Source organism: Panicum virgatum, chromosome 9K (genome assembly GCF_016808335.1).
Source record: "Panicum virgatum strain AP13 chromosome 9K, P.virgatum_v5, whole genome shotgun sequence".
In the NCBI taxonomy this organism is placed as follows: domain Eukaryota; kingdom Viridiplantae; phylum Streptophyta; class Magnoliopsida; order Poales; family Poaceae; genus Panicum; species Panicum virgatum.
The window spans coordinates 6,273,860-6,537,215 of record NC_053144.1 but is presented as its reverse complement, the minus strand read 5'-3'; the positions used below and the strand labels follow the sequence as shown (position 1 = coordinate 6,537,215).

The 263,356-nt window shown below is 48.5% G+C and overlaps 26 protein-coding genes, 1 long non-coding RNA gene, 1 other non-coding gene and 3 pseudogenes across 43 annotated transcripts; 18 read left to right on the top strand and 13 right to left on the bottom strand.

The window, feature by feature from the left end:
* The first annotated feature begins 16,465 nt into the window (after positions 1–16,465).
* LOC120649697 lies at positions 16,466–22,757 on the top strand. Of its 6 annotated transcripts, none has more exons than XM_039926566.1 (5): positions 16,466–17,087; positions 17,632–17,875; positions 18,507–18,737; positions 18,842–19,607; positions 20,421–22,750. In XM_039926566.1, the coding sequence occupies exons 3-5, from the start codon at positions 18,519–18,521 to the stop codon at positions 22,382–22,384; spliced, it is 2,949 nt and encodes a 982-aa protein (XP_039782500.1). In that variant the 5' UTR covers positions 16,466–17,087; positions 17,632–17,875; positions 18,507–18,518; the 3' UTR covers positions 22,385–22,750. The 6 variants fall into 6 exon arrangements, with proteins under 6 accessions (XP_039782500.1, XP_039782498.1, XP_039782499.1 ...); XM_039926564.1 differs by having other exon boundaries at positions 16,500–16,747; positions 18,818–19,607; positions 20,421–22,757; XM_039926565.1 differs by having other exon boundaries at positions 16,500–17,087; positions 17,658–17,875; positions 18,818–19,607; positions 20,421–22,757.
* A 561-nt stretch (positions 22,758–23,318) lies between these two features.
* Positions 23,319–27,924, top strand: LOC120649698 (mitotic checkpoint protein BUB3.3-like). 3 transcript variants are annotated; one of them, XM_039926569.1, is made up of 9 exons: positions 23,319–23,507; positions 23,777–23,907; positions 24,789–24,871; positions 24,962–25,210; positions 25,609–25,681; positions 26,060–26,140; positions 26,212–26,290; positions 26,794–26,924; positions 27,502–27,924. In XM_039926569.1, exons 1-9 carry the CDS (start codon positions 23,406–23,408, stop codon positions 27,587–27,589), a joined length of 1,017 nt encoding a protein of 338 aa, XP_039782503.1. In that variant the 5' UTR covers positions 23,319–23,405; the 3' UTR covers positions 27,590–27,924. The 3 variants fall into 3 exon arrangements, 2 of the variants coding, with proteins under 2 accessions (XP_039782503.1, XP_039782504.1); XR_005665338.1 differs by having other exon boundaries at positions 23,320–23,507; positions 26,811–26,924; positions 27,502–27,543; XM_039926570.1 differs by having other exon boundaries at positions 23,321–23,507; positions 26,827–26,924.
* A 606-nt stretch (positions 27,925–28,530) lies between these two features.
* On the top strand, positions 28,531–30,697 carry LOC120649699 (eukaryotic translation initiation factor 5A-4). Its single transcript, XM_039926571.1, has 6 exons — positions 28,531–28,690; positions 28,797–28,944; positions 29,826–29,948; positions 30,044–30,100; positions 30,195–30,269; positions 30,365–30,697. The coding sequence occupies exons 2-6, from the start codon at positions 28,819–28,821 to the stop codon at positions 30,464–30,466; spliced, it is 483 nt and encodes a 160-aa protein (XP_039782505.1). The 5' UTR covers positions 28,531–28,690; positions 28,797–28,818; the 3' UTR covers positions 30,467–30,697.
* Positions 30,698–56,389: 25,692 nt separating this feature from the next.
* LOC120649696 lies at positions 56,390–59,185 on the top strand. The gene is made up of 8 exons (XM_039926562.1): positions 56,390–56,883; positions 57,005–57,099; positions 57,309–57,429; positions 57,503–57,621; positions 57,705–57,897; positions 57,996–58,142; positions 58,459–58,788; positions 58,918–59,185. Exons 1-7 carry the CDS (start codon positions 56,644–56,646, stop codon positions 58,747–58,749), a joined length of 1,206 nt encoding a protein of 401 aa, XP_039782496.1. The 5' UTR covers positions 56,390–56,643; the 3' UTR covers positions 58,750–58,788; positions 58,918–59,185.
* A 1,150-nt stretch (positions 59,186–60,335) lies between these two features.
* Positions 60,336–62,254, top strand: LOC120647663 (probable WRKY transcription factor 4). Its single transcript, XM_039924535.1, has 3 exons — positions 60,336–60,596; positions 61,125–61,924; positions 62,002–62,254. Exons 1-3 carry the CDS (start codon positions 60,336–60,338, stop codon positions 62,252–62,254), a joined length of 1,314 nt encoding a protein of 437 aa, XP_039780469.1.
* A 2,134-nt stretch (positions 62,255–64,388) lies between these two features.
* Positions 64,389–68,884, bottom strand: LOC120649695. 3 transcript variants are annotated; one of them, XM_039926560.1, is made up of 11 exons: positions 67,962–68,119; positions 67,205–67,884; positions 66,830–67,124; positions 66,639–66,722; positions 66,086–66,499; positions 65,844–65,979; positions 65,579–65,741; positions 65,337–65,462; positions 65,065–65,259; positions 64,830–64,952; positions 64,389–64,741 (listed from the first exon to the last, which is right to left on the bottom strand). In XM_039926560.1, exons 3-11 carry the CDS (start codon positions 67,071–67,073, stop codon positions 64,628–64,630), a joined length of 1,599 nt encoding a protein of 532 aa, XP_039782494.1. In that variant the 5' UTR covers positions 67,074–67,124; positions 67,205–67,884; positions 67,962–68,119; the 3' UTR covers positions 64,389–64,627. The 3 variants fall into 3 exon arrangements, with proteins under 3 accessions (XP_039782494.1, XP_039782495.1, XP_039782492.1); XM_039926561.1 differs by lacking the exons at positions 67,205–67,884; positions 67,962–68,119 and adding an exon at positions 68,726–68,884; XM_039926558.1 differs by having other exon boundaries at positions 67,205–68,116.
* Positions 68,885–71,431: 2,547 nt separating this feature from the next.
* On the top strand, positions 71,432–73,958 carry LOC120649693 (origin of replication complex subunit 5-like). Of its 2 annotated transcripts, XM_039926556.1 has the most exons (5): positions 71,432–72,348; positions 72,518–72,943; positions 73,026–73,338; positions 73,421–73,504; positions 73,648–73,958. In XM_039926556.1, exons 1-4 carry the CDS (start codon positions 71,567–71,569, stop codon positions 73,469–73,471), a joined length of 1,572 nt encoding a protein of 523 aa, XP_039782490.1. In that variant the 5' UTR covers positions 71,432–71,566; the 3' UTR covers positions 73,472–73,504; positions 73,648–73,958. The 2 variants fall into 2 exon arrangements, with proteins under 2 accessions (XP_039782490.1, XP_039782489.1); XM_039926555.1 differs by having other exon boundaries at positions 73,421–73,908.
* Positions 73,959–74,882: 924 nt separating this feature from the next.
* LOC120649692 (probable receptor-like protein kinase At5g61350) lies at positions 74,883–77,651 on the bottom strand. Its single transcript, XM_039926554.1, has one exon. The coding sequence runs from the start codon at positions 77,598–77,600 to the stop codon at positions 75,036–75,038; it is 2,565 nt and encodes an 854-aa protein (XP_039782488.1). The 5' UTR covers positions 77,601–77,651; the 3' UTR covers positions 74,883–75,035.
* A 148-nt stretch (positions 77,652–77,799) lies between these two features.
* On the top strand, positions 77,800–91,405 carry LOC120649694 (transcription factor bHLH113-like). The gene is made up of 13 exons (XM_039926557.1): positions 77,800–77,931; positions 78,036–78,260; positions 78,336–78,441; positions 84,797–84,838; positions 84,999–85,253; positions 85,348–85,441; positions 87,748–87,831; positions 87,928–88,377; positions 88,569–88,670; positions 88,897–88,962; positions 90,107–90,172; positions 90,392–90,442; positions 90,577–91,405. The coding sequence occupies exons 8-13, from the start codon at positions 87,952–87,954 to the stop codon at positions 90,817–90,819; spliced, it is 954 nt and encodes a 317-aa protein (XP_039782491.1). The 5' UTR covers positions 77,800–77,931; positions 78,036–78,260; positions 78,336–78,441; positions 84,797–84,838; positions 84,999–85,253; positions 85,348–85,441; positions 87,748–87,831; positions 87,928–87,951; the 3' UTR covers positions 90,820–91,405.
* On the top strand, positions 83,772–85,698 carry LOC120649832 (spidroin-1-like). The gene is made up of 2 exons (XM_039926732.1): positions 83,772–84,152; positions 85,630–85,698. The coding sequence occupies exons 1-2, from the start codon at positions 83,772–83,774 to the stop codon at positions 85,696–85,698; spliced, it is 450 nt and encodes a 149-aa protein (XP_039782666.1).
* A 916-nt stretch (positions 91,406–92,321) lies between the features above and the next one.
* On the bottom strand, positions 92,322–95,520 carry LOC120649691 (annotated as a pseudogene).
* A 2,688-nt stretch (positions 95,521–98,208) lies between these two features.
* On the top strand, positions 98,209–100,352 carry LOC120649690 (cytochrome P450 81Q32-like). Its single transcript, XM_039926553.1, has 2 exons — positions 98,209–99,248; positions 99,421–100,352. The coding sequence occupies exons 1-2, from the start codon at positions 98,286–98,288 to the stop codon at positions 100,036–100,038; spliced, it is 1,581 nt and encodes a 526-aa protein (XP_039782487.1). The 5' UTR covers positions 98,209–98,285; the 3' UTR covers positions 100,039–100,352.
* A 9,197-nt stretch (positions 100,353–109,549) lies between these two features.
* LOC120653077 lies at positions 109,550–109,682 on the bottom strand. The gene has a single exon (XR_005666765.1). It is a non-coding gene; the product is annotated as a small nucleolar RNA Z247 (small nucleolar RNA).
* Positions 109,683–111,779: 2,097 nt separating this feature from the next.
* Positions 111,780–114,027, top strand: LOC120649689 (cytochrome P450 81Q32-like). Its single transcript, XM_039926551.1, has 2 exons — positions 111,780–112,927; positions 113,232–114,027. Exons 1-2 carry the CDS (start codon positions 111,986–111,988, stop codon positions 113,844–113,846), a joined length of 1,557 nt encoding a protein of 518 aa, XP_039782485.1. The 5' UTR covers positions 111,780–111,985; the 3' UTR covers positions 113,847–114,027.
* A 9,526-nt stretch (positions 114,028–123,553) lies between these two features.
* Positions 123,554–125,343, top strand: LOC120649687 (annotated as a pseudogene).
* A 1,098-nt stretch (positions 125,344–126,441) lies between these two features.
* LOC120649688 (TIP41-like protein) lies at positions 126,442–141,712 on the bottom strand. Of its 2 annotated transcripts, XM_039926549.1 has the most exons (8): positions 141,480–141,712; positions 128,286–128,471; positions 127,868–127,958; positions 127,646–127,753; positions 127,517–127,576; positions 127,358–127,399; positions 126,818–126,952; positions 126,442–126,730 (listed from the first exon to the last, which is right to left on the bottom strand). In XM_039926549.1, exons 1-8 carry the CDS (start codon positions 141,623–141,625, stop codon positions 126,626–126,628), a joined length of 873 nt encoding a protein of 290 aa, XP_039782483.1. In that variant the 5' UTR covers positions 141,626–141,712; the 3' UTR covers positions 126,442–126,625. The 2 variants fall into 2 exon arrangements, with proteins under 2 accessions (XP_039782483.1, XP_039782484.1); XM_039926550.1 differs by lacking the exon at positions 128,286–128,471 and having other exon boundaries at positions 141,480–141,709.
* A 466-nt stretch (positions 141,713–142,178) lies between these two features.
* On the bottom strand, positions 142,179–147,164 carry LOC120649686 (zinc finger protein zpr1-like). The gene is made up of 16 exons (XM_039926547.1): positions 146,812–147,164; positions 146,658–146,702; positions 146,519–146,559; positions 146,323–146,404; positions 146,149–146,193; positions 146,005–146,061; positions 145,617–145,676; positions 145,404–145,531; positions 144,833–145,094; positions 144,689–144,755; positions 143,983–144,053; positions 143,773–143,862; positions 143,195–143,303; positions 142,967–143,058; positions 142,783–142,888; positions 142,179–142,546 (listed from the first exon to the last, which is right to left on the bottom strand). Exons 1-16 carry the CDS (start codon positions 146,950–146,952, stop codon positions 142,446–142,448), a joined length of 1,497 nt encoding a protein of 498 aa, XP_039782481.1. The 5' UTR covers positions 146,953–147,164; the 3' UTR covers positions 142,179–142,445.
* Positions 147,165–148,571: 1,407 nt separating this feature from the next.
* On the top strand, positions 148,572–151,491 carry LOC120649685 (aspartate-semialdehyde dehydrogenase-like). Its single transcript, XM_039926546.1, has 8 exons — positions 148,572–149,186; positions 149,812–149,898; positions 149,982–150,026; positions 150,119–150,214; positions 150,343–150,444; positions 150,700–150,786; positions 150,967–151,034; positions 151,156–151,491. Exons 1-8 carry the CDS (start codon positions 148,638–148,640, stop codon positions 151,238–151,240), a joined length of 1,119 nt encoding a protein of 372 aa, XP_039782480.1. The 5' UTR covers positions 148,572–148,637; the 3' UTR covers positions 151,241–151,491.
* A 1,222-nt stretch (positions 151,492–152,713) lies between these two features.
* Positions 152,714–153,562, bottom strand: LOC120649684 (peamaclein-like). The gene is made up of 2 exons (XM_039926545.1): positions 153,357–153,562; positions 152,714–153,224 (listed from the first exon to the last, which is right to left on the bottom strand). The coding sequence occupies exons 1-2, from the start codon at positions 153,445–153,447 to the stop codon at positions 153,031–153,033; spliced, it is 285 nt and encodes a 94-aa protein (XP_039782479.1). The 5' UTR covers positions 153,448–153,562; the 3' UTR covers positions 152,714–153,030.
* A 2,492-nt stretch (positions 153,563–156,054) lies between these two features.
* Positions 156,055–157,960, bottom strand: LOC120649683 (upstream activation factor subunit UAF30-like). The gene is made up of 2 exons (XM_039926543.1): positions 157,542–157,960; positions 156,055–156,457 (listed from the first exon to the last, which is right to left on the bottom strand). Exons 1-2 carry the CDS (start codon positions 157,839–157,841, stop codon positions 156,338–156,340), a joined length of 420 nt encoding a protein of 139 aa, XP_039782477.1. The 5' UTR covers positions 157,842–157,960; the 3' UTR covers positions 156,055–156,337.
* A 472-nt stretch (positions 157,961–158,432) lies between these two features.
* Positions 158,433–161,214, bottom strand: LOC120649682 (probable protein phosphatase 2C 34). Its single transcript, XM_039926542.1, has 4 exons — positions 160,703–161,214; positions 160,243–160,610; positions 159,196–159,432; positions 158,433–159,100 (listed from the first exon to the last, which is right to left on the bottom strand). The coding sequence occupies exons 1-4, from the start codon at positions 160,959–160,961 to the stop codon at positions 158,852–158,854; spliced, it is 1,113 nt and encodes a 370-aa protein (XP_039782476.1). The 5' UTR covers positions 160,962–161,214; the 3' UTR covers positions 158,433–158,851.
* A 7,387-nt stretch (positions 161,215–168,601) lies between these two features.
* Positions 168,602–179,934, bottom strand: LOC120649680 (annotated as a pseudogene).
* Positions 168,783–175,986, top strand: LOC120649681. The gene is made up of 3 exons (XR_005665337.1): positions 168,783–169,316; positions 170,549–170,728; positions 175,944–175,986. It is a non-coding gene; the product is annotated as an uncharacterized LOC120649681 (long non-coding RNA).
* Positions 179,935–179,984: 50 nt separating the features above from the next.
* LOC120649679 (pentatricopeptide repeat-containing protein At1g77360, mitochondrial-like) lies at positions 179,985–182,919 on the top strand. Of its 2 annotated transcripts, XR_005665336.1 has the most exons (3): positions 179,985–181,682; positions 181,830–182,410; positions 182,521–182,919. XR_005665336.1 is itself a non-coding variant. In XM_039926541.1 (2 exons), the coding sequence occupies exon 1, from the start codon at positions 180,201–180,203 to the stop codon at positions 181,662–181,664; it is 1,464 nt and encodes a 487-aa protein (XP_039782475.1). In that variant the 5' UTR covers positions 179,985–180,200; the 3' UTR covers positions 181,665–181,682; positions 181,830–182,896. The 2 variants fall into 2 exon arrangements, 1 of the variants encoding a protein (XP_039782475.1); XM_039926541.1 differs by having other exon boundaries at positions 181,830–182,896.
* A 4,814-nt stretch (positions 182,920–187,733) lies between these two features.
* On the bottom strand, positions 187,734–190,613 carry LOC120649678 (subtilisin-like protease SBT1.7). Its single transcript, XM_039926540.1, has one exon. The coding sequence runs from the start codon at positions 190,345–190,347 to the stop codon at positions 188,059–188,061; it is 2,289 nt and encodes a 762-aa protein (XP_039782474.1). The 5' UTR covers positions 190,348–190,613; the 3' UTR covers positions 187,734–188,058.
* A 4,883-nt stretch (positions 190,614–195,496) lies between these two features.
* On the top strand, positions 195,497–203,984 carry LOC120649676 (probable prolyl 4-hydroxylase 9). Of its 2 annotated transcripts, XM_039926537.1 has the most exons (14): positions 195,526–195,868; positions 196,116–196,967; positions 197,172–197,257; positions 197,782–197,916; positions 198,043–198,495; positions 198,716–198,798; positions 199,131–199,987; positions 200,079–200,192; positions 201,117–201,274; positions 201,585–201,687; positions 202,807–202,902; positions 203,238–203,303; positions 203,373–203,492; positions 203,736–203,984. In XM_039926537.1, exons 7-14 carry the CDS (start codon positions 199,178–199,180, stop codon positions 203,814–203,816), a joined length of 1,548 nt encoding a protein of 515 aa, XP_039782471.1. In that variant the 5' UTR covers positions 195,526–195,868; positions 196,116–196,967; positions 197,172–197,257; positions 197,782–197,916; positions 198,043–198,495; positions 198,716–198,798; positions 199,131–199,177; the 3' UTR covers positions 203,817–203,984. The 2 variants fall into 2 exon arrangements, with proteins under 2 accessions (XP_039782470.1, XP_039782471.1); XM_039926536.1 differs by lacking the exons at positions 200,079–200,192; positions 201,117–201,274; positions 201,585–201,687; ... (2 more) ...; positions 203,373–203,492; positions 203,736–203,984 and having other exon boundaries at positions 195,497–195,868; positions 198,421–198,495; positions 199,131–199,496.
* Positions 203,985–204,283: 299 nt separating this feature from the next.
* LOC120649677 (casein kinase II subunit alpha-2) lies at positions 204,284–210,310 on the bottom strand. The gene is made up of 10 exons (XM_039926539.1): positions 209,935–210,310; positions 208,357–208,486; positions 208,014–208,208; positions 207,370–207,527; positions 206,856–206,946; positions 206,668–206,733; positions 205,739–205,821; positions 205,534–205,597; positions 205,392–205,460; positions 204,284–204,722 (listed from the first exon to the last, which is right to left on the bottom strand). The coding sequence occupies exons 1-10, from the start codon at positions 210,168–210,170 to the stop codon at positions 204,663–204,665; spliced, it is 1,152 nt and encodes a 383-aa protein (XP_039782473.1). The 5' UTR covers positions 210,171–210,310; the 3' UTR covers positions 204,284–204,662.
* A 2,110-nt stretch (positions 210,311–212,420) lies between these two features.
* Positions 212,421–214,085, bottom strand: LOC120649674. Of its 3 annotated transcripts, none has more exons than XM_039926534.1 (3): positions 213,825–214,085; positions 213,328–213,512; positions 212,421–213,238 (listed from the first exon to the last, which is right to left on the bottom strand). In XM_039926534.1, the coding sequence occupies exons 2-3, from the start codon at positions 213,412–213,414 to the stop codon at positions 212,657–212,659; spliced, it is 669 nt and encodes a 222-aa protein (XP_039782468.1). In that variant the 5' UTR covers positions 213,415–213,512; positions 213,825–214,085; the 3' UTR covers positions 212,421–212,656. The 3 variants fall into 3 exon arrangements, with proteins under 3 accessions (XP_039782468.1, XP_039782467.1, XP_039782469.1); XM_039926533.1 differs by having other exon boundaries at positions 213,328–213,489; XM_039926535.1 differs by having other exon boundaries at positions 213,328–213,452.
* A 14,539-nt stretch (positions 214,086–228,624) lies between these two features.
* LOC120649672 (peroxidase 51-like) lies at positions 228,625–230,269 on the top strand. The gene is made up of 3 exons (XM_039926531.1): positions 228,625–229,002; positions 229,090–229,284; positions 229,377–230,269. The coding sequence occupies exons 1-3, from the start codon at positions 228,775–228,777 to the stop codon at positions 229,944–229,946; spliced, it is 993 nt and encodes a 330-aa protein (XP_039782465.1). The 5' UTR covers positions 228,625–228,774; the 3' UTR covers positions 229,947–230,269.
* A 3,977-nt stretch (positions 230,270–234,246) lies between these two features.
* LOC120649673 (peroxidase 51-like) lies at positions 234,247–237,530 on the top strand. The gene is made up of 4 exons (XM_039926532.1): positions 234,247–234,765; positions 234,931–235,131; positions 235,302–235,467; positions 236,767–237,530. The coding sequence occupies exons 1-4, from the start codon at positions 234,556–234,558 to the stop codon at positions 237,165–237,167; spliced, it is 978 nt and encodes a 325-aa protein (XP_039782466.1). The 5' UTR covers positions 234,247–234,555; the 3' UTR covers positions 237,168–237,530.
* Positions 237,531–241,015: 3,485 nt separating this feature from the next.
* LOC120649671 lies at positions 241,016–242,026 on the top strand. The gene is made up of 2 exons (XM_039926530.1): positions 241,016–241,330; positions 241,484–242,026. Exons 1-2 carry the CDS (start codon positions 241,249–241,251, stop codon positions 241,684–241,686), a joined length of 285 nt encoding a protein of 94 aa, XP_039782464.1. The 5' UTR covers positions 241,016–241,248; the 3' UTR covers positions 241,687–242,026.
* The last annotated feature ends 21,330 nt before the right edge of the window (positions 242,027–263,356 follow it).

Here is a 263,356-nt window from a genome sequence, read left to right as displayed (position 1 = left end):
ATTTTGCCAGCTCGCCCATGAAACTTGTCTGGCCTTGAGATTTCATCATGGGCCTTCCCATCCACATAACCAACGGCCTTCTCATCGACCCTGGCCCAACTCTCCGCGGATCCAAGCCCACGACGAGGCAGAGTGAATAAATGCTGCGCGATCTGTCCTTGCGATTCCATCCCGTACCAATTACCAACATCATCAGCGCCGGGTCAGAACTCAGCCGGCCTCAGCCGGTAAACAGTTGCCTTCCACAGTGACCCGGGGAAAAAGGTTGCAGGCACAAAGTGTTATAAATCTAGGCAATTTTCGGTATATTTTAATTCCAAAATTAGATGTATAAACTAGCAATATTTCTATGACTTTAAGGAGTAAAAGAAAACATGTGAACATGTTTATACTTATCACACATATAAGCATAAACAATATAAATAACCAAAGTTTTAGGGAGTACCCTAAAGCGGGGCCGTTGCCGGAGGCATTGGCTGCGCTGTTACCAACTGGAGTAGACATCTACTCGGTTGGCCTCAGTCGAAGTAGTCGAACTAAATCGGTGCAGGAAGATGTTCGCAGTGCAGTCCCACGAACGGTCACCAAGATGTAGTCGACGTAGTCGTTCGGCCACCAGAATGTAGTCGACGTAGTTGTTCGGCTCGTCCACCAGGAAGTAGTCGTACAATCGGGCAAAGCCTTAGTATTTTTGAGCAGTCACGCTAAAGCGTTACCCAAAAACCTGATTGCCCGCCTATCCCGTGCAGGATCTCAAGGCGAGCAAGGTTTCGGAGGCCTGCTCACGCTAATTCTGTGCGCGCAGAGATTAGCGTTGGGGAACTCAGTTGTTGCAACTGGAGAGGGAGAAGAGAGGAGCCGAGTTGCCTCAGTGCTCTGGTGCAGGATGGATGAGGGGCATGGCACTCCTTATATAGTGACTCAGGTGCTCAGGTTCGTTGAACCTGGACACCATCAGAGTCATTTAGGTGATGCGGTTATGGCCATTAATTACAGATTTAATTGCACGTTTAATCGCACGATTAATTGCTGTCAACGGCAAAATAGCCATCACATCACACCGCGCCACGCCACGCCGCGCCGCGCCGCGCCGCGCCGCCCGTCCGGCCGGCCGTGCCGTGCCGCGCCGCGCCGCGCCTCGCCTCGGCCTCGGCCTCGGCCACGGCCACGGCCACGGCCACGGCCACGGCCACGGCCCGGCTCGGCGAGGCGAGCGAGCGCGCGCGCGCGTGTGGTTCACCGTCCTCCTCTTACCGGCTTCACAAGTGGTGTACAAGAAGTCCACCTTTTAAGTCGGTTGAGATCCTCCTCAATTCCCGGTACGAAATTAAACATTGGTTCCCTAGCATTAATAGTGGGCTTTAAATTCTTTTATTGCTTTAGAATAAATGGGCCAAGCCCATTACTCCAACAATCCCCTCCAAGAAATTCAAGCCACACTAGAAATACCCTCATTCTCTCTTTGATATACCAGTATTCGACAGAGACTGTTAAGTTGAACTTCCATCTAGGACAAAGGCTACACTTATTCACAACTGTGCAATGGACTATGCCTTGAATTGTCAGTTTTGTGCAAACAAGTTTGACCAGAGCCCTACACTGGTACTAGGCTGCAAAAGCATCCCCGCGGTTTGGAGCTTATGAGTCATACTCCAGGCCCTTCATGAGTTTCTAGAGAATACCCAATTCTCATAGACCATGACCAGTGGTCAAACTCATATAGGTGTGTTCCTTTCAGATGTTCTGTAGGACAACATCTTTGTTTCAAGAAAACAACTCATTTGTTTAAAAGAAACCACCTGGCACACATTAAGGTATAGACCAACCTGCCATACAGATTAGAAGAGAAATGCACCTTATACACGGAATGAGCCCTTTTCACAAAGGTTCTCTTCTCACAGTCAGACTTTAGTTTGTTTCACCATCCTAATTCACGGGATCTCCGATCACATAGGACAGGTTTCCACTATAGAATGACTCACGTGGGTCTCAAGCCCAATTCCATAGATGCATTGTCTATCACATTTCGTGAAAGACCCTTTGTAAACTGATCTGCCAGATTTTTAGCCGTCTGAACATAGTCCAGGGCTATAACTCCGGAGTTTCTCAATTTTCTGACAGATTTCAACCGCTTTTTCACATGTCTAGATGACTTCATGTTATCCTTTGAACTATTCACCTTGACAATTACCGTTTGATTGTCACAGTTCATTAGGATTGCCGGTAACGGTTTTTCAACTATCGGCAAGTCCATAAGGAGCTCACGAAGCCACTCAGCCTCAACAGTGGCGGTATCTAATGCTGTGAGTTCTGCTTCCATAGTTGACCTCGTTAAGATGGTCTGCTTGCAAGACTTCCAGGAAACAGCTCCACCACCAAGTGTAAACACATATCCACTTGTGGCCTTTATCTCATCAGCATCAGAAATCCAATTTGAATCACTATACCCTTCTAGTACCCTTGGGTACCCGGTGTAGTGAATTCCATAGTTCATTGTCCCCTTCAGATAGCGCATTACTCTTTCAAGACCCTTCCAATGATCATCTCCCGGGTTTGAAACAAACCGGCTCAGTTTGCTTACAGCAAACGAGATATCAGGTCTTGTAGCGCTCGCTAAATACATTAATGAACCAATGATCTGAGAATATCTCAGCTGATCTCGCATTATCCTTTTGTTCTTTCTAAGAATTAAACTGGCATCATATGGTGTTGAGACAGGTTTATAGTCACTATAACCAAAGCGACTTAACACCTTCTCCACATAGTGAGACTGTGTAAGAATCACCCCACCATTGATCTCTTTTACCAGCTTTATATTAAGGATAACATCAGCTTCTCCCAGATCCTTCATCTCAAAATTTTGAGATAAAAACTCTTTGACTTCCTTAATCACATTAAGGCTAGTGCCAAAGATCAGTATGTCGTCCACATACAAGCACAAAATCACTCCTTCAGCCCCACCATAGCGATAGTACACACATCTGTCAGCTTCGTTCACAACAAAGCCGGCAGAGGTCAAAGTTCTATCAAACTTTTCATGCCACTGCTTAGGCGCTTGCTTGAGACCATATAAAGATTTTAACAACTTACAAACCATTCCTTCTTGACCCTTTGATACAAACCCATCCGGCTGATCCATATAGATCTCCTCTTCTAACTATCCATTGAGGAAAGCCGTCTTAACGTCCATCTGATGAACGAGAAGACCATAAGAGGCTGCCAAGGAAAGTAACACTCGAATTGTGGTCAATCGGGCAACTGGTGAATAAGTGTCAAAGAAATCTTCTCCTTCTTTTTGTGTATAACCCTTGGCCACAAGCCTAGCCTTGTACTTTTCAATAGTACCATCTGGCCTAAGCTTTTTCTTGAACACCCACTTGCATCCAACCGGTTTACATCCATAAGGACGTTAAACGACCTCCCAGGTTCCATTAGACATAATAGAATCCATCTCACTCCTTACTGCTTCCTTCCAATAGTCAGCATCAGTAGATGAATATGCCTCTTCAATGGTTCTGGGTGTATCATCTATGAGGTATACAATGAAATCATCACCAAAAGACTTTACAGTCCTTTGTCTCTTGCTCTTTCTCGGAGCATCATTGTTATCCTCCTCAGAATTTTCTACAAGTGTATGTTCATTGTGTTCTATCGGCTCAGCAGAGCCATCATCCTTGATGAACTCTTGCCTAGATGAACTTGTTTCATCTCTCATGGGAAAAATGTTTTCAAAAAATGTAGCATCTCTGGACTCCACTATAGTACCAACATGCATGTCAGGTACTCCAGATTTCACTATTAAAAATCTATATCCAACGCTGTGAATAGCATAACCTAGAAAGATACAATCCACAGTTTTAGGTCCAAGCTTACGTTTCTTGGTTATTGGCACACTCACTTTTGCCAAACAACCCCATGTACGTAAGTATGACAGTGTTGGCCTTTTCTTCTCCCATTCCTCGAAAGAAGTTATCTCTTTATTCTTTGTAGGAACACGGTTTAGGACATGACATGCAGTCAATATAGCCTCACCCCACCATTCCTTGGAAAGTCCCGCTGTATCTAACATGGCGTTAACCAAATCCGTTAGAGTGCGGTTCTTTCTTTCGGCAACCCCATTTGACTGAGGTGAATAGGGAGGCGTCCTCTCATGAATAATACCATGTTCCTCGCAAAATAAAGTGAATAAATTTGAGAAATACTCGCCACCACGATCTGACCTAACTCTTTTGATCTTTCTCTCAAGTTGGTTTTCTACTTCAGCTTTATAGATTTTAAAGTAGTGTAAAGCTTCATCTTTTGACTTCAACAAATAGATGTAACAAAATCTAGTACTATCATCAATCAAAGTCATGAAATATTTTTTACCACCTTTTGTCAACACTCCATTCATTTCGCACAAATCGGAATGAATTAATTCTAAGGGTGCCAAGCTCCTTGCCTCCGCGGTCTTATGAGGCTTACGAGTTTGTTTTGATTCAACACATACATGACACTTAGAATTTTTGACAAAAGTGAACTTTGGAATTAAGCTCAAATTAGCTAAGCGCATCATACAACCAAAATTAACGTGACAAAGCCTCGAATGCCAAACATTTGTTTCATCAACGTTAATAACATTGTATGCAATTTTATTACAAACATCTGACAAAGAAAGACGGAACAAACCTCCGCTTTCATAACCTTTTCCAACAAAAGTACCAAACTTAGACAAGATACATTTATTGGACTCAAAGACTAATTTGAAACCATCTCTACACAGTAGAGAGCCGCTGACTAAATTCTTCTTGATGGTGGGGACATGCTGCACGTTCTTCAGCTGCACGGTCTTCCCCGAAGTAAACTTCAGATTTACCGTACCAACACCAAGAACACGCGCATGTGATCCGTTCCCCATCAGCAAGGAGGAAGTCCCGCCGGTCTGGTAAGAAGAGAACAAAGAAGCATCAGCACAAACATGAATATTAGCACCAGTGTCAACCCACCACTCGGGTGAACCAAAGACTGAAAGAACAGTAGGTAATAAATTACCGTACCCCGAAGTTCCTCCAGGCTCGCTAATAACCATGTTAGCGGAGTTGTTGCCTTTGCGGTTCGGACACTTTGCAGCAAAGTGATCCGTACTAGCGCACACATAGCAAGCTCCCGTCTTCTTCTTCTTCTTAAAAGTGGTTGTCTTCTTAGTCTTTGGTTGGTTCTGCGGTGGCTTTTTCTTGTTCTTGTTGGAGTTGTTCTTCTGAACAAGATTGGCACTTGAAGCACCAACAACTCCTTTCCCACGTATGTCCTTTGCTCTCGCCTTCTCCTCAACATCAAGAGTCCCTATGAGTCCATCTATTGTGAACTCCTGTCTCTTATGTTTTAGAGAAGTAGCAAAGTCCCTCCAAGAAGGTGGCAGCTTAGAGATTATACCTCCAGCCACAAACTTATTGGGTAACACACATGGGGACTCTTTGCTGCAATTTTTGAGATCTTTTGCCAGAGTATGTATTTCATGAGCCTGTTCCACTACAGAACGGTCTTCGACCATCCTGTACTCAAGGAACTGCTCCATGATATACAACTCACTCCCGGCGTCAGATACTCCATATTGAGCCTCAAGAGCATCCCACAAAGCTTTGCCAGTTGGCAGCCGGATATAAGAATCCACCAGGTTATCACCGAGAACACTAATGATCAAGCCTCGAAAGAGGATATCAGCCTCATCGAACGCACTCCCTTCCTCTGGAGAGAATTGTTCAGGCTTACCCTCTTTCACATGGATCACTCTCGATAGTGTTAACCACAGTATAAGCCGCTCTTGCCAACGTTTGTAATTTGAACCATCAAAAGGTGATGGTTTGATTGATGCAGCAAAGCTAGATACCGAAAGCCTATTAACACAATCAGGTTTTTGGATTGTTATAAATCTAGGCAATTTTCGGTATATTTTAATTCCAAAATTAGATGTATAAACTAGCAATATTTCTATGACTTTAAGGAGTAAAAGAAAACATGTGAACATGTTTATACTTATCACACATATAAGCATAAACAATATAAATAACCAAAGTTTTAGGGAGTACCCTAAAGCGGGGCCGTTGCCGGAGGCATTGGCTGCGCTGTTACCAACTGGAGTAGACATCTACTCGGTTGGCCTTACCAACTGGAGTAGACATCTACTCGGTTGGCCTCAGTCGAAGTAGTCGAACTAAATCGGTGCAGGAAGATGTTCGCAGTGCAGTCCCACGAACGGTCACCAAGATGTAGTCGACGTAGTCGTTCGGCCACCAGAATGTAGTCGACGTAGTTGTTCGGCTCGTCCACCAGGAAGTAGTCGTACAATCGGGCAAAGCCTTAGTATTTTTGAGCAGTCACGCTAAAGCGTTACCCAAAAACCTGATTGCCCGCCTATCCCGTGCAGGATCTCAAGGCGAGCAAGGTTTCGGAGGCCTGCTCACGCTAATTCTGTGCGCGCAGAGATTAGCGTTGGGGAACTCAGTTGTTGCAACTGGAGAGGGAGAAGAGAGGAGCCGAGTTGCCTCAGTGCTCTGGTGCAGGATGGATGAGGGGCATGGCACTCCTTATATAGTGACTCAGGTGCTCAGGTTCGTTGAACCTGGACACCATCAGAGTCATTTAGGTGATGCGGTTATGGCCATTAATTACAGATTTAATTGCACGTTTAATCGCACGATTAATTGCTGTCAACGGCAAAATAGCCATCACACCGCGCCGCCCGGCCGGCCGGCCGTGCCGCGCCTCGGCCACGGCCACGGCCACGGCCACGGGCCGGCCCGGCGCGCCGCGCCGCGCCGCGCCTCGCCTCGCCACGGCCCGGCCCGGCCCGGCCCGGCCCGGCGAGCGAGCGCGCGCGCGTGTGGTTCACCGTCCTCCTCTTACCGGCTTCACAAGTGGTGTACAAGAAGTCCACCTTTTAAGTCGGTTGAGATCCTCCTCAATTCCCGGTACGGAATTAAACATTGATTCCCTAGCATTAATAGTGGGCTTTAAATTCTTTTATTGCTTTAGAATAAATGGGCCAAGCCCATTACTCCAACACAAAGTACGATCGCCATCACGCAGCGAAATGAAAGGAAAAAAATAGTAGCCGCGCCGTGCGCCCGGATCAAAGATCAGGAACCTCGAAAGCAGCTGTGGCCACGAGCTCGCAACCTCTCCTCTCATCTTCGTTGGGGAGAAAGGCCGAAAGGGAGAGGAGTCACCTCGCAGATGCCAAAGGGGGCGGAGCGCCAAGGCTTTCGATCCTCGCTTGTTCTGGCGCGACGCGGCTGGTCCATCCCGGGAAAGCCCTCCCGCGGTGCTTATCTTAAGGCGCAAGGCTCATTACGTTTCTCCTTGCATGGAATTGAGCTCACACTTCTTCTTTTTTGCCGTCAGAAAAATGCTGAAACTTTACCACTGTCGTTGAGAATTTTGAGCTGAATGGATTCATCCTGCGAGTAATCAGATCCTCTCTCCAAGACTCTCTCACTCACTCTCTCTCTCTTATCAATCATGTTCCCAGCTGGTTTTTTATCTATGAAAGAAGTGGGGATTGCCGAGCTGCGTACCACCAAAACTGCAAAAATATTTGGTGCGATCGGCCGGTCAGGACTCGTGTCAGGATGCTGTGCGCGCGCGGCAGCTTTGCCCAGGCCGCCTCTGCCTGGCAGAGTGGCAGGCGGCAGGGCGCAGCCGCGCACGGCACAGGACTCGACTGTCCGTCCGAGACAGCGAGCCCATGTCAGCCTCAGGCTCTCAGCCCTTGCCCCCGAATCAATCAGTTGTTCTTTGACCCGAGCTCGAGCTCGACGGCTCGCCACCGGCCAGGTCCGGGGGCCCGGCGGCCGGGACGGCCCGGACAGGGACAGCAACAGAGGGGCGTAAATACGTAACCTAAATTTGCCAGTTCTAATCAGGCAGGTGGCCCCCCGGGGAGCTACGTGAAGCCTACTTTTTTTTCTCTCAGATCTCGTGATCCATAGCGTCAGCAGATTAGATTAGATAGGTACACTTCATCGTGGGCGTGGCCTACTTGCAGCAGTTGATAAGTGTAAAGTGTGTGTGCGACCCATCTGTTTTATACTAGTACTAGTAGTAGTTTATATGCAAATCATTCTGGTGATCTGGTCTCGTAGGTTTGTTTGCTTCTTTGTGTCGAGTTGATTGGTAGTTGGGTGAATCTTGCGACTGGTGTTCTCTTTTACTCGACCAATAGTAGCAGGATTTTACTAAGGACGGAATAATTCTCCGATGAAATTAAACATTTAAACTGTGTCCCGTGACCTGGACGAGATGGATGAAGGTTACAGCGGGCTGATCAGTTCTGATGAGGCACTTTTCAGGGCTAATACCCATGACAAAGTGTGAAGAAATGAATCCTTCTCCCAATCAGGAGGCGCGTGCTGGCGACATGTGCTGCCCGGACGCGTCCTTGGAAAGGAAAAGCACTGCACCTGAGGGCTGAGGAACTCAACCAAATGCTCTCCTATAGAGTCCTATCCCTCCACCAGAGCCAGCATCCACATGATGACAAGAACCCTAGATCTGCCGGAGCCTTTTAACCCGGCCAACCAGCCAGCAGCAATGACGAGCTCGTGTCTTCCTCCGTGCTGCCGCGCCACTGTTACCGGGGGTAGTAAAGTAAAGTAAAGCCGGGGGCAGCGAGGGAAAGTGTGGATCGAGCTCACCTCACCCCGGCTGCTCGCGCCGCTTTCCTTGCGATCGATGGCGAGCCTTTTTGGTTGGGTCGTCGCCTCGCTTTCTAGGCTTCCACATCCGTGCCCCGCAGGTGATAGGGTTTAGCGCGCCACCAAATCTTCGATTCTCTTAATTAATCCTCTTTGGAGGCTGTTACCCTCGAGAGAGTGAAAAGAAGCACAATCAGTGATGCTAGATACTACACTGCGATTACTTTCAGTTCAGATTTTTTTTCAGGAACATTCAGTTCAGAATTAGCATCGTGCATTGAGGACAGAAATTGGGTTTATGATGACCACTGGTTTTGCAGTGCTATTCCTTTCTGTCCATTCAAGTAGCACGGTTCGGGAGTAAACGGTAAGCCTCCGGGACAGCCCGCGCGATCTCGGGTTACCACAGTGTCAACTTTTCTCTCCAGCACCGACCGACAGACCTAACGGGTGCATTGTACTGGTACGCTGCAGATTTTTCTTCTTTTTCTTTTTTTGAGCTGGTAGTACGCTACAGATTTGGTGTCACCTGACGCGTCCTGATCGACGCTGCCACCCGGCGAGGCGGCGCCGGCTCGTATCCGGACACACGGGAACTCGTTGGATGGGCATTGGATTCCACTTCCGCACCGGTAGAGGAGGAGAAGGGAAGAGCAGCCACCGCCGGCGGGCGCCGGCCGGCGCGACGTCGCGTCCCCAGGGGCGCCCAGTACGGGGACGCTCCGCAGAAGATCCGGGACCGAGACAGTATCGCCGTCCCAACGGCCGCCACAGCTGGCGCGACGTCGCGTCCCCAGGGGCGCCCAGTACGGGGACGCTCCGCAGAAGATCCGGGACCGAGACAGTATCGCCGTCCCAACGGCCGCCACAGCTTCCCGAGATCGAACTGATCATATTTTTTATTATTTTCTGCGTGCTGGATTCCACGTCCGCTGGGATTCGCAGCAGCAGCGAAAGAAAAGACGAGACATCGAACGCGCGTCACGTGAGCGGCGTCGACGCGCTGAGCCGCTGACTGAGCCAGCCGCGGCCGGCCAGGCGGACGAAGAAAGAGCGGAGAAGCGGCCGGCCAAACCCCGCCAACGGCCAGCGCACGCCGTCGCTCACCGGCGTCTTGGGGAACGGCGGCGGGGAGGGCGCAGCCGTGCAGGGGCTGTCGTTTGTTTGTGCGCAGACGCAGCGCAGGCCGAGGAACCGTCGGGCCGAGCCAGATCCAGGGCGCGCCGACTGACCGAAATGCCCTCGTACAAACGAACGCACCTTTCCTTTATTTTTCCCCCCTTTTTTTTGAGACGATACGAGTTTCATTACCTCCTCCGCGTCGTCAAGCAATGAGCGTCCCTCGCAGCCGCAAAGCACACATCAGTGCATCACATGGTCGGAGGCTCGGAGCTGAGGAGCTAGCCAACGATGCTGATGACCAGGACTGGGGAAAGAAAAACAAAATCGGTCTTGTTGAGCTGTCTATACCACGTTTCAAGATTACTGCATTGCACTTATTTTTTTATAAGATCAAAATTTGCTTGTTTTGAATAAATTTCAAGGTTTGACTCGTTAGGTTCAGTGAAGTTTATCTCAAATAGATTGAATCCGTAACAGGTAAGACCTGAAAAAGAAAATGAAATGGCTTGTTAATGACCCTACTAATCACGACGCCAACTAGTAAGCTCCGATTGCTTAGCACCGCCAGTATGAAGCGACGTTGGATTGCTACGAGTTTCTTTTTTTTTTTGAAAGATTATTGCCATGAGTTTCCAAAAGTAGAAAAAAGGAAACAAGTACCAATATTCGCCCGTCATGAAGCAATGGTAGGCCATCCTGGTAGAGGTGGCGTGCAACAAGTTAACGGATGGGTGGCAAAGGGTGGTGGGTAGAGACGTTACTTTCAAAAAAAAATTGTGGCAGAACATGCGCTAAAACATGAAGGGCGAGGAGCTACAATTTGACGAAATAAACTTTTCAAAAAATAATTTGATGAAATAGTCGCGAGAATCAAGGTGGGACGGATACAAGAGGAATCGAGGTGGTGTCTTGCCACATGCGCTCGTTGGAGATGGGCACGGCACGGAGTGGCGGCGGCGCTCGAGATATGAGGCTGGGAGGCCTATGCCTTTTTATTGGATTTTTTATATTCAATTAAAATATTTATTTGATATTCTTTTTTATTGGATGCATAGACATATTAATAAGTTTAAGAAGAAGAAGAAGAAGCAGTGTTATCACACGACCTAGAAGTAGAACAGGAAAAAAGATTATTGTGAGTTCGTATCACCAAGAAATCGCAGTACTTGTGTAGCAATTGTGTTTAGAGGTCACACCTCGGGCGAAGGATGCGGACAAGAGCACGATCTACGCACACAGCTTGGGGGGCGCCCATCCCATGCTGCGCGCGCGCGCAGGAGATCTGATGTCCACCCCAGGAACAAGTGGGCAGCATCTGGGCGGGCCAGCTCCGAGCCCAGGCTCCAGACGAGTCGGTTGCTTTCACAGGGACAGGCAGAGAGCAGGAAGGAAGCGCGCCGCGCCGCTGCCCGGCAGACAGACCCAGACGCGAGACGCCAGCGGCAGACGCGGACGTGTCCTGCGACACGCGCGCAGGTAGATGCATTATGCATACACGGACGCACGAGACGCTGCCCGTGGGCCCCGCGCCCAGGGACCGTGTGGGTTGTGGGTGGCTGGAGGAGCCGAGAGGGCGGGCCGAGGCTTTCCTGTGGCGACTGGCGAGTGGCGAGTCTGGCGACCATGCTGGGCACTGGGCCACTGGTGGCCTCAAGGGAAGGAGGGCGATCCTGCCATCCTGGGCATCATCAATGCGTGCGTGAGCTGCTCGTCCTCTTGGCGCCAGGCGACCTTGGGTTGCTGTTGCTGCGTGTACGAGCAAGACGGGACGAGCACAGTGCAGGAGAGCCTACAGGGCAGGGCAGGGCAGGGCAGGGCATGGACGCATGGTCGCTTCCACAGTGAGACGGTGCACCGGCTGGAGACTCCTCCGCGCGGCAGTGAAAATCTGGGGATGGTTTCTTGCCGTTCCCTTGCTTTTCCGTTGTTAATGTCCCTGCTGGCTGCTCTCTGCTTATACGCGCATGTGCAATGTTCTCTGCCGGCAGGCCGGGCTCTGCGCGTGCAAGGCTGATCGACAGTTTGATGCAATGTTTATTGAAGCAGAAAATAAATGGCGTGGAAGGCAACCCCACTTCACCCCGTAACCGTATTTTAGAGGATAATACCATGTGAGTACGTGACCGGGTCGAGTCCTTTTCACTTTTTTAAAAAAATGTCGTTTTTTTGCCGGCAAAGATTTCGGGATCGCCGGGAAATATTTCGGGAGATTAGGGGTTTAGAAAAGATTTGAGCTCAACGATGCAAAATAAAATTTGAAAATTATTTTTAGCGCGTGATTTAACTTGGTGAATTTTTGGGATGCTACATATAGGTCCGGATGCAAGTGGGGCGGCGCACGGGTACCCACTACCCGTCCGCATAAGCCGCTAGCTTTCTGCGGGCTTATGCGGCTGCCCGCGACACACCGCATGCTGCTGCGGGTTCATGCGGCAGCCCGCATGCATGCTGTATGCATGTTACAGTGCATCCGCTTAACAGCTTAAGCATGCTGGTTGCTGGCCTCATGGCCTCGCGCAAACCCCGCCACGTATATAGCGGCAGACGACGACGTGCCAGCACCACCCCCGGCGAGCCCATCGAGCTACCAGCTCTCCCAGTCTCCCTCGCCCGCTCCCATGGCGCTGGCGCCCGCACTGCATGCTCTCGCGCTCGCCCTCCACCTCGCGACGGCCTGCTCGCTCCAGGCCCCGCCGTCACTGGCCACACCGCAGACGGCGACGGACCCTTAGTGAAGCAGTTCTACTATTACTACTCCTCACTGCCACCATCCACGCGCCCCCGGCGATGGGGCTGGCTACGCCTACTCCTCCCGTCCGCGACGACTGCGACGAACGGGGGCTGCGATCTTTTTTTTTTTTTTGACGGAGGCGGGAGCTGGGACCTGGGAGGGTAAGGCGGGATACACGGGCTGTGCGGGTTACCCACACATGACCCGTTTGCCGAAGTGGGCTGGGATGCAGGAGTATGTGGGTTCACGGCGCTGCCCGACCCAGCGGGTTAGCCAAGTGGCCCACGCCGTTTGCATCTTGACATATAGGTCATCCAACTGTTAAAACCAGGCAAATTTGACCTCTTAAATGGTTTCGAAGATGATTTTTTATTTTTTGAGAATTAAAAATATTCAAATTTGAACTAAAAAGTTCATAAGTAATTAATTTTAAATAAAAAATACGAAATGGGTATCAAAAATTTTCTAAAAATGTAACCTATCTATTGGCATGATTCTTTTCAGTTATTTAGATCCAATTTTTTATTTTGAGAATATTTGATTGCTTATAGTTATGTCTATTATTTTTGAATAACTAATATTCAAATAGAACAATAATAAATAGGTTACATTTCTTTAAAAAAAATTGGTACTAGTTTCATTTTTTTATTTAAAATAAATTATTTTTGATTTTTTAGATCTAATTAGCATTTTTGATTTTCTAAAAATATAGAACCACCTTGGAAACCACCCCCAAGGGCTACATTTGTCCGGTTTTGACAGTTGGATGATTTATATTATTTGGTTTTGTAGTTGAAGGTTGAAAATTGAACTTCTAGGATAGTTTGAACGTGTAATTCGGACTTCTCCCTTTCCCAAAAAGAAAAAAAAAAGAGTTTGCCGCTGGAAGTGGCGGAGGTGCATGCAGTTTGGTTGCCTCGTCTGGTGCGCGATATCAAATTCAAACCGCGTGCATTATCTTCAATTCTCCCTAGATTTTCAGGGGCTTTCGAGCTGTGCTAGTCAAGACCGATATGGCTCGCCACCCGCTGGGCTTCCGAGGCATCCAGGCCATGCCACGGCGGCGGCTGCACATCACTTGGAAAACCGAAGTCCAGAGACTACTGATCTCGCAGAAGAAGAAGACTCCCTCCCGTGTGGTCGGCTGGTCCTGGTCGCACGTTCCGATCATCCAGGTTGATCTCTAACGATCTAGTATAATAATTAAGATCTAAAAACAACGTACTAGTGCGTGTGGCCGTTCGCCAGCCTTAACTTCTCCTCGCGGTTTCCTGGTGAAGCCTATGAATGCGAGTGACGTCCCTTGGGCTCGAAGCATACGTACCGCTGTCCGCCGGGGACCGGCGGGGAGCGCGCTCGGTCGCGCCATTAGTGCGACGCAGCCAAGCCGAGCGACGCCATCGCCATCGCCATCCAGTCCAGCTAACCGATTCCCTTGGGGATTGGGACGGGGCTTCGGATTAGGATTGCGATTACCGCCGCCGCGCGCATGGCCGCGTCGCTCCGGCCTCCGGGCGGGATGGGAATGAGGAAGGTGACTCGCGAACGTGGCGGCGGCGGCGGAGTTTGATTCCGTTCCTCGCCTGCTCGCGGAATCCGAGGTTGAGATGAGATGAAACCCAATCCCCCACGCGGCCCGACCACGCCCAAAGCCGGCACGCCGTCACCTGATGGACGGCCCGGATTGCGCGGGGAAGTATCTTGATTAGAGTAGTGAATAGTACGAGTACTCGTCGGGATTTTGTCTGTCAGACTGTCAGTTGAGTAGTAGCATTACGGAAGACACGCTGTCATCAGCCGCTCCTCGTGATCCCTGGGGCGAAGGGTGCGCGCGTGGGGCCCACATGGCAGACCCAGGTAGGTATCGGGATACGGTGGCCGTCGCGTCTACAGTAATAAACTCGGCGGTCGACACACTCGAGCCGAGCGGCGGTACTTTCCCCGGGCCTCACTCTCAGGGCCGGGGTGGGCCCCGCGCGTCCAGGCCTTTGGGGGCATCTGCGGCTGCAGCCATTGGATCGAGCAAAAAGAGGAGGGAGGGGGGAACAGCGAATGGGAGTACAGCTGATTGATTGTTTTCTCCTCCCCCACTTTCCCACTCCATAAACCCATAAACACAAAAAAAACATCACATCAAATATTTTGACACATGCATAAAATACTAAATAAAATATATTTACAAAACATTTTACATGAATGGGCTGTAAATCGCGAGACGAATCTAATGAGCCTACTTAATCCATGATTTGCAACAGTGATGCTACATTAACCATCCGCTAATTATAAATTAATCATGGATTAGTTAGTATCATTAAATTCGTCTCGCGATTTACAACCCATCTGTGCAAAAAGTTTTGTAAATAAACTTCATTTAGTACTTCAAATTAACAAGATTTCATCGAATTTTTTTTTTACAAAACATCTAAACACGGCCTGTACTGAACTGCTGATGCGCATCGTTCATTTATCAACCCAACCTCCAACAAGGGCCGTGTTTGGTTTTGTCTGGAAAAAAACGCGAAATTTTTTTACATCTTTGACCACTAATTTAGAATATTAAATAAAATCTAATTACAAAACTACCTCCACACCCCACGTGTAAATCGCGAGACGAATCTAATGAGGTCTTTGACCGCGTGATTAGAGAATAATTACTGTAGCATCACTGTAGCAAATCATCAATTAATTACCGTCATTAAATTCGTCGCGAAAAGTTACACCCATCCCTGAAAAAGTTTTACAAATACACTTCATTTAGTACTCTATATAGACATTTATCTTGTTGTGTAATTTTGCAAACCAAACACGGCCAAGATCTTTTCCGCCAGGTGTACTCACGTAGATAACCTTGGTGACCTCACATTAGCAACTCAGTTAATCCGGGATGTCGTCTTGTGCTAAAATTTGTAGCGACCATATACTATGTACGTGCTGGGTGCTGGCTAGAACGCGGATGTTCTTTCTTTTTTTCAGTTTTTTCTTTACCACAACAATGCGCAAGTGTTGTGTTGGATCCTACAGGCCCTGATGCTATCTTTGCCTTGCCTGCCATCATTTTCGTTCGTTGTGGGATTCGCATCCTCCATCCCAACAACCCATCATTTTATTTGGGAGTCTTAAAACAGGAGCTCCGGATCTCCCTGATTCGCAATCGCAACGGAGAGGAGTTGGTTGTGTGCTCAGGTATCCATTGATTATGATGCCGACTAAACATGTGCTTACCAAGATTACCAAGAAAGCGAGGGCTTGTGAATTCTGTGACCCAACTCGCTTTGAATTGGCCGATTTTCCCCCATCGAATCGTCAGTGGAGGGATTAGAATCACAGACAAAGAAAGCATCTGAATTCACGTTACAATAAAATATTGAAGAGATAATCTAACACTGGCAATAAACTGAAAGGTGCAGCGACAACAGTAACCTAGCCGCCGGGAGAACGGGGTACGGATGCTGCGGGATGGCATGTGAGCCGAGGGAAAAAAAATAAAAGTATCACGAGGAGTAAAGATGGCTGGTTTTGTAAGATTTGGAAAGGAAGTTTGGTGCTGTCCTCTGAAGTAGCATGGATTTTTATACCGAGCTGTGCCTTTCTCTCTCCCCCACAAGCAAGCAAAGGGGGCGCACAGATTCTCTCAGTCTCAGCCCAGCCCCCCCCCAAACTCTTTCTACAGCCACCCAAGGGAACAAGGAAATGTTATACAAATCATCACAGGGAAGGGAGATCAGCTGATGCCCTGTTTCAATAATAAAACGGCCGATGATTATTGCGACTGATAATATAGTTAGTTCCGGAGAAAAAATTCTGATGGAGATAGCAGCTGGTGGGGTGGGAAAACAAGTGTCTGTTTAAATTATTTTATTTTGTTTATTCTGATGAGAGAGAGTAGAGAGAGAGAGAAAGGGAGAGATGGGGATAAAAGTGGGTGAGGACTGAGGAGGAAGGATCAGCAGCAGGAGAGAGAATAAAAAGACCAGATGTCAACAAATCTGCCTGTCCTTGCTCCTAGTTTAGAAGAAGGTCGTTCCATTCCCTTCCTCAGAGGAGAGAGAAAGTGAGCAGGGGGGAGGCAGCAGAGCAACACCCCGCAGAGGAGAGAGAAAGAAGAGAGAGGGCAGAGCACATAACCAAACAACACCCATCCAAAAACCCCAAAAGGAGGAAAAAAGGAGAGAGAAAACCACGCAGTCGTGTGTTCAGACAAAACAAGAACAAGAACCCACCAGTACGCACTTCCTCCTCTCCTCTCTCTCTCTCTCTCTCTCTCCGCCAGTCCGCCCCCTGGCCCATCAGATCCAATTCTTTCCCCGACCACCATCCCGGATCCGCCGCAATTCCTTCGCGTCTCGAGCTCGATTGCTCCGTGCCCGTGGAATTTGCTCCCTTTTTCCGCTAGAATCCTGCCTTGGCCGGCGACTCGAAGGGGGCGCTTCCGAAGGTGAGGGGCGCTTCTGTTGGGCGTCTCGGGGCCATGGGCGTTGTGGCGCCCGCTAGGCTATTCGTCCGCCGTATACTCAGGGTCGTCAGGCTCAATCCGCTTCAGCGCAGCGCTAAGAGTCGTTGAGGTGAAATTTTACTCCGCTGGTTTGTTCTGCCTAGCGTTCTAGCTCGGTTGTTGTGAAAAAGATGCAGCTTTTCTGCCTTTTCTCTTCTTCTTTGAGCCGTCCAAGGTTCTGATTTTTTTTCCCTTCTGGAAATTGGGTTTCTGTTGCAATTAGTTCCCGTGTCAAATTTCGGTTGGATTGACGGCAAGAAGCTGATAATTGCATCTAGTCTTTGCAGCCTTTTGGTTTCCAGGTTTGGTAATGATAGGTCGCTTGAGGGAACTGGTTCGTAGGATTTATCAAGTGAGTTGAAACGTCGGGGGTTGACTTGTCTTCTCTCCTTTAGTTCCTTCCTGTCTCGCGAGTTGACGTCGAAAGAGCTGTACATGTATATTCTTTTTCATTGTTTGGGCCTCCGGTGATGTTTCTTTTGATCCTGTGTATGTTTGCTTGATTATTGGTAGGGATAGTGAGTTTCGATCTTGCATTGTGTGTGCGATACAACACATTGAGCATCTTGTTAAGTAGATCTTTTACGTTGCTCACTGCAGTGTTTGATGGGCAGGTTTTTTTTCTCGTGAAAACATTTAGCTTAGGAAGATACTGTTAGCTGCTCATTCAGCTGAGCAGGTTGAGCTATCCATTTGGCTCGACAGAGTGAAGAGACACATTGCGCATACGTGTGCTGCGTTGGCTCTGGATCATCCTTTTTGTGTGCTGTGCCGTGAAGTGTGAAGGTTACAAAATCCACTTGGCTTCTGGGATGGTGGTGGGCATTGGAGCATGACAAATGCAGGCTTCTTAACTTGGTAATTAGTCAATGGAACCCTATCTCTTTAATAGCTTATTTTGACAACTGTTAGTCTCAGTTTAATATAATGTAGTTGCCCATTTGTGCTCGTTTTGGGTTTCCCCCCTCGCTTGCTAGCATTTCGTATTTCATTGCTTAGTACAGTATCCTTTTAAATGACAATGTCTGGCTGAGCATCTTAAAACTGCTTACATAATTTCTCTGCATTGTTTTGTTGGTTTGCTGATGCCAGTAGAACTAACAATTAACATGTAGTATTTGTTCATTACTTGAGTTCATGCTTTTCACCCCTTTAAATTGGCATTGGTTTTGCAGTTAGAATTAGACATCATTCTTGTAATTGAAGTGTACAAGCTGCCACAATAAAGTTGTGACATCCGTTGTCACTGAAAGTTTATCTTTTCCTATATATACTCTCGATAATTATCTTAAATTTATAAGGGGTAGTGTTCTCTTGTAAGTAGCCAATTTCTTATGCTTGTTTCTTATTCCAACCAATGAATAATGCATGCTTTTTCCCACATTTCAGGCCCATATTGTAGGCACATTTTAAATTTGGTTGTTATTAAAGTTAAAGTGTTGTAGAATTTTTACCAACAGAGCGTTTGATTGACTGGTCTCTTGCACAGATTGCAACAAGAATGGGGGCAAAAGTAGAAGGGGAAAGCTATATGCCTGGATATTATGCCACGGAGGATCTCAACATGGAACCAAATTGTACGTGGTCTCCATACTATGAGGAAAGGACATCAAATGGCCAGTTATGCAATGGCTTCAAACCAACAAATGGTTATTCGGAATTGGACAAAGAAATGGTCAAGCGCCAAATGCTTGAACATGAAGCTGTATTTAGACAACAGGTGAGTTTACTCCAAATTCTAAGCAACACAACACAGCATATCAAATTATTTTTCTTATCAATTGTTTTTTTTCTGTCAAGCCTCACAACCCACTCACTATCCAGGTGTATGAACTGCACCGGGTTTACAAAATACAGAGAGATATGCTGAAACAGCATCAAAGCAAAGAAATATTTTCATACCCAATGCTTGCGGTCGCATCACATACAAATTCAGCATCACAAGTGCCGCAAAATGGTGCAAAGATGATGTGGCAGATGCCGGTTCCTCCTGTGTCCACAACATACAGAAAAGCTCCTGTCGGCGAGCATAATGATACAAACCCGTCCTCCATGAAATTCCTTAGAGAAGGCAGCGTGCAGTCCTCTCCAAATGGATTTCTGTCAAGTGATGCTGCTCCAAGAAGCAGACAAGGCACTTTTGACCTTCAGCTTCCTGCTGATCATTATATAGATGATGACAACACGTCAAACAGCAAGCCCATAGATTTCCTTGGTTTGGCATCAGATACAAAACCACGGAATGATGCTGACCTTACACTAGTTAGCGCAGAAGGTTTTGGGAGGTTCAGTGATAATAGTTCAACCTCAGGTTTGCGCACTACAAATAATCTTGGAAGCCAGCAAGTTACTGACCTGAATGAGTCAAATACTGGCATCTATATGGGTAGAGCAAATGGATCAGTTTCCAGAGGCCTCTCAAATACCCTGGAGGGCTCGTGGCACCAATCAATATTGAGACCAAACACAACCAACTTCAGTTTCAATAAAGAATACTCCAAAGACAAGCACACTGACGAAGGAACAAGCTCAAACTTCTTTGATGCAAATGCGAAAATAAGACATGAGGACAAACCATCAATCAGTAAAGGTAAGAATAAGGTTCAATTACAACACCTTTGGTTATTTTAGAAATAATTCCTGGCCATAGAGTACTTTTTATGTTGGTCCGGTATATCTTTCAATACTGCAGTTACCATATTTGTCAAATACAAGTTAATTTTGGTAAAGCGTATATGTTTGCTGTGGATTTGGGAGGAAAAGTAGTTCATGCTTGTGGTAATATGGTTAACAAATGGCACAACATGCAAACCGTCTTAGCCATGCCTGTTCTGTATTTGGTTCTGGCCTTCTGGGCGCCTTTTTTATTCTTATTGTAACTACTGGATTGCAGCATGGAGACCTTCGTGGGGGCCTTACCTTTTCAGTGTCAATGGTGGCCTTTGAGATGTGTATTGTATATTCTAGAGTCTGTTATGTCACAAGCTGTTCTTGAGTCCTTATATGGCTCCAATCTATACTAGAACACATGCTGAGTTCTTTTGTTTACTGCTTTCCCAAATCATATTGCAGAGTAGTTCTGTGTATTTTGTGTTTTAGTACTTTTTTCATTGAAACCTCTGGTTCCAATTTTCTTTCTGATACATTAACTTGCATTTCCCTTCAAGGAGGGGTAAAAAGAAGGCATAGGGTAATTTGCTCTTGCTGGACCACAGCTAGTGGCTTTCCTTTCTGCATGCCATACTGTTTGTCATCTGGCAATGATGCTTGGTAATGTCATGCCGAGAACTTAGATAGCTCTTTTGGATGCTTTTTTATAGCTTGCACATTCTTTTACCGAACTTTATTTATTGCTGATTTGGTCCTGTCTTATAATTGTTCTGTCTCTTGCTTCAACCTTCAGGTAAACAAGTCAGCAGTATAACTTTTTTAGCACCCAGATATAGTGATGCTGATCCCCCCAAATACTTCAAAGCTGCTGACGGGAGGCCTGCCAATTATAACCAATTTGTTTACCAAGGTCAAAATAGTTCAGTTGGATGGTGTGCACGAAGTCCTCTGGAACCTTCTGCTATCAATAATTTCGCTACGCTTGACCGTCCATATCATTCAAGTGTGGGTACATTTACTGCCCCTATCTCTATTCCTCAAATAGACCATCCTTCCATTGTTTCCCCAATGGGTTCTTGCACAGTTGACCCTAGGAGCAGCATTATCAATAATCCTGCTTTGGTTCCAAGATTCAATGGATCATCAGCTGTGAATTCGTACACGAGTCTTAGTGCTGTGACACAGAGCATTGGAACTTCGACTCCAAAGCTGAAAAGTGTGGATAAGTTAGATGGCCGCTATCCTGGTTTTCCCCTTGATTCATTTTCTGTGTCCCACTCACGACATCAGGTAGCAATTTCAAGTGACCTCGAGCAAAAGAACTCCCAGAAGTTTGAACATTCAGATCGACAGTCTCATGGAAAGGGCATGAAGAACTTTAATTTGAACGAGACACTGTCAGATTGCCAAGAAGATGGTCTTGTAGAACAAGATGGGAGATGTGCTGGCAGTTTTCAGCATGGTAAAGATGGGGGATCAGTATTCGGGATCTCTTGGCTCAAAAATAAAGCTGCGTGTGCTGATCTGACAGCTTTGCAGAAGCCAGGGAAGTTGTTTGGCCATTCATTTGGAACTGCAATGGAGCTGAAAAATACTAAAGACCAGAACGAACCTGCCCAAACTATTCGAAATTTATCAGATTCTGCCTCAACATCCCTAGGTTGTGGAATTAAGAAGGATGGGCCTTCGGAAGACATTATCGCTAGAACTCTGCTTGTTTGTAATAAGGCCCAAAAGAGCGCTGCACATTCACCTCTTTCATGCCAGAAACATGTGTCTAAAGATGGACAGGCTGCTGAAGGAGTCATAAAGAAAAGTGGTTCCCCTGTCAGGAATTTCATCGATCTGAATGATGATGTACCAAACGAAGACAATTCTGAGGAATCTGTTGTGTCACATGAATGTCAGCCGGCCCCTTTGCAGAACAACCAGCCGAAACGTGCATTTGTGATTGACTTAGAGGTGCCAGCTTGTGAAGACGGTGCTGCATGGAATTTTGATCAAGAATGCACACATCCTGGTAAACCTGATGCATACCAGGAAATTGACAACACATCTGTTACAGCCGCTATTGCGGCAGCTGAGAACATTGTTGTGCTGTCAATGAATATACCAACAGCTGTCGAGGCATGTGATGATATGTTGCAGTGGTTTGCAGATCTCGCTGTATCAAACATCAATGACCATGCCGAACAAGTGGAACTCCAAGCTTGCACCAATCATTCCAGTGATGATGAATTGGATTCATTTGAGTCCTTGACACTGAAGCTGGAAGAGACAAAGATTGATGAGTGCTGGAGCAGGCCACTGGAACCTGCAATCACAACTGATGGACAAGCAGTTTCAACTGCGCACCTCCTCACCAAGCCTAGAAGGGGCCAGCAGAGGAGGCGACGACAAAAGCGGGACTTTCAGAAAGATATCTTGCCTGGCCTTTCGTCACTTTCCCGGCCTGAAATCATAGAGGATGTTCAGTTGCTTGAGGGGTTAGTCCAGGCTTCTGGTGGATCCTGGGAGTCGAGTTTAACTAGGCGAGGACGTTATGGTGGGCGGACAAGAGGTAGGAAACCTCGGAAAACTGTAGTAACTATAACTGTAGAAGAAGAGGAGGTTGAGGTTAGCCCGCCACCGCCTAAACCTGCTGGTACTGGAGACTTAGAAGCCGGCGAGAGGGGTATGATCGGATGGGGAAGAACAACAAGGCGGTGTCGCAGAACCAGATGCCCATCAGGCAACAACATCGCTGCTGCTTCTTGAGAGAGGTCTTGCCAGCAAACATTGGACACCATTCTCAGGTATTGGGCGGCACCCGTTTGTTATAGAGACTCTGATGGATGATGGACTGGTATAAGGTGATCACAGTCATGAGTGTACATACTTTGCCGGCCTATTGGCCTCACCCCCAACTTTCATGCTTTTGGGGTCCAAACATATGGTGTACGTTCGTATAATAAATCCCGTAAATTAGTTGATAAGACATTTCTGAGACAGCATTGTATTAAGCTGTTCCAGGTTATGAGGTCCGGTATATTTCATTGTGAGAAAACTGCAGTGCCTGTAAACCACCTTGATCTCTGAAGAATAGCTCGTCGCATGTGCAACGAAGGGTATGGTTGGGGGTCAGAGTCTATTCGCTTTGTAGCTTACGCTCTGCTTAATCGGCCAGCATTCATCAACATCCGACTTGCTATATGAATTTGATTCGATCATCTGGATATATTGGATTATGGCAAAGTTGCGTCGCAAATGTTTTTTTTCTCATTTAATGAAACATATTAACGTAGCCAATGTTTACCACAAACTTCTGCCAGAATCATCTTGAGATTATCAATCAGATTCAGAGGCCAGAGCCATACCCATACTTTCACTAGGCGAAGGCGATCATGTCGCACTTTTCAAGGTCCTGACACGTGGGACCCAGCTGTTGTGATGCATCTGACTTATTTTAGAAGAATTTTTTTGCGAGGATTATTTTATTTTAGAAGATTTGATCACGTTGACCTAGTATATTCTATTCTGCATCAATCAACGTTAATCTGTTTCAGCAATTCGTTGACTCCTGCGAGAAATAATGCACTTTACACCTCCTCCTCCGGTCCACAGAAGCATAGAATTCTGGACCGGAGCCTAGAGCCCAATACAATTGGGTCCAAGCTTAAATCTACCATGACACGTCGGCCCACGACGCAGCAGCCAGCACGAGCTCAGTTTTCCGTTCGAATTTCGGAGCGCTCCGCTCCCCAGTTCACCACACTCCACTAGCGCCTGAGACCTGTCGATGGCGAGGCGGAGCCTGGCTGGCGGCGCCACCGCGGGCGCCGCATCCCGGGTTCGGTTTGCGCCCACCTCCAACAACCTGCTCGTCTCTTCGTGGGATTCGGTGAGAGCTCTCTCTCCCCCGACTCGCGGTTCGTTGGGTCATAGGCCTTTCCTTCGCACTCCTGGTTCCGCTGAGTTCGATAGAGATGCGAACAATTCTGGTTTATTTTGGGGGGATATGATGGTATTTTGGGGTAAGTTTTCAGCAATTCAGCTCATATCGGAGTCGAATTTGGGCGCGCTCAAGTCGATTTGAAATTTGGGGGAGATCGTTTCCGTGGAGGTTGGGAGCAGTGTCTGATCGGGTTTTGCGCCGGATTTGTTCCGCAGGGGCTGCGGCTGTACGACGCCGACAGGAACACGCTGCGGTTCAAGGCGGAGTCGGAGCCGGCGCTTCTCGACTGTTGCTTCGAAGATGAGTCGGCAGCGTTCGCTTGCTGCTCTGATGGATCTGTGAGGAGGTAAAGTTAAAAATGGACGCAATCCCTTCCTGTATTCAATGAATGTCTTGTGCCAGCGGATCATGTCGCATTAGTAAGGTAGCATGTGTTATCGTTGTGCTTCCTGTACTGACATCCAAATTACACACCTTAATTCTGTGCACGGTTCTCAGTGCAAGTTCTTTATGTATTTTGATGAAGTAGTAAGAATTAAACAAAAGTCTGCGTACCAATACCAATGAAGGGCTCTAGTATACAAATTCCATGTGCAAATTTGACCTTCGGTTGGACCATTGCAACAATTTTTTACATTTGCTGCTAATGCATGACAGAGCAAATAAGGTATTATGATTCCATTTAGCGCTGTTTGTTTGCATCTTGGCATTCGTTACGAGCGCCATCTATAGGACAAACCATAATAGTCCTTACTTCATTAGCATTAGATTTGCAAGTGTTGGCTGTAATACTAGTCACGTTAGGTGTGTTAGTTGAGTCAGTGGAGTCTGTTAGAGTTTTTTCAGTCGGTGTCGTCCGAGTCCATTGCTTTCAGCCGAGCCATGTCCCAACTGGAGTCAGATGCTTATCATGGACTAGTTTTCAGGCACCTCTGTAGCCACCTTAATCATGTACTTTGATTATAGGTAAAAGCAACTTAAACCTGGAAAAGCTGCATCTTTATTGTGGCAAATTCCAGTTGTCTTAACTGTGTTCAATCCACGTGTTGATTGCATTGAGTAGAGCAGATCAGACTTACATGACAATAATTGCAACTATATTGGGTAGAGAAGATTGCTCACTGCTGCTGTTGGTTTACACCATCAAGGAAGTCACTTTCTTCATGTTAATTAGTTTAATTTGAAAATTTTGTATCATTGCATTCACGTTATGGGCATTATTCTTAGGTATGACTTCCGCTCAGTTTCTCAGGATACAATGGGGCTCCATGACGATGCGGTTTCTTGCATCGAATATAGTCAGACCACTGGTATGGAAGACATTAAATAGTCTATAGCTTGGTAATTTTATGGTTGGTTCACTAGATGTTTTTTCTCTAATCTCTAGAGTTATTTTTCAGGTCAGATTGTGACCGGGAGCCTTGACAAAAAACTTCAGTTGTGGGATACAAAAACAAAAAACTTCAGTTGTGGGATAACCTTTGATTCAGATGTGTCATCACTTTCAGTTTGTGGCATGTATATATCAGTCGCAGTTGCAAGAAATGTTTATTTTTATGACATGAGGAATCTAACTGGGCCAGTCAAAGCTAAATTTTCTCCTCTAGAATATCATATTCGGTGCCTTCAATCTTCTTTGCAGTGGAATGGTACGCCTTTTTTAACTTTTATTATGAATTTCCATACTTCTGATTAGTAGGATTTTAAGTTTATCGTAATGATAATTTTCATAACTGCGAATGTATGTTTATCAACATGAAGTAAATCTTTAGTATTGCTTTGCAAAACCTTTTCTATAGTTATTATTTCAATAAAAGAGTTGATTTTTTTTAAAAAAAATTGAAAGCTAATTTTTTTATTTTTTTAAAAAATGAAAGTTCATTGTAAGATTGGACCTTGTAAAAATAAAACATTGAAATTAATTTCTTCGGTTTATGATGAAATGATGTCCATTCAACTGCTCTCAAGTATACTTTGTTTTTCATTCAGCCATAGACTTTGGATCAGATATTGTTTTTCAGCCTTCATGATGGTTCTTTTTGCTTAGGTTATGTTGCTGGCTCTGTCGATGGTGTTGTTGCGTTGAACTATCTTGATGATGTAATAGATGGGAATATGGGGTTAGTATCGGTACTTTCTTTGTGCTCTTTACATTTCAAGTTTGCTATTTACTTCCCCCACCATTAAAAATAAGGCTTGTAACTTTGTAAGGCTGGGTGATTTCTCATCTAAATGCAGACAATGTATATATTGCAAATTTGCAATCAACATTTTAGGAATAAGTCCTCATAATATCCTATCATCTCTTATTAACTCGTGGAATTTCCTTTTTTACATTAATCTAAATCTCGAATCAGATCCCTATTTAGTTCTAATATTTCTTACAAAAGAGCCAATCAGAACTAAAATAGTTCACTTTTGACGTAGCGGTGCGGGGCCAATATAAGCCATTTGAGAAATACGAACTATGCACTGTAACTCTCCTTATGTTTTTGCAGATATGCTTTCCGATGTCATCCAAATTCCAGAAGTGGAAGATCCAACCTGGTGCCAATAAATTGCATCGCAATTCATCCCTGGTATGTTTTGCGTATAGAAGGTCTATAATTTTCTCAAGATGGAGCTAAATGCCTATGCTTATGATCCGCAGCAAGAAAATTTTTGTTACTGGAGATGATGGAGGATATGCTATCGCCTGGGATGCTCAATCAAAAAAGAAGCTGCTTGAGGTAATACCAAGCTATTCCCAAAAAAGGTTACATTGATATTTGATTGCTTGGTCTCAAAGAAAGTTTGTTTGTGATAACACCACTTAGAGTGAGATGTCTTCCCATATTTGATCCTGCTACATCTCGTGTCACCCTCCCCTTTCCCATACTGATTGATTTATTCCTTCTCCAAATACTATTATCATTTGGTCTGCAGATCCAGTTACCAAATAACAAAAGTTATTTGTTAGTAAGAGATGAATGCAGTGCTATATCGATTTAAAAAGATACTCAGTTTGTTGCATATTTTGTGCAAATTTCCAGGTGGAAAAGTCCATTCATTACTTCTTGAAAGATTCCTAAATAGTTTAACCCTTGCAATTCGCTGTATAACATGATTGATGCTGCCTTGAATCACAAAGCATACATCATTTTGTCCATATGCCTACCTTTTTGCTCCTGCCTATCAGCCTATGGCAGTTCTTCCACTCTAATATCTAATCGATTTCTTTGTTCTGGTTCAGTGCCATAAAAGCAACAGTATTTTACTATTGCAGTTTCCTAGCTATTCGAGCAGTGTGGCATCAATGGCGTACAACCATAGTGGCCAACTTTTGGCAGTTGCTCCAAACTATTATCATGAAGTGGATACAATGTGAGTGGCTTCCAAACTACAAGCTCCAACTGAATCCATGATTAGTAATTTGAAATTCATCTTGAGTGTTGTAACATACAAAAAGAACTAGTAGTACAAATCTATAATTGCTTGTGTTGAATTTCTGCAAAGCAAAATGTATCTGTAACTACTGAAACAGACAGAAATACTATGGAAGCAGATCATTTAGTTTTGCCAGCTCACACTTGTAATGTAGGCATCTCCATCACCTGTGCAACTAACTGCATGAAAATACAAAAATGTGTTTATTACTTGAGAACCACGTTTTCTGGCCATGTGGGATACATTAAGTGCTGCTTTCTCTGTCCCTAATCTTTAAAGTATCTGGTTATCTCCATTGGGTTAGAGGGTACTGGAGGGTGAAATGGTAAAAGTAATTATAACTGTTTCCAAAATTATTGGTATCTCTTCCATTTTTTAGCATGATCTTGGAGGGGTTTCACTTGCTTCTGCGGCAATTTCCACATCGTACCTTTAGCTTTACATCTCTACATCACAAAGAAAACGCTGAACGTGTTTGGTAATCACTCCGCTTGCTTATATTTATATTGGCCAGGATGGAGGAGCACCAGATATTCATTGAAGCAGCGGACGACTTCAAAAGGAAGCCTCATGTGGTGAAAGACCCTTCTAACCAAACCTAGAGCTGCCTACCCTATTGTTGTACAAAAAATCAAGCTAAAGTGCTCCCATTGTATTGATTGTAGTGTCGCATGTCCAAGCTCACCAAGATCTAGCAGCATGTTGTAATATGTTGTAGGGCTAAGCATTATTTGTGTAAATGTGCGCCTGTTCCCATTTCCCTGCCCCAGCTGTTTACACTAGAGAAAACTTGCTATAGATTCATGCTAGAGAACATGGTGGTTCTGCCGGAAAAAAGGGTCGAAGCGAAGTCGTGTTTTTCTTTTTCTGCTGAAGTCTAAATATGATCGGGAGTAGGGGACCATCATGTCGTGAAATGGAATATTTGTTTTTTTCATGTGGAGCAAATTGAAGAGTCTGTGGCTTTGGCGGTGCCGTCGTCTGGAGTCTTTGTCGCATACCGGATGGGAATTCCAGGCCACAGGTCTTCCCGCTTTTACGGAAAGGATTGGCTGAGCTCTGTTGCTCTCCGTTGTGCTGAAGCTGTAGATGTTCAAGTTCTTCGTGCTGATCTGAGCCGTCTATTATTCATCTGCAGAGTCCCTCTGATAGCTCCTCAACAATGATATTTACCTTGGAAATTTGTGATTAGTTGCTGCTTACTTTGTGGCTGACAGGTACTGTCACTACTCACAAGTCAGCTCCAAATCAGATGAATTCGAACGCCTCGTCTCCTGCTCACTGAAGATGTTGTGGGTCTGGGACTCTGGGCACGCAATCTCTCTGAAGATTTCGTGCGGCTTCTCCGTGCCGCGAAAAGCCGTCGCGCCGAACTCCCAGAAGCGTCCAAGTCAAGAAACGTGCCGCCAGATGCCACGGGCAGGTAGATCCGACGGCTATGCGCCGATGCATGCCCCCCCCCCCCCCCCCCCCCCCCGTTCACGTCGCGACGGAAGAGAGGTCTGGACGGGCCGCACTGGGCCGCGGCGAGAAGCCCACGGCCCGCCCGCGCAGCCACACAGCCACACGCGATCGATCCCCGGGCACAAGCCACAGCGGCGCCGCATAAAGGAGGCGCGTGCTGCGCCCGTGCGGAACCCTAGTCAGCCGGATCGCTGCGTCGCTCCGCCTCGGCCTTCCGCCCTCGCGCGGCGCCTTCCTCGGTGAGCGCCCCCCCTCGCTCCTTCGCTCTCAAACCCCTCCGATCTGCTCCGACCAGCTGGGAACCAGGGGGAATTCTGATCTGTGGGAGTCTGCTTGTGGCGGCAGGTTCGTCGGTCCAGCTTGGGAGATGTCGGACTCTGAGGAGCACCATTTCGAGTCGAAGGCCGACGCCGGAGCCTCCAAGACTTACCCGCAGCAGGCCGGCACCATCCGCAAGAACGGATACATCGTCATCAAGGGCCGCCCGTGCAAGGTACAGATCCCTGCTTCTCGCCTCAGTCTATTTCCGTTAGATTTAGTGGATTTTGGCGATGGCCCATACAAGAGGTGTGCTGTGTCGACTAGCCTTGCTAGGCCGTAAGCCCGTAACGCGAAAAGTTGCTGTTTTACCTTTGCTGTGCTGATTAGTCTCTGGGATGTGCTGTTGTGGGGGCGGCATCTGGTTGGTGGTAGCGATTGTGTGTGCTCATGCTTTTTCATGCCTTTTAATTGTGGCGATAGCAGGTCAGTTGATTTCAACTACCAAACTGTGGCGGTTCATAAATTGTTTCCTGACCCTTGTTTACTCTGCACCATGTTATGAGATCCCAGCCTTCTATTGTTACGTTCTTTTGTCTCGGCTCTACATAGAATATCTTTTGGTATACTATTCTAATATCTGCTTACCAATTGCTTGTATTTGTGTGAAGTTCCTGTATATCATATTATTACGTTTGATTATATTCTATGGTACTATGTCTTGGATGATTATGCTGTCCCTTGCGCCTTTCTATTGTTGCAAAATGTATAAATGCCATTTTACTCCCATCGTTTCTTGCACTATAGTTTGTATCTGTTAGTACCATACTACCATGCTTTATGTGTTCCATTGAAGCCATTCACGTGCTAATTTAGGTGGAAGTAAAATTGTAATTCTTGCTATCTTCACACTTAATCATTGGGTGGTGTTGACTGGTCTCATTATAAAAGTCTCTTAATCATGAATCAAAGTTGTTGAATGAAATCCCATTTGCATTCGTTGAATGATCCTTAGGATGGAATGCATTCTTTAAACTGTGCGACATTTTGATGGCTTGATGGCTGTGTGGACAAATGGCCGTGTTTACTATGATAGTTTTTCCCTCTTTAATGCAGGTTGTTGAGGTCTCCACTTCAAAGACAGGGAAGCACGGTCATGCGAAATGCCACTTCGTGGCCATTGACATTTTCAATGGAAAGAAGCTTGAGGATATTGTGCCATCTTCCCATAACTGTGATGTGAGTGTCAAATATAAACCATCTTCTGTCTTGTTTCTTTGGTTCTTGTCTTGATATGCAATGTGTTTTATGGTTCTTTTATTTATACCCTGTAGGTGCCCCATGTCAACCGTACTGACTATCAGCTGATTGACATATCTGAAGATGGATTTGTATGCTTCTTCGACTCTTCTAGATTCCTGAAAATCTGTATTTTGTTCATTAATGATTTCTCAAGTATCTGTATGCGTTCCACACATAATGCAGGTAAGCCTTCTGACTGAAAATGGAGGCACCAAGGATGATCTGAGGCTCCCTACTGATGAAACTCTGCTTTCCCAGGTTAGAGAGAGCTCAGTCATATTTTGTGGTCTGCTTGAGCTTTGTGCCAAACCACTCTTCAGATCTCTAACTCCTTTCTTCTTTACTAAGCAAAGATTAAAGCTGGATTCGATGATGGGAAGGACCTGATTGTTAGTGTGATGTCTGCCATGGGTGAGGAGCAGATCTGCGGTCTGAAGGATATCGGCAAGAACTAGAGCTGCATTGCCACTGTTGGTTGTTTGTCCGGTCGCTATCTGGGAGGTGGTGTGTTGATGATATAAGCGTGTTTGGTTACGAGTAACATGCTTGTGGACTGCCGTTGTCTTGTCGTTTATGCAGAGTGATTTGGATGTACCTTTGCTATCTGTAATGTTCTTTTGAACCTAGTAGCTTGGCTACACCTCAATCGAAATCATATGCATCAGATGAGAAGTGGGCTTTCAGAAGTTTGTATTGGCATTTTCCCAGTTAATTTGTTGAGGCGCCTCAGCTTAAAAAGGTAGGTGGTCGCAGCTGGGGAGTTGTGACAGTTCGGGTGCTCGTCGGGGCTACGAGTGCAGCGACCCACTCGGCTAAACAGATATTTTTACTCTGTTTTCCGTTTAAGCCGAATGGCCAATCGGTTTCATTTCTGTCAAATGGAGTTCGACTAATTCATACAAATACCGATCAGGGATGCTCCGAGTGCCCCCTGGTTCAGGTCGGATCGGCTCGTCCCGTTCCGGCGATGCCCGCCGCCGCCATCCTCGCTGCTGGAGATCGCATGCCCCGTTTGACCCCTCTGTCCCGCCGCCGCCATCCTCGCTGCTGGAGATCGCATGCCCCGTTTGACCCCTGTTTGGTTCAGCTATCCGCTCCCCTGCTTAGTGCAGCAAGTGCAGGACAGGAAAGGACATGAGCTGCGCGGTTCGTCGCCCTCCGAGCGGGTTAGGAGCGAGCAGCGGCGAGCTTGACTTCACGCCGGGAGCCCGGCAATGGCGGCTCGCCCCGTAGCCTGTTTGGCACAGGATATGACCTGACGCGCTTGCCTTCATTCCTCAATGCTTAAGCTATTCAAATTTGTTTTCGTTTAATTTCTTTTCGTTGCTGGAGTTTCATCCGGAGCAGCAAATCATGGCTGATCGATACAATAGAAGAAATTCTTACGATTTTGCATCATCTTGAACTCTTGGCATGCTTGAGCACTGAATCATTGAGCTCTGAATTCCTGCCTCTCGGCATCTGCCTGTGACAGAACCGCCAAATTAAAACTCAAATTAAGCTAAATGGCCATCATTTGAACACATCAGGCGCATTTGGCTTAACGGTTTAACTTGACAGTCCTTTCGAAAACCGACATTCCGATCGAAACAAACACCAGTAGTCCCACGCGAAGGTGAGCGCAGGCAGTACAAACATGACGAGTACATAAAAATACGATTACAATACCGAGTAGCGTACATTAAGTTCTACAACCTGGTTTAATTACATAATTAAAATACAGGAGCAACATTACTTTAAAACAAAGTCCGATATAGTAAACTTGACGTCTATAATACATGATACGCAGTATCGAATCACACACTCAGCCCACGGGTGTGTGATTTGGTAACTAGCAAGGCTAAACATCTGGTCCGGCCACCTCCCAACCATCCGCTCCAAACTGGATAAACTTAGCACAACAAGGACAGAAGTTGATCTCATCCGGACCTGAAATAGTTTGAGCCACAACCCTGAGTATACTAATACTCCGCAAGGCTTACCCGACCAGTGGATATAACTTAGCCCACGTAACTAGACATGCAAGGCTTTTGGCTGTTGGTTACTTTTGCAGAAAAAGTTCTAGAAATGAGTCCTTATTTTCCCTCTTTTAGCTCCAAATTATATATTCATAAATCATTAACTATTATTTGCACCTGCTAAGCAATCATAACAACATGGAGTAATAATTTCTGGTAGACTCTACTAATCATCACTTAAAATCCATATAGCATCACTACGATGTGGTGCCGTGATCAAGGTGCTCATATCCGAGATGCGACGTACGGCGGATCGATCCGATTTAACCTTGCAAGGTGGACCTAACCAACACGGCACGTATTTGCCCCGTCGGACTATACATGCCAACCATTCCCCTCCCCGCCTCGAACTACAGGAACCAGCCCAACGACATATGGTCAGCCGAGCTCAACGTGAGACCACCAAAAGTAAACATCTGCATCCCAATTCTCCGCGACTACTCGACTCGCCCCAGGAGTTGGGTGCGGGTTCCTGTACTTTCGAAGCAAGGCAGTACTCGGCTTACCGGTTTCGACTACCTCCTACTCCCGGCATGCAGTTAGTACAATTCAAACTCGATCACAGGGCCAGGCAACGAACGGTCCTTAACCGTCACAGGCGGGCTAGCCTTTTCCCGCCCGGTCTCCATTTTCTTTTCCTTATCCAACCTATTCCAATATTCCATATACTCAAAATAACGAGATATCCTATACCTCGCGAGTGACCCGAAATCACTCGTCTTCTACCGAGTTGTATTAAGCATAGCATTTCTATCGTCCTCTACATATTAGTATAACTCGAGGAGACCTAGGGATCATGCAACTAGGGTTTCAAATAATTCCTGAACCTAATGCACAAGTAATAGAAACATAATATAGGTGTCATAGTTTGAATTAAAAGGATGTGCACCGGGGCTTGCCTGCGGGCTGCTGCTCAGAGTTAGTGTCCACTGGGCCTTGGGCCGGGTCGTCACGAAACTCCTGCGGAACTGGCTCCGTCTGCTCCTGCGGCTCCGCGATCACCTCGTATACGACTTCCTCGGTCGCGGATTCTATATGTATGCATATGAAACAATGAGTAACTGTCATGCATATGATACAACGAGTAAATGCCAACATGACTCTGCCATTAGATGATAAGCATTAAACAATTTAACAATTTTACTCAAAAGGATGCAAGTATGGTGATAACTAACTTTAACCCTAGTGCTAGAAATAATTAAAGGCCAAATTATCAATTAGAACATGATTCACTATAAAATAAAATATGACTAGCAAAGACAATATTATTTGCCTCTTATAATTTGTATAAAAATTTGCATGTGAAATAAATACTATTATACCTATACACATATTTAAGTTTGGTTGCATATTATATTCATATACTAAATTAGGTCCTATGAGTATGAAAATTTTATGGTGGATCACCCATGCTTAAAGTAAGCTACTGCAAAATTTTCATAATTTTTAGATTAACAGATCTATAGAAATTAATTAAGCAAGACTAAACACAATCTAAATTATTGCAGGGGTAAAAAGGTCATTTTGCCACTGTGGATATTTTTCCTCTATAGATCTTACTCTAACAAATCCAACAAAATTTATTTCATACTTTTCGCATTTTTCCTTGAATTTATATGGAATTTACAATTTACAGTCGAAATAAACACAAGATAAATAAAATCCCCCCCTTACCCCACTGACCAGCGGGTCCCACTGGTCAGTGGGAGGGGTTTCTTCCCCACTCAGCCACGCGAACCGCAGCGCGTGGCGGCGCCCAGGCGCAGGGCCAAGCGGCCTGCGGCGGCGGCGACCGGCGGCGGCCCGCGCGGCGGCGCAGCAGCAACGCGGGGTGGGGCCCGCGCGCGCGACCCAGGGCGGCGGGGTGGCCAGCGGCTCCAGTGCCCTAGCGGCGGCGCGAGGCAGAGGAGACGGCGGCGCGGCTCGGGCCGGCGGCGGCGAGGCCAGGCGGCGGCGGAGCGGCGCGGTGAGAGCGTTAGCGGGGTTGGGCGGCCTCGGTGCGCGCGCATGCTGGGCGTGGGGCGGCCTGAGCGCAGCCCGCGCCGTGCGGCGGCGGTAGGCGGGTCGGCCGGCGGCGGCATGGCCGCGTTCCGGCGTCGGTGAAGCAAGAAACGAAGGAAAAAGAGGCGCACGAGCAAGAGCACCTCACCTAGGTTCGATTTGAGCTACTGGACGAAGAAAACCACGGCCGGAGGTGGGTGGTCGGCGTTGAGGTGGATCTCGGGCTCACTGGTGACCGACGGCCGCGAAACCAAGGATTCCCGGTGCTCTGGTCGAGGGGGCTCGCGAAGGAGAGGTCGAGGAGGAGGCTAGGAAGATAGACGAGCTTCGGTTCAAGTGGATTTGGGATTCATGGAGGGAAACTCGCGATTCGGGCTGGCGAGCGCGAGGAGCTTCATGCGTCACCCATGGCGAAACTGAGGAAGGAGAAGGTGAGGAGAGCGAGACGCAGGAGGGAGCGGGGCAGGTGGCGAGCTCAGGAGATGAGCGCGGTCGACTTGGAGTCGCTCGACGGCCGGAAAACCGGGATCGGCCTCCACGACGGCAACGACACAGCGACGGAGGCGTCGGCGCCATTACTGCGACGTGCAGCACAGGAAGATGGGAGGTGGGTGTATGACAGGTGGGGTCCACGTGTAAGGAAATTTCTTAATTTGAATCCAAATTTTTGGATTGTTACAATCCTTCCCCCTAAAAGAAATCTCGTCCCGAGATTTAGGAGAAAAGTGCCGAATCGAAAGGAAGTCGGAAAATCATATACCTTGGTATAATTGGAGCAATTCAGGACATTTGGACTGAACAAATTCCTCTGTTTCCCAGGTAGCTTCTCGCTCTGAGTGATTACTCCATTGTACCTTATAGAAATTGCTGGTTTGATTTCGAGTGACCCGAGTCTTGTGATCAACAATTTTCACTGGATGCTCTGGATAGACAAGATCAGGCTCCACTTGTAACTTCTCTATGTCCATTATTTTGTTTGGAACACGGAGGCATTTTCTGAGCTGGGAGACATGGAATATGTTATGAACTGCGGATAATTGGGCAGGAAGTTCCAAGCGATATGCTACTGGTCCACATTGTTCGATGATAGGAAAAGGCCCAACATAACGAGGGGCGAGCTTTCCCTTCACACCGAACCGTTGGACTCCTCTCATTGGAGATACCCGTAAATAAACATGATCTCCCACTTGGAACGAGATCGCTTGACGTTTCTTGTCTGCATAGCTTTTCTGCCGGGATTGTGCTATTTTCAAGTTCTCCTGTATAACCCGGACTTGTTCTTCCGCCTCACTGACCATATCAGGGCCGAATACATTTCTTTCACCGGCTTCTGACCAATTCAATGGAGTTCTACACCTTCGTCCATATAATGCCTCAAAAGGAGCCATTTTAATGCTTTCCTGATAGCTGTTGTTATAGGAGAATTCAGCTAAAGGTAGACACTCATCCCATTTATGACTATAGGTGAGTGCACAGGCTCTAAGCATATCTTCAAGAATCTGATTTATTCTCTCTGTCTGACCATCGGTCTGAGGATGATAAGCTGAACTGCGAATGAGTTGAGTACCAAGGGCTGCATGGAAATGCTCCCAAAAACGTGCAACGAATTGGGTACCACGGTCAGAAATGATAGTCCTGGGTACTCCATGCAAACTCAGGATACGGCTGATATACAGCTCAGCATAATGTTGTGCCCTATAGATGGTTTTTACGGGAAGGAAATGAGCTGACTTCGTGAGACGGTCCACAATAACCCAAATAGAATCATATCCTTTAGAAGTCTTGGGAAGTCCAACAATGAAATCCATACTAATATCTTCCCATTTTCCTGATGGAATAGTCAGCGGTTGAAGAAGACCAGCTGATCTCAAGTGGCTCGCTTTAACTCTTTTACAAATGTCACACTCAGACACATATTTGGCAATTTCCCGCTTCATTCTTGTCCACCAAAATCGCTGCTTCAAATCTTGATACATTTTATTGCTGCCCGGGTGGATAGAATACCTAGAGAGATGAGCTTCATCAAGGATTTGTTTTCGGAGCTCTAAATCTTTAGGTACCACAAAACGATCCTTAAACCATAGAATTCCAGCCTCATCTAAATGAAAACACTTCACCCCCGGGTCATTTTCCGCAAGTCTTTGGCGAATCTTTTCCATCCCGACATTATGTTGTTGGGCAGAAATAATCCGATCTCGAAGAGTAGATGAAAGGACCAAATTATCAAGACTGCCTTGTGTGATGATCCCCAAGTTTAATTTTTCTAGTTCATAACAAAGGGTCTCATTGAAAGGCACAATAGACAGGCAGTTGCACTGAGTCTTGCGGCTTAAAGCATCTGCAACAACATTGGCCTTACCCGGGTGATAGTGAATCTCCAAATCATAATCCTTAATCAATTCCAACCATCGCCTTTGGCGTAGGTTTAGTTCATTCTGGGTGAAAATATACTTGAGACTTTTATGGTCCGTATATATATGAACAGGATTGCCCAGAAGATAATGACGCCAGATCTTCAAAGCATGAACCACTGCTGCTAGTTCTAAATCATGAGTGGCATAATTTTCCTCATGACGCCGGAGTGCTCTGGAAGCATAAGCAATTACTCGACGGTCTTGCATGAGGACACAACCTAAACCCGTACCTGATGCATCACAATATACATCAAAGGGTCGAGTAATATCAGGTTGGGCTAAGATAGGGGCAGATGTCAAAAGTTTCCTCAGGGTCAGAAAAGCCTGATCACATTTATCGTTCCAATTAAATTTCACCCCTTTCTTGAGCAACTCAGTCATGGGCTTAGCAATTTTTGAAAAATCCGGAACAAACCGCCGGTAATATCCTGCTAGCCCAAGAAAACTCCGAATTTCCGGAACAGATGTAGGTGCTTCCCAATTCAAAACATCTTGGATTTTACTGGGGTCAACAGAAATTCCATCTTCTGATATGACATGACCTAGGAATGGAACCTCCTTTAGCCAAAACTCACACTTGGTGAATTTGGCATACAACTTGTGTTCCCGAAGACGCTGGAGAACAATGCGAAGATGCTCCGCATGTTCTTCTTCATTCTTGGAATATATAAGAATGTCGTCAATGAAAACCACGACAAACTTATCTAACTCGGGCATAAACACCGAGTTCATGAGATACATGAAATGAGCCGGGGCATTTGTTAACCCAAATGACATAACGAGATATTCATAAAGCCCATATCGTGTGGAGAAAGCCGTCTTTGAAATATCTTCGAGCCTAATTTTTATTTGATGATAGCCCGATCGAAGATCAATTTTGGAGAATACCTTGGCCCCGACTAACTGATCAAACAGAATATCAATTCGGGGAAGTGGATATTTGTTTTTGATAGTGACAGCATTCAAAGGCCGATAGTCCACGCACAACCTGAGGCTTTGATCTTTCTTTTTAACAAAGAGCGCTGGACAGCCCCAAGGTGAAGTGCTAGGACGGATATAACCCTTATCAAGTAACTCCTGCAATTGCTTCTTTAATTCTGCTAACTCATTGGGTGGCATACGATAAGGTCTTCTGGAAATTGGTGCCGTTCCCGGTTGCAATTCAATGGCAAACTCTATCTTACGGTCAGGTGGCATGCCTGGTAAGTCATCCGGAAAAACATCCGGATATTCACACACCACTGGTATTTTAGCCAGACTTTTGGCCTCAACCTGATTCACTGTGGATGCCGAAGGTATATGGTCCACCAGATTCAAAGTCATAAAACCATGAATGGAAGAGTTAATATGCACAGATCATGAGGTAGTGTCTAGAAGAACTCCTCGACCATCCATCCAGTTCATGCCCAATATAATATCTACACTCTGAGTTGGTAGAATTATAAGGGCCGTAGGAAAAACTTTCCCTTGTAACTGTAGGGGCACTTGCTTAACAAATTGATTGGTGATTAATTTTCCCCCAGGTGAGTGAATATGGTACGGCTTGGACATGCTCTCTATTTTCAGTCCCAGTCTAATGACACACTCCTTGCTAATAAACGTGTGAGATGCACCCGAATCAAATAATACGGTAACAGGTTGATTATGAACTGAAAACATACCCGCCATTACTTGAACTCCCTCAGGTACATCTTCTAGTGTGGTATAATGCACGCGTCCAGGCTTGAAATGAGCCACTTTCGGCTTCTGATTGTGCTGATTAGAACCCTGAACTTGTTTAGGTGGCATAGGGCATTCACGTGCAAAATGACCAACTTGACCACAGTTGAAACAGGGAGGAAGATTAGGGCGTACACCCTGTGGCTGCAACCCCGTCTTCTGCACATTCTGCTGAGGCACCGGAGATCTGGTTACCCCCAGAGGCTGTGGGTACTGAGGTGGTCTATATCCCGACTGATACTGTGTTGGCCGATAACCCGACTGCTGTTGTGGAGGCCGATATGTGGCCTGATACTGTACTGGTCGGTACACCGGCCGATGCTGATAAGGTGCACGAGGGGGTCCGGCCTGAATCAGACGAAACCTCTGATTAGCCTGACTGGAAGACCCACCCATTGGTGCCTTCCTCTTTTTCTCTGCCTGGTGAGCTATACGGGCGTCCTCTTGAGTGATAGCCCCATTGACCAGCTCACTAAAGGTGTTGAATTTGAACATAATCAAGCGTTCCTGGAGCTTGCTGCTAAGCCCCTGCCTGAAGCACGCTTGTTTCTTTTCATCTGTTTCCACATGATACCCAGCATATTGAGACAAGGTGTTAAAAGCTTGAGCATATTGTGTCACATTATTATTGCCTTGTTTCAGCGCTAAGAACTCATTGAGCTTCCTGCGTATCACCCCTGCAGGGATATGATGTGCCCTGAAAGCTTCCTTGAACTCATCCCAAGAAAACCGAGTGCCAGCAGGGAACATAGCTACGTGATTATCCCACCACGTACGTGCAGGACCTCTGAGTTGTTGAGCTGCAAATGATGCCTTGTCATTGTCATTATACTGGTATAGAGTGAACTTGGACTCAATGGTCCGGAGCCAACTGTCAGCTTCCAGTGGCTCATCCGCCTTATGGAAAAGCGGTGGCTGAGTACCCAAGAACTCCTGATACCCAGGGACAGGCGGCTGGTGATGATTATGATTTCCATGCCGCGGTGCAGCACCCTGATGAACGAGCTGACGGAGTAGTTCCGTCTGTTCATCGCGCCCAGTCAACATGGCCGCGATTGCCTCAACCAAATTGGGAGGCGGTGGCAGCGCATTAGCGCTATTGGGCGCAGAGGAGTCATTATCGGTGTTCGGCATTCTGCAATTAATCATGAATTGATTAGTCCCAATATCTGATTAAATTAAATAATCATGATAGCAACTAATATTCAATTCATGAAAAATGCTGAATTTAGAACACTGATTAAATAACTCAATAATTGTATCACCACTTTTATGCCCCATAATTGCAACAAGAATGACTGGATCATGTATGAGGGAGGTACAACCGTTTTTGCATCAACTAGTGAAGACAACATAGGCCCCAACTAAATCTCAATATCACCAATCTTCGCGGTATAGATTTGACAGTACCTCCCAAACTATACGTCCAAAAATTCATAACTTTTGCTAGTGAGTGGTTATCGAAATACTCTACAACTTTTGTATAACGCGCGTTTGCCGCATGGACTGTCTTCACGAATTGTTACGTACTAAACTTCGATGCTACGAAAACTTTTACCGCATAGATCATACTTCACGAATTTTTACGTACTAAACCTCGGAATTACCATAAGTCGAACACTAAGATGATATTTTACAAAGGGGATTACACACCTACAAACTCAGTCCAAACATATACAAACCACAGTCCTTATCTTACATCAGAGTTATTCTAGTCATACTACCAAATCTAGTTGTCTCTCATACATTTACCAAACTACAACACTATGTTAACCCTAACTACATCCAAAGTCCAACTACTCAACGCGGCGGCTGGTACTCGAAGACACGCTCAACCTCGATCCCACGCGCGCGTAGCTCCTCCTGCAGGCGTCCCACGTTCTGCTCGTTCACTAAGATGGCTGTGGACCCTGCCTGAGGTGGAACGTCGTTCTGACCGACGGAACTCGCTGCATCGGACATCTCCTGAGGCCCAACTCCTGACTCAACACCTGACACCTGAGGTGGTGGCTCAGGTGGGGCTGCGGCCTGCTGCTGCTGAAGCTGCAACTGGTGCACGTTCCCTAGTGCAACCTGAAGCGCGTCCTGTAAGTGGTCAGCTAGAGCCTCCTGGTCGTCCACCTGCTCAGTCAACTCCTCAATCTGCTGAGCCTGCTCCGCTAGCTGCTCTGTCTGCTCCGCTAGCTGCTGTGATTGCTCCTCTAGCTGCTGTGACTGCTCCAAAATCTGCTGAGCCTGCTCAACTATCCTCTGCTCCTGCTCCCAGAACTGCTGTGCCAACCCCACTACCTGCTGACTCTGCTCTGCGAGCTGCTGGCTCTGTCCTAAGATCTGCTGAGTCTGCTCCTGTGCTGTGGCGTGAGCTGTCCGAAGTCCCTGCCGGTAGAGTGTGTTCTCACTCCTAAACTGATCACACACACCCAACATACCGGCAGCGTAGTGGGCGATCCTAGCCAAAGCTGGGACGTGGCCTGGAAGAGTAGGGTCCAACAGAAGAGAAAACCGCTGCCTCGAGTACTCCGAAGTCACTCTGACAGGAAAACCAACCGTCGAAGCAGAGTAACTCGCAAAAATGGGCTCCTGCTCACAAAACTGGGTAATAGCCATCGCAGCTGCACGATCCCAGACGCTCAAAATCTCAGCACCCTCAGTGTGCACCTCCCAAGGGTCTGACTGAAAGAGACCGAGGCGTGCTGGAACTCGCAGGCGAGCCTCCCAACCAGAGATGCCCCCCTCGAAGGACACGCGACCGTAGTACTGGGGAGGCTCAGTGTGGCCAAACTCCTGGAGCACCTCCCACAGCAACACGGGAAGACCCTCACGGTGAAGACAAGTGGAACGCACCCACCCGTCCTCGTCAAAGTGGAAGTCCGACAAGGCCGCCATCTGCGAAAAACGCCGACAGCGGTAAGGAACATTCCCAAAAGAAAATACGAACTCACAACTAATAAAATGGTAAACACTTACAGCACTCTAGAAAAACAATACTCTTTTAATTTCAAACTTCCAACAAAAAATCACAACACAATTCACTCGCTAACCCACTCTTACCATGCAATGAATGGTATTATGCATGATCGTCCTACGTCACCCTTCCAACAAAATTTGCCGACAATAATAGGGCAATATACGTGGTCTTTTGGTGGCACATACGCTCTCAATTATATAATCGATTTCTACACGCCTTAACTTACGCGTTCGTTTGTTAGTGTACCTGCAGAAATCACATGATATACAGATATATGCATATATCCACGACTGGACCCTTCGTGCCAGCACACACGAACGGCCCCCATGTGTCCTACGCCACATAGGTAACGCATATGCAGTTGCCCACATATTCACACATACATCACCATCTACTATAGAGATGGCGCCCATGCGTTTAACGCTGCATGGACAGCGCTGCATACGTTACCGAGGCAACGTATTCACTTCCCGTACAAATCACCTTACGGGACACCCAAGGGTACACGTGTCCCAAGGTACACGGTCATAACCAATCGCATGACAGATTTACATCTCGTAACATTGCCTTACGAGATGGCCGTGCTCACAATCACACGGTGGGAAGTCCGCGCTCCATATCAGGCGGCAGATAGCGACAGGCTCATTTGAATGGAGCCTTATCACCTCCTCGTATGCTCATCATACGGGACCCGCGCACGTATGAAACACGTGGGCTATTCTAAAGACTACCAAGAATTGCTCACCTTGCTTACCTCAGCGTAGGTGCGTCGTTACAATATTAAGTAAGGGTTGTGCAAGAAATTAAGGTTTAACCGAAAGAAATGTGCTGGAAGTCAGTGAATATAAATATTGCCACCAATTTATAAATAACCAAATACTATGTAGGGCTTAATACGGATTTAATCGTAAAGCGCGACTGAAACTATTTTTCTTTATACCCTAGAAATTCATTTTTAATCTTGAAAATCTAGAAAATAGTCACATCCATACTACCCCTGGTGTATTTCGGCTCTGATACCAGCTGTGACAGAACCGCCAAATTAAAACTCAAATTAAGCTAAATGGCCATCATTTGAACACATCAGGCGCATTTGGCTTAACGGTTTAACTTGACAGTCCTTTCGAAAACCGACATTCCGATCGAAACAAACACCAGTAGTCCCACGCGAAGGTGAGCGCAGGCAGTACAAACATGACGAGTACATAAAAATACGATTACAATACCGAGTAGCGTACATTAAGTTCTACAACCTGGTTTAATTACATAATTAAAATACAGGAGCAACATTACTTTAAAACAAAGTCCGATATAGTAAACTTGACGTCTATAATACATGATACGCAGTATCGAATCACACACTCAGCCCACGGGTGTGTGATTTGGTAACTAGCAAGGCTAAACATCTGGTCCGGCCACCTCCCAACCATCCGCTCCAAACTGGATAAACTTAGCACAACAAGGACAGAAGTTGATCTCATCCGGACCTGAAATAGTTTGAGCCACAACCCTGAGTATACTAATACTCCGCAAGGCTTACCCGACCAGTGGATATAACTTAGCCCACGTAACTAGACATGCAAGGCTTTTGGCTGTTGGTTACTTTTGCAGAAAAAGTTCTAGAAATGAGTCCTTATTTTCCCTCTTTTAGCTCCAAATTATATATTCATAAATCATTAACTATTATTTGCACCTGCTAAGCAATCATAACAACATGGAGTAATAATTTCTGGTAGACTCTACTAATCATCACTTAAAATCCATATAGCATCACTACGATGTGGTGCCGTGATCAAGGTGCTCATATCCGAGATGCGACGTACGGCGGATCGATCCGATTTAACCTTGCAAGGTGGACCTAACCAACACGGCACGTATTTGCCCCGTCGGACTATACATGCCAACCATTCCCCTCCCCGCCTCGAACTACAGGAACCAGCCCAACGACATATGGTCAGCCGAGCTCAACGTGAGACCACCAAAAGTAAACATCTGCATCCCAATTCTCCGCGACTACTCGACTCGCCCCAGGAGTTGGGTGCGGGTTCCTGTACTTTCGAAGCAAGGCAGTACTCGGCTTACCGGTTTCGACTACCTCCTACTCCCGGCATGCAGTTAGTACAATTCAAACTCGATCACAGGGCCAGGCAACGAACGGTCCTTAACCGACACAGGCGGGCTAGCCTTTTCCCGCCCGGTCTCCATTTTCTTTTCCTTATCCAACCTATTCCAATATTCCATATACTCAAAATAACGAGATATCCTATACCTCGCGAGTGACCCGAAATCACTCGTCTTCTACCGAGTTGTATTAAGCATAGCATTTCTATCGTCCTCTACATATTAGTATAACTCGAGGAGACCTAGGGATCATGCAACTAGGGTTTCAAATAATTCCTGAACCTAATGCACAAGTAATAGAAACATAATATAGGTGTCATAGTTTGAATTAAAAGGATGTGCACCGGGGCTTGCCTGCGGGCTGCTGCTCAGAGTTAGTGTCCACTGGGCCTTGGGCCGGGTCGTCACGAAACTCCTGCGGAACTGGCTCCGTCTGCTCCTGCGGCTCCGCGATCACCTCGTATACGACTTCCTCGGTCGCGGATTCTATATGTATGCATATGAAACAATGAGTAACTGTCATGCATATGATACAACGAGTAAATGCCAACATGACTCTGCCATTAGATGATAAGCATTAAACAATTTAACAATTTTACTCAAAAGGATGCAAGTATGGTGATAACTAACTTTAACCCTAGTGCTAGAAATAATTAAAGGCCAAATTATCAATTAGAACATGATTCACTATAAAATAAAATATGACTAGCAAAGACAATATTATTTGCCTCTTATAATTTGTATAAAAATTTGCATGTGAAATAAATACTATTATACCTATACACATATTTAAGTTTGGTTGCATATTATATTCATATACTAAATTAGGTCCTATGAGTATGAAAATTTTATGGTGGATCACCCATGCTTAAAGTAAGCTACTGCAAAATTTTCATAATTTTTAGATTAACAGATCTATAGAAATTAATTAAGCAAGACTAAACACAATCTAAATTATTGCAGGGGTAAAAAGGTCATTTTGCCACTGTGGATATTTTTCCTCTATAGATCTTACTCTAACAAATCCAACAAAATTTATTTCATACTTTTCGCATTTTTCCTTGAATTTATATGGAATTTACAATTTACAGTCGAAATAAACACAAGATAAATAAAATCCCCCCCTTACCCCACTGACCAGCGGGTCCCACTGGTCAGTGGGAGGGGTTTCTTCCCCACTCAGCCACGCGAACCGCAGCGCGTGGCGACGCCCAGGCGCAGGGCCAAGCGGCCTGCGGCGGCGGCGACCGGCGGCGGCCCGCGCGGCGGCGCAGCAGCAACGCGGGGTGGGGCCCGCGCGCGCGACCCAGGGCGGCGGGGTGGCCAGCGGCTCCAGTGCCCTAGCGGCGGCGCGAGGCAGAGGAGACGGCGGCGCGGCTCGGGCCGGCGGCGGCGAGGCCAGGCGGCGGCGGAGCGGCGCGGTGAGAGCGTTAGCGGGGTTGGGCGGCCTCGGTGCGCGCGCATGCTGGGCGTGAGGCGGCCTGAGCGCAGCCCGCGCCGTGCGGCGGCGGTAGGCGGGTCGGCCGGCGGCGGCATGGCCGCGTTCCGGCGTCGGTGAAGCAAGAAACGAAGGAAAAAGAGGCGCACGAGCAAGAGCACCTCACCTAGGTTCGATTTGAGCTACTGGACGAAGAAAACCACGGCCGGAGGTGGGTGGTCGGCGTTGAGGTGGATCTCGGGCTCACTGGTGACCGACGGCCGCGAAACCAAGGATTCCCGGTGCTCTGGTCGAGGGGGCTCGCGAAGGAGAGGTCGAGGAGGAGGCTAGGAAGATAGACGAGCTTCGGTTCAAGTGGATTTGGGATTCATGGAGGGAAACTCGCGATTCGGGCTGGCGAGCGCGAGGAGCTTCATGCGTCACCCATGGCGAAACTGAGGAAGGAGAAGGTGAGGAGAGCGAGACGCAGGAGGGAGCGGGGCAGGTGGCGAGCTCAGGAGATGAGCGCGGTCGACTTGGAGTCGCTCGACGGCCGGAAAACCGGGATCGGCCTCCACGACGGCAACGACACAGTGACGGAGGCGTCGGCGCCATTACTGCGACGTGCAGCACAGGAAGATGGGAGGTGGGTGTATGACAGGTGGGGTCCACGTGTAAGGAAATTTCTTAATTTGAATCCAAATTTTTGGATTGTTACACTGCCCGTGCTTTATTTTGTGGGTCGTCGGACACCGGAGCCCGCTGTCGCCGGACGGTGGCGAAGCAGAGCGGCAGGATGACGACAGCTAGCACTGAACTTAATCTAGGGCGGGATGCCGGGATCGGAGCTCGCCGGATGCGGTGGAGAGGCCGGCGAAGCAGCGGGGCAGGACGACGAGATGGCGTCCGAGCGCTCGGTGCCTCGGTCCAGTCGATCAACGTCCCGTTTATAATGGGGTCTCCTTTGCTCAGTCTCGGCCATCGGTTGAGAATCGAATGGCTCACAGTAAGTCAGGGTGGGAGACTGGGAGGTAAATGAAATGCCGTCCCCCCGGGTTGGTGGATGAAACACTGTCCACCCTTGGTCGCGCCGTCGCGGCGAGGCGAGGCCAGCTCCGTCCGCCAGCCACCTGCGAGGCGCCGAGGGAAGCCATGGCGGGGAGCCGAGAGAGTCTCTCCACCCCAGCCAGTAGCGGCGCAGGTGACAGGCACCTCGCAGCTCGTAAGGAGCGTCGCCGCGTGGGAAGAGCCAAGCTCGCCGCGAGTGGGGCGCGCGGGGTGATCGACCGTGGCTACTCTGAGCAGCGCATGCGGCGCGGTGGCAGGCGTTGCCGCCGGTTCTACTGCCGCGCGTAGATCGAGGTACGTGGCGGTGCAACGTACGGCGTCGGCATGGCGGCAGCGCACGGCCGAGATTCAGAGGTGAGCCGCATGGACTCGGGCTCGTGTGCATGCCGGCCAGCGACCAGTGCATGCAAGGGATGCCATTGGGCCATGGCGATAGCAGTTTCAGGAATTAAAAGTTGGGCGTCAACGTGATAGAAAAGCAGAGTTTAGGATAACATAGGGGCCGTTTAGTTCCCTGTGTGAAAATTTTTGGATGTCAAATCGACTGTTTGACCAGATGTCGGGAGGGTTTTTCGGACACTAATTAAAAAACTAATTTCAGAACTCACTTGGGAACCGCGAGACGAATCTTTTGAGGCCTTTGACCGAATCATTAGAACATGGGGGTACTGTAGCACTTATGGCTAATCATGCAATAATTAGGCTTAAAAGATTCGTCTCATCGTGTACATCCAAACTATGTAATTAGTTTTGTTATTTAATTACATTTAGTGCTTCATACATTTGTTTAAAGGGGAGGTGAAAATTTTTGGGAACTAAACGGCCCCATAGTTGCTGCTGGCCGGATCTCAGAGATTTAGATTGCTGCAACTGAGTGAGAGACATCTGAAAAATGAGCACACCAACTGACTTGCTGAACAATTCCTGAAAAATGCTTGCTCCTACAGATTCAGACAACGCTGAGGAGTTCACCAACAAGCAAAGCAAAGTTATTTCTATGAGCTCTTTAAAAAAAAAACAGAATCGGCAAATGATTGTGGGAAATTAACTCATGTCTGGAATGGAGCACTGCAAATCAGAGTGAAAAGGAAATTAACTCATGTCTATATATTATTAGAAAAAAGAAATTCAACAGACGAGTACAAAAGGAAACAGAGAAAGCTAAAAGAGTAGAAAAAGAAGAAGAGCGAAGAAACAAGAGTGACTCCATCTAAACAAATTACAACACTGAGGAGCTAGCCACACTTCCATAGCTGTAATATTGCTTTGCTTTGCCTTAAACAGAATAAGCTTAACCTTCATGCAGAACTTGGCTTCCGTAGCGGCAAAACTGAACTATTTTGACACTGAACTTTGCAGCAACAGGAACAAGTATACTGAAGAAGAGTCAGAGTACATGGAATCCGTAGAAGAAATAATTATTCCAGGAGCGTCATCAGGATCCATTAGAACCAAGCAACGTTGAACAACATGCACATTCTGAATAACTGTCGGAGTAACTGTTCAAGTCAGAGTGAGTTATGCCTGTATATGTTCAGAACTCTGACGGTTACTCTTCGCATGCTTGAGGACTGAATCATTGAGAAAATTCTGAATAACTCTTTTGCACTTGAGCTCTGAATTCCTGCCTCTGCATCTGCCCGTGCTTTTGTGGTACAGCAACAGGGTGGGTGCTCATGAATTACGACACGTAACTGTAACCGGATTAGCATCTGATTCAAGTGTCCAAGTTATTACTAGGAAGAAAAAAAACACCCATCTACTTCATTAAGAAGTGAGCATTGGTGCCGCTGCCTCCGCAGTTGCTAGTTGCATGTATTTCAAGCTTTTGCCACATATGCTGGCGATTGTCACCGCCACACTAGCTGTTATCATGACCAAGACATGCAGATGTGATGGAAGCAGCCATATGTAAGCCTGGAACCTCTAGTCTACAGAGATAAAAAGACATGCTCACTGTAGGACAAAGATTGCGATGGTCACCATTTGGACTAGTCAATACTACTGAAGTACTAGTTTGACACTGGACTTTGCAGCGACAGGCACAAGTAGAGCGAAGAAGAGTCGGTGCACATGAGCACATCAAATTCATAGAAGAGAAGAATTTGCAGGAGCACAATCAAGATCTGACGGAACCAAAAAAAAAAAACGTTGAATAACGTGCATTGGGAAATGGGAGCTGTGCAGACAGCAATCAAGCACAATCAATGCCTGTATATGTTCAGACTCTGATAGATGCTTCCGTTCCATGACTTGTTCAGAGCAAGTGGCCATCGGCACCGTAGTAGAGATGCATCATACGGACACGCGACGCCATGGTTTGGATTCCCAAGTTCAGTTCCCTTGAGATGCTGTCCATAAACCCGCCGACGTTAAGCCGGGCGGCGGCGGTGAATCCGCTTGAGAGTCGAGAGCTATTTAATTAGTAATCGGGCAGTAGCAACGATCACGCGCGCCGTGCAAACCTCGCTCGGCCCTCGGGAGCTCGCCGTCGCCGGACAGCGGCGACAAGGGCGGCAGCTAGCACTGAACTCAATCTAGGGCGGGATCGGAGCTCGCCGGAGGTGGCGTAGAGGCCGGCGGAGCAGCGGGCCAGGACGACGAGAGGGCGTCTGGGCGCTCGGTGCAGTGCAGTCAACGTCCCGTTTGTACTGGGTCTACCTTCTTAATCTCGGCCATCGGTTGAGAATCGAACGGTTCAAAACCACACAGGGTGGACGGTAAATGAAAAAGCGTCCACCTGGTCGGTGGATGAAACACCGTCCAGCCTGGGTCGCGGCGAGAAGAGACCAGTGCCGCCCGCCAGCGGCGAGGAAAGCCATGGGCCATGGCGAGGAGCCGAGAGAGCCTCCCCACCCCTGCCAGTAGCGGCGCCGGTGACAAGGCACCTCGCAGCTTGAAAGCAGCGTCGCCGCGGTATAGGCCAGGCTCGCCACGGGCCGGGCGTGCGTGATCGTTGCTACTGCCGCATCCACGCCGCCGTCGGCCAGCCGGACCCGCCGTGGAGAGGTAGGTTGCCGTGAGGTCAGATGAACGGAGTGAAAAGTGGGTGTCCGTTGTGGTGCATGGGAGGATGGTCTTCAGTCTTGATCGAGGTGGTGTGACGCTGCCGGGGTGCGCGCCGCGGCGAGCGAGGTAGGTAGGAGGCGGTGCGGCCAACGGTGTTGTCAGTGTGGCGCCGGCGCATGGCTGGGATCCTTGTGCGCGACATGCAAACCACGGTCGGCCCTTCGGAGCTCGCCGGCGGTGGACAGCGGCATCAATGGTGGCGGGCAGAGAGGAAGGACGACGAGAGGGAGGGTGTCTATGCGCTCAGTCCAGTCAACGTCCCGTGGGTCTTAATCTCAGCCGTTGGTCAAAGATCGAACAGGTTACGAGTACCCGGGGTGGACGGTAAATGAAATACCGTCCACCCCCGGTGGGTAGGCGAGCGAGACACCGTCCACCCCTGCCCGTGCCGCCGTGGCGAGGGGCGGCCGGCGCCGCCTGCCGGCCAGCAGCGAGGCACCTCCCAGCTTGGAAGTCAAGCGCGCCGCGGTGACCGATCAGGGCTTCTCCGAGTGCCCCCTAGTTCGGATCGGATTGGCTCGTCCCGTTCCAGCGGTGCCCGCCGCCGCCGTCGCCATCCTCGCTGCTGGATCGGCTCTTCCAGCGGCGGCGAGCTTGACTTCACACTGGGAGCCCGGCAATGGCGGCTCGGCCCGCAGCATGTTTGGCACAGGATTCATATCTGACATGATGCGCTTGCCTTCATACCTCAATCCTCCATGCTTAGCCTGGAAGCTGGAGTAATTCACATTTATTTTTGTTTTCTTTTCGTTGCTGGAGTTTCATCCGGAGTAGCAAAATCAACGCTGATTGGTAGTGCTGGAACTGAAGAAGCACTCTTGGCATGCTTGAGCACTGAATCATTGAGGAATCTCAGAAGACCTATTTTGCACTTGAGCTCTGAATTTCTGCCTCGGCATCTGCCCGTGCTTTATTTTGTGGCGTTGTCGGACTCCGGAGCTCGCCGTCGCCGGACGACGGCGAAGCAGAGCGGCAGGATGACAGCAGCTAGCAATGAACATAATCTAGTGCGGGATCGGAGCTCGCAGGAGACGGCGGAGAGGCCGGCGAAGCGGCGGGGCAGGACGACGGAGCAGATGGCGTCTGAGCGCTCGGTCCAGTCAACGTCCCGTTTGTGCTGGGTCTCCCTTGCTCAATCTCGACCATCGGTTGACAATCCAACGGCTCCCAGCCACCCAGGGTGGACGGTAAATGAAATACCGTCCACCCCGGTCGGGGGAGGAAACACCGTCCAGCTTTGGTTGCGGCGAGGCGAGGCCAGCTCCGCCCCCCTGGCAAGCTGCGAGACGCCGAGGCGGCAAGGAAAGCCATGGCGGGGAGCCGAGAGCCTCCCCCCACACCTGCCAGTAGCGGCGCCAGCGACAGGCACGTCGCAGCTCGGAAGCAGCGTCGCCGCGGTATAGGTCTTCAGTCTTGGCCGAGGTGGTGCGACGCTGCCGGGGTGCGCGCAGCGGCGAGCGAGGTAGGAGGCGGTGCGGCGAACAGCATCGTCGGCGTGGCGGGCCGGCATCCTCGTGCAAGCTGTGGGCCTGTGGCGGCCTCGGGTGAGCCGCATGGATTGAAGCTGGTGTGTCGCCGGCGGCCAGCGAAGGGGAACCCATGAGCCCATTGCCAATTGCGAAGTTCTTGTGCAATCTGTGGTGGACTGGTACTGGTAGATTAGAAGTTGGGCATCAACGTGACAGTAAAGCGGAGTTTCAGATAACATAGTTGATGTTGGCCTGGGATTCGTGAAAAATGAGTCCCCGTACAAGCACACTAACTAAACAATTCTTGAAAACTGCCTGCTCTAACTGATTCAGACAACGCAACTGCAGAGTTTACGAAGAAGCAAAGTTGTTTGCAAGAGCTCTTTTCTAAAACAAGAATTTGCAAATGTTTGTGGAAAACTAAATCCTGTATTGATCACTATAGATTTTTTTTTTGAAGTAAATGTATTGATCGCTAGAAACATGCCAACTGCGATCCATGGTCTTATTAAGCGGTGAACATGTGTGCGACGACTACCGACTAGAAATAAGCCTGGAACCTTTAGTCAGTAGAGATTGAAAGACATGTTCACTATAGAGCAAAGAATGTGATTGTCACCTTGTGGACTGGATAGAACTGAACAAGTTTGACACTGAACTTTTGTAGCGACAGGCGCCAGTAGAATGTAGAAGAGCCAGTGCCCATCTAATTCATAGAAGAGAAGAATTTGCAGGAGCACAATCAGGGCCTGACGGAACCAGAAAACGCTGAATGACGTGCGTTGGGAGCAGTGCAGACAGCAAACAAGCACAGTTGAGTTCGAGTCAGGGTGTGAGAGATGTCTGTATATATGTTGAGACTTTGATGCCTCCGTTCCATGGCTTTGTTCAGACTTCAGAGCAAGTGGCCATCGGCATCGCAGTAGAGATGCGTGACGACGAAACACCCGAAGATTAAATTCGTGCCCATCAAGGAGACAGGGACACGGACACGCGCCGCCATGGTTTGGTTTCCCGAGTTACAGCTTCCTTGAGCTCCTGTCCGTAGACCTGCCGACGTTAAGCCGGACGGCGGCCGGAGCGAAGCTGCTTGAGAGCTACTCAATTGGTAATCGAGCGTGCGCGTACATGCAAACCTCGCTCGGCCCTCCGGAGCTCGCCGGCGGCGGATGGAGACGCTGGCGAAGCAGCGCGGGCGCGCGGCGGGACGACGAGAGGGCGTCTAAGCGCTCGGTCCAGTCAACGTCCCGCTTGTACTCGGCCTCCCTTGCTTAATCTCGGCCGTTGGATGGAGATCGAACGGCTTACGGGTACCCGGGGTGGACGGTAAATGAAATACCGTCCACCCCGGTCCGTGGGCGCGCGAGACACCGTCCACCCCTGGCCGTGCCGCCGTGGCGAGGGGACGCCAGCGCTGCCTGCCGGCCAGCTTCGAGGCGGCGAGGGAAGCCATGGAGAGGGCTCGAGAGCCTCCCCACCCGTACCAGCAGCTGCGGCTCCAGGGGCAGCAGGCACATGCGCCTCCCAGCTCGAAAGCATCGCCGCCGCGGCATGGCAGGCGCGCCGTGAGCCCGGCACGGCGGCGCTGCCGTTGCTACTGCCGCGCCGCCGTGGGCATGGACATCGCATGGATTGGAGCCGGTGTGGACGCTGACGCCGGCCAGTGAAGTGGAAGCCATTAGCGCCATGGCCACTGCGATGGCCTTGTGTGCAAGCCGTGTGGCTAGTTTTTTCTCTCCTGAATTACATGTGATTTTGGACACATAGCCGTCTGCGATGGCCACTGCGATGGCCTTGTGTGCAAGCCGTCCGAGATTCATATTGCTGCAACTGACTGACAGGCATCTGAAAGATGATTCTGAACAATTCTTGAAAACTGCCTGCTCTACAGATTAAGAGTTTAAGACAACACAAGAACAGAGTTTATGAAGAAGCAAAGTTGTTCCAAGAGGCTTTTTTTCATTTCAACCAGGATCTGTAAATTTGTGTGGGAAATTATCTCTTGTCTGGAATTCTGTATGACTGCAAATCAGAAACATCTATTGCTGTGATGCGATGCATTTGTTATCTTTTTTTCGTCAGTTGCACTCTAGGTAATTTGACTCAAAACAAACCTGAAGACTAATGCATGTTATTTGCATATGAGAATTCTTTAGGGAATCCAGCGCCTCTAATCCAAACTAGAACTAGTTGGATTTTGATCACACACATCAAAATTTTTTACTGCTCTCACATAGCCTCGTATCCTCAACTCTGAACATTTGAGAAACTTCTTCTGAACCTGGTCTCTGGAGTCTGAAGCCCAATCCAATGTTCGTGGACCTGCCTGGCACTCGGCGAGTAGTTCATAGGACAAACATTTCATTCGAGTATCCAGCAAATACTAGCACCTCATCCAAGGATACAACATGAGAAACCAACCTGCTGCACAGTTGCGGTAGGGGGTTGTGAATTGCTTTCACTGATCAGGAGGTTCAGAATAACTCAGTTTGGGATTTCAGCAGCTTGGTCCTTGTGCAAGCTGTGGTGGTTTCTTTTTCAGGGATTACATGTCGGGCATCAACGTGACTGGACAGTAAAGCAGAGTTTCAGGTAACATAGTCGATACTGTCCTGGTCTCTGAGATTAAGATTGCAGCAACTGATTGAGAGACATCTGCAAAATGAGTCTCAGCACAAGCACACCAACTGGGCATACCTGCTCTAACAGATTCAGACAACGCTACTGCGGAGTTCATTCAGAAGCAAAGCTGTTTCCAGGAGCTCTTTCTTAAAACCAGAATCTGCAAATGTTTGTGGAAAACTAAATCATGTCTTGATCACTAGAAACATGCCAACTGCGATCCATAGTCTTATTAAGAAGCAGTGAGCACATGCGACTACCTCCCGCCGCCTCCTCGCCGGTTGTGGCCGCCAGGAAGACGGTGAGGGTGTCCGACGCTCGCGACTTCATCACCCCCTCTGTCACGCGTACATCTACGGAAGTGTGAAGATGGACGTGAGGACATACGTATCTACCTAATATTTTTGTACAACTTATATGTAAGCGTGCGTGGGGCCAAATCAAATTAGAACTCGTCGGAGTTTGGGGTTTCTCCCTCCCCAAGTTATCTTCTCTGTTCTGATAAAAAAAAAGTTTCTCCCTCCGCGGATCTCAATGTGCTTGAGGCTGGTTTTCGTTGCGGCGGCATTGGAGGGCTCGGCCACGGGCTTGTCGGTCCCCGCGGCGGCACGGGCTCCGGATCACCACGCCGGCGGCGTGGGATCGCCGTCACCGCCCGGCGCCGTCCCGTGCGAGGGGGCGTTGCGGGGCATGCCAGACTACATCCGGAATTTGCATTGATAATTCTGCAAATAGGCATAATTCCAGTTCACTAAGTTTGAATCACACAAAGATCATGCGAGTGGTTTAGGATTTCTGTCCTATCAGGAGCGCTTTCTTAAATTTTCTGTGGATTCTGCAGCCTCTGCAGTTGAAGGGCAAGTGAAGGATAAGAGTTGACTGTGTCAATTTGTCAACGAATTGGATGAAAAATTCAAGGTAGTCTGTTAAAAGAACACACTGCTTGCATACTATAGACAACCACCAGTGCTGTGGCTGGAACTTTATGTCATAAATGGTATGATATTTATTACAATCATCTGCAGGTCTTGAAGTTGGAGCACCAAAATTTACGACAAGAGTCACTAGAATACAAAAATTGTCTGTTGGATGCTACAGAAAAGTCCAAAACAATCCAGCAATATGGTATGTTAGTCCTATCTACATTCTTCAGTTTTCTTATTTGTTTCCACCTACTAGAAATGATTGTAACATAATATATTGTTTCAAACAGTGCATAAATATGAAACTCTGGAATGTGAGTTTAGTGAGGAGTCAAAGAAACGCAGGAATTTGCACAACAAACTTATAGAGTTGAAGGGTTAGTTAGTTGTTTATTCTTTTATCCGTACACATTTTCACGGCAAGATATGGTGAGGACAAAACTAACAGCAAATTACATATTGCTTAGGTAATATAAGAGTGTTTTGCCGGTGCCGGCCACTGAATGCAGAAGAAATAGCTGAAGGAGCTTTGACGGCCATTGATTTTGAGTCAGCAAAATATGGAGAACTCATTGTTAAAGGCACGTATCTTCCAAAAAAGTATTCAAATTTGATTCCGTCTTCAGCCCTGAAGTCTGAAGATGACCAAGGTAGCTCATTTTATAAGGCAATTATTCACTTTGCATGCATTGTATCAATGTATCCCATACTTCTAACAATGTATCTTATTCAACCTATGTGCAGAAAAGGTGTTTGAGAAAACTGCACCATTTGCAACCTCGGTGCTAGATGGATTCAATGTTTGCATCTTTGCTTATGGACAGACAGGCACTGGTAAAACATTTACCATGGAAGGAATTGAAGGTGCTCGGGGGGGGTCAACTACAGAATATTAGAGGAACTCTTCCGGACAATAAAAGAAAGAGAGGTCATTTTCTTGTACGAGGTTACTGTAAGTGTTTTGGAGGTGTACAATGAGCAGATCCATGACTTGCTCCTGGCAGGCTCTCAACCAGGCGCAACAACCAAAAGGTAAATGATACTCGTGATTTATATTTTTTGTATCGACAATCTAAAATCCTAGTAAGAAATGGTAAATGGTACAATGATACTCGTGAACACGAACCGTATTAGTGTATAAACAAATATCCTAGTATGACATGAAACCTTATTTTGTAGACTAGAAGTAAGACAAGTTGCAGAAGAGGTTCACCATGTACCTGGGTTTGTTGAAGTACGGGTGACTAACATGAATGAGGCTTGGGAGGTCCTGAAAACAGGAAGCAAAGCAAGAGTTGTTGGTTCGACAAAGAGTTGTTGGTTCGACAAATGCTAATGAACATAGCAGTCGATCACACTGGTTCACGACTAAAAAATTTCACCCACTTCTGTTATTTTGTAGATTGTAGATTACAGATTCTACCCTAAATTCTTAACTGATTTTGCATTTCAGCATATGCTATAATGGTCAAAGGAGAAAAATTGATCCATGGAGAATGCACAAAGAGCAAATTATGGCTAATTGATGTCGCCGGAAGTGAGCGGGTAGCAAAGACAGATGTGCAAGGAGAAAGGTTGCAAGAAGCGCAGAACATTAATAAATCACTCTTTGCACTTGGTGATGTAATATCTTCCCTTGCAACAAAGACCATGCATATCCCTTTTAGGTATTTAAATTTTAGCGCTTTTTTAAAATTAGTCTTCAACTGCAGTTTTCATTGTTGGTTATATGATTGTTTTTTTTTCAAATTTCAGGAATTCGAAGCTGATACACTTGCTTCAAGACTCACTAAGTACGTAAGCTATTTCTTTACTAGGATGGTGGAATCATTTGCTCTTTTTTAGTTTTATAATTCAGCTTTAGCAATACAGGTGGAGATTCCAAGAGAGCGCTAGACATTGCCTGTCCGGGATGGCTCTGCGCCTCTGCCACCGCCGGTCGCCGAAGCCTCCCGCTGCCGCGGTCCGCGCATCGGTGATGCAGGAGACGACAGAATAGAGAGGCACATGGGCCGTCCCGACCGTTGCAGCGGGGAATCCTATATACTCCACCTTCCAATATTTGATATTCGTGCAACCATCTATAATCATTGGATCAGCACATCCAAACTCTATCCCCCACCCTCTCTCACCCGCGCCTCCCTCTCGTGCCCCAGCCGCCACCCACGCAGGCCCTCCCCTGCCCCGACGCCGCGCCTCCTCGGATCCCGCGAATAGAGTATTTTCATATTTGTTGTCATGTTCTTTTTGTCGTTGAATTTGAAATCTGCATTATATGAACGGTTTGATGGACAATAGTGACAACAAAACAACCAAAGACCACCCACTTAAAAAAACAAATAAAATTGGGAAAGGACACTAATAGATAAATCAACAAACGCTAACCACAAGCATAGAAAAATCTATGACAACAATGATTGCACATTGAAAAACTTTTCCTTAGGGAACTTTCGTTTAATAATAACAACAAAAATCTTCCAGAACATATATAAGGATAATACTGCGACATAACCACATGAACAAAATTTCAAAATTAGCTTTCGATACAGGATCTAAAGGGAGAAAAAAGTGCTTGCAAAAAATGAGCACCAGTTTGAGTGTGAGATTTGAAGGCTCACCACAAGTTCACAACTAGTCAGCTTTTTTTTCTCTCGAAAGATTCAACTAGTCAGCTTACATTTGGCAGTTGAAGCTATGCAAAATACGTTTTGCTGAAGAAATGGAGTAAACACAGAAATACGGGAGCAAAAAGATATCTTCATAGCCAGTTAGCCACCTCCGGTTCTCCCGCTTCTCTGATTCCCCTCACCCACTCAACTCGGCATGGCGGAAGCTCTCGTGGGCCTCCGCTTCGCCGCCCCCGCCTTCCCGCAGCCTCAGAGGCGCCGCCGCGCATGCCTTCTCCCCGCCGCGCGCTTTGCTCCGTTCTGGCGCGGTCGGCTGCTCACCGCCCGCGCGGCAGTCGCGGGGCCGCCGGAGGTGGACGAGGACGAGGCCATGAGCATCGACAACCTGCATCGCTTCTTCGACCTTAACATCGGAAAGTGGGACGGCTCGTTCTACGTACGCCCCGGCCCCGCCTCTCTTCTTCGCATCTGATCTTCGAGCCTTTCTGCAGTTTCCCGATTCGTGATTTGGCTGAGTTTTGTGCGCGCCCGTGATTGTGTTCTGTGAATCTGTGCAGCAATTCGACGCACACGGGCGGGTTCTGCAGGGGATTAGCACGCGGCTGTCCGTGAGCACGTACGGGGAGGGCAACCTTATCAGCCTCCTTCAATCGTAATGCTTCCTCCCAGTGTATATGTTTTCAGCTGTCATACTACTTTTAGATTAGGAAAATGTACTCACATATTTAGTCAGGTTTTAAGCTTCTTTGTGTGTATTTCTAGTCAGTTCATGTTAGCCCTGTGACAAAAAAAAAGTCACAAGGCTTTGCCTTTTTGCTTCTACCCTGAGCTAATCAATATATTTACATATTGAGATTTTAGGCTGTATATTAAGCAAGCATCCTCTGCAATATCAATTGTGGACGAAGATGATTCTGAACCTGAATGGGTGGAGTACAAAATCAAAGAGACGAATATGTTCACTGTGGACAAATATCAGCAGGTGCACTGAAATTATATTTGTAGTCTTTCACTCTTTCTGAACTAGTTAATGAGTGGTATTGTTTAGTGTACAGATAGGATTCTTTCCTGAAGAGAAGGCATTTGCTCTGAGGTACCAGACTGCTGGAATGCTGGAGACTGTCCTTCGGGTTGGTGTGCTTGGAGAAGATGATACCGGCGAAGAATCCCCCAAGTAAAGAATACTAGCCACAAATGTGCTTGTTGTCATGTGAAGCTCTTGTATGAGGTGTAACATAGTTATTTTGTCTTCACCAGAAACTTGAAGATACCTTCTCGTAAGCCATCTATTGTATGTGAAAATTGTCTTTACTCCCTTGAAGGCAATGGTCGAGTGAGGGCTTTCCACATAATGGACCCAAAGGGAGTGCTTGACACACTTCTCATTTTTCATGAGAGGCAGGGATCTGCAGTGCCACAGCCACTTATACATTCTCCAGTTGGTACAGAGGTGAGTTCAGTGACTGGAATACTGAAACCTTCATGTCGAATTGTCATATGACAGTATCCTTCTGAGTTAACCCCAACTTCTAATTCCTTTCCCACTAGAATGCCAGCAGGGATAGGATAAATGCACTACTTGGAAGATGGGAGGGGCATTCTGTGACTAAGAGGAGTGGGGTCTATGGAGCAACGCTCGCTGAGGCTGATACAGCTGTTGTTCTCAAAATGGACAGCAGTGGCCAACTAATTCAGGTATTCAGAGTTTTTTATTGCAACTTGAACATACTTTCTCTTCTTGAATATAAACTTGCATATAATATTTTGGCACAATGGACCTAATCAACTATTGCGTTAGAGTTTTTTGTTGCATCAGCGTGCTTTTGTTCTTGCTTTATCTTAGTCCAAATTTGTGGTTTACAAGAGCTACAAAACAAAGTGTTCAAAGCTTATGATGCATGCCCTTTTTTCTGCATCAAAACATATTTATAGGAATTAGGAAAAATGACCATCTAGTGGTATATCTTCTTCAAAATAATGTAAATTAAAATTACACTATTTCTGTTTGTAGGATACTTTATCAACTAAAGTCGGAACTGGTACAACCACAACAGTCAACTGGACAGGATCAGCAAATAACAACTTGCTTCAATTTGATGGAGGATATGAAATAACATTGCTACCTGGTGGGATGTACATGGGATATCCGTCAGACATTAGCAAATCTGTCGCCCAATTAGATTCTTTTCATTTGGAGTTTTGTTGGATGGAATCACCAGAAAAGAGGCAGCGGCTTGTGCGAACTTACGACTCAGCCGGTTTGGCTGTTTCGTCAACCTATTTTCTTGAGACCAAAGTATGAGTTACAGCTTCCACGGCCAAAATGTATTGCAACAATTTTGTAAGTTCTCCATTGTATGGTGCATAATACTTGAGTATATATTCTCAGGCATATTCAAAAGACTGAAATTTATGTGGTATTCTTATTTTGCTCTAATTCTGCTGTTGTGGTGTGTTCATCCTTTTCCAGTTGCACTCCTCTCACTTTATGTTGTTCCAAGGCTTAGGGAGTCAAAATATTGACTAGATTCTGGGACTCCAGTGAAGCATATATCTAGAGACTGGATGCTAACACTACACGAGATTAGATATGGACCTAGTAAAAAAAAAGTGGAACCGTCCATTCAGTGTTTTATAGTGTTGAACATTTGTCAATTATGTAGCTGTACTTTTAATGTTACTATCTCAACTTATTCAAAGGTTGACGCTCAAAAAAAAACTTATTCAAAGGTTTGTGAGCTATGAGCCTATCGATGAAATAAACTTCTTGGAAAGCACTTTATTTCAATGGAGGAAAACCTAATTTTTTTAATAAATCCAAGACATTTTGCTTTGCATTTCTATCATCTTGGTTTTCTTTTTTTTTTTCCTGAACTGTAGCCAACAGGGATGGACTACAGAATACTATTAAAAAAATTAGAATTGGAGGTCTAAATAATTCATTTAGATGTAAGTCTTGTTGTCCACCTGTTGCAGCAACAGTCGTGTGAAAAGAGCTTACTGGGAACTAATGAGCTGGAGAAAGCTACTGTTTGTCAAAGAATATATATTATCCGATAATAATGGTTTTAAATACACTTCGATAACAGTTTGAAAAGTCTGAAACGCTATAAAAAAACAAGCGATCGGGATCACGATGAGTTTTATGAAATGGCGAAGGATTTCATAGGTAAAAGACGAGGTGATGATGACACTGCCTCGCGCGTGAAGACAGAGAATGTGGAATCCTCTTTCGCTACACAAGCTAAGGTGATGCTCGGATGAAGGGACTGGTATCAGAAAGCTTTAAGTTCAGTTCAAATCTTCCTGAATTTTTAAAGGTTTTTGTTCAAATTCAAACATATTTTGATCCCAAGCCCCTATAGCTATAACGAGTCCGAAAAGTCTATGCTTGGAACCAATGGGGAGCCCTGGTCAACGTTGTGTTGAGGCCGTGTGTGCAACGATGCCACTGGTAATGCTCCTCCACAATTAGCGCTATGAGCCCCCGATGAGTCTCGCTTGTAATAATGCAGCTTAGTTGTAGACAGCATGCAGCTATCTAACCAGCTAAAACCGGAAGCTAGCCTGGCGATCCATTTGGCAAATTTTGAGATAATGTTAACCCTGGCATTGTCTAGCCGTTCGGAGACTTTTGAAACGAGCCCCATTGGTAGGCAATCGAAATCGAATCCAGTTTAGAATTCAGGCGCGGTTCAGACAGGCCGTCGCTTCTGCTGCAGGGCCTTTTGGCCTTTGCACTAGGCGCAGCGCGCCCTGCAACAACGCGTAGGCGATAGGCGTAGCCTCGCTATTTCTCTGTGGCGTCGCTGGTCGGCGGCCGTCCCTGTCACTGCCATCCCGCGGTCTTCCGTCGCTTGTCGGGAGAAGCAAGAAAGGTCGACGGCAATGGACGACCGGCGCGGGCGCGGCGACGCCATGCGCCAGCGGCCGTTCGCGCACGCTGCCGATCAGGGACAGGAGAGGGTGTTCGACGGCGGAGGCGGCGGGCCGGCGTTTGGCAGTGACTTCGATCAGAGGTCGTCGTCCCTCATGGCGCTTCTTGGCGCCGGCGGCGTCAGCTCGTCCCAGCCACCGATGCCGGCATGGGGCGTCGAGGAGGTGACCTCGGCGCCTGCCATTAACCTGGTGCCTCAGTCGTTCGCCATGGTAAATTCTCTGCCTTTCTTCTCAGTTTGATGTGCTCATTGCACGCCAGTCGGACGGATCCTCTTGGATATCAGCTCGTTTTGTTGTGCTATGTGTTCATTGATTAGCATGTTGTTTCTTGTTGTAGCATGTTCCAAGGATTATACCCTTCAAAAAAAAATTTCCAAGGATTATATTGTCAGAACCATGCATGTCTTTTCCTCATGTACACTTGATTCATACGCCCTGCCTTTGATCTATGCTTGCATGTTTAATCATTCTAGTTTCTAGCTAGAAATCACAATGCTTTAGCGTTCCATTCTAGCTGATTGATTTTTTTTCTAAATAATCAGCCGGCGATACAGCAGGCTGCAGTTGTCAAAAAATTATTGGCCAGGAGAGCTATCAGCTTTGCACGTTCTGGCATTGGATTCTTAATAGAAATGCAAACAAATTTCAGTGCTAAGCAAGAATTTTATCATCCTGGCCCCTGGGGACTAATGACACAGCGTAACCATGCGATTATCCCATGTACTGCAATGTAATTAGCAATACCTCAAGTTCACAAAAAAGATTGCGTCTTCCTACTGGATGCAGACGAGCTACGCGCCGCCTGCGCCGTCGTACCAGCAGCCCACCACGTTCGCCCCATCGCCGCTCGGCGGCAGAATGGATCCCTACCCGCCGCCGTACCTGCTCGCGGACCCGCCGCCGCAGTGGCCCCCTCCGCGATCGACGGCGGCGGCTGCGTCGTCCTCCTTTCCGCCGCAAAATTTCGCCGTCCTCCTCCCCAGATACGACCAGGACATGCAGCTCTTCGGCGTCGGCAGCTCGCAGCAGCACGGGCTGCCGCTTCCGCCGCCGCCGCCGCCGGCCATCGAGCAGCCGGCGAAGGACGGGTACAGCTGGCGCAAGTACGGGCAGAAGCAGCTCAAGGACGCCGAGTCGCCGCGGAGCTACTACAAGTGCACCCGCGACGGGTGCCCCGTGAAGAAGGTCGTGGAGCGCTCCTTCGACGGCTTCATCACGGAGATCACCTACAAGGGCCGCCACAACCACCCGCGCCCCCAGGAGCGTGGCCACGCCGGCGCCGGGAACGACGCCCTCGCCGCCGCCGAGGCCGCGGAGGACATGGAAGGCCCGAGCGACGACGACGACGACGACGCGTTGCTCGAGGATGACGTCGACGGGGCTCCTGACATCAGGGGCGCCGGCGGTGAGGCCGGGCAGAGGGTGGTGAAGAAGCCCAAGATCATTATCCAGACCCCGAGCGAGGTGGATCTCCTCGACGACGGCTACCGGTGGCGCAAGTACGGCCAGAAGGTGGTCAAGGGCAACCCCCGGCCGAGGTAAAAATTTTGCACTTGGATTAACCTTCACCCTGAGCATGGTGGTGGTTCTTAATGACCTGCGTGCACGAACGCAGGAGCTACTACAAGTGCACGGCGGACAACTGCAACGTGCGGAAGCAGATCGAGAGGGCGTCCACCGACCCCAGGTGCGTCCTCACGACGTACACCGGCCGCCACAACCACGACCCGCCGGGCCGGGGCAACGAGGCCCCGGCGGCGGCGGCGGCGGCGGGTGGCTCTCCCGCTGGCCAACCGACGCCGCCGGCCGGGGGGAGTGGATCGTTTCAGCAGACCGGCGGCGCTCGGCAGCTGAAGGAGGAGAGATAGCTTGCTTGGCCGAGGTCGGCTGACCGTTGGATCGTTTGAAGCTGGGGGGTTTTGTTGGAGTGTGGTTTTCCCTGGGTGTGAATAACAGAGGCTGGATGATCGTGATTCTTTCGGGCAGGTGTTTCTGCTGCCGGCTAATTATATTGTTGATTGGATTTGGTTAGGTTTTCAGCTGTTTTAGTGGAGCTGACATGTTGATTTTTCAGCTGAACATGTGGTTGTGCTGCGTGATTCGTACAATTTGTTGTTTCTTGGTTTATTTCCTTTTTTTCATGTACAATCAGGATTTCATTTTTTTGTTTTTTTCTTGCGTAGCAAATTTAGATGAAAAATGGAAGGAAATAGCTCATTTGTACTGATGTGGCTGAACCATTAGTAGGCATCAACTGAAAAAACAGATATGTATGGTATACATAATAGTACATCTTCAGACAGACTGCAGATTGCTCCAAATGTTTTTTTCCTTTTTTTTCTTTTGGGGCAGTGTCACATCCGGTTTTAAGGACAAAACCGAATGCATAGCTATATGTATGCCAAGATCAAGTTTCATACATATAGAGACATTATAAGTGAATAATCAGTAACAGTATCACGTAAAAACAACAATTAAAAGATTATCAGAGTTATACAGCTTATCCTGGAAATGAATGCTTCAGGGATGAACGATGCTTCAGGGATCTAGTCGCGATTAACTAAAGGGTTAAGGACTAATGGAAAAGATTTGTAAGACACAACAAAGTGTGCTCACAGAGGATGACAAGGTGATAAGACTACTGCACACATCACAAGGATCACGTGAGCGCAAGAATCGATGAAAACAGAGCTAAAACGAAGAAGTTATAGCCAAAACAGGGTTCTAAGGGCTCATTTGTAAAGAAACAGAGCTTCCAGGGGCTAGATTTGAAGAAACCAGGGGCCTAAAAATAATTAAACCTAAACTTTAGGGGCTAGAATGCAAATCTTCAGGCTAAGGACGGCGGATTCGATTTTAGAAAAGCTCAGGGGCTAAAACAGAAAATAAAGGACTGAACTGTAAATATTTTTGAACTAGGGTGGACCGCGGGTTGATTTCCTAGAAACTGGGGGGCTTTTCTGCAAAACTCCCTAGGGTTGACCGGTATATGGCTGGTTTGACTCGGGCTAGATCTAATCTGATCCACCCGATCTAGATCGGACGGCTGGGAGCGTCTCAGAGGTTTGGGCGGCGGAGCTGGCTGCCGGCGGCGAAGCAAAATGGCGGCGCGCGGTGGCGGGGTCGCCGGCATAGACCGTAAACGGCCGTCCAGGGCTCGTTTTGAGCATGGCTTCCACGGGAAGAACGAGTACGACTCCGCGAACTCGTCTGGGTGCTCGGGAAGGCGATAAGCGGACTGGAACAGGACTCTCGGCGGCGGATGGCATAGCAAAAGCTCTGGCGAGCTGTTACGGGCGGAGCAGAGCGAGAGCGGAAACGAAAACGTGCTTGTGGCGGGCCTCACCTCGACGCGAAGCTCCGAGGCGGCTTGAACTCAGCGGGGAAACAGAGGAACGGCGGCGCGGCGCAGAGCTCCGAGCTCCCGAGCTCAACAATGGCGCAGCGGCGGCGGCTAGGGTTTGTGAAGCGAAAACGGCGGCTGCGGTCGATGCGGGGCAAGGCAAGAGGGCGGCACTATATATAGGGGTGGCCAAGGGCCTCGGCGTGCGGGCCTAGGCGCGCGAGGAGGCGTGCCCCGGCCGGACTCGGGCTTGAGTCCGCGCCATCCACGGGAAGGAGACGCCCCCGACTGGTGGGGTCCACCTGGCGGTGACCGCGAGAGAGGGGAGGCGCTGAGCTGGGCCGGGGAGAAAGGGTAATTGGGCCGGCGGTGGGGTTTAGGCCCGCGGGGAAGAGAGGAAAAAAGAAAAGAGGGATTGGGTTGGGCTGGAAAGGGATAGGGAAAAGGGAGAGGTTTTCCATTTTCAAAAATGAAACAAACACATTCATTTGAATTTAAATTTGGAGATTTAAATTCAACTGAACTCAATCAATAAAACAATGCATTACGGCATGAATGCAAAACAAATCAAACAACCTCATTTAATTTAGAAGACAAATAATTATTTTCTTTATACTAAATTCCCTGTAACGATAATAAATGTTGGAAAAATTTTAAAATTATGAGAAAAACATTGATTTATTTTTAATTTTAATCACATCCTGAAATCCAAAAATTTCAGAGTGTGACAGGCAGTGATCAACAAGTATTTACACAAATCTGCGTGCACTTTACTGCACGGAGTTAGTTCCTACAACTATCTCCGATCTATACAACAGCGTCTCAAAGAACATCCACGAACGACGACATTCTCTTTTGCTTTTTCTGAAAGTTAGTGCCTTGCAGCGACATGACAAATTCACTCATCAGCTGCCGTTATCAGCGTCGGTATCTGCCCGTTGTCGGCGAAGTCAATCTTGTTCAGCCTCATGCAGCACAAGACGTGCTCCGGCAGCTCCTCAGCCTTCTGTGCCTGTAATAACCAGGATCATTCCACGGTTAAATTTCAGACAAGCAGTCAAGGGCTTGCTTTCAGCCTGGAGCTGGAGAAAACTAAGTACCTGAATGGTTAGGCCAAGATCAAGAACACCATGCTTGAGCCGCTCCCGGAAGGTCTCGAGCCCTTTCCTCGATATGAAGCTGAACCGATGCACATCGAGATCGATCTCGAAGTAATTTGGACCCTAAATTATCAGTGAAAACACACATATTATTTTCCAAGCAACATTTGGTGATTTAGTCAGATTAGGAGGACATAGAGTTCAGCACAAGTTTGCTGATAAACTAGTTCAGCACCTTGTAGAATTTGTGTTGTGGGCGAGAAAGCACAGGCTTTTGGTTGTAGGTCTGCACAAGCTTCCTTTCAGCTGTGCTGAGCTGCAAGTCTTCAGGGTTTGCCAAACCAGCCAGAATTTTCAGCCTCTCCGTGTAGGGAACCGTGCTGTCTACTGGGAAACCCTTCACCTTTTCCATTTCATCATTCATAAGCCTCTGCATAACCAAGTAGTCAGTCAGAAACTCTGCCAAGGTAACTAAAGGTAGCTTCTTGTCAATGCAAGTAAATCTACCTTGATGCTGTCCTGCAATTGAAGAGAGATCTCCTTGTCGAAGCTGTCAGATAGCTTGAAATACAGAACTAGGCTTATCCCGTCGCCATCGTTATCACCGAACACACTAGCAGGATAGGTAGGCAACTGCACCAAACAAGTAAACTTGTCAGTCTCAGAAGTCAGAACTAACCGATTAACAGGCAGTAGTTAGAAAGTGGTAATTAAGTCGTCTGATACCACTTGGTTTCCTACTGAATTACCTGAATATTGACAATGAGGAGGGAAGGAAAGGTCTCATGAGTCTTCAGAGACGGAAGCGAGAGGTGCTGCGCAATGTGGTGAATCTTCCTTGTGCAGGCAAACATGTCTACTCCAATTGGGGTGTAAGGGGAGCAGTCCGGAGCCGGGGACTTCCTCTTGTCTCTGCAGGAATTTCACAGATTCAGTCAGGCATAAGCAAGTAGTATGATATTGTCAGAATTGTGTTTACAGTTTACAGCATTGCCACTGCTGACTGCTCCTTACTTGAAGAAACTCTCCCCTCGGACTCTGAACGTCGACGGCTCAAGAACTGACCAGCAGCCGTCTGACATTTTCTCGCATGTCGAGCAGGGCACCGTGAAACCCGCCCTCGGACGGTACAGATAATTTGCAGAGCCACCTGGATTTGCAAAATTCTGTCAGAAAAGTAATAGCTCGGCTATCGAACGAAAGGACCAAGAAGGCATTGCAATGGCGTAGCTAAGTGTTAACGTCGAGCAACTCACACATTTCAGTCATTTCGTCACCCTCGTATGACCTTCTCCTGAATGAAAGCCTGACCATGGCTGTTTTCTTCTTCTGCTGCTGGTGCGGGCCGACACCGACGATGGGCATCGGCTGGACCTTGTTGCTCGGAATCGATGTCGGAAAAGGCCGGTGCGAGCATGGCACGGAGCCCTGAAATTCTCTCGCTGCACTGCCGCAACTCTCCTCGGCTTCGGCTCTGCAGCAGCTGCCATTAGTGGCGGTGGTAGCAGCAGCACTCGAGTCATCGCTCTTCTCCGGGGGTTCGCCCTCGCATGCTTCTGCGTTTGCGATGCTCCTGAGGAGCTGCACGGTGCCCAACAAGCACGCCGCGTCCTTGCAGCACGGCGACGCCTGCTGGGCGTTTGCGCCGCCGGTGACATCAGGGAGAGGATCTGGATTGCAAGAAAAAACATGAGTACTGAAAAGTCTGAAACCACACTGCGCATTTCCAGTTTTCAACTCTGAACAACAAATATCTGTGCACTGCAGAGTGAGTGGCTCCTGACTCGCGAATCCTGATCGCTCCATTACCTCCGCTGACGCTGTCGAAATCGTCGTCGGAGTCCGTTGATTCCAGGATGCTGACAGAATCGTACCATGCTTCCTCACAAATCACTGCGCAGAATTTGCACAGTTTTGAGCAATCTATTCTGATGCCATCGATCGTAGGACAAGCGGATGAATGAAACAGAAGGGGAGGCAGCTCCTAGACTCTTTCTTACCGCTCCCAGCGTCCATCTGGCTGTGCTGCCACTGCAGCTTGGTGAGGTGCAGCGTGACGTTGGAGTCCGGCGCCTCGACGTGGACGACCCCGTGCCGGGCGAAGCAGCCGGCCGCGTCGCCGGCGCCGCGGATGATCGGCGCGTCGGCGATCGCCGCGGAGACCTTCCGCCGGAACTTCCTCGCCGCCACCGACAGCTTCCTCGACCGCCGCCGCTGCCTCGTCGACGACACGCAAGAACCCATGGCCTAGCTTAGGCTGCGCGCCTGGATCGACCACCAAGAAAGGCAAGCAAGCTGCAAGCCGCACCTCGCAGAGTTAGCAACTTCCGAGAACTGATCAGAGAGCAAAAACTGAATCAAAAGGCATTAATTACCCTTATCAATCGATCTAGCAAGTAGCAGTAATGGCCCTTCTATCTCTCTCAGTCCCTAACCTCTAATCTCTATCTCTATCTCTCTCCCGGCGGATAATGCTAGAAGAAATATCCCTCTTTAACAAGGGTCACGGGCGGCAATCCTGAAGCGGCCAGGCGTTCGGGCACCCAAAAGCAACCTGGAATCAATCCTCAGCTGCTTCCTCCCTCCTCTCCACTCGCGCCCCGCAATGGCAAATGCGACGCATCGCCGGCGAGAACGTGATGTGCATGCGGCCGGATAAATATAAACGGCAGCGGGAGGACCCCCGTGGGTGTCCCCTGCCGGAGGCGTGTTGATCCCTCTGCTTTTCTGCTCAGCAAAGGCACGGCATATAATTCAGAGAGAGGGAGGGAGGAGGGGGGGATAAAGAAAGAAACGGCCGGGCCCGAGGGGGAGGAGATGGTACGGGTCGCTGTCACGCGTGTTTGAAGAATGGGTGGAAGAACAAGAACCCTAGCCGCCCCGCCCCGCCCCAGCCGCAGTAGCGGAGAGGGACTTGGCTAAACAATTCCGGCCATGGATGGTCTAGTTGCAGCCTCGCCTTGTATTTTTCTGGTAGGTTTCCTGCCTGCGTGTTCCGGGTAGGTGACTCAGGACTCAGCAACTGCTCTACTCTGCTCCATGCTCAAGGTTTCGTCTGCCCAGGTTTGGAAATGGTCAGACTCAGACAGTGGTGTGCGTGCATGAACTTGAAAACTTGGTCATGGAGGGAACCTGATGGATGATGGACTGAAGCAAGAAACTGATTCCGGGAGAAAAATACTCCTATCATGCAGCTGATTGATGGTTCTGCCTGGCTTGCAAATCTCGGCAAACTAATATGTTCCAAAGGAAGGGGAATAAATGAAACAAAATCCTTGGATTCGCCGTGTGGCATCTCCAAAGCTCCGAGACTGGGACGCCTAAGCAAAATATTGCCTATAATTGGTGCTGCAATATGGTTACCAGCATGATGCTACTCTACTAGTATAGTTCCATTTTTTAAAGAATAAAAAGTTTTAAAAAGCGCCTTTCTCTGAAGCCGGACAGCTGCATGCCAATGCAACCGAAGAGGGGATTTTTCATGTCAGCAAATGATTTGCAGGCCAGCTGCTGAAAAGGGCCTCCCAACGGAGAAATAAACGCTAAAGAATCATGCAGTGCAGTGCGACGCAACCGGTCAAGCCGAGGGCCTTTTTTTCCCCTTCAAATGGGAGCGAGGGCGCATCATGATAATCCGACGCCCCCCTTTCGTTTTCCTGCCCGGCCTGCCTGTCTGCTGGTGGCGTGCTCGCCATGTAGGGCCACGCCACACACTACGTACTGAACCCACGAATTGTCAAGTCCGACTCCAGGAAAAAGAATGGGAGATGGAAATAGCTGTCTGTTCTGGTACATCTGATCCACTAGCAGCAAACGGACGTGCGATCTCTGAAGTTGAAAGTTCCAAGCTACAGCAGAAAACAAACATGGCAGAGCAGCTTGTAAAGTCTACTAACCTTGCAGAGAAGTGAGCAGGAGAAGCTGAGCTCCAATGCGGCCCGGCCGATGAATTGGCGAATTGGGAGGAAGGATGGGTATATTTATAAGTGGACTCGATCCTGGGAAGAAGACGACGACCTGGAGCAGTCAGTAGTAATGGGGGTTCAGTGCAGATGCTGCTCCGATGCGAGGAGGGAGGGAGCTCGAGAGGCTTTTCAGACGGAGACGTTGCGCATCCGCGGCCGCGGAACGCCGTGGCGCGTGGTGCCGGTGGGCACCGGCATCGCGGCTGCTCGAGGTCGAGACTTGACCGCGTGCCGCCGCAGCTGCACGCGGTTGCTGGAAGCGAACGCTTCAGAGCTCGCGCAGACGTCGTCGCTGTCCTGATCTGCATATGGAATTTAATCTTTTTTTTTGCTCTCCTTTTTTTCTGATTTTTTTTTTGGAGAACAACGTAGCCCGCGGCAAGTCCTCTCGTCAATTCTCATGGCTGCTTCTTTTCAGACACGGCTGGCCGACCGAATAAAGGGCATTCATCCGCGTGCTTCTTTGACAGCCGTCCGATCGGGAACGGACGTGGTAGAACTCTGCGCGTAGCGAGCCGTTTAGGAAGCTGGAGAAATCAGCAAATATTTTTAGAGCCTAGTGCTTCCATGAATGAATCTGCTTAGTCCAGGCTTTTTTCCCGCCACAAAAAAAAGAGGCCAGACTTGGTAGAAGCTTTTCAAGTAAAGGCGAGTAGAGTGATTGCAAGTCGCCCCTCTCGTCGTCGTCGTCCACTCGTCCTGATTTTGGGAGCAATTTTCATATTGCTTTTGTTTCCTGAGCGAGCGAATTTTGACGGTAGTTACCATTCGTGGAACCTTGGGGCGTGCTGAACGGAGATGATCACATGCCAATTGGTGACTACGCATGAGGGGAATGGGCGAATGGCCATCTCTTCCTCTTTTTTTTTTTTTACCATCCTTCTTTTGAAAATCGGAGGCAGTGGCGGAGCATATTCTGCGGCTGATATCAACCGCCACTGACGCTATCCACCGTTCTTTTTCGCGGTAAATAAGTTCGTCGGTTTTGACGAGGAACAGGAGCATGTTGCTGCGTGGTCTGGTCTACAGCACCTGTCACAAGTCACAACCAAACAATTAGAAAAAAAAGAATTGCGTTGCTTTTAAAAACTGCAGTGCCTAGCAGTGTTCGCGTCAACAAAATGTGATTGGTCCCATACAAAATTCCCACCGGCGTTTTTTTTCAGGGGAATAACATGCCGCGTCTCATCAGGTAGGGGTTTGTGAGGTTAGTACTAGCAGTAGTACTTTCTATTCTTGTTTTCTTTATTGTTGATTAAAAAAAAGAGAGGGAAACTGTTGCTGTTGCTTTGGGCACTTTGTCGCCCTGTCGCCTTGTAATCATGTTGATGTGGAAAGACGGCGCAGCATGATGCCAAGGCGAGTCCCTGTCAGCACGCCGTGACTCGCCCTCTCCGGCGCACACAACTTACATATGCGTGTGCGACCGAGCGACCGAGCGGGTGTGTCCAAATCCGCCGCGAGAACAAGAGGAGTTTGTTTGTTAATAACGGTAGCAAATCCTTACAGGGGAAGGCATGCACATCGGACGCGAGAGGAAGAAGACGACGCCCCGTGCTGTGGTGGGGAGTGTGCGACGATAATCTTCTTTCTCAACCGTTTTGGAACCGTGCACGGCAGCTTTGCGCGCGTGCTTTTTACGGTTGCGTGGTGACCGGTCATGCGACCGGTTATATTAAACGGCACATGCTGCCAGATAAAACAAAGATGCTCCGCCGCATGATATGATCTCTCTCTCTCTCTGTGTGTGTGTGTGGCACTGTCTGTCATTTTTTCTACGTGAAATTAGCTAAAAGATGACCATTTGCTCTTGTTCTGAACGGATGGATTTTGCGAGGGATACAATGGAGATAATTGATTAGGAATGGAGGATTGCTTCAAAGAGTTTTACAGAACAATTATGTGTAGACTCGGTCGGCTACTCGGCTGGAACGTACTTTATCCACCACGTGGGACATGACCAGCTGTCGATGGCCGGTATTCATTGTTTGCTAGTACCAGTGAAACAATCAACTGCTATGGGATATGAGCAGAATATTATTTTGAATACTATGCTTGATGCTTTCCAATATGTTTTACAAGTATATCCTAACAAAAAAATAGTAGTGAAAAATGGATTTGGATTTTATGTCGATGTCCAAAACATATTTTTAGCCGTGGTTCGATTCAACAGTCATTTTTTCATTATTATGGGGGAGTGCATTGGAGATATGACATAGCGACAAGATCAGGATCAGCTGATCAAGTAGCAAGGACCGGTGCTTTTAATAGGTCTACGGTAGCTTCAACCAATACGCCCGACTCTTTTTTGGAACAGTAACTTATCGCTGAAGCTAGAAACTGCCAAACTACTTTTCTTTTTTTTTTAAAAAAAAATTAGAAGAACTGACCTCCATTATTTAAGCTTTGGGCTTAAGGCTACACCTCTTCTCTTTGCCGAAGAAAAAAAAAAGAAGGAAAGGCCTTGCCATCCATTTCTCCGGACCATGCAGTTCTAATTTGGGCCATTCTTCCGCCCACATCGCATGTATTTTCTGGGCTCTCACTCAGATTTGGGCCCAGTTCTGTTCTAAACCGGACCGGCCTGGCCACGCGACGGTGGCCCACAAATGCCGCGCCGTCCCGCCCGGCCACGCTGCGGCGCGCGCCCAAAAATTCCCCCCCACTCCTGCTTGCCGCTCCCCTGAACTCCTCCCACCCGCCCGATCTCCGCCGCTCGCCGCCTAGGGTTCCCGGCGACATCCGCGCCGACGGCCGCCTCCCCCCTCCGCGATGTCGCAGCCCGTCACTCCGCGCCGCACCACCCGCTCCTCCGCAGGCTCCGCGTCCGATCCCGCCTCCCCGACCTCCCCGTCCAAATCCAGGCCCAGGCGCCAGCTCGTTCCTGCCGCCGCGAAGGAGGAGGAGGAGGGGGAGGATGAGCGGAGCACCATCAACGCGCTCCTCAAGGCGCTTCCCGGCCGCCGCGAGCAGGCTTCGGACCTCCTCCGGCTCCTGGCGCCCGCGCCGGCGCTCCCTTTGCTCCTCTACGGGGGCGCGGCCACGGGGAAGACGCGCGCGCTCCTCCTCGCGCTCCGCCACATCCGCCCCCGTCCGCGGCGCGTCGCATACGCCGCGCTGCGCTCCCTCCCGTCCCCTCGTGCGCTCTTCGCCTCCCTCCTCTCCCAGCTCAGCCCGCCGTCGTCGTCCTCCGCCTCCTCCCGCCAGCGCGTCCCCGACAAGCCATCGGACTTTGTCGCCGCCCTCCGCGATGCCCTTGCTACCCTCTGTGCCCAGGGAGAGTCCGTGTATCTGGTGTTCGATAACCTGGAGGTTGTTAGGAGCTGGGACAAGGGCGGCCAGCTTCTCGCTCTCATCCTCCGCCTCCACGATCTCCTCCGCCTGCCTCAGGTCGTTCTTGTCTATGTAAGCAGTGCAACGCCTGATGCCTACTACTCCATGACTGGCTCTGTTGAGCCGAATCACATTTACTTCCCGGACTACACAGTGGACGAGGTCCGCGACATTCTGATGCGAGGTCATCCCAATCCGAAGCTGTACACATCCTTCCTTAGGTAAGGGATGCATCAGTGATTCTGGCTTTGTGTTAGTTTGATTCTGGGTCAAATCAAATAGTAACAGTATATTTTGCATTGTATGGTGATGCCTCAGCAGCACGGTTGGACTGTGATTACTAATTACTAAATCATGTTTTTTTTTCTCTTTCCTCTTTTTGCTTGGCAGTGTGGCACTGAAGCCATTGTTCCGGGTAACAAGGAGGGTTGACGAATTGGGGGCCGCACTGGAGCCACTTTTCAGGAGGTACTGTGAGCCACTAGGTGATTTGAAGGCAGTCCCGGATGAGAGCACTAAGAGGAGGTTGTTTGAACATATTCAGCCACATTTGGCTGTTGCTTTCAACGAGACATTCAGTGTTCCCATGAGGGCTTCTGTGGATCAATGCAAGGATGGCAATTCTGGTGTTAAGGCCAGTACTAAAAGGCAGTTCAGCAGTAGAGATAGTTTGTCGACTGAATTGGAGTTTCACATGTCCGTGTCTGCGAAATACTTACTATTGTCAGCTTTCCTGGCTTCAAGGAACCCGGCTACTCTTGATGCAGCTTTGTTTGATTCAACTGGAGGGTCAGATAACCATAAGCGCAAGAGAAAGTATGCTACCAGATGTCTTCTCTTTACTTGCCAACAATTTAATTACCTTATTAGATGCTTACATCATTGTTCTTTGCTGTAGGAGCTCTCAGGCCTCTATAAATATGAAGGACTCGATGGCTGAAGAGATGCTTATGAAAGGCCCTGGTACATTTCCTCTTGAGAGACTCCTGGCTATATTTCAGTGCATTACATCAGTGTCAGAAGATGCTCTGAACGATGTTGAATGTCCTGATAGTATGATGAATGGAAGTGGGATGACTGGTTTGATGACAGACGTTCTTTTGCAATTGTCAACACTGTGCAATTCCAATTTTCTCTCCAAAAGCCGGAGCTGCCCTCTAGAAGGCTCAGCTAGATACCGATCAAACATTGATGAAGATTTAGCTCTCAAGGTGAGCACCTTGTAAGATTCATCTGCAAGACACTTGTTGTATTATGATCATTTTGTGATTTCTTTTGTTATTCTTTTTACAGGTCGCAAGGAGTGTTAGTTTCCCCCTCTCGAAGTATATCTACAGAAGATAGCCTTTGCATCCTTAGTCTAGGCTGTAACAACTGGTATTGCTGGCTTTAGACTCTATTGTAATAGCTTCCTGAGATCTGTCTAGTTTCCTTGATGGTAGAGCATCAATGTACAAAGAAATTGCTTGATGCCTCATGTTCTTCAGTTTCTTGACTTTCTCTTATCTCATTTCTCTCAGGCACTGAGTATGTACCCAGTCCTGGATCTAATGGCAGCTAAACATTTCTGAGCTTCATTGAAATGCCTCAGAAGTAATATTTTGACAACTACTTGTGCTTCAGAAAGAAATGAAAGAACCACTATCCAGTATAGGCTGCAACATTTGGTTATATTGCTAGATTTTCTTTTCTTCAATACCCAAATGTAATGGTGTCAGATCGACCACTAATTTTGTGTGGCACCATAATTTTATCTGAAAGATCAGTACCATTTTGTACAATGTTCCTGTATTATCTGTATGTAAGTCGGTAATTATTCCATTGACGACCACCTTCTGCCTGATCTCACCATTTTAACATCCAATGGAATCTTACAGAACTTCTAACATCACGTTGAGCTATTGAGGTACTACCTTTACCAGCTTATTAAACATTATTAGTACATTTTTAGTCTTTGGGTCTATGTCCTTGTTTTTTATTTTTGGAAATTATGCCTTCCCTAGTCAAAAATCCACATCATTGTAAAAAAAAAATTGTCATGTTTGTCACACTTTGCACCAATCTTAGGCAATCAGCTGAGCTGTTCTGGCTGTATGTATGATTCGCTATGAATACTTAAGCTATTTATCAAACAACAGTAATCCCAAACTATCATTTTTTTGGGTAGCTCATTGTGTTATTTGCAGGCCGATTGATTTCACTAGTATGACATTCAAAATAACTATGAAAATCAGCTTATATCCCCAATGCCCCTTGGTATCGCTCTCCTTGATGTACTGATTCATGGTGTCCATGCTGTTCAAGTTAACTGGTACAGACAAGGTAGGATCCTTTCCTTGGAAGTCATTTACTCTAATGAAATATTATTTGAAATGTATATCCTATACATATTTTTCACATTAATGTGAAAATCCATAGTAAGTGCCATCCATTTCCTACCTAATAGTTAAAAAATAATATTTTTCAGCTGCGGCAACCTGACTGGGCTGCATGATGCAAACATATCACCATGCTTTTGAATCACTTACTAGCTAAGAGATTGTTGCCCATTAGGATGCGCCTTTTGGTCCAACATTTGTATGTGGCACAGTAGGGTATCTTTGATACAGGGAATTGAGTTCAGTAGACAAAATAATTACTTTACCTCCAAGAATAATTAAAATTAAGAATAATGTTACAGTTTAATTTACAAACAGCTTTCACAATGCTCTCTAGTTCATATGATATAACCTTAATTTACAAACAGCTTCACAATGCTCTCTAGTACAACTACTAAATATTCAAAGTAGAAACAAAAAAAAAATAACGTATGACTTTATGTCAGGAGCCTGCTTCATTTTTCCTGAATGGACAATAAAAATGCAATGCTGCATTATGACAGTTGGATTTTGGTGACACGATGATACTGTTATCTTCCTTGAACAGGTGGCATTGCACTGCTAGGTTTCTCCATGTCATCAAAGCCTGAAGCATTGAAGCTCTTCATTGGGATCCCGTTGCTGGTTCCATCAACAACATCACCCTTTTCTTGAAGTTGCAGGGCAAATTCAAGTTTCCACAAAACGTCTCCCATTGATGGACGGTCAACTCCATAGTCAGCAAGGCATTTCTCAGCAGCCTCGGCAAACATTTCAAGTGAATCAGGCCTGATTTGTCCAACAATGTGAGAATCAATTATTTTATTAAGCTCTCCCTTGCGGTACCATGTAAGGGCCCATTCTGCAAGGTTCACTTGGTCTCTTGGAAGTGCTGGATTGATGGCTGGCCTTGCACACAGTACCTCAAAGAGTACCACACCAAAAGAGTACACATCCGATTTCTCCGTTAGCTGTTGACGCCTGAAGTACTCTGGATCAAGGTAGCCAAAGCTTCCTTTGACTGCTGTGCTGACATGGGTTTGCTCAAGGGATGGAGCAGCTTTTGATAGGCCAAAGTCAGCAACCTTGGCCACAAAATTTTCATCAAGGAGAATGTTAGTAGTCTTGACATCACGGTGAATTATGCCCTGAGCTGCACCTGTATGAAGATAATGCAGGCCCTTTGCCGCCCCAATGCTAATTTCTAAGCGTTTCTTCCAAGAGAGAGGCTTCAGATTCATACCACCATAGAGATGATCCCTCAATGGACCATTTGACATGAATTCATAAACCAAGATCATCTCATTGTTCTCATCGCAGCAACCAATGAGTGAAACCAGGTGTCGGTGACGTAGCTTTGACAACATTTGAATTTCAGTCAGGAATTCATTCATACCTTGATCAGAAGATGGGTTGCCTCGCTTGATAGCCAGCTTTGTGCCATCCTCAAGAACACCAAGATAGACTTTTCCAAAACCACCGACACCAATGACATCCTTTTCGTCAAAGTTTTTTGTGGCTTTCTGAATTTCAGCCAAGGTGAAATAGCGGCCCAGTCCATAAGCACTAGATGCAAATATGCTCGAAAAACCACTCTTGGTCCTTGTGGAGCCAAAGCGATTTCTGGAGAGCCTGCTGCAGCTGCTCATGAAGCTCGATTGGCTGGAGTTGAGTGGAAGGAACCAAGAATGGAAGCTGTTTGTCTTCTGCCATTCTGGCCTTCGGTTTCGCCTGCAGCATATAACCATGGCCAATGCAGCTGCAATCACTGCCAAAGCAAGACCTGCACCGGTTAGTGTCCTCTTACCAAGTTGTGAGCTTGTTTTTGGTGAAAAGAGGCCATCTAAGCTGTTTGCTTGGTTGCTTATCTTCATGACTTCAAGTCCATTAAGGATGGCATCAGTGTTGCTGGAGTCGGTTGTGCTCGGGCCAACCTGCACTAGAAGGGTGGAGTTGATGATGTTGGATGAGTCCACGGTAAAGTCCAGGTAGTAGGCTACTGCAAGCCCTGTTGTCAAGCTTGAGAGGTCTAGGTTGGATACAGCCATCAAGCCATTTATATAGACATTGAAGTAGAGGCTATTGAGTGCCTTGCTTATAATATCACTGAAATGTAGGCGGATGAGGTACTTGAATCCTAGCTCTGCTTCCATTTCCCAAGTTATGTTGAATCTTGCTTGCGAGGTATTTGTTGAGGCTGTCTGCTGTGCTGTTGAGTAGATGAATGCTGGAGCAATGAGCGGTGTGATGGTCTCGTCATCAGGATACTTGATGGTTCTAGGAGGAACCCAAGCTGCTTTTGCTGCTGCCTCAAGCTTCAAAAAAGGTGCATCTGGTAACCAGGTTCTGCCCAGTGTGTCATTGAAGGCGGTCACAAGTGCACCTCCCATGTTCAGCCGGTAGACTACCTGCAATGCGTTGTTGGAGATGTCAAATTGTTCCTGGGGAGGCAGGCTGTTGGTGGTATTTGGAATTAGGCTGGGTGGTGCCGAGACAACCTCAATAGCATTGATGAATGCTATTGAGTCCTTCTTTGGGGTAAAAATGATCTTCAAGTTGTCTTCTTGAGTTACGACAATGTACTCCCTAAGGACAGGTTTAGGGGGGGTGGCAATGAAGGAGAAGTCATGGAGAAGAACCATATTGTCAGTGAACACAGAAAATGTAGCTGTGGTGAGGTTGTATTGTTTGTCAGGGATAGGTAAGAAGTAGAGACGGACCCAATGGCGACCAGGCTGTGAGATGAAGAAGCTATAAATTGAGACATCGGAGAAAACTCTTGCGGACAGGTAGAGTGGGGATAATGAAGCAGCAGTTGGAAAATTGTTAACAGTGATCTTGATGTCCACTGGGGTGGACAGAAAAGATGCTGACTCTGGATCAGAACGGAATGTCCTGCCATCATCAAGCTTCACAGAACCAGATGCTCCACAGCTAATGAGGTAGTTGTCTTGAGGCACAAATGAATCCTTTGGCGATGCAATTGCATGGGTGCTGGCGATACTAGTGATTGCAAGAATGGAAAGGATGATGAACATCGGTACTCTCTTCCACTCAAGCATGCTTCTGTTGCTTCTGGCCATCTTTGTTGATGTTGGCATCAGATGCATTAGCATGTAGCAAACACGTTGTGGTGGCTTCTCATGAGGGAGGAAAGTGGTCTCTGGATTGAAGAAGAGGGAAATGATTCAGGGATGAATGAGGTCTTTGGTTGGCTTTTGGAGGGAATGGACTGATTGATTACTGAGATATATGGTATTGGTTGAGAGCACGTCCAGATGCATCAGGTTGCTACCAAACTATCATGTTGAATTAGTAACTGCAATATTCTTTTTGAAGCTCATGTACAGATGGCATGTGGATGTTTAAATATGCTTTGAAAAGGGAGCCTACAGGCCATTTGCTGCAATATACTCAGGCTGGAATAATTCAAGTAGAGCTGTCTAGGTATTGCACTCATTATTTTTCTTAAAAAAATAGCTGTGTCATGGAGGTTTATTAAGTAGGTTAAAATTTGGAATCTGAGAGCTCTTTTCTTGCTATGTTTGTAGGATATTAATGGAAGAACTAATCAATCTAATCACCAGTTGGTTCTTGGCTGTTACCCCCAGCTAATGGCTTAAGTAATCACAACTCAAATTGACGCTTTGGAAAATGAGGTTAATTTGTCAAACTCAGAAGGGTTGGCTATTATCATCCTAGAATGTAGTGCCCCATTATTTCTGTAATCGACGTTGCTAACCCAGCACAAAGTATCTTCGTTTCTGTATCTTTCGGTAATCACAATCTTAAGCTTCCTGTGCAATGCCTCGAATGGTATCATCTTTTTCATTTTGTTCCTTGTCATGCAGACATATTATTCCAGCAAATCATGCAATCCAAGTCATTGGCCGTCTGCTTACATGATCATATTATCTTTGTTCAAATTCGTATCGGACAGCTGCAGCTGTAGATCACGTAAGTGGCTCTCCATTTCTCTGGTCACGCATCTTTGTTTGACAAGCTTATTAGTGGGACACCAATAACTTTAGCTGCTACAATCCATTTATTATTACTTCTTTGAAAAGGAATATGAACCATTCAATTGGCTAGTCAAATCCTTCCTTTCATACTTTTTTATCATGTTTTAAAGAAAGAAAATGAGTGTGATCTAGTATCCTGGACATGGGGTGCACGTCTGTAGTAGTGTAGTTTGACCACATTATGGTACCTGGGATGGCTACTTTGTACGGCAATGGAGATTTTGGCAGGCTCAGTGTAGGCCCATTGTTTGTCTGATTAGGGCCTTCCAGAGTTCCTGGATCACAAACCAAAGCCCAGTTATGGTTTTGCCATGGGTGTTTCTCTTTATTGTTAAGGTTCACAAAAGCTAGCCTGCGTAGCTCTTCTCCAATATGATACATATTTAGGAAAATAAGAGATTTTGACAAGAAATGACCTATAAAAAATAAAATTACAAAGAGATCCATTGAGGTTGCCTTCTTCCTTTGAAACTGAGAGCATGATGTCTCAAATCCATGAGTTTCTCGATATTTGTGATGTCCCTTGAGATGTTGTACTACACCTTCATTGAAGTTTGCTGTTTCTATGGGTGTGGATGGATATGGATACATGGATCCGCTGTAGTAGAACAGTTTGTCTAGCTTGAACTGTAAAGTTAGTTAACAATCGAACTGAAGTGTTCCGTGCCACATACCTGTTCCAATCCGGCGATAGTTATATGCAGTGAAATCTGAATTTGTGAATTGGACTGCAGAGCACATCCTCACTCTGTAACTAACAAAGCTGGGTTGACTTTTCAATATAATTAGAAAAAGGCTAAGAAAACGGCAGCTGTTATTTATTCTTTGCCCAATCCCTAGCCAGGTAGGCAAGAAAGGAATGGGGAACCCGTGATCTGTTGGGCCATGTAGGAGAGAATAATATGATATATTTCTCCAAACTCTAGAAGGGTGGGATATATAGATCATATACATGGCCTTCTAGGTGTGCCTCTATATATGAGCTCACATATACACCAACACTCCCCCGCAGTCTGAACTACCGGCGCAGCGGTACAAGAAAGCCAACACCCCCGCAGTCTGAAGTACTGGCGCAGCGGTGTTCAAAATTGGACAAAAAGAGAGTACACAGAGAGTACAAATGGCAAATACACTCCCGCAACCACAACTAGCCACCTGTTACGTTAAGGCTGGAGCGAAACTCTGAGAAGGTCGAGGAGGGTAGTCCCTTGGTGAAGATGTCGTCAAACTGGGAGGTAGACGGCACATGGAGTACCCGAACATCGCCGATGGCGACCCTGTCGCGCACGAAGTGTAGGTCGATCTCCACATGCTTCGTCCGCTAATGCTGGACGGGGTTGGTGGAGAGATACACGGCGCTGACGTTGTCGCAGTAAACGAGCGTGCTCTTGGTGAGCGGGCTGTGGAGCTCTGCCAAGAGCTGTCGGAGCCAGGACGCCTCCGCCACGCTGTTAGCGACAGCACGGTACTCCGCCTCGGCACTGGAGCGGGAGACAACCAGCTGCCGCGTGGACGACCAGGAGACTAGGTTGCCGCCCAGGAAGACGGCGTAGCCGGAAGTGGAGCGGCGAGTATTCGGACAGCCAGCCCAGTCAGCGTCGGTGTAGACAACCAGCTCAGCAGAGGACGAGCGGTGAAGCACCAGGCCGAGATCCACAGTGCCACGGACGTAGCGGAGGAGACGCTTCAGCGCAGCAAGGTGTGACTCCCGAGGATCATGCATATGAAGACAGACCTGCTGAACAACGTAGGTGAGGTCTGGCCTGGTGAAGGTGAGGTACTGCAAAGCGCCAGCCAGACTCCGGTAGGCAGTAGAATCAGCCATCGGATCACCCAGATCAGTAGACAACTTCGCCTGAATGTCGACAGGAGTGGAGCAGGGCTTGCAATCAGTCATCCCAGCCCGCTCCAGAATATCAAGTGTGTACTGCCGCTGGTGAATGAGAAGACCAGACGGGCGAGGCTCAACAGGGACGCCCAAGAAGTGGTGGATCTGACCAAGATCCTTCATAGCAAACTCCTGCTGCAGAGAGGAAATGACATTCTGAATCAACTGCTGACTGGAGGCTGTGAGCTTGTCATCGACATAGAGCAGCAGATAGCCAGTCTCATCCCCACGGCGGTAGATGAAGAGAGACGTGTCAGATTTGGTCTCGGTGAACCCCAATGTCAGCAAGAACGTGGCGAACCGAGAGTACCAAGCCCGAGGAGTCTGCTTCAGACCATAGAGTGACTTGTTGAGCCGGCAGACCATATCCGGACGACTCGAGTCCACAAATCTCGCTGGCTGAGAGTAGTAGACAGTCTCTGACAGAGTGTCGTAAAGAAACGCATTCTTCACGCCCAGCTGGTGCACAGGCCAAGAGCGCGAGAGCGCAAGCAAGAGGACCGTGCGCACAGTAGCAGACTTCACCACAGGACTGAGTGTCTCATCATAGTCCACACCAGGCCGCTGAGTGAACCCCCGGAGAACCGAGCGAGCCTTGTAGCGCTCCAGCGTGCCATCAGCCCGACGCTTATGCGTCCAGATCCACTTGCCAGTCACCACATTGCAACCAGACGGACGCGGCACGAGGTCTCACGTCTGGTTGGCAAGAAGAGCCGCGTACTCCTCTTCCATCGCTTGACGCCAGTGAGGATCCGCCAAGGCGTCGCGGACAGAGGAGGGTACCGGAGAGACCCGCGGCTCCCCCTCGGTGGCGGAGAGAGTCGCGGCCTGAGACGCCATCCGCCGAGTCACCATGGGATGGATATGCCGAGGATCCCGATGGATGACTGGCGGGTGGTACACCGCCGGCTCGACTCGAGAGCGAGTCGGCGGAGACGGTGGCGGGGGCGGCGGCTCCGGTGTAGGCGCCGCAGGGGCCTCCGGGGCCGGAGGCAGTGCCGGTGTCGGCGCCGAACGACGCTGGTGCTCCTATACCGGCTGAGCGTACCGCGGCGGCGCCGGTGTTGGCGCCGAGCGGCGCCGGTACACCTGCACCGACTGAGCGAACCGCGCAGGTGCAGGGAGAGGCATCGGGGACGTGCGTGGCGCAGCAGGAGACACCGGGTCCGCGCGCGGCACGACCGGAGGTCCGGGGGCCGCGCGTGGCTCGCCCGCTGGCACCGGGACGCGCTCGGCGCAGCAGGGATCACCGGAAGCGGCGTCGGTGTGCCGGGAAAACCTGCAGAGAGAGGACAGACAGGAAAAGGTGGCTGAACCACCGGGTCAGTCAGAAACAGAGACTCCAGCTCGGGGTCAGGAGAAGGTGTGGAGGAGGTGGAGTAGAGGAAATCCGACTCGTCAAAGATGACGTGTCGGGAGATCAGGATGCGGCGAGAGGTGAGGTCAAAGTATCGGTACACCTTGTGATCAGGAGAGTAACCAAGGAACACACAACGAGTCGAGCGGGACGCCAGCTTGTGAGAAGCAGTGGCGGAGGTGTTAGGGTAACACGCACATCCGAAGACCCGAAAGTGGTCGTAGAGAGGAGGGGTACCTAAAAGAGCGTGGTGTGGAGTGGGAGCAGGAAAAGCAGTGGACGGAAGACGGTTGAGCAAGTAGGTGGTAGTGTGGAGGCTCGCCGCCCAGAAGCGCGGGGGCAGCGAGGCCTGGATCAGAAGGGTGCGCACGACGTCGTTCGTCGTGCGAATCATCCGCTCAGCCATGCCATTCTGAGGAGAGGTATACGGACAAGACATACGCAGCTGAACACCTCGAGAGAGGAAGAATAAACGGGAGGTGGAGTTATCGAACTCACGCCCGTTGTCGCACTGGACGGCCTTAATGGTGAGGCCGAACTGAGTGGACACCCAGGCAAAGAAGTGGAGGAGGGTGGGGAAGGTCTCAGACTTGGCGCGCAAAGAAAAAGTCCAAGAGTAGTGTGAGAAATCATCGACCACCACCAGATAGTATTTGTAGCCAGAGAGGCTGAGAACAGGAGAGATCCACAGATCACAGTGAACAAGATCAAAGGCATGCGCAGCATGCGAAGAAGAAGAAAAGGAAAGTCGAACATGACGATCAAGCTGGCACGCATGACAGAGGTGCTCAGCAGGAGCCCTAGTACACGGAACATCGGTACTTTGACTGAGCTGAGCCAGAACGTCGCGGCTAGGGTGACCAAGACGGCGGTACCAGGTGGTGGAAGACGGTGTCACGGCAAAAACGGCAGACGAAGAAGAAGGCGAAAGTGGTGCAGCGGAAGACGGAAGACGGAGGGTGTAAAGGGGCCCGTGCTGTCACACCGGAGTAGCGGACGCCGGGAGGCCGAATCCTTTACAGTAAGGCCAGAAGGGTCAAATTCGATGGAACATGAATTGTCAGCTGTAAACTGACGAATGGAAAGAAGGTTGTGAACCATCCGAGGAGCAACAAGGACATTGGGAAGAAGAAAAGAACCAGGAGCAGAACCCACGGCGGTGACAGGAATGCAAGACCTATCACCAACCATGATGGAAGAAGGACAAGAGGGATGTGGGGGTCGGACAGAAGAGAGGATACCGGCATCTGGGGTGGTGTGGAATGAGGCACCCGAGTCGGCGATCCACTCGGTGCTGACCGGCGGCGTCAGCCCCATGGCGCTGAAGGACTGCGCCAGTGTGGCCTGGTCCCACCCCCAGGCCAGGTCGGCTGCTGGCTGGGCTGAGCGGGCGGGATCCAGAATGGCGCGAACAGGGGAGCAGCAGCGGCGAGCATGGCCGCCGGCTGAAGCTGAGGACGAGAGGCCCCTCTGACCCTGAAACGGCCACATCGAGATGCGCCCTGCCCATGGGCGCTGAAGGATGGCCAGGGCGTACCTCCAGGACCATGAGCAGGAGTGGGAGCCGGAGTCGGCTCCGGAATGCCTCGAGCACCACCACCACGTCCCCTCCGCCGCCGACGCCCGCGGCCTTCTCCACCCCCGGTTTGGCCGGTGAGAGGAGCACCAAGGAGGGGGTCGATCTAGGGTCCAGATCCGGAGGGCGGAGCTTGGTGGGAGGACGAAGCGCCGTGCTCGGTGAAGGGGCCGACGGGCGGGACCAGGAAGTGGTGCTTCTCCGTGGCGACCCAAGGCATCGCAGGCAGAGGCACCGTGGGCGCGGCCACGGGCGTCATGGGCGCGTGTAGGAGCGCGGCCGCGGCCACGGGCGGCACAGGCGCTGCCATGGGCGGCGCGGGCGCAGGAAGAGGCACCGCGAGCGCGGCCATGGGCAGCAGCGGCGGCGGCCAGGGCGGCCGCGAGGCGGGCGGTGGCGGCGGCTGGCATCCCCGCGCCGTAGGCGGCGGCGACGGCAGCGGCCATGGGTGGCATGGGCACAGCGCCATGGGCGGCAGCGACGGCGGCGTCCGCGGCGCGCGGCGGCCACGGCGTGCGCGGCGCTCACGGTGCGAGCAGGAGAGGCAGAGGAGGCAGCGCCCACTGCTCCCATGGCGGCGGCGCCCGCCGCTGTGGGTGTCGCGGCCTCCGCGGCGGCGGCAGCAAGGACGGGTCGAGGACGACCAGGGCCGGCGCGGCGGGCCTCCACGTAGGTGGCACGGCGGATCTGGGCGACAACAGAGTAGAGGAAGAGGGGGCGGTGGCCGGCAACCACGCGCCCGGCGTAGCGGATCTGGGCGCGCCAGAGGAGGCCCCGGCGACGCCCGACGCCGCGCAAGGCGCAGGCGCAGTAGGGCAGCGGCAGGTAGAGGAGGGAAAGAGGAGAAGGGAAGGGCCGGCGGCCGGCCGGCCATGGGCCCAGCGGCGGCGGCGGGAAAGGGAACAGCAGCAGCAAAGAGAGGAAGAGAAGGAGGCGCCGGTGGCCAGCCAGCCATGGCGGCGGCGGCTAGAGGAAGGAGAAGCTAGCTGATACCATGTAGGAGAGAATAATATGATGTATTTCTCCAAACCTTAGAAGGGTGGGATATATATATATATATATATATATATATATATATATATATATATATATATATATATATATATATATATATATATATGCCTCTAGATGAGCCTCTATACATAGGCTCATATATACACCAACAGGCCATACATGCACAAAAGGAGACAAGTTTGGCTTTAGAAAATCAAATGAACGTAGGCCAACTTCTTCGACCTTAACACAGGCACGGACAAGTCCATAGTCTTGTTATTTTGATTGTGATGTCAACGTACGTGTACTTTATCCGTTCGACCTCGCTCTCATTCCACAAGCACCTTCACGAGCAGCTAAGTTATGTAGGTGTGCCTGAAATGAACACCTACCAATTGTCCTTTTGTTTTTTGTTATTATTATCTTATGATTCGTCTGCCTGGGTTGTGATGTATTTGGTGTCTTCTATGTCGCAGCCACTCCAAACCGTTCGTGTCCTAACAAATGATGACTAAAAGGTACGGACAAATTATGATTGATTGCAGACTTATTCAGGACTTCAAATACAGTATTCTTTTGCTGTTTGTGTCGTAAGAAACAAATCTGATTTTGTACTGTATGTTTTCCGCCAACTGATTAGTGGGCCCTTGTTTGACTGTCATGACGTTAACTGCTCAGCCTGCAGAAGCATCTTGCGGTAAGGATGCTGCAAAGTACTATTTGCCTTCTACGGTGATTGGTGAACAGGCGTTTGGAGTTAACAAATCTTGTAAATCACCAACCTGCATATGCGAGTCAGTCATGACGAATGCAAAGGCATCCGGCTGCAAAAGATGAAGTGTTTGACTCAAATCTCAACTGGTTTTCTTCCATCGCTTGAAATACTCATGCGCTGAGTAGGCTCACATTAGGACATGAAGTCATCCTCTGAAAGTTTGTTAACTTTGGATTTTGTTTGCTTTTTTCCATGGTTCTGATGCACTGCATTTCCTCAAGGCTAAGGCCCCGTAGAATTTGGATTTTGCAGGCTCAGTTAGGCGAACAGGTAGGAGGAGCTACGGAGCAAGGACCCAAATGACCCGTGCTTGACCTGGCCAAGATTTGACTACGCGCTCATCTTGGTACGCATGTCTTTCTCATCATCCGTCAGTCTAGCAGTATATTTCAAGTTCCTGCTTATATTTTCTCACATGCTGCAGTGATCTTTTTTTTTTCGTTTGGTACTATCTGGTCTGACGGATCACGGATGGCCTCCGACTCCGTTCCAACCATCCATTTGATTCTTGCACCGTTTCTTTACTCAATGTAGTTAGCATTAGATGCCTACACAGAACAGAAGGTCCTGAGCCGTTCATCCTACACTAGAAAGCAGGTGTAGATCAGTATCAAAAAAAAAAAGCAGGTGTAGATGCCTCCTGTTCCTTTCCCCCATCCTAGCTGTCAAGTCCGGCTCTTGGTATGGCCATCTAGAGCATCCAAAACCATCTCTTCTTTTAGACCGTTTTTCTAGTAGATATCACTGCGCTGATTGAACTACTATACACCATCACGTAGTACGATTGTATTTAGAGGCTCGCGACAAGTCGACGCACGCGAACTTGGACGTACTCAGGCTACAGGACACGCGACAGGCCAGGCAAGGCCACGCCTTCTTCTAGGGCTTCTCGGGCTCGGCATGTCGGATTTGACCCCACAGTATCCGAGGCCCGAATAAACAAACCAGCCACCAGCCCTGTGGGTAGTGATACACGTGAGGAAGGACGAACAGAGAGAGAAGAAAGAAGCCCATGGAGTAGTTCGAGCCCACCTGGGGTTCGGCCCGCCCGAGAAGCACAGGCAAGGAGGAGAGAGAAGGGCGAGAGCGAAATCCCAGTAAACATATCCCCCCATGTGGGCCCGCTGCGCATCGCGGTCGTTGGTCTGTCGCGTAGGCGGCGATGCGGGGACAAGGCTAGGGTTAAACGACCGACCAGAGCCCAGACATATCTGTGCACCTAATCGCCTCGTCTACGCGCAGGCAACAGCACAAACTCGTGAATAAAACCACGGGGGCTAGCTATAAACTAGGTTTTGCCTTGCCTAGGGCCTGTTTGGGACCGTGACCCACAAAATCGCGAGGCTTATAAGCCATAAGCGAGCCAGAGCACGCTTCTTGTTCAATGTTCCGCGTTTTGCTACGGTGGCGGCGGGCAGAAGCGCGTTAGACGCAACCCGTTCCGCGGGATTGTTCTGCTTCTTCTGCTCAAAAGCATCGCCGACGCCGAACCAAACAAGCGCCTAGAGGGATCGAGCTGCTAGCTTCATCTAGCGTTTCGTTTCACGAATGTCACCGTAAGATCGTGCAGCAATTTTTGGTGCCAATTAGGAGATAGTTAGAGTAGTTAAGTAACATTGTTCTGCCGTGATGCTGTGTGCATTGATCAGAAGTACAGTTTCGCAGCAATCTTTCTACTGTTAAAACAACAATGCACTGCTTGAAGTTTTTTTCCCCAAGTTTTCTAGCTTTTTATTTCCACGAGTGATTATTTGCTAATAACTGTATCGTGATGCTATTGGGTATTCAATCTCATATTATATTAGTATGCTCTATAACTGCAGCCGTATTTCTATAATATATTGATGCTTGGATCTAGAAAAATCTATCATTTTGCTGCTTTTAGCCAAACAAAAACGGAAAGTCAGAATCAGCCCAACTTTTGACTTCTTTCATGTCATTTTACCCACATGTCGTCACAAAGGGAAGTAAATACATAAGTATGGTCCATGAGTTGAAGTAGTACATTAACAATATATCAAGTGCGCTAATTCAATTCATGTTTTTCCAATAATTATTCAATTTGTGCTTCGGTATGTTTTCTCGAAAACATTTATGCTCCAAAAGAAAACTTTTAGTTTTATAGGTTGGTATGAGCCACTGACAATATAGTCCCACATCAGACTTCCTTTATTCCAACCTTGTGCTAGTGCTACTCTCTTGTACACAGTGGTCAATAGATAGAAAACGAGCAAGCATAGACGAAGCATGGTCCCCTTCCATCTGACCTGAGCTCGACCCGTCTCTCTCCAATCTTGCGCAGCTCTTCCAAAACCCCTCAAAAGCGGAGGAGTGTTTAAGTGTGGCTGTGTTTAGACGGAGGGAAAAGGGAATGCGAAAAATCACATCGGACACTATAGTACATTGTAGTATTTTTCGTTTGTTTGTGGTAAATATTGTTCTACCATGACCTAATTAGGCTCAAAAGATTCGTTTCGCAACATACATCAAAACTATACAATTAGTTTTTTTATTTATCTACATTTAGTACTCCATGCATGAATTATTTGCTATATTTAATGTTTCGATACGATTTTGATGCGATGGAAAGTTTGGATGCGGAGGGGGGGTTGTGGGATCTAAACACAACTGTGTGTATGAATCTGAACACAGAGCGACCGAGTTCAGAGACACTGAGCTGCGGCAGAAGGCTACGAGGCGCGAAACTTCTTTGACCGGAACAGAGAGCCCCGGCTGGTACCAATCTTCTCTTCCCCTCCTTGCATCCAAAATCGCCATCCTCTTGTTGCCACATCCCACATCCTTGTTCGTGACTCGTCATCTCCCCTGCAGTGCTGGTGCCTGCTACCAGTGATCATGGTGAAGGAAGAGGAGATCGTCGCAAAGGCAGGAGGGCGAGGCTACATCGACTTGCTTGGTCTGGGGGAAGAGGACTACTTGCTGTGCATGTCCCCTTCCTCCTCTTCCAGTGTCGTCTCCGCCATGAACACTAGTGCCACTCCTGCTGCGGCGTCGTCTCCTACCTGCGCCTCCTACCTGAACCCAGCTCCCGCCTATCACCACATGTTGAGCTTCGCCGGCCAAGAGCAGCACCACCACCATGGTGGTGAAGGCGTCTTTGGCTTCCAGTACCACGGCGGTGATCAGGCAGCGATTCCGGTGGCTGTCCCGCAGAAGTCCAGCCCAACCACCGAGTGCTCCTCCTCCATCTCCTCCATGTCGTCCTCGCCGCCCGCAACAACAATCTCGGCCATCTCCAGCCCAAAGCCACAGGGTTTCAAGGTGCGTCTTCAGTATTGAGGCAATCGTTGCTACTGCAAACCTGATCGTCGTTTTATGTCTGAGGAAAAGACCTGATGGTTTCTTGCATTGTCAAGTGATGAACCAACAATCATTCTCGCTGCAAGTTCTCTATTATACTCCTAGAAAATTTCCTGGTCGGTTAATTCTTGGTTGGGTTGGTTCTTGTGCAGAAGAAGGGATCAAGAAGCAGTGATCAAAGAAAGGCTGCGCCTGCTGCTGTTGCTACCGCTGCTACTGCTACTACTGCTGCAGCTACGAACAAGAGGCCCAAGGTTTGTGCTTTCTTCAATTCTTCTGCTTTAGAATGCCAGTAGTAAGGTTTGCTTATATTTCTTAAAAAAAAAAGGTTTGCTAATCAATTGTGGACCAATCTGGCACTTCGATCAGTAGATCAAACTAGTGTCCTGTTCTTCCTTAATTCAGAAAACTAGCAAGCTGTTCTTGTTTAGCCGATTAGCCAGTACGAAATCGGTCAACAAAAAACTTAACTTTTGTTAGGTGAGGAAGGAGAAGCTCGGGGAGAGGATCATAGCTCTGCAGCAGCTGGTTTCTCCATTCGGAAAGGTCAGAAAGTGTGAATGGCGATACGCTCTTTACTCGCTCCCTGTACTTGCCTTTCCGCGTTTCCATGCTAGTGCAAGCCGTAACAACTGCGCGCCCGTAGAAGTAGAAAGCTGTTTACTTCACCGCACCCTTTATTATCCTGCTGTAAATAAAAACTGAGCCACCAGCAAAAGCAAGCAGGCTGCTCAGGGTAGTCACAGAGTCATAGTCTTTAAAGATTCTATCACAAGAAACTATACTTTTCAATGTAAAATATGTAATAGTAGTTTCTATATATAAAATTATTTATTATTTTTCTTCCATCACAAGATTCATGTACTCCATGTCCCTTCTACAACACTCCACGTCCCTTCTACAATGCAAGTCTTTTTGGTTTTTTGGCATCGAAGAGCACGTAGACTTAAGTCTTATCTAGAAATCAAGTCTTGTTTTTTTCTTCTCTCTTCAATAATTAGGATGTTATATCAGAAAAAAAATTATAAATAGAGGAGTATAAATATAATTAGACTCCATATAGAGTTTGGGCTGTGTTTAGTTACAAAAATCAAAATTCCAAATTTTTTTTCCGGCACCTGCATGGAGACTTAAATCTAGACGAAATAAAAAACACATTGCGACTGCTGTCTGTAAATGGCGAGACGAATCTAATGAACCTAATTAGGCTGTAATTAGATGCTAAATTACTACATTAATGCTACAGTAAATAACCTCTAATGACAGATTAATTAGGCTCGCTAGATTCGTCTCGCGATTTACAGACGAGTTCTGTAATTATTTTTATAATTAGTCTATGTTTAGTACTTCGAAAGATGTTTTTTCAAAAATTTTACAACGCGCAACTAAACACGGCGGGACTGCTCTCCGCGCAACACAGATCGCCAGCGTTCCTGCCATATCTACTCTGAACCGGCCAGAGGAAGTGGTCAGTGATACCAGTGATATGCTTGAGCAGTCACCAATGCGTAGACGCAGAGACCTCACGGTCCTCTTGTAGTCTTGTTTGCATGCATGCTAGTAGGAGTATTTACAGCAGCACTTAATTAAGTCCAGTCGATTAACACTGTCGCCCTGCCTCTTTTTTGACCTTTGACTGACGGTTTGGTTGATGTAAACTGCATGGACCGACCTGCTTTGGCGCTGCCAGTCTGATACGGCTTCCGTTCTGCACGAGGCGCTGGGATACATACGCTTCCTGCACGACCAGGTTCAGGTGCGCTGATTTACTTCCCTCTCTCTCCAATGTTCTCTGGGCGCGGTACACAATACTTCGTACAGTCTTCCTGCCATGTCTATGCATCCCAGTGATGTCTGTATCTTTTGCGTGTACGCGCCGGCGTGCACTGTGACGGCCGCGCACTGTGACGGCCGCTGCTGGCCTGGTACACGTTACTGTTGGGGACTTACTGGCTCCGGTCGCTTTTCGTGTCAGGCCCTGAGCTCGCCGTACATGCAGCGACTGCCGGCCTCGGCGCACGCCCCGGTAAGCCGCGCCGGACGCCAAGCCAAACTTCATTAGTGTTTCTTTCGTTCTGATGAAAGCTCGATTGGCGATGACCTCCGGTGATTACGGACTCTAACTGCTGTGCTCGTGCTACTCCGCTGCATTGTTCGCAGGCGCAGCAGGGCGCGGCCGGGACGGTGGTGGAGCCGCCGCGGGCGAGCGACCTGAGGAGCCGGGGGCTGTGCCTGGTGCCCATCTCGTGCACGGAGCACGTCGCTGGCGGCGGGCACGGCCACGGCAACGGCGCCGACCTCTGGTCCGTGGCGGCGGGGGTGGCGAAGGCGGCCGCGGAGAACAAGGGGGCGGCTGCCGGAACGCTGCCTGGCGCTCGTGGCCACCCCGGTTACCTGGCCTAGCTGACTGCGGCAGACTTGCTAGCTTTGCAGATTATGTGCGGGGTTATGGATCTAATCGGGCTATTTCGGGGGGTTCATTAATCAGCTCCCGTACTCCCATCACCTTTTGCTTAAAGTAAAACTTTTTGGGAGGTGGCAGCAGCTGCTTTTGCTGGAAAAGGGCGCAGGGATCCATATGAACCCTATTTCCGCAGATGCCACAGCGCAGCAGGCAGGGGTGTGTATATTTTGGAGGAGGTTTTCTTTAGCTTCTTCATTAGGAGTAGTACTAAGCTTAGAACTACTCCATCCTCTTGTACTGAGCGTCCGAGCTTAGTAGAGAGAAGACAGCGATGCGACGATGCCGAGATCTTTGGCACGAATGTCTCCGTGGTGTCCCGCCTCACGACAGGCATTGAATGAAAGTTGCTGCCGCCGATGATGCTTGCTTGGGAGCAGTGCTGCGGTGACGGCTTCGGTATCTGTTGCTTGCATGGGGGATATCCGGTTTCATCTGTGCTTGATCTTGGTAATCGGTTTGCCGTCCTTGGAAGTTGGAACTGCACGGTGCTTAATGCCTCAATCAACTTCTGTATTATCTCTGCCATTTCTTGCTCTCTTTTTCCCCCCGTCTCGACTCGTGGTGATGCATATTGGAAACTCGAGTTGCTGGCGAGATCAAGAGCGAAACCACCCCCATTTCATGACCCATTGGAGACTTGAGTGACTGTGAGATTGCAGTGTTCATCCCGACCAAGTATGCACTATGCAGTACTATGATCAGCTTCCATAGCTTTTGGGCGAAGCAGCTTGACAGGACCAGTCGCCAGTCGGTCAGTGGTTCCAAAAGGCTAGGCAAGGAACCAGTGACTCCGAAAGGACCATGGAAAAGTCGGCCTCGTACAAAAGGACCTTCTCTGTTTATTTTTCAAACTCGGTTTTTACTCTGCTTCAAAACCGAAGAGGGTGTAAAAGTGTAAAATGGCAACCTAACTATCACAGGCCTCACATTTGTTTTGGGCCAAGAAAGCCCAAAATGTAATGCTCGCTACGTTGTTTTGGTGAGCCAAATAATTAGTTCTTTTCGGGCCTGATTTTGCTGATTAGGCCCAATCTAACGAAGAATAAAAGAAACATTTATCGGGCTATCCGGAGGCTAGAAACCAAATATGTTGCGTTGGAGTCCGGGCGCACACGTTTCGGCCGACTTTTTTTAAAAAAAGAAAAGTTTCAGCTCACTTTGATCCTGTTTGGAAGATTAGCCCAGAGCTAATTTTGAGAGCTACTGTTTAGTTTTAAATTGGTAAGCTAAAAATTAGCTCAAAGTAAATTGTTTAGATTCATGGGCGAATTTAGATCCATGGCTAATGTTCACTTTCTCTCTCTCATTCTCATATCTAGATGTGTGTGCATCACTTTCTCTCTCTCATTCTCATATCTAGATGTGTGTGCATACTCACATTTTTTATGGAAACCATACGACACTCATTGGATGGGCTAAAAATTTTGGGATGAATGAGTAATAATTTAAAGCTAAATCCCTATGTATCCAAAACAGTCCCTTTGCTTTGCGAGTTGCGACTTGCTTTATTACAAAGCCCACGGTATGGTATCCATGATTCGTCGTCCTCGTCCATTACAAAGTACCATTCACTGGAAGCTCACATCACAGCTCCCGCAGGACATCAACCATACACTGGCGCGGCTTGCACATTGCCTCCAGGGGGACAGCCCTCGGGAGCGTGATCCCGACCCCTTCGGCCATGTCGACCTCGCCGGCGCCGGCGACCGCGGCCCAGTCGAAGCACTGGATCAGCGTCCCCAGCACCAGCCCCAGCGTCTGCAGCGCGAGCGCCTCCCCGGGGCACTTGCGCCGCCCCATCCCGAACGGCATCATGAACAGCCCGTCGGCGCCGGCGCTCTCGAACCGCTCCGGCCTGAACGCCGCCGGGTCCCTGTGGATGGCGTACACGTTGACGAGCAGCATCGTGCCGCCGGGCACGCGGTGGTCGCCGACGGCGCAGTCCACGGTGGACTCGTGCGGGATCAGCGTCGGCACGACCGGGTACAGCCGGAGGGTCTCGCTGAGGACGCACCGGAGGTAGCCGAGGCGCGGCACGTCAGCGGCGCCGACCAGGCGGGAGGTCCCCACGGAGGCGTCGATCTCCGCCTGCGCTTTCTTGAGCGCCTCCTGGTGGTTGAGCAGCAGGGACATCGCCCATTCCGCCGTCGTCGCCGTCGTCTCAGCTCCCGCGCTGAACATGCTCTGTAAGTTACCGAGACAGAATTGCACGGGCGTGCGATTAGTCAGCCTTGTTGCTGTACTATCATCTATCAGGCGCGGCGCTGCGTTCTTCACATAGATAGGGAGTCTGATTGGTGTGATGCTAATTTGTACGGAACCAAAATCATGTCAACTCAAAATATTGGCTTATCAAAATCATAGAATACCAAAATGTTGGAAGGAAAGTTAGATATTCATTTGGCTGGGTGTCAAAATATTGGCAACCAATACTTTTCACCTTGTAAGGTTTAAGAAAATTTCTAGTACCTTGCCATTATTTTGGTCACAGACATCGAAGTATCAATTTTTAGACATTAAACAATTGGTAGCCAAATTTTATTGGCATGCTCTAATTTTGGCTTAGCAAAAATTGACACCAAACCAATTAGGCTCATGATGGCATGCTGGGCTCTCCCAACAAGTGATAAGCTCGAATATACTGTTTGGATCAAGTGACTAAAACAAAGTGACTAAAAGCAGTGATTAGATTTTAGTCACCCCTGTTGGACCAAGTGATTAAAAGGGACTAAAGTTCTAAACAAAGTGACTAAAAATGAGAGGCAGGCCTACTCAACTCCTCCTTTTAGTTACTTTTTAGGGGATAATGGGACTAAAATATTTTTAGTCACTTTGTTTGGAATTTTAGTCCCTAAAGTGACTAAAGTTTAGTCACATTGCTTTAGAAGATGGGATCTAAACAAAAACCTTAGTAAAAATATGATGTGGCATACAAATCTAATCTAGTAATAAACGTGAGAAAAGCAACTTTGCTAGTGATTGCTGATTTTGGATAAACGTTCTACAAGCTAGTTGATCTAAGTGTGGCTACTACTCCATGCCAACGTTTATCTCCTCCAATATGATGATTGACCAAGAACCAACCAATTCATCAATCATTGTGGCAACTAAAACTGTAGTGACGGGAGAGCCACTGCACCTTGGCCCTGTTTGGTTCCCCGTACTAGTGTGTATTAGGAAACTTTGACCGCTAATTATAGTGTTAAACAAAGCCAGTTTATAAAACCAGCTCTAGAACCCTGAAGAATCTAATGAGGCCTTTGACCGTGTGATTAGAGGATAGTTACTGTAGCATCACTGTAGCCAATCATCGATTAATTACCATCATTACATTCACCACGAAAAATTATACCCATCTCTAAAAAGGTTTTGCAAATAAACTTCATTTAGCACTCCATGCATACAAGATTCTTTTCTTAGATTGTGTGCACTAGGAACCGTAGTGTGAACCAAACAGGGCCCTTAAGACCTTGTTGGTTAATCCCCTCTAAATGGATTGAGGGGTATTGGAGGGATTTTGACTTGTCAGGAATTTAATCCCTTCTCTCTTTTTTTTGAAACAATGGAATTTAATCCCTTCTCTAAACCAGACTCATATAAATGAGTAGTGCAAGAATAACAAGGGATGAAGAAGCACTCACCGCGCACAGAGCCATGATGGTGGGGTATGACTGGTATCAGTGTAGACCTCCGGCTCTGACTTTTGCAACGAGAGAAGCACGGCAATCATGCTCTTCTTGTCGCTCTCCCCGCTGCTGCCGCCGCCACCGCCGTCCAGCCTCCGCCGCTCCGCGTCGATGAGCCGCCGTAGGAACGCGTCCCTCGCGCTCACCGCGGCCAGGATCTTCCTCCTCACGTCGAACACGTCGAACCACCGCAGCACCGGCAGGTAGTCCCACACGTTGGCCGCGCCGAGGAGCGGGAGGAACACGTCAAGCGCCTTCATGAACTCCTGGGCCTCCGGGGACATGTCCGTGTCGGCGTCGCCGTCCGCCTCGGCGCGGGACGTCGAACAGCCGCCGCTTCAGCTCGACCCTCGCGGCCGCGGGGCGGCCGCGGCGGACCGGAACATCCTCCGCGCCATGGCGCGCACCTCGCCGGATATGACGGGGAGCATGCAGCTCACGCGGTGCGCGGACAGGAGCTGCACCGTGGCCACGCGGCGGATGTTGCGCCAGTAGGGCCCGTAGCCGCACATCGGGAGGGTGGCGCCGCCGAAGGAGACGAGCAGCTGCGAGGGGGAAGCGCGGGCGGTTCGCGAAGCAAACGTCGTGCTCGGTGAAACACTCCCTGGCGCAGGCGGCGGAGGACACCACCACGGCCTCCCGCGAGCCGAGCCGGAGGGAGAACACCGACCCGTAGCGCACGGCGAGGCGCGCGAGCGCGGCGTGGATCGGCTTCCCAAGGAGGTGGAGGTGGCCGAGGACCGGGATGGTGGGCGGGCTCGGTGGCAGCCGCGGCATTCTCTTGCTCTCGCCATTGATCTTGCGGCGGCGGTGGCCCAGGAGCGAGAATAGGAAGAGGAACGAGAGGAATAGGATGGCCACATAGGCTGCTGCCGGCGCCATGGATGTCCTTCCGAGAGTTGGGCAGTGGCGAGTGGCGAGTGGCGAGTGGCAAGCTTGTTTTCTCCGGGAATCGATTTGTTGCGGTGCTGTGGATGTGATGGAGCACGGTACCATTTGGCATTTAGTTTTGCATACGCAACCCATGACGTAAGCGAAAGTGCCACGTGTCATAGTCTTCTAGAAACCACTATCTGCGCATTGCGCAGATACCGTCATACACTCAGGATACTTGTATCATGATGTAAAAGTCATGGGAATGCATAGAACCTCACCAAAAAAACGCTTTATTTATTGTCATTTAACGTGAGTTAGATATCTTAGAGATAGTGACTAAAAATGAGCAGAGTCCGGCTAAAAAAAACGCATGCCATATGACATGACCTATGCATGTTGATTGAAGTGTGCCAAACAATACTATTTTAGTTTTGTTCTAAATTAAGTCAGTTCTAGTTTTAAGCAAGTTTATATAAAAAGAAAAGTACCAATGCTCATGATATCAAATAAGTATCATTAGATGCATCACGAAATATATTTTTTTGTAGTATATTATTTCTATCTTATAAAGCTTCATACCGTTCTTTTGACAGATGGTTTGCCTCGTACAAAACTAGAATGGTTTTTTGCAAGAGTATATATGATGGGGTTGAATTGTACTTTCTATCTTATAATTTTTCTGATAGCGAGAGAGGGGAGGAGTGGGAGCGGGAGTCAGATCCAACGGCTGCGAAGACGGGAGCCGCAAAACATGAGCTCCGCAGTTGATTTGCGTTTGTGCAGCATGTGTAGCCGACTTCATGTCGTGACCGGTTCAGGTACAGTGATGACCCGCGGCACTCCAGGACGCCCGACTTGTTTACAGCGGTTTTCTCTCCTCCTCTCCAGATGATATGCGCGGTGTCTAGACAGTAAACGCTCATCGGCCTATCAAGTATTAACTGTACATGTTTGCGACTTCCTCACCGGCTCAGGTACACTGATGACGACCGCGCCACACTCCAGGACACCGGACTTAGTGGCCTCTCCGCCTCTGCCCGCCAATACGTACGCACGGTGCACCGACTCTGCTCACCTTGAATTTGTATCCACCTTACTAGCATACTGTTCGGTTTGTTGGTTTCCCGTGCTGGCTGGTTTCCATCCGCGCAAGGCGGAAGACGACACGGCGGCGGCACGGTCCCGCCAGGCGAAAGCCCTGGTTCCTGAAAGACTGGACGAGGGATCCTCTGCTCCATCAGATTCTGTAGGAGCTCGAAAGTACACGCATACCTGAACGCACCGAGTGACATGTGAAAGCGATAGTCCGTAGATAATCCAGGCTCCGCCATGTTTTCGGTTGCCGCGGCTGGTGCTGCGCCGGCTGGGCTGGCTGATCAGCCCAGCCCAGCCAGCGATTTTCAGGCCATCCGAACGGGGCCATTACTTGCGGAAGAATTGGGTGGTCAGGATCAGGGTTTTAAAATCCGACCGCTAACCGGTAACTGCCGGCCTCCGGTTCCGGTATACCGGTCCGGTTTGGCCGGTTACCGGTCGGAACCGGACAAATTCAAATTTAAATTCAAACTTCCCAGTTCAACCGGTTCGTACCGGTATACCGACCGGTTAGACCGGTATACCGGTCGGTTTGACCGGTTTACCGGCCGGTTTGCATTCAAATCCAAATTTAAAATCGCATGTGTAACCGGTATACCGGCCGGTTAGACCGGTTTACCAAGTGGGCCTTAATGGGCCGTCTCATTTTTTTTCTTTTTTTGTTTTAATTTTAAATGCCCGAAAAGTATGTTAAACGAATGAATTTTTGAGAAAATTTGACATCATTAGATTCGTCGCAACTTGAAGTATTTTTAGGAATTTTTTGAGTTTTTTTTTTCATTTTTTGAATTCAAATTTAAATTTTGAATTTGAACCGTTTTCATACCGGACCAAACCGGAACCGGGCCGGGCCGGTTTGACCGGTAACCGGTCAAACCGGACCGGTTACCGACGGTTCGGTTAACCCTGGGACTCAGGATCGCTTTTGCACGAGTCATCGTAAGGGCGTCCGCAACGGCGGGTGATTCGGGCCAACGATTTCATTTTTTAATCGATGAACAGTAGACGCACAGCCCTCGCGACGGGAGATCACGCGCGGACCCGGAGAGTAAATGCAGCCGGCGACGTCGCTAGTAGCTCAAACAGTGTATTTGCTCCCTCCACTGTGGACGGTCTAAGGGAAAAATCCCCAGGCACGCGCGGACCCGGAGAGTAAATTCATCGGAATGGAAATCCCCAGATGAATTAACCAATCATAGTTTCTTGCTCCCAAAGCAGTCAGCCATCAGTCACACCGAGATCTCGCAGTGCGAGTTGGCCACTGCGACCACCACAGGGAGAAGATGCCGAGGGGCGCCGTCCTGGAAAGCGCGAGCCATCCATTGCTCCTCTCACATGTCCTCGCACCTCGCTGTCTCTACCCAGTCTCCCTGGGATTGAGATCCGCTGCAGTTGCGGTGGCTGACTTTGAGCCACTGCATGTGGGGCCCACTAGCGCTGGGGCCCGCTGACAGTGACCCAATGTCAGCAGCCCCAACGTCAGCTGATCCGGTTCCGTCTCCCTGGCAGGATCGCTCGTATCCGGAGCTACATGAATCAATCATCCTCCCCAGACGTCAGCCATTGCGTCTGCGAAATTTAGAAAGACAATCTTAGCCTCCAAGCTCCTGTGGATCGGATCGGACGGACGATTTGAATCTTGGCGTATAAATGTGGAGCCATGTAGGGTGGCGCCACATACAAACACCAAGTAGCGATCAATCATTCAGGAGCTCGTCAGTCACCACCGCTTCTCCTGCTCCACGGCCATGGATAAGGCCTACGTGGCCGTCCTCACCTTCGCCTTCCTCTTCGTGCTCCACTACCTCGTGGGCCGTGTTGGAGGGGGCGGCGGCGGCAAGGGACATGGCAACGGGAAGGGCAGTAAAGGTGGGCAGCGGCTGCCGCCGAGCCCTCCGGCCGTCCCTTTCCTCGGCCACCTCCACCTCGTCAAGACGCCGTTCCACGCGGCGCTGGCGCGGCTCGCCGCGCGCCACGGCCCGGTGTTGCTCCTGCGCATGGGCTCCCGCCGCGCCGTGGTGGTGTCCTCGCCGGACGCCGCCAGGGAGTGCTTCACGGAGCACGACGTCGCCTTCGCCAACCGCCCGCTGTTCCCCTCGCAGAAGCTCGCGTCCTTCGGCGGCGCCTCGCTCTCCATGGCCAGCTACGGGCCCTACTGGCGCAACCTCCGCCGCGTCGCCGCCGTGCAGCTCCTCTCCGCGCACCGCGTCGCCTGCATGTCCCCCGCCATCTCCGCCGAGGTGCGCGCCATGGTGCGCCGCATGAGCCGCCCCGCCGCGGCCGCGCCGGGAGGCGCCGCGCGCGTCCAGCTGAAGCGGAGGCTGTTCGAGCTCTCCCTCAGCGTCCTCATGGAGACCATCGCGCGCACCAAGACGTCCCGCACCGAGGCTAACGCCGACATGGACATGTCGCCGGAGGCGCACGAGTTCAAGCAGATCGTCGACGACGTCGTGCCGCACCTTGGCACGGCCAACATGTGGGACTACCTGCCGGTGCTGCGGTGGCTCGACGTGTTCGGCGTCAGGAACAAGCTCGTCGCCGCGGTGAACCGGAGGAATGCGTTCTTGGGGCGGCTCATCGACGCGGAACGGCGGAGAGTGAGCGGCGGCGGCGACGACAGTGAGAAGAGGAGCGTGATCGCCGTGCTGCTCTCTCTGCAGAAGTCGGAGCCGGAGGTCTACACGGACACCATGATCATGTCGCTGTGCGCGGTGAGTGTTCCTTAACCTCATTTAATTTTGAACAAACTCATGTCAAGTCAATGTGATCTCTGTCGTCCCATACACCCATGTGACACAAATCACCAGCATACGTCGCTGTCCTCTCTTCCTGAAGTGAATGATTGAACCAGCAATTCCATCTTACTGCATGTCGTTTTCTCAGAATTTGTTTGGCGCCGGGACGGAGACCACGTCGACCACGACGGAATGGGCCATGGCGCTCCTGCTCAACCACCCGGAGAAGCTCAAGAAGGCGCAGGCCGAGATCGACGCGGCCGTGGGCACCTCCCGCCTCATCGCCCCGGACGACCTGCCGCGCCTCGGCTACCTCCAGAGCATCATCAACGAGACGCTCCGGCTCTACCCGGCGGCGCCGCTGCTCCTGCCGCACCAGTCGTCGGCGGACTGCAAGGTGGGCGGCTACGACGTGCCCCGCGGCACGATGCTGCTGGTGAACGTGTACGCCATCCACAGGGACCCGGCGGTGTGGGAGGACCCGGCCGAGTTCAGGCCGGAGCGCTTCGAGGACGGCAAGGCCGAGGGCCGGCTGCTGATGCCGTTCGGGATGGGGCGGCGCAAGTGCCCTGGCGAGACGCTCGCGCTGCGGACGGTCGGGCTGGTGCTCGGCACGCTGATCCAGTGCTTCGACTGGGACACAGTCGACGGCGCCGAGGTCGTTGACATGACGGAGAGCGGCGGGCTGACCATCCCCATGGCCATTCCGTTGGAGGCCATGTGCAGGCCTCGGGGAGCCATGCGGGATGTCCTTGAGGAGCTCTGAAATCGCCATGCTGGAATAAGCTTTCTTCTATAGGGAGTTGCACTTGCAGTGCGCATACTCCTAGATGACAGTGTGTCTACGGCACTAAATAAGCTTATTATGAGCAGTTATCTTCCTTCAATTACGTGTGTAGAGGGGTTTTTATGAACAACTAGGGGTTGTTTGAATGTAGATGGGTTAGCAATTTGTGTGATCTTCCGCAGATTGCTTTTGTATAATTTTTTTATCGGTCTTTTGTGTAACTATTATTAGGGCAATACAATGCAAAGTGATTTGGCATATGGGAGTTCTAAGAAGTGAACATTCAGACTTTATTAAGAACTTGTACAAAAAAAATTCTTATTGATGCCATCACATTTGATCGATGTGGCAAAAACTTGCTACTCCCTCTGTTCCAAATTTTAGGGCATCTGACTTTTTTTACCCTAAGTTTGGTCACTCATCTTATTTAAAAATTTGGTCAAATTTAAGCCATTATTGAAGAACTTGTATTGATAAAATAAGCTACAACAAAAAAAGTAATATTTTGCACAAATTTTTAAATAAAACGAGTGGTAAAATTTGAGGTTGGAAAAATCAAATGGCCTACAATTTGGAACGGAGAGAGTAGTTGGGACGTGATGAACCGAGGAGGATGTCATTTACCTTCTCAGAGGTGTTCATCCATTGGACTCCATTCCCTAATGCTGTCAATTCGTCCTCAGTGAGTATCCTAATCAGCGTGTTTAGACGACCTCTTTGTTTCTTCACGCATTTTACCGCTTGCCCTTGACCTCTCGCGAAAGAAAGGAGCCGAGGGGCGCCGCCGCCGCCGCCGCTTGCGGCCCCCGTTCCCTCGCCTCCGGCCTCGCTGCCGGTGGTGACGAGGAGCGGGGTCCGTCTCTTCAACAGATCGCCTGTTTTCGTAGGGTTTTAGTCGAGTCCACCTAGATCTAGGGTTTGCTCGCCGTCGATGTTCGGCGGTGGAGTTAGGTTTTGCCGGAGGAGTGTGGCTCCTCTGCGGCTTGCTTTTCCTGGTGACGCCGGCGATGCGGAAGCAACGGCGGCGCAGCGGAATAATTTCTCCCAGCCTCTTCTGTTCTCCGATGGCAATCTACTCCGACGTCAACGGAGAGGCTGGGGAGACATATCCAGGAGTCGAGGGCCGGCGCATCGTCGTCTTCTTCAGGTGATGATGTTGTTGACCCTATTAATCTCGAGGAAGATGATCTTTGGTGAAAATTTGAGTTTTGCTCGGGTTGCCGGCGGTGGAATCGAAGGATGCGTCATGGGTACGAGAGTTGGCCGATGCGTCTGGGAGGCAGTGTACTCGGCTGATTCGCCTAGAAGTAAGCCCTCCTCTGCGGCCTCCACCTTGTGGAGTTTGGCTCTGGTGTCCGACGACGATTGGGAAGCGGCTTCGGCGGCGGTGACGAACGGATCTTTGAAGGCTTCGAGGAAGATGAACAGGAGTTTTGGACTTCTTTGTAATTTTCCTTTTCTTTGGGGTCCTATTTGTGAATGCGCTAAGATCAATATATTTTCCTTCTAAAAAAACAGCGTGTTTAGACGATCGTGTAGTTTTGTCGCCTCTCCTCGACTACTGCCTATGGAAGAATCAGCTGGAAAGTTAGAAGAAAGGGAAAAGATTGGTAAAAGGGCTTGGCTATCCATGTTAGGCCCAATGGTCCGTTTTGGTGTTTGGGTTTTTGATCTGGGACCAGGGTGCTACGGCCAAGCCCTCCCCCCCCCACCCCCCCCCCCCCCCCAAAAAAAAAGTCCCCCAAGGATGGATGGTGTCGAGATGCAACGAGGTAGTGGTGCTGCAGGCTATTGGTTTATGGAAGTAGGGTTTGGGTTGATTGGCTTGTGATGTCCAATCTCACCTGCTGGATTTGTCTGATTAAATGAGTTGAATTCGCCGTGTGCTGATATTCTAGTCCAACCGGCCGAAGTCCCTTGCTTGACCTGAATTGAGTTGAGTGGTGCAGTGGCATTGTGTGGCCTATTTCCTTTTTTTTTCTTAAGGCGTGCAGTTCTATTTCTTACTTGATCAATATATCAGACTTTCAATAATTTAAAGCACTAGGATGGCATTGTCCCTTTCAACCCTGGTCCATATGCTGCAGTTTCTTTAAATCATTTTTTAATGGTCGCAGAAGGGTAAAGCATCCCCGCCTGAATAGTATTCAAGTGGTGTGGCAAACCACCTATCAAAGCCTTATTTTTTAGGGAAAATAAAACAAAACTCTTCAATGCTCGGTTAATTTTTGGAAAACTGGTTAAAACCCCGATAACCTACCTAGCTAAACTAGGTGTCAAACAACACACCATAGCACAAGGAAAAATTGTGGTATAAGTATAACCACAGATAACAACACCATATCCTAGCACAAGGATGAAAATGAGGCTTAACAGCGAATAGCACAACCACACGAAGAACAAGCTTCAAATTTTAGCAGCAACCACAACACCTCACCATGAAGTTTGGGATGCCCATCTTCGCGAGACAATGCCTCCAACGAGGACTTGACGTCAAGACGCCAACATTGCTTGATGAGGCAGAGCGGATCATTGGTTTTCACCAGGAGAAAGTAAGGCTACCGAGAGAATCCATGGAAAAGGTAGATTGCGGGTTCTTCGATGATCAACGAGAGGTGTGACATCTAAGGACGCCACCATCACCGGCCTAAGCTGGAGGCAGAGCTTTTGCTCGGAACCGCCGCCGCATACATCCATACCATGGCTGCCAACGAGCTCGAACGAGGAAGACCACACCTCCATGAGGTAGTTGCTGCTTGTAGATCCATGAGGAGTAGCGGGATCGGTGGGGAGCGCAGATCCATGGCCGATTCAGCCCCACGCGGTCCATGAAGACAGGCATCGACCTGTCAGCTACATGCAGCAACCACACAGCTGCGTCGGCTGCCACCTGTCTTGACCAAGTTTCATGAAGCCGACCTGTCAGCTACATGCAGCAACCGCACAGCTGCGTCGGCCGCCACCCTGTCTTGACCTGCGCGCCACTCTGCTGCACGTCGGCCTCATGAGCTACTAGCTTGTGTTTTTTTTAGGGGGGGGGTGTAAAGCGGATCCGGTTCCTCTGAAGTTGGCACAGCTACCTCAGCGTGATGTAAATGGCTGCTGGCTATTCGTTCAGCATCTGACGGCATCTATGGGAATCAAGGGACTTGGTCCAAGCACTGAGCCCATGTTAGTTATCGGCCCATAAAGAAATAGCCAAGACTACAATTCCGCGATGATGATGCTGGGTGTTTTCTCGCCGCCGCCACAATGCCGGTGTCGCAGCTCTCTTGCCGCCGTGCACCGTTGTGGAGTGACGCCACCGTCGCACCCTGCTCTTTGCGGATCACCGGCGCCCAACGATGCAGCTCTCGCTTTTATTGTCTGATCCCGCCGTCCGCCATCGGCCGCCGAGAAGCTGTTGTCGCCAACCAACGTCACCACCGGGAAATAGTGGTGACGTCCGCATATGTCAATTGGGGTAGTAGGTATTTCATGAACCACAAATAAATTCGCAAGCGCATGGAATATCGCTGTAGCATTTTACCCGGGAGTATACCGGGGTGTCATTTATATTTCCGCAGGAAAGACGGTGGGTGAAGAGATATAGACTAGTTGATGAATTTTAACTAGATTGGATATTCTCATGCATAAACAGGGGTAAGATAATAACATAGTAGAAGATAGTGTGACACACACACAAATTACCCTCTAGGATAAATAAATAAAAGAAAGATAAAAGACGCTCTAGGCCGGGAGCAAGGCAGAAGTTAGAGCTCGAGTCAACTGTGCTAGGCTAGCTATATATATATACTTTCTCATTGGTTAGCTCGTCAGAGATTAAACTACACAATAGGGAGATCACTGTCGAAGCAACCGGAGGAGTCCGTACACCCCGGCGACTTTATGTACCTCCTACCCCCATACCGAATGTGGAGGATTACTCGGGCTCGGACAGGGCTGTCACCACCTGCCGGCTACCTCTACAAACCGTGGGTATAATTGACATCCAGCAACTCTTAGCTAATCTAGACACCATGTCTACACTAGTAAGGGATACTCTAGTGTCCCGCGCGGAGCCCCCACCCTCCGGATGGACAGACATCACACTAGAGCAATCATAGAATACTGGAGCAGTTGATAGAGTTCTAAGAACGAAATACTAACCATCTCCAGCACAGGGTGATCATACAATGCAAGCATTGAATAATAACGCAACCATATCAAGAAGCATATATCCAACAACTCAGAACATACTTCGAGCAGATATCGGTAACCATAGTCTAATTCTATTACAAACAACTGAATATTACAAGAGAGAGCTAGAGATGAACCCATACCAGAAATCTCGAGCAACTCCGGCGACTCGATGACTCCTAGACTTCTCCTAAACTCCACTAAGCCTAAAGACTATGCAAGATGAGCAAGAGAGGAGAGAAAGTGGTGTGTGTCCTCATTCTCTACCCCCTTGTATTTATAGCAGGGAGCCACGGGTGAGAACCTCTGCAACCGACCTAAGAGACCAATGGGGAGATGCCACGTGCCCTGGTTGAGGCGGTGGGGCCCACGGGCCAGGTCGGCCGACCTAGTAGGTCGGTCGGCCTGCCCGGGCCACCAACCGCCTCCAACTTCTTCTGGCAGGCTGTCCTAGGTCTCCTTGTCTGATCCACATTGGGGTTGGCCTGTCTTCACTTGTCTGAATTGGGTTCTTGGGCTACATGTGGTCCATTTGAGCCTGAATCGTTGCTTTGATATTTTTTGTGATTTTATGTCGGTTCAAAATGTGTTTGCAACCTGCATATTAGTTCCAAAATACAATTTGCATTTTCTAAAATGTAAAGTGTGGTTTAGGGACTTTATTGAATAAGGATATGTGTAAGAAATGCAAACTCTCATGATTTTCTGATCAAATTGATTCTAGAAATAATCGTTAGTGAGCGTCAACAGAAGCCTCGATGTTGCTACCGCCGCTGCCGCCGAGAAGCTCGTATGCTCGACCGCGCAGCGTAGCGGCGTGGTGGTGGCCGGCGTGAGGTCGAGCTTGATGCAGTAGCAGAACTTGGCTGCCAGCTCGAACGCCTCCGCGCGGCCGGGGAACTCCAGGAGGCGGATGCGGTGCACGTCCGCCTCCTCATCCTCCTCCAGCGCCATTTGGATTTCCATTTCCTTCTCTCTGATCTCCTCGGCATCTTCTTCTGGCTCTCCTCCTGTGTCTCTCCAGGCTGCCTCGTGTGATTCCTTGTTCGTGATGAGGTCGTGAATCTTCTTGCTCCGTGGCATTAACAGGAGCTGCAACAAAGGTTGCAGTGCAGAGAAATTTCTGCTGTCCAGTGAGGCGTTCGGTGAGGCGATAGCCAGGCGCTCTTCCCGCCCTTTTCCGTCAGTCTCGCGCCGGTTTGATCGGCTTGCCGCATTTTCCATCGGTCTCACAATTTTTACCGCCGGATTGATTAGCAAATGGGCCAAAGCAAACAGGCGGGACATCATGCTTCTGGGCCATGAAAGATTAGACGGTAACGTGGATAGCCAAACTCGGCTTACCACGGCTTCATGTTATATAGTCCAGGCTACAACAATCCCGGCGTGATTTACATGGAGTTCTGTTACAACTTGTGATACGAGGAATATGGTTCAAACTACATCTATCTCTAGGACTAACCATCCTTATGCGTATCACATTAGGATTCGCTTATACACTTATATAATCTGTGTACAAGTCGTTACATGAAAACATAGATTATTTCTAACAACCTCCCTCAACCTTAACCTGGTTTGTGTTCTAGATTAAGGTTGACTTTAAACTCTTCAAAGTTTCTTGCCGGTAGAGCCTTTGTAAAACCATCTGCTAACTGATCTTGTGACCGTATGAATCGAATCTGTAGCTGCTTCCTTGCTACTCTTTCTCTAACAAAATGAAAATCTATCTCTATATGTTTTGCCCTTGCATGAAACACTGGGTTTGCTGATAAATATGTGGCACCTAAATTATCACACCAGAGACATGATGCTTGTTGTCGTTTCACTCCCAATTCTGCTAACAAAGCTTCAACCCAAATTATCTCAGCCGTAGCATTAGCTAGAGATTTATACTCGGCTTCTGTGCTTGACCTTGAAACAGTGGCCTGTTTTCTTGCACTCTAGGATATTAAGTTGCTACCAAAGAATACTGCAAAACCTCCAGTTGATCTTCTATCATCAAGGTTTAATTTCCTGCCCAATCTGCATCGGAGAATGCACTTACCAAAGTTGAATTGGACTTGCTGATTCTTATCCCAAGATGAACCGAACCATTTACATATCTCAAGATTCGTTTGACTGCAGACCAATGTACAGTGGTAGGTGCATACAAAAATTGGCAAACCTTATTGACAGCAAAAGCCAGATCAGGACGTGTAAGAGTAAGATATTGCAAGGCTCCCACAATACTTCTATATCTAGTACTGTCTTCAGGAGACAGAAGCTCTCCGTCATCCTTGGATAATTTTTCAGTGGCCGACAGAGGTGTAGGGGATGGCTTGCACTTCTTCATTCCAGCTCTTTGCAGAATATCACATGCATATTTTCCTTGTGATAGTACAATGCCTCCATGTGTCAGTTTCACTTCAATGCCTAGAAAATAATTGAGATCTCCTAGATCCTTCATGGCAAAGTCAGCTCGTAAATCTTGAAGTAATGCTGAAATAGCTTCCGGAGAAGAGCCCGTGACTATTATATCATCAACATAAATAAGCATGAAAATAGTCACATTCTCCTTGAAATAGATAAACAAGGAAGCATCAGATTTCGATGCTTTAAAACCAAGATCATATAGCTTTGTACTGAGACGAGAATACCAAGCCCGTGGTGCCTGCTTTAAACCATAGATTGCTTTATCTAGTTTGCAGACATGATTAGGAAATTTTGCACTCTCAAAACCTGGTGGTTGCCTCATGAAAACCTCTTCTTCAAGAACACCATGCAAAAACGCATTCTGCACATCCAACTGCCTTAAGCACCAATTCCTTGAAACAGCAATTGATAATACTAATCTTATAGTAGCGATTTTTACTACTGGACTGAAAGTATCTTCATAATCAATTCCATATCGTTGCTTAAAACCTTTTGCTACCAGCCGGGCTTTATAGCGATCAACACTGCCATCTGATTTCCTCTTGACCTTAAACACCCACTTGCAATCAATAAGATTTATGCCTTGCTGCTGAGGAACCAAATGCCAAGTATTATTCTTGTGAAGTGCGCCCAACTCTTCTTCCATAGCTTTTAGCCATCTCTCATCACCAAGTGCCTCATGAACATCTCGTGGTTCTCCTGTAGAAGTAAGCATACTATATCTAACAGTACCATCAGTATAAGTTTTAGGTTTGGAGATCCCACTTTGTGATCTTGTCTTTGGACGTTGAGGAGCTGTGGCTGAATCAGCAATTTCTGGAGAAACCACAGAGGATTCCGTTGGAGGAATCATGTGCGCTGGTTCTGCTACCGTGTCGCCATGTGAAGCGCTCCCCATAGCCGAGTCCAAAACAGCTGATGGCGACGGATTTGCTCCTGTAGTCCCGAACGGTCCAGGCAGTCCTACCCCCCTGTGTGATCCGGGCACGGGCGAATCCGCTTGAGATCCAGCACTGACAGCTGCAGGCGTATCAACAATGGAGTTTGTACCTGCACCAATTTGTTCTTCTGCTCCCATATCTTCTCTGGTGTGCCTCAAATTTCTTGCAGAGAAATCCTGTGTATCATAGTCACAACTCGAGACAGAATCATTATGGTCATGGTCATTAGTAACAATGTGATCAATGCAATCTACAGCCCCAACATTGGAATTTAAAAGATGTTCAGGAAGGAGTAAAATCTCTTGTCTCAGCCGTGCACCAGCATTTTCATGAAGACTCTCAAAAGGAAAGACAGCTTCATCAAACACAACATCTCTTGATATGTAGACACGTCCAGATTTGATGTCTAAGCATTTAAATCCCTTGTGCATAGAGCTATACCCAAGAAAGGCACATCTGATGGACCTAAAAGCAAGTTTTCTAGGATTGAACGGCCTCAAATTTGGCCAACATGCACAGCCAAAAATGCGAAGGGAAGAGTAATCTGGTTTCTCATGCAAGAGAAGTTCAACAGGAGTTTGGTAATCAATGACTTTGCTAGGAAGGAGATTTATAAGATAGGTTGCAGTGAGGAACGCCTCATCCCAAAATTTTAAAGGCAAAGAAGAATTTGCAATGAGAGCCAAACCTACTTCCACTATATGCCTATGTTTTCTTTCAGCTGAGCCGTTTTGTTGATGGGCATGAGGACAAGATACACGATGAGCAATGCCTATTTTTTCACAGAAGGAGCTCAACCTCTCATATTCTCCTCCCCAATCTGTTTGCATAGAGAGAATTTTTCTACCAAACTTCCTTTCGACAAGGTTCTAAAAGTTGTGGAAAACTTGGAATACATCAGATTTTCTTTTCAAAAGATAAATCCAAGTATATCTACTATAGTCGTCAATGAAGCTCACATAGTAGGTATGCCTGCCAATAGATTCAGGAGCCGGCCCCAGACATCCGAGTGAATCAAAACAAGTGGAGCAGCGGAAACATTATTAGATTTGTAGTAGGGAAGCTGATGGCTTTTTGCACGCAGACATGAATCACAAACTGAGCTATCATTATCACTGACAAAGGGAAGTTTATTATTTCTAAGAACACTTTTAACAATAGGTAAAGCTGGATGACCTAAACGACTATGCCATCTTGATGTAGATGGTTTACTAACTCCAAGGACTTGCTTAGGTTGGCTTGCTTCTGAAGGATTTGTGACAAGCGGATAAAGACCTCCTTCACATCTTCCTCGATGAAGGATTGTCTTCGTTGCTCGATCCTTTATAAGAAAAAAGTTTGGGTGAAATTCAAGGTATGCATTATTATCAGTAGCAAGATGATGAACAGATACAAGGCTTTTATGGGCTCCTGGAACATGGAGGATATGATTGAGAAGAAGATCACAAGTTGGGGTATGTAAAGTTGCATGACCAGTGTTACAAATTTCCATACCTGATCCGCTCGCAGTGTGCACTTGTTCACGTCCAGAATACTTATCTCGCACTGTCATCTTGTCAAGCTCGCTTGTAACATGGTCTGTTGCGCCACTGTCAACATACCAGTTCGTGTCGACTCCATATCCTGTTGATGCCGTTCCAGCCATCTTGGTACTTGGCTGGTAATCCTCCTCGAACCTGTACCAACACTCAAGTGCTGTATGGTTAGCCCGATCACAAATTTGGCACCTGAGTTTTGTATTGCTGCCGCCATTGTTGTTCTGTCCTCCTATCCTGGTGCCATTGGGGCTGCCTTGCCCACCAGAACCACGTCCACCACGGCCACGGCCACGACCTTGACTGCGACAACGATTATTGAAGCCTCCTCCGCGCCCCTTTGACGCCGAGTTCACTGATGACTGGTACTGGTTTCCAAAGTTGGAGTGCTGATCTTGGAACATCTCCAAACGTGTTTCATATGCTGTGACTTGTGCAAACAAATCACTGAGAGAGATTTCATCTGTCCGATTCAAAACAGATGAGACAATCGGGTTATACTCAATCCCTAGGCCAGAGAGGATGAAAGACACCATCTCATCATCAGGGACAGGTTTGCCCGCGGCAGCAAGCTCATCTCCTAGAGCTTTCATCTTGCTGAAGTACACTGCGGTTGTCATGCTTCCCTTCTTCAGGTTTGTAAGCTGCATCCGCAGGTTTGTTACTCGTGCGCGAGATTGCACTGAGAACATGGTTTCCAAGGCAGCCCAAACTTCTGCCGATTTGGTCAGAGTTGCCACCTGCCCGAGGACATCTTTGCTGAGGGAGTTGAACAGATGCCCGAGCAGCTGCTGATCTTGTGCTACCCAAGTTGCATACAATTTGTTGGGGACGATTTCTTTGGTCTTGTCATCCTTGATGATCTCTATGGTCTTGGGCGGAGCTTGAGTGGTCCCATCTAGGATCCCTTCAAGCTGTGCTCCTCGGATGGGAGGTAGAACTTGCGCCTTCCATAGGATGTAGTTGTCGCGGGTAAGTTTCTCTGAAACTTGAGGCCCGAGAGAGGACAGCACAGCAGCGTTGGAGGAAGTAGAAGCCATGGCAGTAGATGCAATTGAAGAAGATGGCTCTGAATACCATGAAAGATTAGACGGTAACGTGGATAGCCAAACTCGGCTTACCACGGCTTCATGTTATATAGTCCAGGCTACAACAATCCCGGCGTGATTTACATGGAGTTCTGTTACAACTTGTGATACGAGGAATATGGTTCAAACTACATCTATCTCTAGGACTAACCATCCTTATGCGTATCACATTAGGATTCGCTTATACACTTATATAATCTGTGTACAAGTCGTTACATGAAAACATAGATTATTTCTAACAGGCCAAACCAGCGCAGCGCTCCTTCGAGTGTGCTGCCGTTGGATGCTGATTGAACGGTGCCACAGCTTCGACGTGCCTCTGAGGTAAATGGAACAACTTCAGAGGAACTTGATCCGGCAGAGCTGCTAGCTTGCGCTTGATGTTCTTCTTTTGGGTGACGAGACATTCGAGGATGCAGTCCTTGCAGAAGGCATGTCCTTCGGGGCATTATGAGAGGCCTGAGGCAGAGGCAGCAGGCATCCAAGGGCTTGATGTAGTCCTTCCCTAGGCACTCCCACTGCGTTCGTGTCGTAGCATGCTTCTGCTTCTCCTCGCACGTGAAGAAGGCGAGGCCACTTCCCCATGTGCTTCCTCGCGCTGGCTGTTCTCGCAATCCTCTTAACTCTACCCCTCGCTGAAAGCCACGGACCGGAGAGCGCGCGGATCGGAGGCCGCGACGGTGAGCGCATGGCCGTGCTTAGCACGACACCTACAACGGGTGCACCAGGTCCAACCCGCCCCAGAGCTTGTGCGGGACTGCGCTGACGAGGCGCTCGACGGGCGCCACCCAGCGTGCAGGAACTGCGTCAAGTCCCGCTATACTCTGACCGTATCACCAACTTCTGCAAGTGCTGCTGCACGCCCTGGCCACACCGCCAACGCGTCCCCAGGCCAGCCTCGTCGTGGCCCCGCGTAGTTTCGACCTCGAGGCAGCCGATCGATCCGGTCCCCAGATCGCCGGATCTGCAGCTCCGAGCCGCTGCCACCAAGCCTGGCGCCGGCACGTCGATGACTAGGTGTGGGAGCACCCCAGACCAACGGGAGAAGCTCCGCCGCCTCTTTTCTAGCAGGCACACGAGCTTCCGGTGCTACTCCGTCGGTGGAGCGGAGGCTAGCTGTGAGAAAGGGCGCCGCCCGAGTCACCCCCGACGGGAGACGACGCGGGGGCCTTCTTTCTCATCCTTCCATTTGTTTTGACTAGGCTGGCGTCCGATTTGATCACTATTATCTTTAAATCTTATATTCACCTAGAACAAATTAAAATTACTTGTAAAAGAATCGACAGGTCGTGATCATGCGATTAACTAATCCTACGGATCGAGTTTCTTCTTTCCCAATGACATACAAAGTTTGGTGTTAGTGGTACGGATCTGGCCAGTGCTAGTTGGCCCTCATTTTTTTAGGAAAGTGCTGGTTGGCCTTTGCGAGCCCGGGAAGAAGCTCAGAACGCGCCGCGACGGCGACCTCCAGGAAGACAGTGCTTAAAATACGCATCCACGCACCGCAACATCGTGCAGATCGTGAGCTTAATTTACTACACCACACACACAGAGGAACCATCCCACGGCTCCCTCCGTATGTGTACACATACATCAGCAATTGCGTATGCTTAATCATTCGACAAACTTAGCTAGGCTTCAAAGTAGTCGTAGATCCATGTCAACTCTTCAGCCTTGGTGTGAGCTAGTATATGTGCCAGTCGCCATGAAGGATGGAGCCATAGCGTACAAACAAGTTGCAATCAGCAATCGCTCAGAGACCTAATAAGCCATGGATAAGGCCTACATCGCCGTCCTCTCCGTCGCCTTCCTCTTCTTGCTCCACTACCTCTTGGGGCGCCGGGGCGGCGGCGGCAGGGGCAAGGGCGCGCAGAAGCTGCCGCCGAGCCCTCCGGGCGTCCCGTTCCTCGGCCACCTCCACCTCGTCAAGACGCCGTTCCACGCGGCGCTGATCCGCCTCGCGGCGCGCCACGGCCCGGTGTTCTCCCTGCGCATGGGCTCCCGCCGCGCCGTGGTGGTGTCCTCGCCCGAGTGCGCCAGGGAGTGCCTCACGGAGCACGACGTGACCTTCGCCAACCGCCCGAGCTCCCCCTCCCCGTCGCTGCGGCTCCTGTCCTTCGATGGCGCCCTGCTGTCGAGGGCCAGCTACGGGCCCTACTGGCGCAACATCCGCCGCGTCGCCACCGTCCAGCTCCTCTCCGCGCACCGCGTCGCCTGCATGACCCCCACCATCTGCGCCGAGGTGCGCGCCATGGTGCGGAGGATGGAACGCGCCGCCGCGGCGGCCCCCGGCGGCGCCGCGCGCGTCCAGCTGAAGCGCAGGCTGTTCGAGCTCTCCCTCAGCGTCCTCATGGAGACCATCGCGCGGACCAAGACGTCCCGCACCGAGGCCAACGCCGACGACACGGACATGTCGCCGGAGGCGCACGAGTTCAAGCAGATCGTCGACGAGATGATCCCGTACCTCGGCGCGGCCAACCGGTGGGACTACCTGCCGGTGCTGCAGTGGCTCGACGTCTTCGGCGTGAGGAACAAGATCCTCGCCACCGTGAGCAGGAGGGACGCGTTCCTGAGGCGGCTCATCGACGCGGTGCGGCGGAGGATGGACGACGGCGGCGAGGGCGAGAACAAGAGCATGATCGCCGTGCTGCTCGCTTTACAGAAGTCGGAGCCGGAGGTCTACACTGAAACCACCATCATGGCGCTCTGTATGGTGAGTGCTTCTTCTACTACATTACCTCTCTTACTTACTAAACCTCCATTTCATTGGTTAGTTAAATCATCAACCCTTTTCGGCGATTGTACGTACTCCAGTTGAGTGTGATCATCAACCAGCTCTGTTGACCCAAATTAAATGTGATTCCTATCACGAGGATTACCGTCTCATTTTCCCCTTAACAATTGAAACAAGTGGCCATTATTGTAAACCAAAATGTTGTATTATATGATCAGCAATTCGGCATCAGTAAAGTAGAAGGCCACTGACTGTCATTTCCCTCTTTTTCCCCCCTGTGAAGAACCTATTTGGCGCCGGAACGGATACCACATCCTCGACGACAGAATGGGCCATGTCGCTCCTGCTGAACCACCCTGAGGCGCTCAACAAGGCGCAGGCCGAGATCGACGCGGCCGTGGGCACCTCCCGCCTTGTCACCGCCGATGACCTGTCCCGCCTCCCCTACCTCCAGTGCATCATCCACGAGACGTTCCGGCTCTACCCGGCGGCGCCGCTGCTTCTGCCGCACGAGTCCTCGGCGGACTGCAAGGTGGGCGGCTACGACGTGCCCCGCGGCACGATGCTGCTGGTGAACGCGTACGCCATCCACCGGGACCCCGCGGCGTGGGAGGACCCGGCCGAGTTCAGGCCGGAGCGGTTCGAGGACGGCAAGGCCGAGGGCCGGCTGCTGATGCCGTTCGGGATGGGGCGGCGCAAGTGCCCCGGGGAGGCGCTGGCGCTGCGGACGGTCGGCCTCGTGCTCGGCGCGCTGATCCAGTGCTTCGACTGGGGCAGGGCGGACGGCGTCGAGGTCGACATGGCTGAGGGCGGAGGTGTGACCATGGCCAGGGCCGTCCCGCTGGAGGCTATGTGTAGGCCTCGTGCGGCCATGCGGCATGTTCTTGAGGAGCTCTGATGGAAAAAAAAAAAGCAGCGTATCCTATAGAAACCAGTCATAGTCATGCTGTGCAAACTTTAGAAACTGCAATCAAAACCACATAATACTCATCCGATGGCTAGAGACAGGAGTGGGTTATTTTTGCACTTAAATCCCCCACTCATCCCATCCTAATCCCAAATATTACAAATCACCCCCCAAGTCGATTCCCCATTGTTTCGTCTGGCGCCGAGTCGCGGTCTATCTGGCCTCGCGGGCGTCGGGCGCCTGACCTGGGGAGATTGCGGGCGGAGGGAGCCGCCGGAGCGCTCCACCTCCAAGGAACACCGGCATCAATTCATTTGGCTGCCGGAGCGATGGCTCGCGTTCATGTGCCCTCCGCTCGTCGCTTTGTGTGACACCGCCCCGCGTCGATTCGCCTGGCCACCGCTCCCTGCGCCCCTGTCCGCGAACCAGCCGATGAGACGTCATCTACGGCCCGCCGAGGCCGCTCGCCGCCATGGCCGCGCCCCCACCCGTGCGCCTCCAGGACTCCATCCCGCCATGTGCGCCTCCCGCCGAGGTGCACTGTCTGCCGTTTGAATTGGAGTCCGGCGACACTACGGAGTCCAGCCGTGGTGCGCCACCATGGAGTGCCTGGTTGTCTAGTTGCCTGGTTCCGAACCTCTAAGAACAAGAACAGAGGCATCAGCCAATTGGTTTCTCCGTGGGGAGCAATAAAATGGCACTGAGCTCTGAGCACGTTGTACGACAGGTCAACAACACTGCATAAGGTAGAGCTAGATTGAATCAAACTCTTGACAGTTTGGGCACTCAGACGGAAACTCTTGACAGTTTGGGCACTCAGACGGAACGACAGTCGCGAAGCAGCCGGAGTAGATGTCGAGCATCTTCATCAGGTCCGTGGCGCTGGCCGTCCACATGTGCCGTGTGGAGCCGGCGACGCCTCGTGGAGTTTCCCCTCCCGCCACAAGCTCTTCACCAGCAGCACCTTGGTGGGTGCGTCGGAATCAGGGGTGGCCGGAGGACTCCAGTGCGGCGGATCACGGTCGGGAGGCAGCGTCGCCGGATCACGGGCGGGCTCGGAGGATCATGGGCAGAGGGGACTCATGGACGGGCGGCGGCGGCGCCGAATCGCGGTGGGCGGCGGCGACTGCAACACAGGCAACACTAGACGTGGAATCGACTTGGGGTGATTTGCAAAATTTGGAATTAGGATGGGATGAGTGGGGGGATTTAAGTGCCAAAATAATCCATCTCTGTCTCTAGCCATCGGATGAGCATTCTATGGTCTTGATTGAAGTTTTCAAAGTTTGCACAGGATAGCTGGTTTCCATAGGATACGCTGCCAAAAAAAAACATCTAGCGTCTGGTATAGTATGGTCAAGTTCTTTGCGGGATCGTCAGGGGTAATACGCATGGTTGTTAGTGTGTGCTCTATTGAATAAAGTGTGACCTCGTTGGGATCTTCGACCTACTCCCTCCGTTCCAAATTATAAGACATTTAAAAAAATTTGGAGAATCAAAACAATCTCAAGTTTGACCAAGATTATAGAGAAAAATATAAAGATTTATGATATCAAATTGATGTACTATGAAAATATAACTAATAAAAAATCTAATGATACTTAGTTTATATAATAAATATCATTACTCTAATATATAAATTTGGTCAAATATAAAAAAACTTTGACTCTCCAAGATTGTTGAAATGTCTTATAATTTGAAACGAAGGGAGTATCTGTAAATTATACGTGTATATATAGGAGTTTACTTTGTAAGATACAGCTAATTTATGGCCGGCCGTAATATAAGCGGTTCGTACGGTCACCTACACTTTACACAATCCACTTTTCGTTCTACTAAACCATATCAGCTCGTAGTCTTGTCTGCATGTATGGAAAAGAGAAATAGTGTCAGCACATGCATGCTTACATGAGAAAATAGAAAGAGAACGGATAGGTTTCACATGATTTCAAACATATAAAAGACCGTAATTTCAAAATTGAGCGTCCAAAAATCAAAATCCAGTAACACGAGCGCACCCATTTCAATAAGACATTCAAAACAAGACCCCCACCCCAATAATATTTTAATGATATATTTTTTACATGAGAAAATACTTTTTAGTCCATTCTAATTTGCTCATGACTTTTGTAAAAATGCTTATGGCTTTACAATTGTTGCTTGACTCACCTGAATCCAGTTAAGTGGGTATTGATATTGATATTGATATTGATATTGATATTGAGAAGATAGATTGGATGGTATGATTAGAGGATGATGGCAATTAATTGTGTTAGGGTAGGTGGTATTGCATGATCCATGATAGGAAATTTTGGCGAGTCAATTAAGCATTTTTACTAATTTATGTTAATATTTTTTTATTCTGTGTAAGCAATTTATGTGTCTTTAAAAATATTATCAAAATATATGCAAGTGACATCTTATTTTGAAAATCTTTTTGAAATAAATACTATGCAATCAGAATTTGAATAACTTTTAAGTTTTGAAGTTGTTTGCATGTGGTGTTATGGGAGATAAAAATTTCCCACTCCACTTCTAGTCATTGTCTCTGAATTAGAATCCAATGTGGATGTATCAGGCGATTTCACATGGTGTGGTCTAATCTACTTGATGTCGTCGATGCAAAAGGTACGTAGGTAGAAATAAAATTACGACAGGCTATAGTGAAATTATTATCTAATTTATAATATAAACAACTAGATATTGTTTGAGTGTAGGTTCTATGTGCTCTTCAGTTGGTTGTCTTGTTTAACTCATGTTCGCCGGGTGCACGAAACGAGTGTCTGCATTTTGTTTCCTTGACTTGAACTCTCCAAGTGGAATTGAATCTTCTTCTTGGAGAAAGTCAGAAGTGAATCAATTAACAGGTAAGGAAATGAGTGGAAGTAAGTTTGTTTTTTTTTAAATTACATAGTATAAATTAGACACTCACAAATGTCATCCTTATGAACGCATGAAGACAAACTCTACCCCTGTAAGCATCTTCGGAGACTGAAGAAGTTACCACAGGCACCTCGCTGTCGACAGAAACGTCGCCTACTATTGAAACCATAACGCCGCTAAATCTAAGAATATTTACTCCCAGAGAAGTTGAGTATTGAATCCAGAACCCAATTTCCTTAGTTAGCGTGCGTGCACTGCTAGCATGTCCCGGCGAACAGTTCCCTTCCCAATAGATCTACAGCGTGTTCGGCGGTTGAGGAGCGGGCTGCTTCCGGCAGTTGCTGCCTCCTGCTGCCGTTCGGCGGGCTGCTTGGCTGCCGTTCGGTGGGCTGTTGTGGGCTGCTCGCTGCTGCTGGCTGCTGCTGCCGCCGGCAAGAGCAGCCCGCTCCTCAACCGCCGAACACGGTGCTAGTTTTCTAGTTCTACGTCACGTGACTCTGTAAACAGATTAACTACTTCGAGTGATGATCTCCTCACATCATCTCTTTCTTGCCTATTATTTTTCACCCTTTTTTCTTAGTTTTAGTGTTGTGTGTATAATTTTTTTTTACGAAACACAGTATAGATGCAGACTTACATGTATGTATAGTCGTATACTCGTCCAATAAATACATGCATGCAGCCTTACCTCTATATGCACATCCGAGAGATTGAGCCAGCAAATCCCAAGACCGACGAAGTCACTACAGACATCTCGTTGTCAATGGATGCATCCCCTACCACTGAAAGAAAATATCAGTATTCCTAAAATAAATATAAAAAAATACGAGCACATATGCTAAGTTGAGGACTCAGATTTTGGATGGATACATTCCACCACAAACAACCTTACAAGCTGAGCTACAATCAATTCATGTGCATATAGGATTATGGTGGGCTCAAAATTCTTTTTTATACTTTCAATCAAAGTTTTTTTTATATATTATTGAAAGTTTTAGGGTTCCTTCTTGAAAGCTTTCAACATACATGTCTAAAGATTTATCCAATATATGTTGTCTAGTTCTTTTAAGTGTTGGCTTAAAATTTTAGAATTCATGTTTGAAAGTTTTCAACATATGGGGTCAAAGTTTTACCTGATATTAGTATTCATGTACTTTTTGTTATGTAGCATTAAAAGTCAAAAGTTTCTCGATTTCAATTACAAAGTCTCCTACATATACCTTGAAAGTAGGGAATACTATATTTTAATTAGCACATTTCAAATATTTTATCCTTAAATAGGAAGGTTTGAAATATGTAACATGAAAGTTCAGGGTATAAACTATTTGGTATGTGGTTTGAAAGTTTCACAAAATCATGTGTAAAGTTTTGAATATGTCATTCAAAAGTTAATAAAATTTACATTCAACAATACCTTTTGGTCATTGAGTTTTTTAGTTGTTAGCTTTCAGTTGTAATTATACTATCTAGGCCTACAGAGTTCTTGGATTTCAGAATTTAAAGGCAAATTTGGTTGATGCATACGAAAGTTTTTACATTATTAGGGTGAACTAGCCTATATGAACCTACAATTTCAAAACAAAGTTTTATCATTTGTAGTGTAAAGTTTGAAATTACAAAATTTTGTATATTCATAGTACAATGTTTGAAATGTAAGTTCTTGAATTTTGGAGTGCAAAATTTTGAGTTAGCATTTTTAACAAGTTTTTGACTAATGGCTTCGAAGTTCCTGAATTTAAAGTATGAAGTTCATAAATTTGGAACACACTATTTTTAACATGTGTAAATTTTAAAATTGGAGATGTAGAAAGTTTTTCATCTTCGGTTACAAAGATTTTAGAATATTGCTTAAAAGTTGATATGTACAAAGTTTTTACTAGTGTTCGACGAAGTGCTATTCCAGGCTCATTGTGAGGATCACCGGGGTGTCCGACCCTAGAGGGGGAGGGGGTGAATAGGGTCGCTAATCGCTTTTCTATCCTAGGGCTCAATCTAATTGCATAAGATAAACCTAACACGTCCTACACATGCTAGTTATGATTAAGGTTTATCTATGCTACCCTCTACTTACCCCAAAAGACTTGCAACCTATAGCCAATCCTAATCAAACTAACTAGGAAAGTAAAGGTAAGCAAGAAAGAGTAAATGCGGAAACGTAATGCGGTAAGTAAAGCGGTAAGGGAGAGGATATGCAAACTCCCGTGAAGACACCAAGACACACGATTTAACGTGGTTCGGTTAGGACACCAAAGTCCCTCCCTACGTCCACGGCCACTTGCTCACAAAGAACAAGTGGGATGCCGAGTCTCTTCGCTTGATCACCGTCTTGCCACGCCTCCAAGGCTCCCGACAAGCAAAGGCTAAGTGACGCCAAGTCACAAAGACGAGGTCACCACCACCGTCTATCTCGAAGCGTCACCACGGCACCGTCTTCACTATCTTGGAGCTTTAACACCAAGTAGGGGCCTCCTTCCCCGCACAAAGTGTCGTTGCCACTCCACACCAAGTCGGAGGGTCACACGACGAGTACAAGTGTTTGCTTGCCGCAGCAAGACTTCTCTCAAGGGAGCTCTCGCAAGAACTAATCCCTAATCAAGCACTAAGCACTCTAACAAGTGTGCTTAAGCCTATATGATGTACAATGAAGCTCTATGGTGGTTGGAGATGATCTTTAGCTCTAGTATACTTCCTTGAACTCCAGCACTCTCAAATGGTGCGGCCTTGGGGCTATATATAGGCAGCACAAGCAAATATAGCCGTTGGAGAAAAGCTGCCAGAAATGTGCTTAACACCGGTTAATCCGATGCTCCCCAAATCGCCATCGTCGGTTTAACCGGTGATACTAAACTGCCCACTGAAAACTAGCCGTTACGTGTACGGGCAATTAACCGACGCAATCGACCGGTGTATGTAATGTTAGCGTCGGTTTAACCGGTGAGTGCAACTGTCCTCTGATCCTTGAAAAACAAACTCTCTGGACAACTGCACCGACGCCATTAACCGGTGCATCATCGGTTCATCCGATGTATGCATTTTCCTTGGTCTGCTTCTGCCATTGCACCGACGTATTCAAACTTCCTATCGTCGGTTCATCCGGTGCCAAACCCTAGCCCGCAGGCCATCTCTGTCATTGCACCGATGAGTACATTTTGCCTTACGTCGGTTCATCCGGTGATACTAAAACTCCCAGACGTGCTCAAGTCAATGCACCGACGTGTGTAATTTGCTTGGCGTCGGTTCAACCGTAGGGGCGGCCCTTCGGGCCTAGCTTCGCCTCTCTTCTCTTTGTCATCACTTGAACCTAAAAGCCTGAGTATATCATCTAAGCAAACACATTAGTTCAAGTGTTGCGTGTGTCATCAATCGCCAAAACATTATATTGAAATATGGCATGAGAGGCCATTTTCGCTACACTCATCTACGTGCATTTAGCAACCTTAGTTTTTAATATATGATTTCAAATTTTTTGAACTATGGGTACAAAGTTTTCAACATGTGATTTGAAAGTTGGAGACGTAAGAACTTTCAATGCTGGAGATATATGAAGTTTGAAATAATTTTGAAAGATTTTTACTTCCAATTACAAATATTTTAAAATATTATTTGAAAGTTTGATATGTACAAACATTTGAACATATTATTTGAAAGGTTTTTTATTATGCGTGCACTGGTTGACATGTGACTTGAAAGTTGGATATGTAGCACATTGAAAGCTAGGGATGTAGAAAGTTTCAAATATACAGTATAAAACTCTTTCACTTCCAAGTACAAAGATTTTATAGTGTTACTTGAAAGTTTGATATGTGCCAAGGTTTTGACATGTGACTTTGAAAAATCGAGATGTAGAAAGTTTTTGAATACCCCACCCATGTTTATTTGAACTTTTTTTGTCAATTTAAGGTGGTTATATATTTGTATGTGAAAATATTATAATACATATTGTATAGAGTTTTACTTTTTTTTATTAAAACTCACGAAGCTAATTTTGATGTTTCTTTTTATCTTGTTCAATGCCGATTCTTCTTTCTTCAAATAGTTAAGATGATATATGAAAACATTCTTTAAGTTCTTCTACATCCATATAGGTGTAAAAGTAATTCCCCACCCATATTATCTCCCACACACCCGTTGTCCCGAAGGGGAAGGGAAAGAGAAAAGCAAAAAAAATCTGCCGAAGTGCTAACAGAAGCTAGATAAGAGAAACAATAATCAAAGCTAGACAGGAAAAACACATCATCTGTTGCCTGTGCACGCACTCCAATTAATTTGTATGCGCCGGTAGCTAATTGCTGGGTTTGTGCGCCAGTAGTAGATCGCAGCACGCGTTCGCCGCGGACTCATCCTAGCGCACGATCGCCCACTAGGTGCCACCAAACCCAATTTCCTTATACTCTAGTACTCTATATACTATACAGCGTGGGAAGGGAGCGCTGGGAGCGCCCGGGCGCTCCCAGCGTGACACGTGCCCCCAGGAGCCGGGGAGAGGACGCCCGACGCAGCCCGTGGATTCGTCGTGCCCACGTGCTGCGGTCGCAGCGCCACGGTCCACGTCCGCCAGCCGCCGACCGCCTCCGTGCCCTGCGCCCGCCCGTCAGCCGCCGACCGCCGGTCCTCCCTCTCTTCGTCGCCTGGCGGCACCCCTCTCTCCCTCCTTCCCAACCACAGCAGCCCGCGCTGCCCTCCGACCCCGTCGTCCGCTCCACCCCGCCGTCGGCGGGGGATCTGACCGGCGGCATCCCGGTGGCGGATCTGGCCCGCTCCGCCCTCCGGCGCCGTCGTTCGCCGAGGTCCCCGCCCCCTTCCCCCTCCCGCTCCATCCTGGTCGCCTCCGGCCTCCGCCATGGCGGATCTCGGCCGCCCCCTCCAGGGCTCCCCTCCTCTCGACCCCCGCCGTCTGCTCCGTCCCGCCGCCGGCCTTCGCCATGGCAGATCCCGGCCGCCCCCTCCCGGGCTCGGTGAAGGAGCATCCCGCGGCGTGGGGGACGAGGCGTGGAGGCACGGTGGAGGAGCCACTGGACCGCAGCTCGGCTGCACGGGGAGGGACGACGGCAGTGCCCGGGTGAGGAGGCGGACTGCGGTGGAGGGACGGCTGCGGCGGCGGGTCTTGGGGAGACGGGGAGCGGGACTTCGGGGGCGGCGGCGGCTCTGCGGCGCAGCGGCGGAGTGTGTGGGGGAGGGAGAGAGCGTCGCGGATAATAACGGGGAGAGAGAGAGGGAGAGAGTTTTTTTTTAGCTTTTGAACTGTGGGCGCGGCGGAGCGCGCTGATGTCCTAGTAACCACTATGCTACGTGCCTTTTCGCATGAGTTGAAGTAAGTGGAACTGTGGAAGATTATACTTCGGCCATCTTTTCCTTTGATATTGTTTGACATCTCGACCCAAGTCAGAGCCCAAGTTGGAAAGTGAGCCCACATATAATTGCAGGGGCTGCCATAGAGACACAGCCTACGAAGACAAAGGCATCGCGCGCCTGAACTGCAGCTGCCCGTCAGCGTCAGGTCTACCCCAGCGGCGGATCTAACGGCTGCTGTTCTGTTGAGACAACAACAACAACCCAAGTGTGCCCTGCATCGGTGTGTTTGTGACATGGATTCCATGGCCTGTTTTCGCAAGAAATCGGAGATTAATTAGGGCCGGGTTGCTGGATGCTTTTGCCATTTGTAGAGAAACAACGATGGCGACCGTGTTCTAGCCGGTCAGGAAATTCCTACCTGCAATCTGGACCTAGCTAGCCATCTCATCGAGGGACGGTCAGGACTCTTGCAGAATCCAGCATTGCTTCGCCAATGAGTAAGCCAAATTGAAGAACTAATTACACAGTCTAGCTGATTAGCACGAGATGAATTTTTTTAATCTTAATTAGTTTATAATTAGACATTATTTATCAAGTAGCAATGAAATGTGTTACAGTATAAAAAACAACAACTTTTCACCAACTAAACAGAGCCTAAGCCAAATTGAAGAACTGCAGCCGCCCTCTAGCCTAGCTCGGGGTCCATAAGAGGAGTGAGGCCAAACCAGACGGAAAAAACATCTGCCACTTGCATAGTTGCATGTCACCGTCCCGTCCCTACCGTGTTTCTGTTCTTTTGCATTTCTCGCACTGTTTACACAATTAGAATTGATCAAATAGAAGAGGAATTGCATGTGATTTTGTTGCTTGGTCGAAAATAGAATTTGCACCTCTTAGATTATCTGACACTCCCTCTGTCCATAATAAGTGCATTTCTAGAATTTAAAATTTATCTCAAAATAAGTAGTTATCTACAAATGGGACAAATTAACTCTTAATTTACTTTTTTTTTAAATTTCTGTTCTCTCAAAGATGCAATGATTACATCTTTATAGGGGCATATAACATTAATCTCTTCACTCAAATTCTAGAAATGCACTTATTTTGAGATGGAGCGAGTAGTGATGATGTTCCTCGCAAAATAATTGAACTTACTTCGTGTGTACACCTACAATTAAAAACTATCTACTCCCTCTGTTCTAAAATGTAAGTCATTTTGATTTTTATAAATTTTTATATTATATTTATATTATATGTGGATGCATAGCAAATACTATAAATCTAAAAGAAATTAAAACGACCTAGATTTAATACGGAGGGAGTAGCATTTAATTTGACGGTGCTTAGACTATGGTGGAGATTCACAGCAAGAGGCTACGATTTGCAGGTTGGAGGTAACCATTGACGGTGGAGATTTCTTTTCTCATATACGGGTAAAGAACATACGTGTAGTCTTCGTCACTTCTTCCTCTATATATACGGGCATATGGCTTAGGCGCTTAGCTGGTAGCTGTGCAAATGCAACACGCTTAGGCTCCATGGATCCGGCGGCCAACATTGCCATTCTCTCCATAGTCTTACTCTTCCTCCTCCATCGTCTCCTAGGTCTCGCCAGCCGCAATGGCAAGAACAAGAGTATGCGGCTGCCGCCGAGCCCTCCGGCCATCCCGTTCCTGGGCTACCTCCACCTCGTCAAGACGCCCTTCCACGCGGCGCTGGCGCGGCTCGCCGCGCGCCACGGCCCGGTGTTCTACATGCGCATGGGGTCCCGCCGCGCCGTGATGGTGTCCTCGCCGGACGCTGCCAGGGAGTGCTTCACGGAGCACGACGTCGCCTTCGCCAACCGCCCGCTGTTCCCGTCGCAGAAGCTCGCGTCCTTCGGCGGCGCCTCGCTCTCCATGGCCAGCTACGGGCCCTACTGGCGCAACCTCCGCCGCGTCGCCGCCGTGCAGCTCCTCTCCGCGCACCGTGTCGCCTGCATGTCCCCCGCCATCTCCGCCGAGGTGCGCGCCATGGTGCGCCGCATGAGCCGCGCCGCCGCGCCCGCGCCCGGGGGCGCCGCGCGCGTGCAGCTGAAGCGGAGGCTGTTCGAGCTCTCCCTCAGCGTCCTCATGGAGACCATCGCGCGCACCAAGACGTCCCGCACCGAGGCCAACGCCGACACGGACATGTCGCCGAAGGGATGTGTTCCTGCGGCGACTCATCGACGCAGAACGGCGGAGAGAGGAGGATGGCGGCGGCGACGAGAAGAAGAGCATGATTGCCGTGCTGCTCTCTTTGCAGAAGTCAGAGCCGGAGTTCTACACGGATACCATGATCAAGTCGCTGTGCGCGGTGAGTGTTTCTTACTAATATTTAACCTGCTTTAATTTTACTCTTAACAAATTAAAGTTATCCCAAATCAATGTGATCTCTTCTTTTGTGTTGCAAGTTAATGTGATCTCTGTCATCCCATACTCCCAAGTGACATAGATCGCCAGCATCGTTGTCCACTTTTCCTGAATGATTGAGCTAGCAATTCCATCTTACTGAGACACCAACTGTCGTTTTCACCCTTTTTTTTTTCCGTGAAGAACATGTTTGGCGCCGGGACGGAGACAACGTCGACCACGACGGAATGGGCCATGGCGCTCCTGCTGAACCACCCGGAGAAGCTCAAGAAGGCGCAGGCCGAGATCGACGCGGCCGTGGGCACCTCGAGCCTGATCACCCCGGACGACGTGCCGCGCCTCGGCTACCTCCAGAGCATCATCAACGAGACGCTCCGCCTGTACCCGGCGGCGCCGCTGCTGCTGCCGCACGAGTCCTCGGCGGACTTGCGAGGTGGGCGGCTACGACGTGCTCCGCGGCACGATGCTGCTGGTGAACGTGTACGCCATCCACCGGGACCCCGCGGCATGGGAGGACCCGGCCGAGTTCAGGCCGGAGCGGTTCGAGGGCGGCGCAAGTGCCCCGGCGAGACGTTCGCGCTGCGGACGGTCGGCCTCGTGCTCGGCTCGCTGATCCAGTGCTTCGACTGGGACAGAGTGGACGGCGCCGCGGTGGACATGACGGAGAGCGGCGGGCTGACCATCCCCATGGCCGTTCCCTTGGAGGCCATGTGCAGGCCTCGTGCTGCTATGCATCACGTTCTTGAGGAGCTCTGATGGAACGTCTCGCGTCTGTGTACTCTGGTACATGGTCTGCTAGTTCTTCGTGGGGATCATCGGTTCTTGGTGGAATTATTACGCATGGTTGATAGTGTGTGCTTTCTTGAATAAAGTATGACCTCGAAGGGATCCTCGATCTGTAAATTATACTAGTAGACGGGTTTGTAATACTCCCTCCGTTCGGAAATGATATAGATATTTTGACTAGAGAAAGTCATTCGAAGTAAAGTTTGACTTATTAATCACTCTTAGAATATAATGTCAATTACGAATAACTCAATGTCATCTCAAAACCTCTTTGAATACATATGTATTGACATAAATTTTATAAACTAATTATACATATAATTTAACTAATTATTAGTCAAAGTTTATAAAGTTTGACTTTCTCTAGTCAAAATATGTAGATCATTTCCGAACGGAGGGAGTATGAACAATTAGCTCTTGTCTGAGAGTATACTCCGTGGTTATGTGATCTTCTGCTGATTACATTGTCATGGCTCCGGCAAATGCAACGCGCGCTGCTCGCAGAGGCTCGTGACCGTCGACGGTGCCGCGCTGGGGACGGCGAGCTACGGCCCGCACTGGCGCGACCTCCGCCGCATCGCCGCGGTGCAGCTCCTCTCCACGCGCCGCGTCGGGAGCATGTCGGGTCGGGCACCATCTGCGCCAAGGTGCGGGCCGTGCGCCTCTTTCCACCCAGCCTCTCTCCTCTCGTCTCGCTCCGCCCGCAGCCCGTTCCGGAGGAGGAGCACCTTGCCCGTGGCCGGCGGCGCAGCGTGGTGTGACGTCGTCGACGCGGTGTCGCCGTGCCGGCGGTGCGAGCGCGGCGCGAGATGGCGGGTGAAGGCGCCGGCCGATGCCAGGAGAGGACGCCAGCGAACGGAGTGTGTGTGAGCAGCAGCGGCGCGTTGATCCTGGAATACTCCGTATAAATTCTCTTGCTGTCCCTGCTCGGAGTCGGGCCTCTCTTGCCGCTGGGGTCGCTGATCCAGTGCGTCCACTGGAGCAGGGTTCATGGCATGGAGGTCCACATGAGCGAGGGCAGCGGACTGATGATGCCCATGGCTCTTCCGCTGGAGGCCATGTGTAGGACTCGTGAGGCTATGTGTGGCGTTCTTCAGAAGCTCTGATAGTCTGAATATCTCCATTCACGGTGTGGCCGTGCGCTGAATGAACTTCTCGTGAGCACGATTTCATCAAATGTAAGCATGTTTTACCCTAGCAAACAAAGACAACTTGTATGGAAGACAAAGGGTTTAGGGACCAATTCAAGCATGACGAGACGAGCAGTCAACAAGCGAACTCGACATGGGTATGATGGGTTATAACAAGAAGTTCAAATATTCAATCAATATTAATGTAGCAGAAGCGTGCACCTACAACATGTGGCAAGCAAAAGAGGCCACAATATAAGTGTCATGATGTACACAAGGAGCATTTGGGTCAGTTGGGTATTTTCAGGTTCTGGGTCTTCTGCATCACAATAGGAAGTTTCTGGGCAATAAGATTCGGGTCTGCATATGCTGCGGAGTCGGAAGGATATCCTTTCTGTGTTAGGGATAAAAGATAAATACATTACCACAATGTCAACATGACCTTATTCAAAGAAGGTGCTTGGTTGAGTGATGGCATTACCGCAGACAGACTAGCAAATGTTGCTTCCCTCCAGCAGCATTCACGGAGTACCACTGGTTTGGCTTCACCACAATTTCCAAAAGAACAATGTAATCGAGTGTCCCTCAATCTCATCAGTACACCATCAACCCTAAGCTGTTATGCCGACAGGCAATTATCAGTAAGGACAAGCTAGTCATGTATGTAGAAAAGAATCATGAAGATTCTGCAGATGTTAAAAACTTGTGTCCAAAATGTGGGCGAATGCTGTTGCTACAAGCTTATTACACAAACATATGTCTGTTTTGTGGATCTTTAGTTCAAAGTTCAAATTTAGGCCTTGATAATATTATATGCCTCTTCAGAAGTTTTATCTTTTCTTGTTTAGTTATAAGAAGTAATCCATGTATTCACAGGCTTCCTGAAAAATCTTGGCTTAAGGTGCACACTAGGGTCAACCTGTTATATAATCACTAATAATTGTAAGAGGTTCCATCTTATATATGATAATACATTGCCCTCGGAAATTATGAGTTCAAAATGCAAGGCAGTAGAACATACCCAAAAACGCAAAAGCAGAAACCAACCGGTCGGCATTACCCTCTACACATACACAACCAAGAATCATATTAAATTAGTTGAACTGAAAGACAATGTTGTCATACAGACATTATAAATAAGGGAAAAGAACACAAATAAGCATAACTGGGATTCACTTACCACTCGCACTGCAAGAAATGAGATTCCATTGTCAGCTAACTCATCTTCATACAAGATAACCTACATACATCATATCAGGGGCGAGCCTGTATATAGATAAATCATGAACTATCTGTTCCATTTCCATACCTCATCGTAGAAAAGAATTGCCTCTTTTGCTGAAAGGGCAACAAGGTCAATCCGATCATTAGTATCCTCCCAGCACAAAGTGCCGCATCCATCTAAACTTGTTTGTGTCTGGAAAAGAAATTTGTAAGAAACAAGAGATATTTGTCAACGAACCACACCAGTAAAACAGTGAAAGGGAAAGGAACAAATCTAAAATTTTAAAATCAGATTAGCTGTCCATACAGTGCCTGAGTTCAGAACCACGGCATCACTCCCACAGTATGGCGTCGTAAATGTGTAGTCATAATCAAGTATCACTTGATCAGAAGGCTTACTGCAAGAAATAAGGTTACAAGAGGCCTTCTTTAGTAAACTTGCAAGTTAAGACATGATATTTTCATACCTGAAATAGTGAAATCGTTTCAGCTAAGACCAAAATAAACACCTGATAGTTTGCACTACTATGCATAACAAAAATAAATGATATGAATTTAATTATATTTGTTCAAATCTATACTTCTGACCAAAGCTTCAAAGTTCAAACTGTAAGACCAAATATACTGCTTTGAAACAGGGTGATGCCAAGCTAACCCAACATCTTTCACTACAAATGCTCAGCAATAGGACTTGAGTAAACAAAGGAAGTACAGTTATAGACAACCTTCTGAACTTCCATTTTGCTGCAGCAGGGACCTCAACAGGTGGCAATGCCTCTTCCTTCCATGCCTTGAGTGCATCAAGTGCGTTGAAATGAAATTTGATACTAGTTTGAGTATGTTCAAGGGACAAGAAACTCTCTCCAAAAACCATCTCAGGTAAATGTGTTGTTTGAAGTTCATCTTCAAAGCTGAAGAAGAACAGAGTAGGCATTACAGAAATTAACATTAGCTTTCTCAGAGAGCAATACTCATCTATTGATAGCAAAACCTTCAGAACGCTGAAGGCTGTACAGACGTAGTACCAGTACTCACTGGACAGATCCATTATTAACTAGTAATCATGGTGTCCTTGTTCGTTGGTGACTTTTAAAGTGGCACAGATTTTTAAAACATAAACTCCTGTTGGGGATTGGACCTTCGGGAATGCGCCCGGAGGTTAATCTCATCCTCGAAAACATCTCCTAACCTGTCTACAGGGCCCCGGTGTTGGGTAACAAGAGCGCCCGAAGGGTGTTCGGTGCCAACCAAGACACCGAGGACCAGGAAGCCCACCTTCGGGACCGAAGATGAGGGCCGATCACTCAGGAGCACAAGCCTGAGGACCACAACCTGTGAAGCATCGAGGGGATCACCTTCGGGAAGCCGAAGGTGACGATTGATCGCTCAGGAGCACAAGCCTGAAGACCACAACCTACGAAGCATCAAGGGGATCACTTTCGGGAGGCCGAAGGTGACGATTGATCGCTCAGGAGCACAAGCCTGAAGGACAGAACCTGCGAAGGCTCTCGAGACCCGAAGGATATTGAGTGCAGAATGCAACCCGGACGAAGGTCTTCAGAACCTTCATCGGGAGTATGCGTGCGTGTGAAATGTGAATACATGAGAAGGTCGAATTTGTGCACCTCTCACCGTGTAATTTTACCCTGAAACCATCTGTGAGCTGTAAATGAGTTGGAGAAGGGCAATTCAGGGATATCTGGCCGAGGGCCAAGGGTATAAATAGCCGCATCTCTCCAACTCCACTCAGCCTGACCCTGTCCTCGACGGCTCTCCACCACAGCACGAAGAAGTCAATCCACAAATTAAAGACATCACCACCGAAGTTGGTCTTCATGGAGATCCGGTTGAAGACAGCGAAGACACCGAAGCTCATCAAATCCAATCCGCGGAGCTCACAGAAGCAGCACTCCAGCTCAAGACCCTTGAAATGAGGAAAAGAAACATCGAAGCTCAGCTCGCCACCAAAAAAAGGGCATTGGACCAGGCAAACAAGCTAGCCGGGGCTAGGCGCAAACTAGCAGAAATTGAGGCAGAAGTCGAGAATCTGCAGAGGACATACCAAGAAATGCCCGAAGGTTCTGCCCAACAAGAAAACCGCGTCATCCACCAGACAACCTTCGCTCACAATGAAGACCGAAGGCCACCACCGGTCAACCTCTCATTTGACCCGACCTCGCCACTCTCAGTCGCTCTGCAGCGAACTTCATGGCCGCTCGGCTACAAACCCACACAGCTCCCCAAGTACAATGCTACAACTGATCCAACCCAGTTCCTCAGGGCCTACGAAGCAACCATTGCTTCGGCCGGAGGTGACGACTCAACCATAGCCAAGTTCTTCGTCATGGCTTGCGAAGGTTCTATGGTCAATTGGTACTCATACCTTCCCCCACAATCAATCAATAACTGGTACCAGCTGAAAAGAAGGCTCCTCCAGGACTTCTAGGGTTTCAGAAGACTAAATACCAACACTGTGAAAGACTTCAAGTGCCCACAGCACGACCGCGAGCCTCTATGACTATTTCCGGAGGTTAGTTCAGAAGAAGGCTCACATCCCAAACTTCCCAGAGAAATATGCGATTGAGAAATGCATCGAAGGTCTCCTGCCTGGCTAGCTTGCTTCTCATCTCACAAGAGAGCCCCCAAGGACCCTGGAGGAGCTCTATACAGAAGCAGAGAAGTACGCGAAGTCAGATGCCGACCACCGCAGAAGGGTAGAACAAAGAAGAATTATGCGTCAGGTAGAAAAATACAATCAGCAAACATGTCAGCAAGAGAAACAGCCAGCTCAGTAACTCATTTTACCTGTGGAACCCTCACAAGATGATGAGGAACAGTTAACCTTTGATCCCTTCATGATACCACCAGAGTCGGAACCTCAACACACAAATGACAAGCAACCTTCGTCCGGAGCACGGGGCAGAGGTCGCGGCAGAGGAAGAGGCCGAGGTCGCGGACCTTCGCGTGAGCCCAAAAAACTCTTCTGTCACTTCCACGGGTCTAACTCTGATCATAGAACAAATCAGTGCCCGGAGAAGAAGACCCTTGAGAGAATGGAGTCCGAAAAAAAAACCAAACTAGTTGGGCATACTACATGGCCTCAGACTCCACAAACTCAACCTCAACAAATACAGTATACACAACCTTTGTTTCGTTCCACCCCCTATTTACCCAAGCATATCGCCCACCCACATTCAACTACAACTACAACCACAACTGGCAGCCGCAGCCAAACCCTCAAACGCAACCCAGTCAACCCACCACCCAAGCTCAGCCAACACAAGAGCAGCTACCACCACCCCCAATCCACCCACCAAAACAAGAAAACCAAACCACAAATAGCCAACCCGCGGCACTACCAACCTTCGGGATGATCATGCCCATCTCCGGAGGTTCCACACTGGACTTCGAAAACAAGAGACAGCGCAGAGACTACTTCAGGCAAGTCCATTGCATCGTCTCCGAAGGTCCAACCAAGAGAACCCAGTGGTCACACTCTCCGATCATCTTCTCCGAAGAAGATGTCAACCTCATCAGCTACCCACACACAGATGCTCTTGTCATCGAGGCAAATATTCAGGGCTGGAGGATTGGCAGAATACTAGTTGACACTGGCAGTTCTGCAGATATCTTTTCTGACACCTTCGACAAAATGGGCATCGACCGAAGCCTGCTTCAGCCTTCGGAAATCCCTTTAATGGGATCCGGAGGAAAAAGAGTTAATACAATCGGCAAATTGTCACTCTCTGTGTCCTTCGGTGACACAGCCAACGCAAGAACAGAACATATCACCTACGATGTGGTAGAGATGCCCTATTCCTATCGAGCAATCCTAGGAAGGGGGACCATCAACAAGTTTGAAGCTGTTGTTCACCAACTGTACTTATGCATGAAGATTTCAGCACCTGCGGGGGTCATCACTGTCCGTGGCGACCAGCAGCTTGCAAGAGACATAGAGCGGGGCTACACCTCAGGCCAGAAAAATGTCCACAACTTTCGGACCGAATCCAAGTCCCACACCTTCAAAGAGCAGCAGAAAGACAAAGAAAAAGCAACCTTCGAAGAAGATTGCGAAGTCAAGAAAATCCCCCTAGACGAGCACCTTCCTGACAAAATGGTAACTATCAATGCAACTCTCGAGTCCAAGGAAGAAAAAGAGCTTCTCGAGTTCCTACACAAAAATCAATATGTTTTTGCATGGTTCGCTAGTGACCTTCGGGGTGTTAGCAGAGATATCATTGAGCATCGCTTGGATATCAACCCCAACATCAAGCCGAAGAAGCAGAAACTTCGCAAAATGATAGATGAGAAAGTTGCGGCAGTCAAAGCCGAAATACAGAGACAGTTAGATGCAAACGTTATTCGAAGCTCTTGCATCATGGCTGGCAAACACAGTGCCGGTCAAAAAGAAGAATGGCAAGTGGCGCATGTGCATCGATTTCACTGACCTCAATAAAGCCTGCCCGAAGGATGACTTCCCACTGCCAAGAATCGACAAAGTCGTTGATGATGCGGCAAATAGTCAACTGATGTCTCTGCTGGATTGCTTCTCCGGATACCATCAGATATGGATGAGAAAAGAAGATGAAGAGAAAACAAGCTTCATAACACCCTTCGACACCTACTGCTTCGTGAGGATGCCCGAAGGATTGAAGAATGCAGGACAATCTTTTTCAAGAATGCCTTCGGTGGTTTTAGAGCACCAAATCAGAAGAAATGTCTTGGCTTATGTTGATGATATTGTTGTGACCAGCTCAATAAGGAGCAACCATGTGGCAGATTTGGCTGAAACCTTCGCTAGCCTAAGAAAAGCAGGGTTATCCTTAAACCCAAACAAGTACATCTTCGGAGTTCACAAACGAAAGGTGCTAGGATGCCTCGTATCAACAAAAGACATCGAAGCAAATCCTGACAAAGTGAAGGCGCTCTGGAACATGGAGGAGCCCAGGTCCATCAGGGACGTTCAGAAACTCACAGGGAGGATAACAGCACTAAACAGATTCATCCCTCGCTCCACTGACCGAAGCCTATCATTCTTCAAGGTCCTTCGCAATGCGAAGGAATTCGAGTGGGGCCTCGAGCAAAGCGAAGCCCTTCATGCACTCAAAAATCATCTCCAGAACATAGTCAAAATGACCTCGCCTGATCCGAAGGATGTGTTGCTCCTGTACATCGCAGCATCCTATTTTGCTGTCAGTGCAGCGCTTGTACTCGAGAGAGAAGTTGAGAGAAAGAAAAAGCAGCTACCTGTTTACTTCGTATCCGAAGCTCTTGTAGGCTCGAAGCTTCTGTACTCAGAGCTAGAGAACATTGCATATGCAGTAGTTATGTCTGCTCGAAAGCTTCGACATTATTTCGAAGCTCACAAGATAATCGTAGTTACAGATCAACCTCTACATGATTTGTTCACGAACAGAGAAGCATTAGTCAGAATCGCCAAATGGGCTTCGGAGCTCTCCGAGTTCTACATTGACTTCGAGAGGAGAACGGCAATCAAATCACAAGTATTGGCAGATTTCATCGTTGATTGGACATCCCCAATCTTCAAGGAGGAACCTTCGACCGAAACATGGATCGTGCACTGCGACGGAGCCTAGTGCATCGATGGAGCAGGCATCGCTGCAATCATAGAATCTCCCTCGGGAGCAAAAACAAGATATGCAGCGTGCCTAAGCTTCGGCAACATAGAATCATCAACCAACAACACCACCGAGTATGAAGCTTTGCTCCTGGGCCTTCGCAAAATGAAAGCCATCGGCCATCAAAACTTCAGAGTTATAACAGATTCAAAGGTTCGGTCAAGCCGAAAAAAGAAAAACAAGTTTCAGTCATCTCAGCCGAAGATTGGAGAACACCTATAATGGAGTACCTTAGGGGAAACATCGAGCTGCCAAATGAGAATGAGGAGAAGAAAATATTCCAGAGAGCGAGGGGCTATGTCATCTCCGAGGGCGAGTTGTTCAAGTCAGGCGTCACCAGCCCATGGTTAAAGTGCATCTCGACAATCGAAGGAATTGAGCTCCTCAAGGAAATTCACTCCGGGTTTTGCGGATCCCACATTAGCTTCAGACAACTTGTCTCCAAAGCCTTCAGGCAAGGATTTTTCTGGCCAACGGCGCTGAAGGACATTCAGCACATAGTGAAAACATGCCAAGCATGCCAAATGATGAGCCCAGAGTCCTCTAAATCTTCGGAGTCAACTCAGCTGATACCTCCGACCTGGCCTCTTCAAAGATGGGAAATTGACCTAGTGGGACCTCTACCCACAGCTCAGGGCAATTACAAGTACGCAGCAGTTGCTGTTGAGTACTTCACAAAGTGGATCGAAGCCAAGCCACTCATCAACATCAAATCAGAAACAATCAGAAAATTCTTCTGGCAGAACATCATCTGCAGGTTTGGGGTCCCAAGGGAGATCACTGTCGATAACGGCAAACAATTTGATTCACAGCTCTTCAGAGAATTTTGTTACAGTGTGGGCACGAAGGTAATCTTCGCCTCGGTGTACCACCCACAATCCAACGGGGTCGTCGAAAGAGCCAACGGCATCATCTTCGGTAGTATCAAAAAGTGCCTGTTTGATTAAAAAAAGGGCAAATGGGCCAATGAACTCTCGAAGGTCATCTGGTCCCACAACACTTCAGAATCAAGGACAACGAAGCTCACCCCATTCAGGCTACTCTATGGTGTCGAAGCAATGACACCAGAGGAGCTTAAAAACCGAAACCTAAGGGTGACTCACCAAGTCGAGGCCATACCATCGAGCGACAAGGACCTTATGTAACTAGATATCCTTCAAGCTTCGGAGAACCTTGAGAAGTATCAACAAAAAATCACGAAATGGAGAGACAAAAAAGTTGTGAAAAAGAACATCACAGTCGGGAGTCGGGAACTGGATCCTAAAAAGAAAGCCAAACGCCGAAACCTCCGGCAAGCTTAACTCAAAGTGGGAAGGGCCTTTCCTAGTGACCAAAAGCAACAGGTCAGGGTCTTACCACCTGTTTGACGCCGAAAGCAACGAGCTGCAGCATCCGTGGAATGCTGACAGCTTCAAGAAGTACTACATATGAGCATGTAAAAAGGCCGCATCGCAAGACTATAAGCGATTGCGGACCTCCGTAGCTGTTTTCATTTTTTCTTTACATTGTAAAGGGCCGTACTCTTTTCCTCACACGGGGAAACTCCACACCGGAGGTGAGGTTTTTGACGAGGCGGACCCGTTGTAAGCTAATTCAATAAAATGAATTTCCCCCAAGAAAAGTGTCCTCTTCGCCTAAGCAGCCCAAATGGCAAGCTTCGGCAAGCATCGACATACTCCTTAAAACAGTAAGTTAGCAAAGTATGCAGAATTCGCAAACTTTGCATACTTATCTAAACAAACGCCAAGGGGCTTCGATCTTTTAATAGGTCCGAACCAAAAAACCTTCGGCACCCAAAGGCACAATAAATGCTTGCTAAACAAATGCCAAAGGGTTTCGACCTTTTTAATAGGTCCGAACCAAAAAACCTTTGGCACCCAAAGGCACAATAAGTGCTTGCTAAATAAACATCAAGGTGCTTCGACTTATTAAAACGTCCGAACAAAAAAAACTTCGGAACCCAAAGGCACAATAAGTGATTGCTAAACAACAGCCAGGGGGCTTCGACCTTTTAATAGGTCCGAACCAAAAAAAACTTCGGCACCCAAAGGCACAATAAGTGCTTGCTAAATAAACGCCAAGGGGCTTCGATCTATTAAAAGGTCCGAACCAGAAAACCTTCGGCACCAAAAGTCACAAAAGTGCAAAATCAACGCCAAGGAGCTCCGACCTTTCAGAAGGTCCGAACCAAAAAACTCCGGCACAGAAGGCACAACAAGTGCAAAATCAACGCCAAGGGGCTCCGACCTTTCAGAAGGTCCGAACCAAAAACCTTCGGCACAGAAGGCACAACAGGTACAAAATAAACGCCAAGGGCCTTCGGCCTTTCAAAAGGCCCGAACCAAAAAACCTTCGGCACCAAAAAGCAATAAGTACCAAACAAATGCCAAAAAGGCTTCAACCCTATCAAAAGAAATCCAAAAACCCTCGGCTCTAAACGAAGGGAAGAGCACACCAAGTACCAAGGAACCTCGATCTCCCGAAGGTGTGAAACAAAACACCCTCGGAAAACCGAAAGATGGATACCAGAAAGGAGGGAGGCGTTTTTCTCTTCGAACTCTCGGCATCCATCATTCAACCTAACCAAAATACAACGGGGAAGACAACCCTTCGAGGCAAAAGTGTTCGTAGAAAGGGGGGAGACGTTCTTTCCCAAAACACAAAATTTGCGCACGTTGCCTCGACAGTGAACAAACTATCTATCAAAGTTCCACAAAAAGGAACTTAAACTGCCTCGCAGGCAACGATTCGCCAGGAAAGAGGGGAGACGTTTTTCTCCAAAAAACACAACCCTAACGAACGTTGCTTTGGGTGGCAGTAACCTGCTTCCCGAAGGACACAGCCAGCATCCAACAAAATGAAGAGACGTTCTTACTCAAGACCGACAAATCTTCTGCCGAAGTTGCTTTTCCTTACCAAACGCAACAATCATAAGGATCGTCCGGGACGACGACACGCAAGGAAGGAGGGAGACGTTTTTCTCCAAAACCGAAAACCCTGCGTGCATCTCCCAGACTCTCTCCCCCCAACGAACCTTCGGGAGAAATGTGCTAGGAAGGGGGGGCGTTTTTCTAAAAAACCCTAAACACATATCACACGAAGCACACCAAAGGCTTCGGAAAACGAGCCTCGATGAGCCACCCAAAAGGAAGGGGGGAGACGCTTTTCCTGAAACTCCCCTTGCACATCCCTCACCAAGGCCTAACTCGACTCGCAGTCCCCAAACTCGCGGGAGACGTTTTTATCACACACCAAAAGCATCTCGAAAGATGCACAGAGAAAGGCATCTCGAAGGATGCAAAAAACAACCCGAAGGATGCACTGAGAAAAGCATCACGAAGGATGCACACCAAAATGCACCTCGAAGGATACCCAAAACAAAGCATTGTCAGAAACAATTGCTAGAACAGCGCGAAGGTTGAGTAGAGTCACAACGAAGGTCAGCACGGTAAAGTTACAACAAATCACGACCGGACCAGCACAAGTACTCTGCCACGCTGCATCCGGGACGAGCAAGGCTGAAAGCCTCCCAGTTCATCAATGGCACAGCATTGTTCACATCCTGCATCATGGGAATGTTTACAAACCAAGTACATAAGCTCCCAAAACAAACACCTACAAACTAATCTCTAGACCTGAGCCCCCGATAAGTCGCCGGCGTCATGCCCCGAAGGAGACTGTCGGACTTTAGACGTTTGATTGTTCTCCGAAGGTTGATCAGTAATCGGCTCCTGCGCAAACAGAAAAGCTTAATAAAAAACAAGCAGAAAAAAATGGAGGGCGGGCCCATGGAATCAACCCTACCTCAGTAGCTGCGGCTGCAAGAGTCCGAACGGCGACCTTGCCCGAAGGCTCCCAGAACCGCTCAAAATATGCAATCTTGACTTCCTGGATCTTGGCCAACTCCTCGGACAAACCCTCGAGTTTGGAGAGGTCAACGGCGCCGACACGGAGCAGGTTACCCACAAGTCCCTCGAATGAGACGAACGCAGCGTTATCGTTGGCAATGCTCATCACCTCTCCAAGCCCCTCAAATTCAGAAATCATCCAATCCAAAAGCTGAAAGATCACTTGAGAACTTTCGGCCGGCTCAGGCAAGGGCAGAGGCTCCACACCGAGCGCCGCAAGAGCCTTCCTGTACTCCTGGTACACTCCTTCGGCCCGGGCAGCGACCTCCGTAAAGACCTGGTTGAGCTCATCCACCTTGGAGTAAACCTTCTCCAACTCGGTGATCCACCCTTTGAGGGCAGCCTTCTCATTTGCGTCCCTTTCAACAGTTTTCCGAAGGCTCTCTAGAACCTTCTCATTGTTCGAGGCAGTTGTCTCTAGCTTCGAACACTTGACCTTTAATTGCCGGTTCTCATCCCTCAGAGACTGAACCTCCGCCTCGGCCCGCTTCAGCTTCTCCGCCAGGCTCAGCCTCTCGTTGGCTCATTTAACCCGTAGGTCCTCGTCAGCCTTAGCCTTCTTCACCAAAGCTTGGCTAGCGAAGCCAAGTTTTTTGCTCAGTTCCGCCACAATAAAGGCAGCATCGGAGGTAGACGTCTCCGTCACCGCTGCATTAAATTCTGCACCAAACACAAGGTCACCTTCGGTTATCACAAAACTTAAGCGAAAGCTAAACCGAACCCTGCGCCAACTTACCTTTTTCCGGGGGAAGAATCCCGGTCCTGCTAGGCCCGTGCATCACAGCCAAAAGTTGCTTCATCGACGCAGACACAGCTGCGAAGGAAATAAAAAAGAGGGTTCCTCTAAGGTCACAAACAAACCAAGGGCTCATAAAAATAAGGAAACAAAGCTTACCGGTTTCGTCGAAGTTCAACCCCTCCAACATCTCCACCTCCTTATCCGAAGGTAGAGCCGAGGACCCACTTGGGAAATCCCTGCCCCTGAGAGAGAGCAGCGTCTCACCAACCAAAACCTCTCCCTCCTCGACACCCGCTGCAAGGGTAGGTGTGGCGACCGCCGTCATCGGCGCCGGAGCCTTCGGAGCACCGGACGCAGGCCCGGTGGGCCTCGGCTCAGGCGGCTTCGGAATGTCCGAAGGCTTGGCGCCAATCTTAACAAGATTCTGAATCCTCCGGCGTTTCGTTATACCTTCGGGGGAACAATAAAGGTTAATCAGTGCCTTCGTCACCTCAACCCGACGGCCGGAACCAAAAAGCATGGTCCCGTACTCATCGCTAAGATCATAACGGGATCTAAAAAGCCTCCCTTCGGGAACTACGATCTCCCCGCCCACCGTCCCCATGAGCTCTTCCATAAATGAGGGCGTACCACTATCTCCCGAAAAAACCTCCTCGTCCCGCGCCTTCCTCTTAGCGCTCTCGGCCCTCGCAACCGAAGCCTTCGAGCTCGAAGGTTTCCTCCCCCTTCCGCGACCCCGACCACCCCCCCCCCCCGCCACCTTCGCCCGAAGTCCCCACCTCCTCTTTTTTAGCCTTGCCCTTGGACTTCTTCGACGCCACCTCGGAGCCAACATTGCCCGGAGGCGTCATCCTCGGAACCGCACCCGCAGGCACCGGCCGAAGGCCGTACTCCACGCCCATCTCTGCCAAGCATCTGTTCAAACGAAGGTTCCTCTTGCAAACCTCGACCAAGGAAAAATATTCCTTCCTGTTCCAAGGCCCCAAGATGTCCGAGGCCTCCCGCTCCAACTCGGCAACAATCACCTCATCGCTCGAACCTTCGGGCCTCCTAAGCCCAAAAACTGGAGAGGTCAAGTCATACTCCATCCCAGCAAAACGCTTTCGCTCGAACCCTCGAGGAGCCCAACCAGCGAACATAGGCCAAATCCCCGCGGCCAAAAACTCTTCCACCACATCTCTACCGCCGCAAACCTGGCAAGTTGTCATGAAGGCTTCCACACACGGCTTAAAACCTGACGGACGCTTATTGTACGCAGGTTGATAAGTGTGATCGAACGCCTCGAAGCTAACAAAAACCTCTCCTCGCTCGAGCCCTTGGGATCCGGAAAACCGATCTTGGCATAAAACCAGTACTCCAGCCAATTCCCCTCCCATTTGTTTTTCTAGGCTGCGGCAAGCACAACATTCGTCAAGCCTGTCTTCTTGTTGGACTTGCGAGGGACGAAGGTGCAACACCCATTCTGCACCTCACTCTCTTCATCATCATCATCCACAAAAACCTTCCGAGGCTGACAGTGCCACTGAAAGAGCCTACAAAAGGCATCAACGGACACCCCACCTCCGAACGTCCTCGCAACCCACAAAAATTTGGACAATGCTGCTATCCCGTTCGGGGTAAAATGGTGAAGCTTCACATTGAATGGCTCCAACAGCTTCGGAACTACTGGATCCATCAGAATGCGCAACCCAGCGGTAAAAAAAATCCTTAAACACCACCACCTCTCCAGACCGAGGCGCCGGAAAAACCTCTGGGCCAAGAGGGCGACACACACCTTCGAGAAAATATCATTTTGAAACATAGAAATCGATCGTACTCTGAGAGACGACAGATGGCTCGAAGAGCAAAGTCTTACGCTTCTCAGGAGCCAGTAGGTCAGAAACACTCGCTGAAACCCCCGAAAGACTGCCGCTGGCCTGTTCTTGTTGGGCTGGCGGACGCGAGGCCTCGGACCATTCGGGATGTTCAACGGGATCAGAGTCTGCGCGGAGAACCGCCCTCTTAATGAATGCCATATCTACATAAAAGCGAAGAAAGGCAAATTAGAAAAAAGGGTTCAAACGAACCTTTGATTAACCTCGTTGTTTGCCTAGTGCGGGCCATGAACCGCTAATCTATTTACACCGAGAAAAACAAGCAGCTTGATCTGCACGAAGCGGAACCTTCGAAAGAAGCGCTTTATAGCAAAAAGCGTCGAAGGTAAGTAAAGCTCAAGAGGGCACAGGTTTTACCCCCCCCCCCTCCGCTTATATAGGCGGGGGAAAGCAACAGTACCAACGGTAAAATCGAGGAGTCGGCCGCCCAAGCGACGCAATCGGAGCCTGACACGTACACAACCAAAACCGACCGTTGCAGCCGACGGTTCGGGAGACGTTTTCCCTCGGGAGCTTCCCGAAGGTTACGCGCAATCTTCTTCGTTAACGCGGGTTCGGACCGTCGGCTTCGGACCTCGCCCTCGAGGGGCTACTGTTGGGGATTGGACCTTCGGGAATGCGCCTGGAGGTTAATCCCAGCCTCGAAAACATCTCCTAACCTGTCTGCAGGGCCCCGGTGTTGGGTAACAAGAGCGCCCGAAGGGTGCTCGGTGCCAACCAAGACACCGAGGACCGGGAAGCCCACCCTCGGGACCGAAGGTAAGGGCCGATCACTCTGGAGCACAAGCCTGAGGACCACAACCTGTGAAGCATCGAGGGGATCACCTTCGGGAGGCCGAAGGTGACAATTGATCGCTCAGGAGTACAAGTCTGAAGACCACAACCTGCAAAGCATCGAGAGGATCACCTTCGGGAGGCCGAAGGTGACGATTGATCGCTCAGGAGCACAAGCCTGAAGGCCAGAACCTGTGAAGGCTCTCGAGACCCGAAGGATATTGAGTGCAGAATGCAACCCGGACGAAGGTCTTCAGAACCTTCGTCAGGAGTAGGCGTGCGTGTGAAACGTGAATACGTGAGAAGGTCGAATTTGTGCACCTCTCACCGTGTAATTTTACCTTGAAACCATCTGTGAGCTGTAAATGAGTTGGAGGAGGGCAATTCGGGGATATCTGGCCGAGGGCCAAGGGTATAAATAGCCCCCTCTCTCCACCGTGTAACTCTCTCCACCGTGTAAAGAGTTGAATTTTCTGATTATTTACTGGAGAATTAAGTGCCTATTTTCATTATCATTTTCATACTGTTCATGCTTCCTGTTTGGACATCTAAGAAGCAAAGATCCCAACAACTCCATCATTACTCTGCGAATATTTCTGACTAAGTGTAACAAAACAGAAGTTGGTATATTTACCCCATTGATTGATGATCAATTATCACTAATGAGACTGTGGAGAGGATTCACGGTCCAAATATTACTTTCAGTTTGCACCATGTGGAAGTTGAATGCCGGGATAAGCATGGTACGACTAATATAAATAGGGAGACTTCCATGAAAGATGAACAGAAAAACAAAATGATAAATGAATTCTATAGAAAAAATAAGTAAAAGTACACACAAATTGATCAGATTCAGGGCAGCGTTACAACTAAAATCGTGATGTTCTACCTATTGCGAGTTCCAGTCTAATTATTAGTTCTCTACACGGGCGAATCGGAAGAACAGAGAGCGGAAGGGCTAGGGTTTAAGGTGGGCGGCTCGTACCGTTGGAGAGAGGCGGCGTTGAGGATGGGGCCCTTGTGGGACTGGATGACCCACCCCTTCACCCTCACGCCGCCGGGGATCGCCTCCGCCCCCGCCGCCTTCAGCTCCGCGGCCGTCGGTCCCTCCCACGCTGCCGCCGAAGCCATCTCCCCGTCGTTTGCTTCGCGAGGCTGCGTGGGTGATGCTTCTTCGGATGTTCGACTTGCTCCAAGCTGGGGGAATTCCGAATGCGCAATGCTGCCACTTTGTACCGCAGCACATGGCAGTTGTTTGCTGACCGTTTGATAGGATTTCGATGGTTATGATTCGCTGCTGCTGCTCGAAGCCCGGAACATGATTTCAGGAGGCACGACAAAAAAAAATTGTTACATTTTTTTTTAACGATTGCCTGTCCCTGGACCAAATTTACGATTCGAAAAGGTGCGTTCGCGTAAGAAATTATCCAAAAAGATTTGCATTTTTCTACGTCAGTATGAAATCAAATATACTCCCTCAGTATGAAAAACAACAGCAGCTAACAAGATTAACAAACGGGAAGAGATCTATATACACCACCTTTTTAGTCTTGTTCGGATAATCCCTTCACAAGGGAATTGAGGGATTGGAAGGGGGATTTTAACTAGGGATTTATTAATCCCTCCTAATCCCCTTCAATTCCATCCGAACAAAGCCTTAAATATCTCATGCAGCCCTGCAAAATCAGTAATCAGAGTGGCAGCGTGTAAAGTAACTGTTATGTGATATCCATAGTTTATACAAGGCAGCATCGTCCGAATGGGCGAGGGGTTTGTACGAGTCTTCTCTACTCCCTTCTCTTCTTTTGTCCTTCGATTAAAAAAACTTAAAAGTGTTCAGAACACCCTTGGCCAAACATTAATGCTCGATGTTTATTGTCACATGCAACACATTACACACGGTTTTTTTCAAGGTAAACAAGTGAAAATGTAATGTTACAAGCTACTACAATCATGTCTTGGTTGTGTTGTAAGCAGCGTCTGCCGAGGAAGTATCCATGTCATTCAAGCCAAGTTCCTCATTCTGCTCCCAACTCCTCTCATACTCCTCAACTGCAATCCGCAAAGAACAACACAATCAGTATACGAACAAGTAATAATACATTTACGCATACATTCTATCAGTTCGCGTGCTGTGCAAAGAAAATATTCCCTCAAAAGTAACAGAAATTCTAGGTATCAAGGGATGTGCAACACATTTGTTTATGAAGTCATAACCATTCTAGGTATCAAGGGATGTACTATCATGTACTTTATCTGTCTCATTGTCATTGATAAGGTTAACTTACTAGTTAGCTGCTTATCATCTTCTAACGAGTCTGTAGCTGGAGCTACAAATGAAGCAGCCAGTCCATCATCAAGAATCAAAGTCCAGGGCTCTTGCAAACTCAGAAGCTGGTAGAACACATAGACAAATTGAGTCAATAATGATAAAACCTTCCTCACAAAGCTATCTAGAAAACAAAGAATTACCTTGGATAGTCGATTCCTGAAATCATCCCATTTCTTCTTTTCCCATTCAAGGGTGCTATCACCAAATTGGAATCCACGTATCCTCTCCAGAGCTGTAAACCCCCACAAAAGGAAGAAAACAAAAACACATGTTCCATTCAGATCCTCTGGTCAGCTTCAATAAGCATGTGCATACCATTTTGGTGACAAGCAGAGGGTGAATGGGTGAATAAAATGAGGCAAACGTACCCTCGCATATTTTCACAATTAAACCTTCAACTGTTGTGACAATACCACCTAATGTTCCACCTGCGAGCTCCAACTCAAGTTCAGGTACTTTCACACCAGCTGAATCTGACTGAAAAAAAAAACGCTCCAAATGAAAACGGTTGTATATTGCAAGATGGATCTAATACAGTTTGAAAATTTTCTGTAGTTGCAACATTAATCAAAGTATGCGGCTCCAAAAAAAATTACAAATTATGAGATCTGTGTAAGGGGGGGAAAATGTAAAGAGATACCACCTCAGAGATTCCGCGGGGGGGGGGGGGGGGGGGGGGGGGGTTGTACATTGTATATTAAAGGTCTTTACCCAGAAAAAGGCGAATACACCAACAGCTACTTGTTATGGCCATCATACAGTAAGATTCTGAAGGATTTGCATATTGTAATCGATTTTTCTGACGGGATAACAGGTTGTTAATGCCAGATAATATTTAGTTCTAGTACTAAAGCAACATTAATAATTTAATATACACATGCTTATGCATATGGTCATAAATCTTGCGTTGAGCATGCGATTTGCTGTAAACAGGAAGCATCCTAACCTTTATGACATCACGAGTCAGGTCTTTTGCATTTTGAACACGTAGAGTAATTTTCTTTCCTTTAGTTGGAATTTCACCCCCAGCCTTCAGCTGATCAAAACAAAGAGAAGAAAGGTTTTCAGTTCACAAAATTGTCAAAAGGTACCGATCAGGTAATTTCAAATCTTATTTACAAAACAATCTAGGTAAGATACCCTAAATGAAACTCACCTCTGAATTGCGGTAACCACACAAGTCACATGTTGTCGCCATAAGAATCACCTCCCGGAAATATGGGATTTCTAGGAAAGGTCAAGGATCAAATATGTTTTACTTGCAGCATTAAACAGCAGAAAGGAACCACTTAAATGTTTTGTGCCTATATTTAGGAATTAATCAAAGGGTTGCAGCTATTGCAAACCCAACCAAACTATGCCTGTTCAAGTGCCGTAAAGCTAAAAACATCTAGAAAAAAGGCATGTATGCCCTGTTCATTACCCAGTATAGCCCCATCCCAAAACAGTAGTATTCACCAGTTCAGATGACAAATACCATATATGGATCAACCAACAATGATCAAACTTAATTGAACAGCTTTAGTAGGCTATCAGGAATATCAGTTACTCTGATATACACGTAGGATCAAAAATCGAGTAATTCAGAGAGACCTGCATTTTCAACAAACTGTTTCTTAAATCATCGCACCCTTTGAGCCTAGTTAATAGCTAATCACAGCTATTACCTTAACACCGAAGGAAAAAAAAATCCAATGGACGGTTTCAACTATGAACTGTTGCACGCGAAGGTAAGAGATTCATGTGTGCTCCATTCCAAGCTTGATCATGCAAATAATATGAAGGCAGCATAGACATTACATGCACTCTTTCTAATTTATTCCACAACAAAATGATGAATGTGAGGCGGCGGAAAAGGATACTTGTAGCAAAGAAACGTGTGACACATTCTTTTCCGCAGGCCCCACATGTTGATGGCAACACGTCGACCTGTCCAAATGAAATGTGTAAGGTGAAAACAGATATAGTTCTTGGTGAGATTATTGGTAGCAACTAAGTACATGTACCTCTTCTGGTGCTGAGTATCTACATAGTGCTGCCGCAACTTCATCAGGGTTGCCCTGAGCTATAGCACGACGACCTGCAGCAGCTCCAACTGAGCCATGGGGCTCGCTTTGCAACCCACCAGAATTGGATCCCACTGCTGAAGCAGGCAGCACACCCTCTCCAGGTTGTTCTGGTTCAGCGAGGAAACCGAGTGCTGCTTGCTGTTCTCGTGTCCTCTCATAGAATCTCACAGATAGCAAAGGATCTGATGATGGAGCATTCCTGTGGGTTTGTAAGCATTAATCAATGCGCAAATAAAAATGCACGCCAGGGGGCACTAACGAAAACATACCTACTATTACTATCCTTCCTACCTACAGTCTCTTAATAGCACAATCTAGGTAATTCAAATCAGTGTCACTATAGGTTATGCAAAAAGAAAATGTAAACAATGTTATCATAAAGAAAGAAGAAAGAGAATCCCAAACAGCTTCAATATTTGTACTATGATCCTTCAACAGTGTTTTCCAAAGTCATATCAATTCTAGATCTCAAATAATATGAATTCTGAGGTATACAAAACAAACTTACGGGTTCTCAACAAAACTGTTTCCTGCAGGATCATCAAGAATAAAGGTAAATGCAGCTTCTCCAGACCCAAAAGATCTCAACTTCAAGCAAAATTGATCAATGGCTTCAGCCGTTTGAGGATCTACTTTCTGCAGGAGATAATTAATACATCAGTACATCAACATGGCTTACTTCAAATTCCAAAAGCCAAGCATACAAAGTGCCAAGATTCACCTTTCTTTCATCTTGAAGAGCCTGCAGCCCATCCACAGCTCGCATAATAATCCCTTCCACCTGAATTTCGAAGTAAATGAATAAGCAAGCTAGAAGTGGATGAAAATATTTTTCAAATAATCCTGTTCAGAACCATTGTTCGCCTAAACAGTCGTTTAGCCCGTTTAAACACCGTTTAAACACTACACAGTGGCACACCGTTTCCGTTTAATCGGTTGTTTTCACCGTTTAAACGGCCGTTTTTCCCGTTTAAACGGCCGTTTTTCCCGTTTAAACACCCGTTTTGTCCGAATAATGAGCTAAACAGTAGGTGACCGACTGTTTACCGTTTAGCGTTTAGGATAACACTGTTCAGAACAAATCAAATGCAGCAAGCAATGAAACATACAGTAGAACATGTCCCACGTTGAGCTTCTGGAGGAATCTCAAAGTCCAGTTCTGGTATCTGTACATGAGTAAAGTGAGAAGTTACAAAAAGCAAAGCAGTGTACGTAATTATTGTAGATTATCAGCAAATCAAATATCAGCATACCTTGATAGTCGCTGAATCAGACTTGACAATGTGGCGGTTCAGTATCTGCACCAGTCCCACTAGTTAGTCATAGACTTTAAACTATGGATTGGGGTATAATTGTAACAACATATTACAAGAGGGCTTAATTTTACTAATAATGAACAAGAGATAACTGCTATGCATAAGTCTTACCTCTCTCTGCCCAGAAGGAACCTTCAAACGATAGCAGCATCCTTTCGGCTGAAGCTGACCACCAAACTGAGTCTCATTGTTTCTGGTGCAGTTGTGCGCAAATTGAAATTAGTATCCACCAAATGCTCATAATAGCCCTACCACTCCTACAGTTGGCACAAATCTTCAGTAAATAAAAAATTGGACATATCATTACCTCTCACCACAATGCGGGCACTCGAAGGACATCAGAATCACCTACAGATTCACAAAAGCAAATTTCACGGCTCCTTCCAATCAATAATAATCAGAGTAAGGACTAAGAAGCTCAGGCCATGAAAAGGCACACCACGTACCTCTCGGAAGTTCGGGACCAGCGTAAGCATCACCCTCGTTGTGCCCTGACCACAGAGAAACGCGAAGGAACAGGCCTCAGAACCCGCTACAGACACACTGAATCGAACTGAACGGAACGACGGGCAACGAGAGGTAGGCTACGGGGGCACTCACGTTCTTCCCGCAGCGCATGCATAGGGACTCGATCTCCTGGATCGGCGCATCGTGCGCCTCCTCGTCGCCAGCCCGACCCACCGACTCCGCCGCGGAACGGAGGTCCACCACAACGCGCCCTTCATCGCCGGAGCTCGCCATTGACGCCGTGGGGAAACAATTGCCGGCTGGAGCACTCGTGGAGGAGACAAGCTATGCGGAAGATTTCTCGCGATCGCTGTGCGTTGATTTGGCTGCGGGGCTCGTGGGAATCTGCGAGCTCGCCTTGCAGGTTTGGCGGCTTCGCGTCGCGGCGGGAGGAAGGGGAAGGAAGGGAAGCGAAGCGAAGGGGAACAGCCGAGAACTGGGGCGAGTGACCTAGGACCCTCTAGAAACGGCTGCGCGGAGATGGACTGGGCTGCGATACTGTCCGGAAGGGCTGAGCGGAAATCCGGAAGGCCGGAAGCCCAATTAAGTAATGGTGTTAATTTTGGCCCAATGGAATTGAATGGCCTACCCACTGTTCTATTTTTTTAGAAGGAACACTACTATCTATTTGTTCTTCCTTTACCCCTTGAAATTCTAATCCCATTTGTGAAGAAAGTGTGAACAATAAAGTGTGGTGAAGTTAGTCATACACGTGGAAAAGGAGGGTGTCAACAAAGTGAATCTTGCGATAGTCATGACACTCAACCGAACACTAGGCTATAAATAAAACTGTGTAGAAATAAAGCTTTGGTGTGGTATTGGCAGGGTTTACGTTACCGACCGATCCGGTCAAACCGGCGGGGTCCGGTACCGGCATACCGGACCGGTTTGGCCGCAAACCGGTCCAAATCGGTCGAAGTCAAATTTGAATTTAAAATCCTCTGTGCAAACGGTTCGTACCGGTATACCGGCCGGTTTGACCGATTTATCGGTCGGTTTGACTGGTAACCCGCTAAATTCAATTTTTTTTTTCTTTTTTGGTTTAAATTCAAATGCCCGCAAAAGTATACTAAATGAATGTTTATATAACATGTTTTAGTCTAAATGAACCCTCCAACCCTCTTTTGTACTACTTTTACATTGTATTTGTATATTTTTGTATGCATGTTTTTTTTGTTTAACTTCAAATCCCCGCAAACTATACTAAATGAACGAATTTTTGAGAAATTTGACACCATTAGATTCGTCGCACCTTGAAGTATTTTTAGAAATTTTTTGAGAATTTTCATTTTTTTGAATTCAAATTTAAATTTTGAATTTGGACCGGTTTGATACCGGTTCCCACAGGTTTGGTTAACCATGGGTATTGGTAGGCTCAGCATTTATGTATTTTAGCTTGAGGCATTGTCATATCCATGTCATTTGGATGGTTGGAGGAGAAACCACTAACCAGAACTTACAACATGTAACATATTCACGGTGCGCAGTGTAGCGTTCTGAACTTCCATGCTTTAACCTAGCTTGGACTTTTTTTTTTTTTGAGACCAAACCTAGCTTGGGCTTGGATGTTGGATCCCACACAGCACAGCACGCCGGCAGCTACGGCAATGTGCCGCAACAGACAAAACCAGATTCACGGCGGCGGTTGCGGAGCATGGTTCTGAGAGATCCCGGCTTGGCCAGAAACAATGCAACAGCGGCAGGAAAAGATCAAGTTGGCCTTCGTCTCCGTGGGCCATCGCAACGGAAACGGGACGCGCCAGCCGCCGGCGTCCACGGATGGGGAGACGGATTGTGCGCGCCCACAAAACCCCCCACCCCATCCGGCACCCGCCTCCCTTAAAACCCTAATCAAGCTCAATCGACAGCGCCAACCCCATCACCCACCCCCACGCCTCGGCCTCTCGCGCGCCGCCACAATGCAGGCCGCCGCCGCCGTCCGCCACCCGCACCTCCTCGCGCCGTGCGCCGGCCGCCCCCGCCGCCGGCCCAGCACCGTCCGCATGGCGCTGCGCGAGGACGGGCCCTCCGTGGCCATCGTGGGCGCCACGGGCGCGGTCGGCCAGGAGTTCCTCCGCGTCATCACGGACCGGGACTTCCCCTACCGCAGCCTCCGCCTCCTGGCCAGCGAGCGCTCCGCGCGGAAGCGCCTCGCCTTCGAGGACCGCGAGTACACCGTCCAGGACCTCGCCGCGCCGGGGGCCTTCGACGGCGTCGACATCGCGCTCTTCAGCGCCGGCGGGGGCGTCAGCCGCAAGTACGGGCCCGCGGCCATCGCCAGCGGCGCCGTCGTCGTGGACAACAGCTCCGCGTTCCGGATGGACCCCGAGGTGCCGCTCGTTATCCCCGAGGTCAACCCGGAGGCCATGGCCAACGTCCGGCTGGGGCAGGGCGCGATTGTGGCGAATCCGAATTGCTCGACCATCATCTGCCTCATGGCGGCCACCCCGCTCCATCACCACGCCAAGGTACCTTTGGGCACTTTATGGGATGTCAAAAGCGTCATCTTTTCACCCTTTTGCAAAGTAACTTTGAGGCGAGGGGTGGCTGATACTGAAGAGATATGCAATCAATGCTATTTGATGGCGGAAACCAAACATTTATCTCTGGAATTTTGCTTCCTGTACCAAATAGAAGTGCTGTCTTTCACAGAATTATGCTTGGTGCGATCTTGTAGATGAATCAGTTCATCTTTTATCAGGCTTGAACATAAATATCGTATTACGATTTGGTGAAATTACTATCACTTTTTAGGTTGTTTTGTAAATAGAATCATGCACTAGCACTAGAGAAGTTTTAGCCAACAATGATGCACAGTATCCATTCTTCTGTATTTTGCAATTCTAGAATTGTGTCTCTCTGAAGAGTTTTTGTGCATTATCTAATTGATGATGTCACAACTCGTGCATTATGTGCCCAGTACCTTTGGAGTTGATGAATCATACTAATGTTTGCAGTAGGCATTACATTGGCTAGTTAGGTATACATGTGCATTGCGTGAATGCGTGAGCTACAGTATTTTTGCAACATGTATTGTTTGCTTGTTGGGTAGATTGTGCAATCAAATTAATGGCTATTTGTTGGATGTGGCAGGTGTTAAGGATGGTTGTCAGCACTTACCAAGCTGCAAGTGGTGCTGGTGCTGCAGCAATGGAAGAACTTAAACTGCAGACTAAGGAGGTACAATTTCCCCCCTTCCCTATGTTAGCCCTTCCAGCTGCATTGTTTGTTTGGTTACACACTCAGTGATCTACTTCATTTAGGTCTTGGAAGGGAAGGCACCAACATGCAACATTTTCAAACAACAGGTTGTTCATGCTTACAAATTGCACTATCCTGAAGACATCATGTTAAATTAGCTATGAACTTTTCATGCTGAATGTTTTTGTCCCTTGTGCAGTATGCTTTTAATATATTTTCGCACAATGCGCCAGTTCTTGAAAATGGGTATAATGAGGAAGAGATGAAAATGGTGAAGGAGACCAGAAAAATCTGGGTAAGTGTTTGTCTCATTAGTCTGAACTCCGGACAACTTCTATGAAGTTTGCATTATTCTCTGCCAAACTTTTCACTCGTTGTGATAGTTTGAGTTGCCTTGTGACTTTTGAGCTCCTCCATTACTAGAACGACAAGGATGTGAAAGTTACTGCGACCTGCATACGGGTTCCTGTGATGCGTGCGCACGCTGAAAGTGTCAATCTACAGTTTGAAAAGCCACTTAATGAGGTTAGTATCTGCATGCTATGTGCCAGCTGGCATTAAAAAAACATTGTTTGTAGCAGTATGTTTATTGGTATTGTACTATTCTCTTTGTCATTTTTTGCACTTAGTGGGTTATTCCTTGGGACCATATACTTGTCATCTAGGTAGGTCAGTCTATTTATGTGAATTTGAGTGTGTGAATGAAAATTAAAATGATGCTTGCTACCTGTAGTATTTGTGCACCTTCTGAACTTGTGTGCTTTGTGCATATGTATTAAGGATACTGCCAGAGAAATTCTGAGGGCTGCTCCTGGTGTTACCATTGTTGATGATCGTGCAGCTAATCGCTTCCCTACACCTCTAGAGGTAACTGGACATTGTTTTCATTGATGATATAATTTATATCTGAGGGTTTCTCGAAGAGAAGTGTATATACTATTGCTCATACTATTGCTGATCGCCCTCGTTTCATCCACAGAGGTCCAGTCTTCAGTGGAGAAATTTATGAACATAATTACTAAAGAAAAGTTACCCTGTATATTTCAGGTATCAAATAAAGATGACGTAGCAGTAGGTAGGATTCGCCAGGACTTGTCACAAGATGATAACCGAGGGTATGGATCCTGTTTAAGAATTGCGGCTATGAACTTCTGAAGTGCATTGTGAATTTGTGATACCCTACTAACATATCATATTGAATCTTTTTATTGAACCTAATCATCTACACTGTGGCAGGTTGGAGATATTTGTCTGTGGCGATCAGATTCGTAAAGGTGCTGCGCTCAATGCTGTTCAGATTGCCGAAATGCTACTGAAGTGATTATCCTTTTGTATCACTCCATGTTCCTAGTTAGTCTAGTCATTGCTGAACTGATGTACTCTGGTTAGTTTGAGCTCAATTTTGGTCGCCTATATGTAATCTATTGTGCTAGTGCAATAATTGTGAGACGGGCTTGAGTCATCTGTTGCGCACAAAAGTGCATTCGGAAGTTGGGAAATAATGGGCCATCCTTATTCAGCATCTCTATCATATCTTGTTCAGATTTTGATTCAGATTCATATAACACTCCATTGGTACTGGGTCCATTGTTAGTCTGGATTACAGGCCCCAAAACGTCCTGCTGGATTTACACTTTCTTGTGCAAGAATAGGGTCTGATGTAACCTGATCTCTAGGCAGGAAGCATCTTGTGCAGGAATATGTTCAGAGAAATATGTGCAATATGAAATGTGAGTTGGGACTAGGGAGGAATAAGTTAGGCCGCTGAACTTCTGTGGCCACCTGATGTTCGGTTGCAATAATATGAATTGATGTTGCGTGAAAGAAGTATGGGGTTCTTGCCAAATACGATGAGAGGCTTTATTTCAGCGGCTTTAGGTGGTTGTCTTATCTTATTCTGTACTACACCAATAACATGATAGATATTGATGACATTGGGAAGGTCATCTTTTCTTTCTTTATAAAATAGCTTTACAGAAGAGGTTTGTGCTCGCCTGTTGGTAACCACTCTTCACGAGGGGTTAATCGGGTTCACCTAATCTCAATAGAACTGCATTTAGCAATATAGCACTGTACTGTAGTACACTAGCGTAGTAAAAATATTGCAGCCTCTAGAAAGTTGGGTCCCATTTGGGCGCAAGTAGCAATCTTTGTGTTGCCGAAGGCAAGTAGCTACCTGCTACATGCAGGTCATTTGGTCATCCTGGCTTTATGCATCTATGCCCTGATTGTTCGGTAATAAGTTTTAGTGTGAAGTTTTTCAAAAAAAAAGTTTTACTGTGAAATGTGGTGGCCACTGGCCAGCTAGGCAGCTAGCAGACCCTTTTATACCTCTTCGACAGTAATTTGCAGGCGTTGCCTGCCATCTGTGGTGACATGTTTTTACTGCTCACGGGTAGGGGAACAATCAACGATGGATCATCCCACAAGGCCACATTTTCCGCTCCGAGCTCCCGGTGCCCAGCTGCACCGCAGCGCGCCAGTGAGCAGACTCGGCAAAGACCTCATCAACTCGAGACTTCATTGCGGCGGTTCAGCGGGGGCTGGTTCACTCTGTTGGGGAAACAAGTCGCCGACGCGTCGCGGTCAGTGAGCACTAGCATCAGGGAAGTAACTGAAGCACTGGGGTTGTTGCAGTTGCAGTGCCGACCCCATCTGCGCCACACCGACGCTCGTCGCATGCTTCAGTCATGCCGCCCTCCCTTGGAATGGGGCCAAAGCTCACACCGTCACACAATACCCGCATGCTGAAAGCACACTTGGGTAAAGAGAACTCTGTAATCAGCAAGATCTCTACTAGCATCTCATCTACTAGCTCTTAAGTCAAGGCTTTATTATCACAATACACATCATTATTACCAGCTGGCCAGTATACAACACTAATACCATCACCACATCAGCTCCGTTTCTTGCCCAACGTACATAGCAGAGCAGGCTAGCAGCGAGTGAAACCAGAAGGTTCAGGTGGGAAGCAGAGCACCCGCAGGGCACAGATCTCTCAAGGGCACAAACATATATGCACATGCATCCATGCTCATGGAGTCATGGTTAGGGTGTGTGCGAGAATGTAGCCATGTATATGGGTGCTTAGCCTATGGTGAGTGGTCATGATCATGGGCACTTGGGCCTGGTGCGGTTGCCGTGGCCGGTGGTCATGTCGCGGTAGCAGGGGCACTCGTCCTTGTGGCCGAACGTCCCGGACGGCACGCAGCCGCAGGCGGCGCAGCAGATCCCGCAGTACTTGAGGCAGTCGTCGTGCCGGCTCGCCTTGGAGCACCTCGTCGTGCACTTGCCGTCGCAGAACCCTGCCGCCGGCCGCAGCCCAACAAGAAGAGAAGAAAACTCATGTTAGGTAGCTTGCCGTCACAGAACTCCTATATATCTGCCAAGAATCTCAACAACACGCGTGAGATGGGAGCTGGCGGCGGTTACCATACCTGATCCGGCCATGGAGACACGGAGCGCGGGAGGCGCCAGGAGGAGGAAGAGGAGGAGCGCCAGGGCGGCCGTGGCCTGAAGCTTCTTCATCCTGCTTGGCCTCAGCTGCTGCAGGCACTACACTGCTGCTGCTGCTGCTTCTGTGTGAGTTTGCTGGGGCTGGGTGTTGTGGTGGTAAAGTGGTGTGTGTGGCCTGAGGTTTTGGGGCGATTTATAGGCCCGTCCTTGGCTTTTGCTCAGCGGCGGTATGGTGTAACCAGGGAGGGTAGTTGGGGCTAACAGCTGGAGCCTGGAGGAGAGGGCTCTTCGCTCTGGAGCCTCGCATGGCAAAGAGCTTTTTTACTCGTGGCCTGTGTGAGCGTGAGGCGTCAGCACAGGCCATGGATGGACCCATGTCGTGGTGTTGTACTGAGACGAGATGTGAGCTGGAATCCAAAGAGGCTGGCTGACCTTTCTTTAAGGGAAGTCACCTTGCTTGAACCTTGGTAAGGCCATGCACACCGCTCGTGTCATCGTGCGTGTAAAGGTTAGCCGGCCGAGAGTTTTAAGCTTGGCGCACTCTCGCAAGTCTCCGGCTAATGGCCAGGGAACGAGGAAAAAGTACGAGACGGTCCGGTACATACAGTAGTGTGTGTTGCCCGCTGGTCCGTGGGGATCGGCCGGAGGAGCATGTAGCATAGAAATGCGCTCGCCATTTGGGGGGACCAGAACGGGCGAGGCATCACACGCGTAGCTCATGAGTCATGAGCGTGCCAAGTGTGGAGGCGCGGCCAGTGACCAGAGATACGCGTCCGATCCCTCTCACCGATCGCGTACCTGACTTGACCCCAGTCTGGCGGCTAGCCAGCCGAGACATGCATCGGCAGGCACCGTCGTCCTCTGGATCGAAAGCAACGCCTCGTAGCTGGCTTGCTGTCTAGCTAGCACCGCATTTACCTCATCAATTCAACCAGTGACATCCAATCCACATCACTGAAGATAGCAGTTGCATTGTTGCACGTACTACAGTTTTGTACACCCGTCCACTGTACATGCGTCAACTCGCACGGTTGATCTAAAAAGTTACTGCATGCATGCCAAACCTTTTCATCAAGCTCTTATTCCACTTCTTGTCAAGAGACTCGATCGTGCTCCCACGTCTGAGCTAGCGTGGCTCGTGGGACTGCTACGGCCTTTAGCCGGGCAAGTGTAATTGGGAGGTGTCAGATCAGTGTTCTCTGTTCACCGTCCTACATTTCCTAATGACCCCCGTCAAGCTAGGCCTAGAACATTCGCGCTCGAGTCACTTACCTTAGCATGCTCGATCGCTCGCGCGCTCAATGTGGCGTGCAATGCAAATGAGTCGCGTGAAGCGGGGGCAGAGGAATGAAGGAAACCACGCGTGCGCGGTAAAAGATGAGAGCACGAGTAAAGTGAAAGGAGAGAACATGTTATCCTTACAAGACAAGTAACCACCCTATAATTTACACGCACGGTCTTACATGATGAAAGCATCTATTACTCGATCTAGTTCTATCCGCCAAAAAAAAACATCTATTACGTTGGAGTTTGGTACGCCCGGGATCAGACACGCGGAGAACAAACCGGCAGCGCGGACGCTCAGCTAGCAGACGGCCGTCCGTTCCATCCGCCGCAAACTTTCTGTCAGAACCGGCGTGCTCAGCACTAGCTCCTCCCAGGCCCCGAGCGCACGTTGCAGTCGCGGTGCGCTGGGTGCCGCTGTTGGGCGGGGCGCGCTTGGACGGCAGCGGCCGCGCACATGCGGGCGAATGCGGTGGAGGGGAGGCGGCCGGAGCGACGCCAACGGATAGGGAATCGTAGAGAGACAGGCGCGCGGGCGCGTCGGCTTTGGCGGTTCCGCGGGGCGGGATCGAGGCCGGCGGCCGCGACGACATGGCAGGGCCATGCCGGAGCTGAGCTCTCACCGTGGGAGCCGCGCGCCGCGCTGGCCGACGGCGACGTGCGACGCGGTTTCCTTCGTCCTGGCTTGATCCTTTTCGGTGGTGGGGGCGTGGGGGAGGGAGACTGGCCGGCTGGCAGGCCGCAGGCAGCGCCGAGCCGGCGGCCGACGGCTGGTGCGCGCGCGCACCAGGTTCCGGCTCGGTGAGCCACGCGCGGCTCCATAGGGTAGGATCATTTTAAAGGTGTTCGATCCGTGTACCTAGATTAGAGCAAGTTTAGTGGTAGTTTGGGAGCGGGCAGATACTGACGTGGATGAGAGGAGAGAGAGAGGGAGGCAAGCGTCTAGCAATACGCCCGCTCGGTACCGGCGGAGAGCTCCTACTGTTGCTATTAGCTGACAGAGCTGTTAGACATTAAAACTCCGCGGGGCCATCACCACATGCACAACTCACCCCTCGCTTACAGCCCCCTTCCGGCAAGCTGGATGACAGGGTGAGGTGAGGAACTGTCGTCGAGTCCGTTGCCGATCTGCCGGCCTCATTTCCGAATTCCGAGCGCCATTTGTCGAAAAACGAATTTGTCCGGGCGTCTGGATGGGCATGGGCCTGACAGAGTTGGGGCGGGATAGACCGAAGGCGGAACCTATAATGGCCCAACCTAGATCAGGCCAGCCACCAAGTAGGCTCATATATTTTAGCCCATCGGTATATTTGAGTAACTGGACCGATCTACAACTATCTCAAAAAAAAAAACAATTTGGCTGAACTGAATGCAACTTTGTGGAGAGCAGCGAAATGAGCGCAAGAGACCACAAAGCTGAAATGCACTCCGCAATTCTCAAACTCGAGAGCTTGTCAACACACGAGCTACAAGCATACGAGCTGAAGGTGTTCAGGACATAACCAGCAATTCAGATAACCACCACCATCAGGGGCACACTAACATTGTCAGCGAAGAGCTAGATGATCCTACTAAGTCGAGCTAACTAAGGGCCAACAAAAGCCAACCGACGCACTCTCTAAAAGTCTAGATCGCTAGAAACCATCTAGGGTAACTCCAACTCCATGGAAGAGGCTCCTCACTTCACAAAGTGGGGGTTGAGAAGCTTGGCGATCTCGAGGAATCCAACGCGCTCCCGCCCAGCAAACAGGGCCTTCAGCTTCTCATCACAAACGACCACCTTCTTGTCTGCAGGATCCTGTAAGCAAAGGGTGAAAGTGTTATACTACTAGCTAACATGCAAAGCTGCTGCCAAAGTGAGTGGTATCTTCCCCATGATCACAAGGCAGTACAGTGAAACTGAGAGTGCACATGGTAAACTGGATTTGATAAAGTGTGAATATGCCCAATGCATCAGTACATAACCAAGCACATCCATAAATTTTATGGGACATTTGGGCACAGGCAATATTTAATAATGAGAAAAGGAAGCTCAGGCCATTGTTCAACCCTTTTAATTAGCTCACTAACAAGTTTCACAACTTTATCATATTATGAAATCTGAAGTAAAAGAGAAGTTGGATTCTAAGCAATTCAAAACAACTGAGCACCTGTACCAGTCCAAACTCCAGATATAGAATCGGGATGACTTTTCAGACACGAAGGCAAATAGGAATTACAACAGCAATCCTGAGAACAATTATATTCACAAGAAAATTCTTTCTTTGATTCTTTCTCAAAACCAAACTAGTAGAGCATTACAATCACAAGGTCACCCACCACACACCATATCAAATGCTTCACTATATGTAAGACCACAATGCCACAAACTGCATCAGTTCTCTAAACCCAAATATCATGTATTGTGACTTAATCATAATGCCTGCCTACAGACTTCAGAATTCTAGTTAATTGGAAATGTCATGTGTAGACAGAATGATAGATCATACAGACTCCTCGTTTACTTCACCTATGAATCATCGAACAAAAACCAATCATAGTACCAAAGCATTGCTGTGCATATAGCAAGAATGCTAGTATTAGTTTGCAAGCAGAATCATAACTGATTCAGTGACTATTGTCAGAATCCCAATCGATACATCGACTATTGGCAGAATGCTAATCGATACATTGGCTCCTGGGTGCTAGCAGAATCCTACAGTGACTATTGATAGAATCCTGAACCACATCAACTAAACTGCGGTACCTTTCACTTTCCGAGTAAAATGCCACATTAGTTCCTGTTTCCAGTTATTAAGCGTATCTACTATTACGCATACAAACAAGCTACACCGACCACACTACAGATACAGGGCAAGTAAGTAAGGGTTTTGCTCGGGGACCTGGAGGTTGTGCTGCTTGATGTAGGCCCAGAGGCGCTTGAGTGCCTCGGTGCGGGGGATCTCCGGTGCGCCCACGATTGCCTGCAGCGCCGGGGAGACGGGCTTCGGCTGGGTGATGCCGGTCGCCCTTTTCTTCTTCGGGGCCGCCTCTGCCGCAGCCGTGGCCTTGGGCGAGGCGGCCGCCGCGCGCCGACGCGCCGCAAAGGAGGCGGCGGTGGGAGGGGCGGCTCGGAGGCGCGAGACCGGGGGCGCGGAGAAGGAGAGCGACGCGGCGGTCAGCATGGAGGAGGCGGCGGCCATTTGGGGCTCGGCTCTGTGGTCGGAGCTTGGTGCTTGGTCTGGGTTCGGATAATGGCGAAGGGGAACGAGTTTTTTTTTTTTTTTTGAGCAAGGGAACGAGGGTTTGGGGTTTAGAGATGGCGTTGGTCCCGTGTTTCGAAATGGCGAGGAAGCTTCTAGGCTCAGGGAATCCGAAGAGACGCCCAGTGGGAAGGTGTCCGTCTTCCTTCCCGGAAGGCGGCTTCCACGGGCAACATATTGTAACGCTGTTGCACAGACAGCATGTGCGCAACACAAGATGGAAGGCGTAATTATGCAGAGAGCGATTTGAACGCTCCGTTCTACCATACTCCTATATAGGATTTCAACGAGTCCAGGTATATCTGTCATTATCATTATAGAGCAAGTTTCTGGCAAACGGTAATGCTAGATGAAATAAGCGCATCTCATCTGCGGCAAAGAGTATATATTATCACCCTGTTCGCTGTGCTTGTGCTGGAGGCTGCTGCTGGAGTGGTGTGAGAGAAAAACACTGCTGACTGCCTAGTGGCTGCTGGAGTGGTGTGAGAGAAAAACACTGTTGGCTGGTGATGGAGCAGAACAGGGTGATTCTCATGTCTCAACCTTTTCTGAAGCAAATCTCATGTCTCAACCAAACTTCCAGATTGTAAGCAGAGCATATATTCTTTGGTCTCCACTAACCTCCAGTTCCTAATCAACTACCTCACGACGCTGCAGTATTGCAGCATTACAGATTTTTTTGAAGCCCGCTCCAGTGGACGGCTTACTGCTGGTTAAGCATAATTTGACCCCAAAAAAAAGAAACAAGAAATGCTGCGATTAACCAATTACGCTACACAATCCAAGAACAGATGATCTTCTCCAGCATCAAATCGCCATGCACACACACTATCTATGTACATCTCGAGCTCCTCCAATGGCAATGGCGCCCCAGTTCGCGCACCCTGATCTGCAACTGCAGTTCACCAGCCAGAGGATAGCCGAACACTGCCCAGCCCACTACATGGAGTTCAGCTCTTATAAGATTGTGTGTTGGATGAGTAAATGTCAACAGGGGCGCTGGTGCAGTTGCTGCTAGAATCGATGACCCTGGTGTGGCGGCGCTCACGGTGGCGGTCGAGGTAGACCACCACAACACTGATATCGTCATGGAAATGCCTCCTCACACCCCTTTCGATCGTCCTCAGGTCACGATACCTGACCTCCCTCTTTCTTGTTGCTTCCTTCAAGGCAGCCTTCACCAATCTGTTGGCTATTCCCTGCAAAAATTTGAGAAAACTTAATTAATTACACTTCAAGCTACACAAACATGGAGAAATACCTCATAATGAAATGGCCAATGATGATAACTTACAGTTCTTGGATTCTTGAAGACAATTTGCACCGCAGCATCATCACTGAGGTGCTCCCAAAGACCATCTGAAGCAAATATCAGAAATAGGTCGTTTGGATTCAGCTTGCGAACTTGAATTGATGGTTCAGCGCTAAGAGCTGGTCGCTTCAATGCAATAGGGGGACCAACTTGCCGAAACAAGGGGTCCAAACTATACTCAGGTTTCTTCAGATAAAAATCACCAATGGATCTTGTCACCTGAAAGCACAATCACCACATGTTAGCTTATGTTATTTCTCTTTTTCCACTTATTATCTGAACTTTCACATTCACCAATGTTGGCCACTTGATACTATGCTAAGTTGTAACTAAAAAGATAAGTTGATCAAACAAGGCGTACAAGTTCATTAGTTCCCAGGATATATCAAGAAGCGTATAACACAGAGAAGTAGCTCACGTCCAGAAGATGCTGCCCCAACTTCCAACCTCACAGGATGATACTGTGCTATGTACAGCAACTAAAGCCTAAAGATATTTTGCAGAATAGTGATCCCGAAATATGAAAAGTCAAAAGTCGGCCATTTCAGTGTTCTTTCTTAGAGTGGTGAGAAAAATCTTCTGTATGATCAACCAGCTCAAGTCCTAAAAACACAGAGGAAGACTTTTCCATTTCGATAGTTTCATTTCTGCAATACTGTAATCTTTAGCCCCTTTTAGTATAAATCACCAACAGCACAGCGATCTAAGAACAACACAAAGTTAGCAAATTCTCAGACTTGCTGACTGACTGAAAATCCACTAAAAATTTGAGAAGATAGCTTAAATTCCAAGTTCCAGATCCCCTTGGCTCACGCGGTCACGTGGTTTAGGCTTCTCCCATTTAGCAAAGGTAGTATAATGTTTTCATCTTGGAGTATAAATTAGGGAACTACTATATAATTTCATAACAGACCTACAATTCAACCATGTACTAGACTTCGATCGGCAAGCAGTGACCTTTTGCCCCCAAAATTGTCCCACGGGTGCACCAATCAATCAAATGAAATGGCTAATTCATCACGTTCTCACCTGAATTATCCCCTTCACTCTCCACGCCCCCCTGGTGTGCACAACGATCTGCGCGTCATCGGGGTTGAGATCGGCGAGCTCCCGCCGCACCTCCTCGGACGCCGTGTTGTGCTCGCTGGACAGCCGCTCGGCGACGGCCACCCCGCCCCCCACCACTCGACGCCCGAGCACGGCGCGGGAGTCCCCGAGGTTGGCCACGTAGAGCGTGTCACCGGAGATGGCCCCGAGCAGGCAGCACGAGCCCACGGCGGCCATCCGCGGACGCTGCTTCCACTCCTGCCTCACCTGCGTATGAAACTCCTCCTCCGTCTCGTTGAACGCCCTCCGGATCACCTCCGTGCTCATGCCCCCCTGCTCCGTCGCGAAGCCTGCCACAAGAAAAATCGCAGAATCAGCAAGGCACGATCAAAGGCAAGAAAAAAGAAGGCGGATACTAGTAGTAAACAGCAACCGAACGCACGTTGGACATGGGGGAAGAGTCGAGATCGGAGGAAACGGGAGGCGTCGGCCCCGCCGTGTCCGTCGTATACGCCGACGAGCGTGTCGGACGGGGAGGCCAGCACCTGCGCCTGGTCCTCCATGGCCAGGTTCGCCTGCGCCGCGGCCATCGAGAACTCCCCCGCCGCGTGCGGCCGCAGCTCCGTCTGCCACAGCATCCCGTCCGCCGCCGCCGCGCTCGGCGGCCAGTGGCCGCAGCACCTCGCCACCGCCCTCAACATCTCTGCTCACCAAACGTAAGACAAAATCCGATCTTTCCTCTCCACGCGCGCGCAAGACGAGTACGACTGCTTGTTCTTGGCTTCCTCCTCCCTCTCTATCCAGTACCGACTCGTGCGAGCTGGTTGGAATCTAGGAATGGGGAATTGTTCTGAGGTGGGTTAGGTTAAGTAGCAGGGCACGAGGCCTTGGTGCGGGGAAAGGGAAAGCGCGTCGGGTGAGGGTGGGGAACAGGGGAAGAGAAGGCGCGGAGTCTACGGTGGTTATCCTGTGAGGTGTCGCTTTATAGGATTGGGCGATTTGACTCGCCGTTCTTGTTTTTTTTTTTAGTTAAGCATCGCTGGCGGTTTATTTTCGGGAAATTGTTTGTTCCACACAGGTGTGCTTGGACCGGGTTTGGTGATAGGTGGATGCATCTATCGCTGTTGCGTCTGTCCTTGTAACTTCATGGCCTTTTCCGTGTGCTGACAAGGTGAAAAGATATCCTGATCCAGTTAAGAACATGGTGACTTAAAAATGTCATACCGGTGACATAGACGTACTATGTACATGCTTATTCACAAATACTCCACTAACCATTTTACTGTTCATGCAGTGAGAATTTTCATTGGCCATGGGGGGCCACAATGAAGCTCCGCCCGTGTTGGTAGCAGCGCACGATAGTTTTGGGACGAATTCAACTATGCCTAGTATTTTCTTAGAGTAAATGATGAATTCCCCACTAACAGTTGCGGACCAACAATACCAAACAAGGGAAAAAAATAAATCCCCATCAGCCACTTGCTCACAAACTCTCAGCATACACTGCAAATGTAACTATACAATGATCTGGCGATACGCCAACACGGATGGTACAGTGCGGTTGCGCGGAAATTAAACAAGGTGGGTGGTTATTGTTTTGTGATTCTAGCTGTACGTACGTAGGGAGACCGTATGGTGCCATGGTGGTAACGGTGTAATAAGCTCGTTTCATAAAAAAAAAAACGGTGTAATAAGCTCCAAAGCACGAGCAGTTTGGATGCGTATGGTTCTTCGGAAGGTGATGGCGCACCTGGACTTACGATCATGGCCGCAGCCAGGTAGCAGTGAACACACAGAAGGAATCCGAAGAGGAACTGTACGCGCAGGCGCATAGACCACGACGATTCACTCGTTCCCACGATACGCAGCGGCCGGGCGGGCTTTGCGATCCTGGCACGGCTGCAATTAAAATAAAAACCGGCCACGATCGGTCTTCCCGAAAAACCGGCGAGCGATCCCCGGGAGGCCGGGACAGCTGTGCGATAAGCGGACTTTTTTTTTACGCCGCCGGCTGATAGGCCGGTAGGCGTGTGAGTGGACGCCGAGGAGGCAGCTGCCGCGGCGGATGCTTCCAGAAATGGAAAAGCGCGAGGAAAAAGATCAGAGCTACCCCGTGACGCCGACGGGCCGGCCGGTGGTGGGGCTCCGCTCCGGCCCGGCCGCCGTTCCCGCTCGAACCGGCAGTTTCACACGCCGGGAGCTGACGCAAGGCGAGAGAGGAGCGCACGACTTGGCCGGTTGGCCCTGGATCTAGCGCAACACGTGAGGGCAGGCCAATTGTTTCGGCCGTCGTGCACCTACACCGCGTGGGGGCTGTGCGCGGTGCACGGTGTGCACCGGCGGCGCTGCCTGAATGCAGTGTCCGGCGGGGTTCGGCCGGGCTAACGAACCAGGGATCGATCACGCGGACAGCAACGGCTCCCGTCCAGAAAGTCCTAGGAGGCTAGGACTTGACAACGATCACGAGGGGTGTGCCATGCATGCATGGTGCCTACTTGTGCCCTGCCCCTGCCTGATCAGCGAGCCGTGCGTGCATTCCGTGTCACTGCCACCAGCGTCGTCGGCCAGCGGCCGCCTGCAGAGCAATCCAGTCCAGAACGATGGCGTGCAATGCCTATCTCCGATAGACGTCTCCAACGAGGCGACGACGTTCGCCGTCGCCGGCGACTTTCCGGCCCTGTCCGCCGGCTGGGTTCTTCGCCGACGCTGCGTTGACCGACACCGGCTCCTGTCCTGTAGCATGCTATACCACGTGCGGTCTTTTTTTTTTCCTTTGGGATCAATACCAAGTCCAGTCAGCAGATGGTACTGGAACCATGCATCTCCAACATGGCTAAGGGAATTGCTTTTATTTCGAAACCCATTTTTTATTGCAAAAGGAAATTGTGTCCAGGGGGAGTTCTCTATCGTCGAACGCAAACGACAAGGTGAGCCAAAAGGGTGGAAGTGGAAGCATACAAATTTCTAATCTGAGAATAGGATCAACATCTAGGGAGTGCGCAGGGTGAGTCGAAGGGGGATTTGCGAAAATGCGATTAAAGCACAGTTACATGTAGAGATTGATTTGCACATAATAAATTATTAACAAAATATTATTACGATTCACGGAAATATAAAATCAGCTTGCTAATCTGGCGCGGCAACTCTTTTTTATTTTTTTAAAACTTAAATAACACAACATGCTGCGATTAGTCTTCCAGAACCCCGTGATCCCGGAACAGCTGTGTCGAGTTGTCAGTGATAAGCGGTCTTTTCTTTTCTTTTTCACGCGCCAATAAGCTGATAGGCCGGCGGCAGATACACTCGGGCGACAGTTGTTTCGCATCGATTCTTCCAGACAAAGGTGAAGTGCAGCGGAAGCGCGACCGAGCAAAAGATCTCCGCCGACGGCAACGTCGAAGCTGACGTGCCGCGCGGCCCCGTGACGACGACGGCCATGAAGGCACATCGCCGATAGCCGGTGGATGCCGACGGCGGGCTCCAGCCGGCAGCCGCCCCCGCCCGAATCCGCTGCCGTTTCGCTTCCCGGTACCGGAAGCCTGTTTCGCATCGCCCCAGGGAAGAACACAACTTGGCCTCGGTGGCTTACCCTACTAGTAGCAGTTTTTACCCGATAACCCCGTGAGTCAGGGCAGGGCAAGTGCTTCTGCCTTCTACAGCGCGCTGACTTGCCGCGCTAGATGCGTGCGCAAGCGAGACCCGCGCGCTGAGAGGCGAGCCTGCCGCGTGGCCGCGTTCGGTGAACCCGACCGATCTCCGCAGCACGCTCTGTCTCAGGCCTGCACGGAGAGCGACCCGTTCCGACCCAGAAAGTGCTTAGAACTTGGACTAGTACTATGCTAGTTGTAGTGTGTCACGGGGAGGTGCTACCACGGCCGCCACTTGTGCCACTGCGCGAGCCGACAGGCGTCAGCGTCAGCGAGCCAGTCGCAGTAGTTCACGGTCGAGTCCAAGGAACGGCCGGGGGCCCGGTTGCCTCAAGCCCTCAACGGGAACGCACGCGCGCGCACGGGAATGATCTTTTCCCCCTTTTCTTGACACGCTTTTGCCGAAGAAAGCTGGCTGGGCTGCTACTAGTTCAGTTGCCATGGGTTGGTTGTTACGGCGAGGAGAGGAAACGGAGGCTAGCAGCCTTGTCGATCTCGATCCGAACGTGCATGCGCGTCAGTTTAGACTGTCCGCCGGGCACGCGAGCGCGTCGTTACGGGTGAAAGCAAGGGCAACGGCACGCCCCTGGGCGTGACATCCCCGGGCGCGGCCAGGGCCTGCCCGCGCACGGAAAAAATCGGTGCGCTGCGCGTCTCCGGCGAGGTAGATCGACCGGCCTGGCCGCGACGCGGCACCGGTGCCGTGCGCTCGCGACCATGCCAACTCCGGAAAAGGGGGGCTCCCACTACCTGACCGCCGGTCCACTCCACTTTGTCCGTGCGCCGTGGACTTGCGGTAGTAGAAGTTCTGGAATGATACGAACGGCTTCCGCCGGGCAGTGGTTGCGGTGCGGGCAACCTGATGCGGACAGATCGTGTCACCGTTTCATTTACCGACCGGACCGGCCAAACCGCCGGTTCCGGTACCGGTATACTAGTTTGGTTTGGTCGGAAACCGGTCGAATTCAAATTTAAATTCAAAAAACTCAGTTCAATCAGTTAGACCGGTTTATCGGCCGGTTTGACCGGTTTGAATTCAAATTCAAATTTAAAATCGCATGTGTAACCGGTTTGGAACGGTATATTGGCCGGTTTGACCGGTTTACCGGCCGGTTTGACCGGTTTACCAAGTGGGCCTTAATGGGCCGTCTTATTTTTTTTCTTTTCTTTTTTGGTTTAACTTTAAATGTCTGAAAAGTATGTTAAACGAACGAATTTTTGAGAAAATTTAACACCATTAGATTTGTCGCACCTTGAAGTATTTTTAGGAAATTTTTGGAAATTTTTCATTTTTTTGATTTCAAATTTGAATTTTGAATTTGGGCCGGTTTGGTACCGGCCCAAACCGGAACCGGACCGGTTTCCACCGGTTTTGTAAACCCTGGTCACCGGTCAGCAGGCGTTGGAACTTGGAAGCACACCCTGTGAAATTTGGACAAAAGCAGCACTCTTCGTTGTTAGGGCAGGGAACCAAGTTTCCGTGTGTGAAATTCAATCACAAACGATACGCATATACTACAGCAAGTGTGAGAGGAGCCGGTGGCTATGGCTTATCCAGGAATTTAGGGCATCTTCCATACTAGAATATTCCCAAACTACTAATGTAGTTTTCAAAGATAGTACCAGAGTGAAAACGGCGCGTAAAAATAATTAAAAAGTCGTATCAACAACGACTGTGTGCTTAAAAGAAAGAAGTCTGGGAAATAAAAAAAAACACCCTTCACTTCCAAATGTAACAGGTTAGGAGCTGTTTGGATGGGAGAGAAATTATAAAATATGAGTTATGATAGAGACTATAAAAAATGGATACTAAAGATTTGAAGGAATAATCTGGGGTATTCGAATCCCTGGATTATAGGAATCTTGATAGTCTTATCTGCTAGCTATTAGCTGGGTGAAACAAGTAAGTTTGTGAGATTTGTTGGCGTCTGCTATGTTGTTATAATTTTTTATAATCTTCACTAAAATCTGTCTGTTTGTGAGATTTTTTTTTCTAATTAGCCGATCAAACAAACGATGGCACATAGTATGTGACATTCAACAACGTCCACTAAAAAGTAGTACTTCTCGTTGGCTTTTGTGTCATCTCCCCCACCCCTATCCAATCACTCTCTAAAAATATTTTGTAAAATCAGCACGCTGTTCAAATATTCCAGAGAAGCCATCCATCTTATTTTTGTCGTCCCGCCCAATACTGTTCGTTGATACTGCACCGGCCAGATAACCACCGCTCGTGGCATGGCAACGTGGCAACAACTACATGCCCGTCTGCAACGAAAAAATGATGACACGTAACCCTACTGCTGGTAGCCTGGTATGGGCGCTGGGGACGGGGGTGCGAGACTGCAAGGTACGGTGGTGACGCCGTAACGGTGGGCACATCGCCTCCACAGGAATCAGGATGCGCAGGAGAAGAAGGGTGGACTAATGACGCAGCGAGCCACCCCAGGACCACAAGTTTGGTAGAACAACACAGAGGAGCTCGGCGAAAAAGAAAAAGAAAATCGAATTAGCGCCGATCGTGAAACGTATCGGCCTGCTAATCGGGGCATCTGGCACTACGGGAATCCATAAACTAACCTCGATTAATCTTCAAGAAAACAAGTGATCCCGGTCCCGGATCAGCTCACAGCTGTGGGGTGATAACTGATAAGCGCACTTCCTGCCACGTGATCTGATAGGTAGTTGGGCGGGCAGGCGCGTGGCGGCAGATCCAGACATCCAGTGGACAGTGGTAGCGGTGGGTGGCCGAGGGGACAGGTGTCGCGTGCCGAGGTCGTTGCTTCTAGAAAGCGAAGGCCACGACCGTCAATGCTGAGGCGACCGGCGACGCTGCCTCGTGCCCCCGTGACGACGGCAATGAGCTAGCCGAGCGCCCGGCGGCGGCGGGGTGGGTCTCCAGCCGTCGAGCACCCGCACACCCGTGCGACCTCGCCCGCAGTTGGTGCGAGCACGTAAGAACGGAGCAGATGCTTTGGGTACCGTGACCATCCCGTGCCGGTCCGCTCCGTGTGCGATTGTCTTCGACGAACCTGAGTGCAGTGGCAGGTTCAGCCGGGGGCTAGCTAAACCCAACCAGAAAGCCTTTTGGTGGACCACACGGAGAGCGACCAGCGACGGAAGGGTTCCGGTGGTGGAAGTCCTGGGGCTCGGCTGCCATTCCGGGGAGGCGCAACCGGCCCTGCTGCCACTGTTGTCGTTGTCGACTGCTCCTACTCTCCCGACTCCGCGTGGGCTCTCTCAACAAACGACAGCCCGTCGCCGCTCACGAGCTCGAGGAATGGGGTGGCCGGGTGCCCTGCGCCGGCCGCCGGCCCGCGTGTGCAGACGTGCGGTGATAGGCGATGGTGCGGAGATCCCAGCATTCTGATGGAGCAGCTGCCGGGCGGCGGAGAGACGGAGAACCCATGCCTCGTTCACGGGGGCGTACGCTTGGGCGTCCAGAAGGTCGCCCACAGGAATGAGAAAGTAGTTGCTTTGCTAGCTAGGACCAACCAAATTTCTTCTTGCTCAGACAGGAGCAGCGCAGGGCGAAAAGTCTTGAACAGGATCTGATCATCATCATGGCCAACTTGCCGGGCAAGGATTTCGTTGCGGCTGCGGGAGAGAAATCTGCATCCGGAGCCTGATGGAGCGTGGAAAACCAATGAGGTGCCAACCCAGCAAGAAGCTTGAACCACCAGCTTTGAAGGTTCTTTCACAGCGCTCACTGACCCGAGCAGTAACAGTGATCGGTTGTTCATGTGAACACCACCCGTCAGAAGCAGTAAGTGTGCTGAAAGTCTAGACTCACATCCTGAACCGTTGTTCTCCTACCCGTCACCGAGCGGGCCGTGTTCCGTTCCGTGTCGCTACCAACAGAATATGGGGCCACCGTGTGTGCGTGCTGTGACTTGAGTGCGTGGAGAGATCACAACATTCCAAGGTGAAAACAAGCGTTCCGTGTCGCACCGCGCAACGCCGGCGACCGGAGCCGGTCGCCGCCCGCGGGTCCGAGGAATGTAGCCGGTTGCGTGCTCGCGCGTGGGAACACGAGCGGATGCGGATGGACGCCTGCGTCCGTGTGCGGAGGGCGACGGCACGACGGCGTGGTGACCGTAACTTGCAGCGCGGCGGAGGACAGGCGGAGTCTTACCGGACCCGAGAGTCCGAGCGGCAGTGCTCTCCTCTTACTTGCCGGGCGAGCAGATCATTACCAGAAGAAGAAAAAAAACAGCGTCCAGGCTCCAGAACGTGGAAAAGCGTGGGAAACCGCCAGCACAAGGTTCAGTTCCAGAACAACGACGTGCATTTTGCTCGCAAGTCATCACCAACGAGATCGACCGGTGACCTGGCAAGGTCCACTCACGCACTCGTGGCTAGTACTCTTCCAGCTTCGAGGCTTCTCTGACAGCCAGTCCTCTTCACCGGCCGGCCCGGGCGCCGGGAACGCCGTAAGAATGATCGTGGAACACCACACAACTGAACTGACAGTGGCCACTTGATGCGAACGTCGTCGGGCGGTCGCCAGTAGGTGCACCGGAAGTTTGGAACCACGGCTCCAACTCCAACGTGACAGGAAAATGATTGCCAGGGAACTGAATTTCCACGGGAATTCTCTCCCATCGGCCCGAACGCACACATCAGGAACATGCGAAAGGGAAACCATCGCACGCCGAAAGAAAGTTCAGCTCCTTAACTGAGACAGGGTGCTATTTTGTACTAACACAGCATGCTTGAACTAGCCAAAAAACAGTTCAGAAACTTCAGATGCAAATTGGAGATACCCCCGTTCCTCTGTAGAATTTCACTCCGACTCTGATTCCGACTGGCAAACGGGGAGGTGGTAGGTGTCCAGCTGCCAGTACTTCTGCTTCACGCCCTTCCAGACTTCATCGGGCAGGCAATCTGTAACACCCCTCAATTAGGAGTGCTAAACACGATTTGAAGATTCAAATTTGGTCAAAATTATCAAGCCACACGTGTAGCTCTCTCCTCCCCGTGCGTGCTCACCGTGGCCAAATTTGCCACGGCGCCGTTCGCGCACGCCACGACGCCGGTCGCACGAAGCTTCTTCCGTGCTCCACTTCTCCTCTCGCTGCCACAACGCGCCGTGCTGCTCTGCTCTTCTTCGCTCTCGCGCACGCACCGGCCGAGCTTGCCTACGCCGCCTGCCTGCGAGCGCTCGCCAGTCGCCACGCCCGCCATGGCCATGGCCGCCCCTCCACGCCGAGCCGCCGCTCGAGCCAGCGTCGACCCCCACCAACCCCCAAATCCGTTTGCTCTCGTCCCAACGAAGATCCCAGGCCCGGCCATCACCTCCACGCCTCGCCGGAACGCCGCCACAGCGGCACAGTACCGCCGCCGGCCGCCGCCCGCCGTGGAACCGCCGCCACGGACCACCTCCTCGCGCTCTAAGACCACCCAGAGGTAGCTCTCGAGTCCCTCTAGCTTTTCCCCAACTTTCCCCATGCCGACGTTGAGCCCTGCCGCCGGAATCGGGCCCGAAATCGCCGCCCCTGCTCTGTTTCGCGACCAAGGACCTCGGGTTGAAATTCAAGAAAGTCCAGGGGTTATTTGAATAGACTGTGACTCAGACGAATAGTGCTTTAAGGACTTCTTTGTAATTTCTAGCTGTAAACTTTGAAATTCGGTAGAAATTCGTAGAAAATTCGTAAATTAGCAAATCCAATTGTTCTGGAATCCTTGTGTAAAGATCTATGCAGTAGAATCATAATATGCTGGTTGTTAGTTTAAAATTTTTGCTGGAAAATTAGATTTATGTTACTAGGTGCATAAAGGCTAGTTGTTTATTCTTTTTCTTAATTAATTCTTGGAGCCTTGTTATGCTCTGAAATTTTTATGGTGGTTTGTTAATGTGACACTAGTGTTGTTATAAAAATTTCGTGGTCAGTTCTCATGAGTAGCTATTTCTTTGATTTAATGTTTGTTTAGTAGACTTTAATTATGGTAAATAGTTTCTATTCATGATAAATCATGAAAATATTTCTGAGTGTTCTTTTTGAATATATTAGCTTGTCCATGAAGTTTGAGCACCAGTTCATGACTAGAACAGAAGTTAAAAATGAATCTTGTAAGATTGATGTCTGTTTTGTTTATTTTCTTAGAATTAATTATGTGTAGATAAAATCATGAAAAATTCACAGTAGCTAATTAATCCCTGTGTCGACCTCCTGTTAAATTTTCAGCTTCTGTTTTGCTCTGGTCTGACTTGTATAATTCAATCTTGTTCTAGGAATTGTTTGAATGAATGAATTGTTCGGATTAAATGGATGCATGAAATGACATGATTTTTACAAAGCAGATTTCTCTTTGTACCTTCTGTTTAGAATAATTGTTGCTGAAATTGTTTTTATTTATGTACTGAGTTATTTAATTATTAGTAAGCCAAGACCTGCATGTTATAGGAATCAACTACTGCTTGTTTGTGCAGTTAGTGAACTTCTTTTGTGCTGATTGATCGTGATGCCATGAGTAGTTAGAAATGTAGTTAACTACTCTATAAACGATTGCCATGGGATATGATTGTTTGCTATTTGTTAGACTACAACTTTATCGTGAAGAAAAAAATAATAACACCTAAATCACTGAACAACTCGGAACTTTACATTCATACATATGCATTGCTGCATTTCATTTAGGTACGATAGATGAACCACGTGAAGGATGTCACGTTGAAGCCAGGACAGAAGACGGTGAATGGTGGACACGTCTAGAAGATGGATGGATGGATCCCGATGTGCATGATCCCAAGGAAGGTACTTGCCAAGCGAGTATCATCTAACTAACACTGACTCAGTGTTCATCCCAGGCAAGCCCCGGTGCATGTCCGATTATTTTAAATTATGATATCTATATACATTTTTATTACTTGTGCATTATGTTTCAGGAGTTGATTGGAACCCTAGTTGCATGATCCTTAGATTCCTGGAGTTGTACTAGTATGTATAGGACGATAGAACTGCTATGTTTAATAAGTTCTCGATAGAAGACGAGTGACTTCTCGTCACTCCCGAGTTATAGGAAAACTTTAGAAGCCGAGTAATTGCCGGTTACTCGCAAGATACATTATTGTCGTTATACTTCAGTAATTGAGAAATGGATTGAAATGGATATGCAGATGTGAGACCGGGCGGGGATGATGGATAGGTATGGCAGCAGGACAGAGTTCCTGTGTGTCTTAGTCCCGCCCGTGTCGATTAAGGACCGGTCGTTGTGGCAGTGCTGATCGGGGATTGAATTGTACTAACTGCATGCCGGGAGTAGGAGGTAGTCGAAACCGGTAAGCCGAGTACTGCCTTACTTCGAAAGTACAGGACTCCTTCCCACCCCTTAGGGCGAGTCGAGTAGTCGCGGAGAATTGGGATGCATGTATTTACTTTTGGTGGTCTCTCGTTGAGCTCGGCTGACTATACGCTGGTGGGGCGGTCCTGTAGTTCGAGGCGGGGAGGGGAATGGTTGGTTTGTATTGTCCGACGGGGCAAATACGAGCCGTGTTGGTTAGGTCCACCTTGCAAGGTTAAATCGGATCGATTCGCCGTGTCTCGCGGTTATGAGGGCCTTGGTCTCTTTGTCACACCGTAGCAAAAATGTAGAATGTGAGTTAGGTATGTTTATATAAAATATTGTGTCGTGGGGATTCTAGGGGTACCCACAGCCGGGTGGCGGAGCGCACCCGCCTATTCCCAGAGAGGGAGTATTCGGGGAAGTACTAGGCGATGGGGCTGAATCTACGCTGAGACAAGGACTCAAGAACACTCGGTTTTAGAGTGGTTCGGGCCGCCGGAGCGTAATACCCTACGTCCACTGGGAGATGTATTGTTCTTGGTGGTGTGTATGAACCTATCCTCCGCTGGCCTTGGCTCTTGCTCAGCCTGAGGTTTTCTAGCGGCGTCCCCCCCTTTTATAGATCAAGGGGGAGCGGATACATAGGGCGTTGATGCCCCGACAGGTGGGCCCAACGTGACTGTGGCTACAGTGGTAGCGAATCTTTACTGCTGCTCTCCTGACTCAGGGGGGTCTTTTCTTGTCCCGTCAATTAGGCGCCCGTTTGAGTAGCGTAGCTTGCGGCGTGGCCTGCTGAGGCTATTATGTAGCGTCATAATGGGCGAAGCTGAGCCGTCGTATCCATCTGGTAGACGCAGTATGGGCGGCGCCGGCGGCTCCACTGCCTTGGTAATATGCGATCAATAGTATCCCCTGGTCAATGAAACGCCTCAGCTTCTGTCATATCAATGCAGACGTTCACCTACTGCAATAAATGCAATGGTGGGTGAACATTGGTATGGAAACCCAAACGGCCATGTCTGGCAGACACGTGGCGGCCCCGGACCACCCCGACGCGGGGCGTCGATCTCTTCCCTTAGCGAGGGGCCCGGTTATTATACAGGGGGTCCGGGACCCCATGAGGGGTCCGGGACCCTCGGGGAGGTCCGGAGCCCCGACTGCTTGCGCACGAGTTCCTGCCTTTTCCGGGACACGTGGTGTCTCCGGACCTTTCCCTACTGAAGATCGGACCAGGCCGCTGCTGGGAGAACAGGACTCCGGACCGCAGGGGTCCGGCTGTTTGGATGTAGTTAAGGATAACTACAAGATCCTTGCCTAGACACAGCAAGAGGGGGTACCCCAGTCCTGGGGTACCGACAGTGGCCCCCGGGCCCACCTCGGGTGAGGTACGAACCCGCAGGTGGGGCCACCATCGTGATGAGCTCCTACGCAAGTTGATTGCGTTGGCATGCTTACGGAGAGAGCGGCATCCCGGACCCCTGAGGCCGGTATGCCTGTTGCTAGGTTTAGGTACTAGAGTGCTCTCCATGGGGCGACGAAGGTGTAGGCTTAGGGTACGGAGCCAAGCTAAGCGGCTACACAGACTTCGGATCGCCCAGGGAGCAAGCACTGCTTCCCGGACCTGGCTTTTGTCGACCGTGGCGAGCGGTCTCCGCCGGAGCGGGCCACCGGAGTGGACTTGGAGCGACCGTGGCGAGCGGTCTCCGCCGGAGCGGGCCACCGGAGTGGACTTGGAGCGACCGTGGCGAGCGGTCTCCGCCGGAGCGGGCCACCGGAGTGGACTTGGAGCGACCGTGGCGAGCGGTCTCCGCCGGAGCGGGCCACCGGAGTGGACTTGGAGCGACCGTGGCGAGCGGTCTCCGCCGGAGCGGGCCACCGGAGTGGACTTGGAGCGACCGTGGCGAGCGGTCTCCGCCGGAGCGGGCCACCGGAGTGGACTTGGAGCGACCGTGGCGAGCGGTCTCCGCCGGAGCGGGCCACCGGAGTGGACTTGGAGCGACCGTGGCGAGCGGTCTCCGCCGGAGCGGGCCACCGGAGTGGACTTGGAGCGACCGTGGCGAGCGGTCTCCGCCGGAGCGAGCCACCGGAGTGGACTTGGAGCGACCGTTTGCTGACAATCCGATGAAGCATGTTACCGGACCTCATAGTAAGGTGCAAAGAAACCAAGCCTTATACTGGAAGAGAGCCCGGGACCTCTAAAGACAGCAGTCTTGGATACTAGAGTACTTGTAACAGGGTAGTGAAGTACGTAAACTTTAGGGTATATTACCAGGCTAAGCCACGCGGAGCTTCTCTACCCCAGGATACAAATACCACTTCCCCAGAGCAGGTCCCTAGGGGTCCGGACCGCCTTCCAGCTAGAAGGGGTGTCTTCACCTGACCACAAGCCAGCAACTTAACTTGGATTGTTAGCAATAAGGGAAACTCCGGTCAAGAGGAAAGAATAGTTAAACCAAGGCGAATAGATGTAATCAGGGTGGAGCCTAGGTAAAACTTGAAAAAGAAAGTCTCCTTTATTATTGTGGTTGTCACGGTATACATCGGAGGTCGGGATTATGAGGTCGGACCTCCACCACTCCGGACCGCTTTTGCCTGTTTGTGTGATAGGGCCAGAGGTCGGGTTTACAAGGTCGGACCTTGACCGCTCTGGACACACACGTAGACGCCACGCTATTGCAAAGGAGGGACTCTCTTAGTTTTTTTTAGGAGTAACCTACGGCTGCATGCTATACAGCGTGTTCTTCGGAGGTGAAGGCGCCCTGGACGTGCCTGAACCGCATCATCCAGCATCACTTCGGGAGCTCGGGGGACCCCTTCTTGCCTAAGAGCTGTCACATGCTTACATGGCATGAGACAAATTCTTTGGCTTTGAATGGAAGAGGCCCCCTCCCCCTGCCGTCGCCGTTGCCGATGGAAACCAGAGCGCTTGCGCAGCAGATGGACCGGCGCGACGCGTGGAGAAGTGCGGTCGTTCGCCGGCTTGTCCTTGGTGCTAGCGCCAGGGGCCCCCGCACGAGGAGGCGGGGTCCTGTCTGCAGCAGCGCCGAGCAACGCTGAGGTGGATCTCCGGCGCTGGAGACGGCAGGACGACACGGTCAACTTCCTCCGGGATGGCCGTCGACTCCAGGCTCCATGTTGAGAGAAAGCCTTGAGTCGACGCCATGCCACCGCAGAGGAGGCGTAGCCGTTGCTTGAGAGAAAACCTTGAGTCGACGTAGGGGCGGCAGCGCGCAGCGGCGCCTCCGCTGCGCGCTGCCACGCCGGCTCAGAGGTGTCGCAGTGGCGACGCACAGCAGGCGTCGCTGCCGTGCGCCGCCGCACCGAGGGCGTTGGAGCGCCGGTGCTATGGCATGTGAAGTGAGTGTGGCGCTGCCTTCCTTCATCTTCTCGCTCGCCATTGCAGAGGATGAACACGGCCCAGAAGCCCGAAAATCCAGCCAACGCCTGTCCTCCCCACAGACGGCGCCAAAATGTCGTGGGGATTCTAGGGGTACCCACAGCCGGGTGGCGGAGCGCACCCGCCTATTCCCAGAGAGGGAGTATTCGGGGAAGTACTAGGCGATGGGGCTGAATCTACGCTGAGACAATGAATCAAGAACACTCGGTTTTAGAGTGGTTCGGGCCGCCGGAGCGTAATACCCTACGTCCACTGGGAGATGTATTATTCTTGGTGGTGTGTATGAACCTATCCTCCGCTGGCCTTGGCTCTTGCTCAGCCTGAGGTTTTCTAGCGGCGTCCCCCCCTTTTATAGATCAAGGGGGAGCGGATACATAGGGCGTTGATGCCCCGACAGGTGGGCCCAACGTGACTGTGGCTACAGTGGTAGCGAATCTTTACTGCTGCTCTCCTGACTCAGGGGGGTCTTTTCTTGTCCCGTCAATTAGGCGCCCGTTTGAGTAGCGTAGCTTGCGGCGTGGCCTGCTGAGGCTATTATGTAGCGTCATAATGGGCGAAGCTGAGCCGTCGTATCCATCTGGTAGACGCAGTATGGGCGGCGCCGGCGGCTCCACTGCCTTGGTAATATGCGATCAATAGTATCCCCTGGTCAATGAAACGCCTCAGCTTCTGTCATATCAATGCAGACGTTCACCTACTGCAATAAATACAATGGTGGGTGAACATTGGTATGGAAACCCAAACGGCCATGTCTGGCAGACACGTGGCGGCCCCGGACCACCCCGACGCGGGGCGTCGATCTCTTCCCTTAGCGAGGGGCCCGGTTATTATACAGGGGGTCCGGGACCCTGCGGGGGTCCGGTCTCCTCGGGGAGGTCCGGAGCCCCGACTGCTTGCGCACGAGTTCCTGCCTTTTCCGGGACACGTGGTGTCTCCGGACCTTTCCCTACTGAAGATCGGACCAGGCCGCTGCTGGGAGAACAGGACTCCGGACCGCAGGGGTCCGGCTGTTTGGATGTAGTTAAGGATAACTACAAGATCCTTGCCTAGACACAGCAAGAGGGGGTACCCCAGTCCTGGGGTACCGACATATTGATCTCATTGAATTATTTTGCTTGCATCACCATGATTGCTAAAGTAGGTCTATGCAAATATTAGATGAGAGTTAATTTATATAGAACCTGGAGCTAAAATAATGAAAGTGAGGAATTACCTTAGTTGCTTTTTCTGCAAAATAAACCACCAGCCAAAAGCCTTGCATGTCTAGATATGTGGGCTAAGTTATATCCACTGGTCGGGTAAGCCTTGCGGAGTATTAGTATACTCAGGGTTTGTTGTTTACCCTGTTTCAGGTATAGAAGCTAACCAGGATTCGCATCAGTGGGCTCGATGTGACGTCCTCACGTGTTCATAGTTATCATTTCGTTTTATTGGTTCTCAATCAAATTTCTTCCTCTCAGGTCATATTCTCATCCGCTGCTGTCATTTAATTTATGTAAATTCTAAATTTAAAGTGATTGTGTAAATATATATGTTATTATCTATTTTTGTGAAATTATATTATGCTGGTACTGTCTGTGCTCGCTGTCGCGCGAGACTTCTGGTGTGTTTCGATCGGCCTGTGGGTTGGAAACAGGCTGTCAGGTTACACTTAATTAAGCTAATACGCCTGATGCGTTCAAATGATGGCCATTACGCTTAATTAAGCCGTTTAACTTGGCGGTTCTGTCACACAATCCTTCACGGGGAGAGGGATGAACTGCGTCGAGTAGCCCAGATTCGCCAGCTCCATTGCGACGAGCTGGCAATACACCACGTGGAAGAATGCGTTGTCGCCGCAGAGGCCGTTGAAGTATGAGTAGATCCCTCCGGGCTTCAGCAGCTTAGGAAGGTGCTGGTGGAACTCTCATGTCCTCGTAGTACTCCCCGTAAGTGTCGAAAAATATACCTGTATGTATCCCAAGAGAACGGCATTAGAGAAGATATCCCAACTCCCAACTATGAACATATAGCTTTAGTACTTTCCACTAGCCAGTGAAACACAGCTAGACCAACTCCTTCAAAGTTTAAATTGTCAATATAATTACCTAAAATATCATTTGAAGAGTGAACTGGCGTATTACACTCCCCGTCAATACTACTGATGGACCGTCACCCTTTAAGTTTCTTGTCAGTCAATTGCCAGTAGATAAGAACAGATTTTTATTAAATTGTTTTTATACTTGTACGCAAGGAACGTTAAGTTATTTGATGGTAACATCTATTCTGAATGTGGACTCATATTCACCTCTGACGGTAAATAGATGACAAGTTTTGCTAAAAAAATAAATAAAGGATGTCGTCATCACATCAGCAGTTACATATCATTTTCAGCTATCATACCAAACACTTTTACATAGTTGGTTGCAGATTGCAGGTTCCTTTCTTGCTTTCCTCTGATGCTTTCAAAGAATTGGGAAAAAAAAAGTCTAGTGATGTATGTCTAAGTCAAAGTCTCAAAGATAGAACTGCACATGGTTTGACATATACAAAACTATTTACTGAGGAACTGTGCGCTCATAATTCAACAATTTATCCACAAAGGATGCTGACTAGCACTTGAATTCAATAAGTTGTCATGCACTTGACATCTTCTATTGGAACATATTATTAAGCACTCAAATAATCAAAATGATGATTGAGAAGCATGATTATAACTTCAAGGGCATTGCTATCTCTGCTGATAAACAAAGTTTGAAAATGCATGACGTAGAAACATGCATCCATACTATCTAGAAAGAAGCCATGCTCAGAAGGTCCAAATCACTTATTCTGAAGAGTTTGCTATACTTTACAGACAATTCACTATAGGACACTTAAAAAGGGGGAACAAGGAAGAAAAATGGTTTGAGTTTCTGTGGAAAGTTTAGGTGTTCTGCTGTTTGTTAGGCAAACAATAGACAGATTCTCATGTCTTGGTTTTAATACTTTCCGATTGCTTGTTAAGTAAAATATACCACACATCAAATTTGTTTAAAAGTATTGTTGTATCTTCTAAGTTCCTTTGTTTTCCCAACTAATCAATCTAAACATCGTTTCTTCTGTGTTTTCTACTATATTCCTCTCGGTCTGTGCCTTATTCTAGTACATTCTAAGTTCCTGCATTTTCTCAACTTATCATCCAAAATACTATTTCCTCTGTTTGCATGGTTGTGCATATGTTTACTACTACATTAGTCTGTGGCTGCCATTTGCACTAGTGCAGCCTAGGCCATGCTAGGGGTGGCACAGTAATGCTCGCGAAAAAAGTATCCATGTGGAAATGTTCATGGTGTCCCAAGGATTAGATTTGTTATCTATAAAAAAATATTAGGTTGAGTAGGTTTCATTGCAATCAACTCACCCCATGTACAGGGATGGGATTGTATCTCCTTTGATTAAGCAAGAAGTAGATCAGGAATTTCTATCTCCTTCTATCCTTGCCCTTGTGGTGCAAATGGGAGCATAGTCGGGTTGCTTGGGTTCAGGGCCATTTAAACTACGCCATGCAGGGGCAGTGCCCTAGTGTATCTGTCATTCCTTTTCCATTATACTCATGCATTCCAAAGAGACCCTATGGCCTAATGCTTGCCAACTACTCCAGAATTATTACTTCAATATATGAATATCCTCAGAAGATAAGAAAACTTTATTAGCGACATGATTAAAGAAAGACCCACCTTAAAATAGATTCATTAAAGAAAATAAAATCTCTGTGCATAGAGTTGAAAATGACTCCATTGGAGTTGAAAATAAGCAAGGCTTCCTGGTGCTTTGCCAGGTCACGCACAGAAAGGCCCTAAAGATGCATAATACAAACATGCAGAAACTATCTAGATGCACGATTCTGCTGTGAAAGGTCCAAAATCCACTTACTCTGAAAACTTTTAGTGGCCCTAATTTGAAAGCTTTCACTAAATCATTGTAGTTTTTTAAACACCTCTTTGTCTCAAAGTTCTAATTAACTTGTATAACAAATTAAGCACCAAAACCAACTGGAAAACTAAAGCTGCTTTGTTGTGAATCTAACCAAATCCAATGACATTCTATATAGCAACACTACAGAAAGGCCAAAAAAACAGAGCAAACAGCTACTAATACATAATCCAACAATCTTATATCTAGGGATGAAAGTGGTAATCTGAATTGTTAGAATAAATTTAATATTTTAAAATAGATATGTATAAAATTTGATGGTGATCATTTCTTATATTATCAAGCATATTATTACAAATAAGAATAAAATTTTGCATAAATTATTTTATGCATTATTTGCTCCCTACAACAAAAAAAAGTGAAAAAAATACCGAATTTGTTTCCGAATCCATACCGAATTTTATATCTACCATTTGAGAAAATATATGATGAATTTAAGGTTTATCTTTTATGAATCTTTACAAGCTCAATGCTCAAAACAAGAATACAAATTTGTATACAAGATTGTATATCCTATTTATTCGCAATCAAAGAAAAACGACCAAAAAACTGATTACCGAATAATTACCGTTTCCGACCGTTTTCATCCCTACTTATATCTTCCACCCTTTGCCAAACTTCTCCATTCCTCTGCTAGAGCATGCCATGGAAATGTTACTGCAGACACACCTACAACTACAACATTCCTTAACATGGAAACTTATCCCCAAACAAGCAATCCTTGCAACATCAAAGATCAAACAGGAAAGTGTTGAATTCAATAAGCACGGTTAAAAGCTTTATTATACCGTCATAAGATTCGAGCTGTGGCATTACGTCCTGCCATCGCCCGAACACAATTCTGACATTCTTCTTCTCGCCCCACCCGAGCTTGAGCATCCGCGCGTACACCTCTGGATGGGCCTCGACGATGGTGTGCTCCTCGGGCTCGTACCTCTGTATGGCTTCGTCCACGAGATCCATCCCGAACCCAATGTTGAGCACCTTGCCACCGCCTTGGCATACCGCCCGCGCGTGCGCCTCCATGAGCGGCCGCTCCCACGCCATCATCACCGCCTTGCTTTCCGCGTCCATCACCCTCTCCTCGCTGAACGAGACCCTGGATTCGAGGTAGTTCTCAGCGGGCGGCCCGTCGTCGGAGTTCGCGGGGGCCGCCTGTCGACGCGCGACGGTGCCGAGGATGAGCTCGGAGCGGAGCGCGTGGTCGAGGAGGAGGTCGTAGGTGTCGGGGTCGGACGCCAGGTCTCCGGCGGAGAGGCCCGAAGGCGAGAGCACGTTCCACGGCGCACCGCAGTCGAGGAGGAGGCGCGCAACGGCGGCGTGGCCCCCCTCGGCCGCGTGCATGGAACTATCTGGGCCTTCCTTTCAAAAAAAAAAAAGACTACCAGGCCCATTGAGTATGGCCCACGTTGTCAGTTCGTCGAATTCACTCCAGGAATCGGATCGCAGTTCACACACACACACACACACACACACACGCCACCTCACAACCCTTCAATTGGGCGATAGCCGCGTAGCGCCGCCCGGTTCGCCGCCGGCCACGGCGGGGCAATCACCCGTATTCACGCCTGCTTCTAATGTCTGGATTCGGCGGTGAGTCGCTAAGTTTAGCTACGATCTAAGCCACGGCGGGGTCGGTGGGTGCCGGAAGCTAAATGGGTGGTTTCCGCCACACCTGGCTGGAGGCACGCAGGGTGTTTGTAAGAATGCTTAGCAGCGGAGGCGCGGCCAGCGTAAGTAGGGATGTTCTGGTGGATGCCTTAGACCCCGCCAAGCGCCTCTGCAAGCTCATCATCTCCTGCAGGAAGGCCTCCGCGCTGGAGCATGAGCTCGACCACAGCGGCGTCCGCGTCACGCCGGATGTCGCGGAGCGCGTCCTGGAGCGCCTTGACAATGCCGGCATGCTCGCGTACCGCTTCTTCGAATGGGCGCGGAGGCAGAAGCGCGGCGGGTGCGCTCACACCGTGCGCTCCTTCCACACGGTGGTCGCGTCCCTCGCCAAGATCAGGCAGTACCAGCTCATGTGGGACGTCGTGGCTGTCATGCGCAAGGAGGGCGTGGCCAATGTCGAGACGTTCGGCATCATCATGCGCAAATATGCCCGGGCGCAGAAGTTCGATGAGGCTGTTTATACTTTCAACGTCATGGAGAAGTACAGTGTCGCCCCCAACCTCGCTGCCTTAAACAGCTTGCTCAGCGCGCTGTGCAAATCTAAGAATGTGCGCAAGGCGCAGGAGATCTTTGACAACATGAATAATCGGTTCACTCCTGATGCCAAGACCTATAGCATCTTGCTTGAGGGCTGGGGGAGAGCACCAAACCTCCCAAAGATGCGGGAGGTCTACAGTGAGATGCTGGATGCTGGTTGCCAACCTGACATCGTCACATATGGTATCATGGTCGATGCACTCTGCAAGACAAGACGAGTTGAGGAGGCTGTTCGTGTTGTGCAGGACATGAGCTCCAGGGGATGCCAACCAACAACCTTCATATACAGTGTCTTAGTGCATACTTATGGAGTTGAGATGAGGATTGAGGATGCTGTTGCAACATTTTTGGATATGGAAAATGATGGGATTGTGCCTGATGTTGTTGTGTACAACGCGCTTGTCACTGCCTTCTGCAAAGTGAAAAAGTTTGACAATGCCTTTCGAGTCATGGATGACATGGAAGGTCATGGAATCACCCCGAATTCAAGGACTTGGAACATCATCCTAAATAATCTTATTAGCCATGGAAAGGACGATGAGGCATACAGGGTCTTCCGCAGCATGATCAAACGCTGCCAACCAGATTCTGATACTTATACCATGATGATAAAGATGTTCTGTGAGAATGATAAGATAGAGATGGCACTGAAGGTATGGAGGTACATGGGGTTGAAGCAGTTTCTTCCAAGCATGCACACATTTTCCGTGCTGATCAATGGTCTGTGTGACAAGGGTGAGGTTAGCCAAGCTTGTGTCCTGCTTGAAGATATGATAGAGAAGGGCATTAGACCTCCTGGTTCGACATTCGGCAAGCTGAGGCAGCTGCTTTTGAAAGAAGGAAGGAAGGATGTGCTTGACTTTCTTGTTGAGAAAATGAAGATCCTCATTCAAGAACCTTTGTTTGATTGATTCTTCACTTCTCCAATGGTAAGAGTGCTTGCTCCAGTCATCCATTCTGATACACGTGATTAAAATGGGGTTAATGCTCCAAATGCCTGCTCTGATTTCTTCACTCATAAATTGTGATGCTATTTGTAAATCTACATCTGAGTTTCCATTGCTGATATTCTTCAGGGTTCATGCATTTTAATGTGCCACTACAGCTATTGGACATATGCAGTTAATGTTTAGGCTTATGGATAAATGTGAAGTTGAAGGATGACAGCTTGCCCAACCAAGCACTGACCTTGTTATTAACATCTCAATCATTACTAGCAAACATCTCATGCTCAAATTGGCAACTTGTATAGTAAGACCCAGACTTGAGTCCTCTAAAAGAGATGAATTACATGTGATCAGTGCAACAGTGGACCAAGAAGAGCTGTTAGGTGCAGGAATCCTGCAAGATACGTTGTCAGCCACACATGTTCATGTTCTGAACTTGAGAGCTTCGTGCCAACTTGTTCAGGCACCAGTCAGTACTACCTCGAAATTGGTAGTAGTCTGAGCACTTGATCTGTGGAAAAGGGCACCGCATTGGTCATTTAAAGTAATGGATAGAGTTGCTCCTGCATGCAGTACAACAAGCTCCATGCTGTTTAAGTTGCTGCTTCCCTTCCAAAATGAGACTTTCAAATGGGAGACCAAGAAAATTACTGAGCTCTAGAAGACTAGAAGGCTGTGGACTGTTTAGCGTTCCTGTGCAGTTAAGAAAGGTAAACCAAATGAATTGCTAATGCTTTTTTCTGCTGAACTGAAGTTTTCCTTTTACATGAGACAGACTATATCATGTGCTTTCCTTTTCTTTTGTGAAACCAATTAGCAGTGCCCTTTGTAAAGCTACATAAAAGACAAAGGTGAATAATGTTTAATTGTTGAACAAGCAGCCAAGTCGGTGATTGTGATGGGGCGTTAGATGTTCAACCACTTGACAGACTCTGGTATAAGATTTGACAGCTTCTGCTTTCAGTCCAGTACTGTTGTATGTACATCACTTGAGCCTTAGGGAAGCTTTGCTGTGATTAAATTCAGAGGATTTGAAGATGATGTGTTTCAATTCACAGAATAGGAGAAGCATTCCCCCTTGCCCTAATATGTGCGCAGTCCATCTATTTCAGTTCTGAAAATCAATCTCTGATATTGTGGTCACCGAACAGAAATAATGCAAGAAGACTCATATAGAAAAATAATTCTGTGATAATGTCATTCTATTGTTTTCTACAAATACACTACAAGAGAAATTAATGGCCAAACTTTCATTTTAGAGATCATTCTAGGGTCCAAAATGATGCAGCATTTTGTTTCTCTTGCGGACGAATTTCACACTTGTCCTGACGAATTGCAGAATTCTTGTGAAATTCATGTGCAACTGCATTGGGGTGTGAACTACCGTTATCTCCCCCTCTCCGTGTCTTCTCTGTTGCATGAACACAGCATTATTCACCTGTTCACTATTAGGGTATTGATTTTATTCTCGCTCAAACTGTTGAGCCATGATAAACATGAGTATCTTCCTAAGCCACTTACCCATCTGTCCATGTGAGGATTGGGGATAATAAGTTCCAAGGAGACTGAAACTAGCTGATGAAAAATCCAGCTGAGCATCCATGAATGTAAATGCAACGTTGATTATGCCGATATCAGTTTGCTGGACATATGAGGGGCATGTAGGCGCACCTTAGTTTTTTTACTGTACTACCCCCTATGTCCAGGTGGTCTTTCGCTTGAAAAGGTTTAGTACGACTGTCTGTATGAGATTAGGATAGATTTAAATGAGCAAAGAGGAACTTTGGTTACGTTTACGAACATGATGCATGCCTATGCCTAAAGCAAAGCCTTGCGCTGTTCGAAATGGAGCTAGTATGGCACTACAGCAGTGGTGGGTATGGTCTGGATTGAGGTATTGTGATGTCCACGGGCGTCCTTGGAGTGTCAAAGGGCAGTTCCAATCCTCCAACTCAACTAGTTTCTATAGTATTAAATACACTGCCATGTAAGCAAAAAGTTGATGTAGCAAGAGAGTTAATGAGGAGAGAATGAAAAAGATGAAGAAATCATGCAAGAAATTATGTCTCCACGAAAACCAAGACAAAAGAAGCTAGGATTGAAGGGAGAAAAGAGAGGAAGAGATATGATTGGATAGCAATTTTTTTTGAAGAAACCATCCATTGAGAATGTGGTTTCTATGAGTAGTTTGTATATGGCATGGCACGTATAGAAATCATTAGTAGTGTTTTGGGTTGAGATTGCTCTAATAACACTGCAGCATTTAAGTATGCCCGTTTCTTAGATTTCAGGCAAAGACGAGTGAGAGCGGCTGAAATAATGGCGCCGCGTCATGGGGGCATGGCACGGGCATAGGACGGCTGGACCGTACGAGATCATTGCTCCGGACGCCGCGCCTCTGCCTTGCTCGCCGCATTAAATTCCTCGCCGGTTACGGGGATTGGTTGCCCGGCGGGTGGTGGCGGCGGCGGCCCGCGCTTGACGGCCTGCCGGCTGCCGCCGCCCACCACGGCTTTGCTTGCTCACGGTCGCCAATGCCCCAACGGCTAGTCTGATCGCGGCGAAGGCGAAAGGAGCGGCAGAGCACCGGGCACGCATCAAACTCCCGGGCCATACCGGGGCCGTGTTTAGATAAAAAAAAAGACTTTTGCTATTTATCTGTTGACAGATTTTTTGGGTACCAAATATGTCAAATTTCTATACATTTAGGATATGCTTTAGAATTTGTGCTACAAATATCCACTTGTTGCATGTATAAATATCCGACAGATTTAACCATATAAAATCTGTCAACAGATAGTTAGGCACTCTCAGAAAAATAACAAAAAAAATGTCATATCGAATATTTGGACACACACATGGAGTACTGGGGAGCCCGCCATTACTGGAGCTACGGTTGTGCTGTGGGCTACAACTTCTGCCCGACATGGAATCAGATTCTTACAGCAAACACAAGCACAGATTGAGTTATTGTCTTACTCTTTGTGACATTCCAAGTTGGTGCAGTTTCGTTGGAATCCAGACATAAATTACACATACACTGCAGTCTAAAACCATCCATTTCAGCAACATAACCTCCCAACTCACCAAGCCAGAGTCAATGCCTAACGATGCTTTAGTAAAGCTAGTAGTGGATTTGTTATCCTGAGAGACTACAAAATTTGGACAGCCAGCCTCACTCCTCTGACCATTCCTATCGCCTGATAAAGCACTTATCTGGTGGCACGCACTCTTAGCATGTGTTTGGATTGGAGACGGGTTGAGTCCAACCCAGATTTTAGGGTTGGGTTGAATCCAGTTGGTGTTTGATTGGAGGGTTGGGTCGAACCCAATTTTTTGTTTGGTTAGAGGGATTTGTAGAGATGGGATGGATGTCCATTTAACTCCGTTAGCAATAGTAAAATATGGACCCCACGTGTCATCCTCTATTGTTTTTTTCTTTTTTTTCCTCCGCACCTTATCTTCTTCCTCCAGCTCGCCCGACCGCTCGCCTCCCGGCCTCTCCTCCACCGCCGGCAGCTCCTCCTCCACCGCCGGCCCACCTGCTTCTCCACACCCGCGGGCGCGCCGCCGCGGGCCCGCCTCCTGCCCACGCCTGCCCTCCGACCTCCATGCCTTCGGTTCCTCCAATCCCAAGCTCGCCGAGCCCGCCATTCCCCGAGCCGAAGCTCGCTTACGTCGGGCCGCGTCGCCGGCCAGCACCTCCGCGAGTGGGGCCGCCGCCGTGGGCACCTCCGCGAGTGGGGCCGCGCTCGCCGGCAGCCACGCCGCGCCCCTGCGCCACGCCGCTCAGCTGCTCGCTCACCTGCCGCCGATTTGATTTTGGTGGGGGTGGAGCGCCCCCACGCGCAGGGTGGCCCGGATCTCGTCGCGGCGGAGGGTCGGCCTGGTCGACGACAGTGACGGCGAGCGCCGCCGAGCGCACCCGTCCGTGCACGGCCGCCCGCCGGTGCTCCTCCCGCTCTGCTCGCGCTGGTCTGGGTGGTCGGAGACGGAGCGGAGACGGCATCCATCTGGGTCGGGGTGGTCTGCTCGTTTTGGGCGGACCACTCCAACCTGTATCTAGAGAGCATATTCTCCTTTCGGGACCAACTCACTCCAACCCACTTCAAACCAAACACCTTCAAAAATGGGTCCAACCCACTTGGACCATTGAACCAAACACACCCTTAGATTGGTTCCAATGATTATCACACTTGGTCCGCGCGGCCGTCAAACGCTAAGCACGTCCACACCATGCGTACGGCGTCGGCGGTCCTCGACCGGAACCACGCCGATCCCATTCCCATGCCTTTTTTTTTTTGAAGAACCTTCCCATGCCATTTTCACGGCGGCGCCCGCGGCGAACGCGCAAGGGGACCAGGACATCGGCGGGCAGCATCCAGGTCCCGCAGGGTTTCACGCGTTTGGTTGGCGTCTTGGCCAGCGAACCGAGGGGCCGGAGGAAATATCCGAGCCGGCGAGCCCCTCCCAGTCTCAGTCCGTGATCCCCATTATCAATCAGCGCCGTGCATCCACCTGTGACCGCGGGGGCGCGCATGTGAGCGGGGGCGAGGCCGCAGCGGCACGGGCATGTGGCCGGTTGTGGAAAGCGAGCACCTGTCCGGCCAGCGCGGCCATGGATCATGGACGCCGGACGCGACGAGCGGGACGGGGGCCCTCTCGCTCTCGCCGCCACATGCGCAGCGCAGCGCAGCGCGCCCCACACGGGAGCAGTGATGCGAGGCTGTCCGCAGTGGGCGGGCGTACTAGTAGAGCAGTAGTACTAGCACGGAGCAGGACAGCAGGCGATGCCGTGCGCCCGCCCGTGCCGGGGCCGCCCGCTCCTCGTCCGGGCGCGGCGTGAGCCGCGTGATGCGCCGAGGAAGAGGCAGCGGGTTTCCACTCCATCAATGGCGCTGACGCGCCTACGCGGCGCGGAATTTAATGGCCCTAACGGATCGGGAGATTTTTTGCCGCTTTTAGATGATGTTGACCTTGTTGCAGGCATGCGCCGTGATTACGTTAGTATTGTAGTACTAGTACTAGTCCTCTGCCCTTGACAATTTGGGACGGGATCTTCTTTTGCGTATGGTTCACTCCTGGCCGAGTGGTTTGCTAATCTGGGAATCAAGATCTGGAGCCCACCTAAGACCGACCACCGTCGCCGAGCTGGAGTATCCTATTCCCTGCTTCTGCAACTTGGGAGGGGGATATGGTGAGTGTCAGTGGGGTTGAGCAACGTGAAGCACCGTCGAATATAGAAACGGTGACAAATCGCAGACAGGTCAGCAGAGGCGTCGATTTGGAGCATCAGTTTCAGTCGTTTAGAGCAGCTAAATACACCGCGACATTTCAGCTTAGTTGCTGCTTCACCACAATTACTCCTGGGAATGGATTGGATTAAATTCAAATCCAATTGGATTTTGGCCCTTAGTTGGATTTGAATCTGATTGGATATGGATATCCATTTGCTTTAGATAAATTAGGATCGGATTCTGTTGGATTAAAAAAAGAAGGATAATCCAAATCCTGTAGGATTGAAGGGAGCCCTACTTTTGTGCGTCTCTCTCCTGTCCAATCCCCCGCCACCGCGAGCGCAGCACTCCGATCTCCGACCTTGCCGCCGACGGGTGGGGTGGGGGTGGAGGTAGGAGGCCGCGCGTCCCTGTGCCTCGCCGCCGACGCCGGGGTTCTGCGTTTCGACCCGCAGCGCTCGTCTGCACTGGACCGGCGCCCGCAGCGCTCGTCTGCACTGGACGAGCGCCTTCGCCCTCGGCGCCGCTGCCTGCGGCATCCACCACCACGCCTCCGACCTTGCTCCATCCCGTGCATGTCGCTGACGATCTCGCCTATCATTGTTGGCCTCCGCATCCCTGCGCTGATCCCGCCGCGTCCTCCTACTGCACCTTATCGTGATTTGGACGAAGGAAAGGCTGCTGCCGCTGTCCTCAGCATGATTCTTTTAGTATGTATATTTAAGATGGACAGCGGTTGGATGGATTTGGATTTTGGTGGCGGTGGATTGGACTGGATTGGATAGTAGCTAATCTGTTTAGGATTGGACTGGATACAAACGTTATATTAGTAAGATTTTAGTTGGACATCGCTGATTGGATCGTGGATTTCAATCCACTCCCAGGAGTAACCACAATCGGGTTGTCAGTCGCAGACTACTACACCGGCAGCTTGCACACCGGAGCGGCGAAAATCGCCGCGCTAATCGACTGATACAACAACACTCCTCGGCGACACCCACCATCTCTCCTCTCGCGTTCGAGAATGGCGCTCGCTCTTTGATTCGTTGCCATCTCGCTCGGATTTATCTCGAGATCCAGGACGTTTTTTTTCTCTCTCGCTAAGCTGCCACGGCCGCGGTTTAGTTCCATGTCGCCGCGATCGGGCTGGCGACCACGTGGTGGTCGCTGGACCAGACGAGCCGCCCGAACCCGTTGGTGCCCGACGGCTTCGCCGGCGCCGTGAAGCTCACCGTGTAGCTCTGCTTCTCGCCGGCCTTGCTGAAGCTCAGCGTCGACGGCTCCACGGACACCGCCACCGGGGTGCCGCCCGCGGCGGCGCTGGCGGTCACCCTGTACGTGCCGGGCTGGCCCACGTTGGTCACCGTGCGGGTGTGCTTCACCGTGCCGCCGCCGGCCGGGAACGTCACGGCGAAGGACGGGTAGTTGAGGGCGCTCTCCGCGTACGTGCGGTTGGCGGTGCACCCGTCGGCCGACCGCTTCGTCAGCGTCGCGATCTGCATCGGGCCGTAGTTGAGGGCGCACAGGAAGTCGACGTAGTCGGCGGCGGCGATGTCGTACACCAGGCCTGGGTCCACGGCCTTGCCGGGGTCCACGTGGCCGGCGCCCACGTCCAGCGGCGTCGCGGGGCGCCCGGTGGCCACGTCCAGGATGCCGTTGCCGTTGGGGTACTCGGTGTACGCCGTCGTCATCATTGCCGAGCGGATGGCCGCCGGGCTCCACTCCGGGTGCGCTGCGCGGAGCAGCGCCGCGAGCCCGCTCACGTGCGGGCACGACATGGACGTGCCGGAGATGATGTTGAAGCCGACGCGGCGGCTGTCGCCGGCGATCCCTGAGGGTCCGACGGACCCCGACCAGGCCGCGAGAATGTTCACGCCGGGGGCGATGATGTCCGGCTTCAGGACGCTGGGCGTGACGGTGTTCGGGCCCCGCGACGAGAAGGCCGCGACCACGGGAGACGGCTGGATGCCGACCTTGGTGCCAGCGAACACAATGCTAGCCGTCGCCTTCGGATCGGACATGGCGTAGTCCCGGATGGCGTTGCCGGCCTTCTCCCCCACGCCGGAGCCCGGGAGGATGTGCGCGTCAGCGACGAGCTCCTCGCCGTTCGCGGCGGTGTTGGCGAGAATCATGCCAGCGCCGCCGGCGTCTTTGACGATGAAGCCCTTCTGGACCCTGGCATTGGTGCCGCGGTCGCAGAGGACGATCTTGCCGGCGACCTTCTCCGGTACGAGGCTGCCGGACATGCAGAGCTGGCCCATGCTGCTGTTGGACGCGTTCCCGGCGTAGATCAGCGGCACAGGCGTGGTGGGCAATGGCTTGCCGCTGTACAGAGACACGCCGGTGTAGTTCTTGCCGTTGCCGAGGGCAACATAGGCGGGGAAGTCGCGGTCGATGGTCCCCGCGCCCACGGTGGTGATCCACGGCGCGCCGTTCGACAGCGTCGCCGCCCCCGGACCGGCATTGCCGGCGGAGCAGGACACGAAGATCCCCTTCTCCATGGCGCTGAAAGCGCCCACGGCGATGCTGTCGCGGTAGTAGTCCGCGGTGCCGCCGCCGAGGGAGAGGGAGAGCACGTCGACGCCGTCGGTCACCGCGACCTCCATGGCCTTGAGGATGTCGGAGCTGAAGCAGCCGCCCACCCAGCAGACCTTGTACGTGGCCACGCGCGCGCGGGGCGCCATGCCCTTGGCCGTCCCGGCCGCGTACCCGAGCAGGTCCGCGCCCTGGACGGCGGCGCCGGCCGCCGTGCTCGAGGTGTGCGTCCCGTGGCCGTCGTTGTCCCTCGGCGACCGCGACTCCTTGGACGTGTCCACGGGGCCCTTGGCGGCCTCGTAGCCCGTCAGGAAGAACCTCGCGCCGATGAGCTTCTTGTTGCACGCGGAGGCGCTGAAGTCGTTCCCCTTCTCGCACTCGCCCTTCCAGCCCGCCGGCACGGGACCGAACCCCGTGTCGTCGTAGCTCGGCCTCTCCGGCCACACGCCGGTGTCGAGCACCCCGATGATGACGTCGCTCCCGGCGCCCGACTGCGGGAACAGCGCGTCCGTGCCGTCGAGCCCCAGGAACTCGGGTGTCCGGGTGGTGTGCAGCTCGTACCGCACCTCCGGGTTGACGATGAGGACGCCGGGCTGCGACTCCAGCGCCTCCGCCTCGGCGCGCGTCAGCCGCGCCGAGTAGCCGTGGACGAGCGTGTCGTAGGTGTAGAGCACGGTGGCCGCCTCCGACACCGCCTGCAGCGACGCGGCGTACCACTCCCCATGCTCCACGAAATCATTCGGCATGCCCGAGTGGGACATGTGGACGATGTACGTCTGCCGGTCGTCTCGTCCGGCGGCGGTCGCCGCCGCCGCCGCCAGCAGGGCCGCGGTGGCCACAGCAAAGATCACGCATCTCTCGCCATGGCGCCACATTGTGAGTGAGCGAGTGAAGGTAAGAGTGGCGATGGCAGTGAGACAGGTAGATCGGAACAGTGGCTTTATAGAATCAGGAACACGGTGAGATGATTGCAACAGGACAAAGGGAACAGATGGACCGGTGCTTCAGCAGCAGGCCAGCACCAGCAACGATCGATCTGACGGGAGGAGATGGACGGAGGAGGAAGCAGGAAGGTGTGAAACGGGGGAGGAGGTGAACGGAAGAGAGAGAGAGAGAGAGAGAGAGAGGTGATGGGGGTGGGGGGTTGCACATGGACATGGCCTCGCCGCTTTTGGCTTGGGTATCACCACCACATGACCGTTCCAGCCAGGAGCCAAAGATGCTGCTCGCGAACCGTGAAAGCGTTTACTGGCCCAGCGTCCAGTAGTGGTCAAGGGCGGTTGCCCATCGTGTCCGAATTGTTAACTCCCCTGCCCATGAGCCTCCGGACCAGGTAGAAACGGCAGCAAAACTGATGCCCGGGGTCAAAAAAAAAAACAATCTCGATCTTCGCCGTGCATGGCGGCGATCTTCTTCCGTTTCTGCGGCAACGCCTCCGGATATCTGCGCCGCAGCCTGTGCAAAGGCGCGAGGAATGATTTCTTGAAGCTTTTCGGATAGATAATTGATTTCTAAACGATATCTTTAGCAAGACGGTGCGTCGCAATGATGCTGCTGCCGGACGGAGATGATGGCGGCGCGTGCCGTGGGCGTCGGAGTGGACCGTCACCGGCGCGGGTGACGGCGAGCGGAGCTAGAGAACAACATCGGTGGCCGAACCCATGTTGGATTGTTGTTGCCTAGCGCAACCGCGAGTCCACGATTGCAGAAGCAACCGCTCGTCCGGATCGGCCAGGACGAGAGCGGGCAAAAGGCGCTTGTGCTTTGGCCTCGCCGCGTGACGGTTTGGCCTCGTCGCATGACGGTTCACACCCGGAACGTGCGGGGCGCGCCGAACCGGGATCTTCGGAAGCGGCGGTGTGGAAGGGGGGAGGGAGGAAGAAGAAGGCGGGCGGCTGGGTGGCTAGTAGGCCCGAGGGCCGAGGTCTTGTGGTGGGCCAGTTGCTAATTGGGCTCATGTGCAGTGGGCCCAAAGGCCGCGTGATACAGACGTGAGAGTCGAGTTCCGTCGACCGTTGTAGCTGCTGGGTTGGGGGCAATATTAACAGTCATTCGGATGACTCACAATCAAACTATCATACAAAGATTTAATAATTATTTTTTGTTTTAAAATATATTTTTTTCCGAACAAATTTTTTATATTGCCACAACAATTACATCCACTCCAGAACCATCACACAAAGGCCTAATAACTTCGCGAATACTCCAGGTCGCGCGCGGGTGCGTGCTGAGCGGTCGCAGAAGCGCCCCGCGCGCGGCCCACTCAGTTTTTGTTTTTTTGCTCAGCCCACTGGTGATTGAGGCCCAGCTTTGCTAATTCTTTTTTCTTTTTTTTCTTTTTTCTTTCATCCCGAAAGTTGTGATGGAACATTTTTTTCATTGGTTCCAATGGAATAATTTGTTCTAGTGAAACATTTTTTTAAATTCCAATGGTAAGATTGTATCCAACTAAATAAATTTTAGTTTTTTTCTAATGGAACTTTTTTTATTCCAATGTAACAATTTGAGTGGAACATTTTTTTTCATTCCTCCCAATTTGAGAGAGCGCACGTACTATTGGACCCAATGAATTTTAGGCCCACGGTTTGCTTTGATTGTTTTTTTGTGCAGCGCCTTTGCCACATGCATGCATGCAGATGAAGACAACATTGAAGACATCATCTATATACAAAGGCACTTCATACTAAAAAAAATATATCAATCCTAAACAGTGCATTAAAATTGAATTCCGATTGCACTATTATCTTTTTTATGATAAGATCTTCAAAACAAGACCACACTTGCCTATGTTTGCACGATATTTTTTTTAAAAATAACTTTTTAGTACTAATAATTAATTTCGGCTACTGGGAACAAATATTTTAACAACACGAATAAATAATTATTTTCTATGAACAAAAAATAAAACATAACGAACAAATAATAATGTATTACGAACAAACTATTGAACATCACGAACATTTAATTGTATAGAATAAATAATAAAAAATGCATATCATGAACAAATGAATCAACGTCACGGAACAATTTAATAGACAAAGCGAATAAATAATTTAGCATTGTGAAAAAAATAGTTACACATAAAAGAATAATTTTATGTGAAGAACAAATGCAGCTATCTAGTAAAAGAAAATTTTATGAGCAAGTAATTTAATCTACAAAGCGTATACACCATGAATTCCATTCTTTCTTCTATTTTTTTTGGGCACGATTATACATCGCTCACCTGAACGTGTTAGTATATAAAGTAAATAAATTATTTCCCACACTGACTAATCAATTACAAATTCAAACAAATTAGTTTAGAATATGATAAAAGAAGTTTCCATCAAATTAATAAATATCCACATAAGATTTAAAATAAATAAAGGCAAACAGAAATAAACATAGATATATACATTAAAGGATTATAAAAATAGAAAAAGAATAGAAAAGAAAAAAGAAAAAAGAAAAATACAAAAGATAAAAGACAAGAAAATACAAAATAATCAACTAGTCTAGTCGTCGCTAGAAAAATAAATAACAAGAAAATAATAAACAAGGAATAAATAAATAAATAGACACAAAGAATTAGAAAGAAAAGAAAAATGAAAATAAAAAAAGGAAAGAACAAATAAATACGTCTAAGACTTCGAGACTTTGTTACAGACCTGCATGTCTTCCACGAGTGGTTGCCTTTTGCACGTCTTTCTATAAAGTTGTGGGATGAATTATTATCAATATATTATTAAATATGCTGTCGCTCTTCTATAGGCCAATGGACTTCTCTTCGTGGGCCGAAATCACACGTCAACCCTCACGATTTCCTTCAGGCGATGGTAACCGGATTTGTAGCGCGGGCGATATATAGTCTTCACGATCCCGAGCTGCCCCCAATAATTTTGTACATAAAATACTGAAAGCTAGGATTATTGCAGTAATTACTGAATTTTGTAAACTCGTCATTCCTTGAGTACTTCTCTGCTGATATCCGATAGTGATAGCCTAGCGACCTTCCCCATCTCTGGGAAGTGAAAATTGAGAAGAATGCTGTCCCCGGCTCACGGCGACTTCCCGTCCGCATGTCGGCTGAAGTAACCCAACGGCGCGGAATACGCGAGCACTGACCTCCCGTACCCGATACCCCGGCCCCGGGGGGTTCCTTTTCTTTGCGTTGTGAACACGCGCTGCCGATGCCGAAGACGACGCGCTGCCGCAATGGTGGCCGTACGAAGCTGTGAAAGCAGAGAACGGGTACGAGCACGTCGGTCGCGAGGCGTACGCTGCCGCCACGCCGGGGTCCGGGGAGGCGGGGACCATGGCGTCATGCCTTTCGGTTCTGTGCTTTCCTTGGGCCCGCCAGCTTTGTTCGGACGCGTCCTCGCGTTGCGTCGGATCGGAGTGGTCCAGTGGGCGGACGGCACGGCGCAGAGCGCCCGGAGCCCGTGACTGGTCGAGCGTGCCGGTGCAGGCCAGGCGTGGCCCGGGGCGGGGGCACCGGGGCAAGGCAGGCAGGGGTCACGCGGGCGGTCAGAGCTCGGGCCCCGATGAGCACGGGGCCCTCCGCCGCCGCTCGCGTATCATCTTTTGCTCCGCACGACGTGGGCAGCGGCCACACGTGCTCTGGTCGGCAAAAGTTCGTCGCCGACAGCAGTCGAGCAGAGGGTGCTCGTACTTACCCGTGCGCAAAGCTGCATCATCCATGTAATAAAAATTTCTACCTTCCTCTCAAAAAAAAAAAAAACTGCATCATCCATCGAGCATCGCAGCACGTGGGTTCTTGCCTCTGCCGCCGGCACCGTGTGGATATGGCCATTTAGGATTGCGGGGCCGTCGAAGTTGAGCGCATGTGCCATTTTACCTACGCTGCGAGTCGGGTGCATTGGTATTTCCGTTGTATCGCTATCGCACCCTTCTATCTATTCATGTGGCCTGTACAGGAACATACTCTCGCTGTAAATCGTGGACAAGCGGTGCGACCCACTATGCAGTATGCACAATGCCTTTTTTTTTCAATCTCCTAAATTTCAGAAAACTGATAGTAAACACAGTGGCGAAGCCAGCCCAGAAAATGACCTAAGTCAGACATCTACGATAAAAATTTTGCACGGCCAGAACGAGACGATGAGGCTTGCTGCCCGGTAGCAGGCGCCCACGCCAGCGGCGCACGGGATCCGCTGTCGCCACCGACGGGTGCCGAGATGAGGCTGCAGGACGGACAGGCGCAGAGTGGCGTCGCGCAACGGCAGCGACGCGCCAACGTGAGCGCCTGAGCGGGACTGTAGGGGGGTAGATGGTGAACTGCTGAAATTGGCAGCGGCATATGGTGGCAAGAAGATGCAGTGCTGGGTTGGGGCGCTAGGTTGAACCACTTAAGAGGCCGCAGCCCACTCGACCTCTCGTTCGGAGGGCGCCGCCGCACCGTCATGAGCCCCTGCCGGAGTTGAGAACATGGGATATCGTCAGCACCCACGAACCGGAGGAAACATCTACTATTATGGGCCGCCGCACCAGGAAGCCTAGTGTTTATCTTGGCGCGAATGGGTTCGCTAGATGTGCCCGCCCGCACATATCAGGCCCAATCCATATAAACACAAGTGAGTCGCTAGTTAAATACTGAGTGCGTGCGAGGAGGAAAGATATCAAACAACTTGTATGAACTCTTACTCTTTTCTTAAGTAACATGTTATGCGAAACCAATTCCCTCTTCTTTTATGTTCTTCATATGTTTTTCAGATCCATCTTTCTTATTCTCTGCTATCTTTACTGTTAACAAATATACTCTGAATCTCACCTGGAGGGACCTAGGGCGGCCGCACTGGCTCGTCCTAGTGGTGGCTCCGCCACTGAGTAAACAAGAAAACCACCTCATTAAAAAAATAAAAGAAATTTATTGCCCTTTCGGCCATTACTTATTCAGCTTTAGGCCCAGTGGCGACCCAAATCTGATGTTGGGCCGGCCCGTGAAGCGAGCTGAGTTAGGAGGAATCAGGCGGTGGCACCTGAGGGATCCACGTTGTCCTCTTCTGCGGTCGTATCCCCCACCGCACTGGAAGGCCGGCCGTTGCATCGGTGTCTACGTCACTCGGGCCCCACTCGACAGGAGCGGCAGCTACAGCGTCAGCGAACTCAATGGCGCTACGCGCGGCGGAGCTCCGGCGACTCCTCCTTCCCCGCGTCGGCGGCGGCGAGGCGGCCCTCCCTCCTGTCGCCTGGCGCGGCCGGTCGGCGAGCACCGCAGCCCCGGCGGACAAGGAGCTCGCGGGGAAGAGCGCCTACGAGGTCCTCGGGGTTGGGGAGACCAGTTCCAACGCCGAGATCAAGGCCTCCTTCCACCGCCTCGCGAAGGAGACCCACCCAGACGTCGCCGCCGCCGCTGGTTCCCGACGGTTCCTTCAGATCCTCGCCGCCTACGAGGTATTCAACGAAATTGGACTGAGAAGCTATAATCGTAACCCTGGGCATTCTGATTTTACCACAGTTCCACGAACCTATTGATTCTGAGTGAAATTACGACTCACCGTGTGATTTCGTTATTGATGGGGCAACCGATCATAATTGCTTCACCGCTAATTTTGTTGGCCAGCAAGTTAACTCTTAGCCTCCGTGATCCAGAAACAATTTGTCATGAGAAACAGCTCATTAGCGGGCTTGTGTATTGCAGATCCTATCGGATTCACAGAGAAGGGCTCACTACGATAGCTACCTGCGATCGCAGAGGCGAATCGTGCAGAAGCATCCTAGGCCATCTCAGTTTGTCTATCCAAGTGGTTCAGGCTCAGGCATTGTGGTACCTAGAGAGAGCAATGTTGTTGAGTGGCTGAAATGGTATAGGCTTACCATCGATGACATTGTTACCAAGAAGCGGGCTGCCACTGGCTCAGGTTATTTTGATAGGCTTGAAAGTGAACTGTACACAGCAATCCACGCTGCATACTATGGCCCTGATGTTGAGTCCATGGATGTCCTTCCTGATTGCTTTGAAGCGGAAGAGAGGTCTGTGTATGAGACATCTGAGTTATTGCACCTTGTATCTGGCCGTGATCTGTTTGGTATTGTTAGTGTGTCTGATAGTGTCAAGGAGCTGTCATATGCTTGTCACGAGAAGCTTACAGAGTCTGGTTTAAGAGCTTCTGGGTTTACTGAAAATGTTTCAAGAAATGCAAATAAGGATCAAGTGTCTATGAATCCGGTTGATATCCACAATAAAGAGATGGGGCTTGAAGATGATATTCCTTCATCAGATGCCTTCAAGGATGTTGAGTTGCGCATATGTGGGAAAGTAGTGGCTACTGCGACTAGGAGCCCCAAGTGCAATTGCATTGACAAATCGGATGTGGAAGATCACATTCATGTATATCTTGTACCAAATGCGGATACATCTGATTTAATGCAAGAGCATCTTCTCTTAGGCACAATTACTGGGTTAGCCACCACTGGGGAGGAAGGATCTTGCTGTGTCTATGATGATCGTGGCATAAAGACACATGTAATTATGAAACACAGGACATTGATGGTATGAAGTACGAACACATTTCTCAAATACTTATTATTTCACTAGCTTATGCAAATTGTTATATGTAAAAATTTGCTTGCATTATTCAAATGCCCATGTAACATAAAGTGGTGCGTATTGTTATATGACAGCATATGATGGTGCAACAGTAGTCTTTTCGGCTCATACTGTGTTGAATGTTTGCTGCATCCATATGTTAAACAGGTTAAACACATGCACTGGTATCAAGTTGGAGATAAAGTTTCACCCTGTGAGTGTCGATGTAGTAGGGCTCGGTTGCCACCTAGCAGGTATACTTACCTTTCTATATGCACATACGTTTCTGTTGATGGAACAACGGTACAAGCACACGCATTAAATACGAAACTGATACATTAGAAGATCTAATGCAGCCCCAACAATAATTTGATGTTTTTTTTATATTTTACTTACAAAATAGAAAGATAGATAGCCTGTCGTGTTGCACACGTGAATACGTGTTTGGCTGGGACATGGATGTAAATCAACTTTTTTGAAGTCTATCCCTGTACCAAGTGAATACAAAATGTCAAATGATCCTAGACTGTCTGGTTAACGGACCTGAGAGGATGCGCTTCTTGGTTTTGGAAAAATATGTTTACTTGAGTAATAGGCCATCCGTTTTTTATTGAAGAAAGCAGTAGTTATGAAGAAACTTATGGTCTTCATGGGATACAAGTTATGTATGCAACCAATTACATCTGATGCAAAATTTATTTCAGTATGAAGAAAATTGTCCAGTATCATTGTAGAAGGTGACAACGACCAGTCCTCTTATACAGTTCCTCTTTTGCAGATATTGGCTCTTTGAGCCTCGTTGTTACATGCATGACACTGGTGGGTGGTACATCGAGACATATGGGAGAGACAAGAAAGGGAAGACAATTCCATCTCAGAGGCATTGGGATGGTTTCAATGAACATTCTGAAAGGTGAGGTTCACAGGTGTTTTACTGTCTAAAATTGGCTTGTCTGGTTGATATCTTTGCGTGCAGTGCAGCTGTGCACAAGGTCCGCAATGTTAATCATCAACTCGGATTTTCAATCTGGAATTGCAGGAGATTGCATCCAGCTATGTATCTTGTCGCTCTTGCTTACAGATCTTTGGATCTTGAAGATGCTCGAAGAAGACAATGGAACATGAGTAACTTCCTGCAATTGCCGTTGTCTCACATTCTTCAGTTGTTCAAAAGAATTGTTAATGGCCATGGGGAGAAGAAGGGAGTTGACTGAGGACACCACGAGAATTTTTGTTTAGGAATCATTTTCTTGCTTTACCAACTTTGCCTGAAGCTTGGTGTCAGTGTCACCCCTTGTTTCTGTTTCATCCTATCTTTGAAGCAGCTGTTTGTCAATGTGGCAATGTAGTTTGCTAGGAAATAGTGCAGCTTTCTTTAAATGATAACTGAAAAGACATATTTCTGAGGCTGCTGCAGTGCCGCCGCCCATTGGACATAGAGCATGACAGCAGCATATGCAGATCGTGCGATGGCATAGGTTATATTATGATGGTAAGATAGCTAGAACCCTATGTCTCAATCTTTTAATATAGTTTTTGAAATTTTTTACCTGGCTTAGGGGTGGCAGTTAACTTATTTATACATAGTTCATGGTATACACCATTTTGCACATATGATAAATTGCACATCTGATTATGCTTGTAAGAATTTAAATTCAAGCCTTACTGAACTTCAACTTTGCCTGTTATCTAAAAGTCTGTTGCAATTGCAGCTTAAGGGAGCGTGATGAGGTTGCACCTGATAAATTTTGGCATATAGGACATGAAGCTGCCAAGCTGGCTTCCACATTTTTAGGTAGTGTGCAGTTCAAGTTCAGACTACTTTTATGCATGCTATCTGGTACTTTTCCAAGGGGTGGTTGTTAGTGCTTTACACGATGACCTTGGTAGGGCTTTATACATGCAGCTGTGTCTGTTCTCAGAAAGGTATAGTTTGGAACTGTCCTGTGGGTAGATTGATAATTTGATATGCACATGCTTTGTTTTTCTTTTTTCTCCTTTTGATGAGTTTGCGTGCCTATGCTGATCTGTTGTTCATGCCTTTAAGGCGAGTCTCTGAATTTAGTTTCCGGTTGATGAAATCCTTGCACTCTTTAACTGTGAATATATCTACATTTCTTGGAGCAGGGTTTCAAGTCTGTTCGGTCTGTTGCCACTTGCTGCTCACCTGCCCTATGCCTCCAACAATGAGTTATCCATGGCTTTGGGAAACAAGAACATGTCGGATTTCAAATGGTATTTTGGTGTGCCCTCGGTCCTCATCCATATCAGATTCAAACCGGTATTTGGCGTGCCGAATGGATGGAACACCTGCACCCCATCGTGTTCCTGTACCACTGGTTGTGTTACTTCCCTTTATGGATATCGCTTACACTTTTGGCTGTCAGTATTTAATGGTCGATCATTTGGTCCCTTTTTCATGCAAATTACAGAAACATGATATCAACTACTATTCCGCTCTTTTTTTTAATAAGAAACTCTTATTCTGCTTGAGCTTGTACTGTCAACTGTTAAACAAGCAAGTACAAGATGTGTGCCCTTCAGAAAACCATCTGGGCTTGAGCCCACCGTACCTGACCTGTATTAGTTGCAGACACGTGACGTTCTGTCGTCGCGCGCCGCGTCCGTCTTTCGCCTATTTGGTCCCACATGTCAGTGCTCCGACATCTGACGAACAAAAAAAATTCGCTCCACATCAGAGATTCAGACTATTCAGAGGGGACGACCCCCGCCTCCTCTCTCGTGACGCGAGGTCGCGAGCAACCTCTCCTCCCATTGCCGGATCGTCCTCGCCTCCCGACCCATACGCGTCAGACGAGAGGCGGCGAGCACGCGTAATGAAGGGGGGTGGCGTCATCAGGGCCTCCGGCGGAGGCGCCGGCGGCGTGGGGCTGATGCGGACGCGGCTGCGGCTACCCGTGGTGCTCCTCTCCTGCTCCCTCTTCTTCCTCGCCGGCTTCTTCGGCTCGCTCCTCCTCACCCAGGTACGCGGCGGCGAGCATCGGCACGCCGCGTTCCGATTTGTCGCTGCCCTGTCGCGCCGCTCCTGATCCGGGTGGGCTGGCTGCGGTGCAGGATCCGGAGGAGGCGGACATGCCGGTGCCGAGGGAGCGGCTGCTGGAGGCGGCGTTGCCCGAGATGCCCTACGGCGAGTCCGGCGAGGCGGCGCCGTCCTTGATCCCATACCAGGTTATGTCTCGTTCCGATTCCGTCCCCGGCTCCCTGCATAGGTCGCTTGCCCATTGTTTTGCCAGCGTTCGGCGTGATGTCATGACGTGGCGAGGGGGCATTGGTGCGGGCACGAGTGTTCCTCGTGAATTTTACGCTAGGTGGTTAATGGATTGCTTTTGGCGGTTGCATTCCTTCTGCTGGCGCAATTGGTCTGTTGGGTAGTTTGTTTGTGATGTATCACGCACAATCCACTTGGGGTGAAATACTGAAATTAACCTTTTAGTGTCATTTATTTCCCCAGTTTGGACTGTACCTTGTGTACAACATTTTTGGTGTGATGCCCTGATAACTTGCATGTGATAACTTGCATGCAAGTGTCATGGTCTCGTGGGCTTCTGATGGAATCATGGTTGGCAACTTTGCATTTTGAATTTGGCACGATTGTGCAGGCATGTGACATGAAGAAAATGCAAAAGATGTGGGTATTTAAGAATTTTGAGGCACCATCACCAATCCAAATTGGACATGTGTTTCTGCCGTTGTATGGCTAATGTAGGTTCCTGATACTCCGGAAATGTTGTTGCAATGAATGGATGTCGCGTGTTTTAGTTCTTTTGTGTGTCTGACATATTTATGGTTGTACAATTGTGTTGCCTATTGGCTGCATTGAGGATAATTGTTTTGAGTAAGATTTAATGTCGTGTGAACAACCTACTCAGACACCTTAGATTACTCACCATTACATAATACGAGCACCTCACATTTAGCTCATGGATGTATATCCTAGTGCATCTTGTTTGTAGTGCAAGAGTTCAATACATATCTAATTTCATGTCTTCTGCAGTTCTGTTACATTTCACACTATACCTCAGCTTCACCAGAAGTTGTTATGTTGGCAACCCATGAAAGCTGCTTTATAATGTATTCTGAAATCTTGGGCAGATTTTGAGCTGGCACCCTCGTGCATTGTACTTTCCACAATTTGCGACATCAGAACAGTGTGAAAATATAGTAAAAAATGCAAAGGAAAGACTTGCACCATCAACATTAGCTCTGAGGAGAGGAGAAACTGCGGAGAGTACCAAGGGAATCAGGACAAGGTAACGTTACAGTCAAAGAGTAACTTCAGAAAATGAGTAGCCCAAATAGGTTAACCAAACTGGTACTCATATATTACTGTGAAGAGATTGTGCAGTAGTTTTTTCGGTGGATTGTACCTCTGCTGCAATGAGCAATGTCATTTGACTCATCTCAGAACTGCTTGTGTTGTTTACCTTTCGAGCTTTCATGAACTATATTTTCAGTCTGTTTGGGACCCAATTTGTCTTGCACACATAATCATGAAATAATTGGACCCTTGTTGGCATTCTGACTCTCATTGAACTAATGGTGATTCCTTATGCCAAACAGTTCGGGAACATTCCTCAGTGCTAATGAAGACCCAACTGGAACCCTTGCAGAAGTTGAGAAAAAGATTGCAAGGGCTACCATGATACCCAGAAATCATGGGGAGGTACTACATAATATTTGCAATTGTATACTGCATTTTGTGTTTCAATTGTTCCTGGGACAGGGAATTTATATATCTTGGAATCTGCATGTGCTTCTTTCTTTGTTATACTCCTTTTTCTTGAGCAATTTTTTTTTTACTGATGAGAACCAGCACACTGATGGACAAACCAACAGATAGTTAAGTAAAAGAATAAGATAGTGATCTACAGGGGAAAAAAGGAAATATTTGAAGCAACAGTCCCAAGCTAAAAGCATAAGTTATAATTGATGTTGATTTTATTATATCTGCTAATAAGTGCAATCATACTGATATGGAAGATGGAACTAGGACAAGATAAACTAGTTCATCCTCCCTTGGAGGCTCTGAACCATTTAGGGTTTATACTCTTGCTTGACTTGAACTGATACATGTCTCCTTTATAGAGGCGTCTAACTTTTGATGCCTAAGCAAATATCATAACTGAGACGATCTAATTTATCTCTATCCTAGCAAACAATTAATCAATCCAATCCATGGCACCATCCACGTGCTACAGTACAACATGGTCAGTGCACCTCTATCCTTTTCTTTATAATCCTTGTCCCACTACCATAACACATACTTTGGCTGCTAAAGTAGCTGAGCATAACGTTTGCAGCTTTAGTGTTTTCCTGATTTTATCCTGGCATATGGATAGATAGTTGCTTAATAAATAATGGAAGTATTATCTTCGACATATGCAAATATAATTTCAAAAATAATCTTATTGTTTAGACCTTAGGATTTATTGGGAAGTTTGCATAGTATTTGTGGTTTTGGATTTTTGCCCTTGCTGTACCCTATGCTACACCTAGTAGTTTGCCCTTCCATGGAAAGATGTTCATATTGATCTGTGGATACAAAATCTTTTTGTTTTCAATTTCAAACTTGTGCTGCCCTACCTTATGGTACACCTTGTCGTTGTCGTTTGCCCTTCCATGGAAAAGTTGTTCATATTGATCTGTTGTCCAACTGTTGAGTTTTGCCCCAATTGAAAAGGACATAAGTTTTTGGATCATTCAGAAGTTATTGGAAAAAGGCATGAAAAATGAGCATTTATAATGTTTCATTGACTGACGTTACTTTTATGGTACCTTGCAGCCCTTTAATGTCCTGCGGTATGAGATTGGACAAAGGTATGCTTCACACTATGATGCATTTGACCCAGCCCAGTATGGTCCGCAAAAAAATCAAAGGGTATGTTGCAGTTATGCTTGCGTTCCGCCAAACTTGAGCATTTATCGTGATGTGTGAATTGAACTTTTACTCTTTAAAGAAGAAATGCATTACAGAGTGCTAGCTACCAATAGCATGTCTATTTCCCCCCATGAACCCTACATCTGACATAACAAACGTTTAAGTATTCTAGTTTTATCTCCTGTGTTTCTATTTGCCTTTTGTCTTTGATTTCCCACATTCACAAGCACACTGGATTTTCAGAAATGTGTTAATCTACTTGATTGATGGAGACAAGTGATTTGAGTTAAATTATTTGATTAAACACTAAGAACTATTGAAATGTAATTTCTCAGGTGGCGTCTTTCTTGCTTTATCTCACGGATGTTGAAGAAGGGGGAGAAACAATGTTCCCATATGAGGTGAGTGCCAAGGAAAATTTATATATATATTTGCTAGCTGATTATAATGCATCCTCTACTAATTTGCAGAATTGGGAGAATATGAATATAGGCTATGATTATGAAAAGTGCATTGGCCTAAAGGTAAAACCAAGGAAGGGCGATGGACTGTTGTTTTACTCCCTCGCAGTAAATGGCACCATTGACCCGGTATGTGCTAGCTGATGAAGTTGGCCCTCTACTCCGTTCTCTTTAGTGTAAACCAAGTAGAATTTCATGTTCATCCTTTCATCTGCACTATACACTAAATTCGTTTCTTTAGACTCTAAATTCGCTTCTTTTTCCTTTGCAACACTAAATTTTGTGCACAATGAAAATGAATACAGTTAAAAATGCCAGATCTTAACATCAGATAGTTCGTGCTGCTAACTTGGGCTTGACCTGCTGTCACAGACTTCACTTCATGGTAGCTGCCCCGTGATCAAGGGTGAGAAATGGGTCGCCACAAAATGGATGAGAGGCAATATAGTTTAGAGATTGAGAGGCACAAGGGTCAAGACGCCCTCCAAAATAGATCATACGCACATATACTAACCATTTTTTTTACTTGTTCAATTGCTGTGGACATTGATGGAATAGTGAAAAGAACGTGTAACCATTCTGTTTGCATTGTGTCAATATATACTTATAGCGTTACAGCGAGTGACATTTCACAATCTCTTTTCGTTTCCCAAGTGCCAAGTTTGCACTGTATGTACGAATGTAGTGTGGTGAGCCCAGGCGTAGGCCGTTGGATCTCAGACCATGCGATCAAATATAGCTCCCCGCTGGATTGGCATGCTTTCGGCTTCAGGAGCTCAAGTCACACTCTGGCATCTCAATGTAAAATAACGGATTGGCTTACAAACTGTGGCACCACTTAGTGCTGATTCAAAAACTCAGGCTCACTAATCGCTCAGCAATTGAACAAAAGGAGAAGGCTACTAAAAACAAGGCCACTGCCCACTAATGTGGTCAAATGTATTCCTTCGAAATGACTATAATCACCAGAAATAAATATTCAGCATACACAATATCAAACCATAATACAAGCAATATTATTAAATCTGAATCGTCCTCTTCAATTAGTCTAAGATCACACAATTTATCTCCCATTACACAAGATTATATGCATGGTGATCTCAAGTTTAAAGATACTATAAAGCTCTGCCATCGATGCCCACATGATGCCGCTACTAGTTTTGCCACTGTCATGGAGTCATGCTACAGATATCTGGAGCAAGATACTTGGTGAACCTTGTTTCAGCTGACGGTGTTCGGTAAGGAGGTAGGGTGTGCATCATTGTGGTTTCAGCTCCATTTCAAGGGCGGGCACCATAATTATTGTGGTCGTGTCCTGCTGTTCTCTGCAGCTCTCACTTGGACAAAGTAGGGATGTGCCTACAAGTATTCATGTGGAGCATTTAAGGCAACAAGTCCAAGCATAATTTATAACATTTATTCTTTTTACAACTTGAAGATACAATATTATTCCTAGAAACCTGTAAGAGATTGAACGTCAAATATCTAGTTACATGCATACAAACTGAAGTACTTCTCATACTACGTAAATGGCTTCAAGATTCCTATGTTAAAATGTCAAAGTACAGAATACTTTGTTGAAAAATGAAAAATATGTGAAGACTGAACACACAATGTAATTGCAAGATAAAATAACCGGAAGTTATGCAGAGAGGAGCATATTCAGTTAATGACTTACTCCCTCCGTCCCAAAATAAGTGTTCATCTCGCATTTCGAGAAGTCAACAAATTTTAAGTTTGACTGTATATATAAAAAATAATATTAACATTTGTGTCTCTAAACAAGTTTGTCATGAAAATATATGATGTGATTAATCTAATGATGTTTGTTTAGTATCATAATCGTTAATATTTTTTAATATATATTTGGTCAAACTTTAAAGTGTTTGACTCCTCTAAGTGCGAGATGTGCATTTATTTTGGGACGGAGGGAGTATATAATACAAACAGAGCATGGCAATGTTCAACAGGATAGATCTAAATAAGCAAAACTGTTATCTGCAAAGGTAGATTATCTGTCAGGCTTACCATAGCTTCACGTGCAGTAAGCCTATCTTGATGATCGTAGCGTAGGAGCTTGTCCAGAAAATCTATGGCCTACAAATATACAAAAAAACATATTAAGCAACAACCACAGTTAGAAGCAATAAATTACTAGCGCTTAACAAACCTCAGGTGATACTAGATGTTGGTTATCAGCATTAATAAACTTCGACCAGGGTTTTCTACTATGCCTGCATATGATACACATGGAAGGGTTATACAACAACAACAACAACAACATAGCCTTTTTTCCCAAGCAAGTTGGGGTAGGCTAGAGATGAAACCCGAAAGAACAAGGATCCAATCCAACATCTCAAAGAACGATAATTTACCTTCCAACAAGAGCTTCAAGTTGAGGGTCAAGCTCGATATGATACTTGTTCAAATAAGCATTCAGCCCATCTGTTCCGAGCACCTAAAAATTAATGGGAGGTAGCAGAATTGGATACTGTACTGCACAATCTCATGCTTATAACTGCATACCAAATAAGCATCAAATAAACAAACATTGGAAGCTATTTTAAACTTCCTGACGGCTCAGATATTTAAAGTCCTTGTCTACATAAATTGGTGACTTGGCATCTATCACCTCAGGTACAATATTCCAACATTACAGCTTTCCAATACTAAAATGCTCAAGCAAGCGCCAAATAAAAAGATGGCTCTGATGCTTTTTTTTGTCAGAAGATCAATAACACGAAGCCAAGGACACAGGAGACCAATTACTGACTTGCTGTCATCATGCAGACTGGAGTTAAGTCCAGAGTTTCAAATTGGCTGATTTGAGTACATGCCATTGAGAACAAATACGGCAAGTTTGATGCTAAGATATAGTGAGAGTTGATATGATGGTGTAAGGTTTATCTGATACCGGTCTACAACTAAAATCATTTGTATTATATTATGAAAGTTGTCCCCCACAAGTTTTATCCTTACAATTATTTCATATAAAGCACAATACCAAACACATAATTTTACAAAAACAAGTATGTCGTTTATAAAATAAAAATTAGTGAATTATTGTCTCATCAATTGCCTTCATGTGTAGCAGTTTTGGATACAAAAATATATAACTCCTTAAAGAACATCAGCTTCTGAGAAACCAACTGTAATTATAAAAGGGAAACAACAGGGTGTAACATTGATTTCAAGGCAAGAAGTCAATTGCATAACAGAAAGCTTCTTAGTCCTAATAAGACAATCAAATCACGAATTGCAGATGCACTTATAATGTGGGATGAAGAATCAAACGTACGCTTACCTTTGCAATCTTCACAAGTTGGTCATGATTGTCATGGCCATAGAAGAACGGTTCCTTGCGAAATATCTGCAGCCATCAATCAGGACACATAAGTAAAAGCTGAGTTATCAGTCACAACTAATTGTCAATGCCATTGTGTCCAAGACATAGCATTAACCCATGGAAACCATTTTTATAGCCATACATACCATTCCAGCAAACATGCAACCAAGACTCCACATGTCCAAAGAATAATCATAATCTTGTAAATCAACAAGAAGCTCAGGTCCCTTGAAATACCTGAATCGATGTGAGAGAAAATATGCCCAAGTGAGATGTCAAAAAGAAAGCATGAACTGTTAGTGAAAATTAGATGAGAATTGCTAATTGATAACATGCTACTATCAAAGTATACATAGTAACTACGACGGTCATTTATGGCATCCACTCGACTTGCTTATATTTCAAAAAAATTCATTGATTTTTTTTGCTTAAATTTCAACACTACCAAAACATATTGTGAACGCCAAATCAATTGAATTCCTTGTTCACACGCTGCTTACAGACTCAGAGTCAACAGGAGATTCAACAAAAAAGCAAAGTGAACATATCCTGCTAACTTGCAATGTTTCCAAAATACACGCGATTATAAGGATGGAATTCCATATAATTGCGAATATGAAAGCATATGTAAACAAGATGTTCGCTCATTTCTCCACCTACCTTGATGCAACACGGACATTATATTCCTTGCCTGGATGATAGAACTCGGCCAAGCCCCAGTCTATCAAGCGAAGTTTTCGAAGTTCATGGTCTATCATTACATTGTGGGGCTTGACATCTCGATGCATAATGCCTTGAGAATGGCAGTAATCTAGAGCCTGGAATTAAACATTATAGATTGATATAAGGAAAGATGAGTGGGTGTTAAAAATAAGTGGGACCACTTCAACATAAGAGGCACATCAGTGCACTCACTTCATATTTCAAACAAGTGGGTGTTGAAAACACAAAAGTGCAAAATATTTTTCTTAAAAAAATTCAGTAGGTAACATTAAAAACAAGAAATAATCAACCATATTACATGAATCCATGCTCATCAATGATTTTTTTTTTACATCAGCACTTCAATAAATATTATGACTTGGTAAAATGGTATTTTCGGCAATCCAAGGGCAGAAAACATACAGGTATCTAACTGAGTAGAGGAAGCATTTCATGCAATCAGAGTGACATAATCAAACTACGATATAGTACCAGGAAATTGTATCTTGTAGGGCTTAAGTAAATAAGCAACTAACTGGAGGTATCTGTCTTGAACAATATTGTACGATCTAAAGTGTAATGTGTTAAATATTAATGGCAACCTTGAGTAGCTCGTATATGTAGTAACGGATGTCATAATCTGTCAATGTGGGGTACAAAACTTTGAAATCTGTGTTATTGACATATTCAAAGATCAAGCTGGGGGTCTTTGAATGTTGATCTCTGACAATATCAAGCAGTTTAATAATGTTTGGACCTCCACAGAGATTCTGAAGTATTTTTATCTCCCTTTTGATCTGCATAAACATATGAAAGATATGTTAAAAGATACAGCATATAAATGACTATTTAATTAGTAATGCTCGGGGGCACTCAGCTCCTATCATTAGATGGAGAACATGGAAGAAAAATGTTACGAGAACGGCCAACAGATTCCTTTAATACCTTCTTTTTCTTGACAGGCTTAAGGATCTTAATGATGCATTTCTCATTATTGTTAACATTGATGCCTTCAAAGACCTCACTATATTTACCTCTTCCAACTTTCCTGACAACTTCATAGTCATCCTGCTCGCTGGTAAAAGACATCATGATCGTTAGAAAAACATTCTCTCCATATAAATACAAAAAGGTGTAAATCAAAAGGGCAGATTCGAAGGAAAATCTTGGATTTGCATTCGAAAATAGAAAACATGAATATACTAAAATTGTTGTGATGGAGTACTGAAAATGCAATCGCTTTTTCTCTATAGTCTATATCTTTCCAAAGAAGAGAGAAACAGAAAAACAAATTTGCCATGGTTGTGCAAAAATCAAGACATCTTGTTAAAAAATCATCGCTGACTAGGAAAACAGCATATATTAAAAAATAACTGATAACATACTTCAGAAGGTCTGCATCAAGAGAAAAACTGTGTGCTTTCTCAGGTGTCACAAAGTATAATAAAGTGCATTCCATTAAGTATCAACTACCAACTGAAAACAGCATAGAAAAAAATAGCTGATAACATACTTCAGAAGGCCTGTATAAAGTGTGTACTTTCTCAGGTGTCACTAAGTAATAAAGTGCATTCCACCAAGTATCAACTACCAACTCGGTGTTATGGCACATATGATTTCCAGTATGCATGGGAAAATGAGCTACATGTCTTTCATAGTTACATAAGGTGTTGAAGCATAAATTAGTATGTGTGGCCATCCTCATAATTCAGATTCTCCATCAGATGAAAAGTTCAGACGTGACTTAATATAAAAGTAAATTGTTTAAACTCAGACCAATACCAAGAAAGATGAGATGTGACATTTAATAAACACTAATTTTAATTTTCAAACAAAATAATCTATTTTTAGCTTGATGCTAAAATCCTAAAACCGAAATTGAGATCCAACAAATTTTGGCATCTGTTTCTTTAAACGCTAGGACTTAGTTAAGAAAACGGTGATCCACTTCTACCGCAAGCCACCAAAAGGTTAACTACAGCATATCAACAAAAAAGATCTGATAATAGTAAGACATTACTACAATCACTAAAGGTAATATGCACCTCAACCAACGAGAAAAAATAGCCAAAGGAATTAAATTGGTCCTGATAGAGATAAACAATGTACCATCAGTACATGGTCAATAGTGATTAGTGAAAAAAATTGGACAAATGATGCAGCTATAAGAAGGTTGGGTATTTTTTTAGTCTACAAAAAAAGGTTCTATTGTGGTATTGCCTCAACATTTGTTGCCACTTCAATCTTCTGGTCCTTCTAATTTCTAAATTTTCATACAGCCCTACCTGTACCCTGCTAAACCAGATAAAAAGATCATGCGGCCCATCCAAGCCTTGTAGTGAAGAGGAACTTCCCCCTTTGATGCAGACAAACACATAATGAAGTCCAAAAGCAGCCAAGCAGGCCTCCCAGTACTAACGATCCCAATGGTGATTCATACAGACCACATGCTCAACCGCGAACGTGCAAGCTGCGTCAAGTGGTGGAGTTAGGACGTGACGTGACGTGACGTTGGCGCCTTACCCCCATTGGACGGTGAGCGCCTCGTAGTCCCAATACTCCTTGGGGCGCACGACGTTGATGTCGGCGTAGACCCTCGCCTTCGACATGACGAGCCCGGATCCCGCGGCGACCGAGGCGGCGCGCGGACGCGGTACCGCGAGGAAGGAGGACGCGAGCGCCGCGACGACGACGGCCGCGGCGGCGGCGGGCTTGGCGATGCCGGTCGGTAGGCGGTCCCAAGGCGACGCACCGATCATGCGGCGGCCATCGCCGGCGGCGAGGCGGAACGGGCTAGGGTTTCGGCGGGCTGAAGGGGGGAGAGACGAGGTGGAGCCGTGGAGGCGGAATCTCTCGTCGGGCTATGTTTGTTTAATTGAAGTGGGGAAGATAGAGATGACTAGGGGCTTGTTTGGCTCCGGGATTTTTTTCAAAAATCTCGATCACATTAAAAGAAATCTTATTATTTTATAGTATTAAATAAAATCTGTTTATAAATATTTTTTCTTTTTCGCGAGACGAATCTAATGAGCCTAATTAATCGATGATTGGCTACAGTCATTGGCTACAGGACGGGGCGGGCGCTGGAATCTGCTGGCTTTTCGTCGTCGACAGGTAGATTGTTCGCTCACGTGGGGCCCGCACTTTCCCCGGCCTTGTTGCTGGGACAGGTAGATTGGGAAGGATTGAAGAGGGATAACCAAGGTCTTGTTTGGTTTTCAGTACAAAAATTTTGACCAATAATTAAGAGTGCTAAATAAAAGCAATTTGCAAAACTAACTCCACAACCCTGCACTACTTCGCAAGACGAACCTAATGAGACCTTTGATTGCATGATTAGAGGATGGTTAATATAACATCACTATAGCCAATCATCGATTAATTACTGTCATTAGATTCGTCGTGAAAAATTACACTCATCCGTGAAAAGATTTTGTAAATAAACTTCATTTAGTACTCCATGCATTGAAGATTCTTTTTTCGGGAATTGTGCGTGCTACCGTGCTATTGAAACCAAACAGGGCCCAAGCTCTAACACTGTCATAACGTCTTCAGTGGTTTGGATGATAGAGGCGCTTTCATACACTAATCTGATTTCTCTCTCTCTCCATGTCGCACGATCTCTCCAGGACGGAAAATCAAACCTATCGCTCTTTAAGAAGAGAGTAGATTTTTTTTTAAAAAAAACAAGCTAGGAGAGCCAGCGCTATCAGCTACGGAGCTATCTAATCTAAACAACGAAATGATCCAAAATAAAATGATACTGTACAAAACAAAACAAAAAAACAATTTTATTTTAGAAAATAGATGATGGATATAGGGCTTTCTACTCAAATTTTATCTCTAGCAAGTTTAAATGCGAATTGAATTGGTAATTTGCTGGAGCACTCTGATCATCAAAATATTGATTTTAGTATTATGAGAGAGGGATGAGTAGTTGGAGATGCTCTAAGGTGGTTTTCTCCGTCGGTGCAAAGGCAAAGATGAGAAGATAGACCTAGTGAGGGTATACTTCAAAGTTGATTTATCGTCGTTCAAAAAAAAGTTGATTTTATCACGACGGTGAGTAGCTATCGGAGTTCGAGACGAAAGAATGTGGACGTTATAGAAGCACAAGCAAGAGAAGCAAAGCGAGCCATCAGTGAACTGAGCATATATATGTGAGGAGTTTTTTTTTCTCAAAACGTGTACAGCGTATTATTGTATTAAGACGAAGAAGAAATTTGTACTATTCAGTTACAACTCAAATGGAATGGACTCCAAATGAACACAAACCGGCAAGCTAGCTAAACACAACCTGATATATATGAGGAGTTGGCGTGCAGCAATGTTTCACAAGCTTTGATCTGTATGTGATGAAGCTTTCAGGGTACACAAGTTTGGATCTGCCATTCGATTAACATCACACTGAGGCCCTGTTTGGTTCACGATAGCATGAGTAGCATAAAAATTTTGACCAATAATTAGGAGTACTAAATAAAGGCAATTTATAAAACTAACTCCACAGTCCTGCACTACTTCGCGAGACGAACCTAATGAGGCTTTTGACCGCACGATTAGAGGATAGTACTGTAGCATCACTGTAGCCAATCATCAATTAATTACTATCATTAGATTCGTCTCGAAAAGTTACACACATCCGTGAAAAGGTTTTGCAAATAAACTTCGTTTAGTACTCTATGCATTGAAGATTCTTTTATCGAAAATCGTGTGTCGTAGTTCTGCTACACAACCAAACAGGGCCTGAAATTTGCCGCTTGTATTGTTGACGGTTGACAGAAGCACTTGCAGGGCTTGTTTGGCACGGCTTCACCGGCTCCGGCTTCGTCTACTGTAGCGCACTGTAGCACGGAGCCGGTGAAGCCACCCTCCCGCAGCTTCAGCGGCTTCACTCCTCCCGCAGGCAAAACTGCTTCGTTTCAGCTCCATGCTATAGTACCGCACAGTGCCGCGGCACTGTAGCACGTAGCCGGAGCCGTCCGCGTGAAGCCCTCCCAAAGGTGCCCGCAGTAAGTAAGGTAGTCACGCTTGTAGCTTAATCTGAAAAGCAAGCCCCTACAGTCTCTTTACGTTTTGGAAAGTGGCTCCCACATTCTCCTGAACGACTAGTCAATTATTGATTTAATTTCTAGACTTGATCTGAACGCGCAGCATTCAACTGAAGAACAGTAGCAAGTCAGCACCCTGACACTAGGAGCAGCAAATCAACACATGCAATGCGTTCTTTGATTCCCCTCTCGCAGTGTCATGCCATCTTGAGGCTGAGCCAGTGGAGCAGCGGCGGCGGCGGCGCCTGCATCCCGACGCCGTCCTCCACCGCCTGCACCACGTCCAGCCCAGCGCCCGGCCTCCTCTTGTGGTGGTACGGCGTGCCGCGCGCCTGGCGCCACTCGCGGCCGGAGACGGTGAGCACGTCGGACTCCGTCGACGACGACGAGAGGCTCTCCCCGCCGGACGGGTACTCGCCGTATCTCTTCTTGGCCCCGCCGCCGCCCACGGCCAGCGTGAGCTCCAGCTCCGCGTCGTCGTCGGTCTCCTCCTCCGCTTCGTCCTCGTCCTCCTCCGCGCTCCGCATGTACTCGACGGCCGGCGTCACGACGTCGAAGCTGAGCGCCGTGCGGGGCGTTGGTGTCGCCACTGCCACGTAGCCGCCGGGGCCGCGAGCGGCGTAGCGGTGCTCGTAGGCGCACATGCCGAGCGCGCCTCTGCTGTGCTCGGTGGAGCCGCCGTTCGGGGAGGTCGACAGGTTCCTCTGGCTCTTGAGCTCCCTCTTGAGGTCTCGCACCAGAAGCTTCTGAATCCTGTATAAGCGATGGAGTTCGTGAACCTGCGACGTCAGGGGAGAAGATGTTGATCAGTGCATTGTCCTCAGCAAGCAAATAGGAATGCTCGAGAGAATGAAGCCTTTGATCTTACTTGCTGTCTGAAAGTCTGTTGGTGCTTCAGCATGGCCATCTTCAGCGTATCTTTGTCGCAGTGCCTGAATACTTGCTCCATGGGCATTGTGGAATTGTGTGCTTCTACTCTCTCTCTCTTCCAGCCTGAAGTGAATTCAGGCAAGAAGTGAGTACTGTGCAACTGTAAGAATGAAAACCTCTGAACTGGAATCGAAGAATGCAGCACCACATGCAGAAGAAAGGAAGTAAGGTGGAAGGAGAGAAACTGAATTGCAGTCTAAGGCTACAATATGTCTGGTAGGTTTCTGAAAATGGAAGACTGAAAGAGGTGTGATTGTTCTCAGAATGTCCTGATCCAAAAATATGCTTACTACAAATGAGAAGACTAGGTAAGCCTGAAAAGGGATAAAAAAATCATGCCAAACTCAACTCCTAAGCTTAAAAATGATTGAACAGGGTATTGAAAATTGATGAGCAAATCAGAAAGGAACCCAAAGGAAGGAGCTCATTCCTCACCTAGTGTAACTGCTTGATGTCAGAGAAGTGACTCACGAACTGTATTCTACTGAGCTCTAACTACTCCTTGGCTCTTGCCACTCTCAGTTCCTGATCATTGTATGGCTCCAAAGGCCACAGGCTTTCCCTTTTATACACATCCATGATCCATCTCCACTCCACAAGCAGAGCAGAAGAGAATGAGCTCCCTCTATCTGAACTCTCTGAAGAAAAAAGCAGCAGGGGACAAGACACAAATGATGTAAGATTCCTTTCACAGTGGCCGTATTTTTAACTAGGCATGCCGAACGATAAAAGCACACATCACTGTGGCCCCTGTTCTTGCAGCGGTTCAGGAACAAGAGGGAACACAGGCAACGGATTAAGAAATGGGCCACCACCTAAATTACATGCGCCTTTGCGTAATCATTCGGCTGTAATAGAAAATTACTGCAAAAGGGTTTGTGGTAAAAAGCGTGATGAATGCAAGCTTTTGGAACCGAGTGTACGGTGAAGATAAGCTTTTGGACGACAGCAATACGTCAGTGGACCTCTATTCTTTCAATGTACATACAACAAGGCGTCAACAACAGCTTTAAATCATTTACTCCGGACAGTCCTTTTCTCTACCGTCGTACCTGTTTTTCATTTCGATGTTAGGGTTTGGGCGTTTGGTAGGTACAGCAGGGGGGGGGGGGAGCTCCAGTATACACCATTATGATCCAAGTGATAGAGCAAAGAGGTTTTTACTGCCATGCTCTTTCATTTCGAAGCTGTTAATTTGTCAAGCCCAGATCATTGGATGCTATGTGCTAATCAGACATGTAGGATCAGGGCATGAGGTGCAGCATTATCCAAGGCCCAACTGATCAATATTTTCTTCTCAGTGCACGCCAATTGACTCTAATTTGACTGCTTTAAGTGTGAGAAAACCATGATGGTGCAAGAAGCAGTCCCGGAACATTTTGATATCCTTCGTCGTGTACAAATTCCCCCATGGAGGCATGGACCATTCAGTGCTCATTACCATGCATGATTCGGATCAAGGACCGGGACTCTCTGGTCAGAGCTCCATGGGGAACGGAATTCCGTTTCCGCCAATCACCGGGATTCTACCGGAAAACGAAATGGTGAACCCTGTGGGGGACCCGGGCATGCAAAGTGGTCCAGCGTCCATTGCCGTTCCGCCTGTTCCTCCGCCCTCCCCTCCTCCCCTCCTCAGACATGAGGTACACACTGCTACCCTAATTGCACTAGCAAAGCTTGTAATCTAGTGTTTTTTTAGATACTAATGATCTAGATAGCGTGTTAGCAGCAGAAAAAAGTGTGCTGAACCAGACAAATTGTGTGTTAAAAAGGACTAACACACAGCATGCAAAAGGGCCTTTCCCATTTGAAGCCACCAGTCCATCATGTCACTCACTCCGCGGTCACACAGGGTGCCTAGAGGAGGTAGCCATGCCCAAGTGCGGTTCCAAGAAAAGATGAGCTGAAAGGGCAGCACCATGTTAGAGTCCTCGAAGCAAGTAAACAATGCTCCAGATGAGTAGTATTGAGATCACTCCTGCAGTTTTAATCTGTAGCTACTACAGCAAGAATCCGGCAGGCTTCACCCAAATTGGTTAGGGGGTGTTTAGAAACAGGGACTTCAAAAAAGTCCCAGGGACTTTTTAGTATTTAGAAGTATTAAATAAATATTAATTATAAAACTAACTGCAGAACCCTGGGGCTAAACTGCGAGACGAATCTAATGAGGTATCTTAATCTATGATTAGCGAATGGTTACTGTAGCATCACTGTAGCAAATTATGAATTAATTAGGCTCATTAGATTCGTCTCGCGAAAAAACACTCAGCTGTCAAAAAACATTTATAAACAGATTTTATTTAATAATATAAAATAGTAAGATTCCTTTTGATGTGATAGGGACTGTCCTGGAGCCAAACAGGCCCTTAGTAGTGCGACGGCCGCCACCTGCAGAAAGTTGCAAGCATATGTTTTAATAATGCTAAGCTTGACAGATGCATAACACCGTAGATTAACAGAAGCAAACCTTGCTTATGTCAGTTCACTTCTGGAGCGCAGAGTAGTGTAGTGTTGGAAATGGTCTTTTCAGCCAGCGGCGCTGTGGAGCGTGGGGAACGGGGCGGAAGAACGGACGGCGAGGCGGCCGACAGCCGCGCACGCGCTGCCGCGGGGAGGAGGAGCAGCCGGGCCCAGGTGGCGGGGTCTTCTGTATCACGGGCCCACATGGTATCTATTCACCGGCCCATGGGCCCGGGTCGTCCTGGGCCATAGTAGATTCTCAGTAATGTCTTGGCGTGGTTAGGGATGGCAACGGGTACCCGAAACTCGATGGATTTTTGCTCCATTAGAGTACGGGCATAGACTAAATTCTATACCCGCAGGTTTCTTAATGGAATAAACTTCGTACCCGTCGGGTTTGCGGGTGCGGGTTTGTTCTCCAAGTACCCAAACCCGCAAACCCGTGGGTATAATAAACCCGACAATAAATAACCTAAAATACCAATGTCACAAGGCCTTGTATCAAAATAAGTTTCAATCACATGCTAAGAGAGACTTAGACTCATGTACTATCATTCACATGGATGATTACCTACTCATAGACTCATTTGGCTATAATGCATTGTGTATTTATTTATGCTTTCTATTAAATTTTGTTGATTCTTCTATCGGGTAAAAAAACCCGCACGGGTATGGGTACGGGCATGAAATCAGACCCGCGACGGGTATGGATTTTTTAACAGGTATGATTTTATCTTGGCGGGTGCGGATTTGGGTTAGTGATACCCGTCGGGTTTCTACCCGTTGCCATCCCTAGGCGTGGTGCTATCCAGCCCCGGGGCTGGGGGCTATTTGTCACCCACTACAGATTCCATGAGCCCCGGGGCTGGGGGCTATTTGTCACCCACTACAGATTTCATGTTGTTGAGTCTAAATTGACTCAACAAACCGGTCCACAGTCAAATTTATTTCAAAACAAATTTATTTTGTTTCGGAATAATTTTTTAATTGTTCTAGCAATACACAAAATTTGTTCGGGAACAAAAAAATTTTCTTCCGGAAAAAAATAGTTATTGGGTCTTGTGCGATTGTTTAACTGCTAGTAGCCTGAGCGACTCTTAACATTTGCCCGGGGGCTGCTGGGGTTATTCGTGTGACCCAGCAGACTTGTCGCATTAAGTTTTCCCAACTCCAGATTTCATGTTTTGGGCTTAAATTAGTCCAACAAACTAGTTCATAATCAAATTTGTTTCAGAACATTTTTTTGTTTTGGATTTTTTTTAATTATTCTAGCAAATACAAAAAATTATTCGGAAAAAATTGTTTTAAAAAAAAATTATTTATTGAGTCTTATGCGATGGTTTGACTCCCAGTCGTCCGAGCGACTCTTTTATTTGCGTCCAGCCCCAGCTCCGCCCTTCCTGCAGGGAGCCGGAGCCCTTCTAAAGACGCTCTCTAACTCTTCTTGCGGCTTTTTTTATATTGTGAGCATTTTTTATCTCCACAAAATTAGTCTACGCTCCTTACAAAAGTAATCACGTCATAGATACATCGTCTACAGAAACTATATATTGATGGTAAATTTACCATATGACAGTAATAAAACTATAGATAAAAATAAATACACACCTCTCATGAAAGAAAAACTCGCATTTAGCTTAGAGTTAAGATGAACAAGCTTACCCTAAAAAAGAAAAGAGAAAAAGATGAACAATCATGCACGTTAATCTCAGCAATTTACTAGCATTATCCACTACAGCTACTCTCGTAGAGGATCCATCATGGCGACAAGCTTTGACCGGAAAAACCTGCGGAAAGGAAAATGGAAGGTTGACAAGCTTAAAGAGGGTGATCAAGAGGAGCAAAACGGCAGAAAGTTTGTGGAAAGGGGTGAAAGCCGCTGTCATCCGTGTCCTACTTTCGCCGTAACAGCTCTTTGAGAGGAAACAAGTAATCACTTTGGCACGTAATAGCCGGGACACGAAAGGCTTCCTCTCTTTAATTTACGTGCTAGCTGCCTCGCTCATGAATTCAGTGCGCATCATTGCGCCGTTCATCACGCACAAACTTGCACACAACTACGTACTACTACGACGACACAAGTCTAGAACAAAACTAGCATCACGCATCTGATGGTACGCAACTACATGGCAGTTCTTCTATCATGTAGTAGTTCGCATCTACTTGTCCTACCGTACTGTTGCATCTGAATATCTGATAGAACAGAACTTACAGAGATGCAGTTCTAGTACGTCATCACGCACACAAACTTGCACACAATCGCATGCCTTAGAAAAATCCAGCAGTAGTACGCATCTGATACCTTGGCAAAACTTCCAGTGTCATTTAGTTTGAGAAAAGATGGTGTTCAGGTTGAAGTCCTAGAATGGGTGGGAGAGCTTGAGCCTTTCTGTGCCCTTAAGGAAACTTGGATCCAGATGAGAGGAGTTCCCCCTAAGTGGTGCCACTGGAAGGTGTTTGCTCAAATCGCTTCTGGGTTTGGTTTGCTAGTAGATGTTGACTGGTCCACACTATTCAAAACCTTTTATGAAGTGGTGAGGCTCAAGATTACTTGTAGAGATCCCTCCAAGATCCCTACTGAAAGGTTATATGAAATGCAGCGTTGTCTTTTCTTGATCTCCTTCAGTGTGGAAGACCTTGGTAACCCGACTGTGGGTAAGGTTGATGGTGGTGATGATGGTGATGAGGGTGGAGATGATAATGATGATGAGGCTGATGATCTAGATGAAGATATGGATCATGAGAAAAAATATGACAAATCTGAATATCAGTCTCGACAATTGGAGCAGAAAACTCCGGAAGTTAGCACTGAGAAGGTGAACTCGGGCCACAAGATAGTTCCATTGATGTTTTTTGACCTACCTGATCTGGCTGGACAGATGTTGACATCTGGTGGCAATACTGTCTCGGGTTTAAGCCTTGGAAAATGTTCCTACCAGCCGCAGCAGGAGAACAAGCATTTAGATGCTAAGAATGGGGTGATTTCTACTCCTAAAGTAACCCAAAATTATGACAACTCTGAGTGCAATATTGTGGGCAGGAAAACAAAAAAGAATGCTGTGATTGTTGAAACAAATCAGCATGCCAAATGGGAAAATTCAGAACAAATCAGTCTGGGAGAGGTTACAAATGAATGCTCTCGCTTCCTAAAGATGATGGAGTTAGAAGATTCTGAAGATGAGTGTGATAAAGTAGAAGAGGATCTGATTTCACTTGGTGAAGCTGGTTTATGCTCTCCAATAATGGAGGACAAGACTGTGGTTTCTCCTATGAAGAAGAAAAACAAGTGGGGTCCTATTCTGCAGGCTCAGAGACCGAGAAGACACCCAGAAGATAGGAAGACTACGATTCAGAAGGCAATGGAGTATGCTAAATATAGGAATCTGGAAGTGGACTATAAACCTGGTAATTCTTTTACCTCCTCCGAGAATCTTTCTTTGAATCATATTGATGATAAAGTAGATTTAAAACTTGGCATTGATGCCGCAGCTGTGGATAGGAATATTGATACTATGAAATTGCTAGAAAAGGAAAATAGAATGGCTTTTGAAGCTGAAAACCCATATCTGAATTTACCTGGGAATTTGAATGTAGAGCTGTAATTGGAGAACTTCCCTCCCCTGCCTATCAACTTGAATTCTCCTAATTCACCCTCCTTAAGGGGGTGGGAGAACAAGAAATTTCTTCTAGTGGAAAACAGAAAAATGATAAAACTTGGTCTCAGGTGGTTCTTAAGAACCCCTTGGAGAGTCATACAGTTAATTCTAATATAGTGACCCATGATAGGTGCATTTTGGAATATAAGAGGCCTGAATAAAGCAGGTCGCCATCAGTGCCTTACTGATTTTGTTAATAATAACAATCTAGACTTTGTAGCCATTATGGAGACAAAGAAGGAAAAATTTGAGGACTCTTTTCTCGGCTTTATTAATTGTCACTTTAAGTGGCATGTTCTGCCTGCTGTGGGTACTTCAGGTGGTATTGTGTTTGGGGCTGATGAAAGATCTCTAGAGGTAATTAGTTGTCTTAAGAGACAATTTTCTATATCTATGCTGATTAAGAATACTAGAGATAATTTTGTTTGGAGGGTGATTGCTGTTTATGGTTGTCCCTATGATGAAGGAAAAGGTGATTTTATCACTGAATTGCATGAGGTTATGTTAAACTGGTCTGGACCCACTATTGTTGGTGGAGACTTTAATATGGTCTGTAATCAAAGTGAGAAAAGTAATGGGATGATAAACCATCATTGGTCTGACTGTTTTAATGACTGGATCAATTCTTGTGGCCTAATGGATTATAAAAATCCAACTAGATCTTTTACTTGGAGTAATAATCAAGAACAACCAATTATGGCTGCCATTGATAAGGTCTTTTGTACCACTGATTTTGATCAGCATTACCCTCTTGCTAGCATTTCTGCTGGCTCTAGAGCTGGTAGTGATCATGTCCCACTTATCTTAAACTTAGGTGAGACACCAAAAAGAACAAATAATATTTTTAGATTTGAGAAATGGTGGCTAGAGAGAGAGGATTTCCATCAAATAGTGGTTTCTTGTTGGGATGCTCCCTGCTCCTTTTCAAAACCTCTTGATAAGTTGCAGTACAAAATTAGGAAAGGAAGAAAGTGAAAGGCTGGTCCCTCAATATTAATGCTGATATAAAAAAGAAAAAACATGATCTTCTTTTAGAGTATGACCTTCTAGATATCTCACAAGAGTCTTCCACTCCTAGTCCTGAGGATAAAACTAGAATGTCTAATATTCTGGCTGAACTAGATGAGATTTGGAAGATGGAGGAAGTGAGAGCCAGGCAAAGATCTCATGAGAGAAATGTGAAGGAGGGTGACAAGAACACATCATACTTCCATGCTCTGGCTAACCAGAGAAACAGGAAGAAGAGAATTGCTGTGTTGGAAGGTCCACTAGGGCCGGGGACTGAAACCAAAGATTTACTGTCCTTAGCAACTGACTAATATAAAAGCCTCTTTGGTTATGAAGAGAAGCTGGATGTTAAGTTAGGTGACAACTTTTGGTCAGAAGAGGAAAGGATTTCTTTGCTGGAGAACGAGCTTTTGGAAGCCCCGTTCTCGGAAGTTGAGATTAAAGAAGCAGTGTTTGGCTCCTACTCTGATGGAGCTCCCGGCCCCGATGGCTTCTCATTTATGTTTTTATCAACATTTCTGGGAAACCATTAAAGGAGATTTAATGGGGTTGTTTAGTTGCTTTGAGAGAGATGAGTTGGATCTAGCTAGACTAAACTATGCCATGATCACTCTGATTCCTAAGGAGAATGAAGCCAAACACCTCAAAAAGTTTAGGCCTATTAGGCTGATTAATTGTAGTTTCAAAATCTTTGCAAAGGCTATGAATAATAGACTCATCAGGATTGCTGATAGATTAATTGCTTCTAACCAGACACCTTCATTAAAGGGAGGTTTATTCTTGAAAGTGTAGTGGCAGCCCATGAAATTATTCATGAGGTGGCCAAAAATGACTCCCAAGGAATCATCTTGAAATTAGATTATGAGAAAGCGTATGATAGAGTTAGATGGGAGTTTCTAGAGGATATGATGTCCTCTAGAGGCTTTGGTGGGAAGTGGATCAGATAGATTAGAAAGATAGCGAGAGATGGTTCTATTTGTATCAGAATCAATTATGAAAATGGGAGCTACTTCCATCCTAGTAAGGGCTTGAGACAAGGTGATCCCTTATCTCCTCTTCTCTTTAACTTAGTAGCTGATGTCTTCACAAGAATTTTAATAAAGGCAGCTAAGGAAAATTTGATCACTGGGCTGTTAACAGATGTGTGTGAGGAGGGCATTGTAAGCCTCCAATATGCGGATGACACACTCCTTTTCTTGCAGAATGACTTGGATAAAGCTAGAAATCTTAAGTGGCTTTTGGTCTGCTTTGAGCAGCTCTCTGGCCTTAAAATTAATTATGACAAGAGTGACTTGACCACAATTGGCCTGGACGAAGATAGAGAAAATGATATAGCTAGAATTTTCTGCTGCAAGAAAGGGCAATTTCCTTTTAAATACTTGGGTGTGCCTTTGCACCACAGTAATCTCCAAAGAGAGCATATTCAACCTGTGGTGGATAAGGTGATTAAAAGGATTGCCGGCTGGAAAGGCAGACTTCTCTCCTATGGGGGAAGACTGACCTTGTTAAACTCATGTTTAGCTAGCATCCTCATTTATTTGATGTCTATTATAAAATTTCCAAAATGGGCTATAAAGCTGATTAATTCTCAGATGAGTCATTTCTTCTGGGATACCACTGAGGAAAAGTATAAGTATCACTTAGCCAATTGGCATTTAGTTTCCCAGAAAAAGGAGTTTGGGGTCTTGGGAGTTCCTGATCTAAGAAATCTGAATATGTGCTTGCTTGCTTCATGGATCCAGAGATATCACTTAAGTGATAATGTCCTCTGGAAAAATATTGTTGATTATAAATATAGAACCCATCAACCAAACCTGTTTTGCTGTCCTAATTATGGAACCTCTCCCTTCTGGAAAGGAGTGTTGTGGGCTGCTCAAGCGGCTAGATTGGGATATTGTTGGAAAGTGGGGAATGGCCGTAAGGTCAGGTTTTGGGAAGATATGTGGTTTGGGGGGTCTAGTCTGGCTGTGCAATATTGGTCTTTGTATGTTATTAATAATGAGAAAGGTATAACTATTGAGAGAGCTTGGGATGGTGTCAACTTAAAATTGACATTTAGGAGAGCGATTCCTGAGAGGTTAATGTTGTTATGGGAGGAGCTCCTGCAGATTGCAAGTACTATTGAAGTCTCTGACAATGATGATGACATCATTTGGCAGTATGATTCTAAAGGCAAATACTCAGTGCAATCTCTGTACTCTGTGGTGAGCTTTCGAGGTGTCACTCCAGTGCATGTTCCTGCGGTTTGGAAATTGATCATACCACCTAGGATTCATATTTTCCTATGGCTATTGTCTAGGAATAAACTGCTTACTAGGGATAATCTGGGGACAAAAAGGGAGCTGCAGGATCAAACATGCATGTTTTGCTGTGAGATCGAGTCGGTTAATCATTTATTCTTTGACTGTTGTGTTGCCAAGGCGATTTGGTCTGAGATTTCTATCCTTATGGATAAAGAGGTGGGGCAAGATTTTGAATCAGTTGCCCGGTGGTGGATCAGCAATAATAAGAATGAAATCTTGAATTGTGTATGTGCAGCTACTCTTTGGGTTCTATGGAAACTAAGAAATGGTTTATGTTTTCAGGGAAAATGTTGGAGAGGTGTGGAACCGGTACTAGGATCGGTGGCAAGGATGCTGGAGAGATGGAAGGTGCTGCTCAAGGACGATAAACGTACAGTGATGGAGGTCTATATTGGGAAGCTAGAGGTACTGGGGACAAGATTGCCGAGGATTATGGGCGCTATGGAGGGATCAAGTTTGGGAGTGTCTCTGTCTACTCTGTCCCAGCAAGTCTCCAGTGCTGCGGATCAGGAAGGGGATGAGCCCTTGCTTCCGAGAGTTGATGTCCTGTCATTAGTTCCTTTGTCGGCTGCTGTTGGGAGTGACCTAGATGTTGAACCTTCTAGTTGTGCGGGCGCGCCTTATATGCTGTTCTAGCACTCTTGAACTCTTTTGTACTCTTTGTTCTGATAATAAAGCGGGGGAAACCTTTTGTCTAAAAAAAACTGAAATGGCAGGAATGATGACAATGAAGCATGCTTGGCATAATTATTCAAAAAAAAAAGCATGCTTGGCAGCAATCCAGGAGCTAAGCCTAGCCACTCAAATTCAGTGCTGAACTTTCCCCAAAAGCGCATTGGTTCCAGTAACTTGGCTCTGTTAAACAAGTCGCCAAGCCAGGCCCTTCCATGCGTTCCCGTTCCGTGAGCAGCGTGTGACCTCATCATGCCTTGCAAAACCATAGCATTCCACTCGCCAAGGCTATCATGCTCGTGCCGTTAGGGATCATCATGAGGATGGGTCAGGAGCCAGGGAGAGGCCGGATGATAATTTCTTAATTACCGACATGTCCTTCTTTAGTGCTAAACCTGACGGCATGATGCTACACACTGGCAGGCTTCTTTCGGTTTAATTTCCCTCTGCTGCCCTTATTGCAGAAGTTATTTGAAGAATAAGTCCTTGTCAAGTATTCATGCATAGCACGAGGAAAAAACGATTAATGTTTTCCATGTCCGCATTTTCAGAAAATGAGCCGTGAGCTCTGATTTTCACCAATCGACAGAGAAGGGTCCTCTCAAAAAATGAAAAAAAAAAAGCGTCCTCTCAAAAAAAAATCGCCAGAGAAGGGAGTGAGCACCGAGGCACGGAGCACGGGACTCGATTTCGGTTGAGCAGGAGGACCTCAAACAAACAGCCTCCCCACCATAACCCCATCATCGGCCTGCTATCACCTTTTTTTCCTCACTAGTGTTGTTTCCTTTCTTTTCAGTAAAGCACGTCAAGAGCTTCTTTCTTGACCTCAGAATGTTCCTTAAAGCAGCCACGCTCATCGGATAGAGAGAGGAACAGCAAAGAGATAAAGTTATGTTGCTGCAGTATGTGTTCCAACTGGAGATGAAAACCAAATAAATCAACCATGGATAAGAAAAACCCTGGACAAACACTGCCATTTTATCAAACTGGGTATCATAGCAAATAAGCTGCAGTCTGGTCAAAAACCTAAAGCGCATTTTTCAGGCCTGCCCATACACATGATCTACATGGACAATCATGCTCAAGCAGTGTTCAAAAGAAGTAAAGAACACCCACCCACCCACACATTCTACAGACCAGCATAAAAGTTACCCAGCCAGCAAAAGCGCCACGGAACATGCGTCTTGTAGCCGTCGGCCCCTCACAAAGCGCAGCGCCGGATCGATCGATCGATGCAGAGGGCGGCCGGGCAGGGCCGGTGTCGATGAGGCATTCGACCACTTTTGATCAGGGAAAGAGATGGCCTCGCGGCCCACAGGCAGCTGTTCACGCATGGGCCCCTGTGCTGTTAGCCTTTGCCTCTGGCCTGGGAGGAGGCTGGGACATGGAACCCGAAAAGCCTGGGCACTTCGATCTTGACATCACAAAGACATGGCTGGTCTGGTCATCTGTTGGCCTTCGGGATATCTGAACCATGCTGGCCATCAGGCCGTGCACATGCCAAGTTATCAAGTTGTGAGATGGAGAACAGGAGAAGGGTCCTCCTGTTTATGAGCAAGCAGTTCATGATCGGCATCTGCAATAGTTATGTGATGAAAGGGACTGCACGCTGTTTCTGAAGTATCATGAATAGAGATGCTAGGTCTGCATCATTTCGAGATGGACTTGCTTGGCTAAATGTGGTTCAACCTGTGCATTTGTTTTTGAAATACAAATTCAGACGGTGATTCAGGAATGCAATTATTCTTTCTAGAAAACCCATTCTTCTGACAACTACATTGAGTTCAGAATGTCAATGCTGTAACTAAAAGAATGAGACAATGAGGAAGCTAGCTAGTCAGATCTTTGCCTAATTGCCTTAATAGAAGTGAAGGTAAAACTTGTACGTTTTCATATGTGAATCGGTAAAACCTAGTGTATGCATGTCAAACAGTTCGTCGTCAAGCAAAGTGGAAATGGTTCTTTGTGAGTTTCACTGGCAATTGCCAGATGGGACTTAGGTCTTAGCTTGACAAACGTGTAACTGGGCTTCATTGGATGGACCGGGCCAGATTACTAATTTGGACTTTGGGTTCATTCTTGATTAACTTGACCACCAAGTTTGAGCTTGGACTTTAACAAAAGCCAAGAAGCTTTGAAACTGCTCACTCGGGACGTTGAATACTTTGAATAGGATGATGCACGACAACTTGCCAAAAAAAACATTGCCCAGAAATATTTGATGATTTCTCAAGTCGCCTTGCAATCCTCTCATGGAGCCCTAGCTGCTTGTCAACTGGCCGATTTGATTTGAATTATTTAACGGAGTGGTTGATTGATTGAGTCAGATGATCGTTGTTCATGGATCACGCGTGGCGTGTCATCGATGTTGTGCAGCTGGTAACAAATTCAAATTCTTAGTTTTCATGTGAAACATAATAGTTGGAATACCCTCATCTTATGTTTATTTTTTTGAAACACGGTGCAAACGCAGACGCTCAAACACACGCACACTTACTCTTATGAATACACGCACACAACACTACCCTTATGAGCACCTCAAAGAGACTGAGCCGGCAGATCCTTGAGTACCGCGAGCGGGGATTTGAGGGAACCTTTAATTTATTTAGCGTGTGATGGTCGGTGGACAAGAGGATACAGAGCATAGTTGACCTTGCTCTGTGTCAGGGCAATTTGGAACCGTCTACCATCATCCAATACAGGAAATATGATGCATGGAGCATGGTTCAACGAAGATTTCTTTGAAGTTTCTACTGCGGTTAATAGATATCTCTGAAGAGGTAATGTGCTGACATATTTATTTAAGACATAAGGAAGCTTCTCCGTTAATTAATAATCAAATAATGCAAAGAGTAACGTAGACTAAACAAAAAGTGATGATATGAGACAACTGCAGCAGCATATCATGCTAGCTAGCATAGATGAAAATGACATACCTTTAGACTTAGCAGACATTACCAAAAAAAAAAAAGACTTAGTAGACAAAAACCAGGCAAAGTATTAGGCTTACGAAATCTGAACTTTACAGAAAACTTAAGAAAACAGAGCATCGGTCTAACCCGCATGGTGCAAACCATCTACAGTATGGCAGTCGACGATAAGGAAATAAAGCCTTCTTGAACCATGGTAGGTAGATCATCAACCAGAGGTTCAGGTTGCAGTAAAAACAGCAATGTTTTCAGTTAGTTCAGCATCTCATTTTGACTGGAAACAGTGAGAACCGTCAGCAGATTCTAGCAAGCACTTGCCCTAGAAGCAACTTAACCAGAGACTCACACTTCATTTCCTTGCAGAATAAGGTAACCCATCAGTTTATAGCGTAGTTACAGCTTGATTCTTAGCACCCCAGGCCCCCGCGTCGTCTCTCCCCACGGAGGCGACTCGGGCGGCGCCTCCACGGTCCGCCGCCGCCACTCCCTCCCAGATCGCCTCCCCACCTCGCCGCCGCAGGAGCAGACCACCGGAAGTCCGTGTGCCTGCTAGGAAGGCGGCGGCGGGGCCTATTCTTCATCTGTTGGTGGGTGGGAAGTTGGTGTGCTCCCGCCCAGAAGGACGCAGCGGCGCCGGCGACCCGGGCTGGCAAATCCGGCGCTCTGGTGGCCGGATCCGGCGCCTACGGGGGTGGATCTACACGGTGCGGTTGCAGAGCGGCCTGTTGGCGGGACCGGCGGGGTGCGGCGCCAATGAGGCCGTGCAAGGGCGGAGCCAGGAATTTGTTTTTTTCATTATTAGGGGGGGCAACCATACTAATTTATATAAAAATTTAATCAAAATTCAAATGTTCAATGTAAATTTGGGAACCATAGGGGGGGCTAGGCCCCTGCCCGCCCCCCTGTCTCCGCCCCTGAGGCCGTGTGTGGCTCGATCTCCCTACCGCGTGCGGTGGATGCGGCCTTGCAGCAGTGACGGCCGCCCATGGGCTGCGGCTGGTGGAGCAACGTGGCCCAGGGAGGTGGGGCGATGGCATGGTGGGGGGCTTGGGACGTGGTGATGGCTGTGCCGGCGGGAGGTGCAGCGGGCATGGTGCTGGCCAGCATGGCCCTGCGCGGGAGCAAGGGCGTAGAGGAGGTTGTGCCGCGGCTGTGTGCTGGTGGAGTCGTCTGCGAGCAGACAGGGAGGCGGTGCACGGGCCTGGCGAGGCACCGCAGCAGGAGGGCTCCTTGGGCTCGTTCGGGTGGTGGGCAAGCACCGGCGAAAGCCATGTCGGATCTTCCGACAAGACGACGGCGATGTCCTCAGACGCCGTTTATCTTCTCGGAGGCGTTGTCATGGTGGCTTCCCACTCCGACCAGCTGCAGGGGTTTGTCGATTACACCGTGGTGGCGTGGTCGATGGTAGTTTGCTTCGGTGATTGCCGGTGACGCCATGGTGGCCTTGCTGGCAATAACCAAGCAAGGGCGGCAGTGGCGCCATGGTGGCGTGGCTGGTGGCACCTAGCTACTTCTTCTGCTATAGGTTGTTGAGCTTGGCTGGTGGTGATGGCCGCGAAAGGAAGGCTCGTGTGGCTGGTGGCACCTAGCTACTTCTTCTGCTATAGGTTGTTGAGCTTGGCTGGTGGTGATGGCCGCGAAAGGAAGGCTCGTGTCGATGACCCAATCTGACCATGCAGGTTTTTCGTTAAGGCTTGTGTTGATGTCCCAATCCGACCGGGCGGTTTCTTGAGTTGGAGTGATGTGGTCGTGTTGATGTCCCACTCCGAGCGGGCGGTTTCTTGAGTTGGAGTGATGTGGTCGTGTTGATGCCCCAATCCAACCGACCGTTGTGTTGCGCCTGTCGATGTCCCAATCCGATAAGCCGCAGTTGTAGGTGTTGTAGCTGTTGTGTACGGTTTTCAGGTCCGGTTTACCTATAAGCTGGACCAATTCTCTTTTTCTTATTAATATACGCCGAACCGTAGGTTCAGGATCTTTCGAAAAAAATCAGTTTATAGCGTGATATTCATATTCCACGCATGAGCTAAGCACCGAGATGGGCAGCATTATTCAACCTTGCATGTCCCATTCAAGGAAAAACTCCCTTTTAGATTTTTAACGCATCAAAGAATCAGCCCAGAGAGAGTTCAAAACACACGAGTGGATACAATACTGACGGGCCATGAGCCCATGACATGGCTCTCCGGTGTGTCACGAATGTCAACTCTTCTCGGTTTCGTGCCACCGTTCGCCGGAGTCTTTTATTTCACGCTTGACACTTCACCACTTCACACCCCAGACCCCAGCATGATATAAACCTACCGATTTTGCACCGCCTGGATGTAGCAGCCAGAAGACAAGCAAAACAACCAAGATGGCCAGGCCGTCGCCGTCGCCGTCGCTGCTCGTCCTCGCGGCCGTCGCCGCCGCCGCCGCCTGCCTCGCGCAGCCCGGCGCGGCGGCCCTGAAGGTGGACTACTACGCGAGCACCTGCCCCAACGTGGAGGCCATCGTGCGTGGCGTGGTGCAGCAGAAGATACAGGCCACCATCCGGACCACCGGTTCCACCATCCGCCTCTTCTTCCATGACTGCTTCGTCGAGGTTCAGATTGATTTTTTTTTTCAGCAGATCGAGATCGCCACGTAGCTAGGAAGCTAATAAACCAAACGGTGGATACTATACACGCAGGGTTGCGACGGGTCGGTGCTGATCGAGTCGACGCCGGGCAACCAGGCCGAGAAGGACGCCTCCGACAACAAGTCCCTGGCGTTCGAGGGCTTCGACACGGTGCGGAGCGCCAAGGCCGCCGTCGAGGCCGCCTGCCCCGGCACCGTCTCCTGCGCCGACGTGCTCGCCCTCGCCACCCGTGACGCCATCGCCATGGTACGCGCGCGCCGCTATTATATTTCTATCTGATCGAGTCCATGCCACGACGCACACCATTATAATTATATTGTGGAATCGTGTGTGTGCAGAGTGGCGGGCCCTTCTTCCCAATGGAGCTGGGCAGGCTGGACGGGCTGAGCTCCACGGCCAGCAGCGTGCCGGGGCAGCTGCCGGAGCCGAACCAGACCATGGACCAGCTGCTCGCGGTGTTCAAGGCCCACGGGCTCAACATGTCGGACCTCGTGGCGCTCTCGGCGGCGCACAGCGTGGGGCTGGCGCACTGCAGCAAGTTCTCGGACCGGCTGTACAACCACCGGCCGGGGCAGCCGACGGACCCGACGCTGAGCCCCAGGTACGCGCGGTTCCTGGAGGGCAGGTGCCCCGACGGCGGGCCGGACAACCTGGTGCTCATGGACCAGGCCTCGCCGGCGGAGCTCGACAACCAGTACTACCGGAACCTGCAGGACGGCGGCGGGCTGCTGGGCTCCGACGAGCTGCTCTACACCGACAACCGGACGCGCCCCATGGTGGACGCGCTGGCCAACAGCACCGCCGCCTTCTACAAGGCCTTCGCCGACGCCATCGTCAGGCTCGGCCGCGTCGGGGTCAAGTCCGGCAGGCGCGGCAACATCCGCAGGCAGTGCGACGTGTTCAACTGAAAGGAAAAAGGCCGGGGGTGAGCAGTGGCGCATGTGTCATGGACCGACTTGTGTGTCATGACTCGTGTGTGCACACGGAATTGCGTGTGCATTTGGTGACATGGATGTCCGGGAGAAGAGGGAAATTAAAATTCGCTTGGGGGTGTTTCCGGTAATGTGCCTGTACATAGTACACCTTTCTCGTTTGATTCGTTGCATGCGTTGGTTGTTGGAAGTGTAAGAATGCACTTATGCACAGAAGATGTTCTTCCGATCCGCAAATGTATGTAGACAGTGACGAATAAAGCATTATCAAGAATAATTATTATTGGATTGGGTATCAAGCTGTCGTCACCGTGTCATTTTTTTTCTTCCAATTTTTAGTGTGTCAACTGTCAACTGAATTACCTGAAGCTTGCATCAAACCGCTATAGTTTTCGGGTATGCTGCACCGCACCGGAGCAGTTTGGTTCCCCCAAAACAAAAGTAGAGTAAAATACTTGAGCAGTTTGCTGATGAAACGATGATCATTCGTAACACAAAAAAAACAAAGAAAGAAATTAAGAAACGATGTCTCAAAGACTCGAACATTCCTCCTGCGAAATCGCGTGCTGAACCTTCCATCTTCGAGAGGGATTGTTGGTGGGGACTTGAATCTGTCAATCTCGTGATCAATTATTGTGCCGGAGGTCGATGTCGAACACGCGGTATTTTGTCGTGATAGGCAAAGCCTGAAAGTGAAAGGGGCGCGAAAACTTACCCTGCGTACAAATTTTTTACTGAACACTTGCCGGTGCCGTCTTCCTTCCGTACAACCAGCAACAAGTTGTGCTTACTTCTGAAGCTCTCGTTCAAGTCCAAACCCAAACCCGCCTCGCCGCTGCCTCCGGGCCCGTTCCTTCGGGACACGCGGAGCCGCCGCGGCAGACATCTACTAGAGCAGAGCCTTGCGGTGCCGTGGCAGACCTGGCGCTCCGACCGGTCTACCCCGGAGCCCGCCCGTCTGGCTGGCTGCTTGGTAGGGACCCTGCAAGCTACAACTACGCGCGGAAATTGACAGCTGAACCGAAAGCATCTCAGATCAGAGTCGCCGCTCGCTCCGTCACATTAATTTACCTTATCTCGTGCCGCGTCGGCCGTTGGATAACTTCCCAGGTGATGTCAGGCCGGATCGCGTAACGATGATCAGCGCTCGTGATGTGTGATCCGGTTGAGCAACTTGAGCTTGCTGCACGAGTGCGATACAGCTGATTCTGATGAGCGCTCAAGTTTTCTTTTTTCCCCCTTCATGGTGAGAAATGTGTGTACGTTCGACTGTTCGTGATTAACTGACTGGCCTCGAAAAGAAAAGGCCGGATTATAGTTTAGTCTTTTTTTAGAGGGATTAGAGTTTAATCAACTTTTGGGTTTTTGCTTGGGTTAATAAGGGACCTGGCCCGCGTGCAATACCATGGGCCAGCCCATTTGTAGTGCAACATTTGCGGCCCATTTCCAACAGTTTTTTCATGCCCGTACGAGTCATAGGCTCCTACCTAGCTGCTCACGCCCATGTTCCTAGCAGCAGACTGTAAGCCGCGGCCCACGGGCGTGACCAGCTGCTAATCAGAGGGCGGCGTGCCCTCGGCGGAGGGGCGCCCAGGAACGGCGGCTGAGGTGGAGACACTGACATTATCTGCCGCCCTAATCGCCACAGAAGATAATCCACCGATGGAGAAAGACTGCGACTGCAGGTGCTGGGGCTAGGATTAGCATAAAGCATCAGCCTTAACCAATAAGCCGGCGATTGCCGTTGGGACCTTGGCTGGGCGAGCCCGGATCAGTCCAGTGGATGTTACCATCACCACCAACGTCCGAAAACACCCGTCATATTCCTCTCCAGCCGTTGCACTGGAACCAGCCTCAGTCAGTAGTGCGCGCCGCTGCCAATCACAACGGATCGAGAAGGAAGCAGGAAGCAGCCATGCTGTGGAAAAGGCGCTGACGCTAGGATCCAAGCAAGGCGCCCAGAACTGCACGATGGCGGCTGCTAGGAGGGACTACCGTCGGAAGGTTGAAGAAGCAACGGAACTCTTTTCCAGGCAGATGCCGCTTTTTTTTTTACGCCCATCATCTGGGTACAGCTGTAGCATCTGTTCATACACATACGCACGCATCACTCTACACACGCACACCACACTCACACTACACGTGTACAAGCATACCTACAACTACACACAGATACAAAAGACCACGTCTTTCTAGAGATCACCAGAAACCTCCAAGGCTCTATAGGCGACGGACGCGTCGCAGTCCCTTTGTGGCTCCACGCGTGAGAGGCAAGCGTCTGGAAACCATCCAGACGGAAACTGTTCAAATTTAGGGGCAAGCCCCGGTGAGACACCCGAGTGTCGATGCTGGGCATCGAACTCGGGCGGGTGGCCTGCACAACCGCAGCGCTCACCACTGGGCTATGAGCCCGTTCTCAGATGCCGCTTTTTGGCCGCGAAGCGCTAGCTGCAATGGGGCTAAAGATGAGTGTGGAGCGGATCGAACCAATGGATCACTAATCTAGCCCATCGAAACAACCCTAATGGACCCCTATTGGATCAGAGCCTCAAAAATCATTGAACCAAGGTATTGGGGGGTTCGACCCACCCCTTCGACGTACCTGATGCCGCCGCCTCCTCTGACTCGGCCGCCGTCTCTCGACAACGCCGCCGCGGCCGCAAGAATTGGATCCCCAAATTCCTATTTCCTGTTCTGCCACCGCGGTGCCCGATTCGCCAACTACCACTCCGCACCTTGCTATGCCGCCGCCTGTCGTCTGCCGCAAGCGCTCCCTGTTCCCTGCGCCCGGCTTCAACTCTGCTGCAAGCGCACGCGCCCGATGCCGGTGACGGACAGACAGAGTAGGCTGGCGCCGCGCGACGTCATCCGTTGCACCGCCGTGTGCCGCCGCTGGCGCGGAGGCGCCGTGCCTCTCCCCGCGGCCGCCGTTCATGCCCGTCGCGAGCGTCATCCCCGGCCCCGGCCCCCTCCCGTCGGCAGCGCCCTGGTGCGGCATGGTCCTTGCAGACTCCCGCGGCCAGCGCCTCCTGCTGCGGGAGCTCAGCCCCGTCTGCAACCGCGAGCTCCGGCTCCTCGTCAACCCGCTCGACAAGCATGTGCGGGCGCTGGCTGGCGACGCCGTGGCGAGGAAGGAAGAGACAGACGAGTCGGAGTTGTAGCAAGGGTAGTATGGGCATCGTGTAGCGGAGGAGGCGTGGCGCACGCACGAGCCCAGCAATAGCAAGCTAAATGATTCGACCCACCAGAACTATTGGTGCAACCACAGATCATTTGGTGCTCCTCACCTCACTGAATGAGTCGTTGGATAGTTACAGGATCGCTCCATGGTGCACCTACGCCTATCTTGGAATGAGGCACACCAATTATGCGCGCCTTTCGGTTCTGGCCGTCTAGCAATGGCGGGTTCCGGACGCCTCCAATCATGGAAAACCTGCCCCGGGATGCAGGCCGGACGCCTCGTCTTGCTTGGCCGCATTCGCCTTTCCATAGGGGCGGAAGCTCTTATCGGCTAACGAACGTGCACGGAACCGCGGCCAATTCCATACGTCTCGTGATACATGCGCTGGAGTGCTTGATTGATCCTAACCTTGTTTTCAGTTCGTTCGAGTTGGTTCAAGCAGTGTTTCAGTTTCTCGTAGCCGGAGCGCGCATTACGGCGAGTTCACGCAGCAAGGTATAGTCCTGGTCTTACAGTACCACTCGACCACATCAGAACCTTGGAACACATTCCAGCTTTGTTTAAAAAAAAGTTAAAAAAAAAGCTCAGCGTTCCAGACATTGTTTTACTACCCTGTTGGTTTGCTCCTCTCATGTGATCCCCTGTGATTCTTCTGACCAAGGCGTGAGCTGCTACCTACAACCACTTGCTACTGCCAATTACGGCATTGTTACTTGTGCCTCTGGCGGTCACGGTTGCTGCAGAACGCGAACCCTGTCGTGAGCACGCAGCATGTAGGCGCGCACCAACCACGCCATGTGGAGGTTGCGGTCGCACCACATGTTCGCCGCGCGGGCGGCCAGCTAGCCATACGGTGCGCGCATCCGCCCACGGCACGGCACGAGCCCCAAGCCGCGCCCCGCGCCGGGCGGATAGAGAGGTGACAGGGGCATGTGTCCCCGTGGGCGCCGCTTCTAGATCCCCCGCTCCTCGCCGTCCACTGCCTCCGCGCACGAAAATTGGCGCCCGCTCCAGCCGTCGATCGCGTACGTCCGGCGAGCCGCCGCCGCGCGTATTAAATCCCGTGCACGCACTCCCCCGCAAGGGCTCCCCCACTCCGAGGAGACTTGGCTTCTACTGCATCGCAGGCGCGCACACCACTTTGCTCGCTCGCTCGCTAGATCATAACCTCACCGGTCACCACCACCAGCAGCAGCCACAGCCCAACGCTCGACAGCGTCATCATCACTCGCGGTACCCCAAGCCGCGCGCGCCGCTGCCTGCTGGTGCGGTGTCATAAGCCGCCGCGCGAGAGTGCGAGGCGCTGGGCAGGGGCGAGGGCGAGCGAGCGTTGCGTGCGGAGCCGGTGGGAGGCGGCGGGGAGCAGAGGACAGGGTAGAGAGGGCCAGCGGCAGCTAGCGCGGCATGGGCGCCGAGATCAGGATCCTGGCAGCGTTCCTGGCGGCGCTCGCGGCGGCCGCCGGCGTGGCGGCGCAGCTGCGGCAGGACTACTACGCGGCGGTGTGCCCGGACCTGGAGAGCATCGTGCGCGACGCCGTGTCCCAGAAGGTCCAGGACCAGCCCGTCGCCGTCGGCGCCACCGTCCGCCTCTTCTTCCACGACTGCTTCGTCGAGGTCCGTGTCCGTTTCCCCTCCCTCCATCGCTTGCAGCAAAGAGATTTTCTTTTCTTCTCCAAGATAGATTTCGGTTCGAGCGAGCGGCCCAGGGAACCTGGACGGCGCCGCCGCATGTGCGCTTAATTTCTCGCCATGTGACCGTGACCGTGATCGATCCCCCAGGGATGCGACGCGTCCGTGATCCTGGTGTCGACGGGGAACAACACGGCGGAGAAGGACCACCCCAACAACCTCTCCCTCGCCGGCGACGGCTTCGACACGGTCATCAAGGCCAAGGCCGCCGTCGACGCCGTGCCGGCGTGCGCGAACCAGGTGTCCTGCGCCGACATCCTCGCCCTCGCCACCCGGGACGTCATTGCCCTGGTACGTACTCTAGTGGATGGAATGGAACCAATGCCGCTGCCGCAGGAACACCTTTCCGCCCCCAAATCTACACCTGCAAAGGCCCGAGCTTTCGAGGATTCCCTGCGTAAAGCGCACAGCATCTGGTCATTATTTGCGGTCCGCGCGCGTAACGCTCTCGATCCGTGCAGGCTGGCGGGCCGTCATACGCGGTGGAGCTCGGGAGGCTGGACGGGCTGGTCTCGCTGTCGACCAACGTCGACGGGAAGCTGCCGCCGCCGTCGTTCGACCTGGACCAGCTGACGACGCTGTTCGCCGCCAACAACCTGTCGCAGGCCGACATGATCGCTCTATCTGGTAAGCAAGCAGATTATTATTACTAATACTCCAATTAAATTACTGTTGCTCCAGTGCCTTCCTTCTTTCATAAACAAAATAGTTACTACTCCAACCGCTGTACTAGCAGCCTTAGTGAAGTACAGAGACAGATTTCCATGTGCTCTGTTCTGCTCCATGTCTTTCGAGTCAAGCAAAGGGTCTCCAAGCCCAACTCCCACCAAGTCTGCAATCAATTGTGTAGGCTCGAGAGATCCGTAGCGAAATTGAAAAATGCATTACCATCTCATCCCTAGGTTAGAACAACAGAGATGAACCATGACCAGACCAGATGATCATCACAGTGAACGAATGGTGTTAGTGCTAGGAGTGTGCTGCACACTTGCACTGTAGCTGGTCGACAGATCTGAAAGTGGTCAACTGTGGCGACTGGCTGTCATGCCGGTTGCTGCTGGATTGATTGGGAGCCTTGCTTGCACGTGAAAGAAAGGTCAGCATCGCATTACTGTAGTCCCTGCCCATGTACAGTATATCATCCAACACCACAGCTCGCCCACGATCATCCAACCCAGACCGTTTGCAACTCAGGGAGCTCCCACCTGACCACCTCCATAATTGCGGCCCACGAATTGAGGCACGACGGGCCTGCCTGCCAAATGAGCTGTCGAAACTCGAAAACTAAGGCCATATTTAGATGTTTTGTAAAAAAAATTTGCGATGGAATCTTACTAATTTGAAGTACTAAATAAATTCTATTTACAAAATTTTTTGCATAGATGAGTTGTAAATCGCGAGACGAATCTAATGATGCTAATTAATCCATGATTAATTAATAATTAGCGGATGATTACTGTAGCATCATTGTTGCAAATTATGGCTTAAGTTGGCTCATTAGATTGGTCTCGCGATTTACAGTTCATCTATGCAAAAAGTTTTATAAATAGACTTCATTTGGTACTCCATACATGTATCGAAAAATTCGATGTGACTTTTTTTTTTTGTGTTTACGAGGTTTACTAAACAGAGCCTAGAAACAAAAATACTCATGGGACCAGTGTCACGTTCACGTAGCAGCAGCAGCAGCATCGTGCAGGACACATTTTAAAATGGGCAGCGCGTCAGGTCCTACGTGTACTGCAACACCATTCACATAAATTTTTCTGTATCGTCAAAAACGAAGAGAGAAAATTTCTGAGAAATAGCGATAACTTTTTATATTATTTTGTACAAGAATTTGTGTGCTCCAAACAGGACAGGGGCAACGTAACAGAGATCTCCCAGTATAATAATAACGTGTCGTCTGGCTCTGGTGCGTTGCAGCGGCGCACACGGTGGGGTTGGCGCACTGCAGCACGTTCGCGGGCCGGATCCAGCCGGCGTCGGTGGACCCGACGATGAACGCGACGTACGCGGCGGACCTGCAGGCGGCGTGCCCGGCGGGGGTGGACCCCAACGTGGCGCTGCAGCTGGACCCCGTCACCCCGCAGGCCTTCGACAACCAGTACTTCGTCAACCTGGTCAACGGCCGGGGGCTCTTCACCTCCGACCAGGTGCTCTACTCCGACGCCCGCTCGCAGCCCACCGTGGTGGCGTGGGCGCAGAACGCCACCGACTTCGAGCAGGCCTTCGTCGACGCCATCACCAGGCTCGGCCGCGTCGGCGTCAAGACCGACCCCTCGCAGGGGAACATCCGCCGGGACTGCGCCTTCCTCAACAACTGATCTCGTCTCGTCATCCGTCTCTGAAACTCTGAACGTACCGTAGCTGCAATGCAACGTGCAAGGGGCTGGCTGGTTGTCTCAAAAGTGTTCCTATAGAATCTAGAGTAAAATTTCATCACAAGGGTAAACTTAAGGTTAAATGCTAAGAAGATTGTTTGATTCAGTGGCTTCTTGATAGTAGTGGCACACTGGCACTTCTTGGTAGGGCAAATGCATTCGTTTTCTTCTCTCCCTAGCTTTCTTTTTTGTTCAGTTTGGAGTAAGATTTATTGAACAGTTTCTTTTTCTTCTTCTGTATGTGTGTGTATGTTAGGCTTTGGCTCATGAATGAAGAGCCTTTCTGTAGTTTTATGCCTTTTTCTCCCCGAGACAACCTTATTGCTGTCAAGCATTCAAGCAATAGCACTCCCTTGGTGCGAGGCGAAATGAAGATGAGAATGCGTGTATGCTTGATCCAGACAGGCGATAGCTATAGCAGAACAGCTATTCTTGTGATGGATCCACCACCACCACCACGCGCGCACAATCGTGTGGAAATGACTTTCTTGTGGAGTTCCCGCCATATTCTACTCCAATAAATCTGAGCTCTTGAACAAAACGCGCAAGCAAATGCATTTTATTCTGGACAAAACACGAACGGCGGCGGTGAAACTATCGCATCAATCGCCATTAGCCCCGGTAGATAAAGGCAGCAACGTTCTCTATCAACTGATCTTTCAGTTTCATCGAAAGCGTCTCTACCAGTACCAGGTCAAGAATCACGAGGATATCTGCAAGGGCAGTAGTGGCCTAGTGGGATCCTTTTTGTCATCAGCTACACAATAAGTTACTATCCTAATCTTTCTTTCTCGAAAAGAAAACTATTATACAATGACTTCCATCGACTCATCGACATGACATCCATGATGAATACCGCAGGCCAGGAATTGTAGAGCATGGATAAGGCTGGGTAGCCGTCGTCACGAACAAAAGGCGAGCAGGCGACGAAAAGAAGATGAAAAGGGCCGGAAAGGGAACGCAGGAAAAAGAAAGAGAAAAAACATTCCTTCACTTCAGTGGGCGCCCCAACAATCTGCAGAAATTCATTTATTGGCCGCGCAAAGCCGATCGTAAGCACCAATCTGCACCCGTAATCCAGGCGCCTTTGAGCAGGCTGCCTACCAGTAGCAGGCTATCAGCAGCCCTATCATGCCTTTGATGACACCAGAAATGGTTTACTAGTGGATAGGCACCCCAATTTGCAGTGATCAGTGAAGGTTCAAGTGAGCGCAGCACCACTAGCAGCATCCATTGGCGTCCACCCCGAGGAAGCCAGCTTGTATTTGGTCAGTGACGACATCTGAATGTCCAGGCAGGCAGGATGCCAAAAGGCCACACGCATACGTGGTACGTATGTTCAGATACATGGGAATCTTCCTTCAGATCAGCTCGAGGGCGATCTGGGTCAGTGGGTAGGATAAAATGTCTTTCATGACTCGACGCACTAGCATATATTCCATCGCTACAGAAATGGGGGGAAAAAAAAGACACGCGAAAGATACGAACCTGACAGAACACTTCTTGTCATCCATCTGAAGGTGTGAACTGACAAATCAGCGTCGTCAAAGACAACGTTCAGAACACTATTGACAGTAGGGCTCTGGCACTCTGTTTACCAGATGCATCAATGCATCAAGGACGAGCCGGTGGGAGTCCAATTTGACTAGTGGGGTATGACTGTTCACACACGCAGCACGCGTGACGCCGACGCGGACAGGGCGCGTCCGAGGCAGGCGGGTTCACCTCGGTGCCGTGCGCGCGCAAGCGCAACTGGCCAGCGGCTTTTACCCTGCCTTAGGCCCAGGGTGGCGCAACAGACCCGGCAACTGCGAGCCGGCCGGCGAGGTGAGTGACAGCCGGCGCCGCGGTGCATGCTGTCACACACACGGCTACAGCGCCATGTATTCACATCGGGGGCGGGATGGCGACGGCTGAGGGCGACGCACTCGGCGCCACTGGCCAAGTGATCGATCTCACCCTGTTCATGGTTCGGTTTCACAGGTTTTTGATTAAAACTCAACCCAAGCTGTGCGGGAGTTAGCTGGGCGGTTTAGAAACCGGCGGGTTAAACGGTTTTCATAGTTCAGTAGCTGCACAACAATTCGTTAGCAGGTCGCCTGACGGTTTGGCGTGACTGCAGTCGCGCTGAGCTAGAGACAGCAGCAGGTTTGTCGGAGGGATCGCCCGACACTCTCCTCACTGTTAAGAGTATTGTTGAGATTCTGTTGGTTGTATACGGGATAATCCTCTCGGCTTGTAATCTAGGAAGGTTGTTAGTTTGTTGTTTTGTTTCTTGACTTGTACACCAAGATGTAAGTGCCACGTTGAGGGCTATTCTCAACCTATATTAACATGCAACCGTGATGGCCGAGAGGACTGCTCACAGGCGTAGAATATTCTAGAGTAGGGAGTAGTACATAGATATGCCCTACCTTTATTGTATCTATCCGAATAAGAGTAGAACTAGTCGGCATACATGGACACTAGCTGAACTCCTCGGACTAGGATCTTAACGGAACTCGACTAGGACTTTTTATGTAACCCTGTTCCCCCAGATTATATAAGGTCGAACAGGGACCTCTCCAGAAAAAGAGACACATCGAACTACACCCAAGGATAATACAAACCACTACACAAGACGTAGGGTATTACGCTCCGGCAGCTTGAACCTGTCTAAATCCCTGTGTTCCTTGCATCATCGCGTTCTGATCCCGGCGAATCCCTGCCTACAACCACTCTCCTCGGGATACCCCTCGGAGAACCCGACGGTAAAACACCATTTCAACGGAGAAACGCAAAATTTATGTTCTGGGGAAATCCATTTCGACAAGAGTACTTTACGCATACTAAACTTAAGAAAAATGGGATCAATCTTGATGGAGAACATAGCGAATGAACTCATCTACAAGGCTAATAGGATAACAAGATTTGCTAGTCAATAAGTGCAGAGGGGTATCGTAAAGAGGTAAGTTGCAGAAGGTAAGTGCTCAAACCGTGACAATATTATATTTTGGAGAATAATAATATCTACGATTAACGAAACCCGAAGTGATTTTTGTACTTCCACCGCAAATCATTTATGATGCATCCATTTATCTATCACTAAAATATGAGCCTGGCCTGGCCCTGTCACCTGTTCGTGACGAAAACTAACGATTTCTCAAAAGTGCAATGGCATGTGACTGATCAATCCTCAACTAGTAACAGGTATTCCTATCCCTAGCTAAAAATTCACCTCACCTGCCTCGTTTCGATCGGGACCAAAAAAGATCTACATCTATGTGTTAACAATCCGTGGGGACGGATGAGTGGCGCTTGCGTAGCCGTGCATGACATCGGTTCCCTCGCCAGACCGTTGACTTGGATCACAGTCCCCGTCACTCTCCTCCACCAGAAAGCATGCGCTGGAGTAAACATCAGAACGTGATCGATCACACGCCGCCGGTTTCACGGCCTCGCTCCACCTCCGCCGGCGCCCGGAGGGGCGGGCGGATGAAAAGGCAAAATTGGGAACAAAGCCTTCCGGTTTTCCGCCGAGCAGCTACCAGCTCACGGCGCCCCGGCCGTCGGATCGCTCACGCGGCAGCCCGGATCGCGGGGGAACCCGCGCGGGCCGGGGACAGCGACACCTGGTGCGCGGCCGCGGGAGGCGGGACAGCGACCAACCCGTGCCGCTCGCGCGTCCAAATCGGACGACAGCGCCGCGCCGACGGGCCCGGGCCCGGATCGCACGCGCATCTCCCTTGTCTCCCCACCACTCTCCCCCCCTCCCCCGCGCCGCTACCGCCTCGGCTATAAAAGGTCGCGGCCACGACCGAGCTGGCCACGGCTCAAGCTCGACTGGCAAGGCGGCAGCTGACAGGAGTAGGGGTTGGTTTAATTTCTTCCGCTTCAGGGCTTCTCGAATTCTCGATCTGTTGCGGCGGAGGCAGCGAGTGACCGGGGATTCGCCGGGGGTAGAGTGAGAGCGGCGAGAGCTAGAAGAGGAGAAGCCGAGGATCATTCAGCGGAGGGGAAGAAAGCAGGAGATCGAGCGAGGAAGATGTGCATGGACAGAGCCGCCGTGCCGGTGAAGAGGGTCTGGCTCGGCCTCGCCGCGCGCCTCGGCCTCCGACGAAAGACCGGTACGTTATTACCCGCCGCTTCGAACTCGATCCCTGCCCCTCCGATGATCCGATCTACTAGTAGTTCTCAGCCGCTGCCGCTGCCGCTGCTGTTCTTTCTATGTACTTTGATCGAGCTTGTTTTCTGATCGACGGATGGGTTGATGAATGCAGGCCTGAGGAAGCTGAGGAAGGAGGTGCGGACGTGCGAGTACCGCGACGTGCACGTCATGTGGGAGATGCTGAGGACGACGGACGGGCCGGTGCCGCTGGCCGAGAAGGAGGCCGCCGCAGCCGCGGCCGTGTCGGCGGCCGCCAGCGCCAGGAAGAGGAAGAACGCGTGGAGGCGGTTCATCTACTACTGCTGCGCGTTCTGAGCGGCCCGTCGATCAGCCTGAAGGATGAACCTTTCTACCGATCCTAGCTCCTGAAAGATCAAAGATCGCTAGCTTTCTGGTCTCTGGACTCAGATCGTGAGCTCGATCGGGTTCTGCTCTTGGCCGGTGTCGTCAGCGAGCTACCAAGGAGCTCAGCTCGTCCGAGACTGTGCTCCCCGGCGAAGATCGAGAGATCGATCGCCCCGGCGTGGCGGCGGGAAGAGAGGATGTGGTACATAGGAAGAGTTTGGAGTAAGCGTAGAGAGAAAGAAGATCTCGAGTTGATCGAGATGTACAAAAATAATAACTTGAAGAAAGGCTTTTTGGTGTTGATCCGTGTGATAGTGATCGGGTGCTCTAGCCTAAGAGGGGGAGGGGGTGAATTAGGCACTAATAAAAACGTAGACCTATGGCTCCAACTAGTTTGCACAAAGCTTAAACTAAAACAAGCTATCTAGATGTGCAACTAGGTTGTTCTAGTGTAAAACCCCTATCCCAAAAGAGTTTAGCAACCTATAGCCTTTCCTATCAAGAAACTATTCTATGAAAGTAAAGGCATACAAATTACTAGAAAGAGATGCGGAAGCTTAAAGAGCGGGATAGGAGATAGCAAACTCTTGACGCGGGTGTTTATCCCGTGGTTCGGTTAGCCACAAAGGCACACCTACATCCACGTTGTTGTAGCACTCACTAAGAGTATTGCTACTCGGCCACCAAGTCTCTTCCGTGAACACAATCACGGTCACCTTGGCCCCGGGTTCCACTAAGGAGCTTCTCCACAAAGGATGGGGGTCTCCACGTCCCCCGCACAAAGGTGTCGTCGCCGCTCCACACCAAGTCGGAGGGTCGATGACGTTGCCGGCGAGCTCCACGCTCCAAGGTGCCGGCGCACCAAGCTCTTGTTTTGGTTCACTAATGAACCACAGCACAAAGGCTCTAAGCCTTGCAAACTCACTCACTAAGAGCTAATCCTTTACACAACACTCTCAAAGTGTGCTAAGGGCTAAGGATATGATCTTGATGCTTTTGTATGGCTTGGAGATGTTCTTGGGTGTGTGTGGGATGTCCAGCAACTCCAGCAATCTTCAAATGGCCGGGGTGAGGCGTATATATAGGCCACCAAGTCTTGTAGCCGTTGCTCCAACGGTTAGCTGAAAATCTGCGTACCACCGGAAGAACCGATGCCTCTTGGCAGGGTAGCGTCGGTTCATCCGGTCACTCATAACATGAAGTAGCCGTTGGACTCCTGATGGCTGACGCAGAGACCACCGGTTGAACCGATGCTTTGCACCGATGCCTCACCGGTTCAACCGGTGCTGAAGGAATCTTCTCCTGGACGCTAACGTCATTACACCGGTGGTATGCACCGATGCCCGATCGGTTGAACCGGTGCTGAAGACACTTCTCCTGGGCATCTGACATCGTCTCTGGTACAAAGGACGGCCAATGCACCGATGCCCCTTTTTGACCCGTCGGTTCAACCGGTGCCTATAGGCTGACTTGGCTTCGACTCCCTTCTGCACCAAAGTACCATGGCGTCGGTTCTTCCGACTACCATCGGATGCTCCGATGCCCATAGCGTCGGTTCTTCCGGTGCTACTGACCGAAGAGCTTTCAGGGCGCTGCCCTGAGACCCGCGAGGGGCGGCTCCCCCTCGACCCCTGTCCGCTAACCGGGTAGCGGAACCCCCGTAGGGGCTGCCCTTCGGACCTTGCTACGCCTATTTTTTCTTTCTCTTTGTCATCACTTGAACCTAAAAGCCTGAGAATGATCATCTTAACAATCATATTAGTCCAAGTGTTGTGTTGTCATTCGATCACCAAAATCACTCGAAATGGCATAAATGGTGCCATGTTCGTTACAATCTCCCCCTTTTTGGTGATTGATGACAACACAATCAAAGCAAGCATAGATTTGCAAAAATTGACAAATTTAACCACTAGATACCCATTGAAATCAATTGAGAACCGCTTACGCTTGCTTGGATGTTTACCATCATCCAATAATGACTTGGCCTCCCCCTAAAACCATGATTCCCCCTTTGAACCTCCCCTTATGTTGATACTTCTCCCTCATGACTTGATTCACTTAGGTATTTCTCCCCCTTTGGGATATACTTCTTTTCCTTGAGAAAAATACCTTGCTTTGATCCACATTTCTCCCCCTTTGGAATCAAATCACCTAAAAGGTCTTGTTCCTAAAAACAAGGTCTTGCAAAACAATATAGCTCAAGAGAAGATTAGTAGCCTAGGGAGTTAGTTTATGATTCATGATCCAATTGTATGATATCAATGAAGATACCAAATGAAAACTATACTATGGTGGATCACAAAATCACGAAACTAGCATGACATGAGCTAAGCTTTCCATAAGTATGTGCACAAAATGATAATGTGAAAATCAAGTGCACAACTAGAAGTAATAATTAGAAAGCTTAGATCATATCATGCACGGAGGTAGCTCTAAAGTAAATAGGATATGACAAAGATACCAATTTAATTAGTTTAGAACCTTACATACCTCCGGGGGTTTCTTTGTTTACCTTGCATGTACTAAAAGAAAGTGACTTGCAATCAATTGAAAGTCTTTAAACAAGAAGCACTTGGTACACCAAGGTTAAGCAAATGTATGAGTACATAGCCTATGAACTTTGATATGAGCATTTAAGTTCAATAGAGCATGACTCAATATGCATGAAGCACAATTTATCTAATCACTCTTGTAGAGTTGTTTATTCACATTGATCGTGAGAAACATTCTCTTAGAGTGTTAACTCCACGTGAGACTACAAAAGATAAGCTAGAAAACATGTTAGTCTCAAAAATCACAACCTATAGGATGAACTCCCCCTAAAAGTGTGCATTTAGTGTTTGAATCACCAAGCAAATGTATGCACATTAATTTCGACACAATTAGGAAGTTTACCCTATAGCTTGTGTTCATGGTACACATATGAAATACATACCTTATGAGATGCATGTACCATGAAGGGTAACCTTGTGTAGCTTTCTACACACTTATCAAACCATGTAGGTTGCTCATGGGTTAGAGTCATGACACAAGCAACCCACCATATATAACACTAGGTGATGCAATGGAAACAACCTAGCAAGAGCAATGGAGCTACATGCTGCTTGAATTGAAACTTTTAGCTACCATTACCTTATGGGGGACTTGGGCAATCAAATGTCCAAGTTGTGAGCTTAGCTTCTTTGGTTTGAACCTTCACTTCAACTTGTGAGCTAAGCCTCTAAATCCCCCGAAGCTATTCCATGGGCTTCAAATCTCCTTTGGAACCCACACCATTTGAGGCCCCTTCATATTGATGATGACATCCTTGGGCACCCAAATGGGGCGGTTCCAACTCCTTTCTTGCTTCCCAACCTTGTGGGCAACCACCTTGCCATTTGTTTTCTTCTTGATCACATAGGAGATGCTATTGCTTTTGTTCCTCCGGTTGGGCTTGGTGTAGATGAGAGAACTCTTGATTGTTAGCTTCTTCTTGTTCTTCTCATCCGAAAGCTTCTTTCTTGGTTGAGGACACTTGTTGGACTTGTGGCCTTCTTTGTGGCACTTAGAGCAAGTCACGGTGGACCCCTTGTAAGCATCTAGGCCCTCAAGGTATGTTTCGGTGATTAATGACAACCATTATTGTGACTAATGAGTTTGTGCAGCTTAAAAGATCATTATCGCTCATTTGGTCATATGTCAAAAGAGGCCCCTCAAATTTCATTATTCAAAAAGGCGATCTCGGTATTCAACTCAATTTTATGTCAAGGCTAAGGATCTTTCTAGTCCTAAGTGTCACAAGGTTGAGAAGGACACTTAGGTTAGTATAGGTTTTATAGTTTTGTAGTGATCGCACTATTAAGAGGGGTTAAAGCTTAGTAACTTGAGCATGGACATGGTCATTTGAAAATGGATGCACACTATGGTCACTCAGGTTTCTAGAAGTTCAAATAAGTGGTTCTCAAACTATATCTCAAGAATATTTGGATTTCATTCAAGACTCAAATCAGAAAAGACAAAATCAGAAAAAGTCTATACACCGGTTTAACCGACGCTCTCAATTTTCCATACGTCGGTTAAACGAAGTCAGCAGAGTCTGGACAAATTCAATACACCGGTTAAACCGACGTGTTTGAATTTAACGTCGGTGCATTGGTCCAGAGTTGGTTTTTCCAGGGAAATTCAAGTTCTATTCACCGGATTAACCGACGCCGTTTGAATCAAGACGTCGGTGCAATTGACCAGTGAGATGGTTTTTTCAGAGGAATTCAAAAGTTGTACTCACCGGTTAAACCGACGATAGGTTTGAGTTAACGTCGGTGCAGTTGTCCAGAGACTTGATTTTTCAGTGGTTCAGTGGACAACTACACTCACCGGTTAAACCGATGCTACGTCGGTTAATCTGCCCCAGTTGTAACGGCTAGTTTTCAGAAGAGGCAGTTTACATTCACCGGTTAAACCGACGATGACAATGGGGGGTACGTCGGATTAACCGGCGCTACGCAGTTTTCTGGCAGCTTTTCTCCAACGGCTCTATTTGTGTGAGCTGCCTATATATACCCCTCCAATGGGTCATTTCGCCCACTCTTGACACCAGGCAACATCCAAACACTCATACCATAGTCAAGAGCCACCTTGAGCTTCATCATTCACATACTTGTGCATTCAATCAATCAAGAAGCAAGATTAAGGACTTGAGTAGAGAGAAGCTAGTGTGCATCCGCTCTTGGTGATCGGTTCTTGCTCAAGTGAAGGCCTTAGCTTGTTACTCTTGGTGATTGGCATCACCTAGGTGATCTTGGTGATCGAGGTGTTTTCTCGCGGAGCTTGCCAAGGATTGTGGGAGCCCGGAGAAGAAGATTGTACGTGGCTTGATCTCCACCACGCCGGGATGGTGAACGGAGACTCTTAGTGAGCGCCCTCGTCTCGGTGACTTGGGAGGTGACAATACTCTTTGTGAGTGTCACAACGTGGATTAGGGGTGTGTGCCAACACATCGATACCACGGGAAAAAATCCGGTTGTCTCTTGTCCATTCCTTTTATTCAAGCATTTTCTTTCATGCAATTTACTCATGTGCTTGACTTAGAGATCATAACTTAGCTCTACCTTGATAGGCTTTACTTTGTTTTAGCTCTCTTAGCTTGTGTTTGAAGCTTAGTTATCCGGTTGGTGAATTGGTCCCCTACTAGCATTGCATAGGTTAAGGTTGCTTTACTTTGTTTTAGAATTTGAAAAAGGCCCAATTCACCCCCCCTCTTGGTCCATCGATCCTTACAATTGGTATCAGAGCCTCGTTGCTCTTTTGGATCATTAGGCTTCACCGCCTAGAGCTATGGCCAAGATGGGTGGTTCGCCGCCTCACTTCGAGGGCAAGAACTTTGCTTATTGGAAAGTTCGCATGGCCGCATACCTTGATGCGATTGCCCCCGAAGTGTGGTTGGCCACTAAGACCGGATTCACCGGAACTCCCACCGCCGAGCAATTAAAATGGAATGCAAAGGCTAGAAATGCAATTTTCGAAGCCATTAGTGAGGAAGTCTTTGCTAGAGTAAATGGCATGGACTTAGCAAGTGATATATGGAAAGAGCTAATTGAAATTCATGAAGGCTCCACAAAAGTCCGTGAACAAAAATATCACTTGTTTAGAGCTAAGTATGATTCCTTTAAAATGCTAGCTCATGAAAATTGCAATGATATGTACTCTCGCTTGAATGTCATTGTCAAGGACATTAATGCTCTTGAAGTTTCCAAAATTGACAGTGGCTCCATCAACCGCAAGATTCTCATGCTCCTTCCGAAGCCCAAGTACAACATTATCAATGCTATGCTTCAAAAGGAGAATCTTGATACAATGGAAGTGGGAGAGCTTGTGGGCGAAATTCGCGCCCATGAAATGAGTATCCTTGGTATGACCGAAGAGCCAACTTCAAGCAAATCAATTGCTCTAAAGACCAAGGCAAACAAAGCCCGCAAGCTCAAGATGATCAAGCAAGATTCAAGCTCAAGCAATGAAGAAGATGATCATCATGAAAGCTCATCCGATGTTGAAGATGATGGAGAGCTTGCTCTTATGATGAGAAAGTTCACCCGCTTGAATGACAAGATCAACAAGAAGGGGTTCAACTTTGACTCTAAGAAGGGAATGTTCCGGCCAATGGATGTCAAGAACAAAATTTGCTACAATTGTGGAGAAAAAGGTCACATCCGTCCAAATTGCCCCAAGCCGGACAAAAGAAACAAGGATCACAAGAGCAAGCATCGCCATGATTCAAGCGATGATGAAGAAGAAGAAAGGAAGAACAAAAACAAGAGACTTGGGAAGAAAAAGAGCCATGACAAGAAGACCAAGCTCTTCCCAAAGAAGAAAGGGCACACCAAGAGAAGCTTCTTGGTGGAAAAGCAAGAGTGGGTGACCGATGTCTCATCAAGCGAAGAATCAAGTGATGAAGAAGACATAGTCACCATCGCTCTCACAAATGAAGAACCATCACTACCTCCACCTCCAATGTGCCTCATGGCCAAAGGTAACTCTAAGGTATGTGAGAGTGAAAATGATAGTGATGATGAGCTTGACCCTAATGAGTTTGCTAATCTCATTAATGAGTATACATCCGTCATCAAGAGAGAAAATGGCAAAGTCAAGGTTCTTGAGAGCACTCGTGCCAAGTTAGAGCTTGCCCACTCCGATTTGCTTGGCAAGTACAATGACTTGCTCAAAAAGCACAATGAGTCACTTGTACTTGCTAAGCAAGTTGAAGAGAGCCACAAAAAGCTTAAACAAGAGCATAGGGAGTTGGCTCACAAGTATCAAGAACTTGAATTTGCCTATGAAGCAATTGACCCAAGTCTTGAGAACTTTGCTCATGAAACTATTGAGAAGGTCAATGTTTCTACTTCATGTGATGACCTACTCATTAATGCAAATGCTACTAATGCTTTGCCCGAGCTTGCACCTTCTAGGGAAAAGGAATTGATGGATCAAGTTGCAAGCCTCAAGAGTAGTGTGGAGAAGCTCTCAAGAGGAGAATACATCACAAGGAAATTCTCTTCAACAATGCACGTGACTATGGCAAGAGAGGTCTTGGTTCATTTCCGGAGCCAAATCAAGGCACTACTCCTTCTCCGGAGATCAAGATTAGCTTCATCAAGGAAGTTGGATCATATTGCCAACATTGCCAAGTCACCGGGCACCACACTAGGGAGTGCACTTTACCATCACGTCCTCTTCCTAAATTACCCAAGAATTACTCTTCAATGTTTGAAAATAACCATTTTCTCTTGAGTAAAGTGAAGGGCAAGGTGAAGGCCAAATTCATTGGCAAACTCACTAAGGAGTCAAAGAAGAAGCTCCCCAAGCAACTTTGGGTCCCAAAAGCTCTTGTCACACATGTGCAAGGCCCAAAGCTTGTTTGGGTTCCTAAAACTCAAAAGTGAATTCTCATGTGTGTAGGTGAACTACAAAGCCGGTGGAAAACATTGGGTACTTGATAGCGGTTGCTCTCAACACATGACCGGCAATGATAGCATGTTCACCTCCCTTGAAGACCCCGGCGATCATGAACACGTCACCTATGGTGATAACTCAAGGGGAAAAGTTTTAGGTTTGGGTAGAATAGCAATTTCTAAAGATTTATCTATTTCTAATGTTTTGTTTGTAGAAGCACTTAGTTTTAATCTTATTTCAATTGCTCAATTGTGTGATCTTGGACTAACGTGTGCCTTTGACAAGAATGGTGTTGTAGTAACTCATGAAAAAGACAAGTCATTGGTATTCACGGGGTTTAGGCATGGCAACATTTACTTGGTGGATTTCTCTTCAAAGCAAACAAGCACCATGACATGCCTCTTCACCAAGTCTTCTCTTGGGTGGCTTTGGCATAGAAGAATTGCTCATATTGGCATGAGCAACCTCAAGAAAGCCCACAAGAGAGGGATGATCACCGGCTTGAAGGACGTCACCTTTGACAAGAACAAGCTATGTAAAGCATGTCAAGCCGGGAAGCAAGTTGCAACACATCATCCCATCAAGACGATGTTGTCTACCTCCAAGCCGCTCGAGCTACTTCACATGGATCTCTTTGGTCCAACTACATACAAGAGCATTGGTGGTAACCTCTATTGCCTAGTAATTGTTGATGATTTTTCACGTTACACTTGGGTTATGTTTCTAGGCGATAAGGGTGAAACTCCGGAACTCTTCAAGACATTTGCAAGAAGAGCTCAAAGGGAGTACAACTCCCCAATTGTGAAGATCCGGAGTGACAACGGCACCGAGTTCAAGAACATGAAGATTGAAGAATGGTGCGATGAAGAGGGCATCAAGCATGAGTTTTCCGCCACCTACACGCCTCAACAAAATGGAGTGGTGGAAAGAAAGAACAAGACTCTCATCACCCTAGCTAGAGCAATGTTGGATGATTATGGCACGTCCGAGAAGTTTTGGGCGGAAGCAATCAACACGGCGTGTCATGCATCCAACCGAGTATATCCTCACCGACTCCTCAAGAAAACTCCATATGAGCTCATCGCCGGGAAGAAACCAAATATATCATACTTTCGAGTCTTTGGTTGCAAATGCTTCATCTATAAGAAGAAAAGGCTCGGTAAGTTTGAAAGTAGATGTGATGAAGGTTTCTTTCTTGGTTATGCATCAAACTCCAAAGCATATAGAGTATTCAATCAAACCTCCGGGTTAGTTGAAGAAACATGTGATGTGGAGTTTGATGAATCTAATGGCTCCCAAGAGGAGGTTGTTGGCTATGAAAATGTAGGTGATGAGGAGATTGATGAAGCTTTGAAGAAGATGTCCATTGGGGATATCAAGCCGGAAGAGGTGCATGAAGACAATGATCAAGGGGGAGGATCTTCCTCATCTACACCAAGCACCTCCACGGCGCCCCAAATGGATAAAGATCAAGAAAAAGATGATACACAACCTCAAGAAGATGTGCCAACGCCAACACCCCAAGTCCAAGAACAAGAAGAGCAAAACGTTCCACCACAAGCACAAGTCACCCATGATCCACCCCAACAAGCATCCACGCAAGTACCGCTAGTGAAGCATGGTCGCATCTCCAAGGATCATCCAATTGGTCAAATCATTGGTAGTCCATCAAAGGGAGTAAGAACTCGCTCTAAACATGCTTCATTTTGCGAACATCACTCGTTTGTTTCTTGTATTGAACCCACTAGCATAGAGGAAGCGCTTGAGGACTCGGATTGGGTGATGGCCATGCAAGATGAGTTGAACAACTTCACCCGCAATGAAGTTTGGGTCCTCGAAGCTCCTCCAAAAGACAAGAACATCATCGGCACCAAGTGGGTCTTCCGGAACAAGCAAGATGAACATGGGGTGGTGGTACGCAACAAAGCAAGACTTGTGGCAAAAGGGTTTTCTCAAGTCGAAGGTTTGGATTTTGGTGAAACTTTTGCTCCGGTCGCAAGACTTGAAGCTATCCGTATCCTTCTTGCTTACTCTTCACATCATAACATTAAGTTGTATCAAATGGATGTGAAAAGTGCATTCTTAAATGGTGTTATTAACGAACTTGTTTATGTTGAGCAACCTCCCGGGTTTGAAGATCCGAGGAATCCTAACCATGTTTATAGGTTGCACAAGGCACTCTATGGGCTCAAACAAGCTCCAAGGGCTTGGTATGAGAGGCTTCGTGACTTCCTAATCATGCAAGGCTTCAAGATCGGGAGGGTGGACACCACGTTGTTCACAAAAGACGTCAACGGGGATCTTTTTATTTGTCAAATTTATGTTGACGATATTATCTTTGGCTCAACTAATGATTTACTAAGCCATGAGTTTGCTACCATGATGTCTAGGGAATTCGAGATGTCCATGATTGGCGAATTGACCTTCTTCCTTGGTTTTCAAGTCAAACAAATGAAGGAAGGGACATTCATCCATCAAGAAAAATATACTAAAGATATCTTGAAGAAGTTCAAGATGGATGAGTGCAAGCCAATCAAGACACCCATGGCAACCAATGGGCATCTCGACTTGGATGTGGACGGTAAACCGATTGATCAATCTCTCTATCGTTCTATGATAGGGCCTTTGCTTTACCTTACCGCATCTAGGCCCGATATAATGTTTAGTGTGTGCTTGTGTGCCCGCTTTCAAGCTAACCCAAAGAAGTCACACCTTTCGGCTGTGAATAGGATCCTTCGGTATCTCAAGCACACTCCTAGCATAGGCTTGTGGTACCCCAAAGGCGCTAGTTTAGATCTCTTGGGATACTCGGATTCGGATTTTGCCGGAAGCCGTGTGGATCGCAAGAGTACCTCCGGGGGTTGCCACTTGCTTGGGCGTTCTCTAGTTTCTTGGTCGAGTAAGAAGCAAAATTCCGTGGCTTTGTCCACCGCGGAAGCGGAATATATAGCGGCCGGTGCATGTTGTGCCCAAATCCTATATATGAAGCAAACCCTTTTGGACTTTGGTGTGAAACTAGATAGGATCCCACTCCTTTGTGACAATGAAAGTGCCGTAAAAATTGCCAAGAATCCAGTTCAACACTCTCGCACAAAGCACATTGATATTCGCCATCACTTCTTGCGTGATCACGAAGCCAAGGGGGACATTTCCCTTCAAGGTGTGAGATCCGAGGAGCAATTGGCGGATATATTCACAAAACCTTTAGACGAGAGTACCTTTGTTAGGCTAAGAAATGAGCTAAATGTGTTAGATGCGGCAAACGTCATGTAAGTTGCCATGTCATATAGAAAAATGCATACATATAGGACACTTGTCTAACCATGGTAAGATAGTGATGAGCAAGGGTTTAGCTAGAGGTGGTGGTCCACTTGTTTTTCCTCTAGGCTTGTAGAAAGGCTCATCATGAAGAAGCTTCCCGTGGGTTCAAACTTGACAAGTAGATCTTAATTTATTGTTATGCATTTCTTGTCATCTAGATGTGCACTTCATGTTTACTATACTTTCGCATGTGGTTGTAGTTTGCATCATCATTGCATGCGTAAGGGTCACAAAGGAGATCACTTGATGAAAATGAGACTTGTTTTCATATACAAGATCTTAATTCATGAAAAGTGAAAAGAGCAAAGTGTTAGGTGCGTTATTGCCTAGTGAGCAATGTCATGATGAGTTTGAAGCTTTCTATCTTCAATATTCCTATGACATGGCTCATACATTTTATTTGGCGTTTTGTCTCTCTTGCGGCTTTTCCTTGTGTTTGAAAAGAAATTTACTTAAGCAAGTGTGCTATCCTATTTATTTTGAGGGGTAAAGTCGCCTATGCAAGTCCATTAACTTGAGTTTATTTGAATTTTATAAGTTTATTGGACTTAGCATAGAAGAGTGAGCTGAGTGTGGGGTTTTTGGCTTCACCGGTTAAACCGACGTTCAATGGAGCATCATCATCGGTTTAACCGGCGTTACTAAGTTTTGTCTCAGCTCAGTCAAGTTACAGGCGTTCAACCGGCTTATACAAAAGTCAGAGCATCGGATCAACCGGTGATAGTAAATGCAAATCAGACCTAGCAATCAACCGGTGTTTTGATCAATCAACCGACGAGTACACTTTTGGTATCGTCGGATCAACCGGCGTTCAGAAGGATTTTGTGCTGAGTGTCGGGTGAACTGCACCGATGAAATCGACCGGTGTTCTAAACCTAGTCATCGGATTAACCGGTGTTAAGGAAATTCGTGGGGCCCGTCTGTCATATATGAGTCTTGCTCGAGCCGCCGCCTCTCTTCCTTCTCTGTTTCACCCGCGTCCCTCCATCTCGAACCGCCGCCGTGCGCCCTCCGCGCCGCCGCTCGCCTGCAAGACCACCGTCGCCGCTCCGCCACAGCCCACGCGCCGCCGTGCGCCATCCGCGCCGCCGCTCGCCTGCACGACGAAGTCGCCGCCGCCGCGCCCTCGCGCTCGCCCAGCGCCGCCCGTGCGCGCCTGCGCCGCCGCCTGCGCGCGTAGCCGCCGCCGCCGCCGCTCCACGCTACTCCACGCCGCTCCACGCCGCCACTGCCGAGCGCCGCCGTGCTCCACGCCTCCACGCCGCAGCCGCAGCCCCACGCCGCAGCTGCAGTCCCACGTCGCAGCAGCACCCGATCAGCGCTCACCAGGTGCTCGACAATTTGCTTGTTCGAGATGGGTCGCGAAAAGAGAAAGGGAAAAGAAGTTGTGGTCGAGAAGCCCGCTCGCAAGCGGACTCGTGCAGAGAAGGAGGCCGAGAGGGCCGAGATGGTGGCCAAGGCCGCCGAGGAGCAGGCATCAGGCCGTGCTCGTCCGTTTCAGATCAGGGAGGACCCCAGAGGCAGAGGCAGAGGCAGGGGCATGGGCAGAGTGAGAGGTGCCAGGGCCACCAGAGCCGCGACAGCAGCAGCAGCAGAGTCAGATCAGTCAGATACAGCTGCAGATTCAGATTCAGAGGCAGAGCAGTCCGAGCAGTCTCAGGGGCAGAGCACACAGGAGTCACCGACTCTACGACGGTCTGGCCGCACTCGGCAGACATCCCCAGCAGCAGAGACTTCACCAGCGACCGAGCGTCGCACTGGACCGAGGACGCGAGGAGGTCACCAGCCACAGGAGCCTCGCAGGTCCACAGCTGCAGCAGCAGCAGCTCGTAGAGCCGAGGCCCTAGAGGCCGAGCGCGCAGTGTTCCGTATGGACACTGTTGTGCGTCTGGAGCCAGGTGTGCTGCTCCAGAACTTGACCCGAGCCAATGCGGCCAAGGTCAAGAGACTCAGGTGGAGTGTTGACGAGGAGGTCTGGTTCCCGGTGACCCGAGACAGCAGAGTCGACAGGAGGTTCTGGACTTTGCTACAGGCCAGTTTCTACGAGACCTACCAGAGGCGGGGCCACCGGATCTTTCAGCACAGGGTTCTTGACTGGGTCTCACTGAGGACAGCCGCAGGGGGAGCAGATGTGAGAGCACACTTTGCTCATTTCAGAGGTCTGCCTAGACTGCTAGAGATGGAGCAGAACCGTTATATCGAGGACTGGGTCAGAGTGTTCTACGCTACAGCTTGGATGGCCCCCGAGCGCAGAGCTGTACACTTCATGTTTGGAGGGCAGGACTTTGGTTTGTCGAGGGCGACCATTGCTGGTATTCTTGGAGTTGACCTGGTCGACGTCTCGCTGCACGAGAGGGTTTACGGGGACTCAGATCCACCCCGCAGGGCGATGGTTGGCGGGATTGCTCCTTCTCACGAGGTGATCACTCAGTGTTTCCGCCAGCCGTTCCCAGCCTCTTACGCCAGAGTGCCGAGCTTGCTGACCCCAGAGGCTTACGCTATTCACATGGCACTCCGGAGGACTCTGTTACCGAGGAGTGGCTACCCAGAGGGGTTTACGGGACTGCAGCAGCTCCTGCTTCTACACATCCTCACTCACGAGCCGTTTGACATAGTTGACTTTATTCTGGCTGAGATAGAGGATGTGATCACAGACGGGATGGGTGTGGTGCGACAGTTTCCCTATGCGCACTGGATCAGTTACATATGCTCTATGATAGTGCCAGCAGAGTCACCCATCAGTGCTCCTTACCGTCACGACGAGGCTCCCAGGTTCCCTGTCTACCGACCCACAGCTCCACAGGACAGGAGGAGGGGCAGACACGCAGATAGAGCAGCGATGGCTCGACTGTCACCGGAGGTTCAGGCACGAGTGGCAGAGGAGGATGAGGCACTCCTAGCAGCAGAGGCACAGCTTCCCGGGGGAGATGATGAGATTCACTGGTCTGAGCTTGAGTCAGACTCCTCCGACGACGTTGAGTACTTTCCTTCAGCTGCCCCAGCCAGTCACGATCACGAGGCAGGAGGTTCAGGACAGTCAGCACCTCCGACTTCAGCAGCTGCTACAGTCTCTGAGTCTCAGGTGACTCAGCCGTCCGAGCTCACTTCACTACTACAGCAGCTCGTGACCCAGCAGAGAGAGGACAGGCTTGCTCAGGAGGAGGCCTGGAGAGCCCATGAGGCCCAGATTGCTGCTATACAGAGAGAGGCCGCCCGAGAGCGGGCTGCGACCGAGGAGCGTTTTGTCGGGCTTATCGACAGAGTTTCACAGAGGACAGACGCTCAGTTTCAGCAGATGCAGCAGGGGATGATGGCGATGTTCGGGATGATCTCACAGCTTTACTCTCACACCGGACTCGCCCCGCAGCAGCCAGGACAGTCAGGCCTTCAGGGTGTTGGAGCACCTCAGCTTGCCGTCACACCAGCTCCTCCTCCTCCAGCCCCTACTGCAGCTCCAGCTACCTCAGCGACACCGGAGACCACGTTCTCGATGTCAGCACTCTTTGGGTCTGCCGGTCGTCCGCTCTTTTCACCACTGCCGGCGACCACACTCTTTCAGGACTCACCGCCAGCGGTTCAGTCGGTCGCCCTCCCCTCCTCACTTCAGGCAGCACCTTCAGGGGGAGGAGCAGTAGAGGAGTCCCTGCTTCCACAGTCGACGCAGCCGGCAGCCTCAGCAGTCACCTCTTCAGATATTGATACTTCTTCTGCTGACCCGGTTACGACTTCTACGGATCCTCTACCAGGCAGTGCCAGCACGAGAGCCTCCACGACAGTTACTCCCCCAGTGAGCTCAGACCCAGACCAGCAGCTTCCGTCTGTCACCGAGGGTGAGAGTTCTCCGTCCGACGACGACGACCCGGACCGCTTCGTCGCCGTACCACGACAGCACGACCCGTAGCTCGCCTTTTGGTGCTTTGATGCCAAAGGGGGAGAGGTGTTAGGGGGAGCACCAGAGTTAGGGGGAGGGTAGAGCTAGAGAGAGCTCGTAGTTATCAGGACTTTGATTCTTTTGATTCTTTGTATCTCTTTTGGTGTTAGTTCATGGATATGTACGTTTGTCGCTTGAGTATGCCGTGCTTTGAGACATATCTATGAATTTCGTTTGAGCCGTTGAGCTTTTTGGTCCTTCTTTTCGAGTTTGCTTGTGTTTATCCTGCTTTATCTTTCTCGCTCTCTCGTTATTTATGTTTGTGTTGTCATCAATCACCAAAAAGGGGGAGATTGTAAGCATCTAGGCCCTCAAGGTATGTTTCGGTGATTAATGACAACCATTATTGTGACTAATGAGTTTGTGCAGCTTAAAAGATCATTATCGCTCATTTGGTCATATGTCAAAAGAGGCCCCTCAAATTTCATTATTCAAAAAGGCGATCTCGGTATTCAACTCAATTTTATGTCAAGGCTAAGGATCTTTCTAGTCCTAAGTGTCACAAGGTTGAGAAGGACACTTAGGTTAGTATAGGTTTTATAGTTTTGTAGTGATCGCACTATTAAGAGGGGTTAAAGCTTAGTAACTTGAGCATGGACATGGTCATTTGAAAATGGATGCACACTATGGTCACTCAGGTTTCTAGAAGTTCAAATAAGTGGTTCTCAAACTATATCTCAAGAATATTTGGATTTCATTCAAGACTCAAATCAGAAAAGACAAAATCAGAAAAAGTCTATACACCGGTTTAACCGACGCTCTCAATTTTCCATACGTCGGTTAAACGAAGTCAGCAGAGTCTGGACAAATTCAATACACCGGTTAAACCGACGTGTTTGAATTTAACGTCGGTGCATTGGTCCAGAGTTGGTTTTTCCAGGGAAATTCAAGTTCTATTCACCGGATTAACCGACGCCGTTTGAATCAAGACGTCGGTGCAATTGACCAGTGAGATGGTTTTTTCAGAGGAATTCAAAAGTTGTACTCACCGGTTAAACCGACGATAGGTTTGAGTTAACGTCGGTGCAGTTGTCCAGAGACTTGATTTTTCAGTGGTTCAGTGGACAACTACACTCACCGGTTAAACCGATGCTACGTCGGTTAATCTGCCCCAGTTGTAACGGCTAGTTTTCAGAAGAGGCAGTTTACATTCACCGGTTAAACCGACGATGACAATGGGGGGTACGTCGGATTAACCGGCGCTACGCAGTTTTCTGGCAGCTTTTCTCCAACGGCTCTATTTGTGTGAGCTGCCTATATATACCCCTCCAATGGGTCATTTCGCCCACTCTTGACACCAGGCAACATCCAAACACTCATACCATAGTCAAGAGCCACCTTGAGCTTCATCATTCACATACTTGTGCATTCAATCAATCAAGAAGCAAGATTAAGGACTTGAGTAGAGAGAAGCTAGTGTGCATCCGCTCTTGGTGATCGGTTCTTGCTCAAGTGAAGGCCTTAGCTTGTTACTCTTGGTGATTGGCATCACCTAGGTGATCTTGGTGATCGAGGTGTTTTCTCGCGGAGCTTGCCAAGGATTGTGGGAGCCCGGAGAAGAAGATTGTACGTGGCTTGATCTCCACCACGCCGGGATGGTGAACGGAGACTCTTAGTGAGCGCCCTCGTCTCGGTGACTTGGGAGGTGACAATACTCTTTGTGAGTGTCACAACGTGGATTAGGGGTGTGTGCCAACACATCGATACCACGGGAAAAAAATCCGGTTGTCTCTTGTCCATTCCTTTTATTCAAGCATTTTCTTTCATGCAATTTACTCATGTGCTTGACTTAGAGATCATAACTTAGCTCTACCTTGATAGGCTTTACTTTGTTTTAGCTCTCTTAGCTTGTGTTTGAAGCTTAGTTATCCGGTTGGTGAATTGGTCCCCTACTAGCATTGCATAGGTTAAGGTTGCTTTACTTTGTTTTAGAATTTGAAAAAGGCCCAATTCACCCCCCCTCTTGGTCCATCGATCCTTACACCCCTTCTCAAGCTTCTTCACCATGTTCTCACGGTTATCTTGAGAAGGTTGGACATTGCTCTTCATGCTTTTGCCCTTCAATCTATACAAGTCCTTCATGAGCCTTTCCACTTCTTGCTTGAGCTCATCATTCTCCTTGGCAATGAGATCATCACATGATTCTACAACAACATTCTCATTGCATTTCTCATTGCAAGGGTTAGAGCAAGAATTATCAATTAAATCAATGCAAGAAGTTGAAGCATCTACCCTAGAGATAGGAATTGCACAAGGGATAGTTTGCTTCATTTCCAAAGAGTCATTAGTATCATTAATGCTCTCAAATTTTAGTTTGAGCTCTTCATGCTCCTTGCTAAGCAAATTGAATTTGCACCTCAAATTTTCAAAGTTTGTAGCAAGAGAAGCATTTAGATCTTTGAGAGCACTAAGATTTTTAATTTCTTTTGATTGTTTCTTAATGACTTTTTGATGCTCATGAAAAAGGTCAAGAAGTTCATCAATTGAAGGAGAATCGGAGTCATCATCACTTACATCGCTATCCATACCTTTGGCCATAAGGCAAGTGTTTGATGATGATCCGAAGTTGGTGTGGGTGGTGAATCTCTTGCTTGATTCATCGCTTGAGCTAGCACTTGATTCTTCACCACCACTAACCCATTCGCCAAATATGGCAAATGATTCATGCTTGAGCTTCTTCTCCTTCATTTGCTTGTTCTTCTTGAACTTCTTCTCAACCTTCATAAGTTGATGGTGAGGCTCATCTTTGAGGAAGACCAAATACCCCATTGAGTTGATTTCCTTTAAGCATTTGTTCATCTTCTTTACATGCTCGTAGAGGTTGGGGTGCATTGGCTCTTGATCATCACTTGAGGAGCTTTTTGCTTCCTCTTCTTCCTCATCACTTGAGCTATCTTTGATGGCCATCTTCTTCAACTTTTGGACTTGCTTGCATGCAAGTGCACTTTGTGTTGGTGAAGAAGGTGGCGCTCTTGGCTTGATATCATGACGTAGCTCATGGGCTATCACCTTGTTTAGGACTTTATTTGGTGTCATTGTGGTGAGATCTTTCTCATAAAGAATTGTTGTCACCAAATCATAGTCCGGCCTTCTAAGTGAGTGAAGGATCTTGCGAATGAGTTCCAAATCTTCAATTTTCTTCACATCTAAAGAATTAACCTCATTCACAAGAATATTCAACCGTGAGTACATAGTTTCGGCATTTTCATGATCAAGTTGCTTGAAACTATTAAGTTTATCAATGAGAACATGATATTTTTCATTTGCAACATCTTTTGTGCCTTCATGGTTCTCACTAATAGTTTTCCATAAATCATTTGCATTTTCACAAGCAAATACACGATTGAACACATTTTCACCAAGAGAGGTTAAAATAGCACACTTGGCTATAGCATTGTATTGCCTCTCTTGTTGATTAGTGCTTTTAGTTCCTTCACTCGTAACTCTCCAAACATTTAGGCCCTTTGCTTGGAGGTGTGATTGCATTAGAATCTTCCATCGTTGGAAGCCCGTGCCATCGAAACGTGGAGGAGGTCCTAGAGAATCCATCCCTTCCCTTAAAAGAGCTAACTCACTAGGCGGTGAAGCCTACCGATCTAATGAGCCGGTAAACACAAATTTGCCAATAGAATTGGCTTTGTTTGTGAGACAAGTGAGTCCCGGCTCTGATACCAATTGATAGTGATCGGGTGCTCTAGCCTAAGAGGGGGAGGGGGTGAATTAGGCACTAATAAAAACGTAGACCTATGGCTCCAACTAGTTTGCACAAAGCTTAAACTAAAACAAGCTATCTAGATGTGCAACTAGGTTGTTCTAGTGTAAAACCCCTATCCCAAAAGAGTTTAGCAACCTATAGCCTTTCCTATCAAGAAACTATTCTATGAAAGTAAAGGCATACAAATTACTAGAAAGAGATGCGGAAGCTTAAAGAGCGGGATAGGAGATAGCAAACTCTTGACGCGGGTGTTTATCCCGTGGTTCGGTTAGCCACAAAGGCACACCTACATCCACGTTGTTGTAGCACTCACTAAGAGTATTGCTACTCGGCCACCAAGTCTCTTCCGTGAACACAATCACGGTCACCTTGGCCCCGGGTTCCACTAAGGAGCTTCTCCACAAAGGATGGGGGTCTCCACGTCCCCCGCACAAAGGTGTCGTCGCCGCTCCACACCAAGTCGGAGGGTCGATGACGTTGCCGGCGAGCTCCACGCTCCAAGGTGCCGGCGCACCAAGCTCTTGTTTTGGTTCACTAATGAACCACAGCACAAAGGCTCTAAGCCTTGCAAACTCACTCACTAAGAGCTAATCCTTTACACAACACTCTCAAAGTGTGCTAAGGGCTAAGGATATGATCTTGATGCTTTTGTATGGCTTGGAGATGTTCTTGGGTGTGTGTGGGATGTCCAGCAACTCCAGCAATCTTCAAATGGCCGGGGTGAGGCGTATATATAGGCCACCAAGTCTTGTAGCCGTTGCTCCAACGGTTAGCTGAAAATCTGCGTACCACCGGAAGAACCGATGCCTCTTGGCAGGGTAGCGTCGGTTCATCCGGTCACTCATAACATGAAGTAGCCGTTGGACTCCTGATGGCTGACGCAGAGACCACCGGTTGAACCGATGCTTTGCACCGATGCCTCACCGGTTCAACCGGTGCTGAAGGAATCTTCTCCTGGACGCTAACGTCATTACACCGGTGGTATGCACCGATGCCCGATCGGTTGAACCGGTGCTGAAGACACTTCTCCTGGGCATCTGACATCGTCTCTGGTACAAAGGACGGCCAATGCACCGATGCCCCTTTTTGACCCGTCGGTTCAACCGGTGCCTATAGGCTGACTTGGCTTCGACTCCCTTCTGCACCAAAGTACCATGGCGTCGGTTCTTCCGACTACCATCGGATGCTCCGATGCCCATAGCGTCGGTTCTTCCGGTGCTACTGACCGAAGAGCTTTCAGGGCGCTGCCCTGAGACCCGCGAGGGGCGGCTCCCCCTCGACCCCTGTCCGCTAACCGGGTAGCGGAACCCCCGTAGGGGCTGCCCTTCGGACCTTGCTACGCCTATTTTTTCTTTCTCTTTGTCATCACTTGAACCTAAAAGCCTGAGAATGATCATCTTAACAATCATATTAGTCCAAGTGTTGTGTTGTCATTCGATCACCAAAATCACTCGAAATGGCATAAATGGTGCCATGTTCGTTACACCGTGTCAGTGCAAATTCTCCTCAAAAAAGAAATTAATCACCCCGGTGTTTTCCATCTTCTCAGTTGTAGTTCTTCTTAAGACTTAAGTTCGTTACCGTACGTGTGTCAATCAAAGGGAAGATCATATCGTTGACGAGAGGAGGTAAGAGATATAGCTACAGTACAGCTGGAATCATCGGAATGAGCATGTGAAGACGAGGAAAGCACGTAGTCCAGTGGCTTCTGCCAGATAGAGCTGGAGACCAAGAGTTGGTGATCGCTACCTCCTTCTGCAGCTGACGTGCTCAAGAGGTCAAGATTCAGACTCGCTCAACCAGCGCATAACATACTGGTGTACTGGTGTTTCTTTTACTTCCAAGCGATGGCAACTTGAGCTTAACGTACGCTGTTTTGCGGCAAATCCGTGTCGCCAAAGACTATCTGGATCCAACGGAAAGCGAGCTGTTGTACACACAGCAAAGCAGAGATCAGAGGGCGATGTGCGAACATTTTACAAACAAGCTGGGGTTCAGTATCAACTGAATCACAGGTATTTGGCTCCAAATACCTGAAAACTAGATTCAAGTCAGGAATAAATTTTTACGGGGACATTAAGTGCTAAGTCTGAACCATGCAGTCATGTACTCATGTCATATGGCGGAAATAATACACACCAATACCAGCCATGTCTCAATTTCTTCAGGATAAACAGAAAAGTTAAAGAAAAGCAAACTACTTAAAGCATCTGAGAGAAATGGAGAATGACCTGGAGCTTTTTTCAATAATAGAGAAAATAATTCGGTTTAAAGCACCAGCCTTTTGAATATGCTAATAAGCTTGTGATCATATCACGTTCACTAGAAAACGACAGTTGGGGGGAAGAAAAGAATCTCGTGCCGTATTTGTTGAATGAAGTATTTCCATTTCCTTTGAAAGTAAATGAATTGCATGTGCGCATAATATTTTTAAGTTCTAATGGAGTTGCTGCAAATTTTGTAATCAGCATATAACAAAGTGTGGATGACCAAACAACAGGTTATTTGTTTATCTCCACCCTGTCCAAATAATAAGTTTGGAGTTTTTCTTGTCCTGTATATGTACCAGGCCATGAAGATCTGTCCGATTCCGGCTTCGTAGAAACCTAGAATATCAGTGTTTTTTAAGCCTGGGCAACCAAAGATCTAACACGGTTCTTCGCGGGGGAGGGGGGGGGGGGGGAGCTTTTGTAGCGTAATTCATTTGTTTTTTATATCACTAATACTATATTCTGTTCCAATTCGGATCACCTAACGGAATCTATAGCGTTCGACATGTGGGTACAGGAGAAAACAGAAGGAAACTGAGCCGATGCCCCGAAATGGGATGCGTAATTTTCAATGCATACACTTGGGAACAGGTAAAAGTGTCTTCAGCAACGCTAAGGCCTTCTCCAAAGGCACTGCCGATTTTGTCAGGTGATGTGGGTATAAGAAACAATATAAAAAAGAAATCTGAGTTAAAGTGATTCTCGGTTTGTGCATCTTTTCTCACAGTACTTGGAGAAACATGTCATAAGCTAACGGTGGAATAGTCGCTAGTGTAAACTTTTTTACGATCTCTCTCTGCCACGTCGGTTTAAGCCAGCGATGTCGTCTCCCTCTGGACAAGGCCTAACCAGAAATCCTGACATTCATGATTGTGAGCTTTTGACTCTGTAGTCTGGACGAGATCTGTAAATGGCAGAAGAAAAACGCAAATGGGGATCTTCTTGGTTGACAATCTATCCAGAAAATTTCACTTTTTG

Excerpts from the sequence above, each read along its gene's own strand:
- LOC120649695 (XM_039926561.1), bottom strand. The coding sequence starts at position 67,073 with ATGGGTTCTTGCGTGTCGTCGACGAGGCAGCGGCGGCGGTCGAGGAAG. Across the intron at positions 65,463-65,578 it reads TCCTCATTGTCAATATTCAG|TTGCCTACCTATCCTGCTAG; the intron begins GTAATTCAGTAG and ends TGTTTGGTGCAG. Across the intron at positions 64,742-64,829 it reads ATCTTGGCCTAACCATTCAG|GCACAGAAGGCTGAGGAGCT; the intron begins GTACTTAGTTTT and ends TGGTTATTACAG.
- LOC120649692 (XM_039926554.1), bottom strand. The coding sequence starts at position 77,600 with ATGCTAATGCATCTGATGCCAACATCAACAAAGATGGCCAGAAGCAAC.
- LOC120649683 (XM_039926543.1), bottom strand. The coding sequence starts at position 157,841 with ATGGCCGCCGCCTCCTCCATGCTGACCGCCGCGTCGCTCTCCTTCTCC. Across the intron at positions 156,458-157,541 it reads TCAAGCAGCACAACCTCCAG|GATCCTGCAGACAAGAAGGT; the intron begins GTCCCCGAGCAA and ends CTTTGCTTACAG.
- LOC120649674 (XM_039926534.1), bottom strand. The coding sequence starts at position 213,414 with ATGCCCATGGAGCAAGTATTCAGGCACTGCGACAAAGATACGCTGAAG. Across the intron at positions 213,239-213,327 it reads AACAGACTTTCAGACAGCAA|GTTCACGAACTCCATCGCTT; the intron begins GTAAGATCAAAG and ends CTGACGTCGCAG.
- LOC120649672 (XM_039926531.1), top strand. The coding sequence starts at position 228,775 with ATGGCCAGGCCGTCGCCGTCGCCGTCGCTGCTCGTCCTCGCGGCCGTC. Across the intron at positions 229,003-229,089 it reads TCCATGACTGCTTCGTCGAG|GGTTGCGACGGGTCGGTGCT; the intron begins GTTCAGATTGAT and ends CTATACACGCAG. Across the intron at positions 229,285-229,376 it reads CCCGTGACGCCATCGCCATG|AGTGGCGGGCCCTTCTTCCC; the intron begins GTACGCGCGCGC and ends GTGTGTGTGCAG.
- LOC120649686 (XM_039926547.1), bottom strand. The coding sequence starts at position 146,952 with ATGGCGAGCTCCGGCGATGAAGGGCGCGTTGTGGTGGACCTCCGTTCC. Across the intron at positions 145,532-145,616 it reads CTCTTCAAGATGAAAGAAAG|AAAGTAGATCCTCAAACGGC; the intron begins GTGAATCTTGGC and ends TATCTCCTGCAG. Across the intron at positions 145,095-145,403 it reads AACAGTTTTGTTGAGAACCC|GAATGCTCCATCATCAGATC; the intron begins GTAAGTTTGTTT and ends ACAAACCCACAG.
- LOC120649677 (XM_039926539.1), bottom strand. The coding sequence starts at position 210,170 with ATGATCGGTGCGTCGCCTTGGGACCGCCTACCGACCGGCATCGCCAAG. Across the intron at positions 208,209-208,356 it reads AGCCTGTCAAGAAAAAGAAG|ATCAAAAGGGAGATAAAAAT; the intron begins GTATTAAAGGAA and ends ATGTTTATGCAG. Across the intron at positions 205,598-205,738 it reads CTTGAAGCTCTTGTTGGAAG|GCATAGTAGAAAACCCTGGT; the intron begins GTAAATTATCGT and ends TATCATATGCAG.
- LOC120649678 (XM_039926540.1), bottom strand. The coding sequence starts at position 190,347 with ATGTGGCGCCATGGCGAGAGATGCGTGATCTTTGCTGTGGCCACCGCG.
- LOC120649697 (XM_039926564.1), top strand. The coding sequence starts at position 18,519 with ATGGGGGCAAAAGTAGAAGGGGAAAGCTATATGCCTGGATATTATGCC. Across the intron at positions 18,738-18,817 it reads AAGCTGTATTTAGACAACAG|CCTCACAACCCACTCACTAT; the intron begins GTGAGTTTACTC and ends TTTTCTGTCAAG. Across the intron at positions 19,608-20,420 it reads CAAACCATCAATCAGTAAAG|GTAAACAAGTCAGCAGTATA; the intron begins GTAAGAATAAGG and ends TTCAACCTTCAG.
- LOC120649676 (XM_039926537.1), top strand. The coding sequence starts at position 199,178 with ATGCCTCCAACAATGAGTTATCCATGGCTTTGGGAAACAAGAACATGT. Across the intron at positions 199,988-200,078 it reads GCTCGCTCCTCCTCACCCAG|GATCCGGAGGAGGCGGACAT; the intron begins GTACGCGGCGGC and ends GCTGCGGTGCAG. Across the intron at positions 201,275-201,584 it reads ACCAAGGGAATCAGGACAAG|TTCGGGAACATTCCTCAGTG; the intron begins GTAACGTTACAG and ends TATGCCAAACAG.
- LOC120649696 (XM_039926562.1), top strand. The coding sequence starts at position 56,644 with ATGGCGGAAGCTCTCGTGGGCCTCCGCTTCGCCGCCCCCGCCTTCCCG. Across the intron at positions 56,884-57,004 it reads AGTGGGACGGCTCGTTCTAC|CAATTCGACGCACACGGGCG; the intron begins GTACGCCCCGGC and ends GAATCTGTGCAG. Across the intron at positions 57,100-57,308 it reads CTTATCAGCCTCCTTCAATC|GCTGTATATTAAGCAAGCAT; the intron begins GTAATGCTTCCT and ends TTGAGATTTTAG.
- LOC120649699 (XM_039926571.1), top strand. The coding sequence starts at position 28,819 with ATGTCGGACTCTGAGGAGCACCATTTCGAGTCGAAGGCCGACGCCGGA. Across the intron at positions 29,949-30,043 it reads CATCTTCCCATAACTGTGAT|GTGCCCCATGTCAACCGTAC; the intron begins GTGAGTGTCAAA and ends TATACCCTGTAG. Across the intron at positions 30,270-30,364 it reads ATGAAACTCTGCTTTCCCAG|ATTAAAGCTGGATTCGATGA; the intron begins GTTAGAGAGAGC and ends TACTAAGCAAAG.
- LOC120649694 (XM_039926557.1), top strand. The coding sequence starts at position 87,952 with ATGGTGAAGGAAGAGGAGATCGTCGCAAAGGCAGGAGGGCGAGGCTAC. Across the intron at positions 88,378-88,568 it reads CAAAGCCACAGGGTTTCAAG|AAGAAGGGATCAAGAAGCAG; the intron begins GTGCGTCTTCAG and ends GTTCTTGTGCAG. Across the intron at positions 88,671-88,896 it reads CTACGAACAAGAGGCCCAAG|GTGAGGAAGGAGAAGCTCGG; the intron begins GTTTGTGCTTTC and ends AACTTTTGTTAG.
- LOC120649671 (XM_039926530.1), top strand. The coding sequence starts at position 241,249 with ATGTGCATGGACAGAGCCGCCGTGCCGGTGAAGAGGGTCTGGCTCGGC. Across the intron at positions 241,331-241,483 it reads CGGCCTCCGACGAAAGACCG|GCCTGAGGAAGCTGAGGAAG; the intron begins GTACGTTATTAC and ends TGATGAATGCAG.
- LOC120649693 (XM_039926556.1), top strand. The coding sequence starts at position 71,567 with ATGTCGCAGCCCGTCACTCCGCGCCGCACCACCCGCTCCTCCGCAGGC. Across the intron at positions 72,349-72,517 it reads CTGTACACATCCTTCCTTAG|TGTGGCACTGAAGCCATTGT; the intron begins GTAAGGGATGCA and ends TTTGCTTGGCAG. Across the intron at positions 72,944-73,025 it reads AACCATAAGCGCAAGAGAAA|GAGCTCTCAGGCCTCTATAA; the intron begins GTATGCTACCAG and ends TCTTTGCTGTAG.
- LOC120649684 (XM_039926545.1), bottom strand. The coding sequence starts at position 153,447 with ATGAAGAAGCTTCAGGCCACGGCCGCCCTGGCGCTCCTCCTCTTCCTC. Across the intron at positions 153,225-153,356 it reads TGTCTCCATGGCCGGATCAG|GGTTCTGCGACGGCAAGTGC; the intron begins GTATGGTAACCG and ends GGCCGGCGGCAG.
- LOC120649689 (XM_039926551.1), top strand. The coding sequence starts at position 111,986 with ATGGATAAGGCCTACATCGCCGTCCTCTCCGTCGCCTTCCTCTTCTTG. Across the intron at positions 112,928-113,231 it reads CCATCATGGCGCTCTGTATG|AACCTATTTGGCGCCGGAAC; the intron begins GTGAGTGCTTCT and ends CCCCCTGTGAAG.
- LOC120649698 (XM_039926569.1), top strand. The coding sequence starts at position 23,406 with ATGGCGAGGCGGAGCCTGGCTGGCGGCGCCACCGCGGGCGCCGCATCC. Across the intron at positions 23,508-23,776 it reads TCGTCTCTTCGTGGGATTCG|GGGCTGCGGCTGTACGACGC; the intron begins GTGAGAGCTCTC and ends TTTGTTCCGCAG. Across the intron at positions 25,682-26,059 it reads GTAATAGATGGGAATATGGG|ATATGCTTTCCGATGTCATC; the intron begins GTTAGTATCGGT and ends ATGTTTTTGCAG.
- LOC120649673 (XM_039926532.1), top strand. The coding sequence starts at position 234,556 with ATGGGCGCCGAGATCAGGATCCTGGCAGCGTTCCTGGCGGCGCTCGCG. Across the intron at positions 234,766-234,930 it reads TCCACGACTGCTTCGTCGAG|GGATGCGACGCGTCCGTGAT; the intron begins GTCCGTGTCCGT and ends TCGATCCCCCAG. Across the intron at positions 235,468-236,766 it reads CGACATGATCGCTCTATCTG|CGGCGCACACGGTGGGGTTG; the intron begins GTAAGCAAGCAG and ends GGTGCGTTGCAG.
- LOC120649688 (XM_039926549.1), bottom strand. The coding sequence starts at position 141,625 with ATGGCTTCGGCGGCAGCGTGGGAGGGACCGACGGCCGCGGAGCTGAAG. Across the intron at positions 128,472-141,479 it reads AACGCCGCCTCTCTCCAACG|CTTTGAAGATGAACTTCAAA; the intron begins GTACGAGCCGCC and ends GTTCTTCTTCAG. Across the intron at positions 127,754-127,867 it reads TGGTTCTGAACTCAGGCACT|ACACAAACAAGTTTAGATGG; the intron begins GTATGGACAGCT and ends TTTCTTTTCCAG.
- LOC120649679 (XM_039926541.1), top strand. The coding sequence starts at position 180,201 with ATGGGTGGTTTCCGCCACACCTGGCTGGAGGCACGCAGGGTGTTTGTA.
- LOC120649690 (XM_039926553.1), top strand. The coding sequence starts at position 98,286 with ATGGATAAGGCCTACGTGGCCGTCCTCACCTTCGCCTTCCTCTTCGTG. Across the intron at positions 99,249-99,420 it reads TGATCATGTCGCTGTGCGCG|AATTTGTTTGGCGCCGGGAC; the intron begins GTGAGTGTTCCT and ends TCGTTTTCTCAG.
- LOC120649685 (XM_039926546.1), top strand. The coding sequence starts at position 148,638 with ATGCAGGCCGCCGCCGCCGTCCGCCACCCGCACCTCCTCGCGCCGTGC. Across the intron at positions 149,187-149,811 it reads CGCTCCATCACCACGCCAAG|GTGTTAAGGATGGTTGTCAG; the intron begins GTACCTTTGGGC and ends TGGATGTGGCAG. Across the intron at positions 150,027-150,118 it reads GCAACATTTTCAAACAACAG|TATGCTTTTAATATATTTTC; the intron begins GTTGTTCATGCT and ends TCCCTTGTGCAG.
- LOC120647663 (XM_039924535.1), top strand. The coding sequence starts at position 60,336 with ATGGACGACCGGCGCGGGCGCGGCGACGCCATGCGCCAGCGGCCGTTC. Across the intron at positions 60,597-61,124 it reads TGCCTCAGTCGTTCGCCATG|CAATACCTCAAGTTCACAAA; the intron begins GTAAATTCTCTG and ends CAATGTAATTAG. Across the intron at positions 61,925-62,001 it reads AAGGGCAACCCCCGGCCGAG|GAGCTACTACAAGTGCACGG; the intron begins GTAAAAATTTTG and ends GCACGAACGCAG.
- LOC120649832 (XM_039926732.1), top strand. The coding sequence starts at position 83,772 with ATGGGTGGCATGGGCACAGCGCCATGGGCGGCAGCGACGGCGGCGTCC. Across the intron at positions 84,153-85,629 it reads GCGCAGTAGGGCAGCGGCAG|TTAGCATTAGATGCCTACAC; the intron begins GTAGAGGAGGGA and ends TACTCAATGTAG.
- LOC120649682 (XM_039926542.1), bottom strand. The coding sequence starts at position 160,961 with ATGTTGAGGGCGGTGGCGAGGTGCTGCGGCCACTGGCCGCCGAGCGCG. Across the intron at positions 160,611-160,702 it reads ACTCTTCCCCCATGTCCAAC|GCTTCGCGACGGAGCAGGGG; the intron begins GTGCGTTCGGTT and ends TTCTTGTGGCAG. Across the intron at positions 159,433-160,242 it reads GAGTGAAGGGGATAATTCAG|GTGACAAGATCCATTGGTGA; the intron begins GTGAGAACGTGA and ends TTGTGCTTTCAG.